Raw genomic sequence first — 288,358 nt, forward strand, 5'->3', positions numbered from 1 at the left:
CACAAACTACATACTGTCAAAGGAACGCGTGAAGCAGAGTTCAAAGCTTAAGCCGTGAACGCGGGAAGGTGTTCCGCTACTCACTGGCGTGTGTTAGGAGGTCACGCTTCATTGAAGCTCTCTCTGTGTTACACTAACTCGTTGTACATCATGCCAGCCTTTCCTCGCTGTAAATTTCTGCAGTTGTACTTGTCGGCGCTATCCAACTCGAAGCAGTAGGTTGCGAAGACCGACCGCTGGTGCAACTGGAAGTTTACCTATTCGGTTCACGAGGTGTAACATGACAAAAAGACGCGAAAGGCAAAGCACATACAGAGTCGTCACCGAACCCCAACCATTGCGTACTGTGCATAGCACGAACCTTAAAGTCTATTACAATGTTGCACCGAAAGCCATCATTGACTTAATTTACACAGAGTTTTCGGTCAGTGCTGTTGGTGTCATGGTTCAGTAATTCAACTCTTCATTCCCCGACGACGACAACACTCCCACCGAAAATGAAGACACCCATCAATGGGAGAAGTTGGTTGGCACTCTCGACGCGCTAAATCTCGCAAGAAAAGATTCACGTGAAGGCACAGGTAGCACATGCTCTTCATTGGATGAAAACATGACAAGGAGAAGGTTGGAAAGTTATAAGGTGCCTTTTTGAAGTCATTAACATTCTTTGGTAGCGCAATGAGTATAGCACTCAGTTCCAGTGTAGTGCCATCGGGTCACGCCGACGGACGCTGGTCGCGCCAGTCGCACCTGGCGTCAGACTACAGAGTGCTCGCGTTTTGCTAACGTAGCGTCGCGGTGCCCAGCGTGCTCGTGCGTCAACGCTACATTGGAGCATATAGGACCCTTCATGATGCGTTCGCGGCTGTTTTGCTAGCTTCACATATACCGAATTTGGTGTTATGTGATGTCAATGGATGACAAAAGTATATGACTGGTGCAAACATGAGAATACTGACACGCGTGTCATGAAAGAATATGACAACATACCACACTCATAGCGTGCTGGTGGCTGTTTCGCTACCTTCACGTATACTAAATTAGGTATCACGTGACGTGATTAGATGACAAAAGTAAATGACTCATCGAAACATAATAATCATGACACGGAAGTCATTCACGACATCATTTACCTCCACCTCATAACGTTGGGCTGATTTTAAAGCGATATATCAACATTTCTCATTCGCGCTTCGCATATCATCAATTCTCACTGTACGTGAGATGTGCCAATTTTTTTTTCTTGTAATGCCGGGCAGTGAAATAGAGTATCAGAAACGCAGGCCTTCCTCGTGTACTAACATAACGCATAAACGATTGGCCCGTGTATGCATAAACGGCGTTATAACTAATACTTAGAGCCGAGTTGTCTTGAAAGCCACTCCATATTCCTTAGTAGGCTGGTCGATAGGCCTGCTCTAGTAACCCAAGCGAAGCGACAGTATCAACCGCTACACCAGTCCTGTCAATGTTTTAACTACTGACCATCTTGTAACTCTGCCAGAATCTGCAAAAAAGCAAACAAACAAATAAGAAAACAGGGTCTCGAATAAAAGCTATCACAGATTGACGATGTCTTCTGGTGGCGCCCCATTACCTACCGGGTTCGAAGAGTGCTCGTGTGCGCCGGGGTGCACCCTGAGAATTTCTGCACGGTTCGAGAAAGCCCATGCACTGAAGGTCAACGCAAAGAGAGGGGAGTCCCGGAAAGTTTTATGACCACCGACAATGCGGTAACACAGCTCCTGATTATACGCATCCGGTGACTTCTGTGCTTGGCGCATTGCGCGAACACACATCAAGCAATGCTTCATTCGCTAACAGATTCACGTCCTAGTTTAGGTGCCGAACATAAGTGGTATTTACGAATTATTTGTTTTCAGAATCTATGTATTTCTCGTTATGACGGGAGGGAAGGACGGATCATAAAGGTACGCTGCTCTGCGAACCTGTGGACTGTGCGGAGAGCATTTTGACATCCTGGAATTGATGCAAAGTAACAACAAGTGACGTGAGAACCAAGGGCTGTCTGAAGAATCCCGTCCGAAATTTTATAGGATTCAGAAACCACATTTCGTAGTACTTATTAGGCATTTCAGTCAGCAGTCTCCGAAAAATTGGATATACAGTTACTTCGTATTTGTTGGTACCACGCAGAAAATTCTTAACGCTGTTTTCAAGAATCGTGATCAGATGTGCGCATTATCAGCGTTTTGCGATTATCGTTCAGAAACAGCATGTAATCTCACGGGAATTCAGAAGTACTCAGTTTCACAAATAAGTGACTTGACATTTCTTATAGTATACATCACGCTTGACTAATATCTGTACGAATAATGTATGCTCACTAAAGTAGAGATGCGAAAGTTTGCCTACAACTAGGGAGCCATACACTCCGAAATCAGCTTACAAGAGAAAGCCCTTACCGCGTTGGCCTAGTGGCTAAGGTACTCGCCTGCTGACGCGCACGTCACGGGATCAATTCCCGGTTGTGGCAGCTGCATTTTCGGTGGAGTTGAAAATGCTGCAGGCCAATGTTCTCAGAATTGGGTGCAGCTTCAGAAACAACAGGTAATCTAAGTTTCCGGAGCCCTCCGCTAAAGCTTCTCTTTACAATGATATGGTAGATTTGGGACGTTACACCCAACATATCGATCACTCAATCAATCAATCAATCAATCAATTGAAAGCTTACAAGAGAAGAACAGACTATGGAGAAAGGGACATTTGAAAAAACCGTAGTCAACATGATAGAACCAGCACGAAGTAATGTAGCTGAGCAATTCAATTTATTCAATCACATGAGCAGTCACGTCAAATAGAAAAACTTACCAAGACATTCAAAAAACCACGTGAGCACCGAATGCATACCTTCCCATTGCCACAAAAATGTGCCCACAGTGCCCACCATGGTTGTAAGTACGCCCATACAAACATGGAAAGGTGCTTGCTCTTTTTTTGTGTGAATGAACTTGGACAGTACGCATGCGCGATTCCACAAAAGCTTTTCCTTGTAATTTTGATCGAGTGTATATAACACAGAACAGATGTTCATGGGATTGTGATGCAGGTTTACAGTTTAATAAATTGTTGCTCGGAGAGAAAGTCTCAGAGCTGAGAAATGACGAAGCCCTTTAAAATAAGAAAAGAAAAGTTGAAACTTTCAGCATAAATAAGAGGAAAAAAAATTAAGTTGCAATGTACATACACCGAGTCTGAGCTGAAAAACTAAAACATGTCCTGTAAGTTGTCCAGCTATAATGCTTATGAAAATCAACAGTCACCGGTCGCGTTGATGGTGGCGGTGGCTTGGTGGGTTGAGGCGGCGGACGCTGGCGATGTCTCAGCAGCTGGAGTCACGCGCTGACCAGAACGGCGAACTTGGCGGAAGACGAAGTAGCCCTTGCCCTAGCAAGAACTGCGGCCGCTTGCCGATGCTGGCTCGTTTCGAGGAGATGATCACCAGGCGGAATGTTCCACCCTCCACGGGTTGTTCGGGCTTGGAGTCGAAGCCGGACACCTGGGTCGTGACCTTGAACAGTCACGGCCGCAATGAACACCTGGGACATGACCTTGAACAGTCAAGGCCGGGAACTCTTGAAGGAGACGTACCTGCGAGTGCTCCAATGGCAGCTGTAGCGTCGTGGTCTTGTCTGACTTCACACGTTCGGGTCCGGAACCCAACACCGCAGTAGTGCGACACCCAGTATCTTCCCTCCAGCCAGCTCAATCTCGCTCTGCCCTCGACTGGTCTTCCTCTTCTTCCCTCTCGTGCATCGGCAGTGCAACCTTTCGCGCAAACTTCCTCTTTCTTTTGGTGGGCCACAGTTTCATGCGTGACGTTTCGCGCCAACGTCATCATCATCTTTACGCCGCCAAATTGAGAAGCACCGCTGCCGTCGCCTCCGAGCATGTTGTACATAACACCACGGTGCCAACACACTTCACAGACACAGTCACTTCAATATACTACACCACAATAGGCCCCGTTTTGGGAAAGTTTTTCTGCACGAAAAACTGCTGCTCAGTTCTTAAATTAAGTCACTCAAAACACGCCCTCACACAGTCCACTACATCGTCCAAAGTTCCCTATTCACTAACCACTATATACACATGAATCAAGAAAAAGTATGAACTCATCTAGCGGAAAATGAAAATCACCAAATTAGCGTGTTTAGTACATCACCTTTTTTCATATATACCCCATTATTTACAAAAACTCCCAAGCATTTCCCCGAGGGTGAACATGGTTAAGTGCGAATACACGGGGTGATGCAAGAGGGGTATTTATTAATTCGCACTATTATATTTATTAATCACACTATGGTGCCTTTATGGTGTAATGGTTCTTGGGAATCGTAATTTGATCACACGGGGGAGTTTATGTTAACTCACTGGCGAATGCCAACGGATTTTAACTTTACTCCCCCTCACGACCCGCTCTCGACGGCAGACTGAAAGAGAAGGCGGGCGCGTGAGAGAGAGAGAGTGCGCGCGCAGCTGCAGCGATCGAGGAGAGCGGAGGAGCGAGCGAAGGGGCAGGGAGTATAAGGCGCGTTACTGACACCGACATCAGCGTCGCGTCCGTGGCTTATTCGGTAGAGCGTCGCGCTGCGGCCCGCCAAGTCCTCTTTCTTTTAAAGATAGAGAGAAGACTGCGGTCGCCGCCGACGGTGGTGGATGGTTTGGGGTCGCTTATAAAGTGTATTCACACTTAAAAAAAGAACTACACGTCAAGTAAATGTTACATTGCATGAAACGTCTTCAAGTGTTCACATGAAACATCCTTCCGTGGTCCGCAATCAAGATCCAAAAGAAACCACCAGGAAATCGAACTTGACGCTTAAGTTAGAGCGTCGCAAACAAGACGTTTAATGGCTCTAACCAAGTGACAAGAGTGAGGAATTCGACGCCGGTGGAAGAATTGTCGACCGTAAGCTCGTCTGAACCTAAAGCTGTGTATCAACAGACGCCCAACCTATAAATCACAAGCATACACGCTGGAATGGCTGTACGCCAGTTGGAAGCGTTGCCTCCAGGCGCGCAAGTACAACCACGTCTGAATGACTTCTTCCTCCCTGGGAATGCCTTCTTGAGCTCGTAAGCCGACAATCGTTCAGACACCTTTATCGAAGTGACCTCTTCAATCGAAGATGCCAGAGAGCACCAGTCAGCGTCCTTCCTCGTACAATGACCTGCAGGACCATTACTGTCTCGGGCTCACTTTCCATCACTTCAGCTTTTAAGTGTGAATACACTTTATAAGCGACCCCCAACCATTCACCGCCGTCGGCGGCGTCCGCAGTCTTCTCTCTATCTTTAAAAGAGGACTTGGCGGGCCGCAGCGCGACGCTCTACCGAATAAGCCACGGACGCGACGCTGATATCAGTGTCAGTAACGCGCCTTATACCCCATCCCCCTTCGCTCGCCCCTCCGCTCTCCTCGCTCGCTGCAGCTGCGCGCGCACCCCCCCCTCTCTCGCGCGCCCACCTTCTCTCTCAGTCTCCCGTCGAGAGCGGGTCGTGAGGGGGAGTAAAGTTAAAATCCGTTGGCATTCGCCAGTGAGTTAACTTAAACTCCCCCGTGTGATCAAATTGCGATTCCCAGGAACCATTACACCATAACGGCACCATAGTGTGAATAATAAATATAATAGTGCGAATTAATAAAAACCCCTCATAGCATCACCCCGTGTATTCGCACTTAACCATGTTCACCCTCGGGGAAATGCTTGGGAGTTTTTCTTTGTCTTGCTTGTTCATCAAAACTTTCAACCCTTCTGTCTGGGTCATCGTGACTACCCTCTTTAGCAAGTGTTTCTGCATTTTGCTCCAGTTTTCTCATGAAAGTATCATCTACAATTTCTCGAAAACTCAAGCCCTCTGTGTCTATAGGCGAGTTATATTTATCGTGAAAAGTTGTGTACGTAGCGCCTGTTGCTACATCCAGTGGCCCAAAACAATAGGCGAAAACTAGATCAGAGCTTTCATTACGGCATTCACCAGCGTTAGCTAGGATATCTTTTACTGCTCCTTCAATGGAGCTCTTCAGAGACAATCCTACCTACCTCTGCATGAAGATTGCTTGAGATCTCGCAGGTTTTAACACACCCTTTACTTTGAATGGAACTTTCTTCTTCCATGCTCACGAAGCGTTCCCGCGCTTCAATAAGCTCCTCCAGTCTCCTAGTTTCGTCGCTACCCACCTCCCTGTCATACGCTTCCCTAGTTTCATTCTCTAGCGAAAGGTCATGACGCGGTACAAGGTCAGCCTGACATAAATTCAAATCGCTCGTGACGTAACTGCTGTCAGAGCACACCTCAGCCGCTGGTTCAATCCTCTGTATCCCCATCTGCCCCCTTTTTGCCATCGCAAGCTCGAGTCACCGCTAGAGTTCTAGCGTCTCTAATTCAAGCTTTTCTTTCGCCGCTTACTCTCTCTCTCCATCCGCTCCTCATACCACAGTCTGAACTCCGTTCCCTTCAGACCCATGCGTTCAGCTAATTGTAATATCTCCCACGTGTTGGACATGGTTCGCACCGCCTCCGACAATCCCGATAAAAAACAAACGACTTTGTCCTGTCGTGCACGCCAATTTGTGATGCAGGTTTACGGTTTAATAAATTGTTGCTCGGAGAAAAAGCCTCAGAGCTGAGAAATGGCGAAGCCGTTTAAGATAAGAAAAGTAGAAACTCTAAGCATAATAAAGAGGAAAGTAAAGATTAAGTTGCAATGTACATACACCAAGTCTAAGCTGACAAACTAAAACATGTCCTGTAAGTTGTCCAGCCCAAAACAAACTGCCCTCGACTGGCTTAGGAAAATCAACAGTCACCGGTGGCGTTGATGGTGGCGGTGGCTTGGTGGATTGAGGCGGTGGACGCTGGCGATGTCTCAGCAGCTGGAGTCACGCGCTGACCAGAACGGCGACGCTTCGCGGAAGACGAAGTAGCCCTTGCCTTAGCAGGAACTGCGGCCGCTTGCCGGTGCTGGCTTGTTTCGAGGAGATCATCACCACGCGTAAGGTTCCACCCTCCACGAGTGGTTCGGGATCGGAGTCGAAGCCCGGACACCTGGGACGTGTCCTTGAGCAGTCACAGCCGGATCTCTGGAAGGCCGCGTACCTTCAAGTGCACCGTGGGCAGCTGGAGCGTTCTGGTCTTGTCTGACTTCATGCGTTCGGGTCCGGAACCCCACAACGCAGTCGCGCGACACCCAGCATCTTCACTCCAGCCAGCTCAATCTCGTTCTGCCCTCGACTGGTCTTCCTCTTCTTCCCTCTCGTGCATTGGCAGTGCAACCTTTCGCGCAAACTTCCTCTTTCTTTTGGCGGGCCACAGTTTTATGCGCGACGTTTCGCGCCAACGTCATCATCATCTTTACGCCGCCAAATTGAGAAGCACCGCTGCCGTCGCCTTCAAGCACGTTGTACATAACACCACGCTGCCACCACCCTTCACAGACACAGCCACTTCAATATACTACACCACATGAACTAACATGCAGGATCGTTCTGGGCGAGGACATGGGAAAGACTGAGAACAGTTCAGACGATAAGTACAAAGCTTAACTATCTGCTCGCTCAAGTATCAGCAACGTTAAAAGAGCCAGGACGGCGCTACATTTTGAAACTGGTGAACACTCACTTGCAGTGCCGGGCATTGCAGAAGAACCTTCGCGGAATTTCTTACGTTCTACTTGTTCTATCCGTGCCTTTCATTGGGGCATTGACATATGTGCATTGTATGTTATTAAATACGATAGTCTTTCTTGGGGACCTTCGACGCAAAAAGTTTGGTCTGTCTGTCTGTCTGTCTGTCTGTCTGTCTGTCTGTCTGTCTGTCTGCCTGTTTGCACATTAACTGTTTGGCCACTCTTACCGGCACCGGGTACTTGAAACGGCCGACCCCATCCGCAGCGACCACCAATGTTGCAAGGTTGAGCGTTATGCTTGTGCATTTATTAGTTAAGAAGCAAATATTGCGCATGTCTGGGGCACCATAACAACACGCATATATTCTGCATATGCGTCTCTGACTAGAAAACGCATACATAAGTAATTTTAGGGACAGCAGCGCTTATCACGCTGCGCTTACCATGCAACGCTTGTTCGGAACGGGGAGTATTTCCAACGCTTTGCTAAGAAGAGACAGTGATGACACCTACCTGTCGCCTCGCGTTCTACATCTTATCACCTTTGAGACGGGCGCGCACACCCACGTGCTTTGTTTTCTAAAAAAAAAACTGCCAGATGGCGCTCATGTCTCACGTGTGACGTGACGTGATGTGCTCGTTCGCCTCCGCTACCCGCTCGAGGCACTCTAACGCAGCGCCTCTGAAATACCATTCACTGATTATCTTGCGCAGAACATGAAATAAAGGTTTTGTTCACTCTCTCCACACGCAAGACTATCGTCTTTCTGCGCCATTTGCAGATTACATGCCGATACGGGGCCATTTTTTTGCCATATGTTCTTCGTAGCTGCGGAACTAGGCCCCTCAAATAAAGTTCTGTACGCAGTTGCGCCGATGCGTAGTACACAACGTGTCACTAGCATGGCATATCATTTCGCGAGAGTCCTTGCTTTGTTACTGCCGGTCACTTACAGGTCATTTCAAATTTGACTCATAGAGATCAGTATTTATACACGTTTTCATTCAAGGCTCCTTGGGCACCGCCGTAGCCCTCTTTGGGTGCTGTTAGTGCGTGTGACCCCTCAAAAAATGCACTTTCAGGGTTGTGACGTCGGCTTTTGTACTCTCGAGCAACATCCCGAAAATGAGGAAATACTCACCTCTAAAAAGTTCCAAAGAACGTCCTCAAGTTGACAAGCTATAAGAAATATTATGTATGTGAACCACCAAAGTGTGGTCCCGGGGTTAAAGGGCGCGCTGTACCTACGCTTATTAATTTCGAACTGGTGTTCACACTGCAGGTTAAGGCTGCGCAATAAGCTGGGAACGCTGAATGCTTCATTTTCTGCGCACATAAAAATGTTTTCTTGTTTTATTAAGAGAGATGGAACTGAAACATATAAACTTTCTATCGTGAACTGCTGTAAAGCGCTGCATACTTTTTGGAAATAAATATTCTCGCCTTAGCGCAGTGATGTACCAGCGCATGACCAAGCAGCGAATTGAGCCAGAAGTGGTCGGTACGATGCTTTCGGCATCGAGAGAAAATAAAGAATCAAATTCACACTCATCGCACACCATCGTTTGACCTGCACTGATCGAAATGATTCCGCCATACACACAGCAAGCACTCCATCTTCCCGAGTGGTTTTCGTGAGCAATTTTGAAACTTGAGATTGCCTCATAAATGGGCAGCTCTTTGGTAAACATCCCACTGCAGTGAAAAATTTATTGTAGATTTCGTAGAACTCCACAGGAGCGCATATTTGAAATACTGCATGCATAATTTAGCAAGCTTTCCATCGCAAGAAGTAGCGATCTCACCTGATGCGGGGCTATATAAGCGCCCGTGATCTCTCTTGTCGAGACCAGCTTCGCATCGTTTCCTGTTTGTTCAGATATATGGCAAAAAATGCCTCGTCTACGGGAACCACGCATCTTTCCGATTCATGGCTGTTATGGAAAACTGCAAATTTCAAAGCATCCTATAGGTACTCAGTACTCACACCTGGAGAGCGCTAACTCGAGCGAACAATACTGAAAAAACTCCACTCGCAGAAGAAAAAGTGATTTATACTTGGTGTGGTAGTGAAATACTCACTAAACCTAAGTGAAGCAATGAAGTTAAAAGCTATACCAACAGAAAACAACTACATGAGAGTGAATACCTGCTGCTTAACAAATATATCAACTAGAGGCAGAGAGAACACGTTATTTCCTAATATTCTTGCATCTTCTCAGCGAAACCTCGCAACTAATCGAAAAATGCAGCTCTAATCATGATTAGGCCATGCAGTGCAAATTAACAAAGCAGCACAATGGGTTCCGACAGATACGCTTGTGGAGGAGTGCAAACTCGTTCGGACCATCTGCATTTCCCAAACTCACACTTGCGGATGAGCGCCAGTATTTTATTTGTTTGTAGTACTCTTTTTGCATACTGGCGCTGTATCAGTGTGGTCGTTGTTTCTGTGGTGTTGGAATGGCTGACCGGCAAAGTGCCATCAGCAGGTTATTCAGTTTGGGGCTTCTCACATTAGCCAGGCAATATAAGATACCTGGACCATTTGCAGTTCGTCTGAACCTTCACGCAAAAGCAGTATTTGCTCGTGCCGATTTTATTTTGAACGCCACGTGAATAGTGTTGAACTAGCCCTATATACTGATTTTTTATATCGCTGTAGAGCTTTAACACAAACAGCAGTAGGCATGTGTTGCATGACAAGGTTCAGTGGAGAGACACCAAAAGCTCTACTCGCTTCTGTTGTCTTCGCTAGCATTCCGTTGGATATATCAATAACCAAAACCATCTCACCCTTCTGTGTGTGCTTATACTGAGCATGCGCTTTTTCTAGCGGCCATTTCTGTTATAACAATTACGCATACCCATCCAATGCATTACAATTTCTTCATGTACAAAAACAAAGTTTGAATATAATGCGTTGAAGTTTTTGCGTCTTTTCTGAAGGGGCTACGCTATTTTTTAAAGCTATACGTGCTTTGGGTGTGAAAGTGTAAAGTTTCAGAGTGTTTACGTTTACGGGAGACACCATTGATAAGGCCACGCTAATATTGTTGCGGTGTCACATTTTACCGTTTTAATGAAGGGGGGGAGGGGAGAAAAGGAATAAGACATTGGCTGGTCACCAACAACGGTCATATTGAACGAAGTCTTTGCCACTGTAAATGTCTCTTAAAATGTATTTGCAACATTTTGGTGGAGTTGCTGGGTACGCCGCCAGATGGACCTCCACAGTGTACGTGTTCTGGTCACCCCCATGATGTATGCAGACGGTAACCCTGCTGCTTTCGTCTACTTCGATCGCAAATCCAGTAGAGCCAGTCGTGTTCACTCAACTGCACGATCCTGGTAATTTCAGTGGCACAGACGATGTTTCCGCGGGCAAGTGGATCACGAAATACGAGCGCTTTGTGATGATTTATTGTTGAGACTTCACAATCATGCTGGCCAATCTTTCCTTCTACTTCTGCGACACAGAAGGCGTGTTACTTCAGGCTTATGAAACAAGTATAGCGGTTGGGATGCCTGCCGTCAGAGCTTTCAGCACCTTTTTGGTTGACCAGGTGGGTGCCAGCACTCCGCTTCAATGATCTGTCCTCCAAAGCGCAAATTTCAACCGAAATATATGTGTCGTACTTATTGGACGCTCTCTATCTTGTCTGCCTCTGTCATACCAACATGACCGAGAGAGACAATGTTAAGGCACGTGCTGAAAAAAATTTGCACATGATGCTTTCAATCTGCTTGTGTCTGAGGACTTCTCAACCATGGACGACATGATCATGATTGTATGAAACACTCACCCCAAACAATCTTTATGCCACTTATTCTTTCAACTATGTCCCCTTGTAATTGACCACCTGCTTGGACGTAAGGGTCTGCAGTATGTAATAAATAATAATAATAATAATCAGAGTGCCCGTGACTCGAAGAACTGGAGAGTTGCCACATGCCCCAACATTACATGTTGCTTCCGATTACCACAAATATGTCACCCTACGAGGACATTCTGCTGACGTGAAGTTGACTGCCCATCACTCACTGACAGTGTTGTCCGCATAATGCGTCGCGAAGTCAAGGCGGCGCCTCGCCTTTTATGACGTTTCCATCCGAGATGCTCGAGCAACGATCTCATTGATTTACAAGGTTGCGTGGGAGGAGCTCGCAAATGTCGGACTGCAGCTCGCCTACTCGCTCACGCTAGCTGCTGTAAGTGCCATGACGAGACTTTGCATGCCCAGGAAACGTCTCATCGTTACCATAACCCTGCCCAGAGGATAAAAGAAAACGAAAAGCCGACATGCTTTCGTTGTCATGATGTGGAACATTTCTCTGGTAAGTATAAGAAGGCAATGGCTTTGTTTGGTTCAGGAATGTTTTATCGCAAATACGCAACCCTGCAGGCGGTATGGAAATGATGGAAGTTACCTACATTTGCCTGAAATAATTTGTGTTCTAAAGTGGCCTCTCGGACAGACAGATTAAAATCAGTTTCTATCGACAAAATTTCTACGTCGTTCTTTCTTGTCCTATATAGTGTGATATATTCGTCACGATCAATTACTCACATGCCCAAGCGTACGCGCTTTCACACGACACGTGTCCCTTTGAAGTTTCAAATTGCTAAATTTTAGAAAACCGTGGCATTATGGCGTTTAGGCATCTACCAACCTTACCTACATTGAACTAGTGTTGTCGTAAAAAGCAAACACGACCTACGCATGTTACAGCACGATGCTTATAATTAAGGGTGTTTTCCTAAATTCAGTATTAGTTCTTCGCGTAGCTGTAATACTAGAACCTTGAAGCTTAAAGTATTACTTCGCTACAGTAAGTGCACATTGAAAAATAGCGACACTGAAAAAAAAACAGAGGTGGACACTTTGCACGCTAATGATTAATTCAGAATCAAATCGCAAAATTGTTAACACAACATATCAGAAGGTATGAAGGTCTAATAATTCCATAGATACATATTCCAAATAACTTTAATGATACTGTGTATCATTCGGATGTATTAGTGGCGAGCGCAGTGCCCCTTTGCGCAATCTCCTGCTTCCTATACATTTGTGTGGCAAGAGGTATACAAGAAATAAATTGATACCTAACATTTAAAAAGACATCTCGACGTCCTCCGGCTGCGCATATCTTTGGCTGCGCAGATTCAGGCACACTTAGTGAAGCGATATTCTAGTCCACGTAAAATCACTCCGTCATCTTATCTGGCTCCTCTGCAGAACGCCGATGCTTTTATATTACATATAGTTCTTACACAGCCTCCCCTTTGACGCTCTCTTTTTTTATATGCGAAGATCAGATGCTCACGTCAAGAATTATTTCAAGGTCTTATGAAGTACTTAACATGCAGTTTTTCTAGGCCACTAACGGGGCGCGCAAAAATGTGCACAGGGCATTATTTTATTTCAATTGAGAAGCCCAATGGGCGTGCACCCACCGTCCTGCAGACCCAGGGCGTACAACCAGAGACAGAAAACGCTGACATCGCTCTGAACGCCTTCCCGGCATCCTGGCGCCAACGGTGTACACATCGTCAAACAGAGCATCATTTTTCTACCCACCATCTCCATCGCAGGTCAACCTGTCGTTTTTTTATTTTGACTGTTCATGCGACCCGCAGTAGTCACTCTGTATTTGATATCACGAAGAGCTTTGTTTGGTGTCAATATTATCAATCAGAACTGCACGCCCGTTCTGCGAGCCAAACATCTGCAAACAGCAATGGAGCCGACGGTGGCGAACGAGCCTTCAAATCGGTGACGGCCAACACAATCGAATGGACCATCGCCGCCGTCTTAGTTCTTAGCTTGCCATTCCTTTTCCCGCAGTGTACATTCTTTCTTACTTGTTTTATTTTGCATGGTGTCTTTCTTCACGCCCTGCGTGATTGCGTAGGTGTGCTGTGTTGCGATATCGAGCACGCACTGTGAGCTCTCTGTGTGTTCGTGTGTTCTGTGACGAGCGCTCTTTTTGGTTCATTTGCGCTGTTGCAATAAAGTGTTCTTTTTGTGAGTCAGTCACCCACTCGCGGGTCAATGCAAGCATGCGGTGCACGCTCAGATCCCCGCCTGTTTGCACATCAAACCTATCCTTGTAAAGTGCTCTTCTAAGTGGTGGTTTGACTTTGTGTAAAGACACCCGGTGACGTATCTTACGTGGTGGATGTAAATAGGAAGGGTTTGTGAGTGGCACTTATGTGACTTTTTTTACTGGCTTTCAACATACAGACACCATGCAGGCACAAAGGAACATATTTGATCAGTTTTTTAAAAAGGAAAGTCTTCCTTGCGGTACTTCGACGCAAAAATTTTGGTCTGTCTCTCTGTCAGTCTGTACATTTGTTTGTTTGTCCGTCGTAACAATACCCCAAGCGGCCCCAAGCGGCCCCAAACGGCCCACTCCTTGTGCAGCGCCCACTAATATTGCTCAAGTTTCAGTGTTCATACTCGTGAGATGGGCAATTAAAAAGCAATTATTGTGCATATCTGAGGCACCATAACGATACAATATTTTCTATGTGCTTATGTTTACTAGAGAAGGCATACAAATATAATTCTAAGTACCCTAGCGTTTATCACGCTGCGCTGACAACGCAACGGGATGCTCAAAAAGGCAAGTGTTTCCACGCTTTGCTAAGACAACACGGTGGTGGCACCTGCCCGTCACTTTGCGTTCTACATCTTATCGTGCCCCGCCACGGTGGTCTATAGTGGCTAAGGTACTCGGCTGCTGACCCGCAGGTCGCGGGTTCAAATTCATGCTGCCGCGGCTGCATTTCCGATGGAGGCGGAAATGTTGTAGGCCCGTGTGCTCAGGTTTGGGTGCAGGCTAAAGAACCCGAGGTGGTCAATATTTCTGGAGCCCTCCACTACGACGTCTATCATATGGTCAATTCTTTCACCTTATCGCATTACATCTTATCACCTCCGAGAAAGGCACGCAGGGCTTCCTTCGTTTCTGGAGATAACTGCCAGATATCACTCAGGTCTAGCGTGTCTCAATGCACTCGTTCGCCTTCGAAGCAGCACGAATCGAGACTCTCCAACGCAGCGCCTCCAGAAAACAATTCAGGGATTTTCTCGCGCAGAACACCAATCAAACGTTTTGTTCACTCTTTCCAGACGCAAGACTATCGTCTTTCGACAACAATTGCAGTGAAACCTTGCAGATACGGGGCCAATTTTTTGCGTCAAAGTACTGATCATTACTGAAAGCGATGGTTGGCGAGTGTAAACGTACGTACCTAAGCCCCCTTCAATAGGTTTTATGAGCATTATTTTAACACTCTGCGCACCATATGAGTCGTCTATGCCAACCTTCAGAAAGCTGAGTCACTTGGCTGACTACGTTTTGAAACAACAGAAACGCACATTTTTTTTATTAGTATTCAAACACATGACACGGTGTCAAAGCTCCAATAGAACTCTGCAATAGTGCTCTTCATAAAAGCTTTAAAGATAAAAATGAGCTGATGTGCTATGTTCACATCGCATGCCTTTGAATCTCCCAAGACCATGTCACTCTCCTCCCGCAAACACACAGCTTGCTTCTTTATTTTTGCATTCCTCAATTAGTGCTCGCCACGAGCATTTTGAAATCATAATTGCTGTGTTCACTACCAAAAACAAGGGTATATGTAGTCGCCCTTGCTAGGACAACCATTATGGTATTCTAGTGCTTACGGAGATCACGGGATCATGGGATCAAGGTCACGAGATCGAATGCCTGCCGTGGTGACCACATCGAGTCTGAATGCAAGATGCCCGAGTACTTTAATTTAGGAGTGCCATAAATAACTTCACGTGGTCGATATTTGCAGAGCCCTCTACTACGACGTCTCTCAAGGGCTTATGGTGGTTTTGGGAGGTTAAACCTGATAAATTATTATATTATGCTTACGGCTGACTCTGTATTCACTGTTTCTGTTTCTGCCTTTTAATTTTCTTCCTCTTTCGACATTTCAGTGGCTTTCTTCGACGTGTGCGTCAGAGCTGCACGTCGCCCAAAACGTCACAGCGTACATTGAAATAGGGAAGCAACACGACAACCGCAAACATGGCACGAGTGAGTTTTAGAAGAACGAAACTCCGAAATTGTATTCCAATTAATTTGCAGGCCACTGACCTTGGACCGCTGGTTGTCAAAGCAAACAACTTTGTTTTTCTAGCCCACGATTTTCAGCAGCCAAAACGCTCCGCTTCTCCTAGTGGAGGTGTCACAAGGCTGTTCCACGTCTTGCATTCTACTCAATTTATGGAACATGCCTTGTGTTTCCCAAACCCAAGGTGTTAGCCGTATTCCTCATTGTCACACCGAACTTCTGTGCCTGAAGTGAGCATAACATCTTGTATGTGAGCAGCAATTGTTTGATAACATCGCTTACATGAGCGATGAAAACTTCTGAAAGACAACAAATACGCCAAACACTCCTTTGGATCCCCCTCAATGTACACGCACTTCATACTGTTGACATATTGCGTACATACTGCGCCTGAAAATTTTGTCGCTGCCTTCAAAAAGCCAAAGAAAGATGACGAAAAATTCTTAAGCAGCAGCTCACAGCCATGTCGTTTTGTTCGTGTTCGAGAGAAAAAACAAGAGCTGCGTTATTTCACGTCTCAACTTCTGCAGGACGCTAGAAAAGTGCGAGGCTCGGCGAAAACTTCTCTTATCTATAGGGACATTCCAGAGTTGCGGTGTATCGCGGCTCAATAGAAAAAGACGAATTGCCGAGCATCCTATTTGCTTACTACATAGAAACGTTTTTTAGTAAAGAGATAGCAAGGACCAGCCTTCATTTCGTTTTTATAGATGTCTGACTACAAAACGAACACATTTATTCATACAGTGTGTCAGAGAAAAATCAGCTGGGGTCCGTAACCACATTTCTGGTCGGTAGCAATTTTCTTTTTTTTTGTTAACTCGCGATAAATACAACACCATAAGAAATACATCACAAGGAATACGCCAAGTTTGCCTCACGTGGTGCTATGGTTGCTGATGCACCTATAACTATATCTATAAGTGGGTGCAATAACTATAAAGCTGTCAGGGCATAAAGATGGTAACTTAGAGGTGAATCAAATTAGCATAAAAGTATGGTTTGAAAATAAGTGAAAATTGAACTTTCCTATTTAGTTAGCTATTTCCGTATTGTGCTCGAACACAGGAAGATAATGACGAAATAATTGCTGCTGTAAAACCAATGATGCGGAGAATAGAACAGGTATGACGAACTATAGTCGCGGAACCGCTAACAGAGCAAAAAATGTTAAAATGGTGACAAAAAAAGGAGCACGTCGCTGAACACACATCTACTAGATCCATTTTTGCAAAGAAAAAACACACACAAACAGAGTTTGTATAGTTAAAAACTAATCAAGAAAAGTCTGAGCAAGTGTTGCAAAACCACATGAATTAGGGCTTCTGTAACAGATAACTGTACACTTACTCTGAAAGCGTGATTGACGTAGCACTAGCAAGTCTTTGGTGAGTTAAAAATGGCTTTGGCTACTTCACGTATGCATCATCAACTTTTGTGTTTTTGATAACAATTTTTAGGCAGGAAAAAAAAGGGGATACATTTAGGTGCAAGTTTTCATTGCTTCACACCTTACTATTGAGAACTAACAGACACTAGTGCCAAAAAAGCACTGGAGATGCCGAGAAATCTCATTTCAATGTAAATTTTAGGCAGTGTGCAAGTAGTGAAATGGTGTACAAGTAGTGCCACCGTGACGGACCAAACTTGCGACCTTGATTTGGCCAACTGTATACAATTTTTCATCAATATTGTGTCTAAGAAAAAAATGAGCACCTAATTTACGCTTCTTTCCTTCATTCATTGTTAGGGCCCCGTTTTGGCCGACTTGATGTCTTCAGGTATAGTATGCGAGAGAGTAGCGGCTCGTAATAATACCACGTGCTACAAAAAATCAAGATGTAAAAAGAGTGTTCTAAACGCGCTGTAGTGGCAACTTGCGGCTCTGACAAACGCTGCCACCTTTAAGTGCACATATATACCCTATAAAGTGGACGTACGAATGACGGCCACCGTTCGTTAGTGGTGGAGCATGAACGTCGCAGGAATCTCTCCGTCAGCTTGATTTTCGCTGCGATTTTTGCATTACAATTACTTTTAATGTCATCACCTATACTTTTCTTGGCAACATTGTATGCTAGTTCTCAAGGTAGGACAGAGAACCACATTATCTGCAATGGGCTGTGAAATAAGACTTGAAGGCAGCACCCGATAGAATCGACACATGCTAAAGTAGGCTCGCTTTTGAAAAACGCTCCGTTTTCTTCCACGACGAACATCCTCCGACTAGCACAACTCAAGACTACACTTCAGCATGAAGGACAAGACAAATATGACGCTTCGTTATGTGATAGCCCCATTGTTATCACAAGGAGAGATGGCATCACTGCTATTGCATAGTGCGTCGTTGGTTGCACGTGTGATGTCCCAAATGCGACTTCACAAGTGTGGAGCGACACTTAGCCGAAAAACAGTCAGCCTCAAAGTGTAAGCCTGGGTGGTCCAGATTAGCGCAGATGGCGCAAAACTGTCGTGATAAATGTTCCTGAATAGAAAAATTATAGTAAAAATAAAAATATCCAGAGTCATACGAGGGCGCGGTAGGTTCGTGTGAGCGTACACCACTCTGCCATCGTTACCGAAGCGCTGCTCGGGCGGGCCGCCACAAACGGTGGTCGATGACCGATTGCCTCAGCCGAGAACGTACGTGCACGACACGAATGATCATTCATAGCTCTACAGCTATGAAACAGTCTTGCTTGAACACTCAGACCATCACATACAAGCAAAGCAACTGCGGAAAGGGTTCTGAACAAAAAGAGGTCCTAATTAGAAAATTGCTGCATCGAACATCAAGTTGGGACCATAGCACCTGATAGTGAAAAAGACAGTGCAATGCGATAACCACCGGAAACTGTTTTGTTGATTTCTGCTTGGAGCTCCGGGTTTATATTCATGCACAGCAAAAAAAAAAGAATTCTTACAATAAAGTTGTTCGCGAGTGCGAATGTCAGGCCATCGAGATGTCAAGAAACGTTGCGATAGAAATTCAGTGGCAAACGATAGGGAACACAAGGACAAAAAAGTATATTCGTGAGTTTCGCCACATACGCATGCGAAGGTAGGCGATCAATCTGTTCAGAACATTGTGCTGTCTCCCTATTTGGTTATATCTTCGCGTTTTTTTATAATATGCATGCAGGTTCGGTAAAGTTTTCTTCTGATGTTGGCGTTAAGGTCCGCAGCCAAGAAAAACTGTGCCCTGCTCCTTCTCTTCAACTCCCCCCCCTTACCAGAATTGTGATGAGGATAATTGTCACAAAAACAAATACTGAGAATAAGCATTTCTTTTCTCAAATATTCGAGTCCTTCAGCAAATGTCCCCCCTATCCCCCTCCAAGCCCGAAGAAAGTGTTTGCCTACAGGCATTCTCGTAATACGTCGCCCATACCAGTCGCTGTTTTTCTCTGGTTTTGATCGCATCAAGTCGGTTTTACTTATATACACAAGAAAAGTGGTAGTGTGAGCCTAAATGCTTTTTTTTTCATTTTCTTTAAGCACACTGCAGGAACTGAGTGCTATTACAGAAGAGGGTATACTTGAAAGTAAAAATAACTGCAATACCCAAGAAGTAAACATAAAAATAAAAAGCTGTGCATACACAATATCATTTCAGGTTCGAAAACATGGTAAAGAGCAACCATCCCCAGGTGACTGAATCAAACTCAGAATTTTGTGGGGGCATGCACGCTGTTTCAAAATTAGTGCGCTTATGCAATGGTTTCTTGTTTCAGACATGTAAAGCGCTAGTTGAAGCATTCGCCGACAAAAAAGGTGCTGAGATAGATGATATTTTGTTTACCAATAATGTCGTCACAAGCTTCCACCTTTACCGGACTCCTGCCATTTTTTTCGATTTAGTAGAGATAAAGAAAAGAGGCAATACACTAAAAGAGTATAATGCACGTAGTATTTTGAAGCCTGAACTAGAAAAAAAACGGTAAAACATAAACTATTCAGCAGGCAAAAATCATCTAGTTTCATTGCGTTGGCATTAAAAAAACTGTGCAAGACTCCTTCATGTCTTTTTACAAATAGAAAAACAACCGAAAGAGAATACTATATCTTTATCCGTACTCTATTAAGATAATAAATTGTAAAGCCCCAATTAAAAATGCGCAGTGTAGGTAATAGGCGTGCAGGTTCTTCCTGACAGAACCACATATGAATGCAGCTTAAAAATAGTCGGTAGCTTTTTCTCCCGTGGTGAGTAGGCATGATTAGTAAGATACCAGTTCACGCTTTTTATAAGCACAACAATAATACATACGAATAAAGCATCGCATCAACATAACGAAGAAAAAAAACTTATTAAAAATCACACGAACTACTCAAGCACGAAGGAAGTCTGTCTGCTTGAATATAGGAGGAGAAGAAAGGAAGGGCCGGGAGGTCAACGAGACGCGCGGCCTGCTTGCTACCCTACACTGGAGAGAAGAGATGAAGTTAAAATACTTCGAAGTGATTCAAACAGAGTGCAGTTAGAAAATAGAGCGTGTCTGTGATGTAACAAATTAGGAAGTACTGAGTACGAAAACAAAGCACAAAATTTCAAAGTTTACTGTCTATGAGTGATGTCACACCGGTATGTGACCATACCTTAATCAATCAAAGGAAATTCTTAGATGCCTCACCAAAAACGAAGCTTGACGTTCGAAGGCGCGGTCCCGTGGCATCATGGGAGATTGACGGAAGATAAATAAACAGGAGGTGACACATGCATATAGCTCAAGGATGATGTCAGGGACGACCAAAACTTGACGCAATTGCTGTTATGTAAGGCGACGTAACGTCACGAGATAGCGTCGTCAGATTACATCGTAGTTCGGTCAAAGGTGCTCAAGTCGCGAAGGCAATGCGAAAGCAGGTGAGGTGCCATGAATCTTGGAGGAAGTGCAAAAGAACGTTAGCTGCACAAAGCCACGGCTTTCAAACTGGGGCACAGCATTATCAATGCATCAAGCGCGAAAAAAAAAGCAGATAGTTTTCGAATTCAACCCTTCACCAGTAAACGCATAAGCGACCCAGTGAGTCCTTATTTCTGAGCCGCATTGAAGAAGCACGCGGGTTGTGATAGCTTGGTTCGCAAGTCTTCACTCAACACGTTTATATTGTGTCTGCATTTGTTGTTACTCATCAAGACGTCCCTAGCCAAGACTGTAGTACGACAAGATATCTAACTTGGCTAATTAGTCCAGCGTTAAACATTCGGAACAACGCGCATACTTCTTCCCGATTTACCATCAACATTCAAGCAGGTTGCTCACAAATTGAATTATGACATTTTTTCTAAATAAATTGACTTCTAGAGCAATTACTCCGGATAACCCGGTCATGTCGTTACAAATGTGGCTGCTAAGGTGCTGGTTGAAGGCCTCTAAGCATGCGGTCTAGTCAAAGTAACACTTGTACTGCACGAACTGCAGACGCTGGAAACTAAAGCGCGTGCATTGCAATTTTAGCCTTTCAATCCGGAAGTGTTGCACGTGAGGACTCGTTCGCAGACCAGTTGACTTTCAAAGAGCTTTTACACTCTTTGATGTCCAGTAGTTTAGCAGAAGAAAGCTAAAGTTCGCAAACCTCCTATGTTCGAAATGAGCAGACCTAAATACGCTTTATCACAAATACTTTGAGCACGAATCAACTGAAAGTAAAAGTGCTTTTGCGTGAAAAGAGAGGTGCCCAGTATAATATGAGTGACTATGTCAAAGTGTCGTGAAGTTAAAAAACTTTAAATATCCTGGCCGAGCTAAGTGATTCATACAGGAAAGCGAGTTGTGAAGACCTGGAATTAGATCTTCAATGTCTTATTATCAAATTTCGTTCAACTTGAAGGACGGCCTAGATTTTTGAAGAAATATAACATTTTTTAAAAACTTTTTCAGCTTGCAGCAAACTTATTTGAAAAATGCAGTCCTCCTCTGCGAAATTATTTTTTCTCGCGGCGATGGCCAACGGGCACGAAGGAACCCAACGTGGACTCAGCACCGCCAAAAAGCTTTAGTGGAATAAAGTAAGTCAGGAACGGCACATCTTAGGAACTCTCGTTCTATGAACAAAGGGACGAAGTTAAAGCTGGCCTAATGTTGAGAGAGCACCAAGAAACCCTGTACTAATGATTCCCCAGCAATTTTGCCCTCGCAAGTCACCTGTAACCGCATTAAAGGCTTATTTTGTAACTCATAACAGGAATCAGAATTTCTATCGTCCCAGCCTGCGATGTACATACGACGCGATAAAGAAACTGGCAGATTTCACTCATGTACTGGAACTAAACATTGCTAAGTCATTTCTTTTGTTCACAAGATAACGTTAAACGGCGTCTGAACTATTCCGAATTCAACGACAAGGAAATGGATTCTTTTTCGTCTTCAGTAAGATTGCTACAGGCCTTACCTGCGCCTCGCCGCTTACTTCTTCACAATTACGTGCACAGTGTCAGCAATGAGCATTGCGCCTGTCAAGGTTTCGTACCTTGCCGCTACACGCCATCACCTCCGCTTGTGCACTCAAAAACGCACAGAGCGCAATAGAGTCAATTGACCACGCATTATTATCATTCGAGACAAAGCAGAACGGGCGTGCGCTTACACGGAAAAGAAGGGTAGAAGACAATTCAGTACTCATCCTGTCATACTTTATTTCCTGATGACTTACTTGATAGACAAACAGGTGCGGCGTAGGGGATAAGTGAACTTGACACGGGTTGCTCGCTTTTTCGTTCTTCACATTCAGTCAGTTTTTGGTCTTTTAAACTGTACTATACGCACATGCCTGTCTTTTCCACCCTGCACGTTTCTATTTCCTTCAAGTTCACTCAGATGCGCTATATATAGTCGACTTTAACGATGCACCAAGCTGCCTACCGATTCTGTCAGCGCCAATTACTTTCCCTCGCTCACTTCCTCAAATGAAGTAACCTTGCCCGTAAGATGTCATTGTTCGCATTCAATGGTAGCATAGCGGATGGAGCTAATGGCGTTCTCGCTTTTATTTACCCTTATGTCCGACAAGCATTATCAGCTGCCACACTTCTTTGTAACTTGCTGTTTTCTACTCAGAACTAAACTCTAACACACGTCCGTACTTCGAAATTCTTACCAGCATATGTTTTATTACACACCTCACAGTTCTGTACACTTTATTTTGCCGAAACTTCTGCAGATTCAACTCACAGCAAATTGCGTCTCAATCCAAACTTCTCAGTCTTTCATCACGTGGCCAGTTTTCCCGTCTTCCTTTTAGAAGGGCTTCCAAAAATTACATTACATAGATATAGGCCTAAGAGCTTACTGTCAGTGCAGATGCTTTACGGGGTAGAACACCACATACCATTATAAGGCCCACCGTCCCCGCCAATGCGCTTCCTTGTTCCTCGTTCAGACATCAAAGGGCCTGATTGAGCAGATCGCTAGAAGAAGACTTCAATCAAACCCGATCCTCTTCAAACGCATCACCGTAGATAAAATACCATAAACGAGCCCATCCGTATTGTGCAACTCCTACTGAAGTATCTTCGAGGTTTTACAAACAAATAACATAAAAACACGTCACGCGGCCCTCTATGCACTTGCCTAACGGTCATTTTTTTCTTTCTTCTCATTCTATTTTATAAATTGACATCCCATTCTCCCTGAAATGTTTGTGCACCAAACGTTGTTTTGCCCTGCTTCAGAGATCAGAGACACCGGAAGCTCTTCATGTGGTTTGGCAGTGCTTTCGGCATCAGCCCTGTCTTCAGCAAAAAACGATAACACGTCTCAGTGAATCAATGAATACAATAGCAAGAAGTTGGAACGTGATACTAAGTACGGAAACCAGCATAACAAGCCTAAGGGGCCCCTAAACCTCACGGAGTACACAGGCGAGAGAGCAGTTTCATGCCTGTCCTCTCTACCCTTCATACAAGCGCTCTCTCCTCCTCACCCTTTATTTTTCGATTCGGTCCCGCCGCAGCCGGGATCTAGTCCCGGCTGCGGCGGCTGCATTTTCGATGGAGGCGAAATTGCTGCAGGCCCGTGTGCTCAGATTCGGGTGCACGCTAAAGAAGCTTAGGTGGTCGAAATTTCCGGAGCCCCTCACTTCGGTGTCCCTCATAATCAAATGGTGGTTTTTGGATGTTAAACCCTACATGTAAATTAATCAATAAATCAATCAGCACTAACCGTTGAGATTGTCAAGATATGGCACTTTGTGACTTCATGCTTCCGTCTCACCTCGCACTGCCGCAAACGCAGAAAACAAAGTGGATTCAATTATTCGCGCAGTATATTCATGAGAGAAGAAGCAGATCGAGAGGGTGAATGTATGGCAAGACAGGGTAGGCGAAAGTTCTTAACATTTCGTATATCCACCAATCGAAAGTGAATTTCATCCTGACGTCATGAGAACCAACAGCTGGCGTCTCGAATTCTGCCACAAAAAAAGGGAGACGCCGGGAGACCATAACGTGCTCATTGTTTGTATTTACAGAGATTGTTAGGGTCACTATAAGATCAGATCTCGTGTAACCCCAGAAAAAGCTGGCACGCAATATGGTCGTTTCAAAAAGTATGGTGGTTTTTACTGTTTCTATCAACTGAACGAGATGTTCACAGTAAAAGCAGGGGGCGGAAGCTCCTTATACGTCCCATGTGTTTGCTCTCGGCAGTGGCAGCGCCGCTTATACCACTGGCCATTGCCGGGCATCCTACCAGAAATAAAGCACGAACAGAAAATGGAGGAAAAGGATGAAGAATAGGGAGAAGAAGGGTGACCATGGGAGCCCTTTTTTCCCACTTCACATGCAAGCGGAATGCGCTCATGCTTTCTTTCCGCACCACTAGCCCTTTATGTAATGCGGTCATAACACTTTCATGCTTTCTTTTTTTCAATTTTGTTCGTGTTTTCTAAAGAAGCGAAAGCTAAGCTGACTGATTTTTGAGTGAAACGAAACTCGAACAGAACAAATTAAAATAAAATTAACTATTTTATTTCACGTTTTGGGTGAAAAAACGAACAAACAACAGAAACACGTAGTGTAAAAGTCTAGATCTATAAAAGTAGCTTTAATTTATAACTTACGTACGGATCCAATGAGCAAGCGTTGAACCCAGAATATGTGAACCAATGCGAAAATTATTTGAAGATCACAAGTAGAGCACGTCGCATTTGACTCCATCACGTTTGTTTATTATGACAGCGCGCATAGTTTTCTTACAAAAACGCTATGCTTCCATGCGTCCGCCCATATATCCATCCGTCCGTCCGTCTGCTAGTCTGTTTGTTCGTCTCTCTGTAGTCTGTCTCTCTGCGTCCATCTAGTGAACACTCCAAGTACCGCCATCTCCCATCTCGCAACCCCTGTGGCACATACCCTCTGCAGAGCGGGTATGTGCTTTCGGTGGCTAAGTACATCATACATACATACATACATACATACATACATACATACATACATACATACATACATACATACATACATACATACATACATACATACATACATACATACATACATACATACATACATACATACATACATACATACAAGGGATAGACAGGTCCACGCCATAAAGAGCTTCGCCCCTAAAATCAATACGTGCTAGAATATTGGGTCCAATATGTTGTGCTTACCTGAAAAAACCTTCGCAGAACTTTAGATATCACCGGGTTAGCCCACCGCACAGTCTCGAAAAACATGAGTTTTCCGATTAAGCCATCTTCGACAAATGCGTGGTTGACTTGCTCGGCTTAGCTCACTGCGGCTTCCGTTCTCTGCCCGCCACAACTTGCTGTCTTTATCTATCCCGTTGTTGACACGCCAACCAAGGGAGATAACTGAGTGCGATCAAACTTCCAATGTCACTAAGCGAGGGGTGAGAAGGAGTGGAGGCTAGCGCTACGAACTCAAGTTAATCACTTCCCGCGCTTCACCTGACTTAAATTTCACAAAGTAAGGAATATGAGAAAATGTATGAACAAAACAGAAGTTCTTTTCAGGGGTATCGAATTTTTTTCATTTCTGAAAACTTATAAAAGACAATAAAGGCGAAATTTTACATCGACCTCATTCTGTTCAACCGGATCACAGGATGCCCGGCAACCGCTAAGAGCATGCATGTTCTTCGAAACCGAAGCGAGCGCTGAGTTTCCAGGGCCTGGTAACAGTAGCAAGCATAAGGATACGAGTCTTCTGCTGATTCCACTCGAAAATGAGCGTGCTGTTTTCATGACTGTGGACTGTCGAGGCGCAAGCGACGCATCCCCCTCATCGGAATACTTTCATGCTCCTTCCGCGAACAGAGCCACTCAGCGTGTTTCATCTCTGCATGGACGGCGTACGTATGCAGCCTTGGCAAGCTTTCACTCGCAAGTGCAACGTGCAACACACCGCGTCGATGTTGAGCCTTATACGAAACAGCAAAAATACACCTCGAGTACCTATGAAATGAGCAGTGTAAAAAAAAGAAAGCTATGCGGGTCGATGAAGCTTTTGAGAAACGGGGCTTTCCAACTCGAATAACACGCTTACGATGCACATTTACCTGCAGTGAAGACAGTACCCTCTGTCAAACAGAACCCTAAGAAGGCCGCAGTCTTCCTCACTGACACGACACAAAATTGTGAACGCAATGCATTGCAAACAACTACAATATTTGTCTATAATTAGATCTGCAATGCACAGCACACTTGTTTAGCTTGGAAATGGTCGGTCGCGCTTACTACGTGCCTGTTTACAAAAAGGGAGCAGCATGGGTAATACATTTCTGTCGTACATTAGAGTAAAGATGTTGGATAAAGTATATGTACTCGTCCGTGCAAAGCGCACCTAAACAGTAACTAGTACTGGTTGCTTGGACAAGGTTAAAGAACTAGAATGAGAGTGTGTTGCTCTTTAATGCATGCTTTTTTGATATCAAAAGTTATCTCTCATAGCGCTCGATGAATATGAAAGAGGATCGTCAAATAAGACACAAGAAATCCATTTGTTACCCCTACTCATGCCCGCCTTCAAGTATTGAAGTGGTGGCGACGATATATTGCTGTCCGCCTGCAGCGTTGCAATTAAGCGAACCTTGATAGCAGAGACGTAGCCACAATGAGTATGGTTCGACATTTGTACTTTACAGCCCATTACCGCCTTATTCAAGGCCCCTCAGTGAGCACTCCACAATAAACTATAGTCGCAGACAGTATAACAGTTAATGCCCCCCCCCCTCACAGACGAATTACAATATGTATTGTCATTTATTTCTTCGACATCCTATGTTGGGAATACAAATTAAAGTCGCGGCAGCTATGCACACGGGCGCCCCCTGCCGTATTCATTCCTCACCGTCGTTAGCGAACTATAGCACAATGAATCGCCAGTGTGAACGCCGATGACAATCCATCCATCGCTCGTGCGATCGTTGCACAACGGTGCATATGCAAAAATGGTGCTCAAGGTTCTGTACAGCGTAAACGCGTTGCGTCTTCAGCAGACGACGGCACAACCTCTCGAGGTTCACGCACTTAACCGCAATGCGTACGCCTACGTCTCTGATTCCCTAATGGTATGTCATGCGCAGAAACAAAGACTTGAAACGGGATTTTGCCGCCTGACCTCACTTCATGAAATGCTTTAAGGTATTGATAGAGTGAGTCTCTCCAATCCATGGACAGCCTCTCCATTTCCTTCGCTCCCCTAAGTGTGCGAGTTGGTTATTATATTTTACCAAGCAATAATAATTGCTTCCTACAGTATGAACAAAACAGGCTCTGTATGGTGGTTCTATGTTAATTAAAACTAAAAAAAGGAAAGAAGGCAGCTTCCCTCAAGGTGTGCCAAGCCCGACAGAAGTGCGGAACTGGACAGCGTTCTTTGTTCCTCTGCAGTTTTTATTCGTTGTTTTCTCTCTCTATATTTCTCTTTCTCTTTTGCTGCTTTATGGGTGAAGATTGTTACTCTCCAGAGCAGTCCGTTCCTCTGGCGTACCAAGCACCGCATATCCACAGGCAAACAGACGGACGCTTCGCCCCACTCATTATCATTCACTTCGTCGATATGCTATGATTTCGCTGTCTTTTTCTTTATTTCTTTCTCTCTGTATATACATCCTGCCCTTTCTAGCTTTTTCTAACTATCTTCCCATTAGGTTTCTATCTCCTATGATTTCACGCTCCATTACTCTTCATTTCTGGTTTGATGCATGATTTCGCCTGCGTTTCGCCTCGAAGAGCAACAGAAAGGAAACTTCTTCGCGTGAGCGCACGCGCTGTATATTGACACGAGCATGTAGTTTGCTTTTGGCTGTTGCGTGGCTAGTGTCATCTTGTGCGTGTCGGAGGATTTCGCCTGTAGAAAGACGACGACAAACTCGCGCTGGCTCATCGAAGTGGTTCCGCTGTTTGCTACACTGTTACTTGTACTGATTTTATTCCCGCAACAACATATATATATACTGTAGAGAAGGTTCCGAACACTGAAATTGGTCGAACTCTTAGGTGCCTTCTAGTGGGTCTACACAGAAAGGACGCCGCTCGCGCTGAGAGCCCATGCTTGGCCGTTACTGTCGCCATTGTGTATGATCGCTGTGTGCCGGCGAATAAACTCCTTAAGAAATTGGTGGAGAGGGCTACAATCCCCTTCGATGACCTTGGAGCTACGATCACGTACCCTGCCATCCACCATGTTCCACGATGCCTCTCAGCAAGCGCCTTCTCCCGTGTCGCCCGCTTGTCCCGGTGCCGCCAGGATCCGCGATCCACCCATCTTCACTGGCGCCGATGGCACTGACGTGGAGGACTGGCTCGCCATTTACGAGCGCGTGAGCGTACCCAACAAATAGGACGAGGATGGCAAGTTGACAAACTTGGTGTTTTACCTTGTGGGCGTTGCAAGTTTGTGGTACAACAACCACGCCCCCGATTTCGCAACCTGGTCCGATTTTAAGACTGCTATCACCAACGTTTTTGGCCACCCTGCCATTCGCAAGCTGCAAGCCGAGCAGCGCTTACGCGAACGCGCTCAGCAGGCTGGTGAATCATTCGCCAGTTACACTGAAGATGTCTTGAACATGTGCAAGAAGTCCAACGACAGCATATCCGAATCAGACAAGATCTGCAACGTCATGAATGGCATTGACGATGATGCCTTCACGATGCTGCTTGCAAAAAACCCAGGCACAGTGGCTGAGGTCATCACGCTGTGCCAGAGCTACGAGGAGCTCCACCGGCAGCGTTCGATGACCCGTCGCTCCACACCACAAAATGCGGGCTTGCTGGCTAGCTGTGATTAGGTGGCACTGCTGGCAGACCTCAAGTCCTTCATACGTGAGGAAATCATGCGGCAGTTCTGTCTCCTGCCCTTTGCCCACCCACCAGCTGCTCAACAATTGGCCACTACCATTCTTCCGCCCATCCGCTGAGCGATTGAGCAGAAAACAGTGGAAGTCATGCCTGCGTACCACCCAGAACAGCTTTCGGCCCCTGCGCCACCAAGTTACGCCCAAGTGGCCGCCAGGTTGCCTCCAGTCATTCAAGCACCCACACCACTGACTTACGCCGAAGCGGCCGCACGACCTCCGTCCTTTGCAGCGGGTATGCCAGCTACGTATGTTGACGTGACCTCTCAGACTCAGCTCCAGCCCACCAAGCAGCCACCGTTCCGTCTATCGGCTCTTGCGTAATGGACAAGAGATTACCCCGGTGAACCAATGGCGCACGCCCGACAACCGGCCCATGTGCTTTGCCTGCGGCTACGCCAGCCACGTAGCACGTTATTGCACTCGCGCACAGACGCCTCATATCTCATCGCCTGGTTCTTGCAGATCAGGCGAAAAAGCCGTCAATGCCACCGCCGTCTCGCGTAACTCCATCTTCTCGAAGGTCACCGTCTCCACGACGTCGTTCCCCGTCTTCATTGCAGCCAAGTTCAGCTGCTCACGAGCGGAAAAACTAGTCGTCGCAGTCCCTGAGGCAAAGGCTGCGACGCTATCGCATTGTGAAAGCCCTCAGAGTCGCCCCTCTAATGTCATTGACGTGCTTGTAGATGGTCTTCATGCATCTGCTCTTAATGACACTGGAGCTGCAGTACCCGTTATGGACGAAAACCTTTGCCGCTTTCTTCGAAAAGTGACGACGCCAATTTCTGGCTTGTCCCTTCGTACTGCCCGTTTGCATCATATCCATCCTACAGCAGGGTGCGCATCTCGCGTAGTTGTTCAGGACATTCTGTATGTCAGTCAATTCATCATCATTCCTGCATGCCCTCATGACGTCATCCTGGGATGGGATTTTCTCTCCCGCAACGACGCCGTCATCCATTGTGCCGCCGCCGAAATTGAACTCTAACCCTTCTCGCATTTGACGCTGGAAGACAGTCCCTCGAAACTGAGCAAGATTCTCGTGAAAGACGATACCATAGTGCCTCCAAGCTCGACGATCGGTGTATCTGTCTACTGCGCTGGTCTCTCCGACACAATTGCACTCGTTTCGCCATCCGACCATGCTTGCCGAATGAAAGTGTTGTTAGTACTTTTCAGGACCGTGCAAATCGCCCAGGGCAACGCCGCTATTTTTGTGACCAACCCATCCCTGTACACTGTTACCTTGGTTCAAAGGAAATGTCTCGGCAGAGTGGAACCAGTGGATGACGCACAAGTTCTGGACGTACCCAAAGACTCGCGTTGTCTCAATTCGCGCACCATCAGTGCTGTTGGTACTTCTGATCCATCATCTCCTGATGTATTTGGCCCCTACATTGATGACAACCTCACGTCGGTACAGCACTCCCAGCTTCTGGACTTGTTGCGAGAATATCGTTCTTCTTTCGATGTCGGTCGAAGTTCTCTCGGTCGTTCGTCCACTGTTACGCATCGTATCGACACTGCTGCCCATCCACCATTACAGCAAAGTCCATACTGCGGGTCGTCTGCTTAACGTCGGGAAATTAACGAGCAGGTTGATGATATGCTCCCACGCGACATTATTCGGCCCTCGGACAGTCCATGGGCGTCTCCTGTTGTTCTTGTTGCGAAGAAATATGGTTCTGTGCGGCTCTGTTTGGACAACAGACGGCCCTATAAGATCACTCGCAAGGAGGTTCACCTACTGCCACGCATCGATGACGCAATAGACAGCCTTCACGGAGCCGAATTTTTTTCTTCGCTCGATCTGCACTCGGGGTACTGGCAAGTACCCATGGCTGATGACGCTCGACCGAAGACTGCGTTCATCACACCCGACGGCTTGTACGAATTCAACGTCATGCCGTTTGCTCTATGTAATGCACGTGCGACCTTTGAGCGTGTGGTGGACACCGTTCTGCGCAACTTGAATTGGCACACGTGCTTGTGTTGCCTCGATGACGTTGTTGTCTTCACTCCAGATTTTTCCACGCATCTTCAACGTCTGGAAGAAGTTTTCGCACGTGTGAGCAATGCCGGCTTGCAACTAAATCTAAAGAAGTGCCGCTTTGCAGCGTGGAAACTCACCATTTTAGGGTACGTCTTGTCCAAGGATGGCATTCTTCCTGACCCCGCCAAGCTTCGGGCCGTGCCCGAATTCCTCAAACCTGCATCCGTGAAAGAACTGCGTAGTTTCGTGGGCCGGTGCTCATACTTCCGACGCTTCATAAGAAACTTTGCCACGATCATATCACCGCTGACGAAGCTCCTTGGGAGTAACGGATCCATTATTTCGTGGTCGTCCGAGTGCGACGACGCGTTCGCAAAGCTCCGCCATTTGTTGACGTCTCCTCCCAATCTGCGCCACTACGACCCTACGGCCCCAACGGAGGTGCACACGCACTCCAGTGGTGTAGGCCTCGGCGCTGTCCTGGTGTAGCACAAACCCGGATTTCCTGAATATGTCGTAGCATATGCAAGCCGTACGCTCACGAGAGCCGAGACAAACTACCCCGTCACGGAGAAAGAGTGCCTGGTGATCGTCTGGGCACTTACAAGGTTTCGACCTTATTTGTATGGTCGCCCATTCGGTGTCGTCACCAACCATCATGCACTATGCTGGCTTTCATCATTGAATGATCCCTCAGGCCATCTCGCTCGTTGGGCTCTTCGCTTAAAATACTACAACCTCCGCGTGCTGTACCGCAACGAACGCCAGCATGCTGACGCCGACGCCCTCTCGCGCTCCCCTCTGCCTGAAGGTGATGTGCTCTTCTCAGTATTCTTGGTTGCTGTTGCTGTCATTGATGTTGAAATCATCGCTACGGAACAGCGAAAGGATAAATGGATCGCCCCGCTAATCGACTTGCTCTGGGATCCGTCCGCAACGCCATCCATGCGTGCCTTGCGTCGTCGAGCTCGCCATTTCGCCATCCGTGACAGCCTCCTACACCAACGCATTTACGACGCCCATTGCTGGCAATGGTTACTCGTGATACCCTGCAGTCTGCAGTCGGAGATATGTGAATTCTTTCATTCAGATCCACAATGCGCGCACTCTGGGGTATTAAAAACCTACCATCGCATTCGACAACGCTACTTCTGGCGCGGGATGTACCGCTACGTGCAGCTGTTCGTTCGCTCCTGCCTCGCTTGCCAACGCCGCAAACCATCAGCACGCAAGTCGCCAGCCAGTATGCAACCGTTGCCTTGCCCTGAGCGTCCGTTTCGGCGCATAGGTATCGATTTGTATGGACGACTTCCTCTGACGTAGGCTGGTAACAGCTGGGCTATCATCTCTGTAGATAATTTAACGCGATACGCCGAAACCGCCACTATCCCTGCGGCTACTGCGCATGATGTTTCGTCCCTCCTACTGCATCAATTCATACTGCGCCACGGTCCACCTCTGGAGCTTCTCAGCGACCGAGGCCGTGTCTTCTTGTCAGAAGTCATCGAAGCCATTCTCACGGAGTGCCATTTTGTCCACCGCAAAACTACTGCTTACCACCCGCAGACGAATGGTCTCACCGAACGCTTTAACAGCACCCTCGGCGAGATGCTTTCTATGTACGTCGCCGCCAACCACACTAATTGGGATACTATACTTCCCTTCGTCACCTACGCCTACAACACCACCCCCCAGAGCACAACCGGTTTTTCACCTTTCTTCTAGCAGTACAGAAGACACCCATCAGACATCAACGACAACATACTCCCGTACACACCGGATAAATCTGAGTGTGCACCAATTTCTGAAACAGCCAGGCTTGCTGAACAATGTCGAGTGCTTTCCAACACTTTTACGACGCATGACCAAGAGTGGCAGAAGAGTATTCGTGATGGCTCCACCACTTCTGAGCCCACGTTTCTTCCTGCTTCTCAATCTCGACCTCTGTAGCTGGCCTTTCTTCCAAACTACTACCGATATACGGAGGCCCCTACCGTGTCATCGAGCGCCCATCTCCGGTCAACTATCTGATCGAACCAATTAAACAATCTTCGGACATGCGCCGTCGCGGGCGCGACATAGTCAACGTGGAGTGGCTGAAAGCTTGCTATGACCCGCTCTTAGTAACAAGCTGTTAGGTCGCCACGCGGCTCCCTCTTCGACCAAGGGGTAATTGTAGAGAATCTTCCGAACACTGAAATTGGTCGAATTCTCAGGTGCCTTCTAGTGGGTTAGCCCAAAAAAGGGCGCCGCTCACGCTGAGAGCCCGTGCTTGGCCGTTACTGTCGCCATTGTGTATGCTCGCTGTGTGCCGGCTAATAAACGCCTTAACAATACATATATACATGAGGAACCGGTTCATGCATTCAGGCTCGAGCTGAATCACACTGATGATGATATTTACAGATGACGACGTTGTACAGTTTATGATGATATGTAAAGCGATTGAAAAGCCATTTGCTTGTCGCGCTCACAATAATTCCCCCGTTAGGTGGAAGCGGCCGCCTGGTCACCTGTTGCTATTATGGAATGCGTGCCGTATAAGGCTAAAAACGAGGTACAAGCACTCTTTGTGTCCCTCGGCAACAATGATCACGATTAGTCCTAAGAGGAGAAACGCGGTAATTAACTAAAAATGTCCGTTGGACCTTTATATATAGGATATTTAAAACAGCACAGGATTTGTACAGTAGCCAGGACAACCGCGACAATAATGCTGAAATAACAGCAACTCAGATGACATCCCAACAGTAATGACAGAAGTTAGGAAAACCTTGGAGGGAACGCTGAGAGGCAGAGCTACTGGTGATGATCGGGTAACATCAGATCAACTAAAAGACGGAGGGCAGATTGCATTATAAAAAACTAGCCACCCTGTTTACGAAATGTCTCCTGACGGGCAATTTAACAGAATCTTAAAAAAATGCTAACATCATTTTAATAGATAAGAAAGGAGAAGACAAGGATTCGAGGAATTACAGGCTGATCACCTTGCTCTCCATCGTATACAAGCTATTTACAAAGGTAATTGCTAACGAAATAATACAACAATGGAATTCAATGAACCAAAGAAACAAGCAGTATTTTGAACAGGCAACTCAGCAATCTAAGACATTCACACTATCAATCAGGTAGTTAATAAAGGCTCCGAATACAGCCAACCAATAAACATCGCCTTCATAGATTACGAGAAGGCATTCATTTAAGTAGAAATATCAGGAGTGATGCAAACACCACAAAATCAGGGTGTCGACAAAGCATATGTAAACATCCTAGAAGTAATATACAGAGGATAAACTTCCAACATAGTGCTCCGGAATAAAGAAGGCGACAAAATACCAACCGAAAAGGATGTAAGATAAGGGGATACAATCTCGCCAGTGCTATTTATCACGTGCTTACAAGATGTTTTCAGAGGTCGACCATCGGAAGAGTTAGGAATAAGAGGTATTGGAGAGTACCTGAGTAACCTGTGCTTCACGGATGACATTGCATTACTGAGAAACTCTAGGGATGAATTGCAACTCATTATTACCGATCTAGAAAAGATAGCAGAAAGGTAGATCGTAAAATTAATCTGCAGAAAACGAATGTAATGTACAACCTCGGAAGAGAGCAGTGCTTCGAGAAAGGTAACAGTGTACTTGAAGTTGTACAACAGTAAGTCTACTGAGGGCAGGTAATAACCGCGGAGCCGAACCATGAGATTAAAGTACCCAGAAGAAGAAGATTGGGGTGAAGCACGTTCGGCAAGCACTTTTAAGTCATGACACGTAGATTGCCACTATCCCTCTAGGGGAAGGTATATAACATCTGCATCTTGCTGGTACTTGCCTACGGAGCAGAAACCTGGAGACTTTCAAACAGGGTTCAGCATAAATTGAGGACAACGCAGCCACCAATTGAAAGGAAAATGGTAGATGTAACCTTAAGAGACAAGAATAAAGCAGAGTGGATCAGGAAACAAACGAGCCTTACGGATATCATAGTTGAAGTCAAAAAGAGTAAACGTACATGGGCCGCGCGTGTAGCACGTAGACAGAATAGCCACTGGTCATTAAGGGTGGTCTTATGGTGGTTTTGGGACGTTAAACCACACATATAAATCAACGGTAACTAACTGTATTCCCAGAGAACGCAAGCGTGTTAGGGGAAGACAGAAAGCTAGGTGGTTAGTTGAGGTTATGAAGGTTGCAGGCATAAAATGACAGCAGCAAGCACAGGACCGAGTTGATTGGCGGATCATGGGAGAGGCCTTTTTCCTGCAATGGACGTAGTCAGGAAGATGACGACGACGACGATGACGATGATGATGATGATGACGTGTTCGGCCACAGTGTACGGCCCAATAAAGCGACTTATGAATTTGTAGTATAAGCCGGAGACGCACAGTTTGAGCTCAATGAAGCACTTCATCACCGGGTCAAAATTCACGGCGACACGAGTAGTAGCGAGACTTTGTAGTGTCTTGAGAGAGGCCGGTATTAACGCGGGCGAGATGATGGCAGTGTGCGAGAAGAGATAAAAATTGTTAAAGAAAGGAGCGATCGAGGACGCAGGGGCCGAAAGGAAAGAGACTTCTAGAGTGAACTCGGCGGGCGACCAAGGGAAGAAAAAATAGAGAGAAGCTGGTAGTGCGTTGAGCAGCCGTATTATAAGCGAATATCACAAAACATAGGACTGGATCCAACCCAGTTTGTGTGGTTGAGGTGAATGTACATTGTGATCATATGCGAGAGAGTCCGATGAAAGCATTCAGTCAGTCCGTTGGCTTGCGGGTGGTAACTGGATGGGGTATTGTGAACAGTGTTGGAGGCACGCAAAAAGTGCTCGACAACAGAAGTGAGAAAGACTTTTCCACGATCGCTCAGGAGAACTCGTGAGGATCAATGGAGCAAAAAGGTGTTGCAAAGCAAGAAAAAACGGCGACCTCAATGGTAGTCCGAGATTGTAGAGAATCTGTTTCTGCGTGCCGGGTAAGGTAGTCAACAGCCGTAGCAATCCAACGATCTCCGTTCGATATGACAGATACACAGCATATTACAGATATACACAGCATATGGCAGATAAAATAGTCTGCGCCCTCGGTATTTTTGGTAATAAATTCGTAGCATATATTTAAACATCAAACTTGTGAGAGCTTTTGTTGCTAATCGCGTTTTCACTAAAGGTCGAGTTGAAAACGTAACTGACTTTTCCTTTGGTATTTTTCCTTGTGAAGGTTAGAAGTAAAGCTATGTGAACAGTCTGCATAAACTTAAAATAAAACCAGATTGTGTCCGAAGGCTTCAAACATAGCTAAAACTAGCTGTAACCGATGATAATTGGTTCCGTTGACGATGGATATGTCCTATTTGCCTGAGAAGGGGTTAAAGAAGTTTGCGCGCACATTCCTTTTTTTTTCATAATGGCTAGCTTGCATTTTCTCTTCTTAAACATGAGGGGTTTCAGACGCCAAGATAAGCAGAGAGAAGACATGCACTTCGCAAGGTCACGTCATGTCGACATCCTCTTCTTACAGGAATGTAACTTTAGAACCCCTTTTTATGTGCAATCTATTTGTTCATATTTAGAGTCGAAGCCTTTTTTTTTGCTGACCGATTCAAATATGTGCGGAGTTAGAGTTGTTTTTCTGACACCAGCGTTATGTCAAGGAGCACACTGTGTTTATGGTTTTGACGGAAGCACACTAGCAGTAGACGTTGACCTTCACGGCAGACGAATAAGGGCGCTCGTAATATATGCCCCAGCTCAACGTGGGGGCACTCCCGATTTTTTCGATTCACTCGACTCATTTATGTTTGACAGCTCCCCCACATTCTTTGTAGGGGATTTTAACTGTTTTGAGGGCACCAACAGAGATGCGCGCGGACGCAGACAGAGCAGACATTATAGTGGAGTTTGCGCATTGCGACAACTCATCCGCGATTTCAAGCTCAGGGATGCGTGGGTCGACACCCACGGGAATGACTTCGTTGTAACCTGGCAACGGGGTTCCAACATGACCCGGCTAGATCGCGACTATATACCTGAAGTGCTAGCCACACATGTCCTTAGTTGCAAAGTCCTACATTTTCTACCAGACGCTCCATGCATCACAGACCACTTTCCAGTGTCTGTAAAACTTTTCTTTGAGCAATCCACTACCTTTATAAACTATTGGAAAATGGACACCACACTCATACACGACCCGGGAAGCGTATCAGTACTGCGCAATGCACTAGAGCAAGTGTGCGATAAGCCGCCTGAACCCCGTAACTGGGATGCATTGAAAAACAGTAGGCGCACCGAGCTTATCAAAGTGGGGCGCGAAAGGAAAGAGCGCCTGACGACGAGGATAAACGAGGCGCTTGGAAAAGCGCGTATTGTACGAGGAGGCGAGACGCTGACGTTCGCAATCCACGACTGTCTCGATCAGTTAAAGGCGCGGTACGAACTTTTGCTACGTCTTAGTTCACGCACGGCTGCGCAGTCTTTCATCAATGGATGACCAGTTTCAGATCCAGCTCTTCTTCGAAGCGTTCGCGACGGCTCCTTGGGTCAATAAACGCATGTTTCTTTCGTTCAGTTGCCGAATGAGAAACAGTGTACACAAGCAGAAGACATAATGAGGGTCTTTGAAACACATTTTTCGAATCTTTTCAGAGCGGAGAACGCGGGCGACGTGAACCATGCGATTATGGGTAATTAGTTTTGCGCGGGTATTTCCCGCGTACCAGAAGAGCTTAACGATGGTGTGTGCAGCCCAGTGACGTTGAATGAATCACGCTTCATGCTTCAGCACATGAACGCAACCATCACCGCCAGCCCTGACGGCATACCTCCGAGTTTCTACAAAACCTTCCTTGAAAGAATACAATCCCATCTCTTGACAATGCTAAATGGGCTTCTTGCTCGCGGAACCAGACCGAATACGTTCCGAGAAAGCAGAGTTGTACTCTTGCTTAAAAGTGAGGGAGAGCCGTCCGATCCAAGGGCGTGGAGGTCCATTTCCCTACTTAACTCAGAATATAAGATATTGACAGCCATCCTTGCACACCGCATAACTATCATTCTACCGGAAATTGTAAACGACATACCAAGATGCTGTGTTCCAGGTCGTGTGATCTATTCCTCGCTTGCAATGACTCGCAATTTGTTTACGTACGCCACAAGAACACAAATATCTTGCATTTTTTATTTCCTCGGACCACAAAAAGCTTTTGATCCCGTCGAATGGAATTATCTCTTCGCTGTGCTGGAGTGTTATGGCTTCCCAGCACGTTTAACCGACGTCATCCGCTTAATCTACACTGACTCAGAAACGACATTAGTAGGGAATGGCCTGCATCTGAACCTATTGTGGTTAGCAGGGGCATTCGACAAGGCTGTCCCCTCTCCGCCATTCTCTTTTTGTTATGCATATATCCATTATTAAAACAAATTCAAAAATGCACTTCGATACGCGGTGTTCCTCTCCCTGACTTGGGCGAATTGAAAGTAGCGGCATACGCCGATGACGTCTCGTTGTTTATTCGGAACATAGGTAGCTACAGAGCCTTTTTGCGAATATTTCACTCGTATAGTTAGCTGTCGGGAGCACGTCTTTATCCCGGAAAAAGCAAGGCATTGTGCTTCAGAATGCACATGGAAGAGTTCCCTGATGGCGTCCAAATCGTCCAAGGAGTTAAAGTCTTTGGTGTAACTTTCCTTTCAACTGGTGAGGTAGCCCACATCACATGGAAAGAGATGCAACGCAAAGTGGACAGACGCATTGCGGCCGCGAGATCTTTTCAACTACCTTTCACTGGAAGAGCTTATCTAATTAAATGCAGCATAACAGCGCTACTGCTTTATGTAGCCAGAATTGCTCGATCACCTCGTCGGGTTTTGTTGAGAGTGGCTACTGCGTGCGGCTCCTTTTTATGGGAAGGCCACGCTGAAGCTGTTGCTAGAGCCTTGGTACACCAACCAGTAAAATTGGGAGGGCTCAGTATACCCTACCTTGATGGAATGTGCCGCATGTTGGCTCTCAAAAACACGTGACCACTCTTGGAGAACTCATCGTATCGAGGCAGGCAACTCGTAGTGTATCTGCTAAATACCTCTAAAAGGCTTTTGGTTTAACAAGTGAAACGGGACCAGCTGCTGAACAGCCACCGGCGTATCACACGTATGTGATAAAATCTTTGCAACAATGACTAAACGCTTTTCCAGTTCAAGAACTTATAGAAGTGTCTCCCACCGACATGGGCGCACTATTAGCATTTAAAAGTTTAATTGAGGAACAGCGCCGGAAATGTTGGGCGAAAAGACGTTGCACTCTTAAAAACACGTCCCTCATCTCCGAGGTCTGTGATCTAAACAGGCTTTGGGAATGGGCGGCTTTACCACCGGTCGACCACCTTGCGGCGTGGGGCGTGGCGCCCTCCACCACATGTCCACAATGCGGCCGCGTCGAAACACTGCACCATGTCTTTTATTAATGTATAGTCGCACGCACCTTTTGGCGCTTGGTTACAAGTATGTTCCAAATAAGTATGCAGTGGAAGTCTAGCCACAGGGATAACTTTGTCGAACTCTTAATGGCTATGGGAGCCTTCGTCTTATGGAAGCGCAGGGGACTGGCCCACCTGAGGGGACGCCCTCAGAGAGCCATGCTTCCTTTGCTACATCGGCTAAAAAACGTTATGCTCATGCATCTCAACGCAGAACTAGTCATGCTGAAAGAGGAGGCTTTTCTCAGACGCTGATCTACGCGATTCATTATTGTAAAAAACACAGAGTATCCATGCCTTTCCTCCCCTATTCCGGAGGTGGGCTAGAGCTTGTACCACTGTGAAATCGCAGTGTGTATTTTTCTTTTCCTTTTTAGAGACATCTCTTTTTTGTGCAATATTGTTCTTGAGCACGAAAGCAAACTATCCTCACAGGCGAATGCAAAAACATCCCCTAACAATGTGAATGCCCCCCCCCCCTTGTTTGTTCATATAGCCTTACTGTTTATTTTAATTTTAATCATCTCGATGGTCATGAATGTCCTGTCTTTGTCGTAAAATTTTGGCATTGTACATCACTGCATACGCAAATAAGTTCTTTTCGCTCTATATACCAGCTTGCATTAATAATACGCATTGATCACCATTGTCCATTTTTCTGTGTGCTCATAAGCTATGTAAGATATATCCAGAAATAAAATTCTCTTAAACCAGAAGTACGTCCGCTGTATAAAGCTTCTACACACCAACATGGCCAGCAGACTCTTCATTAACGGCGCGGTGTCCGCCAGGGATGCCCAACCGCACCGGTGCTCTTTGTTCTTTCCATAGATCCTCTTCTTAGGAAAGTGGGGAAGTGCCCTAATATTCAGGGCTTTCCAATGACAGTTCTGTGGTGAGTTAGCATCACCGCTTATGCGGATGACATCTCTGTGTTCATGCGAAGCCAAGGTAGTTACCGCGCTTTCTTGGAGAAGTTCGATGAGTATGCCAATTTATCGGGTGTTTTCCTGAATGCGGAGAAAAGCAAAGCCCTTCGTTTTGGTGGCTTCCACGGCTCATTACTGGTTGGTATTCAATACGTGAATGCCGTAAAAGTTCTCGGGGTATACTTTCAAGACGGGGAGGTGGCCAAAAGAAATAGGGAGGACGCCGTACATACGGCCACGCAGGTCTTCGTGTATGCCACTAACTTCAATTTGTTACTTGACGCCAAAGTGACGGTGGTGAAAACCAAAGCATGCGCCTTTGCTTTTTATGTCGTACGCATTGCACTTATACCCAAACTTTTTTACGAGCCGCCTTGCGTCATTGATTGGAGCCTTCCCAAGGGACGGGAAGACACCAAAAGTTCAACAAAAGTTCCTGAAGCTCCCAATAAGTTGTGGAGGACTCAGTCGGCCAGATGTTGCAACATTCACAAAGGCTATTGCAGCTAAAACAGTTCACGAATTGTTTCAGGACAATGACTATCCTGGTCGTAGCTTATTGCTATATTGGACCGGAACTCTTGGAGCCGCCTTCACGTCGGAAATGTACCGGCGAGCTCAAGCGGAACAGCCACATGCTTTTTATAAAGAAGCAGAAGGCCTCAAGCGTTCGGTTGACGGCGATGCCGCCGAAGAATACTACACGAAGCTCGCACCCGCACGCATCAGCGAATTGTTAATCAGTCACTCGATTACTGACGAGGAAAACAGAGATAGAGGCCCAGCAAGGGGAAGAAATAGCGGAACAACCACGTACCGGAAAAAGTTAGAGAAGTTGATTGGCTGTGGCGATGGGATGCGTTTCCCACTCGTCAGAGACTGTCAAAGTGGGGCGTCGTTCCCAATGACCACTGCCCCAACTGCGGGAAAAGAGAAACGATTCGCCACATGATGTTTGAATGCGTAGTGGCCAAAGGCGTGTGGCACGTCGTGCATCGTCAATTCAGAGTGTTAGTCCCTTCGGGCCAACAGCGCAGAAGGGGCTTATTTGAACAACTCGTACTGTACGTGACGATGTTCGTCTTGTGGTGTCGCTGCTGTATGGCCGAAGCACGGCGACGACACCAACGAGCTGCATACCCAGCGTTACAGAAAGTTAGAATGATCATGGTTCAATACCTTACCAAACAGATTGAAACTGAGGGTGAAGAAGCACTATTGAGAAGCTGGCATACACGTTTTTTGTGTTCGGATTGGGAATATTGAATTTTTTTACTGTCGTTTTAACTTGGAAAAAGCAGAGAATAGCTTCTTGTCACACGCAATATGTGAATTTGTTCCAACTTTGTGCTTTTGCGTTTCTTTTTCTCTTTGTTTTTTTTTTAGTGATTCGTGATCTGTAAGAATATTGAAGTGCTGTGTGTTACATGCTGTCTATGTTATCTTGTGTGTACACGCCAATGAACAGATTTTGTTACACCAGACAGTCGTACTCACCTGAAATGTTGTTACCAGCTTGCAATAAACTTCCCTGTTTCAAGCTGGGAGTATCGGATCAGTGAGTAAAGTACATGCCATAGTAGAACACCCCTAGTACCCTGAACTGCTACCCATTTTTTCTGAACACGCAGCTTCAGAGGCTGGGGCCAAATTTCGAACAGCGTGTGAGCAGTACGTTGTTGTCGCATAGAGGAATATACTATAGATAGAGTGACCACTCGAGCCCTTTTACGGTCCATTAAAGGGGTCGCGAAACAGTCGCTTTACAACGACAATGCAATACCATCCGCAGCCACATGCGCTAACATTATCATCAGCCCGAGTGGACCTGCATAGACGCTTTGCCTATCGAGGAATGTGGAACTATATATGGCACATTGAGCGCGCGGAAGAGGCACTCATCAGCGTCGGCCTTACGCGATTCGCGTCCCACAAGAACGCTGCCTAATATGACGTCAGAGTTCAAGGTAGTGCCGATTGCGTATGGCAAAGGCGCTGAAGGGTGTCCCGGTTGCACGCACTCACAAGTACCGAAGAGTTCCGCGTTCCTCGATAGGCAAGGCAGTACTTATCATGACGTCACATAGTGCGTGTGAATGCCGGTGGCTTCGTATTGTAGCTTTAGAGCGAGTGGTTTACGACTTATTTAAGGTAGGCTCTGACCAACAACAAATGGTGTCACCGTGCTCGCCTCTACTCTTCAATCACCACATGTAATAGCCACCTATATAGGCCAACAAAAACACAAGTTTGGCATCAAATTTTTGCAAAAAAGAAATTATAATGATTTAAGAAATTTTTCATATGCGCCTCATGCGGGATGTCATCTTTGACGTAGGATTGTAACTTTAGGCCGTTTTCAGGGACGCCTTGTGCTCTTCACTTCTCCCGCGTCACCTCTAAAACCTTCCCAGGCAGTCGAGGGTATACGCGCACGTCTTCACCGCTCATTTCGTGCAGCAACCAAGGTAGCTTCAAGCCGACCTCGTGGTTATTTGGGTCAATGAACAAACATGGGCGATCCTTTCCCTCAACGTCGACAGCAAAGAGCAGTTGCTGAGTGACGACTGCACTCATCATTGTCACAGCCTACACATGGTTCATCTGATACGCCCTCAACGCCAAAACTTTGGCGAGCGCTCCAAGTTTCGCTTGAGTGTCCCTGTAATGTTCTACGCAGTAGGTCTGGGCTCTTGGATCACCATGCATGAAAATTGTGTCCACAACTTTGCGTTTGGAAGGCCGATTGAGTAGAATAACCTGATAATCATCAGAACTAGGCACAAAAACCTTGTTACCGCGGCCTGCACGGGCCGCTGAAAGCGTTCCGTATGAGCCAAAAATCTGGCGACCGTATAGCTCGAAAGCCAGAAATGGAATGACAGAGCCACGCGCCTGCTTGCAAATTCTGTGACAAATACTCCCTCTGCCTGGGAATGTAATGAAAATAGCGCAAGGTTTAGAAACCCATGTGTCCTATATACATGCTTCACAATGCAACATGTCATATCGTAGTTACCATGCATGGAAGAAACGCAAATTGCGATAGCGTGTCAGAAAATGTGATTACCCTGGCTGCATGCCTTAAAGTGGCCACCCACTACAAACGGCACATATGTTACTACGCCTTCAACCCTGTCAGGCTAATGAACAGTTATGTTTTATGAGACAACGGTGACTGTATTAACTCTTCTTGTACAATTATTTTAGGAAAAATGTAAATAACTTTTATTTGAAGCATTACATATTTAGTGAATTTTCAAAAAGGTAATTAGGATTGTATATTATGTAAGCCGCAGTACCTTCTTCACAAAAAGTCAAATGCACATTATTTGCTTATCAAGATTACTGAGGTAATATATTCCATGTAGTAGATACGATACAGTGGACATTATAGGGTTGTATAGCAAGCTCAGAAATATTTTACGCGCACATTTGCCCGTGGTTTAAAACATTATACCCGTTGCGAACAGTCCAGCCATGTGCGGAAGATTCGTGGACGCAAGCCATTTTCAACTCGGTACACACTAGACAGGGGATATCACTATCGCATTCAACTCTTAAAGGCTTTCCTTGAGGGTACTCCAGTGTTTTGTTTTACGATATCTACCTCACTGATACCATCTTACTTGCCTGATTGGTTCAATCTCACTATGATTTTCATGCCAAGCAGAGGCACTTTGATGAGGCACACGTGGTTTCGGATAAACTATTGACAAGGCACTGTAGGCTCATTATTCTCACGGCAAGGGAATCCAATTTCTCGGTCCTGCTTATGCGTTACATAATGGTTCTGACAAGAAAAGTATGGTGCCCCCCTGTTGGACGATCCGATGAACCTTTGTACCCACGCCCACAAGACAAAAATACCTACGCAAAACAACGCAAACGGGGTTCCATCCGCAATGCCGAGGTCAATGGTGATATACAAGCGAAGCCGAGTAGGGTGGCATCGCGCGCGAGGTACCCTCCTGTCGTGTGTTTCGGTGTCATCGTGCAGAGGTTAATCGAACGCGAATGAGCGCACACAGAAAAAAAAGAAAAGGAAGAAAGAAAAAAGATAAAGAGAAAGAATGAAAGAATAAAGGAATAAATAAAGAGAGAGGGGGAGAAAGAGTAAAGGAAGAAAGGTAGAAAAAAATAGAAGAATATAGAAAGAAAGAAAGGAGCAAAAAAAGAAGGGAAAAAGAATGAAAGGAAGAAAAAGAAAGACAGAAAGAAAGCATGTCAGCCGTGAATCAATCACATTGTGGCATCGGGTCGTGATGACGCTGGCCAGCGTGGGGTCAATGTGCGATGGACGTCCCGGCTTCAGCTTACTTCGTCGCTGATACCGAGGGCTCTGTATTTTCGGAGTTTGTTTTAGTGAAAATTGGGGGAAGGGGGTCTTTTTTGCAGTTGATTTTTCGAGAAAAATTCTGAATTTATGAGAGTTAATTTCTGGTAAATGCCTAGTTCATCGAAACTTGGCGTCGAGTTTTCCAGTATAAATAGCTTGAATGTTGTATCATTATCAATATATTCATGTGAAATAGCTTGGCATTGTTGTTGATAATCTTGCTTTTTCAATTTTGTCTTTTTCTCCCTTTTTGTGTAATTTCCCTGTTATTAGGGCCACTCATGTGCAACGCTTTATAATCATTTATAATCACCAAAGTGTACTTTTTGGGAGCCGGACATGCTCCTCGGATTTCGTGCGAGCCTGCGCCATCCCATTGATGAAAAATAAAGTACCCATTACGCATTATTGCCCTCAACGATTCCAAATACTAGGTAAAAGAATACCTTACCACGTTACTATGCGAATCCAGTAAGTGTATTTTATATCTCTAGATAGTTTGACCACCCAAATAAGCATGCACAAAAGAACATACATTTGAATGCAAAACACTTACGTTTGTTGGTAAATCATTGGGTCATTCCTGGCCAATCGTCCTAGCCATTTCAGCTACCACCCTAAATGTATCTGAAAAAAAACATTGTGCTGATTGACTCCATTCAAAACAGTGAAACGGTAGAACACTTCTGAAAGAAAAAAAAAAGTTTCTGGGTCACGTGGCTAACTTCCGAACTTCTTGGAGTGTCGTTTGCGTGTTGTGCGTGAAAAAAAATTTCAAGTACCGCTGTTTTTTTCTGTACCAAACATGCTCAACGTGTCAAGCAAAGGTTTTTGTGGAAGGGTTTAGAAGCTCAGTAATATTAGTGAATATTTGCTTGCACATACGCCTCGGAGAATTGAGCCAATATGCGTTATTTTTGTGTTTTCTCTGTTGCAATACTGTATATATTGTGCACATGTCTGATTAGTCCACAAAAAGCATAACTTTAGGAAAAATTATATTCAAATCCTTCAAGCTGCTAAACTTTCTAAGTGAATTTACAAATTTCACAAAATCATCGTTTTCGTGTATATAGAGACGCAATTTGCACCAAGTCCGGGTACAAACAAAATCACCTATATACCTAAATCAAAAGCAAAAAACAGGTATTTTAATATGGCAGGTCTTATCATTATGTTCCTGTTTTAAGGAAGAAAATTATTCTTGAGCTTTCCCATTGACGGCAATGGGGAATAACAAGGCAGCAGCTCTCGTATGAGCAAATGCGAATTTAGGCGCCAATTGGAAATTTCAAAAGTTATTTTCTTTCTTAAAACAAAATACGCAAAAATAAGTTTCGTTACCGTGCAGCCCCCGCAAGCTTGAATGTTGTGCTCAGTACTCAAAATTGTTAAACACATTTCATAAACAAAGATTAGCTATGAAAAAGAACTGCTTATTAGCTATTGATTTAGGTATAAATGTGATTTTTCATGTGACCACCACAGGGCGTAAATTGCACCTGAGTATAGATAAAAATGACGATTTTGCGAACTTTGTAATTTTTCTTGTAAACATTAGCAGATTGAGAAGTCTTAAACTATTTTTTCTTCAAAATATCCTTTTTCTGTAGTAAGTATTCACTGCTCCATTATTCACACAAAGTGCAGTATTGTGATAAAAAAATTGCAAACAGAACTCATGTTTGCTAAATTGTTGGAGGCGCATGTGCCAGTAAAATAGCACTAACAAAATGAGCTACAAACACCTTACACAAGCCGTTTTACTTAACACGTAGACCAAGTTTGCCGAAGAAAGAAGGAGCGGTACTCTTAAAATAAATTATTCCACAAACAACACCCATTATCGCTGCCTCTATCGTTGCTAAACACAGCCAAACACAGCCAGACTTCGCTCTAAGTAGCCAAACACAGCCAGACTTCGCTCTCAAGTTTTTACCGATATCTTGAACCATCGGCGACAAGGAAACATATATACTCTCGATATTTCGTTCCCAACATTGCGCTCCAGACGGCGGAGAAACCAGGTTTGACAGAGAACGCTAAAAAAAAAACCGCCTGCTGGATCACTTTGGCGTTCTAATAGAGAGTTGCTTTTGAAGCCTTTGGTCCAGTCTTGCTTTAGGACTTAACAATTTCGATGTTTGGAGGCTGTTACACGAATATGACGAAATAGGCGACTTAAGAGAACAGAGGATGATGGCTCGCTTGCTACGGGCCTGGCTTGTTTTGACAGATCTATGAAACAATCGTGGCGGCTATAAATGGGTTGGCCAAAGGAGGAATTTTCCTCACCACCCCCTGAAGGGGAACAGAGCGTGTGCTTATGGTTGCCTACTGAGAAGTCAACACAGCCCTTCTATTTCACGGAATGCTGCCAAGCCTGCTGTATTCCTCCCAGAAGCAGCTATTCAGCACGCTTTTTATTTCACTGCATTGGGAAATAAATCAAGTGTGAAGAAAACTTGATACACTCCCCAGCTCCTATGTAAAATATATAGGCTCATACTATTAGTATGAGACATATAGAGACATAATATATTGACATATATATTATATAAGTTTATATAGACATAATAAATTGTGTATTCGTTCTTTGAAATGAATAATAAGAATGCGCGGTTAGGCCTAAGTACGTGAAACAAGCAGCTATGACTCCATTTACACTTTATGATGCACTGCAACGACGGCAGAACTCGAGGCTCTGCGCAATGCACTGGAACTCATACATTCAGATGAAAGACCAAGTAAATGGGCTGCGTTTTCTGACTCAAAACCAGCGTTACAGTGCCTGCTATCAGTTCTCCGACGCGGATGTCATGACCAGTTGACCTACCAAACCGTGAAACTTCACCACCTTATAATACAAAAAGGCCACGAGATCATCTTTTAGTGTTTACCTGGGCATTGTGGTATAGGCGGAAATGATTCTGCAGATCATGCTGCTCACACGTCACATGAAGAAGCAAACAGCGTTCCAATTTTACTTTCAAGAGCGGACGCGGCGAGGCAGATTCGTCATATGGCCCGCATTCTCACCCTGACTGAGTGGAACACACCAATCATACGACGCACAAGACTGCACGAGCTCAACCCTTCACTATAACTCCGGCCTCCACCCGGCCTACATCGACGTGCAGCTTAGCTTCTCTATCGCCTTTGGCTGGGAGTTGCTTTCACGAAAGCTTATACTACGTTAATCGGAATTACTGACAGTGCAGCGTGCGATGTTTGCGGCACCGACAAAAATATCGAACACCTGCTGTGCCTTTGTTCTCGATTTGCCTCAGATAGACAAGGGCAAGTACTTGCCAACGCAATGCGGTGTCTGTATGATCGGCCTCTTTCTGTGCAGGTGCTAATACAGCAACGTCCACATGCCTTGACAGCCCACAAGGCAGTGAAAGCCCTGCTGTGTTTCCTGAAAAAGACAGGCTTCTGTGAACGCCTCTGACATGCCATAGAGTTCTACAGGCTACAGTGAAATGACTGTCAGTCTCTCCCCCACCAATTTTCCCCCTCTTCCCACTTTCTCGTCTTTTTTGTCCCCTTCCCTAATCACCCAGTGTAGGGTAGCCAACCGGATGTCTTTCTGGTTAACCTCCCTGCCTTCTCCCTTTCGTTGCTTCCTCCTTATATTGCGCTGTAATTCTTTCGCGAAAAAGTTACCGGCATAAAGAACGGAAAGTATATACAGTACCAGTGTAAGTGGTGACAAGGAAAGAAGTTCTAAAAGTACTCTAGAACGTATCTTGTTTGCAACAGGTATTCTAACAGAACCCCAAGACCGCACAATGCCCCGTTTATAGTCAAGGCATATCTGCCTAGAACGGGTGGGCTCCGGCCGAGCCCAAGCCTTTCAGGCCAGGGCCCGAAAGGCTTGGGCTTGGTGCGTTCAGTGCTCTGGTTGGTGCGAAAGGCTCTGGTTGGCTTGGTGCGAAAGGCTCTGGTTGGTGCGTTCAGTGCTCTGCTCTAGTTTGATAAGGAACCGCTAAAGTACCAGAACTACAAACCACGCTCACTTTCGGCGCACTTTCTCTCTTTTTTTACAGTCGTCAATCAGCGCACCTTGATAGTATGAATGAAGACAAGGCGGTAAAGTGGAGGGCGTCCCGCAGGTGAAGACACTCATGTCGAGCAATAAAGGTCTGTGCCATATCCAGTACGGGCAAATTTAGCATGGCTATGAAACTATGCACAGCGAGGGGTGTCCCGCAGGTATACAAATCGTTCTCATTTCTTAAAAAAGCTTCCTTATAAGTGTACTTTGCCGCGCAGAGTGGGTTTACAAGGATACACGAAATAATAATTAACAGCAATGAACATACGAAAACAGCTTAACTAACAGAGTCGTTTTGTTATACAATGTTGAAAATAGTCAAAAGTTCGATGTCCATCAGTGAAATGTGAAAAATACTGCCCAAAACATAACAAAAAACAATTCAAGGCTACTGAAAACCTACCACGGGCTAATAGACGAGCGTGTGTTACAGATGTATGTCATGAATGTCGGCTACAACTTTGGATGATGGGTAATACAGAACAGGTAATAGGAACTAGTTCCAGTCTGCAATGGAACGGGGGAAAACCATCTAATTGAACATGTTATTGCGAGAACAGTGAGGAGGCAAGTTCATGCTGTGATAGCCTCTAGTAGTTGCTTGAGGCCAAAAGTTCGTGCTCTTGTGTTCTTTCACAGTTAAGCTGAAGAGTCCACGTGATTATTTTTATAGCTAATAATGAAGTAGTCATTGTTTTTCTATTGAGAAGCCCGACATACCAAGTTGACTTTCATTGATCAGTGCCGGAGACGACACCGTAATGAGACTGTCGCATTTACTTCCATGAACAACAACCCAGTTCTATCTGAGTGTGAAAATGCACCTGAAGCAGTTTGAAACTCACTGTGCAGCTTCTTTCTATTATGAGCAGTATTCTTTTAACAAAGATTGCAACTGACCAGCTGTTTTAATTCCTCACTTGTGCAAAGTTACAATGGAGAAGAGCAGGATTGATTGATATGTGGGATGTAACATCCTAAAACCACCATATGATTATGAGAGATGCCGTAGTGGGGGGCTCTGGAAATTTTGACCATCTGTGTTTCTTTAACGTGCACCCAAATCTGAGAACACCGGCCTACAACACTTCCGCCTCCATAGGAAATGCAGCCGCCGCAGCCGGGATTCGATCCCGCGACCTGCGGATCAGCAGTCGAGTACCTTAGCCACTAGACCACCACGGCGGGGCGAAAGGGAAGAGGAAAGGAAGAAACAATAGGTGGGGAGGTCAACGGGAAGCGCGTCTGGTTTGCTACCTTGCACTGGGGAAAGGAGCAATGTGATTAAAAGAGAAGAAACAAAAGGTAAGAGAGCACTGTCAGGGTACATGTGCTTCTGTCTATTGCACGCTTACAAGCAGTCCGGGTGACCTAAGAAACTTAGCAATGCCCGCGTTGTGTCGCTGGCCTGTGACGCGGAGAGCCATGATCCGAGAATTTTCGCAAAAATGTCTATCGCCTAGTTTGTTCAGCGTTTCACGGATCACGTTGCGCTCGCTCGCAAAACGATCAAATGTAAATTGATAGTAAATGTTTCTAGGTCTCGTCACTATCACACGAGGAAGATATCGAGAATTAATAAAATTTGCAGTTAATTGATAGGGCTGCAGTACAAAACGAAAGCGATCCTTTTCTGCTTTTTTTCTTGTCAATCCAATGTACTGACTGTACCTTCCGTTTCCCGAGAGCCTGCGTTCTGCCGTTGCTTTGTCTTGTCTTCATAGTGAACCCACTTTTTGCGAAGCCACGATATTATGTGATGTCGTTATCAGGACGTCACTATGGCGACATTTCGACGTGACAAGCTTCGATGGTCTGTGAGGCCGCCATGACACCACATGGTGACGTCCCTGAAATCATCTTAGTAGTTGAGTTCATGGGACTTTTGGTAAGCCATCGGCGCACATAGATTCGCTTGTGTATAGACTTTTCTATGTCGTAATAAAAGTGACTCCCAGTTTATTTCCCTTTTCATTTCGGTACAACTGTGATTTCTTCCATACCGACTCAAGAAATACCTGGCTGATCGGTTTTGAACTTTTTCAGATTTATTAATCAATAGCGTCACTTAAAGCTGACCTATCATTACTTAGCCCTTATTTTGTTTCATTCGTGTTAATGCCGCCGTCCTGTATTGTCTCGCCAACTTTTGAGCTTTTTTTATTTATTGATAAAACTTTAGCCAAAACCAAGAGAAAAATAATCCATGGAAGGAATAGGAGACACCACTGGCATATTTACCTGCGCTGTAGTAATTTTGTATAGCGCGAGAAAGTCAAAGAGCGGGAAGAAAGAACATGCCATCGCCAAGAACCGGAATCTCTTTACTTGTGCGGTGGTATGTTCATTTATCGACCAACAAAAACAACAAAAAAGAAAAATTAGGGGACCAGTACAGAGATTGGTTGCGCTATTTCAGAGGAGGTCGGCGGGGATCCCTTGGGAGACCGCAGCCCCCAATCGCGCGCTGGACAACTCACCCGATGCTCTATCATTCGAGCTAGAGTAAATTTCCTACTCTTATCCATTTTATACCGTGCTTCTGTGCATGTGAACATACGAGTGTGAGCACCCCTGAATGTTTTTTTTTATTAGATGAGGGATACAAGGCATACCAATAACAAAAGAAAACCGCCGTAAGAAAGCTAACATAGGCTACCACGGCAGTGTTGCTGAAGACCAAGTTTGAAAAGGCAGTGCGATAGAGAGTGACAATGACAGAGAAAAGTGAGTTGGCCAAGTTTCTAGTTGGTTGGGTGAAGTCCACCCCTAAATGAAAATTCTGCGCCGGGCTACACGACCCATTGCTCTAATGGCTATTAGTAATGGTGCGGGATAAATCTGAAAGGGAGAGGCAATGGCATGCCAATAATGAAAACGAAAACTGCATACGAATGAGCGATATATCGCAAGAAACGTGCCGTTGATTCAAGCCTTCATTCTAGCCCTTATTTTTTAAAGTCTTTCTGCACCGAGAGCCGCGCGTTACAGCAGTCACAGCGGCTGAGAATCGATACGGCGTCAACGCAATGAATACATCGGCTTCCATATGTTGTACCTATAGATATGTTTGACAGTGTCATATAATATTAGGCAACCATATGTACATTTCTTTACTGCTTCGTGAGGACGCCAAGAGTAAAATAGCACTGCAACCAAAATTGATGGTTCAAGCACGTTATGGTCTTTTTAAAAGGAGGTTCTGGTATTTCACCTGATTTTTTGCCAAAATACTTGACTCTTACGCAGAATGCTGAGGTTGAATTCTTGCTAGGACCCTGAGGTTCATGTTCTGCAGTCCTCGGGTATGCCCGGTCTATGTCAGATTTTTTAACCGTTACGCTTTGAAATTACCCATGTCTGTTCTCTTAAACAAAAAAGAAAGACCTGCGGCACATTGCGAACCTGTAAATATATATATATATATATATATATATATATATATATATATATATATATATATATATATATATATATATATATATATATATATATATATATTGTCACGTACGTCCCGCGAAAAAGACGAAGGCGACAGCGCATACGCGCATCTGCACGCTTTTATGCAGAACGCAACAACGAAAAAGATGAGGAACTCTCTCTCACGCGGTTAACAAAAATACCGACCGGTTGCTGTTTTCTCAACGTCTTCGAGTACGACCTCTCTCTTGACGTCGCGACACTGGTGGAGGTGCTGGGGCCTGCAACCTGATGCAAGAAAGCGTTGTTCGGGACCGTACACCCAGTCCGGAGCCTCAACGTCTTGTTGCGACTCCAGTACACCGATTCAGCCGGCGCCTATTAGGCCTAAGCCCAGAACTCTTGACGGCATCTCCTGTTACCAACATGGCGGCCCCTTCAGCGTCTGCGAATCTTCCCCCGGCCCCGGCCCAGACGACTCACCCTTACCAGGTAACTTTCGAGACTCCTCGTGTTCCCGAAGTCTTCCGTGGAGAACCGTATGAAGATGTCGAGGACTGGCTCGACCAGTTCGAGCGGACCGCTGTGGTGAATCGTTGGAGCGTGCAAGAAAAACTTGGCCGTGCCTACTTCGCAATGGAAAATAGCGCTCGCACATGGTATGAGAACAGGGAGCCTACTTTCCAAACCTGGGACAATTTCCGCCAAAAGCTTCTCGAGACGTTCCTGAGTGCGGACCGACGGGATCTCGCACAACAGATGATCGAAGCCCGCATGCAAAAGCCGAACGAAAGCGTGACCATGTTCGCTGAGGATATGGCCCGCCTATTTCGCCGCGCTGACCCTGACATGCCCTAGGCAAGGAAAGTTCGTCATCTGATGCGGGGAGTTAAGGAGCCGCTTTTCGCCGGCCTTGTACGAAATCCGCCAACAACAGTGGATGAATTCATCAAAGAGGCGACTGTCATTGAGCGGGCGCTCCGGCAACGATGCCGCCACTTTGACCGCCTGCCCGACCAAACGCCTGTTGGTGCCGCCGCTCAAAACGCTGCCGTTTCCGAAAACTCTTTACGGCAAATGATTCGACAAATCCTGCGGGAAGAGCTGCGGCCCCTCGGCCTTCCGTCTACCGATCCCCCAGTTGCTTCTGTTGCAGAAATCGTGCGCCAGGAACTACGGCAAGCCTTTCCATCACCGGCGCCACCACCCGAACCACGTTCACTGACCTATGCTGATGCCGTCCGCCGTCATCCACCTGCCCAAGAAGAACCACCCTTTCAGCCGCGGCCCGTTACCTTGCCGTGGTGGCAGCGTGAACCTGTGCGGCGACCACCAGTACGTCGGACCGACTTGTGGCGCACTGCCGACCGCCGACCCCTTTGTTTCCACTGCGGCGAACCAGGCCACATATCGCGCTATTGCCATCACCGAGAAACCCGGTTTGGAAACTTTTCTCGGCCCGCTTCTTTTTATTCTGAAGACCGTCGTGACCATGGTGCTGATCACCTACCGACCAACCAAGCGTCTTCACCAAGTCGTCGCTGGCGGTCTCCCTCATCTGCACGAGGTCAGAATTCCCCGAATCGCCAAAGATACGCGGACGCCATCAGAAACCGCTCCCCAAGCCCGTGCCAGGGAAACTAACTGCCGCGACCTCCGGGGGCAAGGTTGCCAATTGCCGAGACGCCAAAAAGACCCCCTTGCCTCTACACAAAGACGACGTGACGACGGTGATGACGAAGACGACAACAACCACGAGTACTACTGCCAATGAAATTGTACGTGCCGACCTCAGCGTTATTATAGACGGACACCACGTAACAGCACTGGTTGACACTGGTGCTGACTTCTCTATTATGCGACAAGAGCTCGCCGACCGCCTTAAGAAGGTTAAGACGCCGTGGAGTGGGCCGAGCATAAGGAGTGCTGGTGGGCAGCTAATGACGCCAACCGGTAAATGCACCGCTCGGCTCGTAATCGATAATTCGAACTTCGTCGCCACTTTTCTCATTTTACCGGACTGTTGTAAAGAGTTGATTTTGGGTATGGATTTTCTGCGAGAGTATGGTGCTATCATCAACATCTCAGAACGTATCATCACCTTTTCCGCCCATCCTTACGTCGATGCCACCACTGAAGAACAACTGCAACGTTTACGTGTAGCCGATGACGTGATGCTCCTGCCGAGATCTTGCTGCCTTGTGTCGGTGTTGTGTGAACGGCCGTGCCGTAATGAGGTGATAGCGGAGCGAATAGACACGCTATTGCTTACGCAAGGTGTTTCAATAGCGAGAGGCATTCTGGCACTAATTGATGGGCGGGCAGAAGTCCTCATCACCAACTTCAGCAACGAGCGTCGTCACATCCAGAAGGGCACCGCGATTGCCTACTACGACGACGTGGACCAAGCCAGAGATTGCTTCGCTTTGCAACCGGATGAGGCGACCATCCCAGCCTCGACACCTTTGTCTGTCAACATTTGCTCAACCCTGTCAGCCTCGGATAAACAGCGTCTATTAGAGCTGATACACCAGTTCAAAAATTGTTTCTCGTGCACGTCGAAAGTCAAGCAAACACCACTGACCCGACACCGAATCATCATTGAAGAAAATACGAGACCGATCCGTCAAAACCCATACCGTGTGGCTCCGAAAGAACGTGAGGAGATCCAAAAGCAAGTTCAGAAGATGCTTCAAGATGACGTAATACAGCCTTCCAAGAGTCCCTGGGCATCCCCCGTGGTATTGGTTAAAAAGAAAGACGGCAGCTTGCGTTTCTGTATAGATTACCGCAAGTTAAACCAAGTAACAAAGAAAGACGTCTACCCACTGCCACGTATAGATGACTCTCTTGATCGGCTGCGGCATGCACGCTATTTCTCATCGATGGACCTGCGAAGTGGCTATTGGCAAATAGAGGTCGACGAGAGAGACCGTGAGAAAACTGCTTTCGTGACGCCCGACGGTCTTTATGAATTTAAAGTGCTTCCATTTGGATTATGCTCAGCGCCAGCCACTTTTCAGCGTTTAATGGACACTGTGCTATCAGGACTTAAGTGGCAGACATGCTTGGTTTATCTAGACGACGTTGTCGTCTTCTCAGCTACATTCGAGGAACACCTAAGTCGATTATTCGCAGTTCTACAAGCTATACGTTCGGCTGGCCTGACTTTAAAGCCAGAGAAGTGCCATTTCGGTTTCAAAGAACTTTGCTTCTTAGGCCACGTGGTCAGCCACGAAGGTGTTCGACCTGACCCGGGCAAAATCGACGCTGTCGCAAAGTTTCCCGCACCGCATGACAAAAAAGCAGTGAGACGCTCTTTAGGCCTCTGCGCTTATTACCGACGATTCATCGCCAACTTTTCGTCTATTGCGGCGCCTCTGACGCGGCTCACACGAGAGGATGTCCCCTTTCTTTGGAGCGAAAAGGAACAAACAGCGTTCAACGAATTACGCCAACGCCTCCAAACACCTCCGGTTCTGGCGCACTTTGACCAGGAAGCGCCAACAGCACTTCACACCGACGCAAGCAATGTAGGCCTGGGCGCCGTACTGATACAATGGCAAGATAACTGCGAGAAAGTGATAGGCTATGCCAGCAGAGCTCTCTCTCGCACGGAAGAGAACTACTCGACTACCGAGAAAGAGTGCCTCGCCGTGGTTTGGGCGGTTCTCAAATTTCGACCGTATCTGTACGGCCGCTCATTCAAGGTCGTCAGCGATCACCACTCGCTTTGCTGGCTCGTTAACTTGAAAGACCCATCCGGCCGTTTAGCACGCTAGAGCCTTCGGCTTCAGGAGTTTGATATGACCATTATTTATAAATCAGGGAAGAAGCACACCGACGCAGGCTGTCTCTCGCGGTCACCTGTTGAGCCTGCCGCTATTAATGACGAGTCTATGGACGCCGCATTCTTGGGAGTCATCAACACGGCCACTATCTCACAAGAGCAGCGCCGTGACCTTGACCTGCTTTCGCTTATCGATTTCTTAGAAGGACGACGGGAAGACGTGCCGCGAATTTTTGCGAGAGGAGTGCCATCTTTTTGTTTAAGGAACGACGTCCTATACAAGAAAAACTTTTCTCCCACCGGCAGCCCATACTTGCTCGTCGTCCCTGCATCACTGCGAAAAGAAATTATGGAAGCCTGCCATGATGAAGTCACCTCTGGTCATCTCGGTTACACTCGAACATTGTCCCGTCTGCAAAACAGTTACTACTGGCCTAACCTACCTGCTGCTGTGAAACATCACGTCCAAACATGTGCCGACTGTCAAAGACGCAAAGCACCACCCGGCAGGCCGGCAGGCTTATTACATTCCGTTCAAGTACCAGCAAAGCCATTCGCCCAAATCGGAATGGATTTCCTGGGCCCATTTCCAACTTCTACCACAGGGAACAGATGGATCATTGTCGCCGCTGATTACTTGTCTCGCTACGCAGAAACTAAAGCCATGCCGAGGGCCACAGCAGCAGAAGCGGCTCATTTCTTCATAGAAAACGTCGTCCTTCGGCATGGTGCTCCAACAGTTCTCATCACGGATAGAGGAACTGCGTTCGTGGCAGAACTTTTGGAGTCGGTTCTCAGGCTCAGTGGTACAGCTCACCGGAGAACAACGGCGTACCACCCACAAACAAACGGCCTAACAGAGCGGCTTATTAAGACCCTCGCAGACATGCTCTGCATGTATGTCGACACAGAACACAAGAACCGGGACGAAATCTTGCCTTATGTGACCTTCGCCTATAATACTGCCCGGCAGGAAACTACCGGAATGACGCCGTTTAGTTTAATACACGGGCGCGAAGTCACTACAAGGTTGGACGCTATGCTGCCGCACGAGTGTGACGACACTCACGCTGACGCCGAAGAATTTGGTCAGCGTGCCGAAGAAGGCCGACAGCTAGCCCGCGTGCGTATTTGTCACCAGCAACACAAAGATGCGAAACGGTACGACCTACGACATAAATTGGTAACCTACAAACCAGGCGACAAGGTATGGGTCTGGATCCCAATACGTCGACGCGGACTTTCAGAAAAGCTATTACGACGATACTTTGGCCCATATCGAGTCACCCGACGATTGAACGACATCAACTACGAAGTGATTCCCGACGGCAATTGCAGTTCCAGTCGCCGAAACTGCTCACCCGAAATCGTGCATGTCATCCGGATGAAACCCTACTTGTCCAGCTAACTCTCGTTTGTACTGTGCGTGCCGGTGCATATGTGCGTTTTTATAAGTAGAGTGCCTTGGCTGCGCATCGGGACGATGCCATTTTTGGAGGGAGGCAAATGTCACGTACGTCCCGCGAAAAAGACGAAGGCGACAGCGCATACGCGCATCTGCACGCTTTTATGCAGAACGCAACAACGAAAAAGATGAGGAACTCTCTCTCACGCGGTTAACAAAAATACCGAACAGTTGCTGTTTTCTCAACGTCTTCGAGTACGACCTCTCTCTTGACGTCGCGACAATATATATATATATATATATATATATATATATATATATATATATATATATATATATATATATATTGTAACAGAGAGAAAAAAGACAACACCCGATCCTGGGCCAGCTGTTCTTATTCTCCCTTCGTTCTTCTCTTCCTTCTGGAGTCGCGTATGCGCCCGTGCCTGAACACTGCCCTTGTCATTATTACACTTGGCCATGCTGCGAGCATGCAGTCCTGCTAAGCTTTCCCTTCACTAGCACAGGTCCTTTTCTTGGAAGGTCGAAAAATTCAGAGGGCGTAGGCTATGAACCACTATAGGTAGAACTAATGCCTCTGGTGGGCGGCAATGGCTGCCTCGCATAGGCCGGTCATGGCCACGGTGCGTCTTGCGTTGAAAGTAAGGCGATGATGTCTATCGTGGACTCCGTTGACTTTGTCGTGCCGGTTTTTGTGTCTTGCTTTGGAAGTCGGGCGACGATGGCTCTAGTGGACGCCATTGAGTGTTTCGCAATGGTCGTCTTCGGCCTGCCGGCCCGGAGCCCTGAATTGCCAATACCGTCTCTGGTGGACGGGGGTGGTATTGGATGCGTCTGTTGGGTCTCTCTTCTGGACGCCATGACTTGCCTTGCGGAGCTGTAGAACACTCTGGTGGGCGACCTTGGCTGTCTCGAGGCAGCTGCAGCAGCAGGCAATTCAGTTGGCGCAGTTTGGGGCACTGGTCTTTATTACCGTCGGCGTTCTGCACAGGCTTTGGCTACTCTTGTTCTGCGGCAACAAGGAATCAAGATGCTCCTTGGTTGTTCTGTACCGCGGCGTCCATACAAGTTTACGCCACCATAGCTGCACATCATGCTGCAGACACCAAGAGCATACGAAAGACTCACCTCGCTGCTCTGTGCGAGCTGGTCACCAGCTGGCCGATCTATCTCCCATTCCTCCTCAACGCACACTGCCTCCTGGTGATTCGCACGGCATTCTGATCGTCTTAAAGTCATATTGCATTGCCCGTGATCCCAAGTAGGGCTGTACGCCGAGAGGCCAGAAGTGCTGATGTTGACTTCGCCTGCTTGCGGCGCATCACTACCGTCGGCCAAGGCGTGGTGGGCAGATACAGATAAAACAGGCACATAGTTCATTAATCTGTCTTCGGCAGACACGGATTGATTGAGTGAAGCACTCTCACACTCGGCCAATGACTGCCGCGTAGTAGGCAAATCCCCCACCGCCAGATCGCTGAGTCTGCTCTCCTCGCTGGTATTACTGAGAACTGTTGGTATCGTAGACAGGTAGGGTGTGTCATGTCATGATCCATCCATCAGGACAGGGGTGGACGACTCCATGTGCCCAGGAGGTGTAGGGTTCGAAAGCCACAATGCCAATTGCTCAGGCTCGAGGGTGGTCTTGTTGCCTGTTGTCAGACTGGAGGACTGCAATGAGACATCGAGCTGCCACCCAAATTGAGCTCTATATATGGTAGTGGGCGCGTTGACGAAGGGTCCAGCTACCCTGTGCACCTCTGTATCTCCCCCCACAAAAGTGGATGGGGTGGCCGATGGCTGACACGAATTTGGGTCCGGTACCAGCGACGAGTCTGGAAGCTCATGTGGAGAACTGAAGTGCTCAGCTGGAGCCTCGAGATGGAACCCTTTTTGAACTCCATCCTCGGTACCGGTCAGGTTGGACGGGGTGGTGGTGGAGAGGTGGTAAGCATTACGACGAAAAGCAGCTATGAGCTTGCAGCTCCACTCCGCCCGTGACTGCTTCTTCCAGTCTTCATACCGGTGCCAGCCCGCTGCACCTTCCCGAAGCTCGTATATGGCCACATACCGTTTCTGATTCTTTGTCCAGGCCGCGTGCATTGCTTGCGCGTTTATAGTTGCCACCCAGCTGTCGGCGTTGTTCTGGACCCCGTGGTATTCCAGTAGTTCGCAGACGGCTGGTGATTGTGGGGTGGCAGGTGGCAACGCAGATATCACCGACGCCAAGCAGTCGAACTGGTGTGAGAGCTCGATAAGAGAAGACCGAAGCTGCCTGCGTTGCTCCGGTGTGTTTGCCTCAAGGTCGTATGAGGCAACTACATCTAACACTGCGTTAATATCACACAATGCTGGCAACATTGTAGGAGCTCGCTCGGCGATCAACGCTGTCAGTTTGTTAATCTCGGTATGGAGTAGCGCGATGGTACGCCACAGTTCCACGGCACTGTCGCACGAGGCTTCTAAACCACTTTGGTTCGCGTCCGTTAAGTACGTGGTTCTAGTAGAACTCACGGCGGTGACACGCACGTCCAAGGAAGCATGAACAGCGTTTCTTGGCGGCTCGTATGTTGGAAGAGTACCGGACAGAGAATGCAGGCCATCAGAAGCTTGAACAGCATTCCCAAAGGTCAGGAGCCCATGCGTATCACGGCCGTGAAGTGGTAGCATAGTGTCCATTGGGTGATGCCCTGGTACCACAGAGGAGGCATGGACACCGTCCACTGATGGTCCGATGGGCAGCTGAAGCGGCGGCGTGTTGTTGACTCCATTGCCAAAGAAGCGTGAACGTCGTTCCTGGATGGAGAAGCCCGCACTGCCGACGAACCACGAAGACACGTACCGGTGGCTTCCCGCAGAGGGTTCACTTGTCGGCTTGTGCTGACGGCAGAATCCATAGTCAAGGACGTGCGGACAGCGTCCCTTGTGAATTGGTACCGGTAACGTGTACTGCAGCAGCCGAGGAGGCCTTGACGCCGTCCTCGAACTGTGGTGGCAGTGGCAGCAGCTGAACAGCTGCCGAGGAGGCCTTGAAGCCGTCCTCAAGCAGCGCTTAGCGCAGCTGTCCTGGATGACAAAGCTGGGACGTAAGACTTCTTCGTCGACTGCGCCATTGTAACGGAGAGAAAAGAGACAACACCCGATCCTGGGTCAGCTCTCCTTATTCTCCCTTCGTTCTTCTCTTCCTTCTGTAGTCGCGTATATACCCTTGCCTGAGCACTGCACTTGTCATCATTACAACATATATATATATATATATATATATTATATATATTGCAAGGGGGTTTAATAGCGACGCCAGGTAAAAGCCAGACAGCCGGTACGGAAACAGATGCTCGGGCAGTCCAGCGTCTCCAGCTCGTGCTCCCGCTCGCGCTTCGCCCTCAGCGATGGTCCCACTAGTCATCGCCTTGCGAATTCCCCACTACAATGCCCCGGCGACAAAGTCGAGCCATCCTGGTGACTCAAGGTGACGAGAGAACAGGAGGGTCGTAGCAGGGCTTAAAGCGACTGACGTGGACCGTCTCACGACCAAGGCGGTGCTTGTCCGTGGACGGCTTGAGCGGTTCAATCACATAGGTGACAGAAGAAGGGTGCTGTATGACGCGGTAAGGGCCCGTATACTTCGGTGCAAACTTGGGAGTCAGTCTAGGAGAGTGGAAAGGCAGTCGGAGCCACACGAGAGAACCGACGGGGAAGGTATTCTGAACAAGATCATGGTCGTGGCGATCTTTTTGGAGGGCTTGGTTATCGGCTGTGAAGGACCGTGCAAGCTGACGACACTCTTTGGCATGTTCGGCCATTTCAGAAACTGGGATGAACTCGGAGGCATCAGGATTGTATGGCAGAATTGTGTCGAGTGTGTTGCATGGGTCACGATAATATAAAAGAAAAAATCGAGAAAAGCCTGTTGTTGAATAAATCGCCGTATTGTAGGCGTACGTCACGAAAGGAAGAACAACGTCCCTAGTGGAGTGGTCAGAATCAATATACATAGCGAGCATGGCTCCGAGGGTTCTGTTGAAACGTTCTGTTAGGCCGTTCGTGTGAGGGTGGTAGGCTGTTGATGTGCGGTGCACCGTACGGCATGAATGTAAGAGCTGCTGCAGAACTTCGGACAAAAATACGCGTCCTCCGTCACTCAGGAGCTCCCGTGGTGCACCATGACGAAGAACAAACCGGTGCAAGATGAAGGTTGCAACGTTACGAGCGCCAGCCGAAGGTAGCGCTGCGGTTTCGGCGTACCTTCTCAGATGGTCGGCAGCCACAATCACCCATCGATTACCACCAACAGAGCACGGTAGCAGGCCGTATAGGTCAATCTCAACACGGTCAAATGGGCGTGCAGGACATGGCAAAGGCTGCAGTTGACCGGGTTGATGAGGGAATGTCTTGCGCTGCTGACACTGGGAGCATGAGCGAATGTGTTTCCGTACAAACGTGTACATACCCCGCCAGTAGTAACGTTGGTGGATCCGCTCATACGTCTTTAGCGCACAGGCGTGTGCGTGTTGCGGTTCAGCATGAAAATATTTGCAGATATCAGACCGCATATGGCTGGGTATGACTATCAGCCATTTACGACCCGCCACTTGATAGTTGCGACGGTATAACAGGGCATCCCGTATGGCGAAATGCGTTACTTGGCGGTGAAGAGCACGCGGGTAACCGGAAGTTGATGCTTCAGAAAGCATATTCAAGAACGAGGCTTTTCAAGGGTTCTTTCGCTGTTCGGATGGCATGTCTGCGACGCTGACGGCAGAGAGGGGAAGGTCCAGGGCTGATATATCCATATCATCAGATTTCCCGGGTGATCGTGAAAGAGCATCTGCGTCAGAGTGCTTTCGCCCCGATCGCTAGACGACGCGTATGTCAAATTTCTGGAGGCGTAGTGCCCAACGTCCGAGGTGGCCGGAAGGGTCTTTCGGGGAAGCCAACCAACAGAGTGCGTGATGGTCAGTTACCACATCAAAAGTTCGGCCGTACAAATAGGGGCGAAACTTGTTTAACGCCCACACAATCGCGAGGCACTCTTTTTTCGTAACAGAATAGTTGGCTTCTGCCTTAGTGAGGGCGCGGCTGGCATAGGCGACCACATACTCCGTAAAACCTGGCTTGCGTTGCGCGAGTACTGCACCAAGGCCGACGCCACTTGCATCCGTGTGTACTTCGGTCGGCGCAGTAGGGTCGTAGTGACGCAGTACGGGTGGTGAGGTAAGGAGTTGGCGCAGTGTTGTGAAGGATTCGTCATAGGCTGCTGTCCAATTCGAAAGATCTGCAGGGCCAGCAAAGAGTTTGGTGAGTGAAGCGATGATGGAGGCAAAGTTCCGGACAAACCGACGAAAATAGGAGTACAGGCCCACAAAGCTCCGTAGTTCTTTAACTGTAGTCCGCTTAGGAAATTCGGCAACAGCACGAAGCTTGTCAGGGTCGGGAAGGATGCCGGCTTTCAAGACGACATGACCAAGTATGGTGAGTTGTTTAGCCCCACTTCCTCAGGTTAAGCTCAAGCCTGGCGTTTGTAAGGCACTGTAGAATCTTACGCAGACGAGTGAGATGCGAAGTGAAATCGGGTGAAAAAACCACAACGTCATCAAGATAGCACAAGCAAATGTTCCATTTGAGACCGCGTAAAATGCTGTCCATCATTCGCTCGAATGTGGCAGGCGCATTGCAGAGTCCGAATTGCATCACGGTAAATTCATAGAGGCCATCCGGTGTGACAAACGCCGTTTTTGGACGATCAGGCTCAGCCATTGGGACCTGCCAATAACCCGAGCGAAGGTCAAGCGAAGAAAAGAATTCTGCACCTTGGAGACAATCGAGAGCGTCGTCTATGCGGGGAAGAGGGTAAACATCTTTCCTCGTAATGTTGTTTAGGCGCCTGTAGTCTACGCAGAACCAGATTGAACCATTCTTTTTTTTGACGTGTACAACTGGGGAAAACCAAGGACTACAAGAAGGCTTGATGACTCCACGCTGTAGCATGTCGTCTACTTGTTCTGCAATTACCCGACGCTCCGCTGGTGACACACGATAAGGGCGCTGGCGCAAAGGAGTACTCTTTCCTGTGTCAATTGTGTGCACAACGGTGTTCGTTCTTCCTAGCACCGCTTGGGGAAAATCAAACGAACGCTTGAATTCGTGCAGCAGGGTAACAAGCTGCTCTCGTTGAGCCGGGGCGAGATGGCAGTCAATAGAACGGTAAAATGCATCGGTAGAGACGCTGTTCGAGGCAAAGTGAGGAACCAACGCGTTCAGCTCCATATTCGGCTTAGTATCGAAGAAATCGGCCGGCACAATAGTACCTTCATCTATAAGCTGAATGTGGCCGAGCGTCTCGTTGCGGCGCAAACTGAGGGGGCACGAGTTGGGATTGGAAATAAATATCCCGGTAGTGTCTTGACAAAGCTCAAGAACGGCGAATGGCAGCGATGTGTGGTGGCGGCTACCGAAGATGTCAGATGGCGTGAATAGGACAGTAGCGTCAGAAAGTGAAGCACAGCAGGCAGGGACAAACTGGGCGCTGAAAGGGGGAAGGTCTATGTCCGTCGCGACGACAAGGTTAGCCACACTAGATACGGCCGCATCAACAGAAGGCGCATCACGAAACGGTAACAGCTTCACTTCGGCCCGAGCGCAGTCCACGACGGCGTGATGACGTGATAAAAAATCCCATCCTTGGATGACATCGTGGGAACATGAAGCCAACACGTGAAATTCAATTGTGTACAACACGTCTCGAATAACCACTTTTGCTGTACATGCCGCGACGGGCTCAATTTGTTGGGCGCTCGCAGTACTAAGAGAAACCACGGGAGAAAGCATCGTCACTTTACGAAGAGAGCGGCAGAGTCTTTGACTAATCACAGATATCGCGGCACCGGTATCGATGAGTGCGAGTGTTCGTACACCTTCGACGATTACATCGATAAGATTGGCGGGAGACAGGCGAGGACTTAAACGATTAGACGATGACGCAGCTTGTGCCTCCGGAGCTGCGGCAGTTAGTTTTCCGTCTCAATGGGGGTGGGTCGTCGACGCATAGGCGATACAGAACGACGACTTGTTGAAGGTGAAGGCGAGCGGGAAGTAGAACGTCTAGAAGCGAATGCTCGGGCGCCGGAAGCGGTTTGCGCATCGCGTTCATGAACTTCAGGTGGTACGTCAGGCGCGTGGTATGGATGCCGAAACGAATAGTCAGGATATCTTTGTGCGTTAACTGTGAAGCGCCGACGACATAGACGTGCAACGTGACCTGGAATTCCGCAAAAGTAACATATCGGCCGGTTGTCAGCAGTGCGCCAAGGATTTCCGGCCTGCTGCTGTGTAGCTGGAAACGGCGCGGTGGACAGTCGCACAGGTTGTGGCGTATGCATTGGCAGACGAGATGGAGGCATTGCCGCGACGGCCGCATAAGCCAGTGGCGCGGCAACAGGCGTTGGTAAAGAAGCAGGCGTAGGTAATGGCAACGCCTCGGAGACCTGCTCCTGAATAGCCTGTCTGATTGTCGGCGTCAGGCGGTTCGTTAGTGCTTCGGTGGTCGGCAGATACGAGAGACACGAAAGCTGTCGTGCGACCTCTTTGCGTACATATTCTTTTATCTGCTCCACCAGGGAGCTGTCACCACCGACGGCCAGGGCAGCGAGAGAGTCGTCTGCAGTCATCGACCTCCGAACTGCTGCACGTTGTTTCCGAATCTCTTCCAAGCTCTGGCACAAGGTAACAAGTTCGGATACGGTACTTGGGCCCTTTGCCAGCAACATTTGATAGGCATCATCGTTTATGCCTTTCAAGATATGCCTGATCTTGTCATGTTCGGTCATCTCAGGGTTAAAGCGCCGGCATAAATCGATTACATCTTCATTAGAGCTAGTGAAGTTTTCGCCCTGCCTTTGTGCACGTCCGCGTTGGCGCTGCTCAACACGCAGCTTGCGCACTGCGGGGCGATCGAACACAGCTGCGAGGGTTATTTTGAAACCGGCCCAAGTGATAAATTCAGTACGGTGGTTTATGAACCACAGGCTGGCGACGTCATTGAGATAAAATGGGACATACTCCAATTTTGAGGGGTCGTCCCACTTGTTGGCGGCGCTCACCTTTTCAAACAGCTGCAACCAGTCCTCCACATCTTGGTCCTCGGTGCCACTGAAGAAGGGCGGATCTCGTTGGCGCAAGGTGGTAGGCACGATGACCAGTTGAGATTGGGCCGTGTTTTGCTGGGTGGTGCCTTGCTCGGTCGTCTGATCAGGCATTGCTGATGCAGTGGGCAGCTTCCGGCTTCGAAGTTCCAGGTTTGCGTACCCAGCACACTTCCACCACTTTGCAAGGGGGTTTAAAAGCGACGACAGGTAAAAGGCAGACAGCCGGTAGGGAAACAAATGCTTGGGCAGTCCAGCGTCTCCAGCTCGTGCTCCCACTCGCGCTTCGCCCTCAGCGATGGTCCCACTAGTCATTGCCTTGCGAATTCCCCAGTACAATATATATATATATATATATATATATATATATATATATATATATATATATATATATATATATATATATATATATATATATATATATATATATACCAATGGTATAGGGATATGTGTAACACTTGTCTGGCGTAAAAGGTTTGATGGCGTACGCGATGACTTTGGCACATTATGCATAATCTCATACTGAGTCATAATAAGCATGAAAGCATCGCTCAGTCCCTTCCTAAGCTGCTCGGATGAATCTTCCCCTTTTTATGCATGGAAGCACTTTACGATTTCATATAGAAGGGAATGAAAAAAAATTGGCCCCGTATATACATGTTACACTGCAAGTGTCGTCGAAAGACGAAGTCTTGCGTCTGGAGAGAGTGAACAAAACGAGAAAATTGGTGAGTGGTATTCTAGAGGCGCTGCGTTAGATTGCCTTGAGCGTGCAGCGGGGGCGAACAAGCGCATCAAGTGAAGTCACACGTGAGACATGAAGGCTATCTGACAGTTTTTTTTTTTTGAAATGAAGCACGCGCGCCCTGCGCGCCCGTCTCTAAGGTGATAAGGTGTAGAACGCAAGGCGATGGGTAGGTGCCGCATCCGTGCTGTCTCAGAAAACTGTTGGAAACACTTGACTTTTCGTGCAAGCATTGCATGGTAAGCGCAACGTGATAAACGCTACGGTCCTTGGAATTACTTATGTACGCTTTTTCTAGTGAGAGACACACATGCAGAATATTGACGTGTTGTTATGGTGCCTCAGATATGCGCAATAATTGCTTTTTAACTAACAATCGCACATGTATGAACGCTCAATCTTGAGGAATATTGGTAAGCGCAGCTGATGGGGTTGGCCGTTCGGGGTATCGTCTGTGCCGTTTAGGGTACCGTTAAGGGCGGACAAACAGGCAAATGTACAGAAACATAGACAGAAAGACCAAACTTTTTGTATTGAAGCTCCCCAAGAAAGATTACCGTCTTTAAAAACTTTATTTCAGTCCTACAAGACGCGCTTAGCGCGTAGCAGGCGTCTCCCACGTAGGTACCAAAAGGGAGTAACGCAGGTGCTCAAGGACATTCCACTTTGTGGGCCTACTGGATGGCCATTCCTGGTCGGCGAGAAGTGAACCCTGAGGAACCTCTCTCACTTGTTCGAGGTAGAGTCGGCAAGAATTTTTCCACACTCCCAGAGCAAGTGGGCGAGTGTCGCTGTGTGTCCACACGAGGGGCATGTATTGCTGGGGTATGCATCAGGATAATAAACGTGAAGCTTGGCAAGGTTTGGGTACGTGTGTGTCTGTAATAGGCGTAGAGTTAGTGCATGTGGTCTGTTAAGTTTCGGATTTGGGGGTGAAAAAACTTTTACCATTTCATACTAATTTTGGTTTACGCCAAGTTGGCGAAGTGCACACGAGAGAAGCCAGAGGCTGGCGGCAAGACAAATACAATGAATAGACACGCTAGAACTACCAGCAGTATGCAAAAAATTGGTTCACTTTTAAAGAATAAAAAGAGTTAGCGCATATTCCCGACACAAAAAACGCCTTTTTTGTTTCAAATATTCATTTTATGATCAGTCTAAGGTCACAATGTCCAAGCCGAAAACTTCGCCAACGGCTGTCGTTTGTAAGTTATGCACAACACGTTTCTTTTTTTTCTGTCGCATATTTTGTTTTGTAAGAGCTATTAATATGATTGTTCTTTAATAAAGCCAAATAGCTTGGTCAAAGAAGAAACAAAGAAAGAAAATTCAGTAGACGGTACCTCTTGCAGGCGCTGATGTCTTTAAACACTTGATGCATGAAAATATCGAATTTTTTAGATTCAGAATCTTAGACTGGTGGATAGAGCATATGGTTACAAGCTCTATTTTGTTCCCTTGCATTCTATTTCTTTACACAACTAGGTTGCTGAAATGACGAAAGGATGGTTTCTGAAGCCAAAGCAAAAGTTCCCCTGATGTCAATCTTTCACGTTTTGTGGAAATGAAAACAAAACAAAACATCAGAACGATGCTCATTCATCTTGAGTTAAGTTGCCCCAGTAGTAATTTTCTAGCGTTTACTTATCTACTATTAGCATGAATTCACCAGCCGTAGCTATAATTACGCGACCATTATTTTGTGGTAAAAAGGATCATTAGTGGAGTAGTGGCTATGGTAACTGTTTTACGGAACGCAGTGTAAATTTAAGGGCTCGTTTTTTTGCTGGATGCAATGGTAACGCTAGCTTTTAGTAAAATCGTAATTGAAGTAGCATGAAGTATTAAAAACTTCTATAAGATTGCAATTTCTTCATGATTTGCATGTAATGCTATACTGACTCGGTGAATGGCAAAGCTCCTTGTTCCTGTTGAAAGCACCTCTGGTTGAAGAATTACTTCTGCTTCGTTATATTTGAAAAATATTATAAAATTTACACTAAAGAAATATTCGGTTCTGCTTGAGTGTTACGAAACAAGAATGTGAAATTGGCAAGTTCAATGAGCCTAAGTGTCAATAAGCCGATAAACCTTGTGTATTATTCGTGAAAATCAGCTCAATAAATTCGCCTAAAGAGCTGGTGGTATTCCAGTGAGAAACTAGGATCGTTATTCCAAGTGTCAGAAGCAGCCTCAACCGTGCACGCCCCTTATTTTTATTTAGCGGCTGAAATTTTCCTCGGCAGCGCCAAAAGAACGTTGACTCGAGAATAGCACCAGGCACCGGTGAGTGCCAGACACATGAAACAAGGAACATGGGCCTCCATCTTTTCTCGTCAGGTATTGCTAATCACGCCACGTCAGAGTGCAAAGAGCTATGGAAGACATCCTATTCAGTGTCTACACTACTCGCTTGCGCATCTTCTTGTCCAAGCTCTAGGAGATCTTCCTGTTTCTTCAGAAATATGCAATTGTGGCAGACAAGTTATTCTCGCAGACTATTTATTATGATCTGCCCACCTAGATTTCTGTCTCGTTTTGAGTAGATTTACCTGCTCTTCGTGTGCAGCGTTTTACTATTCCTAAGGAGAGCTCATTTATCTTGCCTACTCGGCTGCTGACCTGAAAGTCACGGTATCGAATCCAGGCTTCGGCGGCTGCATTTCCGTTGTAGGCGGAAATGTTGTAGGCTCGTGTGCTCAGATTTGGGTGCACAGTAAAGAAACCCAGGTGGTCGAAATTTCCGGAGCCCTCCTCTACGGCGTCTCTCGTGGTCATATGGTAATTTTAGGATGTTAAAGCCAAATATCAATCAATCAATCAATCATCTATCCTACACAATAGGTGTCGTGCCTACGCCTATTTCTTTCTCGACTAGGATGTCCTCGAAGCGCGTCCGTTCTGTGACCTGCTCTGTTCTCACTCTTTTTATGGTGATTCTAATGATATAGAAACTTTTGGCAGATTTTTTTCCATCACCATCATTGTCATATCCCTGATATATATATGCATGAGTTTACGTAAAAAGGCGCAATTAAAAAAAGTGGGACTGTGTTGCAATTTTAAAGTCTAAAGTCCTTCTTGTTTAGAACAAACTTATTTACACTGTGTGCGAGCATAGGTTATGCGAGACGAACCAGTATTCAGAATTACACTCACAATTCCCCAATCGTACACCCCGTCAAAACAATGCAAAAACTAACATTTTCACATACAGCAATCAGCAGAAATCAGATCAACGGAATAACAAATTCCTATAACTGACAACTGACATATAGGAATTATTAGGCGAAATGAGTAAATGGGTAGGTGCACATTTTTTTCCTTAGTATACATACTTGGTCGTAGAATCACCAAGGCATGGCGAACACAGTTCGAAATGGCAAGCTCAGAAGCATACTAACTTTGACCTCCTGGTATGGCCTAGCACCATTTCGGCAAAAAATAGGTTGTACCCGTTCATGCTGAACGTTGACAAAAGGGCACGGTCATTAGAGCAGAAACTCGTGTTCTCTAACGAAGAGCTCCTTGGAGAGAAACGCAAGCATCTAACGCCTCATGCATGCAAATATGGGCCATAAGGCACGTTCGTCGACAGCCATTTTCAGCGATGGCCATTGAGAAATATATTATACAAAGAGTGGCCACTGGAGCCTTTTCGCGGCCCAGCATGAGAGTGTCTCACCAACGGCTAGATGGCGTACCCATGCTCGCTTTTACTCTTTCGTTAAAGCATGTTAAAGCCTCCTCAGGAGGACATTAAATACCCAAGTTTGGAGTGAATTTTTCGCAAAGAACAAACTTTACTAATTCGTGGAATTTTCCGTATCCGCTCTACATCATGTCCCGCTGAGAACATTTAATGCTTTACAACAGTAAACATTAAAGTATGACTAGAAATTGTTGTCGCTCTGCATTTTTTTCCACAAAGAGACACATTCTTATGGTTTCAATGTACTGTACATGTATTCCCTTTGTGTAAGCATGGGTGTGTAGCGTAGTGGTAAAGACACTCACCTTCGAGGCATGAGGGTACGGGTTCAAATACCAGCGTCGGAAAGAAAAGAAAATGTTATTTTATTTGCTGAAGATATTGTCGAGTCTGACCAACCACTCGTAGCACTGAAAGCAGTATGGCAGCTGGGCCACAGGGCCCTACGGGAGTGTCCGCTCTTTAAGTAAGTTTCTTTATGCAAGCGTGGGAACGCGTCGAACGACACGAACAGCGAGGCAACCGATTCGTACTCGGATCACTTTGAGTCATCGGATGATGACTTCACGGTCATCATGAATCAAACTACAAAACGAAGACCGCTGCAGACGGCACCATCGGCAAGTGTTTCCACCGTTAAGACTGCACCACTGCGGTGGCCGCACACCATGCTGTTCATGCCCGAAGACCCTGCATCTAACTTGCGACTCTTCAACAGGCAAGTTCTTTCTGTGCTTCTGGAGGAAACTGCACCGAATGACATCAAAGACGTGAGGATTAATGCACAGAAGAATGTCCTTGCTGTAGACGTTAGGCACCGTAGCGCGCTGCAAAGCCTTCGGCACATAACAAAAATCGGCAACGTGAAAGATCGGCCAATGGTCGCTACAGGTTGTAATGGCACTGTAGGCGTCATGTATAATGTGGATCTTTCCATCTCAGGTAATGACCTGCCAATAATAATAAAGCCAGCAACAGAAGGCACTCGCATCGCACACATTACCAGACTCGGCAACACACGCTGCTTGAGGCTTGTGTTCGAGGGAGACAGCCTTCCCTTGTATGTCAAAATTGGCCAAGTTCGCCACAGAGAGCGTCCATGCGTACCGAAGCCACTGCAATACTACAAGTGTTTCAAGATGGGACCCGTAAAAGGTGTCTGTGCCAACAAAGTTGTGTGTCCGCGGTGCGCTGAATTACGCTGAAAGGCACCTGCATTGCCACCGTGTTACGATGTCCAAACTGCCACGGCGCTCATGAAGCCTCATAAAAAAATTTCCCGCGGGGGCGAAACGAGCATGTGGTACTGAGGCGTATGGTGCGGGACAATTCAACGCACAGGGAAGCTGCGGCTACAATGGGCCGACGACGGCATCATGGGCGAACACAATCACGGAAAGACTGCTCTAGCGATAGAGAGATGCCATCCTCTATCAAAGTGGCCGACCCACAAATACCGAGCTCACTAAAGACTGATACTGCCAAACAGAAGAAAGGGACAGCAGTCGCACCTTCCGAACAGTGGCCCTCACGTCCACGAAGTAAACCTACTTTGAAGTTACATGAAATCCGACTGCCCTCCACGACCTTTAAAACCAGTAATGCGATGAATGAAGATCAAGTGATAAGCTTGCTGCGATCGCTGATGAGTACCATGCGCGTCCCACTGAGAAATAAGAAGACTTCGTCTGCGCAGACCACACTGCAAATACTAGACACCCCGAGTCCGGTGCTAGCAGCTCTAGTGTAAAACCACGGCCAGCGAGGCACCGTCGTTTCGAGTGGAAGTCAAGAATTCATCTGTCTTTCAGTGGGACGCCAGAAGACTTAAGTCGCGCAGTCTGACTTTAGACAGATTGTACTTGTGAACCGCCTCCCCATTATCGTGATTTGTGAACCCAACCTGTCTTCTTTAATCAAACTGTCAGGATATGAGTGCTTTATGTCCTCCACTCACAACGACTGCAGCAAGGTTATGGTATTCATGCGCCATGACCTCACTTACGTATACCACAGAGTCTCGCCTGATGAAAAAAATCAATGTGTGTGCTTTACTGTGAAGAAGGATAAGGTTGCTTTCACGATTATCGGAGCTTACTCATCTCCATCAAGCCGAATTGACTGCGAGCGCTTACGCGGTATTCTGACATTGACTCCAAGCCCATGGGTGATCACAGGTGACTTTAATGCCCACCATTTTCTATGGGGAAGCTCCAGGGTCAACTCTAGAGGAAGAAAATTGGTGTCCTTAGCCTCGGAGTACGAACTCTGCATTTGTAATGATGGAAGCCCTACATATTTACGCGGATCAGCCTATAGCAGCTGCCTGGACCTTACATTGGTTTCTAGCTCGCTTACCAGGAAAGTGCACTGGTTTTCGGATCTGAAAACGTGGGCGAGCGACCACATTATACCAACGTGCATGTGGATAGAAGGTTTCTCCAGCTCCAAGTCCTCAAGAGACCTCAAGTACACCGACTGGCCGAAATTCAAAATTTTAATGGCAAACTACTGTACCGACGGCTCATCATATAACCTAGAGGACTCGATAAAGGATGTCCAGCAGAATACCACGCATTCATTTTTGACTAGTCAAAAGCGCACTGATTTTGACATCGAGATTGAGAAACTTCGCGCAATACGCCGCCGTACAGAAAAAAGGTACTGACGGACAAAGTGCATGGATGATTTGAGGCTGGCTTGACACATTCAAAAGAAAATGACGCGGCACATGGATAAACTGGCTTGGCGACGTTAGACATCCTTCTGCAAGTCGTTGGATCCGCGAAAGCCCGTATGACTTATATGGCGAACTGTCCGATGTCTTAGCACAACCTTGTTCAGCGACACCCGTCTACCTGTTTGGCACTTCACCTACAATGCAGAGAGATTGACGTCACAGAATTCTTCTGTAGAAGAATCACCGGTCACTCCAATTTCACGGTATCAAGCATGGAAACACTTGACAACCCACCGCCCTCACGTGATCCCCGTATGAAATGCCAGTTTTCTATGGATCAGCTGGAGGCGGCACTGGCACTGTGCAGACGTTCTTGAGCACTCGGACCTGACGGCATTACCTATCGTGCCTTTGTAATCTTAGAGACGAAGCTCGGAAGGCACTCTTACGCCTATACAACGACTCTTGGCAGAATGGTACGGTTCCCCAAGCATGAAAGTCAAGTCGCCTTATTGCACTTCTAAAGGCTCGTAAATCTCCTTTAGATATTGCCTCATACCGTCCTATCGCGCTTGCCAGATGTGTGGGAAAAACAATAGAACGAATTGTTCTAACACAAATATAGGGGTATTTAGAGCACTAAGAAATCTATCCAGTATTCATGACCGGATCCAGGCACGGCCAATCGTCAAGCGAGAACGTTGTTGATCTGGTGATATATGCTCAACACCAGAAAGCGCTTAAGAGACTGTGTGCCGCTCTGTTTTTAGACGTTAAGGGCGCTTACGACAATGTCAACCATGACGCCATCCTTAGTGCTTTGGAAACAGTAGGTCTTGATGGCAAGATATATATGTGGGTGTACAGCTACTTACAGCTGAGATTATTTTACGTGATGACAGCGAATTGCCCAACACCTGATTATTACAGAAGCCGAGGAGTTCCTCGGGGAGGAGTGCTGAGCCCTACACTTTTCAGTCTAACTCTCATTAGACTAGGCGAGCCACTACCTAGCACTGGAGAACTTTCTGTCTACGCTGATTACATCTGTATTTGGACATCAGATGTGACAAGGCCTCAGCTTCGCGTCCGCCCCCAGAAGGCTGCTACCTTCGTAAATAAGGCCTTGAGGTGTCCAGCAGAAAATGTGCAGTGGTAGCCTTCACGAAGAAACCAATGTCTGCGCACTGCAGATCGATTAATGAAAAATACATATCGTTCAGCAGAAGCCACAGGTTCTTGGGAGTCATAATAGACAGAAACCTGTCGTGGACTCCACACGTGAACTATGTGAAGAAGCGACTGATCTCAACATGCCACATGTACAAATTCCTTGCAGGAAAGAATTGGGGAGTGCCCATACCATTCATGCTACAACTGCACAGAGTGCTGTTTATCGGACTCTTACGGTACAGCTTCCCTTCAATATCTAACACTGGCAAGAACAACCTGCAGGCGAATCAGAGCATTCAAGCTCAAACGCTTATGATAAGCTTTCGATTACCCCGCAGTGCTTCAACGGCTGAAACTATTGTCATATCCGAAGATCACTCGATAAAGACGCATATCATTACCGAGACATTGCGCATGCACCTCAGGCATTATGCCAGGACCCCTTCTCACCACCTGGCGAGCCTAGCTGCTGAAAGGCCCAGCACGGCATACGGTGCTTCTGTCTACAAAAACCGCCCCGCCACGGTGGTCTAGGGGCTGAGGTACTCGGCTGCTGACCCGCAGGTCGCGGGTTCAAATCACGGCTGCGGCAGCTGCATTTCTCATGGAGGCGGAAATGTTGTAGGCCCGTGTGCTCAGATTTGGGTGCACGTTAAAGAACCCCAGGAGGTCGAAATTTCCGGAGCCCTCTACTACGGCGTCTCTCATAATTATATGGTGGTTTTGGTACGTTAAACTCCACATATAAATCATATCAATCAATGTCTACAAAAACCGTTCATCGTTTACTGAGACATACGCACCTGCATCAAAGCCACTGCTTTCTGCTTGGAGCTTGAGCCAGCCGCGAGTTCACTTAATGATTCAAGGAATGAGGAGAAAATCGAACTTACCGACACATGCCTTGAAACAACTGAGTCTATTCCTACTGGAACAAAACTACAGTACCCACGTGCACAATTACACAAATGGCTCGACTACACCGTCTAGTTAAGGTGGAGCAGTGGTTAGACCATCACAAGGGGTAACCTGGTGTTTTAACCCTTCACAAGTCACAACGTCCACGACGGAAAAACTCGAGGCTCTGCGCAGTGCATTAGAGCTTATCAATTCTGAAGAAGGACCAGGTAACTGGGCCGTGTTTTCTGACTCAAAACCAGCGTTACAGTGCCTGGTATCAGTTCTCCGACGCGGATGTCATGACCAGTTGACCTACCAAACCGTGAAACTTCACCACCTTTTAATACAAAAACGCCACGGGATCATCTTTTAGTGGTTACCTGGGCATTGTGGTATAGGCGGAAATGATTCTGCAGATCATGCTGCTCACACGTCACATGAAGAAGCAAACAGCGTTCCAATTTCGCTTTCAAGAGCGGACGCGGCGAGGCAGATTCGTCAACTGGCCCGCATTCTCACCCTGACTGAGTGGAACACACCAATAATACGACGCACAAGACTGCACGAGCTCAACCCTTCACTATAACTCCGGCCTCCACTCGGCCTACATCGACGTGCAGCTTAGCTTCTCTATCGCCTTTGGCTGGGAGTTGCTTTCACGAAAGCTTATACTACGTTAATCGGAATTACTGACAGTGCAGCGTGCGATGTTTGCGGCACCGACGAAAATATCGAACACCTGCTGTGCCTTTGTTCTCAGTTTGCCTCAGATAGACAAATACTTGCCAACGCAATGCGGCGACTGGATCATCGGCCTCTTTCTGTGCAGGCGCTATTACAGCAAAGTCCCCATGCCTCGACAGCCGACAAGGCCGCGAAAGCTCTGGTGTGTTTCCTGAGAAAGACAGGCTTGTGTGAACACCTCTGACATGCGGTGGAGTTCTACACGCTGCAGTGAAATTACTGTCAGTCCCTTCCTTTTCTTTTATTTCCCTCTCTTCCCTCTTTCTCATCTTTCTTGTCTCCTTCCCCGATTCCCCAGTGTAGGGTAGCCAACCGGATGTCTTGCTGGTTAACCTCCCTGCCTTGTCCCTTTTGTCGCTTCCTCCTCCTCGTCTATGCGGCGATTTCGCAGCGGTTACACCAAAGGCTGAACAGGCTGGCAAGTTTTAATAGTGCCGCGAAATGCTACCTCGGAACCGGTACCGGACACCAACTCTCGGGCACGTGTGCCACGGGAACCGGCATACACCACACATTTCGATGCAAACATTTTGGTCTATCTGGTTTGTCTGCTTGTATAACCCGAATCGGCACAGGCGCAGCGCCAACCAATAATGATCTGGCTTCGGCATTCATGCTTGTGTGTATTTTCGAATAAAAGGAAATATTGTGTGTATCTGAGGCACAACCTCAGCACGTCAATATCTGTAGCGTCTTTTTATGCTAAAAAGTACATCAGTTTTTAAAAATGCCTAGCGTTTATTATTCTGCGCTGACAATGCAACGCTACGCGCAAAAAGGCGAGTGCTCCCTACGCTTTGCAAGAACGATACGGTGGTGGGACCTATGCGTCACCTTGCATTACTACAAATATAGGTGAAGTACTATTGTTATTATTATATTACTAATACCATTTCTTCTACTGCAAACTAGAAATGCTATTAAGGGCTATAAGCTGCCGTCGGCAGGTTGACTGGGCCCGGTAGGTGTTGTACATGAAAGTCCGAGAACATAAACATTTTAGTACAAAACAAATTTGACACTCAGATGCATGATTAGAGGTACGCATATTTGATTAAATAGGAAAGAACTGAAAAACACATTCAACCTTTCTTCCCTTGCATTCCGTCGTCGATTTTCTCGCCTAAGCCAGTTTCATAAAATTTTCCATTACAGTTCTCATATGCGCAGCGAATTCATACTTCCACCAGTGTACATTTCCCCACGAGTAGACCACGTTCAAAAAGTTGAAATCCAGCCCTGCCGAACAAGAACTTGCCTCCAATCCTTCATACCCTGCACTTCAAAAGAATGGAACCACCTTCCCGGACTACCAGCCACCGTTGTCGACCACCAACTTTTTCGTACCGCACTAGCCAGTATTGTTTACCCAAGAACCTAACAAGCCTGTACTCAATTATTCAATTTTGTATTTGACCTGTATCTTTGTAACCACTCCCCTCTTTAATGCCTCTGGCCTTGAGGGTAAATGGAAATACTAAATAAATAAATAAATAAATAAAAAATAAATAAATAAATAAATCGTTATATATGAAAATTAAGTATACATGCTTACGTGTTAGCGAAATCTATCTTCCATTCCTTGTGAGATATTTTAGTAGCGTGAACCTAAGTATTGGGAATTTTCGGTAAATTGTGTTTAAGTGTTCGCAGCCTGTATTCAGTGCGAGAATGCGGTACAAACCAAGGTTAACGGTTCCTGAGATGCACAGGTAAATCGTGGTGTTTCAAGGTCACTAAGGATATAGGGAAATAACTCTATTCCTTCCTTGCAAAATAAAATATCTGGAAAACACGGTATTCGCAGTACCGATCTACACGAATGATTTCATAATTTTGTCGCAATGATTTGTTGCGGCTCGGGGTTCGACATTTTCTATCTTGCGGAAAAGTGTGTTTCGTTATGTAATTATTTTATCTATATTAGCTCGCGTTGTGGTAGCAAATACTCAACTGCAATAATTAAACTGCGAGGTGAACAATGCGTGATAAACTTGAAGTTTGCCTTTTGTAGGCATGAAACCTCTAAAGAAAGATTGTACACTGGTTACTCCAGAAAAGTTGTTTCGAAGGTTAATGAATGAGCATCACAACTCAGATGACATGAAAATATAACTTTAGGGGTTTTATGTTCATTAACCAATTCTATATTTTAACCTAAGTAAGTCACTGAAGCCATTGACCTAAAAGGTTTATTTCTGGCTCTAAAAAGAATTGCTTTTGTCTTGGTAGGGTTATTCAGATTCGCAAGAGACCATTCTGATAGTTTAATTAGCACTGTGTTTCAGAATTACTTCATTCACACCTTTTCTATTGAAGAGTATAGTGCTATCTTCCGCATATATAAATAAATCAACTGTGGAACTATATTTACTAAATCATTAACATATAAGGTAATATCAGTGGGCTCAAGACACTTCTTACGGTACTCTATTTATAAGGGTTAATGCGGAAGACAGGACGTTATCAATACATACACGCTGCGTTTTTTCCGCAAGATATGATTTATTCCAAGCAAGTCTATGTCCGCGTACTCCATACATTCACAGCTTATGTGTTAGGATCTGCTGGCTGAGGCAATCAAATGCCTTGCTAAAACCAATAAAGAGTCAGAGGGTGAATTCTCTATTATCTATACTTGAATTAATACTTTCATTCAAGCATAAAAGGGCTGACTCTGTTGATCTACCATTTCTGAAGCCGAACTGAGACTTTGTTATTACAGAATGTTTGTCTAAATCTTACTTAGGCATGCGGCAATAGCTTTTTTGGCACTTTGAAAAAAAAATTAAGTAGAATAGTTATTGGTCTGTATTTCGAAACAATATTGTCACGGGGTCGTGACGTGGCCGAAGACAGGAGACTTCGTGTTAGGATTTAACTGTTTATTTGGGCGAACCTGTGCCCGGTAAACTGAAAGTCCAATTACAGCAGCAGTCTCGCACAGATAGCAGTCTCGGACTGATAGCGGCGAACGGAGCGTCGGCCTTCGATCAACCACTGACAAGCGGCGAAGCGCGTCGGCATTTATACTCTTGCCGTCGAATGTTCTAGCGTTATCGCTGGCGGTGGCGTAGCTTCCAGAACAATCTGTACCGTTCGCACAGTGGGCGTGATCTTATCGAAATGATCTACTACAGTCCGGAACCTTCTAGAAAACTGCAGGCGCGGTTTGCGCTGAGAATCGTGCGGTGTTTTTGGACGATAACAAAAACTTGGGAAATGAAACGTGGCATTGCCCCCCTCTGAAAAAAGGCATCGTCCCGATGCTTTAACTAAAGATGAAAGTACAATAATAATGCAAGAAAGTACAATGAATAAATTACGATACAACAATAATACAAAAAAAAAACACTAGTTCAGTTTGTTAACGCGCATGAAACGGCTTGAGGCGCGCGACATGGACGACTTCAGGTCGCGATCGGCGTCGTTGAGAGTTCGTGATGCCGTCGGGGACAACCTCGTAATCAAGTGGGCCGAGCCGTCGAACCACCCTGTACGGTCCGAAGTACCGTCGCAGAAGCTTTTCACTTAGTCCACGTCGGCGTATCGGCGTCCACACCCAAACACGTTCACCGGGCTGGTATTCCACGAAGCGTCGTCGAAGGTTGTAACGGTGGCTGTCGGTCGTCTGTTGATTCTTGATACGGAGACGCGCAAGTTGTCGGGCTTCTTCGGCGCGTTGAAGGTACTCGCTCACATCGAGGTTTTCTTCGTCGGTGACGTTGGGTAACATGGCATCGAGCGTCGTTGCCGGGCTCCTTCCGTAGACCAATTTGTATGGCGATATCTTCGTCGTATCCTGCACCGCCGTGTTGTATGCGAAGGTCACATACGGAAGAATGGCGTCCCACGTCTTGTGTTCGACATCGACGTACATTGACAGCATGTCGGCGATCGTCTTGTTAAGCCGCTCGGTGAGGCCGTTGGTCTGTGGGTGGTACGCTGTCGTCCGGCGGTGGTTTGTTTGGCTGTATGCCAAGATTGCTTGAGTTAAGTCGGCAGTGAATGCCGTTCCTCTGTCGGTGATAAGGACCTCTGGGGCGCCATGACGTAGGACGATATTTTCGACGAAGAATTTAGCTACTTCGGATGCACTGCCTTTTGGCAGGGCTTTTGTCTCGGCGTAGCGGTTGAGGTAGTCGGTAGCTACCACGATCCACTTGTTTCCGAAAGCCGACGTCGGGAACGGCCCCAGTAGGTCCATACCAATCTGCTGGAAAGGTCGGCAAGGTGGATCAATTGGCTGCAGAAGTCCCGCTGGCCTTGTCGGCGGTGTCTTGCGTCGCTGACAGTCCCGGCATGTTCTCACATAACGAGTGACGTCGGTGGTAAGACGTGGCCAGTAGTACCTTTCTTGTATCCTCGCGAGCGTGCGAGAAACACCGAGGTGCCCTGCCGTCGGATCGTCGTGAAGGGCCTGCAGGAGTTCTGGTCGCAGAGCTGAAGGCACCACAAGAAGGTACTTAGCTCGAAGCGGTGAAAAGTTTTTCTTTTGTAGAAGACCGTTTCGTAGAAAGAACGACGCAAGTGCGCGCTTGAATATCTTCGGGACTTCGGCGGTCCTGCCTTCGAGGTATTCTATTAGGGCCGTAAGTTCCGGGTCGGCCCTCTGTCGTTCAGCGAAGTCGTCGGTAGTTATCGTTCCTAAGAAGTAGTCGTCATCCGGGTCGTCGGGTAGCGGTTGGTCGACAGGCGCACGAGAGAGACAGTCGGCGTCGGAGTGTTTTTTGCCGGACTTGTAAATGACAGTAATGTCATATTCTTGAAGTCTCAGGCTCCATCGTGCGAGGCGACCTGAGGGGTCCTTCAAGGTGGCTAGCCAACACAATGCGTGGTGGTCGCTCACAACTTTGAAGGGCCTGCCGTAGAGGTAGGGGCGAAATTTCGACGTAGCCCAGATGATGGCGAGGCACTCCTTTTCTGTTGTGGAATAATTTGCTTCTGCTTTGGATAGCGATCGGCTGGCGTAAGTAATAACCTTTTCAAGTCCGTCAGCCCTCTGCACAAGAACGGCGCCAAGACCTACGCTGCTTGCGTCAGTATGTATTTCTGTCTCGGCGAATTCGTCGAAATGGGCAAGTAACGGAGGCGTCTGGAGGCGATGTTTGAGCTCCTGGAAAGCGTGTTCCTGCGGCGTTTCCCACTTAAACTCCACGTCGGCCTTGGTAAGGTTAGTGAGAGGATCGGCGATGCGGGCGAAGTTTTTCACGAACCGCCTATAATAGGCACACAGGCCCAGAAATCGGCGCACGGCTTTCTTGTCAGTGGGCGGCGGGAAGCCGGCGATGGCGGCTGTTTTCCGTGGATCGGGACGAACTCCAGACTTGCTGATAACGTGCCCCAGAAACAAGAGCTCCTCATACGCAAATCTGCACTTTTCTGGCTTCAGTGTGAGTCCGGAAGTCTTGATGGCTTGAAGTACAGCTTCAAGGCGCCGAAGATGCTCGTCGAAACTCGAGGAAAACACGACGACGTCGTCCAAGTACACAAGGCAAGTCTGCCACTTCAATCCTGCCAGTACTGTATCCATAACGCGTTGAAACGTTGCAGGCGCTGAGCAAAGGCCGAAGGGCATCACCTTAAACTCGAAGAGGCCGTCCGGTGTTATGAACGCCGTCTTCTCTCGGTCTCTTTCGTCGACTTCGATTTGCCAATAGCCAGTCTTAAGGTCCATTGACGAAAAGTACTTGGCGTTATGGAGCCGATCAAGTGCGTCGTCTATTCGTGGGAGGGGATACACGTCCTTTCTTGTGATTTTGTTCAGGCGGCGATAATCGACGCAGAAACGTAGGGTCCCATCCTTTTTCTTCACTAACACCACGGGGGATGCCCATGGACTCTTGGACGGCTGAATAATGTCATCCCGCAGCATTTCATCAACTTGTCTCTTCATGGCCTCACGTTCTCGCGTCGAAACCCTGTACGGACTCTGACGGAGTGGTCTGGCATTTTCTTCGGTTATGATGCGATGTTTCGTGATTGGGGTCTGCCGAATTTTCGATGACGACGAAAAGCAATCTTCGTATTGCAGGAGCAGGGCCTTGAGCTGTTCTTGCTTAGCGTTCGGAAGTCTGGGATTGACGTCGAAAGCTAGGGGAGGGGCTTGGTTCCTCTGAGCAGGCTCCGCAGAATCGGCAAGGGCGAAAGCACTGGGGGCTTCGGCGATTTCTTCGATGTATGCGACTGCTGTTCCTTTGTTCACATGTTTGTACTCATTGCTGAAATTCGTGAGCAAAACCGTTGCTTTGCCTCCCCGCAGCTCTGCCATTCCTCTTGCGACGCAAATATTTCGGGTGACCAACAGATGCTGACTGCCTTCAACGACGCCTTCCAAGTCAGGTGATTTAGGAGCGCCGACTGAAATAATGACGCTTGAGCGAGGCGGAATGGTGACTTGTTCTTCCAGCACATTCAAGGCATGGTGTCCTGACGGCGTGCGCGGCGGTAGTGCTTCTTCTGTGGATAACGTTATCGACTTTGTTTTTAGGTTGATGACAGCACCATGGAGGCATAAGAAGTCCATGCCAAGGATGACATCTCTCGAGCAACGCTGTAGGACTACGAAGTCTGTAGGATAAATACGGCCGTTAATGGTGACTCTCGCTGTGCAGATTCCTGCAGGCGTTACGAGATGACCTCAGGCTGTGCGGATTTCAGGGCCTTTCCAAGCTGTCCTAACTTTCTTTAACTTCGCGGCGAACGACCCACTGATGACAGAATAGTCGGCTCCAGTATCGGCGAGAGCAGTCACACTGTGGCCGTCGATAAGAACGTCGAGGTCGCTAGTTCGCCGTCTCGCATTACAGTTAGGGCGTGGCGTCGGGTCACGGCTGCGTCGGCTTGTTCCGCTGCTTCCATGCTGCGTCGTCAGGCCACCTTCGGTAAATGAGCTTTCGCCGTCAGGGCTTTGCCTGGCTGGCGTTGTGTTCGGAAAGCTCCGTCGCGGCGTCGTCGTCGTCGGAGGATCTTCGGTAGTTCGTCGCACAGCAACCGCACCTCCACCGGTTGCTGCCTTTAGTTTCCCGGATACGGGCTAGGAGACCGGCCCCGCGTTGGGCCAGAGTACTGCCGGTGGTGCGGTGACGTGCGGCGGCTGGGCGACGGCGAACGCGAAGGGCTTCGTGGTGTCCACCGAGTTCCTGTCAGGTAGTCGGCGATGTCACGTGGTCGTTCTCCTGGTTGTGGACGCGGTGCATTGACGGCGAAGCCACGCATTCCCATCTGTCGGTACTGGCAACGGCGGTATGTGTGTCCAGCCTCGCCGCAGTGGTAGCAGAGCGGGCGATGGTCAGGGGTGCGCCAGACGTCAGTCTTCCTTGGTGCACTGCGCTGGGCCGCTGGCGAACGGTATGACGTCGGTGGGGGTGGTGGCGGCGGTGGCGTCTGTCGACGGAAGTGCGATGGGGCGGCGTTTTGGCGTGGACGGGGAGGAGCGTTGTGGCGCAGTGCAGCGGCGTAGCTCATAGCTTCCGGCTCGGGCAGCGGTGCGTGGGGAATTTGAAGCGATTGCCGAACTTCTTTTCGCACAATGTCGGCAATTGAATCCACTTGAGGCTGGGCCGAAGGCAACAGCTTGCGCAGCTCTTCCCGCAGGATCGCTCGGATCGTTTCACGCAGGTCTCCGGAGTTACTGGCTTGAGCAGCAGCGCAGTCTGCAGTCAGGCGACGATTATACTGTCTGGTGCGCATGTCCAGGGTCTTTTCGATAGTGGTCGCTTCTGCTACAAATTCTTGGACGGTTATCGGTGGGTTTCTCATCAGTCCCGCGAAGAGCTCCTGTTTGACCCCTCGCATGAGGAAACGAACTTTTTTCTCCTCAGGCATGTCTGGATCAGCGTGACGGAATAGTCGGGTCATTTCTTCTGTGAAAATGGCGACATTTTCATTTGGTAGCTGAACCCGAGTCTCTAATAAAGCAGCGGCCCTCTCTTTGCGAGCGACGCTCGCGAACGTTTGAAGGAATGCGCCGCAGAAAACATCCCACGTTCGGAGCGTGGACTCCCGATTTTCAAGCCAAGTCCTTGCGGTGTCTTCCAAATAGAAGAACACACGACGCAGCTTTTCGTCATGGTCCCAGTGGTTGAGGGCGGCCACACGGTCGTATGTCTCCAGCCAGGACTCCGGGTCTTCGAACGATGACCCATGGAAAATTGGTGGTTCCCTGGGTTGATGCATGACCATCGTGGGCTGGGACGCTGCGGTTGTCATTGTCGCTGCAGTCGCGGTCATGGCCTTCGTCTTCCGCGCCTTGTCTGGTAGAAGCCCGTACTCCGGTGGTAGCCCTTGCGGTCGGCGGCTTGTTCGCTGCTCCTGGTTGGTGTCGGTGTCTTCTCCGCGACGTGGGCTGGGTTCACGGCTTGACGGGGGCGTCCTGTACATGAACGAAGCAGCACCTCCACCAGATGTCACGGGGTCGTGACGTGGCCGAAGACAGGAGACTTCGTGTTAGGATTTAACTGTTTATTTGGGCGAACCTGTGCCCGGTAAACTGAAAGTCCAATTACAGCAGCAGTCTCGCACAGATAGCAGTCTCGGACTGATAGCGGCGAACGGAGCGTCGGCCTTCGATCAACCACTGACAAGCGGCGAAGCGCGTCGGCATTTATACTCTTGCCGTCGAATGTTCTAGCGTTATCGCTAGCGGTGGCGTAGCTTCCAGAACAATCTGTACCGTTCGCACAGTGGGCGTGATCTTATCGAAATGATCTACTACAGTCCGGAACCTTCTAGAAAACTGCAGGCGCGGTTTGCGCTGAGAATCGTGCGGTGTTTTCGGACGATAACAAAAACTTGGGAAATGGAACGTGGCAATATTTATATCGCCTTGTTTGAACAACACAGATTCTCTAGCTTGTTTCATGCCATCTGAAAAAGACACCTATTCCATTGCTAAATAAATATGTGGACCAGCGCTTGAATAATAGGCAAGTGATTTGAAATATACTTGATTGAACAAATTCGAAAATTACCTATATTTAGTGCTTTGCTATTATTCCAATTTTTTGTTATTTTGAACACCTCGTATTAGTCGGTTGCCTCCAGAAATGTAGTATTCAAAACACTTTAACACTTTTTTTCTTTTCAATAGGTGACCTGGAAGTCACTGGTGTGCGTAACGCCTGAGTTCACAAAATGAGTAATAAGGTGGTCTACCAGTGCTCAGCCGCCCAATTCACAATTTCCATATGTTCTCAACTGGGGTGCATTACTTATAGTTTGACAACCTAACACGTAAGTTGTTAACTTCCAAACGGCACCCGGTCACTTCCTTATAATTGCAGAAAACAAGCGATGATAGTATTCTGTTTACGCTCCTCTTAGTATTTTTTTCATGCTATTTCTTTCAGCGTTGATTTCGTAAGTTTGATTTCTTATTTAGAGCGCATGATGAAGATGGTTCCTATTTTTTTTAATTTTTTAATGTGCTCACACATATTTCACGAATTTCCTATTTTTTTCGCTTCCTAACTTCCTTGAATGGAAAAATCACCTTGTACTTGCGCACAAAAGCTTGTAGGAACTCGTTATAAGCTTCTTTTAGGTTTGTTTTTTTCTAGCACAGATCCCAATTGTATGCACTCACATCTAGGTAGAATAAGTCCAGCGCTTCACTAGAAATTCGTTGGTAACTGATTCAAATGTTTGGTTTAATACTATTCCCCAGTGAGAACAATAAATATACTGGACAGTGGTCACAATATTATCATTAGAAATTGTACCCGCAAAATGCACACATGTTTCTGTATTCGTAATAAGGAGGTCGAGGGCAGACGAAGCTGTCTGAGTAACGCTTGTTGCTGTAGTTATGAGATTTAAAAACCCAGATGATAGTAAAAGAGTGTTTAATTCATGCGCATGATTATTATCGTCTAAAATATTTATATTGAAGTCAGGGCAATATATTTCTGGTAAGAATTTGTTCTTGATCTTGATAGTTAACATCTCACAGTCAAAGTTTATGATTGCAAAATCTGGCATCAAGTAGTAATAAGAATAATTTTGATTGCGCTAGCAATAATGTGAACGCTCTCAACTGGATTTTGCCACTGGTGTCGGCTTCGACGTCGGCATCACCGTCATTGACCATATATATATATACGTGTCCATATATATGAGACGAAAGAAAAAACATCTCCGAAAAAACCTTTAGCTCACGGACTCGAACTTGAGACCTCTGAACTGTGAGTGAAAAGCGTTAACAACTGAGCCACGAAGGAGCACCTTCTCCATCGTTTAAATGACAAGCTATGTACATCTATCAATTACCACTGGTGGCGGGCATCTTGGGGGGAGGGGTTGGGACAATCGTGTTTTCAGCATTACCAGTAAGGTGCCGTGATGAGTGCGCGTCGCCACATGTTCACGACGCGGCGCGGTGTGGTCTGAATTCTCTCGTAGAGGGAGCAGGGTGGCCGCTAACGCGCACGCTCATCTCGCTGTGGTGCCAATCGTAAGCCTTGGCTGGCCTTGGGCTTTCACCAGAATTATTCTCTTGTAGTTACCGGACACACAAAGGCGACTGCATTGGTTGAATGGTCTTCATGTGCAAAAATGCGCACTTTTCATTCACAGCGAGGTAACAACTGAGACGCTTATTCGCGTTCATCTGTATCTGTATCTGCAATTCACTTTCGTCTGTCATTTGTGCGTGAGGAATGCGTGGCACATTTCCACCTGCTTGCTATTCTGTGCATGACATTCCAATTTGTTGCAATCGCATTCATTGCTTCGCCTTTAGGGCAAATCTGTGACTTTTTTTAGTATAGAGAGCAACGCCACCCCCTCGCCTATGAAGTCCGATGACGTCAAAGCTATTTTGAGGTCAAGTTTCAGAAATCATGATGATTTCAAACTGGAAAGAAAATTCGTTCGGAAAACAAGAGATACTATCACTTTTGTTAACAGCAGAATGTAAAGTAACATGCAGGAGAGAGGTAAGCTTGGCATCTCGTAGGTGAACATTTTGTGGTAAAGGAAACTTAAAACATTTTGTTTTGAATAGATTGCAAGATCAAACCTAGTAGAGCTTTGCAAGGTTTTCTTAATGCTACATTCCTACAATAGGTGTGTCGTCAGACTTCTTCACGAAAATTTCGCTATGTACGACCAGACACACTTCCATTCATGGTCACGTTTGCTACAAACAGCAATTCCAAGCAGCCGCTTCAGGGTAGGGCATGGGTGTTCTTTCACGCAAATCATCGGAGCGTTATCTTTCCCAATGCCCTTGTTAGAAATACGCGCTTTATTTGCTCAATTATGCACAACTTCACTCTTGGTCCGAGACTTGAACTGCACATTGATGTGGGATTTTACTGAGTCTCGGGTGGACACAAGGTGACATATTTAAATGTCATCTTTCACAATTTCCAGTATAATAAACTTCCCAATCGCTTGGACAAAGCGACGCACATTTTTTTATCTGTCTTCGTGACGCCTCGCACCTCGCGATTACATATCATGTCCTCCGAGAATGCGTGCACATGCCGCGCGCTCACTGTATCAAAGGTCATTCATTCCTTTTTAAGACTACTGCCAGGCGGCGCTCATGTCTCACACAGCACCTCCAGAATCCCATCCACAGACATTCTTACACACGACAACGAATAAACATTTTACTCACTCCCTCCATACACAAGAGAATCTTCTTTCGATTACATTCGCAATGAAACATGCAAATACAGAGCTAATTGTGTGTATTCAGCCAATTGTAACGAAATAGCGCTACATATATGTACAAATGCACATACAGATATACTTTAAGTAGCCGCATATGTTCAATGTAAGCTGTTTTACGGTAGGATGGTATGAAGCACTGGTGCTCGCGAGTATGGTTGCCCTGGACACTGGTTTATCATTCAAGTTCAGTGCATGACACCTAACTTCTATTGATGTTAACCCAATGTGGTGGGTTTTTTAAATCCTCGTTGGGAGGGCCAGCAGCATTGTCGTCAGCAGCAGCCTGGCGCTTCGCTCGCCCCCCCTTAGGCGGACCATGATTGGCCTCCACCCGTTCCTTCGCCATGGGGTGGTGTTTCCGGGTCTTGATACCACGTCAGCTTTTGATCCAGAAGAGCTCGCTGTGCTCCTCAGCGTTGCCGCTCACAGGAAAGTGGGCCCCAGAGGACGATTTTGGTGGAACAGCTGTGAATTTTTGGGTTGAACAGCCAGCTAGATTGAGCCACTGCAACTGGCTGGGTAGAGCACACCGCACAGAACCTTGGCACTGTGGCACACATACACGCTGACAGGCCAAATGAAATTTTTAATCCTTCGCCTTCTGTTCTGGTGCACCACGTGCATGCAGAGCTTCTTCTTTCTCTTTTCGATTTAATTAGATCATTTTAACCAACAGCGCGATCTGCAATGTGAGTGAAGGCGTCACCGAAATTGCTAATCGAAATTTGTGTGTTTAATCAATGATACTTAGTTTTACAGCACAGTTTATCAAGTGGAAATCGGCCACGTGTCGTAGGTAGAAAATTACCATCATATGATGATGATGATGCCGACACGTGATTCGTTCTCTTCTTCGTCGTCGTCATCATCTTCTGATTCGCCCTCCGAACAGACGTACAAACTTTTCAGACGCGAGATGCAACAACGCTGATGATTGAGAGATTAGGTCTCTTCGATTTGGCTGCACTGGCGGCACCGGTTCAACGAGTGCAGCACCTTCCTCCTCAATTTGATGGTGCCGCGCGCAAGCTCTGCACTGGCTTCCTCGTTTTTTAGCGGCGCAAGCGTAGAGCTGTGCGAGTTCTCCACTGGCCTACAGTAGTTCATGAAGAGGTGCAAAGAGGTGCAGCATGGCGTGCGCCCCTTCCTCCCTTCAAGCTTGGAGCAGAAGACGCTGCGTGTGGTTCAGGGCGCACGTGCAAAAATAGTCGAGTCAAGCTCGTGCCAGTTTTTCAAAGACGATAGTCGTTCTTGGAAACCTTCGATGCAAAATTTTCTGTCTGTCTGTCTGTCTGTCTGTCTGTCTGTCTGTCTGTCTGTCTATACTTACGTTGCAACTACTCGTAGTCTTACGCTGTGCAAATATGTTGATTCCCGATCGCCAACTAGCCCAAGCATCGGTCTTATCGAACGGCGCTATCCGTTCCGCCCTGAACAGTATCTTAAACGGCACCAAATTGGCTAAATGATATTCTGACCGTCCAACCCTATCCGCAGCGCCCACCAATATTGCTCGAGGTTCAGCGTTCATATTTGTGCAATTGTCAATTAAAAAGCAATTGTTGTGCGTATCTGAGGCACCATAACAACACGCCAATACTTTGTATGTGTGTCTTTTATTAAAAAAAGGATACATATGCGAATATAGATGACATAAAGACAGTCATTGCGGCAGTGTTTTGGGTAAACAACACCGTGATGCACAACATGAATTCTTCCTGCACTCTTTTGCATCTCTGTTTTAACCCTAGCCGCCGTGCTGTAGTGTCGCGGCTGCACCTTGTTACGCCTGGGAGTCCACCCCAAGCGTCGATGCCTTAGCAAAGGCAATATGTGTCAAGGTCCGCGATCAAGCCCGCCTGACGCGATCAACTCAACGACGTCATCAAGCGGTGGTGCCGGTATGTCTTACGCAATGCACAGCAGGCTCCCTCAGCCCACGAGCCCGATGAAGCAATCGGCGCCTTCCAGTCTGGCGAGTCTTACGCAATGCGAGGCAACGCCAATCGTCCTTGGGTGCAACCACGCGCAGCGGCTCTGAATTTGGTGATCATGACGCAGCCCAGTGGCGGGTCGCTATTGGAGGATTCTGACATCACGACCAGTGGCGCTTCTGGTTGGACGTTGGTGACGCAAAATGAACATGCAGTCCCTATAAAAAACGCCAAGCGGCACGTCGCCAGCAGTTGACCTATGCGTCAGAGAAACGCCGACGTATGTGTGCGAGAGAAGACATCTAGGCTCTTCGAGTCCTTAAGCTGTCGGCCCCAGTGCTGGAAATGTAACGCCTTTTTTTCTATGCTGTACATAAAGCTTGCCTTAACTCACCGTCGTCACGTCCGCTCGTCTATCCGCTCTGCGCAGAAGCAGTCGTGAGCTGAGTAACACACACTACCAAACGGCTGGTGACCTTGGCGACGGAGTTTGGAGCAGTGGTGCCTTCGTGACCGTGTTGGCGTCGCGCCTTCGTAACAACCTGCTCTTGCGGAACCAGCGCTGCGCTCCCACAGCATCGCTGAGACCACTGTGACACTTTTCAGAACTAGTGTCGGCAGTGCAAGCTAAATAAAAGTGACGTAACGAGTACAAACAGAGTGGGTATGGCAGGTTTACAGAAAGAGAGAAAGACAAATATTCGCCGAGGAAAGTATCTTAACATGGTGGAATCTGAACCCGCGTGCACACGGTCTGAATGCGAGTGTCCTTGCCACCCGGTTACCCAGGCACACTAGTAGAGAAGTTGGCACCGTGGCACACATCCACACTACAGTATCCACGCTGAAAGGCCAAATGAAATTTTCAACGATGATGATGATCCTTGTTATTCTGGCGCACACCCACAAAGGAGCTCTCGTCAACCACGTGTGCAGTGCTTCTTCCTTGTCTTCTTGATATAATTAGAGAATTTTAATCAACAGCGCAAGCTGCAATGCACAGTATAGTGCCAGATTCCTTCCTAAAGTTTTGTTATTGTCCTATTACACTTTTTTATTTATCGTCCCGTTGCACTCTGTATTGCCTTGCGCCAAATGACCTAGATCCATCGAGATAATCGTAGAACATTTCGATTCGATTTGGTGCGCCACACGAACGTTAGAACTGTCTAGAACTCAAGTGGGTGCTAGCGATAACACTGGAATAGTCAACCGCACATGTATAAATGCCGACGCGCTTCAGAGCTGGTCAATTGATCGATGGCTGACACTCAATTCGTCGCTATCAGTGCGAATGTGTGTTAATGTAATCTGGTTTTCCGTTTATCAGCCACAAGTCCGGCCAAATCAACTTTCATCTTGGAAGTACCGACTGTGCCATGCATTCGTCCGCGTCACGACTACGTGAGAATAGTAGTCGGGTGCTGTGTCAGATGGGACACAGTACCCGTAGGCACCACGGTCCCAGAGCGTTCCTCCCCCTTCTTTCCTTTTATGCTTTCATGTTTACCCCGCTCTTTTTCTATTTTTCTTCATCTCGTTACATTACATTTTTCTTCCTATTCGTTTTATTTTTATTTTTATTATTTTTGTCCGTGCGTTTGTCTGTGCATCCGTCCGTCCATGTGTCCATCTGTCTGCCAGTCTGTTAGTCTGTCTGGCGACGAGCACGAGTTACCCTGGCCTTCTGCGCCCACTGCTCCGCTTCGTGCATGCTCCACCAACGCTTCGACATTTACGGCAACGATCCAGGATAAAGAGAGGTACTTGTTCCCGAGCACCCAAGCACAGCCAGGCAACAGCTAATCGTAGAGTAGTGGTACAGTGTCATCTAAAATATCCTCACTCAAATGCACTTTGTATGTGCTTCTATGAGACAGCGCCATTTATTATACTGTTCGGGAGATACTGATGGTTACGCCTGACGCGGGACAAGTTTTTACTAAGAGTTGATTCGCTCCTAAAATGGTTGACGCTTTAGAGCGATACGTACTCAACTGTGGGAGTGCGCTAAGCTCTCACTGCTTTCAAAGCTGTTCCTTGGGCCTGGCATTTGATGAGGCTCTGTTGACAATTATTGTGCCTACAAGAGCAACAGCTTTGGCCATAAGTGACGTGGGAGTGTGTACTGCCGACACAAAACAAGTGAAATGTTCACGGCGTTGTGTTTAGAAACAGTTTATTTCGCTTTAAATTCTACGAACACACAGATGCATGTGTGTTTACGATTTCGAGTATTTAGTACTCAACTATGGGAGAGCTTAAAGCCGTCCTTTGGACCTCACACTTGATGAGGCCGCATCAACAAAGGATTTATTGCGGCCCCCTCAGAGAATGTCGCAATGCCGCAATGCTTGAGAAGGAGAGTTTTCTTCGCACGTTCAACGAGTTCATTAACCTTGTTTGTATAGAAAAAGAGGTTAACGATTTAGAGTACTTGGTACTTTACTATGGGAGAGCATAAAGCCGTCCCGCGGGCGCCTTTAAGTACGAAGGGTAAGACTCTTTAGAAAAAAGCTGATGAACGATTTATAGTACTTGGTACTCTACTATGAGAGAGCACTAGGCCGTCGAAGGGTGATTAGAAAAATTGGTTAACGATTTAGAGTACATATTACTCTACGATGAGACAGCATGAAGCCATCTCGTGGACGAAAATACGTTTGTCACACGCTTTCGGAAACGGTATACCTTTACAGAAAGCGTGTGGCAAACGCTTTCGGTAAGGCTAAGCTTTCGGTAAGACTTATAAGGCTACGCTGGTTTATGGAGTTTAGTACTGAAGCATTCTCCATCCATAATATAGCTCGTTATTTTTTCTTGCAAGCTCACAGTAGGTTCGCTGGTTTTCACTTAAAAACCTGATCCCCCCCACCCCCCGTGAATTTTAGACGAAGATTCCTAAACCACTGTTCAGTAGACGCCGTATTTTAGGCATGGACGACAAATATCTAATTTTGAAAGTGGCTAATGTATAGAGTAGAGGTCAAAAAGTACTTAAGGTGTGAACGGAAGAAATAAAGCTGAAATTTCTCGCTCAAGCAAATAGCAGGCGCACCTTACGCGATTACGATATATGGTCCCTAGCACGCACTTGAACCATTTTGTGCGTGCTATACTTATTTTATTGTATATGACTTATGATGTGGAACTCGCTCGCTGTATTTCATGCTGACTGGTTTTGCCCCCGCGATCTCCGACGACAGCGATGCTACGGCCGACTGGGGTCGCCCTAAGCAATCTGCTGACGCCGACAAGAGCTCTTGACGAGTGGGGCCCCGTCCTGGGACTCCTGTGACCGTGTCCATCTTTCCTATCTCCCCATTACTTCCATCGTTTTCTCTCGCTCTCTCCTTCCTCTCTCTCTCTCTATTTCTTCACTTTTTATTCCTATCCTTCGAGTATCATATTATTCGAGTATCATTTTATTTTCGTATTTGAAATTCTTCGTCATTTCGTTAAGTTAAAACGTTTCAATATTTTATGTACTATTGCCATTTCATTTCTCTTTTTTTGGTTTTGAATTTCATAGCGTACCTAAAATAACATTTAAGTCTCTACGTTGCATTCTTGGCCAATCCCCCTAAGTGGGTACGTGCCATGTATCTAGGAAAGCAAAGCAAAGCAAAGTCTTGACGGACGCTCCAAAAGTAATTTTCGAAATGTGGAGAAATCCACGACATGCCAAATTAATCGAATTTGGCAAAACTATCTGTCTGGTCGGCCCCCAAAATCAAGGTATGATTATTAGTGTCTATGTTCTTGTTGATTTTTATTTTCTCACTCTCAAAATCTTGGTTTCTTTATATACTCTTTTCATTCTACAACTTTCTTTTTCCTTTTTTTGTGGTGAGCTATAGTGAAGTTATCGTTCATATGACACTGCATGTTCTCTTGGCCAATCCCCCAGAGTGGGTATGAGCCATGTATTAGAGGCTACAAACAAACAAAGAAACAAGCTGGCAGCCACCGTTGCTCCACTTCAGCCCCTATGAATAAAGTGGCGAGTTTGGTACGGCCCCGTCGGCCGCTTTCGACGTCGTCGTCTCACGCCTCTCTGTACCGTCACTGCTACGGTGACCTGAAGGACACGCCCTTCGCCGAGCTACTGGCTGCCATGTTTCCGCAAATCTGCCCGCCAGTCCCGCCGTTCCACCCCACCTTACCCCATGCATGGCTCATGCGGTTCGACGCCGTTCTCGCATTGATTGGCGTCGCGGACCTGCCGTTTACGCACGCCATCTTCCTGGACACGCTGCCGCTCGAGTTTCGCAATCTTGCTGCAAAATCGACCACAAGCCCGCCTCCATAGGACGCCCTCAGTACTTTGCTGCTAGCCTGCTATGCCCTCACGTACCGCCCGCTTCCAGGGTCCCGCGCCTTGTCGCCACTGCGTCGCAGCGTGCGCTACCATCTAGCCCGCAACCATCCATTGACCACGACCTCGCTCCCCTGCTACGACTCCCTCTACCTCAGATCCAGTCGCAAGAAAGTTTAAACCTGCACCTGATCACGACGACCAGGTGGAAGACGCTCCCACTTCGAGTGGTCTCAGCACTGAGAGATTCGTCCCCTTGGAGCCCGCGAACGCAGGTCCGTCACTAGGGCCTGCCACCTGCACGTCTTCCTCCACCACAGACAACTCGGGCAGGTCAGCCTTCACGACGGCAACCTCGCCGCACGCCTTGGAGCCTGCCGCAACTACGGACATCGTCATGTCCACTATTCGCCCCCCGATTGCGGAGGCATCACCGTCGACGGTGTCCAAAGGTGACTCTCAAGCGGCCTTAACGCACTGTACGTCTTGCAAGCAGGCACTATCACCTACCTCTACGTCTCCCTGCAGCTGAAGTTTCTGCCCGTGACATGCCACGACCAAACTTCCGGGATGCTGCTACAATGAGCGAAGACTACGTGCAGCTTGTTCAACAGCCGGACAGACCGTACGTTTTGTACCACCCACGCAGGCGGACAACCATCAGGCTGCCGCGATGAGCACGGGAACGCCATTCAACCCCCAGGCCACGGTTTCTGGGCTCCACAACCATCCCCAGGAGCCTTTCACGCTGGACGGCAACTACCAGACGTGTGTCCGCAACGCAGGCTTGTTGGCGACACGAGCGACGACGCCCAACCCTACTGCCTGTCTACCACCTGTGACAGCGCACAGCAGAAATCATCGCGTTCGCCGTAAAACAGAACGTCCTCTTTTCAGGCGTCCTGCTATACAGCCATGCGTTGCAGCCATGGTCTTCAAGACGGCGCAAGCGCCCACTAGGTCTGTCCGACGCAATGGCCAACCACGTATCGTGCGCATGCCTATGCGTAGTGCACGCGGCGCCGTTATTCAGGCACGGCGTTTTTGCGTCCATCGCCTCGACCACCCCTGCCGGCACGCCAGTCGGAACGAAACGCTGACGCCGGTGTTCTATCGACGGCGACGTCAAAACGAGCACGACCAGCCCACTACTCCTTGTCGAAAGCCTGGTCGGCATACTGTGCGCTGTCGGAGGCCCCGCCGCGCCATTTGCACTTCAGTACTCGGTCGTCCTGGCTCCGCTTGCACTTCAGTACTCGGTCGTCCTGGCGCCGCTTCGATGCATTGCACTGTCTCGGCTTCATCACCGGCTATGCCTCTTCAACGCCTTCACACGGCTTCGCCACAAACCACCTTTGCCTGCAGCGAGCGTTCCTGGCACGGGGTGTGCTCTTGAGTGATCCCACCAGGTTACTATGGTGCCCGCCTGTCTGTGACCACAGGGTCTTGGAGTCTCCTTTGACCTCTGAACATTTCCATGTGTCGCCCACCAGAGGCACACTGGTTGCCGATAGCCCTTTCCCCCTTGACGAGCTGGATTGCTTGCGGACTCTAGCTTCCCGACCTGCACACATTTGTATTCGTGCTCTCATGTTTTTTATGCTTGGTTCATTTCTGTGTGTAGGGGCGGGAGTAATCTGTAGTGGCATCATCACGATTATCAATTCATAGCCACAGCGCCGTGCCTCTCGTGCAGCTAATGCAAAGCTCGAGGTGCGCGTGAAGAGAACGAGTTAACGCGCCTGGCTTTACGGACACTGGCAGCCGCCGCTACACTTCGCCACGAGGAATTAAGAGGCAAGCTTGGCACGGCCTCTGCCCAGCCGCGGCGGTTTAGTGACTAAGGTACACGGCTGCTGACCCGCAGGTCGCGGGATGGAAACACGGCTGCGGCGGCAGCATTTGCAATGGAGGCGGAAATGCTGCAGGCTCGTGTGCCCATATTAGGGTGCACGTTAAAGAAACCCAGGTGGCCGAAATTACCTAAGCCCTCTACTACTGCGTCTCTCATAATTATATGGTGGTTTTCGGACGTTAAACCCCACGTATGCATTGGCACGGCCCCGTCGGCCGCCTTTGACGTCGTCTCACGTCTCTCCCTTGCCGCTGCACTTGTGTTCGTAAAATAGGTGGATAGCAATATGGCACGTCGTCTGTTACAACACTTTCAGTTCGAGGCCTACTCTTCGATATTAGCATGCGCACGCGCACACACATTTCAACATGCGCACGCGCATATACCTTCTGGCATGCGCACGCGCATACACCGTCTGGCCTGCGCACGCGCATACGCCTTCTGGCATGCGCACGCGCGTACGCATTTCGGCACGCGCACGTGGATGCGCATTTCGACATGCGCACGCGCATACGCCTTCTGGCCTGCGCATGCGCATACGCATTTCGGCATGCGCACACGCCTACGCCTTCTGCCCTGCGGTCGCGCATACTTCTTCTGGCCTGCGCACACGCGTACGCATTTAAGCATGCACACGCGCATACGCATTTCGGCATGGGCACGCGCATACGCCTTCTGGCATGCACACGCGCATACGCATTTCGGCATACGCACGCGCAAACGCCTTCTGGCATGCGCACGCGCATACGCATTTCGGCATTCGCACGCGCATACGCATTTCGGCCTGCGCACGCGCATACGCCTTTTGGCCTGCGCACCCGCATACGCCTTCTGGCATGTGCACGCGCATTTCGGCATGCGCAAAAGCCTTCTGGCCTGTGCACGCACATACGCCTTCTGGCATGCGCACACGCATACGCATTTAAGCATGCACACGCGCATACGCATTTCGGCATGCGCACGCGCATACGCCTTTTGGCATGCGCACGCGCATACGCCTTCTGGCATGCACACGCGCATACGCATTTCGGCATACGCACGCGCAAACGCCTTCTGGCATGCGCACGCGCATACGCATTTCGACATTCGCACGCGCATACGCATTTCGGCATGCGCACGCGCATACGCCTTCTGGCCTGCGCACACGCATACGCCTTCTGGCATGTGCACGCGCATTTCGGCATGCGCAAAAGCCTTCTGGCCTGTGCACGCGCATACGCCTTCTGGCATGCGCACACGCATACGCATTTAAGCATGCACACGCGCATACGCATTTCGGCATGCGCACGCGCATACGCCTTTTGGCATGCGCACGCGCATACGCCTTCTGGCATGCACACGCGCATACGCATTTCGGCATACGCACGCGCAAACGCCTTCTGGCATGCGCACGCGCATACGCATTTCGACATTCGCACGCGCATACGCATTTCGGCATGCGCACGCGCATACGCCTTCTGGCCTGCGCACACGCATACGCCTTCTGGCATGTGCACGCGCATTTCGGCATGCGCAAAAGCCTTCTGGCCTGTGCACGCGCATACGCCTTCTGGCATGCGCACGCGCATACGCCAACTGGTATGCGCATGCGCATTTCAGCATGCGCGCGCACATACGCCTTCTGGCCTCTGCACGCGCATACACATTTCGGCATGCCCACGCGCATAGGCCTTCTGGCATGCGCACGTGCATTTCGGCATGCGCGTACGCCTTCTGGCCTCTGCACGCGCATACGCCTACTGGTATGCGCACGCGCATTTCGGCATGCGCGCGCGCATACGCCTTCTGGCCTGTGCACGCGCATACACATTTCGGCATGTGCACGCGCGTAGGCCTTCTGGCATGCGCACGTGCATTTCGGCTTGCGCGTACGCCTTCTGGCCTGTGCACGCGCATACGCCTTCTGGCATGCGCACGCGCATACGCCTTTTGGCCTGCGCACGCTCACACGCCTTCTGGCCTGTGCATGCGCATTTCGGCATGCGCACGCGCATACGTCTTCTGGCATGCGCACGTGCATTTCCGCTTGCGCATACGCCTTCTGGCCTGTGCACGCGCATACGCCTACTGGTATGCGCACGCGCATTTCAGCATGCGCGCGCGCATACGCCTTCTAGCCTGTGCACGCGCATGCACATTTCGGCGTGCGCACGCACATACGCCTTCTGGCGTGCGCATTTCGGCATGTTTTAAACAGTCCTGCTCGGCTGCTGTGACCTGACGGCCCAACGGGCCTTTGTCGAGCAGGCTCGGGCCGTGGCTGACGCCAGTGTGATCCTGTAAGAGGAGTGCCCACCTAGTTTTAACGCGTCAGAAGATGCAATTATCGAAACGACTTCGTAGTTCAAAGCCGCTAAATCACTACCAAGGACACCCACGCTACTGCGCCTGTTCATTCAAGGCTACGTAGGGGGTGCATAGCAAGTTCGAAAAAAAATTCAAGCACTAAGCATTCAAAGTAGACACTTCCAACAGAATATCGCTATCGCGTTCAACTATAAAGGCGAATCTTTAAGGTCCCCAATTTTGTTATCTGGGGTGGCCCCTACAAGAGCTGATTCACTGGAAGAGCTTATCGCCTCACGAATTCAACGCCGCGAAAAGTTTAAACATCCGTCCAGTACGAGCGAACAGTGTGACAAATATTTGTCACACGCTGCAATCACATTCTTCTTTCTTTCGTCCCGACAAAAGCGCTTGAAGCTGAGGAGCGAGGGATGGTATGGGCAAACAAAAACGTCACTCGCGCATCGTGACTTTGAGCATTTTTTTCTTCTTCTAATACGCAATTTTTTCAGTGCGATCGTGTGCGCGCGCGTGGACAAGTGACGGCCTCTCGCGGCGGCCTCTGTACCAACCGAGTGCGCCATTTTCAAATCAGCCAAAGGCTGATATGAGCTTACTGAGCTTATTTCTGCGTGATTTGTCGAGAGAAAAGAGAGCTATTTTGAGATTACTTTGATAATTTATTGTGAATTACAGGCCACGCGCTCACGTGGAGGCTCTACAACCGACCGGCAGCCCTTCTGATCATGCTCAAAAAGTGTTGCAGGGCCCTTTTGATGTATACGAGTGAAACGTATGGGTGGAGAGACCCTAGTCAGACAGAGGTAATCTGCCTTAGGCGCCTTCAACCTATAAAAAATTTTTTTCTAAAGAACCTGAGTGATGATGATGATGCCTCCACTAAGGCTCTTGCCCACTCAGGGGGATTGGCCAAGAATTGAGGATATGAAATTTAAGGCCTTTCGAATGATACCTAATCCCAACAGAAGGAGGATAAGCACACGTAAATACAGAAATAATGCAATATGTTTTTGCCATTTCGACCAGACAGAAAAATATATATCTAGAATTGAAATTGCAGTAATTTTGAACACGTTTGAAATTGAGGTTTAGAATTTGCTTCATAATATTATACTAACGAATATGCTAATTGGAATTTGAAGGCGCATTCGTGTTGTTTCACGAAGATAACTGCAAACGGCAACAAAGGCATTCCTGTGGCTGTAGCCCAGAACTGAAGCACCAAAGGAGAGTATATTCTCAATAATGAAGGGCAACCCAAGGTTAGCAAACGGGATGACAAGAAGACGTTTTCCTAATAGACTGTAATGGCAACATGACGTGAATGAATGGAATCTCGGCGTCATTGTCTTGGCTGCTGGTTATCCGAATGGATGGCCGAGGCCGTTGATGATGATGATGATAGTGACTGTATAAATGAGGAGGGGGAGGGGACATGGCGATTTAACCTCTGTCACTGTTTGGTGAATCCACCAGTGTGCGTGGGGATTAGAGGCTGTAGCACCGATAGCGTAAATAAACATAGAAGATCCCTGGTTAGCTACCGCTTCGACGCAGTTATTTTCGCTTCCTTCCCATTCATATTCATGATTGGACGTAGGCGCAATTCACTGTAAAGCACGCGTTTGTAAAACACGAGCTGTTTCAAGGTGGCAGGACTTTTCGCCTGCTTCTTCGTGTCTATTTTTTGTCGCAGAATCAATATTTGAGTAGAATTTCGACAAAGAGCGCCTATTAGAGCGCAGGTTCATGTCGTGAAAACAAAAGAAAACGCACTACTTCCCTTTCGTCTTTTCCTGCTGTGTAGAGGCGACAAACACACCCGCGTGGCAACGGCGCGCTGCGTATTGCACTGACGACGTCTGCCAACCTCATCAGTTTTAAAAAACGAAATTTATAGCACATGCGGCCGCTTACGGAGCACTCAAGTGTAGGCTATCTCGAGATATTTGTCATCGCCAAGAAGCAGGAGCATTGCTGAACGTGCCGAAACGTACCGTTCCAGCGTTCGTGTGCTGACATCTGTGCACCTGAATTTTGGTGTTCCGCCTTGTTCACATAGCCCGCCCACCACACCCAGCAGAAAGTCCTGCGGTAAACAGCGCTGAACGGACAGCATGAACTGGGCTTTTCATGGTGGCTTTCAGTCTCGTCTCAGATGCAGGTGCGTGCCAGTTCAGCAGAGCTTCAGTTTGGGTACCGATCTGCTCTTGATGCAGAGCGATCGGATGGCAACGTCCGGATTGTTTTTCAGCATACGGGTCAGATGTGTTACGACACGGTTCACAATCTGCGTCAAGTGCTCCGGTAGCATGGTCACGTGACCCACGATGACCGCAAGCTGGTTGCGCTAAGAAGGGAGCAGCAAATGAACCTAATGAATTGAGTGTTCACTGAAGGAGAGATAAAGGTGCACTGACACAGATATTTTTTAGTTATTTTCTTGCATCAAAGGAAAAGGCAGTCCCGAAATAGCCTAAAAGATGCTCCAAATAGCACAATTTGGGTTTGTTTGAGTATATGCAATATGTATTTGCAGAAAACAACAGTAACACGAGATTAGTGCATGCGTAGTCAGGGGCAGACACGTCAAACCCCGGATATCGTTATCATTACTAAAGAAAAAACTGTCTGTACAGCCATCAAGCACGTCCCTGTGACGTCAGAAACACCAATGCTTACTTTTAATTACTTTCGCGCTCTGGCGAACTGGCTCATATGAGGGTTTGGAAACATAAGTTTTAAAATCTTTCGGCTCATTTATCGAAACAAAACGCAATTAATTTTAACCCATGTAGAGTAAGAGCATGATAAAAAGCAGGCACTGTCAGTATCTATTGGCTGCGAGGGCCTCCGATAGAGAGGCCGGCGCTGAGATCGTTCTGACGTCACAGATAGGACGCTCCTGCTCGCCTTGCAGCATGGTATAGTTGTGGAACGCGATGTTCGGGTGTAATCGCGGTAAGCGGCATTCAGTTCTCAACGTGCGAAGCTTTATTTCGCCAGCTATAGTAGCATAAGCATGCAGTAGCATAAGCAGGCCTCAGTTGCGTGTAGGCAGCTTCTGATAATATTGTTGCCCAGTGACTCGGTGTTCTTACCACGTAACAATATCACATCAAAGTTTTACGTCCGAACACTGTATACGATTCCATTGACGGATGCTGTAGGGCAGCGCTTCGAAAATTTCTACAAACAACAACTGGTGTTCTTTAAAACGCGCACTAGCATGACACTTTACACTGGCCTAAATCGAAATGCGACCACCGCGGCCTAGATACGCAACTTTCGGGTTAACAGCCGAGTAGCGTTACTGCTGTCACGGCGGACTTGCTTCAGCTTGTTGGTGTATTGTTCTACTCTTCAATGCCAGACGTATGCGAGACACAGCAAATTTTCATCACTGCCCAAATGCAAGCAAATGCGAGACACTTGAGTGGTAGAGCTGAAAATGAGAAAAGACGCCCACGCTATGGCGGGTCCACAGAAAGCACTTTTGGGACGAGGATTTTGTGTACGCCATCGCAGCAGCTGAGCGAGTTAAACAGCTTTATTAACGATCCGGCATAAAGGGGGATAGGTATAGGGGAATTATAGCGATGCACTAGCGTGCACGGCCGTCCAGCCACACTATACGGCAGTTACAAGTACAAGCCATATGGAACCCCGTCTGGACAAAGCACGTCTGCCCGGAGGTACTCACCACAGATATACGCCAACACTGCAAGAAGGCTCGAGACACACAAGCATATCTCCTTTGGGACTGTGCGCCACTGCCGCAGCAACTAAGATGTTCGGTAATATAGCTGACTGTGCTTGTGAGCGCTCACGGCAGCTCATCGCGTGCGTTTGTCGATGAGCTTACTGATGCTAGAAAACGACGGCCGCACTGTAAATTAACAAATAAGCAAAAAGAGGAGCACTCACATCTCAAATATATCGCACGGCGAGGCTTATTTACGCAACAAATATTTTGCGCGTTCACGATCTCATTGAAGGCGCTGAAAACTGACACCGGTATGTTGCCGACAAGTGCTAGCCAATGCGAAAAATAAACTTACCGGTGGTAAAATAAACAAACATAGTAAAAGGGAAATGGTGATAATCGCCATTCAGATTGGAGCGCTACGAAAATTAGCAAAGGGAGGGGGGGGGGGCGGTCGGTGAATTGGCTTTTGATTCTGCACATTGCAGCAGCACTCCAAATCATATGTGGCATTTCGCTCCGCTCACCATAGCCACGTATTTGTTGATAGTTGGAAGTACATAGATTATCATCGCAGATGCGGGGGGAGGGTGGATTGTTCAGCGACACGCTTTCCCCGTTGGTGCAATAACGCATTGGCAGCTTGGCTTCGCGAAACCACTTGCATCGTCCGCTTTCACGTCAGCGGTCAGCCGCACCAGCTTTAGGTGATGAGTGTACCATGGTAGACGTGGGTGCCACCAACCGCGCCGACTCGTGGTTTGCTTGCCCAAATTTTCAAGTCATTCCCCTTCTTCAAGAAACGAGCTTAATCACCGAAGGCTACTCCGGGTGTTTCTCTTCCTATCCCTATCACGCAAGTTTTTTTTTCTTTAAGTTCCCCCTTTCCCCACGCTTCGCTTAATTTTAAAAGCGAAGGATTTCTTAGCGAACTTCGGCAGCTTTGAGCGTATCTATCTATCTATCTATCTATCTATCTATCTATCTATCTATCTATCTATCTATCTATCTATCTATCTATCTATCTATCTATCTATCTAACTAACTAACTAACTAACTAACTAACTAACTAACTAACTAACTAACTAACTAACTATCTATCTATCTATCTATCTATCTATCTATCTATCTATCTATCTATCTATCTATCTATCTAGCTAGCTATCTATCTATCTATCTATCTATCTATCTATCTATCTATCTATCTATCTATCTATCTATCTAGCTAGCTATCTATCTATCTAGCCGTATACCACATTTAGCTCTCCTGGCCGTTTCGATAATGGTATCGATACCAAACTTGGTATGACATAACATGACTGTATGAAGAACATATCTGCCTAGTCAAAGCATGAAAATCAATATATGCATGTCATGAATGCCATGATTTACATTTCATAATCTTGCAGCTCTTGCGGGGCTTTCGTTCACATGGCATGTTTTACAACTGGTATCGTAAGTCATGATTGCATGGCGAACACAAGCGGCAGACCCCAACATGAAAATGATGACATGCGCGTCATGTAACAACATGACTACATTCCACGTTCATGAGGCGCTGGCGGTTGTTTCGCTAGCGTCACTTATACCAAATTTGGTATTACAGTACGTGAATGGATGACGAAGGTATGTGACTGGTGCAAACATGGTTGTCATGAAATGCGTGTAATGTAACAACATGACTACATTCCACGCTTATGATGCGCTGGTGGCCGTTTAGCTAGCTTCACTTATGCCAAATTTGGTATTACGGGACCTGTATGGGTGACGAACGTATGATACTGGTGCAAACATGATAAACATAAGATGGGTGTCATGTAACAACATGACTACATGATACGCTCATGATGCGCTCGCAGCCGTTTCGTTAGCTTCGCATGTACGAAACTCAGTATTACGTGACGCGAACGGACGACATAGGTAAATGACATATCCAAACATAATAATCACGATATGCGTGTCATGTAAAAACATGACTACATGCCACACTGATGATGCACTCGCGGCTGTTCTGCTAGCTTCACATACGTCAAATTTAGTATTTCGTGACGCCAATGAATGGCGGAGGTATGTGGCTGGTGCCAAACATGATAATTATGATATGCGTGTCATGTGAGATCACGACTACATACCACAGTCAAAGCGCCAATACATTTTGACGTGACGCAGTGCACGTGCTCTCTAGAGTTCATTTTGTCGCGTCACGGTGGCGTTGCTACGCCAGGCGCCAGTCCTGCCATAAACTCGCAGGCACGTGCTGAGCTGCGTTGCTAAGACGCATGCGTGTTTCAGCACGTCCGACGTCTCTCCGTCACGAAAAGAGGGAGACGCAGTGTTGTCTGAGTAACGCATTGGCGCGAAATGCAGCATGTCGCATTTCGCGCCGGTTGCCGTCAGGCTGCACCAACTGACGCTGGTGGCGCTTGGCGTCAGACTATCGTTTTGCGAACGTAGCGTCGCTGTGCCAAGCGTGCGCGCACGTCAACGTTTAGTTGGAGTATATTCGGCTCTTCATGATGCGCTCGCGGCCATTTTGCTAGCTCCACAGATACCAGATTTGGTGTTACGTTACGTCAATGGATGACAAAATACACGATAGGTGCAAACATAGTAATCTTGACACGCGCGTCATTGTAAGGACATGACCACATACCACGCTCATAGCGTGATCGCATGCTTTTCGCTAGTTCCACATATACTAAATTTTGTATCATGTGACGTCAATAGATGACAAAGGTAAACAACACATCCAAACATAATAATCACGACACGGAAGGCATGTACGGTATCATTTACTTCCCCTCGTAACGTCGAGCTGATTTTAAAGTGAGATATCAACATTTCTCAATCGTTCTTCGCATATCATCGATTCACACTCTACGCGGGATCAGCCAAGTTTTTTTTACTTAGTATTTTTCTTCTCTCCTCTCGTATCTCTCCTCCTTTACATTAATTTCTTTTCTTCAATTTTACTACAGTACTTTTACTGTCCCTTCAGTACCCTTTCCCCTGTGTGTGTACCGGTTGAGATGTCCTCACGTGAGAGACAGTTATCGTGCACTCCTCACCTCGCTTTCTTACCTTTCCGACTTTATCTTAATAACATTCACTACCCCTCTTTCCCACTGTCAAATGACATACAGGTCCACGTGCTGTGGTGCGTGGCTAGGAGAACGTGTGCTGCTGGGAGGTGGCGCATGCCGGCAGTACGACGAACAACAAGGACGGCTGCTAGACTAACCGGTTGCCCGACCAATCGCAGAGGCAATGCGCTGCGCGTCAAATTTTCACCTGTTGACTTCACACGGAGGCCGGAAAGGCTCGGTAAGGAGGAAACGTTGTTTCTTCAAATTTACGACGCACCGGCGCCTTCTATAGCGTTAAAACCGGCGGCATCGTCGATCATGACGGAATTCTGTGCGTGATGCGTGTGTTCACTTGAAATGTTGCAAGAAATATTGGAGGTGGTTTGTGGGCCATTTAAAGGAGACGATGTACCCTTTCGGCTGTTGAACCAGTTCAATGAACATGTATTACAGGCAGTGGCCGGCATCTCAAGCAATGGTGAGTGCAGCAGCGCTTTAAAACTCCTAAAGCAATTCTAGTTCAAAAAAAAAGAGCGAGGTTTTTTTCTAGCCTTTGTTGCCCTTTTTTCAGGCGCTATCTCTTTCTCGCCACTGATTTCTCCATAAAACATCGCAAGATTGTCGCACTTTCCAGCTACAGGCGGTTATCTCCGCTTGCGTAATCGAAAACGCACGAAACAGTGTCACAGTCAGGCGGGCGTTCGGGTGCATGACAAAGCATGGGTAGGTGACAATCTGCAACAAGTATCTCTAGCGTATGGACCTATCTAGGCCTTTTTTTCATGACGCTACGTGGACAGACCACACTGCAGAACTCAGTTGAGCTGGAAAGACCAGACACGACACCACGGAAGATCGCGCTCGTGCTTTGTGTTTTCATATATTGTTCGGGGCCATTTCACGCGTGGAAAGACGTAAAGAAACAGTGGCGACAACATGCCTTCGTGCGGATCCTGGCTGTGTTCTTGGTGTGCTCGACCCCGGCCATCACGGGTTGCTATCTTGGGTTGCCATCACGGGTTGCTATCACGGGTTGCTATCACGGGTTGCTACGCCAAGGCGTAGCCGGAGCAGGCGTTGAACTTTCCCAGCACGGGCTTCGACACCAAGAATGCGTCGTGCTTCAGAGCTGCGGAGGTGAGAAACAATGTCATTTATCTTTTGGGGATACATTACAGAGAACCTAAGAGACGTTTAAGCATACGACTGCGTACAACAGGTTACACAAAGAACACGAACACAAAGGGACGACACAATCGCTGAACTTCAAGCGATTTTTATTACGGGACGAATCGCTTTCAGTAGGTGACTTACGTGTTGTACACACTTGATGTGTGCCTGTTGTAATGAACAAAATCAAGAGCGCAGCAGGGGCAACCAATTCGCTTATACAAGAGCAACAAAAGATAGGAAAATGAAACAGTGTCACGTGTTAATACCTAAGAACTTGCAAAGCTAGAGCAATCGATGTGCAACTACTGCATTTTTCCTTCCTGTTGATAACTGCAGCCACCTCTATAATTTTCCGTGCTACTTCACTTCTTTCTTTGCTCGCTACCTCCGCGTTTTCGAACACGGGTTCGCAGTACCAGTCCCCTCGTTTTAAAACCTTGGAGAAAAATTGTGCCCCCATATAGCTTTAAGCCTTTGTGCTCAGATTTGCGTGCACTTTAAAAAAAAATGTTACAGGATTTAGACTACTTGGTACTCTACTAAGGGAGAGCTTGAAGCCATCCCGTGGAGCGATGGCCACTGCATTCACCGACGTGTAGGTGAATCCATCAATGTGTTTAGAAAAAAATGTTGGACGATTTTGAGTACTTGGTACTCAATTACGGGAGAACATTAGGCTATCCCGTGGGCCGCACACATGATGAGTGTTCAGAAAGACTGGTTAATGATTTTCGAACTGCGATATTTTTGCTGCAAAAGTAGACGAACTTACTAAGAAATACATTCCTAACTGAACCATCATTTCTAATCACCAGGCACCATGATACAACATATACATCAAACGCCTATCTAACCATAAAAAACGACTTTACAGATCAGCAAAACTAGCGCCTTCTGAAGACCGTTGGGCGATTTACAAAGCAGCGCACAACGCTTACCTTACCGCCTTAAAATCCTCTAAATTACATTTCCTTTCTCGAACTCTACCAGATATGCTTGCAAATAATGTACGTAAGTTTTGGCGCTTATTTAACCCTTTACCAGATAACGCCATAGTTCTAGTAGATGATTTTGACAATCCAGTTCCTACTGACATGTGCGCCGATATACTTAATGACACTTTCAAAAACAACTTTTCTCGAGTTGTTAACGTCACCCAACCCCATGTGCGAAACTTCAATTATATTGCCATGCCACCGATTTCCATTGAACACTCCGGTATCGCTAAACTCATAGATAACTTGCCCATTCACTCATCCCCTGGGGCTGACAATATTGGTACCAAATTTCTGAAAAGCACCGTTACTTACAGTTCAGTGATACTAACAAAAATCTTTCAACAGTCCTTAGATACATCAACCATTCCTACACAATAGAAAATCGGGAGGGTGGTCCCAATCTTTAAGTCAGGCAATAAACACTCTCCGAAAAATTATCGCCCTATTTCGTTAACAAGTACTTCCTGTAAATTATTAGAACATGTCATTTTCACCAACCTCATGAACTTCCTTGAATCAAACTGTTTTTTTACACCAGCACAACATGAGTTTCGCAAACATTTTTCATGCGAAACACAGCTCATATATTTCATTCACAAACTGAATCACATTTTAGACCGTTCATCATGTGCTGGTAGCGTTTTTTTATATTTCAGTAAGGCTTTCGATAAAGTCTGTCACCAACTACTACTGTTCAAACTGAGCCTACTAAATATTGACAATAGTTTACTCAAGTGGATTGAGTGTTTTCTGTTTAACCGTGTTCAATATGTTACTGCTAACAATCACAATTCGTCATCTGCTGCGGTTCACTCAGGTGTACCGCAAGGGTCAGTTCTTGGTCCACTTTTGTTTCTAATTTATACTAATGACCTCACATCTTCACTTTCTTCTAACATTCATCTTTTAGCAGATGACTGCGTCATTTTTCGTGAAATAACTAGTAATAATGGCAGTTTAAGCCTCCAATCTGATCTTAACAAAGTAACAGCTTGGTGCAGCACATGGCGAATGGACTTAAACATCGCTAAATGTAAGGTAATGCGCGTAACTAGATCGGCTAACACCCCACCTAAATACTACTTAAGCGACTTCCCGCTTGATCCAGTCTCCTCGTATAAATACCTGGGCATTCTTATCACATCTAATTTATCTTGGGCACCCCACATCGCATACATTACTAATAATGCTAATTGCATGTTAGGCTAGATACGTCGTAACTTTTCAAAAGCACCTTCTGCACTAAAACTTCTGTTATACAAAACCTTATTACGTTCCAAACTTGAATATGCATCATCAGTGTGGGATCCTTACCACGATAACCTGGTTACTTCACTCGAGCGCGTACAGAATAACTCCGCCCGTTTCATACTTTCTAACTACAATCGCATCGCCAGTATCAGTTCAATGCGATCCAGCCTAGGCCTTCGTTCCCTTGCATCCCGTCGTAAAATATCTCGTTTGAGTACATTTCACAAATAATTCGATCATCCCACCCTACATAACGAATTATTCCTCAATCCTCAGTACATATTCTCTCGCATCGACCATCGTCATAAGGTTAGAATCGCATCCTGCAACTCCCAGTGTTTTTATCGATCATTTATACCTCGTACATCAATAGATTGGAACCACCTTCCCGAAGAAATCGTCACTATTACTAATAACAATATTTTCCGTCAAACCTTACTCAGTATTGTATGAGCTAAACGTTACTCAAAATTGTATTATCTTCACTGTCATTGCACAGCTACTATTGTATAATCAGGAGTTTTTCTTTACATTTTATTTTTATGTTTCTTGCATTGTTTATTCTTATGCTGTATTTTTCTCTGCTGTACATTATTTTGTTTAATATGTATTTTTATGCAGTATATTCGCATGCTGTATTTTATTTTTCCTTGTAAACTTTATTTCCACTCCCCTCTATAATGCCATATGGCCTGGAGGGTAAATAAAATGAAATGAAATAAATTTAGTGTACTTAGTACTCTACTATGGGAGAGCTTAAAGCCATTTCGTGGAGCGATGGCCACAGCGTTCAACGACGTATAAGTGAATCCATCAATGCGTTTAGAAAAAATGTTTGACGATTTTGAGTACTTGGTACTCAACTAGGGGAGGGCATTAGGCTATCCCGTGGGCCGCACACTTGATGAGTATTCAGAAAGAATGGTTAATGATTTAGTGTACTTGGTACTCTACTAAGGGAGAGCTTAAAGCCATCCCGTGGAGCGATGGCCACTGCGTTCACAGACGTGTAAGTGAATTCATCAATGGGTTTAGAAAAAATGTTTGACGATTTTGCCTACTTGGTACTCAACTAGGGGGGAGCATTAGGCTATCCCGTGGGCCGTACCTTTGATTAGTGTTCAGAAAGAATGGTTAATGATTTAGTGTACTTGGTACTCTACTATGGGAGAGCTTAAAGCCATCCTGTGGAGCGATGGCCACTGCGTTCAACGACGTGTAAGTGAATCCATCAATGCGTTTAGAAAAAATGTTTAACGAATTTGAGTACTCGGTACTCAACTAGGGGAGAGCATTAGGCTATCCCGTGGGCCGCACACTTGATGAGTGTTCAGAAAGAATGGTTAATGATTTAGTGTACTTGGTACTTTACTAAGGCAGAGCTTAAAGCCATCCCGTGGAGCGATGGCCACTGCGTTCACCGACGTGTAAGTGAATCCGTCAATGCGTTTAGAAAAAATGTTTGATGATTTTGCCTACTTGGTACTCAACTAGGGGGGAGCATTAGGCTATCCCGTGGGCCGTACCTTTGATGAGTGTTCAGAAAGAATGGTTATTGATTTAGTGTACTTGGTGCTCTACTATGGGAGGGCTTAAAGCCATCCCGTGGAGCGATGGCCACTGCGTTCAACGACGTGTAAGTGAATCCATCAATGCGTTTAGAAAAAATGTTTGACGATTTTGAGTACTTGGTACTCAACTAGGGGAGAGCATTAGGCTATCCCGTGGGCCGCACACCTGATGAGTGTTCAGAAAGAATAATTATAGATTTAGTGTACTTGGTACTCTACTATGGGAGAGCTTAAAGCCATCCCGTGGAGCGATGGCCACTGCGTTCAACGACGTGTAAGTGAATCCATCAATGCGTTTAGAAAAAATGTTTAACGATTTTGAGTACTTGGTACTCAACTAGGCGAGAGCAGTAACCGTCCCTCTAAAAGGGGCTACGCAGAGCTGAAAACATGGCTCATTAACACAATGGAGTTGTAACAATGGCAGCAGCACTTTCTGCGCAACGAATGTATGCTTTCGCGAAAAGCCGTCGTACTTGTAGCAATACAACTGCATGATTTTATTGATATTTCTCAGTGGGTATCACGAAGAAGAATATCTCTAGAACCTGGCGGCAATGCACTCGAAGGCACTTTCGCAACCTTTAATGCGACATTTTTTTAAGCGAGCAACTGCTTGCCTAAAAGAGTGTGAAGTGTCAATAATCGCCAGGGATAGGTTTCAAGCTGCGGTTCACTCCAGGTTTGACTTTTCTCGGCGACAAAACTTGGCAGATCCCACGTACAGCGGGAATCGATGATATGCGAAGCACGCATGAGAAATGTTGATATGTCACTTTAAAATCAGCCCAACGTTACGAGGTGGAAGTAAACAATGCCGTACATGACTTCCGTGCCATGATTATTTTGTTTGGATGTGTCGTTTACCTTCATCATCTATTCACGTCAGATGATACCAAATTTAGTATATGTGTAGCTACCGAAACGGCCGTGAGCACGCCATGAGCATGGTATGTTGTCATGTTGTTACAGGACACGCGCGTCAGGATTATCATGTTTTCACCCTTCGTATTTCGGGGTGCGGCGATGGCTTAGTGACTAGAGCATCCGCCTCGCATGCAAAAGGTTCGTGGTTCAAATCCCGGTGCCGCGCAGTTTCCAACCGAATTTTAAAAAATCCGCGTGTTGATGGAACTGCGTTAAGAAGCCTGGGGTGCGGCCTCACCGGTAACCACCGCCAGGAACGCACTCCCTCACCAGAGAAGGATTGGCCACCCTGGTGCAGTATCTGGCCACTACCTCCCACATGCATACGTCAAATAACTCACGGCCCTCAGTCCCCAGCAGCTTCGAAGCAACTGACCACGGCGGCAACGCAGCAGATCTGCAACGCAGCAGGAGGTGCTAAGAATCTCTGGATCCGGACAGGCCGCTATTGGAACCTGAACTTGGCAACGTTTAACGCTAGAAGCTTATCTAGTGAGGGAAGTGTAGCTGTACTATTCGAGGAGCTAGAGGGTGTTAAATGGGATATAATAGGGCTCAGTGAGGTTAGGAGGACAGATGAGGCCTATACTGCGCTACAGAATGGGCACGTCCTTTGCTATCGGGGCTTGGCAGACAGAAGAGAACTGGGAGTGGTGTTCCTAATTCACAGAAACATAGCTGGCAACCAAGAGGAATACTATAGCATTAATGAAAGGGTAGTAGGTATTGTAATTAAACTGAATAAAAGATACAAGATGAAGGTAATACAGGCTTACGCGCCTACATCCAGCCATGATGACGCTTCAGTTGAAAGCTTCTATGAAGACGTGGAATCGGCAATGAGTAAAGTAAAAACACCGTATACTATAGTGATGCGTGACTTTAATGCAAAGGTAGGGAAGAAGCAGGCTGGAGACCAGGCAGTAGGAGATTAAGGCATCGGCACTAGAAACGCCAGAGGAGAGCTACTAGTAGAATTCACAGAACGCAATAATTTGCGGATTTTGAATACCTTCTACCGAAAACGAGAAAACCGCAAGTGGATATGGAGGAGTCCTAATGGCGAAAATAAGAACGAAATAGATTTTATAATGACTGCACACCCAGAAATTGTACAGGATGTAGAAGTGGTTGGCAAGGTACGATGCAGTGACCATAGAATGGTACGGTCTCGAATTCGCCTAGACTTGAAGAAGAAACGACAGAAACTGATACGCAGCCCGCAGGGGCGCCTGCGCAAGTAGGCGTTTGGTGTGTAGCGACACCACGGACCCGAGCTAACGGGAGAGTTTCTACTCCCTCCCACGCCTAGCCGTGCGTGGCTTTGCCGTGTCCGGGGAAAAGGGGATCCTGGGGGTTGAGCCAATGCTGGGTGATTGGACCTTTAAGGCCCCCCGGCAGAGGCAACACACCTCTTTGGCCCCGGCTTCACGTAGACGGCACCCCTGGGCTGACCCACCCAGGGGAAATCGGCAGTCGCCTTTTCCTATCCCTCTCGTCCTACATCTTAGTCTTTTCTCATCATTAAATCGGTCCTGCCTTCTTCTCTCTTCCATTTACTTCCGCTTTTTCCTGGCGGCAAGGGTTAACCTTGTGTAATTACTCAACCTTGAGTAGTTATATTTGGTTATAGTGGCAACGTACGGCTGGCGTCTGCAGCCTTATGCTATGAAGTGCTTCAGCGTCCCCTGGTTGGACTCCATGGTGGGTGGTCACCATTGCTGCCGAAAAAAAAGTACACTACTATGGGAACACCTGCATTTCCCCATCTCCTAGATCGTCTTCCGCTTAAGAGGGGACGCACCGATGAAATATTATTTTTCAACCAACCCAGACACTGTTTTCCGAAATTTCATGTAGTGCACAGCGAAAAGCCAACAAAACAAGCCAGAGCCATATCTCCATTTCTCGTTGCTAAATCTCTGACTGAGCTCTTTGGCCCAGGATACAAAGTTACAAAGATGGCTAGCGGAGACCTTCTCCTTGAGCTGCCAGAAAAACACCACTATGAAAAACTTGGCAGTCTCAAAGCTTTTGGTAATATCCTGTATCTGTTTCACCTCATAGATCAATGAACACCTCACGCGGAGTTGTTTCAGAAGCAGACCTTCTTGAAATGTCTGAACATGAACTGCTTGAAGGGTGGAAAGAGCAAAATGTCACGAATGTGAAACGAATCGTCATCAGACGCGACAACAAAGAAATACCTACCAAACATATAATACTCACTTTTGCATCTAGCACACTGCCCTCATCTATAGACACAGGCTACATCAAACTCCCTGTCCGTCCCTACATTCCCAATCCAAGACGATGTTATAAATGTCAACAATTTGGTCATGGCTCGCAGAACTGCCGGGGTCAGGAAACTTGTGCAAGATGTGGTAGCCACGGCCACCCATCTGATAACTGTGTTACTACGCCTCACTGCGTGAATTGTGACGGGGAACACGCCGCGTATTCGCGTTCGTGTCCTAACGGGAAGAAAGAAAAAGAAATAATCACTCTTAAAGTCAAAGAAAACATCACATTCAAAGAAGCAAGACGAAGAGTGTCGCCATTTTACGGCGCAACATATGCTGATGCGGCGCGTCAGGGGGCAACGCCGCACCAGCCCTCGCCACCCCTTCGGCCCGCGCAGAGCGAGCCGTCGGCTGTGGCACCTGCCCCCAAGGCGGCTGTAGCCCAGGCTACACCGCTAACTCCCAAACAGAGACCGGAGACTCCAGAGTCTTCGGGTCTCAAGGCCTCCCCTCACCAGGCGAGGCCCAAAATCCAAACTAACAGCCCGCACGAGCGGGCATCCAGTGCCTCCGAGGAGGCAATGGATACGTCGGCACCCTTGGTGCCGAAACAGCGGCGTGGCTCCTTGGAGCGCGCCAAGAAAACAAAAAAGCAAATAACAGGGCCTGGTGACGGCCCTGTTAAGTGAACTCAAACTCCCGTCTAAACAGCCACTCGCTTTTCGTACACACAGCATTATTTTACATTCACCATTAACACTCAAATTATACAATGGAACGTCAGGGGCCTCCTCAGAAACCTTGACGACATCCAAGAACTCCTACACGAACACTCACCAAAAGTGCTGTGTGTACAAGAAACACACCTTAATTCAAAACACACAAATTTTCTTCGCAAATACGTTATATTTCGAAAGGACCGTGATGATGCCATGACATCATCCGGAGGTGTTGCCATCATAGTGAATCAAGGAATTGCATGCACACACTTACAACTCCAAACATCCCTTGAGGCAGTGGCTGTTCGAGCGGTTCTTTTTGATAAACTGATCACAATCTGCACTATTTACATTCCTCCTAGCTATCAGCTGCAAAAACGTGATTTACACTCTCTAATTGATGAACTTCCGGAACCTTATGTTCTCCTTGGAGACTTTAATGCGCATAGCAGGCTATGGGGTGACTCTCTGTATGATGCGCGAGGTCGACTGATCGAACAGCTCCTTCTCTCGTCGAGCGCGTGTCTCCTAAACCGAAAAGAACCAACCTATTACAATCTCGCCAATAACACCTACTCCTCCATAGACCTAAGCATAGTATCTCCATCCCTTGTGTCTCTACTCCAGTGGAAAGTCGTCAGTAATCTTTACGGAAGCGACCACTTCCCCGTAGTTTTGAGCACAAATGCAGTAACTGAGTGTCCACCACGTGTTCCCAAGTGGCTCATAAACAGAGCCGACTGGGAACAGTTTTATACCATTGCTCGTCTAGGTTGGAATGACATTAGTACTTTGAACATTGATGCTGCTGTCAACTTCTTCACAGCGTTTTTGATTGATGCTGCAACAAAATGCATCCCACAAACAAATGGACACCCTGGAAAACGGCGTGTGCCATGGTGGAACTCTGAATGCCGAAACGCGCGCAAGCAGCAAAACAGAGCTTGGAGGCTGCTTCGGAACTCACCGACAGCCGAAAATCTTGAAACCTTCAAGAAGATAAAGTCCCAAGCTAGGAGAACGCGTCGGCAGGCCAGAAGAGAAAGCTGGCAGAAGTTTTTGTCAGGGATCAATTCATACACACAAGAGGCCAAAGTCTCGAACATGGTCGGTAGGATAGCAGGGAAACAAGCACACACACTTCCACTCGTAAACAATCAAGGTGATGCCTTGGAGGATCAGGCAAACTTCCTCGGGGCACATTTTGAACGGGTATCCAGCTCGTCCCACTATACTGACACTTTCCAAAAATACAGAACAAGAATAGAAAAGCAGAAACCTCAACACAAATGCACTAGATACGAGGCATATAATCAAGCTTTCAGTCTAGCTGAGCTGCGAATGTCTCTAAACTCCTGCAGTACTTCTGCCCCAGGTTCTGACCGTGTCGTTTATGAAATGTTAAAAAACCTACCGATCGAAACACGAAAAACCTTACTTTGTTTGTACAATGCTATCTGGTTTTCTAGCACTATCCCTAACTCCTGGAAAGAGGCTATTATAATTCCCATTTTGAAAGAGGGCAAGGACCCTTCTTTACCTTCGAGCTATAGGCCTATTGCACTTACAAGCTGCTTGTGCAAAATCTTCGAAAAAATGATAAACTGCAGACTTGTACATTTCCTTGAAACAAACAATTTGCTCGACCCATTTCAGTGCGGGTTTCGAGAAAGTAGATCCACCACAGACCACCTTGTTCGTATCGAGGCACAGATCAGGGACGCTTTCGTCCATAAACAGTATTTTCTCTCTGTATTCCTCGATATCGAAAAAGCTTATGATACAACATGGCGTTTCGGAATTCTAAGAGACCTCTCCCACCTTGGCGTGCGCGGAAGAATGTTTCACATAATCGAAAGTTACCTGTCAAACCGGACATTCCGTGTCCGAGTGGGCACGGTTCTTTCCCAAACATTTGTCCAGGAAACAGGCGTGCCACAAGGTGGTGTACTTAGCTGCACACTTTTTCTCATCAAGATGAATTCCTTGCACTTGTCCATTCCTCGCAATATGTTTTATTGTACATATGTCGACGACGTCCAGCTTGGCTTTAGATCTTGCAATCTGGTAATGTGTGAGCGACAGGTCCAGTTAGGGTTAAACAAGGTCTCCAAATGGGTAGAGGAAAACGGATTCCGACTGAACCCACAAAAGAGCACGTGTGTCTTGTTCTCCCGAAAGAGAGGCATGCACTCAGAACCCGATATTGAATTGAACGGTCAACGTCTGTCTGTCAATGCGGAGCATAAATTCTTAGGATTAATCTTGGACAACAAGTTGACCTTCGTACCGCACATCAAGTATCTAAAAACAAAATGTTTAAAAGCCATGAATGTTTTAAAAGTGTTGTCACGTACTAAGTGGGGTAGTGATAGGCAATGCCTCATGAACCTCTATAAAAGCCTCATTCGCACCCGCTTAGATTATGGAGCCGTTGTCTATCAGTCTGCTACTCAAAGTGCCTTGAAGATGCTGGACCCCGTGCACCATTTGGGCATCCGCCTTTCTACGGGTGCTTTTCGCACCAGCCCCGTAGAAAGCCTTTATGTTGAGTCAAATGAGTGGTCGCTTCATCTGCAGAGAACTTACATGTCCTTTGTTTATTTCCTTAAGGTGAAAGCAGATAAGAAGCACCCCTCATACTCCACTATTATTGATTTGTCGAGCTCCATTCTGTTTCAAAACAGGCCTTCGATGAGGCAGCCCTTCTCAGTTCGCCTGAAAAGTCTAGCTGAGGAAACTGGAGTCTCACTTGAACATAGTTTAGTGGCTCCTGTAGCATATCTGCCACCGTGGCAATGGCAGACTATAGACTGCGATGTGTCTTTCCTAGAGGTTACAAAACATGCACCTATTGCCCATATCCGAACATACTTTCTGGAACTTCAACACAAATACACATGTCCTGAGTTCTTTACAGATGCCTCCAAGTCTAACTCCTCTGTGTCCTACGCTGCTGTCGGCCCATCCTTTTCGGATGCTGGCCCTCTACATCCAGGCACAAGTATCTTCACAGCGGAAGCATATGCAATACTTGTGGCGGCTAAACACATCAAGCAATTACAAATACAAAAAGCAGTAATTTATACAGACTCCCTCAGTGTAGTAAAGGCTCTGCACACACTTAAAAAACACAAAAACCCAGTCCTTGTCTCACTTTACTCCATTTTATGCACACTATACACACTCAAACAACATGTTGTAGTGTGCTGGGTGCCAGGGCACCGTGAGATTCAAGGCAACGTGAGGGCAGATCAGCTCGCTGCATCCGTCCACAAAAGCACTGCCCCTACACCAATATCGATCCCGGCCGTTGATCTTAAGCCGTCTCTCAAACGAAACCTCAGAGTATATTGGCAGAGCAAGTGGGATACACACACACAAAACAAACTACACGTTATTAAGCCACACCTTGGTCATTGGCTGCCCGTATCGAAATCGCGTCATACAGAGGTAATACTAACGAGACTCAGGATAGGACACACATACACGACACACACACACCTTTTGTCCGGTGGCGATCCACCATTGTGTGACAGATGTGGTGAAGTATTGACAGTCCTTCACATTTTAATTGAGTGCAAACAATTGGACACTGTAAGAAAACAACACTTTCCATTACCCTACTGACAACATATACCTTTACACCCTGCAATGTTTGTCGGTAGGGAACCGCTTTTTAGTCACAAATCATTGTTAGCGTTTTTTAAAGAAATTCATAGTTTTCACATCATATACCCGGGCATCCCGTAGCATGACCTCTCCAGAGAGGTTTTTGCTGCGGTGGTTACACAAGAAAGCACTTGCCTCACGGCCCTTGGACGCAAGGGTATGAACGAGTGAGGCACTTGTGCTAATACCATACATATCCACTATCGTCTTTTATTATCACCAACGTTTGTCATCTATTCACACCGCACACACCTTTCACGACATGGTCATGATTTTATTACTTGTATGTTTTTACCCGCCTTACCGCGAGGAATTTTATGGCCCTTATACAGCCGCTCATCACAATCATTGTCCATGTTTTTAGTAAGATGAACTGGCGCTCTTTGGCCGTGAAATGGCCCTTGCGCCATAAAACATCAAACATCATCATCAGAAACTGATACGCAAGAAACCAATCAATGAGCTAGCACTGAGAGGGAAAGTACAGGAATTCGGAGTGTCGCTGCAGAACAGGTACTCGGCTCTTAGTGAGGAAACCAACCTTAGCGTAGATACAATGAATGATAATCTGACGAGTATCATTACGGAGTGTGCAGTGGAAGTTGGAGGCAGGGTAGTCAGACAGGACATTGGCAAGCTTTCCCAGGAAACAAAGAACCTATCTAACAAGCGTCAAATCATGAAAGTGTCAAGTACAAAAGACAAAATAGAACTGGCAGAGGTTTCGAAGTGGATTAATAGACGTAAATTATGGGATGTAAGAAGGTATAACATGGAGAGAATTGAACACGCTCTGAAAAACGGAGGAAGTGTCAAAGCAGCGAACAGGAAACAGGAACAGTGAACATGCACTGAGGGACAAAGAAGGCAAAATAACTACCAATATGGATAGGATAGTTAAAATAGCGGAGGAGTTTTACAGAGATCTGTACAGTAGCCGAGACAACCACGACCTTAATACTATAAGAACTAGCAGTAACCCAGATGACACCCCGCCAGTGATGATAGAAGAAGTCGGAAAAGCTTTGGAGAGCATGCAAAGAGGCAAAGCTGCTGTTGAGGATCAGGTAACATCAGATCTGCTGAAAGATGGAGGACAGATTGTGTTAGAAAAACCAGCCACCCTGTTTACGAGGTGTCTCCGGACGGGAATGGTACCAGAGTCTTGGAAGAACGCTAACGTCATCTTAATACATAAGAAAGGAGATGACAAGGACTTGAGGAATTACAGGCCGATCAGCTTGCTCTCTGTAGTATACAAGCTATTTACAAAGGTAATTGCTAACAGAGTAAAGAAAACATTAGAATTCAATCAACCAAAGGAACAAGCAGGGTTTCGAGCAGGCTACTCAACAATCGACCACACTCGTACTATCAATCAGGTAATAGAGAAATGCTCAGAGTATAACCAACCACTATACATAGCCTTCATAGATTACGAGAAGGCGTTTGATTCAGTAGAAATATCAGCCGTCATGCAGACACTGCGGAATCAGGGCGTAGATGAAGTATATATAAACATTCTGGAAGAAATCTACAGGGGATCAACTGCTACCATAGTGCTTCATAAAGAAAGCAACAAAATACCAATCAAGAAGGGTATAAGGCAGGGGTACACAGTCTGCCCAATGCTATTTACCGCGTGCTTACATGAGGTTTTCAGAAGCCTAGAATGGGAACAGTTAGGCATAAGAGTTAATGGAGAAGACCTTAGTAACTTGCGCTTCGCTGATGACTTTGCATTGCTGAGTAACACAGGGGACGAATTGCAACTCATGATCTCGGAGTTAGACAAAGAGCGCAGAAACGTTGGTCTTAAAATTAATCTGCAGAAAACGAAAGTAATGTACAACAACCTCGGAAAGGAGCAGCGCTTCCAGATAGGTAATAGTACACTTGAAGTTGCAAAAGACTATGTCTACTTAGGGCGGGTAATAACCGCAGAGCCTAACCACGAGATTGAAGTAACTAGAAGAATAAGAATGGGGTGGAGCACATTCGGCAAGCACTCTCAAATTATGACAGGTAGATTGCCACTATCTCTCAAGAGGAAGGTATATAACAGCTGTATGTTGCCGGTACTTAGTTACGGAGCAGAAACCGGGAGACTTACAAAGAGGGTTCAGCTTAAATTGAGGACGACGCAGCGAGCAATGGAAAGAAAAATGGTAGGTGTAACCTTAAGAGACAAGAAGAGAGCAGCGTGGATTAGGGGACAAACGGGGGTTAAGGATATCATAGTTGAAATAAAGAAGAGGAAACGGACATGGGACGAGATTATAGCGCGTAGACAGAATAACCGCTGGTCATTAAGGGTAACTAACTGGATTCCCAGAGAAGGGAAGCGGGTTAGGGGGAGACAGAAGGTTAGGTGGGCAGGTGAGATTAAGAAGTTTGCGGGTATAAATTGTCAGCAGCAAGCACAGGACCGGGTTAACTGGTGGTACATGGGAGAGGCCTTTGTCCTGTAGTGGACGTAGTCAGGCTGATGATGAAGATGATGATGATGATGATGATAATATTTCGTCATCCATTGACGTCACGTAACGCCAAATTTCGTATATGTGGAGCTAGCGAAACAGCCACAAGCGAATCATGAAGGGCCGAATATACTTCAATGTAGCGTTGACGAGCGCGCACTCTGGATACAGCGACCCTAAGTTAGCAAAACGCAAGCACCCTGTAGTCTGACGCCAGGCGCCACCAGCGTCCGTGGGTGCGGCCCGATGGTAACCGGCGCGAGATGCAACATGCTGCTGCATTTCGTGCCGATGTATTACCCAGACAACACTGTGTCTCTCTCTTTTCGTGTCAAAGGGACGCCGGACGCGCTGAAACGCCCATGCGTAAAAGCAACGCAGCGCGGCGCGCGCCTGTGAGTATATGGCAGGACCGGCGCCCCTGGCGTGGCAACGCCGGCGTGACGCGACGAAATGAACGCCGGCGAGCACGCGCACCGCGTCACGTCGAAATGTATTGGCGCCTAAACTGTGACATGTAGTCATGTTCTCACATGACACACATCTCATGATTATCGTGTTTGTACCAGTCACGTACTTTCGTCATCCATTGGCGTCACGTAATACCAAATTTAGCATATGTGAAGCTAGCGAAACGGCAGTGAGCGCATCATCACTGTGGCAAGTAGTCATGTTGTTACATGACACGCATGTCGTGATTATCATGTTTGGATGTGTCATTCACCTAAGTTGTCCATTCGCGTCGCGTAATACCGAGTTTGGTACATGTGAAGCTAGTGAAACGACCGCCAGTACTTCATGAGCGTTGCATGTAGTCATAATGTTACATGACACGCATCTCATGATTATCATGTTTGCACCAGTTACATACCTTCGTGAACTATCACGTACTGTAATGCCCAATTTGGTATATGTGACACTGGCGAAACATCCGTGAGCGCATCATGGGCGTGGCATGTACTCATGTCACGATTTTCATGTTAGGGTCTGTCACTTGTGTTCGACAGGCACTCTTGTAATACCAAACCAGATTAGCAACATGTCATGTGAACGAAACCACCGCAAGGCTTCAGGACTATGTAAAGTAAATCATGATATTTATGACATACATTTCAGGATATTCATGTCATGACTAGTCAAATATGTCCTCCATGCAGTCGTGTTATGCCATGCCAAGTTTAGTATCAATACCACTATCGAAACGGCCAGGAAAACTGAAGTCCTAGGCGGCTAGATGGATGGATAGATAGATAGATAGATAGATAGATAGATAGATAGATAGATAGATAGATAGATAGATAGATAGATAGATAGATAGATAGATAGATAGATAGATAGATAGATAGATAGATAGATAGATACGCTGAAATTCGCTATGAGATGCTTCGTAGTTAAGACCGGCAGGTGGTCGCAATTTCCGGATCCCTCCACTATGGCGTCTCTCATAATCTTGTGGTGGTTTTGGGGCCTTAGACCACACATATTAATATTGCATTGAAAATTCAGCGCTTTCCACGCTGTAAAATCGGACATACAAGCTATGAGCGCGTCAGCGTATGTGGCATGTGCCAGCGCGATCACGCAGTGTCCTAAACTTGTCACTAGTTGGTAAATGCCAGTGCTTACACTTGTTTTGGCAAAGCGATATCACGTGAGCCTCCGGCTCGGTCAATGGCATTTCAAAGAGCGCCTCGCGTACGCGTCATTTTCTGTCGGCGCAGCCTGAATACTGAGAAGTGTGTGCTCTTTGTCACGCGTGTACACAATCCTCGAACGCACCAATGTGCTCGCCTTGGTTTACCGCAATCGATGCAGGTCTCAGCGTAATTACTTGAAGTGCAAACGACTTCGTCCTGCCTCATTTCACTACGATTAACGTAGTTAACGAAAATGCGAATGAATTTCTAGGTAGATCGTATGAAGGGTCATTATCGCTTCATTTCATTTACCTCTTCAAGGTTAAGAGTGCAGCGATCACGGGCGTAGCCAGGGGGGGGCCTCTTTCAAACCCCCTCCCCCCAAAAATTTTTAACCTTTACTTGCGTATATATACACGCACACATACAAAAGCACGCACAAACATGCATGAAGTGTGGTTAAATTCCCCCCCTCCCCCTTCCGAAAAAATATTTCGGGCTACGCTCCTGGTAGCGATGGTGATACATAGTACTCTTTTTTTTTAACGATAGCAAATCAGCCTTATGCAGACTCAGTGTCCTTCGCCTAAAACAACCGCGAAATAAAAACACGTGTGTTTCCTTGATAACTTCGAGCTACAATCTGGTCGATGGCACTTGCTATACTGTCATGACTCCTGTCATCACTGTGGCATAGGATGAAGTTGCAATTACGGCTGTGGGAATTAACGGAAGATATTTCAGCGATATCGTTTTGTTTCGATGCCATCACAAAGAAGAATAATTGCGCCAATATTTAGTTGGCTTTCATACGGTTTCTAAAAGATGTTCCCCATCCCCCCCACCCCGCTATTGTTTTGTACGCCACACGTATCACACAAAAAAATTGAGATAGGAGACAGCGCTCAATCACATGCAAATGTAGGAAAAAGAAGGCATGCAAAATACGAGTTTTCATTCTTATTTGCAATGAGCTGGAACAGTGTGTGTAAGTGCCGCGCCTGTCAACTTGTTAGATAATGAATACCGGCACCTCTTGAGTAGAGGTGTCATTTCAGTTTGTGAACAGACTTTTCTGCCCACACGCCGTTGCATTTCCCTTTCTCGTTCGTGCGTCATCTCATCGTCCGTCCGATTGAGTGCATATATTTCCGGCATCTGAGCAATGAATTGGTTGCAATTGTGCGCGATGTTCCATCTCAAGTTTTTTTCCTGAAACCTGCTGCACACACTACGCACACAAATATTTGGGGGGGGGGGGTGGTCCTCCAGAATGCAATATTGAAAGCCCAAGCAGCAATACACAGCTTCGTCGGTGTCACGGTGTTCAAGATCAGCAGTGCCTATGGTTGCACGCATTAGTGAAGGTCGCTTGCATTAATACCGAAGAGGACTACACCCAGGGTCATTGACAGGATGTACACCATCACCGTGTGATGTGTCAATTCGTTTCCTTTCCCCACGCTTGAATGCATTGACGCTTCAACCAAAGCCAGTGGCCTCGCCAAGGGTGGCACACCAAGCTCGTGCCTCCCCCTCTTTCCCCCAGGTTTTCTTTTTTGCCATGGCGCACAGAGCCAAAGATGTCACGCGACCCCAATTGTGTTGCCGGACCCCACTTGAGATAAAGGAGGTGCCCTCTTCTCCCCCTCCCCCCACTTGAAAAGATTTCTGCCTACGACCTTGTCCAAGGCCATGCCTACCTTGTTGGTAGTAAACAGTGTGTGTGCTTAGGATTGCCGTTGGTTATATTAAAAAAAAAAGCCGAAACCGAAGCTTATCTTAGGCATGATTCGCCATGTCATTATTTTATTGTTATAATAGTAGACGGAAAGATCAAAAGCATTGTGATGAAATGTTTAAAACGAAATAATAACCAATGTGGTTAGGAAAAGGCAAAGACAGAGATCAGAGTTCCCTGTTTCTTTTTTACTTGTTCTTCGAGTCACAGGTACGTTCCAGTGAATGAGTATATTTTATAAACGCAGTGTGCCTGCGTGCAATTCGTCATGCAGTTAATACAGGAGCAACATTGGGCTAACAACTCGGCAGCAACCACTGGCGCAGCCAGTGGAGGCTGCTGAGTTGGCCCCCTCCCCTCTCCCTCCTGATAATTTTGAATTTTGCATGTGTATTTACCATGGGCTTAGCCAAGGCAGGGTAAGGGAAGGTTCAACACCAAAATTTTTTTCAATTTCGATTGCGTATATATATACATACACGCATACATACACAAGCACAGACATGTATTATCTATGGTTGAACCCCTTCGACAAAAAAAATCTAGCTACGCTTCTTGTATTTTCATGCGCGCACAAATCGTATAAAAAGCATGGTTGCACCATTAGCCCTCCTCCACCAACCCTTCTTCAAAAAAAAAAAAAAGCTGGAGATGATACTGGCACGAACATTCAACGTTCAAGCTGCTTTTAGTTACCTGCTACGGTGATCTAGTCTTTGGCTGCTCACCCAAAGGTTGTGCGATTGAATCCAGGCCGTGGGGGTCAGTGTTTATGGAGGCAAAATGTCGTATGACCGTGTGCATTGATTTAGGTGCACGTTAAATAACGCCAGGTCATCGCGTTTCAGACGCCACTGATTGCTACGCCTCTGGGCTATAATCGAGTGCGAGAATATGGCCGAGTGCTTTGTGTACCGTGTTCGATTAAACAGCGTGCAGTGCCACAGCTATTGCACCAGGCCATAACGTACTTCACGTAAGCGCTATACCACATCGCATTCCTCGCGATGCGCTGGGAAAGTTGGTGTACTACTGTCCCATTCCCGGAAAATGTTCTAGGTACACCTCAAGGGCGAAGCAGTGAACGCGATATCAAACTGTAATGTTAAACGAAGTTAGGCTGGATGCTACCACTCTTGGATCCCATCGCGCACAGTTCAACAGAATGCAGATGTGAGTTCGTATATGGCCCCTTCAGGAAGCGATGCCTTTTCCGCACATTCTTTTCGCGTTGAGAGCCGAGCACGTACAAGGGTGTACAAGCAACTCGTTGATGGCTGATTGATATGTGAGGTTTAACGTCCAAAAACCACCATATGATTATGAGAGACGCCGTTGTGGGGGGCTTCGGAAATTTCGACCACTTGGGGTTTTCTAACGTGCACCCAAATCTAAGAACACGGGCCTACAACATTTCAGCTTCCATCGCAAATGCAGCTGCCACATCCGGGGTTTGATTCCACGACCTGCGGGTCAGCAGCCGAGTACTTCAGCCACTAGACCACCCCGGCAGGGCCTCGTTGATGGCTGGCTGTCAAGATGGCTCGCCAGCGAACGCGACCACGCCCTCGGAGTCAAAGTTCACAGTTGCTGCTCAAGAGACCCCCTCATCCTCCCCAGCGCTTGACAATCAGGTTAATACAAATTAAAAATGCACACAACGTGATCAGAATGCTAACGAGCGTAGTAACGTGAAAGAAACAGCCGAACTCATGAATGAAATACTAATTATACCGAAAACATTCATATCCACAGTTGTAATAACGAAGCAAAAACAATAAATTGGGAACACTGACTGAATGAAAACCACTTCGGGTTCTGGAACGGCCGCCAGCGTTTTGTAGAGTGATCCAGGTGCGTTAGCGGATGGTCCTATGCTTAAGTATTTTCGGGTTTGATCCGTTATATGATTGCAATAATATAAGTGTATAACATTTGCATTTGTTTATATTGAAAGGCTGTTACTTTTTTCAGCGGACTATAACAGCGTGGACGTACCGGTACCTCTGGTCACAGCGGGGATCTTGCCGATTTCTTTTAATGCCGGCAAGTCCAAGAGGGTGAAATTGTTGTCCACGGCTTTTCGGATGTGTCGCTCGTCGCCGACTATGCAAACCCGAAAACGCGGACTCGGGCTGTGCTTGAGCCTAAGGAATGATATTAATAACAACAATATATTAACAATATTAATAATATTATGTAATAATAATTGTTACAGTTTCCTTTTATGTCTTATAGCCATAATTTGGTTGTTCTTGACCGGTACTTTTGTCGGCTCTGCCGTTCAACTCCATTGAGGCTTTGGCGGCGGGCCAATCTTGTATTGCATTGTTTCTCCCTGAAAATGTCAATAAACTGTGATTATCAGTATTATTATTATTATTATTATTATTATTATTATTATTATTATTATTATTATTATTATTATTATTATTATTATTATTATTATTATTATTATTATTATTATTATTATTATTATTATTATTATTATTGTTTTATGATATTACTAATAATATTATTATATTAATATTATTATTATTATTATAAATGCTTTATTGACATATTGAGGGACCAACAATGCAATACAAGATTGTCCTGCCAAAGCCTCAATGGACTTGAATGGCAGAGCGGAAAAAGTACCTGCAGAGAACAACCAAATTATGGCTATAAGACACTAGAGGAAACTGTAACAAAGGACTCTAGGACACTGTGTGAAAGAGCTGATACCTAGGAAACATGGTTACTGGAAACCCTAACTCGGCTGCTGACCTGCAGGTCGCGGGTTCGAAACCCTGCTGCAGCGGCTGCATTTCGGATCGAGTCGAAAACGCTGTAGCCAGTGTGCTCAGATTTGGGCCCACGTTAAAGAATCCCAGGTAGTCGAAATTTCCGGAGCCCTCAACTATGACGTCTCTTACAATCATATGGTAGTTTTGGGACGTTTTGGGACACCGATTTTTTCACATGACTTTGGAGGCGTCAACGAAGGCTGCGCAACGTGCCTCCACTTAAAAAGGCGGGAAGACTTGAATGGTGTTCAGAAAAAGTGGTCAGCAGCTTAGCGTACTCGGTACTTTATTATAGGAGAGCTGAAAGGCATCTCTTGGTCCTCACACTTGATGAGGCCGCTTCGACGTGTGTTTAGAAAAATTGGTCAATTATTTAGAGTACTTGGTACTCTACTATGGGAGAGCTGAAAGCCATCCCAAGACTTTGGCTTTGTGTGTGTTTGATTTTAAAAGTTGACAGATCCCACGTGCAGTGGGAATCCATGATATGCGAAGCACGAAGGAGAAAAATTGATATGTCACTTTAATATCAGCACAACGTTACGAGATGGAGGTAATAGATGCCGTACATGACTTCCGTGTCAAGATTGTCATGTTTGCAAGGGTTGTTTACCTTCCTCATCTATTCTCGTAACGTGATGGCAAACTTAGTAAATGTGGAGATAGCGAAACGACCGCAAGCATGTTATGAGCGTGGTGTGTTGTCATACTCTTACATAACACGCGTTCAGGATTATCATGGTTGCACCAGTCATTCACCTTCATGCATTGACGTCATGTAACAATAAATATGCTCTCTCTCTACATCTTCGTCTTTATCTCTTACTATTTATCTGTCCTGTCTTTTACTCTCTTCTGTTTACTTCCAAGTTTCCTGGCGGCAAGGGTTAACCTTGTGTAGTTACCCAATCTTGGGTAGTTATATCTGGTTATAGCGGCGATGTATGACTGGCGCCTTCAATTGTTCTACCTTGTAGCGTCCCCCTGTTGGGCTTGGTGGTGGGTGGTCACCATCGCCGCCGAACATGAAATGCACCATATGGCAAAATCTTTCCCCCTTCTCAATGATCAGTCCCTGAACAGGAACCACACCGATGAAAGCTCCAAACGAACCGGAAGCAATTGTGACCACTTCCCACGCTTTCTAGTCATACACTCTCTGGCAGATAACGTCTCTGTTGCAGGACTGTCAGTTTTCCTGATAGCTGAAACCCTTGCTAGCCTAATAGTCAAAAAGTACGACGCAAGGAAACTGTCATCCAGTGATCTTCTTGTAGAAGTAAGCCAGAAACAGCATGCAAACACTCTCCTTAAACAGAAGCAGTTTGCCCACCTGGACGTGTCTATCACACCCCTTCGCAGCCTTAACACTGTTCAAGGCGTCACTTCACAACGTGATCTGATGCGAGAAACTAAAGCGGACCTCCTTGAAGGCTTTCGAGAGCAAGGCGTAGTCGCCATCCGTCGGATAACCATCAGGCGAAACAATGAAGAAGTGGTGACGCCGCCTCATATAGTACTAACATTCAACCACTCTATCCTGCCAGAATCTGTGAAAGCTGCGTTCCTTCACTGCAAAGTCAGCCCCTACATACACGACCCTAGAAGGTGCTACGAATGCCAGAAGTATGGACATGGGTTGAATACCTGTCGCGGAAAACAAACATGTGCAAAATGTGGTGATCATGAGCAGCGAACGGAGAGCTGTACTTCCACGCAAACAGAGTGCCCTAACTGTCACGGGCCGCACGCAGCGTACTCGCGGACATGTGAAATTTTCAAAAAGGGAAAAGAAATTATCCAGATAAAAGTAATGCAAAACATCACATTCTCTGAAGCCTGGAAGAAGGTGTCACTCTTCTCCGAAAGAACGTACGCTGAAGCAGCGCGCCGGGGGGCCGGGCCGCGTCTAGCAACGGTGAGCCCGCAGTACAGCTTTGCTGATACGTGCACGTCTCGGCCCCCCACCAAGCAGCCGCAGGCTGCACAAACGTTTGAAGTCTCGCAGGTCCACCTCCATCAGACCTCAGAGACAAAACAGACAATCCAAACCCCGCAGGTCAACCTCCGTGAGACCTCGGGGCGACGCAGACAACTGAGAGGGCACCTGTGCCTCTTGAGAAACCTTCGTCAGCCTCATAGTGTTCACAGGGGGCAATGGATGTGACACCGGCGTCCTCAGCGTCTCCTATGCTCACGGAATCCATCCTAGTGAAGCGGAACCTAATAGAACGCCTCAGAGGGAAGAAACACCCTCCAGTCCAGGCGCCTGACAAACGCGGCGAAGTCTGAATAACCCGCCTACCTTTCTTCCTTCTTAAAAATGGCTGCCGAGAGTATCATATACTGGAACTGCCGAGGTCTACTGAAGAACCTGGATGACATTTATGAAATACTTGCGCAACACCAACCTAACATACTTTGCCTGCAGGAGACACAGTTAAACTCAACACACACTAACTTTCTAAGAAGATATGCGGTATACCGAAAGGACAGGCATGGCACTGCCCATTCATCCGGCGGTGTCGCTACCGTGGTGCAGAAAGCACTCCCGTCCCAAAAATTTACTCTGGTTACCGACTTAGAGGCAGTGGCAATACGAACCCTTACGACGAATGACAACTGTGTGCTCATTATATATCCCTCCAGACTACCACCTGTCTACTAAAGAGTTTGAAACTCTAGTCGACCAGCTCCCGCATCCATTCCTCTTGGTTGGAGATTTTAATGCGCACAACCCTCTATGAGGATGCAGAAGAACAGATTCTGGAGGCTTCTTAATCGAAAACTTCCTATTGTACTCTGGCTCCTGTATATTTAACAAAAAATAAACAACGCACTTTAACGCAGCGTGCAACTCATACACAGCCATAGATCTTGCTTTCGGCTCGCCTTCACTCATGGCAACCACAGATTGGTCTGTTATTCATAACCTCTATGGAAGTGATCATTTTCCTGTCTGCCTAAAACACACAGGAAGTACAAGTAAGACGACTACAAGTGTATTGAGGTTAGAGAACAAGATGCTGACTAGACAAAAATCCCAGAACTTACAGAACTGCCACGTTGTTCTATTGAAAACCTAGACATTGATGACTGTGAAGCATTGGTTGTACTTCATATCATACAGGCCGCAGAGCGATCGATTCCACAAACATCTGACAAGACGCGAAACAAACGACGGCCCTGGTAGAATGCGGAGGGCTAAAAAGCTCGCGAGAACCAAAAAAAAAAGCTTGGTCGAAATTTCGCAGGTAGCCGACAACTGACCACCTGATGAATTTCAAGCGTGCAAAAGCAAATTGTAGGCGTATCCGACGAGAATCAGAGGCAGAGCTGGCAGTCCTTTCTCTCGTCAGTTAACTCCTACACTGATACGCATAGGGTATACAGCAGAGTAAGAGCACTTCAAGGGCACGACACTCATCTGGTCCCTCTCGTCAGTACTGCTGGTGATACGCTGGAACACCTGGCAGATGCCATAGGCCAACACTTTGAGTATATCTTCAGCTCAGCACCTTATACAGACTCTTTAAACGACACAAGCTTGCTGAGGAACATAAGCCTATCCGCGATAGAAGGCCATCTGCTGGAGGCTACAGTACTCTGTTCACCATCGACGAATTGAAGGCAGTGCTGGTGACATGTGGCAACTCAGCTGCAGGCCAAGACAAGATTACATATGGCATGCTGAAACACTTACACGAACACACGCTTGATGTAATTCTCTTACTGTTCAACAGCGTATGGTCCTCCGGGCGTCTACCCAAGGCCTGTAAAGAGGCAGTTATAATACCCATGCTCAAACAAGGAAAAGAAGCCACACTTGTCGCTAGTTATAGGCCTATCGCCCTGACTATCTGCTTGGGCGAGCTATTTCAAAAATGTTAAACCGCCACCTCATGTATTACCTTGAATATAATGGCTTCCTTGACCGTCGTCAAGCTGGATTTAGATCAGGCCGGTCTACAGCTGACAAACTCGTAGCATTCGAATCCTATATCAGGGATGCCTTCATTCACAAACAACACTGCCTTTCGGTATTTTTCGACTTGTAGAAGGCTTATGACGCGACATAGCGTTATGGCATCCTCCGTGACTTGTAATCTCTTTGAGTGTCAGGGAACATGCTGAATACAATTCAAAGCTACCTCTCTGAACTTACGTTCGTGGTTCGTGTTGGAAATGTCCTTTCAAGGCGGTTCACGCAGGAAATGGTGTCCCCCAAGGTGGCGTACTTAGTTGCACACTATGCATTGTAAAAATGAACTCCATAAGCACTATACTGCCTAAAACAATTTCTTACTCTGTATATGTGGATGACATTCAGATCAGCTTTAAATCGTGCAACCTAGCCGTCGGCGAACGTCTGATTCAGTTGGCAGTATATAAGCTCGCAAGCTGGGCAGACAAAAATGGCTTTAAGTTTAACTGTGACAAGACTGTCTGCCTACTCTTTTCAAAACTACGTGGCATAAAGCTGTCCCCCAACATTTCAATGAATGGACACACCGTTGCTACTAAGAAGAATCATATATTTCTTGGTGTTGTGATGGATGAAAAGCCCAGCTTTGTCCCACACATCAAGCAGCTGCGACTGAAATGCTTGAAAGCCTTGAACTTGCTCAAGATTCTCTCGCATCAGTCATGGGGTACAGATCGTGACTGTCTATTAAATCTTCTCAGCAGTGTAGTGCTCTCACGTATTGATTATGGCTCGGTTGTGTACGAATCAGCATCGAGATCCGCACTTAAGATGCTCGACCCAGTGCATCACCATGGGCTTCGTCTGGCTAGTGGCGCTTTCCGAACCAGCCATGAGCCAGCCTGTACGTTGAGACAGATCGGTGGTCATTAGAACGATGACGGCAGTTCACAAGCATCAAGTATGCAACCAAGGTGCTCTCTCATGTCGACCACATATCTCGTGAGCTATTGCAGGATACATCAAACGCCCACCTGTTCTTGAGGCAACCATCAGCTACGCCAACGTATCCCATCAGAGTGGCCTCACACTGAAAATCTTAATATACCCGTCTCTAATTTTGATTTAAGTTCCCACAAGGACACTGTGGCACCATGGGAAATGCGAGTTATCAATGGCGACTTTTCATTCCAAGAGGTAGGAAAGCATGGCCTCCCAGTCGTGATCGATCAGCATTTTATGTACTTGCAGGCAAAATACAAGTGTGCTGAGTACTACACTGATGCTTCCAAGTCCTTGGTCGTCGCATGTGCTGCATACGGCCCAGCGTACTCTGAATCTGCAACAATGAATGACCCATAGGTTCAGACCGTGATAAATAAAACCCATAGGTTTAGACCATTATAAACTCATCACACATAGTCATTACGCTTAAGTTTAATCCCTATGCCCCACTCTTTTATTCTTGCCACCCCGAGATTTTTTTCTATAATTAAACCAACGAAAAACCCTGTGTTTGGCGCTCTTTGGCCTGAGTTGCCCTTGCTCCACTAAAATCTACCATCATCATCATCATCATCATAACATTAAATATGTTACATGTGGAGCCGGCAAAACAGCTGCGAGTGCATCATAAAGGGCCCAGAATACTCCAATGTAGCGCTGACGCGCGCGAGCGCTGAGCACAGTGACACTATACGTTAGCAAAACGCGAGCACTTTATTGTCTGACGCCAGGCGTGACCAGCGTCCGTCTATGCAACCAGCGTCCGTCAGCGCGACCAGCATCCGTCGGCGCGGCCCGACGGCAACCGGGGCGAAATGCGACATGCTGCGTTTCGCGCCGATGCGTTACCCATGCAACACTGCGTTTCACTCTTTTTATGACGGAGGGACGCCGCACGCGCTGAAGCGCGCATGCGTCAAAGTAACGCTGCCCGGCGCGCGCCTGCGAGTATATGGCAGGACCGGTGCCGGGCGTGGTGATGACGGCATGACCCGACGAATTGAACGCCGGTGAGCACGCGCACCGCGTCACGTCGAAATGTATTGGCGCCTTGACTGTGACATGTAGCCATGTTCTCACATCACACACACCTCATGATTATCATGTTTGCACAAATCACATACGTTCGTCATCTATTGACGTCCCATAATACCATATTTGGCATATGTAAGGGTAGCAAAACGGCCGCGAACGCATCATGAACATAGCATGTTGCCATGTTGTTACATGACACGCATCTCAAGTTTATCATGTTTGCACCAGTATCATACCTTCGACATTCATTCACGTCCCGTAATACCAAATTTGGTATAAGTGAAGCTAGGGAAACGGCCACCAGCGCATCATGAGTGTGGCATGTGGTCATGTTGTCACATGACACGCTTCTCATGATTATACTGTTTGCACCAGTCACATACCTTCGTTATCCCTTCACGTACCGTAATACCAAATTAGGTATATGTGACACTAGGAAATCACCCGCGAACGCGTCATGAGCTTGGCATGTAGTCATGTTGTTAGATGACACGCATGTCATGATTTTCCTGTTAGGGTCTGTCGCTTGTGTTTGCCATGCAATCATGTGATACCATACCAGTTTTGCAACATGCCATGTGAACGAAATTTCCGCGAGAGCTGCAGGACCATGAAATGTAAATCATGACATTCATGACATTCAGTTTATGACTAGTCAAACATGTTCTCCATACAGTCATGTTATGCCATACCAAGTTTGCTATAGATGCCATTATCGAAACGGCCAGGAGAGCTAAAAGTGGTAGGCGGCTAGATAGATAGATAGATAGATAGATAGATAGAAAGATAGATAGATAGATAGATAGATAGATAGATAGATAGATAGATAGATAGATAGATAGATAGATAGATAGATAGATAGATAGATAGATAGATAGATAGATAGATAGATAGATAGATATACACGCCCAGAGTCACTGAAGTTCGCTAAGAAATGCTTCCCATTTAAGAATATTGAATGATTTAGAGCACTTGGTACTCTACAATGGGAGAGCAGAAATCCATCCCAGCAATGTCACTCACGATGAGTGCAGTATGGTTCAATCATTCTTTAATAAAGTGGGTAACGATTTCGAGTAGTGCCTACTCTACTATTGGAGAGCAAAAAAATTAGCACCATATCCACGGAGTGAATGATGGAGAGTGGGGCGAAGCATTCGTCCGTCTATTCGTTCTTGGTTCCGTCCGTTCATGCGTCCATCTGTGTGACCGTGCATGCGTCCATTCGCCCGTCAATGTGTGCGTCTGTTCGTGCGTCCGTCCCTGCGTTCGTCCATGCATCCGCCCCTGCGTCCGTTCATGCGTCCATCCATGCATCTTCTGTGTGTCTGTTCGTCCATCTATTCAACACTCCATGTACCACCATCTCGCATCTTTTCATCATATATTCCCCATATAGCAACACCGCCATCCGACGGACATTCCAAGGACTAAACGAGAGGTGACACACACACAATTTCTTACGGCTTGCGCTTCGGGTCTCCTTCCCACTTTTAACCACCTCGAGTTCATGGTATATACTAGTAAACTGTATTCATGGCACTGCGGCGCAATGCTCGCTAAACCTTTCTAAAGCCAAGGAGGTTACGCCCAGCGAGTGTAACGTAGCAACCTTTTCTTGTCAGAGAGTGCTCAATGTACACGCCAATAGCTGCTAATAGGAAATGAGAGACGGGACAATTCGGCTTTTAGTTTCCTACGGCTTGCGCTTCGTATCTACTTCCCACCTTTAACCACCTCGAGTTCAAGGTAAATACCAGTTCATTGTATTCATGGCACTGCGTCTCAACGCTCGCTAAACCTTTCTGAAATTAAGGGGGTTACACCCTGCGAGTATAACGTGGCAACCCTTTCTTGTCAGACAGTGCTCAATGTACATGTCAATGGCTGCTAATGGGGATCGCAGCATGCGCGGTAACTAAAAGCCGAATGCACCTGTCTCTAATTCCCCATTAGCAGCCATTGGCATGTACATTGAGCATATTTTTCATTGTTCAACAACGCAAAGAAGAAATCTTTCACCGGCATCACCTTGGAGGTCAATGTCATGCTTGTTACACACTACAAATGCTACGAGTGACGAACGTGTGCCGCCATAGAGAGCTTCGCCACTAATACTTTTTCCTCGGAAACTGCGACTTTGTCAACGGGACGGCTTTAAGCTCTCCCATAGTAGAGTACCTTGTACTCTAAATCGTAAACAACTATTTCTAAACACTAGTCCGGAGACCGTCGTCGACGCGACGGTCTCAATAGTTGTCTTCTCAGAGGTACACTGCGTTCAGCACATGGGAGGCATGAACTTCCAAGTAACTGCCAAGAGCATGGCTTCCATGACTCTCGTCGTCGACGCTGGCTACCAGACCATTGGTGGCGAGCGTATCCCTGTCGTTCCCGTCGGCCCGCAGGTAACTAATGTCGCCTGCCTGTTTTTACCAGCCTTCGTCTCCAACGAGGTACTCGTCCAGGCTTTGTCCCCATACGGCAAGGTATTGACTATGACCGCTGGCGTCATGAGCGCAAGACGCGGAGTTCTCACTGGCACATGCTATGTCCGGATGGAAATGAGTCCCACAAATCGCGTCCCCAACTATCTTCGCGTTTCGGGTCATCGAGTCACCTTCGACTACCGTGGTCTGCAACGTGTTTGTCGTCGGTGTGGCTCTAGTGGCCATTATCGAGCACAGTGCACAGCACCATTCTGTGGTCGCTCTGGTGTGCACGGACACAAAAGCGAAGGTTGCGACCACCCCTGCCGACGTTGTGGAGATAACTAACCTACCACCGTCTGCCCTGTGCGTCGTTCATATTCTGATGCTACTGCGGGGACCTTTCCTGTCCTACCGTCCGTGTCACCAACGGAAACAGATAAACGAGAACCTGGAGCTGTACTAGAAGAACGCCAGAATCCGATTTTGAGAGCTCCATTAAACGATGAAGAAGTGTGCAGCTTGGCCAACCTGAGCGCGCCACGTCTGCCTATCTCAGCGATAGAAACAGCCACCGCGATTGACCTCGCGTCTGTCCCAGGAAAACATGGCATGCCATGTTCGACGTCGGCGCAAGCCGAGAAAGAAACGCTGGTTGGCACCGAGGCACCGGACTCATCGTTAAATCTAGCAGTTGATTGCCCAGAAGACGCCGACGTTGCGAGATCTACGGGCGCTGGTGTCTCGCCAGGAGCAGAATGGAAACCGAATGAGCAAAAGCCCACTGGATCATTCCGAATGCAGCCTCGTGACTTCCTTGAAGAAGTAGCAAGACGCCATGGGAGTTCTTTACTGACGCGTCTCGACAAGCAATCCATGATCAAGGTCGTTGGAGGCGGCGACAACGTTAACGGTGCAGCCCTACCACCATCTGATTCATCAGAGAGCAGCTTCAGCCTCGGAGTCGACAGTAGCATCGGACTCTCTTCTAGCCCAGACGGATGTGACATAGAAATGCAAGCCACGCGAGAGGTCAAGCGTGCTCACAAGTCTAGCACCAGCTCGGACGGCACCCAAGATAGCCGCTCCGAGTTTCAGCAACCGAAGAAACCTCGACCCTCTTCTAGAGGGTCGAATTGTGCTATGTAGTGTATGTACTCCAGTTCCCCCGGACAGAGCCCCGGGGTATACCAAATCGAAAAACACGACCAGGTCAGTCACCCACTTTTTTTTAATATGGCTGACTCCCTGAAAATCCTTTCTTTAAATGTTCAAGGGTTCCGTAACCCAGTAAAGCAAGCCGAGGTTATCAGCATAGCCCGCACAGAACATTGTGATATTCTGTGTTTACAAGAAACAAATTTTTTCACCATTAGCCACGTTCGTGCATTCAAACGCGCCATTAATTTAGACAGTTATTTTCTCTTCACGACATCTCGCTTCTCTGGAGTTGGAGTTATTATTTTTAACCGCGCTCTTCTGCGCAATCATCATGTTTTCTATGACGGGATTGGACGGGTATTGGCTTTTGACTGCGTCCTATCATCCTTCAAGCTGCGTATTTTGTGTATTTATGGGCCAGCTCAAGCAGCGATGTCTAACAATTTTTTCCGTGACCTGGACGTGTATTTTCTAGACTGTCGTCATTTCATACTCACTGGAGACTTTAATTGTGTATTAGACACGCGAGCTGACGTGCAAGGTCCAGGATGGGGTCCTTCTGATTGAAACGCGCGAGAGCTGCGTCGCCTAGTGCAACATTTGTCTTTGATAGATACGTACAGACTAGTGCATGGACCACAGTATGCCTGGACTTGGCAGCGTAGCACGTCGTCTAGTCGTGTAGATTGTTTTTATGTGCCGAGCGCGCTAGCTTCTTACGTATCGCACTCTGATGTAGTAACATTACCATCCTCGCCTGTTTATATATCACACCACCGACCAGTGACGCTCGGGGCTCACTTTCCCTTTTCATCATCAGTGAAACCTTGGCGTCTTGAAATCCGCATTCTGCACGACACGCGTACACACTCCAGTTTATCTAGAATCTTGTGCGCCTTTGTTTTGGGATGCGGTCCGGAGGTGTGGGACGCGCTCAAGACCTAGTGGCGTTTACACTGCTCTGTAGCAGGGCGGGCCCTTAGACGCCGTACGTCCGAAGAACTAGCGGACTTTGCCACAAAGCTGCGTATTGCTCTGTGGGTTGATCGACTAACTTCCTTGATGCGTGCATGGCAGCGAGAGTTAAGGGGTCGGTTTCAACGCCTCATTGCAGCTTTGTCACTGACGGCGGCTGCTTGGCGTTGCAGACGTACTTCATGTGCTCACCCTGAGGTTCTACGCTTTGCGAAAAGCTCGCTTCTCAACCTGTCGAGTCGACTAGGAACTCCGGCTGCCACGTCCTTACACACTGCGTTGCCGCCAACACGTGATCAATCAGTTTTCCTAGCTCACTTTGCCAACATGGCTCGTACGACAATGTCGTCACATCGTGGTACCACCGAGACAGCCACAATGTTAAGTAGGCTCCCTCAAATTTCATCTGAAGTAGCTGAACAACTGTGCACAAGTCCGTCAGCTGACGAAGTGAAAGAGGCACTGTCTTCCATGAAGCGTGGCTCGGCCCCCGGGCCAGATGGGTTGCCTGTTGAGTTTTATTTAACGTTTTGGGACGACATTGGTGCTCTTTTCACCTCTGTTATTTGCCGCTGTTTCGAGAACTTTTATTTTCCTGATAGCTTTCGCGATGGTCGAATTGTTTTAATACCTAAATATGACCCATCGTCAGTTCACCCAGAGGAATGGCGACCAATAACGCTCCTCAACGTTGATTATAAAACTTTTGCGGCAGTTATCACTCGGCGTTTGAGAAGCCTGATGCTCTCCTTAATAGGTCATCATCAGGCGTGCTCTATTTCTGGAAGAGAAATCCACAGTCTCTCCTTTGTTACGCGCGATATAGTTGCGTACACGTTAACAAGATCAGCTCGGGGACTCTTGGTTTCACTTGACCAGGAAAAGGCATTCGATCGTCTCGAACATAGCTTTATATTTAGCGTAATTGCAGCATTTGGCTTCTCACAAAACTTCGTTGAGCTTCTCAGAAACGCCTACCGAAATATACGCAGCACGTTGTTTCTTGATGGTTTAGAGAGTGCGCCATTTTGCGGTTACCCGTGGTGTTCGCAAGGGGTGTCCTTTATTCTCTGCACTTTTTTGTACTCAGCCTCGAACCACTACTTTAATCGCTAATCGCTGATCCTTACGTTAGAGGCCTTCCTCTTCCAGGTAGTGGTACCGTGACAGTGACAGCCTTTGCTGATGACATCACGTTGTATTTGAAGAATGAGGACAGTTTATTCCGTAGACTACGACTTTTTAATACGTATGGCACCATTTCAGGTGCTGCGTTAAATTTTTCCAAATGTCGATATTTATTCATTGGTTCCCCAGACGCATGTCTAAGTTTCCTTTTTCAGTCTTCAAAAAAGTGACTCTATTCGCATTTGGGGGCTTGATTATACTTGCTACGGCATATCAGCCTCCTTGTGGAATTCAGTAGTTGAAGATGTAAAACGACACGTCCGGGAAGCACAAGAGTATGATTTACCGATGCTCGAAAGAAGGTATTTAGGACAGACGGTGTTTTGCGGCCGTGCATGGCATATATCTCATGTCTTACAGCCCCCATTACAAATTACCAGGTCGTTGCAATCCCTCCTTGGCTATTTTTTCTGGTCGGGTGGAACAGAGCTGGTTTGCCGAGCAGCTCTTGGGCAACCGAGAAACTGCGGTGGATTCGCATTCCCATCCGTCTCTGTTCGCTGCCGGCTGCTTGTCCTACGATTCTTACTTCGGTTGTTGCATGGTGATCAGTGCCCCGCGCGTGATCTTGCCTGCTGTTTCTTAGGCACCAAGTTACGCTATTTACTACCAGATGCATTGCTTAATTCTGCACCACAAACACTTAACGTGCCTGCATTTTAGTCAACGGCATTAGCATTTTATCGACATGCGCAGCAGGTTTGTCCCGATGTGGACATTCTTGAAAGCCGCATTGTAGATACAACGGCGGCTCTTCTGCTTCCTCTGGTTCCTCCAGCTCGCCTAGCACAATCGAGACATGTCTCGTGGAGCGCGATAACGGCATCGTTTTTGCCTGGTCACCTCCGTGACTTTATGTGGCTTCTTGGATGGAGAGCACTCCCAACACGGGGCAGACTGGAGAGTTGGGGCATGGTCCCATCTTCCACTTGTCCTAATTGCCCGTTACAGGAGTCTAACCAGCATATGCTGCAGCAATGAGTCATTGCAAAGGTGTTTAGGAAGTCAGTTACCACTAGTTTTAGTGGCCTAGGTGTTAATTGCTTTGTAACATCTGGTCGCTGCTCGCGGAGTCGCTTTGCACGCCTTTTAATAGCTGCGGGAGCTTTTTGTTTATGACGTAATAGGTGCGAAGCTGTTGCGGCAGGTCATCGTCGTCATGCTCTTTTTCTGATTCTGGAACGCCTCTACTTTGAACTCTTATCGTTTCTGTCGGAGGAATTGTTCTTCCTTTGGGAGGAAGAATTTCTGCGACAATGGTCACGCCGCTTTCTGTCCGTAGTTGACAGACGCGTTCGATTAGTCTTCCACCTGGCCTGGTTTCTATAGCAAGGTCACCTGTCAATGTCTGATTGGTGCATGTAATCAGTATGTGTTTACTATTTTGATGTGTTTGTGTATGTCCCATATGGGTGTGAGCTCCTCTATATATGCACTTCATTCTAACGCTGTAAGTTATGTAACTTTTATGAATATTGATACCTGTTGTACATATTTTCTATCATCTTCACCAAGTCTTGTAAATTCTGTACCTATATCATCATGTACATTGTCCATATTCTTATTAGGGCATTTATGTAGTGTATGTATAGTTATTGGTACAATGAACTATGGACATCCTACGGACTTGGACACTTGTATGTTGTGCTTTGTCTTTTGTTTGTTATTGTGCCTGTTATACAGACGCTTGTCCCTTAGATTTGTTGCGTCTCATGAGAGAATAAACTTTTTCTAAACATATACTGTCTCCTTACCTTTGACATGCTCCTAAATATCAGTACACGGGTCTGCAGCATCACGCCTATACATCGAAATGCAGCCGCTGCATTTCGTTGGTCTGCCATAACCATCAACATCAGACCGTCGCATCGGGTATTTATAGCAGGCAGTGGAAGTAAACGTGAATTATCAGTATCATTTACCTACACTGCGGTAAATATGCTACAGATGTAAATTATTGTTGACGAAAAGACAACTTGCCGCCGGCTCAGACAACATTCGGATAACGCGCCCGTTGCTCTAAGCAGCGATCTGTCTAATACTAATCTCAAGCAGCTAGTCACAAAATTTAGCCCAGCAAGGGCAGCATCAGAAAGGAATAAAAAAACAGCAGATCTCATGTACAGTGAGAATCAATGATGTGCGAAACACGAATGAGAAAGGTTTATATGTCATTTTAAAATCAGCACAACGTTACTAGGTGGAGGTAAATGATGCCATACATGACTTCCGTGTCATGATTATCATGTTTGGACGTGTTTTTTACCTTTGTCATCTATTCATGTCATGTGATACTAAATTTAGTATATGTGGAGGTAGTGAAAGGACCGTGAGCACGCTATGAGCGTAGTACGTTGTCGTGTTCTTACGCACCGTGTGTCCACCACAGCAGTGCTACCCTCACTTTTCGAACGTACTCCGCTCAGCCTTGCTCAGATGCCAACCACTGGCCTCCAATGTCAAACCGCAGTGACCTTTCCAATGCTAGCCATACCTTTCGAACGGGCTCAGCAGACGTCAAGAACGGCCTTCCAGTCTCAAGTCATCACGACATTCGTGGTACCATTCGTACCTCAACAAATAAGATTTGTTCTCTAACTTTCCCAGACACCAGCTGCGTCTCTCCCGTCCCACACGTTTGCCACATTCACGAAGGACGCACACAATCCACTCCATCTTTGGGCTGCTCCTACCCTTTCCGCAAGAACGCGACTCGTAGAAAAGCTTACAGTTGACCACTGACTCCAGTGGACTCTTTTCAATACCTTCCCTCTAGGACATGTTCAAATGCAAGAAAAATTGCCGAGAAAGGCATCTGCTTCTGAACCGAATGTACCTGCACTGCCGAAGCACCTGAATGATTCTGTAGTACCGAAAGGCTTCCAGCTAAGACTAAAGCCAGCTGCGTGCGATCTTTCTGATTCGAACAAACTAAATTGGCAAAGGGTACTAAACAACGTATTTTTAGAATTACTGCGAGAACTAGTTAATCCTTCTAAATCACGTACGATGCGTCTATATAATGGGAATAAAAGAAAAAACCGCGTCATGTCAGTTACCGACGTGTGACTTAAAGCAGCTGACAGCATTTGAACAAAATAGGGAGAAGAACTTACGCATGCTCAAACACAATAAGTTCATTCGCGACAGCCGAGACGCTTGAAAATGTATTGCTAACATAGGTACTGTTGCAATGGATCCGCCTCTTAAAAAACATAAAGCGAGATTGGTAACCTATTAACATTTTTTTTTCTTTCTGTTGCTCACAAGTGGGCCTTATCGAAGGGTCTTGCGTTTTGCCTAGCCTCTGGTGGATTCAATGATTTTCAGCTTTTAGCGTTATGCCTAGCCTCTGATGGATTCATTGATTTTCAGCTTTTGGAAAACCTCTACAGTTTTGCTCGAACCTGGCACCAAAAAGTGTGTTTCTATAACCATAAAATTCCTAGTGATGCTAAACTACCTATGCCACCATACAAACACTGGACCTCACCAACACAATGCGATAAATGTCGAGATTTGTTTATAAGTGCAGTACACCGAAAAATACTTAAGCGTACAAGACCCGTGCCCGCTACCGAGAGAAAAGGACGAAGGATGAAAAACAACAGCGCTTAAAGAAGTTTTCCACAATCGTTGTTGGATTAATATGTGGGGTTTAACGTCCGAAAACCACTATATGATTATGAGAGACGCCGTAGTGGAAAGCTCCGGATTTTTCGACCACCTGGGCTCCTTTAACGTTCACCCAAATCTCAGCTCACGGGCCTACAACATTTCCGCCTCCATCGGCCGCCGCAGCCCGAATTTGATCCCGTGACCTGCGGGTCAGCAGCCGAGTACCTTGGCCACTAGACCACCTCGGCGCGGCTTTTTCACAATCATGATGTTGTCGTAAAATCCGCATATAAGAGAGGAGCGATTGTTGCTCCTAATAAGAGTGAATATATGATAGAAGTGACCAGATAACTTTTCAATACCTCTTTATATAAACCCCTTCCATGCGATCGAGCTAATCACTTTAGGACCATTATGATATATCAGCTTACAAAGCTGCTAAACCAGAAAAAACTAAACGACAAAATTGTTGGGCCTCTCATACCGCTCGTTCCCCTAGCTGGTAGGCTTTACTTGCTACAAAAGATTCACAAACAAGGTACACCTGACCGCCCAATTATTTGGTTTGTGAACACTACAACGCAAAAGCTTTCACGCGACGTATAGACTACCTTATCCACAAATTTCCAGGAACATTTCCATTATTCATAAAGGATACTTATAGTTTTCTCGAATATTTATTAAACCTTAATATAGCAGATAGTTGAATTCTTGTAACCCTCGATGGCACCTCACTGTACACTAACATACTACATGGCGATAGAATTCCAGTAAATACTTAGAGCGCATAAAGATTGTCGTTTTAAAAAGCGTCTAGAGAAAGAAACCCTGAGATTGCTGCTAAAGGTTATTTTTCAACTTAATAACTTTGAACTCAATAATATACATTTTATTCTGGTTAGTGGTACCTGTGTGGGAACTCCAATAGGCCTGAATGATGCTATTATATTTACGGGCACTTTGTAGAATAATTTCTTATCCAGCACTGACCTACAACCTTTCTTTTATAAGCTATCTATTGACATCTAATTCCTTTGAACCGATAGGAAAAAAATGTCTTTTGAAATTCAGGGATGCAATTGAATAATTTTCATCCTTCAATCGAACTATCGCATAATTACTCGTTGCTTCCGGTAAATCTTCTAGACGTCGCTGTGTCAATGTACCGAGGGAAACTGCTGACTAAACTATACGTCAAACCTACTGATAAAAGCCCGCTTCCACTTTTAGAAAGCAGCCTAGTTCGACATTGGAGGACCTCGATTCCTTAGAGTCAGGCCCACCGCTTCCAACGATTGGTGCAACCGCGAACGTTATATTGTCACAATGCAGCAACAGCAGCAGTCGAATCCAGGGAACTCACTTTAATTGTATTAGAATACTGGCAAACTGATCGGGAGAGAACCTCGTCTTCTTCACTCGCTGCGCGTGTTCTTCGTTGTCCTCTTCGCGCTGCTTATTCAATGTGGCATTTGCCCCCCTCCAGAGAGCAGCGTCCCGATGCTCTTCTACAAAAGACGGTGTAGTAAATGTATGGTGTAAATCAGTCCGAAAAGTAGGGCTTCATTCGCACAACATGCACGATTTCTGGTTTTTGCTGGCGAGTTGTCGAGGGGTTGTCAGGAACGACCACGTAATTAACGTCACTCAGGCGTTGTAAAACTGTGTAGGGGCCAAAATACTTTTTCAGCAATTTTTCAGACAGTCCCCGGCGGCGGATAGGACTCCATACCCAGACTTTGTCGCCGGCCCGATAGACGACATGTCGGCGTCGCAGATTATAACGTTGGGCGTCATAATTTTGCTGCTGGGTGATTCGGACGCGCGCAAGCTGCCTCGCTTCTTCTGCTCGTTGGATAAAAGATGCAGCGTCCAAATCGATGTCATTGCAGTCGTGCAGTAACATGGCGTCAAGCATCGTCGTCACTTTACGGCCATGAAGGAGACTGAATGGCGTTCTTCGTGTAGTTTCTTGCTGCGCTGTATTATAGGCGAACGTGATGTACGGTAGAATGTCGTCCCAGTTCTTGTGATCCCCGTCAACGTACATACTCAACATGTCGGCAATAGTCTTGTTGAGGCGTTCTGTTAAGCCGTTGGTTTGTGGATGATAGGAAGTGGTTTTCCGATGGGCGGTTCCACTGAGCTCAAGCACTGTCTTCAGGAGCGCGGCCGTGAAAGCGGCACCTCGATCCGTTAATATGATTGTTGGAGCACCATGCCTCAGGACGATATTTTCTACGAAGAATCGTGCGGTTTCAACGGCGGTGCCACTTGACAAAGCCTTTGTTTCGGCATAGCGCGTAAGATAATCAGTGGCGACTATTACCCACTTGTTGCCAGCATGGGAAGTCGGATATGGTCCAAGGAGATCCATTCCAATTTGGGCAAAAGGTACCGTGGGCATTTGAATTGGTTGTAATAGCCCAGCTGGTTTTAACGGTGGCGATTTTCGTCGTTGGCAATCGAGGCACGTGCGCACGTAATGCTTCACAATAGCTGGAAGTCTTGGCCAGTAGTATTTCTGTTGGATTCTGGCCAATGTGCGTGTGTATCCGAGATGACTAGACGTTCGCTCATCGTGGCAAGCACAAAGTATCTCCTCACGAAGTGACGTCGGAACGACAAGTAGGTGGGTGCTTCCTCTGGGAGAAAAGTTCTTCCTAAAGAGAACAACACTACGTAAGCAGAATGACGGCAGGCTCTTTGCAAATCTTCTAGGGACGGTTGTTGTCCGGCCATTCAAAAATTCAATAAGAGGAAGCAATTCACTGTCTTCTTTCTGCTTGCACAAAATTGTAGTGGTGTCAACGACTCCTACAAACGCCATGCTGTCATCTTCTGTGTCATCGTCGCGCTTTATCGGTGACCTTGATAAGCAATCGGCGTCGGCGTGCTGCCGTCCGGACTTATACACGACCGTCATATCAAACTCTTGGAGGCGTAAGCTCCACCGTGCGAGCCGACCAGACGGGTCTTTCAAGTTGGTCAGCCAGCAGAGGGAATGATGGTCGCTGACTACGTGGAAGGAACGACCATAGAGGTACGGACGAAACTTCATAACCGCCCATACGACAGCAAGACACTCTTTTTCCGTTGTGGAGTAGTTGGACTCGGCGCGGGAAAGCGTCCTACTAGCATATGCGATCACACGCTCGGCTGAGTCTTGCCACTGGACGAGTACAGCGCCTAAACCCACGTTGCTGGCATCTGTATGGACCATGGTATGGACCATGGTGTATGGACCATTGTTAATTGTGAACAACTTCAAACTTCTCTCACAAAACTACAATATCAATCGGCTTTATACCAAGGCGAAAGGAGTACAGCAGATAAAGAAGAGAGAGCGGAAATTCTTAGGTGAGAACGTTTCGCCGAAAACAATGATATCACCAATCTTGTACTGATGCACTCAGCTTCAGCGCTTTCATAATGAAACGGCGCTATACTGTTTTTGCAAAAAATGAGCTCTAGATAGTATTTTAGTATTTTTTTCCTTAACCACCTCACGCCATATACCGACGATACAAATACCAGATTCATTAACGTCATAAAAAGTAAATGAGCACAAAATAACTGGCTATGCATCATGCAAAAAAGCGAATTGCAAATTGTGCGCACATATACAAACGACACAGAAAGCATGTTTTTAGACTTCACCCTTGACACTGGTGGTTCGTTTATTTGTGATAGTAGTAACAATAGATACATGTCGGAATGTATCGTCTGCAATAGACAGTACATTGGTCAGACACAGACTTCTTTTTGATTACGCTTCTATAACGTTTTCGAAATTCAGTCATAAATGTCTTTACTTGGCTCTCGCTTGATGAGAGCCAAAGTCAAGGTTGCCTCCAGTGTAAGCATTGGGGCCGGCTGCTTTGCATCTGTACATGGTTCCCTTCAGCGGGAGATGGTAGAAGTTTTTTAATGCGAAGCATTTCTCAGCAAACTTCGGCGCTTTGAGCGTATCTATCTATCTATCTATCTATCTATCTATCTATCTATCTATCTATCTATCTATCTATCTATCTATCTATCTATCTATCTATCTATCTATCTATCTATCTATCTATCTATCTATCTATCTATCTATCTATCTATCTATCTATCTATCTATCTAGCTATCTATCTATCTATCTATCTATCTATCTACCATCTATCTATCTATCTATCTATCCATCTATCTATTTATCTATTTATCTATCTATCTATCTATCTATCTATCTATCTATCCATCTATCTATCTGGCCGCCTATGACTCTTTGCTCTCCTGGCTGTTTCGATAATAGTATCGATATCAAGATTGGTACAGCATCACATGATTGTATGACGAGCATACGTGACCAGTCATAAAATGTAAATCATGACAGGTACGTCACGATTGTCATGATTTACATTTCAGGGTTTGCCGCTTTTGCGGTGGTTTTGTTCACGTGACAAGTTGCAAAACTGGTATGGTACGACATGACTGCATAGCGAACATAAGCTACAGACCTTAGCATAATAAAATATGACATGCGTGTCATGTAAACACATGACAACAAGTCAAACTCATGATGCCCTCGCGGCTGTTTCGCTTGCTTCACACATACCAAATTCGCTAATACGTGATGTGAACAGACGGCGAGGGTGAATGACACGTCCAAGCATGATAATTATTTATGTGTGTCATGTAAAACATGACTACTTGCTGCTTCATAGTGCGCTCATTGTCGTTTCGCCAGCTTGATATATACCAATTTTGGTGAAACATGACGTCAATGCATGACGAAGGTATATGAGTGATGCACACGTGATGGTCATGACATGCGTATCACGTAAGAACATCACAAAATATTACGCTCATGATGAGCTCGTGGCTGTTCAGCTAGCTTCACAAACACCAAATTTCGTATGACGTGACGTGAATTGACGACGAAGTTCAATTTGACATATTGACGACATGCCCAAACATGAAGATCATCGCAGACATGCCATGTAAAACATGACTACGTGCTAGGCTCATAGCGTGGTGGCGGCCGTTTTAGTAGCTCCACTTGTCCTAATTTTCGTGTTAAGTGACGTCAATGGTACTAAGACTAGTGCACACATAACAATGATGACATGCGCGTGATGTAAGAACGTAACAATATACCACGCTTATAATGCGCTGGTGGCCGTTTCGCTAGCTTCACATATCCCAAATTGGGTATTATGTGGCTGAATGAACGACAAAGCTAAATGACACGTCCAAACATGATAATCGTGACATGCGTGTCATTAAAAACATGACTACATGCTACGCTCACAGCGCGTTTGCGGTCGTTTCGCTAGCTCAATATATACCAAACTTAGTATGACGTGAAGTGAATAGACAAGGAAGGTATTTGACACGTCAAAACATTATAGTGACGGCATAAGTGTCATCTAAACATGACTACATGCTACGCTCATAGTACGCTCGTGGCCATTTTGCTCGCTTCATATATAACAAATTTGGTATCACGTGATGTGAATAAACGGCGGAGGAGTATGACACGTCCAAACATGATAATTATGACATGAAAGTCATGTACGGCTTACCTTACATTCGGCGCGTAACGTTGTGCTGATTTTAAAGCACCATATCACTCTATCTCCTTCGTGCTTCACACATCATGGATTTCAGCGCATTTTATGTGGGATCTCCTAATTTATTCAATTTAAATTTATCTGCTAAACTCCGGTATTCAGAGGGCATTTTCAACGTTCGAAGGCGATTTTCAAGGCCAAGAATAATCACTAAAAGAGAGAGCACTATAATCAGTGGCACTAAGCTCCTAAAGTATGGTTGCGTCTAATACAATAAGCTTTAAGGTTTCAAGAAACGGCAGGAAAGCGAATATGGAAGCTTGCGATGAAAAAATCCATAAAACGGTGGTGTCTAGCCGAAGTTTCGACAAAGAGACTTGTCATTCTCAAGCCTAGGAGAGAATGACGTTTCGACAGGCGCACTTGTCTTCTTCAAGGCCTGTTTTCGTCCATCACGAAAACAGGCAGACGCAGTGTGGCGTGAAACGCAGCATGTCTCATTTTGTGCCGGTTGTAATCGGGCCACGCCGATGAGCGCTTGTCACGCTGGTCGTGCCTGGCGTTACTCTACTAAGTTGTCGTATTTTGCTAACGTAAAGCGCCACTGTGCCCAGCGTGCGCGTGCCTTAGCGTCACGTTGGAGTAATTGGGCCCTTCATGATGTAATCATGGCCAATTCGCTAGGTCTGCATATACCAAATTTGGTGTTACGTGACGTGAATGGATGACGAACTATATGACTGGTGCAAACATGGTAATCCTGACAAGCGTGTCACATAAGAACATGACAACATACCACGCTGATAGCATGCTGGCGGCCGTTTCGCTAGCTCCACATATACGAATTTTAGTAACACGTCACGTGAATAGACTATGAAGGTAAACGACACATCTAAACATGATAATCATGACACGAAAGTCGTGTGCGGCATAATTTACCTCCACCTCGTAACGTTGAGGTGATTTCAAAGTAACATATCAACCTTCCTCATTCGTGCTTTGCATATCATCGATTCCCACTGTACGTGGGATCTGCCTTTTTTTTCTATAGCAAAAAAAATTTATCCTCCCGCACACTCGTCATTGAACAAAGGACAGGCGGTGGCGTGGCGCCTACTCCAGACCCACACGTTTCCTAGTCCGGTAACAATGAACCGCTGCGTGCCGGAACTTCATTCGGACAAGTGTAAATTTTGTCACAACAGGGCGGACTTGAGCCACATTTTATGGGCATGCCCGCAGGCCCCCATGAGAGGCGAATGTGCAGACGGGAGTGGATGGGATGCCGCGCTCCTCAGCTCTGACTCTTAATTACAAGCCCGCTTGATACGGCAGGCCGAAGACGCCGACAGGGCCCATGGGATGATGGCCGTCGTCTAGGTTTGGTCCTCCCTTCTCCTCTCGCACCTGAAAGGGGAAGAGGACCTTTCTGCTATTCAAATAAAGTTTGTTCATCATCATCATCATAGCAAGCTTCAAGGTTGTGATACGAACAATCGCAGGCCTTTTGTGTTAAAGTATTTGTGGTTGTGCATAAGATGTTTGTGCGGTCAAACCTTGGGGTCACGTAGAATACACAAACTGGGTTCCCATATTACGCAGGTTGAATATCTAAGGTTCCAGTGTATTGACAATATTGATAAATACCGGTTGCTGCATTTATCGCCAGGGCATTTAGGGAGGCTGAGAGAAAAAGCCTAGGAGCAGCTCAACTATATTCGGCCTCCTAAAAAGCACACTTCGGCAATTAAACACTGGTGTACATGTACAGCCTTATTACCAGCTTAAATAAACGCAAAAAAAGGAAAATGATAAAATAATGAAGAAACATGAATATAAGCAGCAATTCAAAACAATTTTGCTGTAAAATAATATTTATAAGAGCATATTTCAACAACTCATATTGCAAAATAAATGGCGACTTTCAGAGAATTTGGAATTCAGCAGACATAAGCTCCGAATAACGCCAAATATTTTCCCGAACAATACCCTGGGAGTTTTAAGAAAAATCAACTATGAAAACACGCAGTTGTATGGAAGCGTCATTCTTTGCGGTGGTTGCTGCCAATCCTTCTTGGCTGCTGCCCGAGTGAGAAAAGGGGAGCTGTAAGGTGGTTACAAAAACAGAAATCCCCGGAGGAGCTCAGATCATTAGGCCACATGTTACGCCTGACGCCTGCGCCTTCACGCGGTAAGAACGAGATGGCGGAGGAAAAAAAAAGGGGGAAAAAAGGTAATGTTCCTCTTTTCTGGTGGCTTTCTAAGGCGAGCGCAAATGTGTTATCCGTGTTTTTTTTTTCTTTCTTTCTACCTTCTCCCAAACGGCTTCAAAGAGTAGAGCCCAAAGCATAAAAGAAATATTTTCCGTTTCTGGTCCCGGTTAACATCGCCTTTTTCCTCAATCTTGTGAGCTTGCGTATTGGGCAGAAAGAAATGAAAAGACAGAATTAACGACAAAAGAAAGCGCTACTACATTTTTGTCTCTTTTTTTTTTGTGCTCCGCACAACTTCAAAAACTTTTTTGTCCTAATCATCTCTTTCTCTTTACAGTATTGTGCGCCACCATTCTTTGACGCCGCAGTGTACATGTCGGTAACTATCACAGTGTAACTGTGATAGTTATCGACATTTGTGTCATCGCTATAGTTATATTTATGTTACAGAGTACAAGTGTTTCTTAATAATTGTAGGGTTTCAACGTCTCAAAACCACATTATGTATATAAGGGTCATCGTGTAAAAGTTTCTGAAAATTTCAGACACAGGGGGTTTACTAACGTGCACATAAATCTAAGTACACGGCCATCTAGCCATTCGTCATCATCTAAAACATCGCCGCCGAGGCTGAGAATCAATCAAGTGACCTTTGTTTCAGCAATCGAGCAGCATGAGGGACTTTGCACGAACTATGCGCAGAGCGGCAACGCACATGCCTGCCGGAACCAAGCAGAGAGGGGGGGGGGGGGGGGAATGAGCGAATCGGCGATGCCCTTTCACCCTCCGCTTGGGTGTGGCAGGGCTACCCGAACATGCGATGAGGCTGTGCGTGTAGTGCGTGAAAATGCCCTAACATCTACAGACGACCGTGGCCGGTGTACGCACGTTACAAGTCTTCGACTCATAACGAGGCACGTCTTAGTGGGAGAGGTAGGAGGAAAAAAGTTCAATTTCGAGCATATTTTATTTCTTAGCGTTCTTAACCTGAAATATACAAGGGTGCTACTTGAATTTTGTATCAGCGGAAATGAGGCTGCGGTGGGCGGGAAACAAACCGGCTCCTCCTGCCCTAGGGCCTCTACACGCGCTATTCGCAAAGCCACACCGAACGATGCAGGACACGTGCCACACGCAAGCACAGGGTGAAAGAGCATATCAGCGACGCTCTTTCACTCTCCGCTTGCGCGAGGCAGCTGTCCACGTGCAATGCGGCTGTGTGGGTAGATCATCTACAGACCCTTAGCTCTGCCCCACAGCCCAGCTCTGGAACCTTGCTAGCAAACTTACAAATATAGTTTAAATATTGTTCGAGTCGTATGCCTCCCAAGAATGTGCCAACGCCTTTCAGGTAAAGGGGAGAGTGCTTCAGGTAGAGGTGCCTACATATCGTTAAAGCAACAACTGTGAGACAAATGGCTTGTCCGGGCCATATGGTGTCCCTATTTTCCTGCCGCTGTCAGGAAATTACAGTAAAAGCTGTATATGACTCGGAAAAAGAAAACACTTCGGCAACAGTGTCACGAGCGGTTTTCATTGGTTGTACTTACTATCCCTTAGGTCGTTCTCCGCGTCGTACCCAAGTACGCGTATGGCTGTGCTGTGAATGACATCGTCCACTCGTCCCAGCCGGGGTGCCGAGCCAATTGCTCATAGAAAAAAATTTTCAGGCCTGCTCACTGCCACCAAGATGCAAGTCTTTTCGCCCGAGTGAGCGCGTGTACAGAAGGCCGCAAATCCATTTTCACCGTTATCTCTCACGAAAAGATAAAACGTTCATGGCGAGTTTTTCATGCATAACACCTCTTTTTGCCTTTTGTGCCAAAAAAGGTGCAAGTTTGCGTAATATATTCCGCTGGAATGTATGTAAAAATTTATCTGTGAGCCATTAGTTCCACAAAAATGTCGAAGAGTATGCGCTTCGACCATGTGGTCAATTAACAAGCAGAATTGAATGCAGCACCAAAGTGACAAAATAAATACCGTAAGTTTTATTCATTGTTTACTTACACAAGCACGCATGCTCACAAACACACTATCTACAACATGCAGTGAAACTGTTGCTGCTCATTGGCAAAGTTTATGCAGTTTCATTTGTATTTTTTCAAATAGCTATCTTCATAGACACAAAATTATTGAGACACAAAACTATATCTATCTATCTATCTATTTATCTATCTATCTATTTATCTATTTATTTATCTATCTATCTATCTATCTATCTATCTATCTATCTATCTATCTATCTATCTATCTATCTATCTATCCGCCTACGACTTTTAGCTCTCCTGGCCGTTTCGATATTGGTATCAATTCCAAACTTCGTATGGCATAACATGACTGTATGAAAAACATATTTGACTAGTCATAACATAAAAATCATGAAATAAATGTCATGAATGTCGCAATTTATATTTCATGGTGCTGCAGCTCTTGCGCAGGTTTCGTTCACATGGCATGTTGCAAAACTCGTATGGTATGACATTATTGCATGGCGAACACAAGCGACAAACCCTAACATAAAAATCATGACGTGCATGTCATGTAACAACGTGACTACATGCCACGCTCATGTTGCGCTCGCGGCCGTTCCGCTAGCGTCACCTATACCAAATTCGGTATAACGATAGAATAATAGATTACGTAGGTATGTGACTGGTGCAAACACGATAATTATGAGATGCATGCCATGTAACAACACGACTACACGACTCCATCATGATGTGCTGGCGCCCGTTTAACTGGCTTTACTTATACAAAGTTTCGTATTATGGGACGTGAAGGGATGACAAAGGTATGATACTGGTAAAATCATGATCAACATGAGATGTGCGTCGTGTGACAACACGATCACATGCTACGCTCATGATGCGCGGCTAGGCGTTAAGAGCAAACCGGTCGCGGCTAGGCGTTAAGAGCAAACCCCATAAGCGCGAAAATGCACGCGACAACGACGACCGATGCTATGAGCAACGAAACAGGGCGTTCACGCGACGTGTCGCTTGCTCGTTTTCGCGCGACCGCTCGGTTCTCCAGATTTGGAAACCATCGCTCATCGCCCGGAAGTGCTGAGCTCAAGCAGCCAATAGCGAAAAACCGAAAAAGACAAATACTACACAGGCGCACGTGACCCTGCCTGAGTCACGTATGTGCAACAAGAAATAACGCAATGTTTACGCATGTGCATTTAAAAAAGTGCTGCAAGGCATTCAGAAACACTTTCCGTTCCATTACACAACAATATATCTTATTTTTAAATTGCATACCGCTCGCTACGCGGTTTCCTTGGTGCGAGTAGACGGCCTCATGCCAGCAACAGTGGAGTTCGCTCGCCGAAGCCGTCGCGTGAATGAGGTTTGCCTGCGCAAGCGACTGATCGCGCGAAGACGATCTACGTCACGTCGCTCGTCGCTGTCGCGTGTATTTTCGCGCTTATGAGGTTTGGCCCTTAGACTATAGAGTGCTCGCGTTTCGCTAACGTAGTGTCACTGTGCCCAGCGCGCTAGCGCGTCAACGCTACATTGGAGTATATTTGGCCCTTTATGATGCCCTCGTGGCCGTTTCGCTGATTCCACATATACCAAATTTGTCGATACGTGACCTCAAGGGCTGAGGAAATATATGACTGGTACGAACACGATAATCCGGACACGCTTATCATGTGAGAACATGACAACAAACCTCACTCACAGCGTGCTCGCAGCCGTTTCGCTAGCTTTACATATACTTAATTTGGTATTACCTGACGTGAATAGATGACGAAGGTAAATGACACATCCAAACATAATAATTATGAAATAGAAGTAATTGACGACGTCATTTACCTCTGCCTCGTAACGTTGTGCTGATTTTAAAGTGGCACATCTAGCTTTCTCAGTCGTGCTTCACATATGATATATTCGCACTGTACATTATATGCGAAGCATTTCTTATCGAACTTTTGCGACTTTTACCGTATCTATCTATCTATCTATCTATCTATCTATCTATCTATCTATCTATCTATCTATCAAGCCACCTACTACGACTTCTAGTTCCTCCGGCTATTTGGATAATGGGATCTACACCAAAATGGTTATGGCATATATTATGACCATATCACGAGCATAACTGCCTAGTCATAACATGAAAATTATGACATGTATGCCACAAAAGTCATGATTTACATGTCATGGCCATGGTGCTCCTGCAGTGGTTGCATTCACACGACATATCGGAAAGCTGGTATGGTATGACGTGACTACACGGCGAACACAAGTGACAGGCCCGCACGTGGAACTCATGACATACGTGTCATGTGAGAACATGACTACATGCCATGCTCATGATGTGCTCGCGGTAATTTCGCTAGCTTCACATACACCAAATTTGGTACAGCATGTCGTGAATTAACGATGAAGGTATATGACTGGTGCAAACATGACAGTCATCACATGCGTGTCATGTAAGAACATGACGACATACCGCGGTCATTAGGCGCTCACGGCCATTTCGCTAGCTTCATTTGCACCAATTTCGGTGTTAGTGACGCGAGTGGAGGACGAAAGTATTTGACCGATGCAAACATGATAACCACGACATGCATGCCATGTAATAGCATGACAACATACCACATTCATGATGCGCTAGCGGCTGTTTCGCTAGCTTCACATGTACAAATTTCGGTAATACGTAACGTAAATGGATGACAATGGTATATGAATGGTGCAAAGATCATGATCACTATATGCGTGTGATGTAAGAACATGACCACATGCCACGCGCAAGATGCACTCGCGGCCGTTTCGGCAGCTTCACTTATACTAAAATTGCTATTACTTGACGTCAATAGACAACTTAGGTAAATGGCACGTTCAAACATGATAATGACATGCGGGTCATGTAAAACATGACCACAAGCTTTTCATAGCACGCTCGTGGCTGTTTCGCTAGTTTCATGTATACCAAAGTTGGTATTACGTGACTTGATTGGACGTCGAAGAAAAATGATCGAGGCCACGTCTTCCTGTCTGAAGTCGTCGAAGCCATTCTCGAAGAGTGCAACGTTGTTCACCGCAAAACTGCTGCTTACCACCGGCAGACGAATGGCCTCACAGAACGCTTCAACCGTACGCTCGGCGACATGCTCTCCAAGTACGTCGCCTCCGATCACACAAATTGGGATTACATTCTACCCTTCGTCACCTACGCATATAACACCGGTCCTCGGAGCACTACTGGCTTTTCACCTTTCTTTTTATTATATGGAATGCACCCGTCGCACACCATCGACACTATACTTACGTACAAGCCAGATTCGTCAGAGTGGGCGCCTATTTCTGCTACAGCCAAGCTTGCTGAAGAGTGTCGAGAGCTTGCAAGGACCTTTACAGCGCATGATCAAGAGCGGAAAAAAGGCATTCACGCTGACACCAGCACTACTGCGCCCACGTTCCTCCCTAGAGTGCTCGTCTGGCTCTCGATCCCTACCACTTCAACTGGCCTTTCTTCAAAACTATTGCCCAAATACAAAGGTTCCTACCGTGTCGTCGAACGCACTTCCCCTGTAAATTACTTGATCGCACCCATCGAACCATCTTCGGACATGCGCCGTCAAGGGCGCGACATTGTCAACGTGGGGCGCCTCAAAGCCTACCACGACCCGCTCATAGTAACCAGCTGTTAGGTCGCCAGGCGGCTCCCTCTTCGTACCCGGGGAAGTTGTGGTGAAGCCTTTGAATAGTGGGTCGTCCTCTTTAGCGCCTTCTAGTGGGTTGCCCCTTTTAGCAAAAAGAGCAGCTCGTGCAGAGAGTCGGTGCCCGCATTGACTGTCGCTGTCAAGCATCGTCGACAAGTGTCCGCCAATAAACGTCTCAGCACTGGCGCAAACATAATAAAGATGACGTGGAAGTCAAGTACGGCGTAATTTACGTCCACCTCGTAATGTTGTGCTGATCTTAAAGTGACATATTGAACTTTGTCATTGTTGCTTCGCATATCATCGACTGCCACTGAACGTGGGATCTGCCAGTTTTGAATATTAAATAATATTATCATTTTTATGTTTATGATTGTTGTTAATAGTATTTATTATTTCAATATACTGCCAACTTTCTCGGTGCAAGCAGGAGTAGTAGTACACAAAACGATTACAAGTCTGTCGAGAGTGACGAACACATTCAAAAAAATGTTCAATGCTGGATGGTTGGCAACAATTTCAAAGATACTGTTCTTAGATCACGTGCAAGCTAACACAAAAATTTTATACTCAAACTCAAACAAATATTATTGCTTATTTTTCGAACAAACAATTTTACAGTTTAACAGTTCACCGCAGATGATGGTAGGCTATTCCACTATGTTATTGATGATAGAAAAATGTTTTCTGAACGTAGTTGTTACTTTTAGGCAACTGTATTATCTTGTTGTGGTTTATTCAGGACGATTGTCTGACGGGTTGAAGGAGATATGTTTTGAATATTTTATATTGCTCATGATACAAATGATACAACAGTTTGGGTTTGGAAATTATTCTGCGTTGGTCAAGACAAAGTACCTGTAAGACAATGCACAGTCTGTAAGAGATGCATATGTAGGACCACTAAGCAGACCAGTCACTTCTTTATGCACACATTTCATCTGAATTGTGATTGACTGAAATGATGATTAATGTGATGCTGTTTTAGGCCACGCTGGCACGCCCCATCTGGATAAGGTACTTACTCTCATTACTTTTTCGTTCAGCACATTATGAACATTTCAATTTGGAATATAGGACTTACAGATAGCCGGCGTGCTTGTTGCACAGATGGGATTTTACACGTATTGCCGCTCTGTAATTTCAACAGTGTAGCTCTGCGTGACACAACATGTACCATTTTATTGCTTATTCTAATATATGTTATTATTAAGAAAAAAAGACAACAGCATAGCTCAGAGGTAGAATACTGGACTGCCACACGGAGGGGCCCGGGTGCCAATTGCTCTTGATCACGGTATTCCTTTGTGGTTTTATTTTATTGCGTTATTAGCTGACATCGCTGATGGTGATGGTATTGGCAATGGTGACGCTTCTCAACGTAGCGACGGGCATTAAAGAGCTGCGTTGTAAGAAGCTCGAGTAAGAGCCTGAGCTAGAGAGTGTTACGATCACGTAGCCATTTGTCTGAACATCAGTGACACTTCATAATGTACGAGTGTGAGCAGTGGTATAAATCTATTACGACACTCACTGGAACACACTAACGGCATGATGATGTCATAGTGACGGCATGTTGCAACGTCACTTCGTGATATCGTCGCTTTGTCATAGGTGAAATGATCGCGAAGGACGTGCAAAACGCAGGTGAAGATCAGAATCCTTCCAAAGTCTCCGATCTTGGAGGCGCGGCAAAGCAACGCAGTTGCGACAAGCTTTCAGTGGGAAACGGGAACGATCAGCACATTCAATAGAAAGAAAAAAATTTGTCTTTCAGTCACATCAACAAGTAAAACACGAAAGAGGAGCGTATCTTTTCAACAGCGTTCATAGCACATTCATAAATAAAAATTGTGTGCTTCGGGAGTGTAATAATTAGTATTGCACCGTGTGAAGTTTAAAATTTTGTGTTCATCGTGTTCATGACAACACAAGCAAAAAACCTGGAATTGTGTAGTAATGAGGCAATGACGTGGCCAGTATTCACAATGGAGAAATATTGTGGGCAAATGAACATGGGAGTATCAGTTACTAATGTTTTTGCTTAATACCTCTATGAGCTACTATCTATGCTTAGCAACTGTTAGGGTAGTAGCAGCTAGGAATTGCTGTTAGTAACTACAAAGGTAGCGATTATTACCCCATCTCCGTTACTAACGGCACTAGTGGCTGGGTTGTAACACATGTGACAAACAATTCGTACCTCAAAATTAGCAAGTACTACTACCCTTATGAAAAAGCATAACTCGATCCAAGTGATCCATTTCAATCGCGACGATTGGTTTCAATGACTACAAATCATTTAACACAGTCTATTTAGTATAGTGAGGTGAATCTTGTGCAAATACAACAACAATTATATAAGTCCTAGACTCGACTCTTGCTATTAGAAGGTGCTCTAGTTTGAGGTGACAAACGCTATATTGCGCCACAGAGTGCTTTACGACCGCCAAAGGCAGAGCTCTTCAATTGAACTACGAGCATTCGAAGGGGCTCCAATGCCCGAAATCGTATCTCTAAGAGCAAAAAAGCAGTCGCCTAAATTGTACTGAAACGGAATGAAGTGGAAATCGGGTAGCCAGCTTTCACTGCGCTAAAAGGACGGAAACGCCCCTGGTCGGCACTCGTAAGCGTCATGATGCAGTACTTCGTATTTCCAGAACGGCGGCATCATCCCTTGCCACCGAAGTTTACTACAAAGGGAAAAGTCTGTGAAAGAAACCAAGCATGTGCGTACAGGCTCACGCATCGCTGGCGCAATCGGTTAAACGCTCGTATGTTGTCGTTCATCGAGATGTTGCGAGTTCGGCTCATAGGTCATTGAAATGAACGAAAGTGTTTATTTTGTTGGTATTTTATACTCAGATCGTGTGCATTATATCGACGTCATATCCGTGACGAAAATAATGTCGGCAAAGTCTTGCGGGAGACCAGCCTTCTCTTCTTGTTCCTCTTTAAACTCTTCCCCTTTAAAGAAGAAGATTGGCATTCGCCTTCGCGGGGTGTCAGCAAATGCAGAAAAAAACTGCGAGTTGTCTTTTAACGTGCAGTTTTACACTAAAATGAGGCGCCTTTCTTTCTGCTATAAAATGCGGTTACCTTCGAGTGATTCTGGCGGTTTATAAATTTCAGAGAAAATCTCAACGGGGTAACTATCGCACGATGCTTTCTTGCAGTTTTTTGGGTGATTACAGTTCCACAAAATAGTTGATTAATTGATTGATATGTGGGGTTTAGCGTCCCAAAACCGCTATATGATTATGAGAGACGCCGTAGTGGAGGGCTCTGGAAATTTAGACCACCTGGGGTTCCTTAACGTGCACACAAGTCTGAGTACACGGGCCTACAACATTTCCGCCTCCATCAGAAATGCAGCGGTCACAGCCGGGATTCAAACCCGCGCCCTGCGGGTCAGCAGCCGAGTACTTTAGCCACTAGACCGCCGCGGCGGGGCAACACACACAAAATAATACCACTTGTGAGTATTAGTACCAATATCTTCGGAGAAACCAGCGTATTTTATTTGTTTTAACATGCCAAGGTAGCATGGTTGCTTTCTTTTTGTTTCTGTTGTGCGTTCTGCATCACCATACGAGTTACTATATAGAAGGTGTACTGGATCTTCTGTACTTCGTTAAAGTAGAAGCGTAGACTAACCACCGTAATCTAAAACGTTTCTTCACTCAATGCTTCACCTTTACTTGAAAAATTTGATAGGAGCGCCGTCTCTTGGCAGATCAAGTCACTACATATAGCGAATAATATGCAGCAGTTCTTGAAAAGCGCAGTATCAATATCAGCCTAGCAGTGGCGCAGTGCTCAACTCAGACAAGTAAAGTGCCTTATTCGAGTCGAAAAGCGTTTCTGAATACAGGGTTTAGCCAACCTAGTTTCGAGAATATTTAGTACGGTGTTACTGGCGGAAATGAGAGTAGGAATTAGAAAGTAGCGATGCGAAGTGCACATCCTGGTGCTACCGGAATAAAAGAAAACCTGGGAGCCCCGTTTCATACCAACACTTTAATGCTCATTGTCGTGAAGTCCTCAAAACGAATGTTTTGAGTGAGTAGTGTTGGCCCATGAACTCATTTGCGGTTTCACTTGTGTGTCTTATTGACGTTACCGGCAGGGGAGCCTCAATGAACCCACTCATAACCATCATCATCATCAGCCTGACTACGTCCACTGCCAGACAAAAAAAAAAAGCCTGCCCCTTGTTACGCAAGTCAAGTCGGTCCTGTGCTTGCTGCTGCCACTTTATACGCACTCAAACTAGGACTCAAAAAGGAAACTAAACCATGTATCCGTTAGTGACCGTATTGATGTTGGGACCATTACGCTAGGTCGTGGAGCACACATCCCTTTTGATCCTTCTGCTGACCGGAGTAAACAGAAACTGCTGACTAATACCCATTAGTTGTCTATGGTGGTCCCACTGCTGGTCTTGGCAAGAAGAAATAACACACGCTGTAGCAAGCATACGCTGCTAGGCACGAATTGGCTCACCCATGTACCGGTTTCCACACACTGTAGGCCCATGGGCTAAGATTTGGGTGCGCGTTAAAGAGCCACAGGTGGTCGAAATTTCCCGAGACCTCCACTGCGGCGTCTCTCATAATCATACGGAGATTTTGAGACATTTAACCCCACATATAAATCAATCATTCAATCAATCAATCCATCAATCAACCAATCAATCAATCAATCATTGTACCACTTCCCACAAACCGATATGATTTCATCAATTAACTCAGCTTCTTTTGGAGTAGCAATAGCCATCATTAGTATGACTTGCTGGGAGACTTATTGAAGAGTGGCTTCGATATACGCTTGCAACTGAAGTGTGCTAACCTATTGACTATCACTTCGGAATGCAGCTATCGCGATTACCCCCAAAATGCGTTGTTCAAGACGAAAGCCAGAAAACTTCCATTGAGTGTCTCTTGGAATGTCGCGGATGACTGTCGGTCAACTACATATACAGAAACAAATATTCATGATGCTATTGACACCAATGCAACGTAAATTATTATCAATTTCGCGGCGTATATGCTTTAACCTTTCAGTTTGAATTAAAGGCAGCAGTAGTAACAATGAAATCACATGATGTCTGCCCGGGATTCACCAAAGGCAGGGTAGACGAAACAGCAGCCAGCTGTTCAATAGACCATGCCGAAGGGAAGCACCACATACACGGTGCCTTTGGACTCTTGGGAGCGTGAATCGAGAAGTCTATAAGCATTTCTCACCACTTATCGATGATAGGTCAGCATATACAGGTATTCAGCGTTCAAAAGTAGTGGAGAACAACTATAAGAGAATTTTTATTAACTTCCGCGGGAACCAGGAAGCGATCAAACATTTTATTTCTTGAGTACAACGTGAATCAGACAATAATCAGTGATGTATCTTTTTATAAAGGCATAGTGAGCGTGCTTAGTTGCGCGTCATGGCACACTTATATTGGCGACATATATCTAGGTGTAATGTAAATCGAACAGATATCACAAACAATATTTGCAAATAAAATCACATACGCATAATTTATTACTTAAGTGTTGCAAGATTTCACAAAAAGGGAGGTTTGCCGAAAAGTGATTTCTGAAAATGTATTGGTGTTTTTTTTTTAGCGTGCTGCTTCGAATTAGACCGCGCATTGGGCTCTGTAGCTTCTTTATAAAGAGCGCAGACTTTTGAACCTAACAGCAGTCTCCACGAACATAACGGCATTGCGTGCTGACCACATGATGGTAGGATACGACTGTCAAAAATAGGGAGGATGAGTGGGATTACATTTTCGCTATCTTTCGAGGAACGTGGTGCAAGCTGGTGCAAGGGTGATCATCCCGCCGATGTGCAGTGCACTCACCTCCTGTCGTAACCGGTCAGCCAACCTTTCATTCTATACAAAAGTTGACTGACACTGTCGACTTTTTCTTCTATAGTGGTTGACTTCCGGCCGCTCGCCTTTTGCCACAAAGGGTGAGCGGCCGCCCGAAGGGTGAGAACAACCAAGAGATCTGACCCAAAGTGGGAGATCAGCCATGGACGCAGATATCCCCCTCTTGGGGAAGATCAAGCGGTCATGGCAAGGCTACACGGGGTTTCGCCTGCGCTACGGCAAGCAATGACACCATGCGGCAGCCTGAGTTCCTTGAGATTCTTTAGATGCGTTGCCTAGAGACTTAAAGTGCCGGAGCACACAAACATAATCATAATACATATCCTAAGAACGGCGTTCTCATGCTCAAAGTGAATGGCAGCTTCTCAGAAAAGAATAATTGTGTCACCGATCAACTGCAATAGTTCTCACGTGAATTGCTAATTCACAAATATTCTAGAAAAAGTAAGCCTAAGTTGAAAATGACAGACTTTAGATTAAATATCTGTTCTTACTTTTTAGCTGCAAGCTTTGATAGACAGGCGCCCAAGACAAGAGATAAGTCAGTTCGTTGGTTCGTCAGTCACTCCGGCAATAAATAAATAAATAAATAAATAAATAAATAAATAAATAAATACAATATTCAGTGTTTTTTGTAGTGTAATAGGAGACGAGGATACTGGTAACAATGTAGAATGTGGTACCAAGTTGAATGTGGATCACGCAAAGAAGGACGACGCACATGCGGGATTCATTGATATGCGGTGTCATTAGAATAGTAACTCGTTTAACATAAAGCAAAGTGTGTTATGCGATGCCAATCATACTTATAGAACTTGAAAACACTAATAGAGTATGGTCGCGCTCAGCTCATTTTTTCGTCTGAACATACAATAATAGAAAACATTTATGAAAATATATATGCTACGTAAAAGAGAAATGTGCATTTTACGCTGAAGCGTCACTTAGAATGCTCTTGACGACTCAGTTTTTATGATAGAATTGTGATAACGTTGTTAGCTTTTCACGGCCATCAAAGAATTCTCAGCGTTAACAGTGCTCTCAGGAAGCCCGAAGTCTCTATGTCACTTCTCATCTCATCATCGAACATTTTTCTTTACTGCTAGGGAGGACGCACAATCTTGCTGAGTGGGTTATTGCACCCGGAATTCGAACTTGCAACATGCGGAGTCACGTATTTATTTATTTATTTATTTATTTATTTATTTATTTATTTATTTATTTATTTATTTATTAGAATACCCTCAGGGCCCGTAGGGCAGTACAGAGGGGGTGGGTACAACATATATAACACACAAGAAAAAAATACAAAATAAAGAAACAAGTATCAGATGCGCAAATCAGGAAGGCAACATAAGTCAACTAAAAGTGTATAAGAATTCAAGCACATACAAGACAAAGATAGATAATGGAAACTGCGTATAGTTACAAGCATTGCTGAGAAATTGCAGTATTAGGAGGCAGTGTGCCAAAAGACTGAGTTATCGCAGCAAGGAGGTATTTTGGATCCATGCATCTTACGCGTTCATTCTTTTTACGTTCTTCTACTTCCTATATTCCAGGGCATATATCTATTTAGTGTCGGCGGATTAGTTGTAATTTCGTAAGACCACGTTGCTTATTGTTTTCTTAGGTCAGAAAAAATGTTGGCTTCCTTAAAAGAACGAGAGAGAACGCAGATGAAACTCTATTGTGTATACCAGGCTAAGTGAAGCGATCTCTCATAGCTTGAGAGTGGGCTGAGTAAAACTGTTTTTTTGCAGTAACATTTTATATGGGTGGCACAGTCACTGAAGAAGAACACGCGCGAATGATACTTGTTTTTGTTTATCCGTTGATCTGCAGGCTCAAGCAATGAACCGCTACGAAAGGCATTGCTTTTTTTCCTTGTGCAAGAAGCACTCACGATTTCTCAACTTACATATGGACGTCTTGAAGGCAGCGACAACAGCTTGATCCAGTTTCTGAGCAAACTTTCTCTCTTTTTTTTTGCGTGCTCCCAGCTGACCAAGCTCAGAAAAAAAGCAAATCACTTCTTGCAGTGTGCATGCTGCGTCTACAGGGAAAGCACTACGTCGCCATAGAATGGCAAGTGGGGAAATCATAGCATTTTTGTTCTTCAATGAAAAAAAAAGGAACTGCAGCAATCCATAAAAACGAGCTTTATGTCTTTTTTCCGGTGGTTGTAGCTTCGGCGCCCTGATGAATTATGCATGTAAAGCACCTTCGCCTAAAGTCACACGCCCAAACGCTATCTGCTATTCGATGCATTCAAAAGCTGCCTGATCTGCAGCCGCTAAGAGAATGCAGTGTTTTCGAAAAGTTGTTAAGCTGTCTGGTTAATGGGCTATGTTTTTCTTAACACACAACATGTCGTAACATTGAGGGTAAGCACGTCAACTGAAAGCATGCCTTTCTACGTCACTCGTGTGCACATTGAACCTAAATTGAACGGGTGCCCAGAAAAGAGCACAGTTTATTAGTTACGTGTTTTTTGCATTTCATATAGATTGCATTGAATGACGCAAAATCTGGACATAAGGGAAGAGAGAAGCATGTATATGATACTGTACATCTGTATAGATAAAAATACCAAGAAATTGTGTCTACTTTATTCAGAATTGCGGGCTAGCATTTCTATTACCCAGGTTTGGTGTAGTAGTGCAACATGAAAAAACTGGAACACAAACGCGCAAGAAGTGCCAAAAACTCTCATTAAACTTTCATAATGCTAGGAGCAAATTTTCTATCATACCACTTAATATTTCTTATGGTAACATTGTCATTCTTGATTGTTGCTGTGATCTTTACTCAAATGATGCTTACGATCTCAAATAGTACAAAACGTTGATGGCAACACCCTAAGGATAGGTGTCACTAGGATCACCCCAAAGTAGCACTGAGCGCTTCATGCCACATCATTAGGTACCTATTCTTTTTTGGCGTGTGATATCAAACAGGTCCCACGATGTCTAGTGTGACGGATTGACTTTGTGAAAGCTCGTGGTATCCTAGAAACACGAATACTGGAGGGTTATCGGGTTTAAACGTTTTTCAACATACACAAAATGATGCGGTACATGCCTCCCACACTTCGGAAATTATTCCAAAAAAAGAAATGCCTATATGAAATCGCAGTAGCGAAATACCACGAATTTTATTATTGCTAATATATCTGCAGCATGGCAGCCGCATGTGCGAATCGCAATTGATAGAAAGAAAAACACACGGTTGCACTTATTTAGGTATGTGTCACACTTCCCATTATTCATGTTGTCCGAGGTCCCCATGGTAGATGTCGTTGTGATTGTTCGGTGTATGATGCCGAGATAGTCATTTGGGAAATGTAGGTTGGCTCAAAATCTTGCCTGTCTGTTGAATTATCTCATCTGCTATCAGCACAAAATTAAACGGCAATAGAGGCAAGCATGACAAATAGTATAGTGCGCTCCATCCTGTTATCGGAGTCACCACTAACAGGTGTGGAGCACTGCCCGTGTTCATAGTGATGACTGTATTGCGCGTATTTTATACCGCCACTTGGGCTTCATTTGGTGGTGATAGTACCCCTCACACCTGCATGCAAAGTGTATGTCGCACTGCATTTGTTTTTGTTTTGTCCCACCCTCACTTTGGGCTACCAGGCTATCCTATTGGTGGAGAAGACAGCCACCTGGTGGCACAAGCGATCGCAAAATATACTCTCTCTGGAAGAACCAGTTGTGTTACCAGAGTATGTTTAGGTGGGTGGGCCCACCTACGTGCTGTTTCAATCATGCAAACTACCCATGAGCATTTTTTTATATATACTGAACAATTGCAGTGCAAAGAACAAGAACAAAAAAGCCAAAATTGAGAAGTTAGGCTGACTTAAAACGAAATTTATTGAAAAGCATGGAGTCGCAACCTTCTAAAAGACAGGGCATGCTAATATGAAAACAAGAAGTAGTTCAGGGCACCTCACTCTTGACTCTTCTTTCGTGCCTCTGTTTGAACAGCCTGTTTTTTTTTAATGTATCCTTGCCACCAGATCATGACTCGTTGATTGAATACCCATAAACCACGAGAATACAGACATAGAGTTGTTTGCTTCACTGAGGAAGTTTGCTCTTAATGATCATCTATTGTGCATCGTCCAGCAGTTTGCTTCTGCTTACTCGTAATTATTTAAATTCACTGTCAGCAACATGAACAGCTTTGGTGGTTATTAGGAACTGTGTACATTTGAGAAGAGTTAAGTTTTATGTATCGTTTGCACTGCACAAACACATATTATTTTGATTATAGCATTCACACGATATAACTATGTGCAACAAAAAAATTCGAGCAATGCAGACACCTGCCGCAGTGTTCCAGCTATTGTTAAAAGCATTACTGAATAATATTCTACTTAGAACAGTATATGGCTCATCCATTGCGTTACGCATGAGGTCTTCTTTTAACCTGAAATGGCCGCGTATAAGCCAACAAGTATAAACCACGCCTTATAAGATTGGAGTGTGAACTATTCGGTAGAACGGCAGTCACCGAAAGCATGACTGTGGGGGTGCCGGAAAACGTTCGAAACAATATTTTGCTTCAGCATTTTCTTTAATGTTGACTGTTTATTGAATTATTAGCGAGCGTACAGAGTTTTGTATGATTGCAGCTGCATCGTGCTGACAATGTCAGTTTACTCGAAATACATCGGGTAAAAAAGAACACTACATAAAATGAATTCAGGAGTAAATTAGAAGAAAGCAACGCTTTGGATGTGAGCGCCATTGCCGCGGTGGTCCTTGGCTATTTTTGTTTGGCTGCTGACCCGAAGACTGCGAGAATGAATCCAGGCCATGGCAGTGGCATTTTGATGGGGAAAGCTTTCTCAAGGCTGGTTCAATTGTGAAGTGGTGCATGTTGGAATGCCCCATGTAGTGGAAATATTTTTTGATGCGCAACTCCACAAAGAAACTAAGCATGCACGGACGCATAGAAATAGAAACAACAAATGGAATCACAACTGAACACGTGCACTGCCTCGCATCCCCACATTGTTCGCTTTAGTAGGAGATCTATCTATCTATCTATCTATCTATCTATCTATCTATCTATCTATCTATCTATCTATCTATCTATCTATCTATCTATCTATCTATCTATCTACCTATCTATCTATCCATCTATCTATCTATCTATCTATCTATCTATCTATCTATCTATCTATCTATCTATCTATCTATCTATCTATCTAGCCGCCTACGACATTTAACTCTCCCGGCCATAATGGTATCAATACCAAAATTGGTATTGCATAACATGATAGTCTGAGAAGCATAATGAATTTGTCATAACATAAAAATTACAACACGTGTGTAGTGAATGTCATGATTTACATTTCATGATCTTGGTGCTCTAGCGGTGATTTTGTTGACGTGACATTTGTCGAAACTGGCATGGTATAACATGAGTACATAGCGAACATAACTGACCGACCCTAACGTGGAAATCATGACCTGCATGTCATGTAAGTCATCTTTACGAGCCATACGCTGATAGTGCGCTCACGGTCATTTCGCTAGCTTCCCATTTATCAAATATGGTATTACGTCACATGAATGAATGCCGAAGGTATACAACTGACGCAAATACGGCAATCACGACATGTTCGTCATGTAAGAGCATGACCACATGCTACACTCATAGCGCGCTCATGGCCGTTTCGTTAGCTCAAGATATACCTACTTTGGTGTCATGTGACGTGAATGGACGACAAAGGTAGATGACACGTCCAAACATGAGAATAATTATACGGGAGTCATGTATGGCAAAGCTTACGTCCTCCTCGTAATGTTGTGATGATTTTAGAGTGACTTAGCAACCTTCCCAGTTTGTGCGTCGCACATCATCATTTTGCACTACACTTGGGATGTGTCAATTTTTTTCTTTAATTCAAATTTTTGCTGCCGTTTATTTAAACATTTCTTTTGTGCACATAGTTGTGCGTGCTTAACTTGTATAATTTTCTAATTCTATTCACCTTGTGTATGTACTTTCATATATACATGGTATATGAATTTCTGTGTATGTATCAGTTTTTTCTATGTAATGACAATTCTTGTTTGATTTTTAGGGTTGTAGATAGAGGCGTTAGATTGTAAGGTAGTCGTATCTTTTTGTGACGCTCGCAGCCAGGACAACTGTACGTTTTTGTTACTTGAAAGAGGAACGAATGCTAGAGGAACCCTTATGGCTTCCCCGATAATCGTATAATGGTCTTGGAACGTAAAATCGTTACAATTCTTATTACTGAGTGTAAATGTTCTTCAGTTGTTTCAAAACATCGTTCCCTTAGCCCAGAAATACTGTGTCGCATTGCTACTCGGTGTAAACGCAGAGCTAGCATTTACATGAAATATTCCTTGTCCTCCTTAGTGCAGACCAATATTTTGAGAAGGTTGGCAATACGATCAGGTCGGCTAATGAAAATAATGCAAACTTCTGACACCTCAAGCTATTCTAGCAGACAAATGCGCCTTTTCGTGCGGCAAGAATGCTTTAGTGACATCAAAGTGGTCCATTCAAGGCCAAATATTCCAATACAAGGTTATATACTGCCAGTAGCATAGTAGTGGTGGTGTTTTCTAGGAAATATTTTTGCACGTTATCAATGCCGCCCTTCAATGAAAGCAAAATGAGCTTTCAGATAGTCACTACCTATTTTTCGTATATTGTTTTTTTTACTCAATACTGCGTCGTACAGCCTTATCGTTCAACTAGTGATTGGGTAACAACTGAATGCTTTGTATGGTATTTTATTTTACTGTTCTGATCAGTATCATTTTCTATCGCTCAAATCTGCAAGCTCAAACACTAAGCCCAGCTGATGACGTCATGATGTTCTGGAAACTGGCACAAAAGAAGTGTTCCAAGTAGCAAAACTTTGTCTTCTTTTATTGTTGTTTGAATTTCGTTGGTCATCATCACAGCTAACGCAACTTCAAGATTGACTCCCATGTTCTCTTAAAAACGCTGGTAACGACGAAAATATTTCAATTTTAACCATAACACACTTAACTGTGCTTCTACGTAGATCGAAGGTCTTCCAACTTTGTAAAGCGAAAGCAACTGACATACCAGATACCAAAAATTGAGAATTATTTCTATTTGCAAAATTATTCAAGGCAATATCGGGAAAACTTTTCAGTAGGAGATCCCCATCAGCAGTAAATCGGCTGTCGCAGCGCGGCGCAGGTAACTTTTTTTTGCATTTCTGAGTGTCGATTTCCGACAGACGGAAAATGCGTGATTGTTTGTACCCATACTTGTAACTGTAGTTAGCGATGGACAACCACCGACTACACTTGCACCGACTACAAACTAGCGAAACATCTACTCAGTCTATTTCTAACTGAAATGCTCTCAACTACTGTTTGATCTGCAAACCCAAAAGCGCACACTCCAAGTACCTGTCGTGTGACCCTTTATCTAGGCTCTCCTGTAGTTGGAGGAGTAGGCTGATTTATGGGTAGTAATGTCTCAAAGCTACGGAGGTCTTACGATATGCCATAGTGGAAGGACCCCGGATGATTTTTACAAGCTGGTGTTCTGTGACATGCCCTGACATCGCAAAGTACAAATACATCTCGCAGTTATAGTTCTTCTAAATGCTATCACAACTGCCGGGATCAAACCCACCGCTTTTAGGTCATCAGTTTAATCTTGTTGCTACTCAGCCATTGCAATGTTTCATGAGCAGGCCTATGTTCCGTGCCCGAATGTTTAAGTCATCACTGTTGTTGTTGTACGTCCTTTTCTCTAGACCTATAAAACCGGAGGCATTCGATAATGGCTGTTTTGCCCGTTCTCATTTGAATATAATTTGCATGCAATAAAATTTCAGTGTGGTTTCAGTGTGGCTTGGGAAAGCGTTGCAGCAGTTTTGGTTGTTGCTTTTCAGAAATAAATCTGCGTTTTCCTGCTTTCTGATGAGAGCGTTGCGTGCCACCTGATCGACTCTTTAGCCACAGTTCTGGCATACCGGTATTTTCATTATATCAGACAACAGTACGGAATGTAGCCTTGAACTTATGAGGAATTAAAGAACACTCTCCAAGAGTAAAAAACAAAGAACAGACCCGACCCTCCTCCTTGAGGTCAAGCTAGACGGCAATATTATTCCAGAGAAAACAACCGTTCGAATCTTACTAATGTGGTTACAGTCCAATCAGCGATGTCTCCACACACTGAATATGCTTAAACGAATAGCTCAACAAATGGTTCGTTTGATAGCTCGAATAACGAACAATCGTGCTAGACTGAAAGAACAAGACGGGATTCGTTTGGTAAAGAGCTTAGTCATCAGCAGACTAACATACTCGCTACCCTACCACAACATGTATAGAGAGGAGAAAGAAAAAGCATACAAAATAATAAGGATGGCGTATAAAGCGGCTCTGCGACTACCACGAAGCACTTCAACTGCGAAGCTATTAGCGCTCGGACTTCACAATTCGTTAGATGAGTTGGCTGAGGCACAAGTAACTACCCAGATTAACCGCCTGCTACAGACGCCAACCGGCAGAAAACTTCTTCAGAGGATTGGCCTCAGTGAACAAGTACAGGCACATGGAAGAGCTAAGGAATTGTCGTGCTCAGTCAGAGCCTGGTACAAAATATGCCCCCTACCGAAGAACATGGACCCAGTTTTACATGCTGGAAGACGTAAAGCGAGAGCCGCTTGCATAGATAAAAAGACAAAGTATTTGAATACGGCGAGATTTACTGACGCTGCACCATATCAGGCAAATGCAAAGAACATGGTGGCCGTTCTCACAGACCGAAAAGGAAACGTCACAAGTTGTGCCTTCATAGTCCAAGCCTCTATCATAGAAGCGGAGGAGATAGTGATCGCGCTGGCAATCAAAGAGGGCAGGGAGCGAAAAGCCCCAATGACAATAATCATAGATTCGAAGGCTGCATGTAGAAATTACAAAAAAGGTAGAATATCTATGAACGCCTTTCAAACTCTAGCCAAACTCGTAAGGACTTCCCAATTGAATACGCCCAAACCATTATCTGGGCGCCAGGGCACGAGGGCGTCAGCGGGAACCAGATTGCGGATGAGGCGGCTCGAGGCTTCACGAATTACCCAGCTTCCTTGCACAGTGCAATAGAGGATCCAACGCCCATAGATGCTAACTTTGGTACAATTCTGCGGTATTACAGGGACAATAGAAAAGCGTATCCAGCACCGCATAAGAAACTCACAGCAATGGAATCGGTGGCATTACGCAGAATCCAAACAAACACATACACGAACAACAATTGTGCGCCGGTGAGATGCTCCACTTAGAAATAAAACTCTGGGTAATAGCTCGGCTGTGAATGCTTTTTCTCTGTCAGTTATTACTAAAGATGAACCATCATGCCTCAGGACTATATTCTCAATGAAAAACCGGGCTGCTTCGCTTGCTGTGCCCCGCTCCAAAGCCTTGATTTCAACGTAGCGAGTAAGGCAGTCTGTGGCTACATTTATCTATTTGCGACCAGCAGCCGAAGTTGGAAATGGTCCTAGAAGATCCTTTCCGACTTGAGCGAATGGAGTTTCCGGCACATCAATCGGATGGAGGAGCCCTGCTGGTTTGACGGCTGGCACTTTCCTACGTTGGCACTCAAGACACGTCCGAACGTGCTGTTGAACGGTTGCCGTCATTTTCGGCCAGTAATACTTCTGTCTCACTCGGCATAGCGTTCGTGTGTAGCCTAAATGACCGGATGTCGGTTCGTCATGGCACGCCTCTAGTACTTCTTTCCTGAGTGGTGTTGGGACGACAAGTAAGTAAGTGTTCCCGCTCGGAGAAAAGTTCACCTTATAAAGGACCTCGTTGCGTAAACAAAACGATGATACCCCTCTTGCGAAGAGCTTTGGCATAGCGGACGTGCGTCCCTCTAAGAAATCAATAACTGTTTGCAACTCGGGATCGTCGCGTTGCTGCTGTGCGATTGTAGACGTGTTGACTACACCGAAAACGCCGCATAGTCATCATCTTCAGCATTTGCGTCTTCTAATAGGGCACTAGAAAGACAATCGGCGTCTGTATGTCGTTTTTCGGATTTATAAACTATAGCCATATCGAATTCTTTAAGCTTGAGGCTCCAGCGCGCCAATCGTCCTGACGGGTCCTTTATGTTCGTCAACCAGCCAAGCGAGTGGTGATCACTGATGACTTTAAACGGGCGGCCGTATAATTATGGACGAAACTTCATGACCGCCCACACCACCGCAAGACACTCTTTTTCCGTGGTAGAGTAATTTTGCTCTGTACGGGAGAGAGTCTGCCTTGCATAAACAATTACTCGTTCGGCGCCATCTTGCCACTGAACGAGCTCAGCTCCTAAGCCGACATTGCTGGCATCGGTGTGAACCGCTGTCGGAGCGTCATAGTCGAAGTGTCCGAGAACTGGCGGGCTTTGAAGACGTTGTCGCAGCTCGTTGAACGCTTCCTGTTGCTCTTCACCCCACACAAACGTGACGTCTTCTCGGGTGAGTTGTGTTAAAGGTGATGCGATACGCGAAAAATTCTCAATGAAGCGTCGGTAATAAGCGCACAGGCCTAAAAATCGCCGCACTGCCTTCTTGTCTGATAGCGTAGGAAAACTTGCAACAGCGGCTGTTTTGTCTGGGTCAGGCCTTACACCTTCACTGCTGACAAAGTGTACTAATAAAAGAAGCTCTTAGAAGCCAAAGTGACAGTTTTCTGGCTCGAGTGTTACCCCGGCCGATCTTATCGCTTGAAATACCATGTGTAGTCGCTTCAAGTGCTCATCAAATGTCGCTGAAAATACAATTACATCGTCCAAATATACCAGGCACGTTTGCCACTTTAGGCCTGACAGGACTGTGTCCATGAGCCGCTGAAACGTTGCCGGTGCTGAGCACAAGCCGAACGGGAGAACTTTAAACTCATAAAGACCATCGGGTGTCACAGCTGCTGTTTTTTCTCTATTTCTTTCGTCTACTTCTATTTGGGAATATCTGCTCCGAACATCCATATAGGAAAAATACCGTGCATGGCGTAGCCGATCGAGAGAGTCGTCTATACGAGGCAGCGTGTAAACGTCCTTTTTCGTAACCTGATTGAGCTTGCGGTAATCAACGCAGAAACGCAAGGTGCCATCTTTTTTCTTCACCAATACTACAGGTGATGCCCAAGGACTTTTTTACGGCTGAATAACGTCATCCTGAAGCATCTTTCGCCCCTGACTTTCTATTGCCTCACGTTCCCGCGGAGCTACTTGGTATGGGTTCTGCCGTATGGGTCTGGCCGTTTCATCCGTAATTATGCGATCTTTCGTCAATGGCGTTTGGCGAACTCTGGACGTTGAAGAAACACAGTCTTGAAATTCATTAATAAGCTTCAGAAGGCTTTGCTTCTGCGGCGGCAGTAAACTTGGGCCAATGTCGACGGATAGAGGGGTAGACCCGGTGACATCGGCTTTCTCCACAGTCAAGCAGCTTGCAACCTCAATGAGCTCCTCGACGTACGCGACTGCCATACCTTTTGCAAGATGTCGTCGCTCAGTACTGAAGTTTGTAACCGGAACGTGCGTGTGTCCGCAATTGGGGCTTACGACGGCTCTTGCAACAGATAGGCCATGGCTGAATAGCAATGCTGGAATTTGTTCAGCGATGTGGTCGAAGTTGCCTGGGTGATCGCATGTTACAGATACGAGAGCACTTGAACGGGGTGGAAGGGTTACGTGATCTTCAAAGACGCGCAGATGTTTACGCCGCTGGTCGTTACATCTCATATCTGGAACTTGATCTGGGGCCATCAAAATTGTAACTGACCTGTCTGGAATGTCTATGGCGGCGCCGTATTCACAAAGGAAGTCCATCCCCAAGATCAGTTCTTTGCAGCACTCGGACAAAATCACGAACGTGGCAACGAAAGCTGAATCACCGATACTAATTCTGGCAGTGCACTTTCCAGTTGGCGTCATCAGTTGGCCCCCCTCGGTTCTTAGGTTAGGCCCAGTTCATGACATTTTAACCTTTTTAAGCCAATCAGCAAGCTTTCTGCTCATGATAGAGAAACCCGCGCCAGTGTCTACTAGCGCTGTCACAGGGCGTCCGTCTATGTAAACAGCTATGTCGGCGCTTACAATTTCCTGTGGGGTCGGTGGCGTTGCATAGTTCGTCGTATCGTCGTATCATATTGGTACTGGAGGTATTGCAGCATCTCGACGAGTGGCAAGCTTCCCTCCAAAGGTCGCAGCTCTTAGTTTTCCCGATGAGGGCTTGGGGATCTGCCCCGGACAGCGTCGGCGTAACTACGACGGTTGGGTGAAGAGCTCGGCGAAGGTGAGGGAGAGCGGGGTCGACGATACAGAGCGGATGGCTGTCCTTGCGGGTGCGCGCTGTCACGTCAGGTGTCGAAACGAGGTCGTGAAAAAATCGGCGCATAAGTCGGGTATCGTCTTCACGATATGGACAGATGCGGTAAACATGTCCTACTTCTCCGCAATTGAAACACAGGGGACGGTGGTCGACGGCGCGCCACAGATCCCTCTTCCGAACGAATGGTCGGCTGGTAGGCACCCTCGGCGACCAAGTTGCAGGTGTCGGCGGAGGGCAGAACGGCGGGTAGAACGGAGTTTCAGTAGGTGCGTTATATTGCGGAGTCGTCACCGTTGGTGGTAGTGGCGGCGGCGGTGGGTTGTAGACTGGTGGCGCCGGCGTGTTGTCAGAATGAGCCAGTGCAGACGAGTTGTGCGGCACTAACGACGGACGACGGGTGGCTGCCACATAGTTAATAGATCGCTGAGCTGGTAGTGATTTGGGTTAGAAAATGCTTGCCGGATTTCCTGCCGCACAACTTCTCCAACTGAAGTCATCGCCTGTTCTTGCGGAGTCACAAGACAGTTGCAGATCTCCTCATGAACAACTTCGCAAATAAGCTCACGAAGAGAACTGTCATTGCTGGCTGTCAGACCAGAGACGCTGATTGAGTCACCGTTTGGTCGGTCGTAATAGCGGCACCGTTGCTGCAGTGCGTGCTCGATAGATGTAGCCTCTTTGAGGAATTCCGCAACGGTTGTCGGTGGATTGCGGGGAAGGCCGGCAAACAGCTGTTTTTTGACGCCTCACATCAGATGGCGTTGTTTCTTCGCTTCAGGCATATCAAGGTCAGCCCGTCCAAATAGGTGGGTCATGTCCTCCGCAAACATGGCGACACTCATTCGGTTTCTGGACCCGAGACTCGATGAGTTGCTGAGCAAAGTCACGGCGGTCGTTGTTTGCGAAGGTGCTGAGAATCTGGCGGCGAAATTCATCCCATGAAGGCAGCGTTGCTTCGTGGTTCTCATACTACGTACGAGCGCTGTCGGCTAAAGAAAAGTAGGCGCATGAAAGCTTTAGCTCAGTGGTCCAGCGGTTTGCCTTAGCGACTCGCTCCTACTGGGCTAACCAGTTCTTAACATCTTCATACGCCTCACCATGGAATGTTTCCGGAATCTGAGGCTGCTCAAAAGTCAGCTGGGAAGCACCTGCAGTTGCCATTTCTCCAGGCGGAGTGCTATGCTGGGAAAGTTCTAGGGGAATCGCCTCAGGACTTAGGTCTCGCTGTCGACGACTGTAGTGGTGGACAGGGGTATCCACTGAAAGAACGGGTTGCGGTGTCGGACTTGAAGTGCCGGGTTGCGGAGGAGTCCCGAGCATCAGTCGTAGAAGTCCAGCACCTCCACCAGTGTCGCAACGTGCAAAGAACAGGACACAAGGCTTCCTTGCCACGTTAACAACAAGGCTCTGTTGGCACACAAAAACAAAGCGCAAGAGCAGACGCGCAACGTCGTCTTTCTCGAAAACGCCAGAGATTGCCACACGTGATGCTGGCTTCTTCCTCCTTTTGTGCTTACGGCTAATAACAGTGACAATACCATTTCGCGAGAGTCCTTGCTTTGTTACTGCTGGTCACTTACAGGTCACTTCAAATTTGACCTATAGGGAATAGTATTTATACAAGTTTTCATTCAGGGCTCGTTGGGCACCACCATAGCCCTGTTTTGGTGTTGTTAGTGCACGTGACCTTTCAAAAAGTGCACTTCCAGGGTTGTGGCGTCGGCTTTTGTACTTTCGAACAACAGCCCAGAAATGAGGAAACACTCATTTCTGTGAAAAGTTACACAGAACGTCCTGATGTTGACGAGATATGAGAAATATATGTATAGGAACCACCAAAGTGTGGTCCCAGGGTTAAAGAGCGTGGTGTACGTATGCTTCATAATTTCGAAATGGTGTCCACACTGCAGGTTAAGGCTGCGAAATAAACTAGGAACGCTGAATGTTTTATTTTCTGCGCAAATAAAAAATGTTTTCCTTTTTATTAAAAGAGATAGAACTGAAACATATAAACTTTCTATTATAAACTCCTGTAGTGCGCTGCATACATTTTGGAAATAAATACTCTCGCCTTAGTGCAGTGATGTAGTAGCGCGTGGCGAAGCGGCGAATTGAGCCAGAAGTGGTCGGTACGATGCTTGCGGCATCGAGAGAAAGTAAAGAATCAAATTCGCACTGATCGCACAGCATCGTTTGGCCTGCACTGATCGAAATGATTCCGCCACACACACCGCAAGCACTCCGTCTTCTCGAGTGATTTGCGTGAGCAACTTGGCAACTTGAGATTGCCTAATAAATGAGCAGCTCTCTAGTAAACATCCCACGGCAGCAAAAAATTTATTGTAGATTTCGTAGGACTCCACAGGAGCGCATACTTGAAATACTGCATGCATAATTTAGCAAGCTTTCCATCGCAAGAAGTAGAGATCTCACCTGATGCGGGGCCATATAAGCGCCCGTAATCTCTCCTGTCGAGACCAGCTTCGCATCGTTTGCTGTTTGTTCAGATATAAGCCGAAAAATACCTCGTCTACGAGAACCACGCATCTTTCCTATTCACGGCTGTTATGGAAAGCTGCAATTTTCAAAGCATCCTATAGATAATCAGTACTCACATCTGCAGTGCGCAAACTCGAGTGAACGATACTGAAAAAAGTCCACTCGCAAAAGAAAATGTGATTTATACTTGGCAAGTTATTGGAATACTGAGTGAACCTACGTGAAGCAATGAATTGAAAAGCTATACCCACAGAAAACAACTACATAAAAGTAAGACTCTGCTGCTTTATGAATATACTGGTCAGCTAGAGGTAGAGGGAACACGTTATTTCCTAACATTCTTACATCTTCTTAGCAAAACCTCGCAACTAGCCGCCAAATGCAGATCTAATCATAATTAAGCCATGCAGTGTAAATTAACAAAGCAGTACAATGGGTTCCGACAAGTACGCTTGTGGAGGAGTGCAAACTCGTTCTGCGCTTCTGCATTTTTGAAACTCACACCAGCAGATGAGCATCAGTATTTTAATTGTTGGTTGTACTCTTTTTGCATACTGGCGCTGTATCAATGTGGTCTTTGTTTTTGTGGTGTTGGAATGACTGACCCCTTGTTCAGCAGCAAGGTGCCATCAGAAGGTTATTCAGTTTGGGGCTTCTCACACTCGCCAGGCAATATCAGATACTCGGACTATTTGCAGTTTGTCTGAGCCTATATGCCAAAGCAGAATTTGCTTTTGCCAATTAAAATGATACCGCTTTATTCTAAACGCCACGAGGATAGCGTTGAACTGCTCCTACTGATTTTTTATATCATTGTAGAGCTTTCACACAAACAGCAGTAGGCATATGTTGCATGACAAGGTTCAGTAGAGAGACACCTACAGCTCTGCTCACCTCTGTTGTCTTCGCTAGCATTTCGTTGAATATATTGCTACGTGCCAGTGCATGGAGCTGAAGAAGACGAAGCAGATAGACTGGCACGAGCTAATCTGTGTGGCTGGCGCTGCTCGCCTAACCGTCTGTAAATACATCAGTGACTACCCCTCTGAGTCAGTCTCCTTCACGTAACATATTTGGTGGAGGTGCTGGGTCCGACGTCGACCAGTGGCTACGCCTCTACGAACGCGTCAGCGCCACTTACAGGTGGGATCCCACTCTTATGCTGGCAAACGTCATCTTTTATCTCGACGGAACACCTCGTGTTTGGTTTGATAACCACGAGCATGACATAACAAGCTGGGACAGCTTCAAGGCAAAGATCCGTGAGCTTTTTGGCAACATCTCTGGTCGTCGTGAAGCTGCGAAAAATGAGTTGTCGACTCGCGCACAATCTTCCACGGAGCCCTACATCGGTTATATTCAGGCTGTCCTTTCACTATGCCGCCAAGCTGACGAAAATATGTCTGAACCTGAAAAAGTTGCCCATATCCTAAAGGGTATCGCCGACGATGCGTTCAACTTGTTGGTATTCAACAATGTGTCGTCTGTTGATGCCATCATTCAAGAATGCCGCCGGTTCCAACAAGCTAAAAGCAGACGCATCTCCCATCAGTTCCAGCGCCTCCCGAACACCACTGCGACGTCCTCATGTCTCGACACATATCATCCACCAGACCACTGTGACAACTTGACGCGAATCGTCAGGCGGGAGCTTGAAGCGGCTGCTCCAGCTAAGGTGGGAACAACGTCCCCTGACCCCTCTCCGCCAATTACGTTGCCTCTCATTCAAGCAGTCGTCCGGCAGGAAATCGCCAGCTTGGGAATTCACTCTTTCTCACCGCCTACCCGCACCGACTACCAGCCCCGATACACGCCTGCACGTCCCTTCCCGACCGGCTCTCCCTCAACGTTCCGTAATCCGTCCGCATGGCGAACACACGTTGAGAAGCCGATATGCTTCTCGTGTCACAGAATCGGGCACATTTCTCGCCATTGCAGAAGTCGCTGGGGTCCTCCTGCACAACCGTCCTCTCGTCCCTTATATGCACGTCCTGCCTATCGCCATGAGACCAACCGCGACCATTTTGCCCAGGAACCTGCTTCTGAACGCCGCTACTCCCGCTCTCCATCCCCCCAACGTCACCAGTCTCGTTCTCCACAGCCCCGCCGACCATCTTCTCCCGCCTTCTCACGAGGTTCTCCGACGGAAAACTAAGCGTTGCAGCCCCCGGAGGTGGCGCTGCATCGCTCGGACTGACCGAAAATCCTCTTTTGACGATACCGACAAAACGGAACCTCATAGACGTACAAGTAGACGGCCTACATGTCACTGCTCTTGTCGACACCGGCGCCCAACTTTCCGTGATGACGAGTGATTTTCGCCGCAAGCTCAAGAAGGTTCTCACACCTGCGACCACCCAGTTCGTCCGTGTTGCGGATGGTGACATAGCATCGATCGTTGGAATGTGCTCCGCTCGTGTGAGCATTGCGGATCGACACACAGTTGTTCTCTTCACCGTCCTTGATAAATGCCCCCACGACGTAATCTTAGGCCTCGACTTCCTATCCGCGCATTCTGCCCTCATAGACTGTTCGACCAGTACGCTCCGTCTACACTTGCCCGCAACAGAACCTCTTACACAACGGCCGAGTCGCCTCTGCACAACGGGACACGCGCGCCTCCCTCCACAGACACTGACCTACATAGAGCTCGTCTCAATACCACCAGTTCCCGACGGTGACTATGTTCTGACCCCTATCACCGATGTTCTCATAAGCCGTGGCATTACATTACCGCACACCATTCTGTCCGTCGCAGGAAATTCTGCGTGCCTCCCAGTTGTCAACTTTAGCTTGACACCTCAAGTTTTGCCGCAAGGGATGTCTTTAGCGTTGCTCTGCACCTTAGAAGACAATGCGGTAGATGTTTTCGCGATGGCCGCCCCTTCTGAACCCCACGCTCAACATCAGTCTGCCACTTGCTCCGACAGCGCTATTACTTCGATGATCGCTTCCAACTTAACACCGCAGCAGACTGATGAGCTCCACTGGGTTCTGCTGTCCTACATCGACGTATTTGACATCAGCGGCCGTCCGTTGGGGAAAGCTACCGGTATGAGCCACCGCATAAACACTGGTAATGAGCATCCTATTCATAGGCGCCCATATCGGGTGTCGGCGGCCGAGCGTCACATCATCCAAAGTGAGGTCGACAAAATGCTCGCCAAGGACATCATTGAGCCATCTTGCAGTCCTTGGGCTTCTCCTGTAGTGCTAGTCCGCAAGAAAGACGGTGCATGGCGTTTCTGTGTGGATTATCGACACCTAAACAAAATTACCAAAAAAGACGTCTACCCTCTGCCACGAATAGATGATGCGCTTGATTGCCTCTATGGGTCCCACTATTTTTCCTCCATAGACCTTCGTTCCGGCTACTGGCAGATAGAGGTAGATGAAATGGACCGTGAAAAGACGGCATTCATCACCCCCGATGGCCTATATCAGTTCAAGGTCATGCCCTTCGGCCTTTGTAACGCTCCAGCCACCTTCGAACGAATGATGGACTCCCTGCTCAGAGGATTCAAATGGTCCACATGTTTGTGCTACTTGGACGACGTCATCGTCTTTTCACCAACGTTTGAAACTCACATAGAGCGCCTCTCAGCCATCCTGGGAATCTTCCGTCGCGCTGGCCTGCAGCTCAACTCGTCCAAATGTCACTTTGGACGCCATCAAATCACAGTGCTTGGCCATTTAGTAGACGCCAACGGTGTACAACCAGACCCGGCAAAAATCAGCGCCGTCAAAAACTTTCCTGTACCACGATCTGCGAAGGATGTACGCAGCTTTATCGGACTATGCTCCTACTTCCGACGCTTCGTGAAAAATTTTGCGCACATAGCGAGGCCGCTTACGCAGCTCCTCAAGAAAGAAGTCCCGTTTTCATGGGGCTCCGAAGAGGCTTCTGCGTTCTCGACTCTCGTCGCTCTTCTCACTACCCGTCCGATTCTGGCACACTTCAACCCTGCTGCCCCTACGGAAATCCGTACAGATGCAAGTGGGCATGGCATTGGTGCAGTGCTGGCTCAGAAACAACATGGCCATGATTGCGTTATTGCATATGCCAGCCGCCTCCTATCCGCCCCTGAACGTAACTATTCGATAACAGAGCGTGAGTGCTTGGCTCTTGTATGGGCGGTAGCGAAATTTCGACCTTATCTATACGGACGCCCATTTTCGGTAGTTACCGAGCACCACGCACTCTGCTGGCTGAACTCTCTGAAAGATCCATCAGGCCGCCTTGGTCGCTGGGCTTTGCGCCTGCAAGAGTTTTCCTATTCGGTGGTCTACAAATCTGGCCACCTACACCGTGATGCCGATTGCCTCTCCCGGTACCCTGTCGACGATCCTGAGGACACTGACGAGCCCACGGAGAACTCTATCTTGTCAGTGTCCGACTTCCTTAATATTGGGGAAGAACAGAAGCGTGATCCAGAGCTGCTTGACATCATCAGCCGTATGGAATCCTCCACAAATGATGCTTCCGTCCGCTACTTTGTCATTCAAAAGGGTGTGCTATACCGTCGCAATTTCCGACTAGACGGGCCCGACCTTCTCATTGTTGTGCCTAAGCATTTGCGCCGCTGTGTTCTCACCGAACTTCACGACGCTCCCACGGCTGGACACCTTGGCGTATCCCGCACGTACGAGCGCGTCCGGCGCCGTTTTTTCTGGCCAGGCCTTGCTCGTTCGGTACGCCGATACGTCGCCACATGTGACCTATGCCAACGTCGTAAGACACCATCGCTGCTACCCGCTGGCCATCTTCAACCAATTGACATACCCGCGGAACCATTTTACCGTGTTGGGTTAGACCTGCTTGGTCCTTTTCCCACATCAACATTGGGAAACAAATGGATAGCCGTTATCACAGACTACGCTACACGCTACGCTATTACGCGAGCTCTACCGACCAGCTGTGCAACCGACGTCGCTGACTTCTTGTTACGGGACGTTATATTGATTCACGGTGCGCCGAGACAGCTTCTCACAGACCGTGGCCGTACATTTTTATCCCAAGTCATCGCCGACATTCTGCGTTCTTGTTCGACGCAACACACACTGACAACCGCTTACCACCCTCAAACAAACGGCCTTACGGAACGATTTAACCGCACTTTAACAAATATGCTCGCTATGTACGTGTCGCCCGACCACCGAGACTGGGACCTTGCCTTACCCTACGCAACTTTCGTGTATAATTCATCCCGTCACGACACAGCGGGCTTTTCGCCGTTCTACTTATTGTACGGAAGAGAGCCGACTTTACCACTGGACACAGTCATCTCAGCTCACACCTCGTCCACCAGCGAGTATGCCCGCGACGCGATTGCGCGAGCCGATCATGCCCGTCAGCTCGCTCGCGCTCGGTTGATGGCGTCGCAAACCAACCAATGCCGTCGGTACGATGCGGAACATAGAGACGTACATTTCGCTCCCGGTACCCTCGTTTTACTCTGGTCCCCTCATCGTCGGCTGGGCCTATCCGAAAAACTTCTGTCTCATTACACGGGACTCTATCGTATATTGCGTCAAGTAACACCTGTCACCTACGAGATCAGCCCCATCTGCCCATCATCATCTACTATGCGGCCCAGTGATATCGTACACGTCTCGCGGATCAAGCCCTACAATAATGCGTCAGATAACGACCTTTAAAGCACCGGGACGGTGCCTCCGCCGCCGGGGGTCATGCTACGTGCCAGTGCATGGAGCTGAAGAAGACGAAGCAGATAGACTGGCACGAGCTAATCTGTGTGGCTGGCGCTGCTCGCCTAACCGTCTGTAAATACATCAGTGACTACCCCTCTGAGTCAGTCTCCTTCACGTAACAATATCAATAATCAAAACCATTTTGCCCTTCTGTGTGTGCCTATACTGAGCGTGCGCTTTTGCTAGTGGCCATTTTTCTTATCCGAATCACGCATACCCATCCAATGCATTACAATTGCTTCAAATACGAAAACAAATTCTGAATATCAATGCATTGAAGTTTTTGTGTCTTTTTTGGAGTGGCTACGCTATCTTTGATGCTGTATGTGCTATGGGTATGAAAGTGTAATTTTTCACAGAGTGTTTATGTTCATGCGAGATACCAGTGATAAGGTTACGCTAAGATGGTTGCGGTGTCACATTTTACAAAAGGAATAAGATAAGAGAAAAGGAATAAGATATTGGCTGGTCACCAACAACCGCCATAATGAACAAAGTCATTGCCATTGTATATGTTTCAGAAAATGTATTCGCAGCATTTTGTTGGAGGCGCTGGGTACGTCTCTGGACAGATATCCGCAGTGTACGTGTTCTGGTCACCCCCATGATGTATGCAGACGGTAATCCTGCTGCTTTCATCTACTTCAATCTAGTAGAGCCAGTCATGCTGACTCAGCTGCATGATCGTGGTAATTTCGGCGACACAGACGATGTTTCCGCGGGCAAGTGGATCACAAAATACATAGCGATTTATTGTTGGGACTTCATAATGATGCTGGCCATAGTCCGTGTACTTCTGCGACACAACAGGCGTGTTATTTTAGGCTTATGAGACAAGTACAACGGGTTGAGATGCCAGCCGTCAAAGCTCTCAGGACCTTTTTGGTAGACCAGGCGAAAGCCAGTGCTCCGCTTCAATGATCTGTCCTCCTGAGCTCAAACTTCAACCGAATTAAATGTGTCGTACTTATTGGACAATCTCTGTCTGGTCTGCCTCTGTCATATCAACATGACCGAGACCGACATAGTAAAGCACGTGCTCAAAAATATTGCAGATGATGCTTTCAATCTGCTGGTGTCTGATCACTTCTCAACCATGGACAATATAAGAGTGCCGGTGTTACGAAAAACTAAAGAGTCGCCACATTGCCCAACATTACATGTTGCTCCTGATTCCCACAAATATGTCAACCTGCGAGGACATCGACTGTTCCCGACTGTTCTTAGTAAGCGTAAACCGAGCTGCTTCAAGTCAAGCCAGAAATCCCGCCACTACAAGCAAACAGCGCTGCAAGTCAAGGACGCACAATAAAACAAGCCCAATGGACCCCGTTACACCACATTGGCAGCAGCAGCAGCAGCAGCAAAGAACGACCGTCTGATGCAGCGCTTTGCGTTGTTTGCAGGTAAGTTGTTACATCCTCGTGTTACATTTCCTTGATTACTTCTCTCGCTGCTGCTGCTGCCAAGTGTGACAATGTCGTCAACTGAATAGTGTCATGTTTGCCGTGTACAACTGATCGCGAGTGACCTGGTTATAAAGTGCAATGATTGCAATAGCAAGTATCACACCGGGGAATGTGCTGGAGTGTTGGACACAACAATAAAGTCAAAGGGCAAGACGTATCGCAACGCTTGGCGTTGCGCAGTATGCAGACGTTCCAAGTGTCTCCCACAGCCGCCTGAGACACCTAGCTTTGACGCCAATACACAGGATATACGGACATGGCTAAAATGAATTTAATAATAACTTAAGTACCGGATGCCATTGAAGGAAACTGTGGAAAGCATTGAAGATAGGCTACAATTCATGAGCAAACGCTACGACGAACTCTCAACAAACACGGTGCGCAGTGAGCAGGAAGTAAGGAATTTAAAGCGGAGGATTGAAAAGGTGGAAGCTCAGGATGACGAGCTTGTACACATTAGACGCAAGGTCAATTACCTTGAATGGCGAAGCAGGCAGTTTAATCTTAAGTTTCACGGTATACAGACAGATGGAAAAAAAACGTGGTCAGTGAAATATATAAACTTGCAGGAAAAATAAAACTGCTCCTTTTGGACAAAAATGACATAGTAGCCATCTACTGCCTCCCTTCCAAGAAAAATAAGATACCCGGCGTAATCTGTCACTTTGCGAAACAGACCAACAGGGACATGTGGAGGCAGAATAAAAAGAAATTGTCTGGTGCGCATGAGGACTTAATCTTGCTGGAAAATTTGACGAAAAGGACATGCTCTCTGCTTTTTGAAACAAAAGTCTGGGCCAAGGCTAACAACTTGAAATACGTATGGCACAACAACAACATACTCATCCGCTAAGTAGATGGTGACCCAGTGGTGGCGGTACCTATGCTTATTAGCACGACCGGCTCAGATAAGATGAATAAAAATAAAGCCAACTGAATATACCATGGCATCCACCCATCACGAAGACTACGTGCAACCGCACGCTTTTGATAAGTACCTAGGTGCTCCGTTTTCAAAGTCATTCAAATGTCTACACTTAAACGTACAATTTATTCGAAACATAGCAGCTGACTTCAACCTTTTCTTAGATTAAATGAAGCCATCGTTGACGTTTTTGTGATAACCGAGAGATGAGGCACACAACAATCCAAAGTCTTCCGTTAACCATCTCATCACACTTTCTATCTCAATTGCCCCAGAGGCCGTGGCGGCGAAATTTGTATTTTGATTGAAAAGGCATTACCTTGTGAAATGATACCTGAATTTTTTGCAACGATGCATGACTACAAAATATTGACCATAAAACTTCAAGGCACTCTTTTTGTTGTATGCTACCATCCCCCAAACTGTTCCCTGACACCATCTTTAGAATATCTTGGGACACTTCTTGATTTTGTGAATAATAATCAGCTTAATGTACTTTGTGGTGGCAATGTTGATATTAACATGCTGAAATGTGATACATCGCAGCTTAAGCTATATGTTCTGGTAAAGTCAAATGGCTGCCGGAACGTAATCACACAACCCACCAGACTTGCGGTCAACTCGTCATCACTCATCGACATATTCGTCACAAACTTACACTCGGAAAACAGTCGAAACAGAGTTGTTGTATCAGATTTAGGGACCATCTCCCTATATTTTTATGCTTTAAAGAACACGTCCGAATTAAGCGAGCAAATACATCTTATCAGGTACAGCACATTACAGAAAGAAGTCTTGCTACCTTCTATGACAAAGAGACCCGAACCCATTGGGACAGTGTATTTAGGGAAAAAAACGCGAACAGCGCCTATGAAGAATTTTGTAAAATATTGAAATTTATATACGACGCTAGTTTTCCGTGTACACGTTTTAAGAGGGCAAAAAATCACGAAAACTTTGCGTTACTGCAGAGTTATCAGCAAGAATCACTAGAAAGAATGCGCTGTAAAATTTATTTCTTAAAAATAGAAGCCAAGAAGCATTTAAAACTTACAAGGTATTTTGTAATCGTTTGGGTAAAGATCTCAAAAAGCAAGGCGAGACTTTTTCACTCCACCATTTAATTCACCTGCTGGCCGTGTAGACGCGATGTGGCGAAAACTAAACACAATATTAAACCTAAAGATCCAGCTGAAGGAATACACAGTCTAAAAATAAACGACGTAGAAGTCACCGGAAGGGCGCTTACAAACGCCTTATCAGCACTTTGTTAATATTGCTTCTCACACTACAGTACGTAATGACATTAGGGTCACCTCACACTAACAGCACCATTTTTCTTGATCCGGTAAATCACTAGGAGATAAGAACCACAATATTGAGTTTATATAACAGAAACGCCAAAGATTTTTATTGGTACCAATTTAGTCCAATAAAACACGTCGCACATCTACTTAGCCCATGTATTGCGCATATTTTCAATCTATGTATAAGTCAGGCTATCTTTCCTGAAAGGATGCAGATTGCAAGAGTAGCAGTTGTCTTTAAAAAGGTTACCAAAATGATATGTGAAACTGTAGGCCATGTTTGATACTTCCCGTCTTCTCTATGATTCTCGACGAAGAAATACTAAAGCGACTATCGCAATTTGAACAGAAACAGAACATAATATTGGAGCGCCAACTTAAGTTTAGCGAGGGTTCCAGTACACAACACGCTTTGCTGACACAAAAAAAAAACATCTACTCACACACCTTGAGCAAGGAAAGCTTGTTTAAGGAATCTTCATCGATCTGTCAAAGGCATTCGGCCACATTAATCACAATATGTTACTTGAAAAGCTCGCGCGGTATGGTATTCGAGGAAAAGCCGGATCACTGGTGCGGTCCTATCATGAATTCCGAAGCCAAATTGTTACTGTGGACGGTTCTTCCTCTGATCTTTTGCCAGGTCTAGCAGGAGTACCCCAAGGCAGCATTTTAGGACTTTTTTACTTAATATGTTTGTGAATTACATAGTCAGTACCGGGCCGCATGCTAAATTTGTTATTTACGCGGACGACGTCACTATATTATTAACTGGTAGCATAGCCGATGGTTTATTTGGGATGAAAACCTAATTTTACACAAACTCGGTGCATGGACGCAAAAATTGTTTGAAAATAAACATTGCTAAAACTAAAGCTGTACTTTCACGGGCCAGCAATAAAACAGTAATAATTAACAACAGAATATCTTTAAGATCAACCGCTGTGAAAATTGTACCAAGAATTAAGATTTTAGGGGTAATTTTTCACGAAAATTTTTCATGGTATCGTCAAATAATTTCCCTTATCGGGAAGTTATCACAGGTAGTTGGCTTAATTCACCGCCACTAGCACATATTATCACACAACATTATGCTGTTGGTATATAATACTTAATATTTATCTCTAATTAGTTATTGCCACTTAGTATCGGCATCAGCTAAGCAAACGAATCCACAAAGTATACAAAGATTACACAAAAAAAGTTTATTAGAGTTCTCGAAAACCTTCATACGCGTTCACCTACGCAACACTTATTCCCGAAATATAGTATAATGCCTATTGCAAAAACATTCGATTACTTACTGTGTAACGCAGTAAAGCAGGCTACGCTTAACAACTCCCCACTTTTTTCTACACTTGCAAAACTTCAAAAAAGCACCACAACCCACCGGACAAGGCATGTTGAACCATTCTGTGTCAAAACATACAAAACTACATATGAACTGTGAACCCTACAAAATAAACTTACAAGACTATAAAATGAACTAAATCACCAAAACATTAGACTTCCCGAAACGACCTTCAAAGGACTACGGGAGTATTTTAAAAATTATTTATTTATTTATTTTATTTATTTACAGGTTCTGCAGGCCTATACTTAGGCCCAAGCAGGAGGGGCAAAAACAACAAAAAATTGTTGAATGTTCTGGTTGTTTGTTGCTCATCGGTATACATGACGTCAAAAAGACTAATTTTTCATCTATCGAATGCCTCGTACAGATGTCTTTAGAAAAATCGTATTTTTTCATTGTTCCTTTCTTTTTCTCCAGTGTATAGCCCTGTTTTGAATGTGTTATTACTTGTTTAATAAATAATATCATGTTCTCTGTTATTGTTTGTATAGTACATAATAGCATGTGAAATTGTGTAATGCCGAAATACGTGTAGTACCTCATTACGGCTTCTGCGGATTTACTGTGTTGGTAGTAATTTTTGATCAAATTTCTTTTTTTTGTGCCTACTTATTTATGTAGTTTTATCGTTCTCTTCTTCTTTATTTCTTTTAAATATACAAGTTGTACTTGACGTTGCCGTTACGCTGCCCAGTGCTTGGGGACTTGCAGCTCTGTCAAGCTGTCGATTTCTGACAGCCTTTACTGCTCCCTTCCAGTGTCATGTACGTTGTGAAAGATGCGAATAAAACAAACAAGCAAACAAACAAACATTCAGCAGACGTGCAGTCAACTGCCCATCACTGACAGTGTTGTCCGCATAATAAGTCGCCAAATCGAGGCGGTGCCTCGCCTTTTATGACGTGGCCATCCGCAATGCTCGAGCAACGATCTCATTGATTTACAAGTTTGAGTAGGAGGAGCTCGCAAATGTCTGACTGTAGCTCGCCTACTCGCTCACGCTATCTGCTGTAAGTGCCATGACGAGACTTTGCATCGCCCGGAAACGTCTCATCGTAACTATCACCCTCCCAGTGGATAACAGAAGACGAAGAGCCCACCTACTTTGGTTTTCGTGGTGGGGAACGTATCTCTCGTAACCATGGGAAGGCAATAGCTTTGTTTGGTTCAGGCATGTTTTATCGCCCATACGTAAGCCTTCAGGTGGAATGGGGATCATGGACGTCAAGTACATTTGCCTGAATTCATTTGTGTTTTAAAGTGGCCCCTCGGAGAGACAGACTAGCGTCACTTTCTAGCGACGAAACTTATACGTCGTTCTTTCCCATCTTTGTTCGTTTAGTGCACTATATGATCATCACCATCATCATCATCATCATCATCATCATCATCATCAGCCTGACTACGTCCACTGCAGGACAAAGGCCTCTCCCATGTTCCGCCAGTTAACCCGGTCCTGTGCTTGCTGCTGCCAATTTATACCCGCAAACTTCTTAATCTCATCTGCCCACCTAACCTTCTGTCTCCCCCTTACCCGCTTTCCTTCTCTGGGAATCCATTTAGTTACCCTTAACCACCAGCGGTTATCCTGTCTACGCGCTACATGCCCAGCCCATGTCCATTTCTTCTTCTTGATTTCAGCTATGATATCCTAAACCCCGTTTGTTCCCTACTCCACTCTGCTCTCTTCTTGTCTCTTAGGGTTACACCTACCATTTTTCTTTCCATTGCTCGCTGCGTCGTCCTCAATTTAAGCTGAACCCTCTTTGTCAACAAGGGTCAACAAGGGCGAGGGTCAACAAAGGTGTCCCACAAGGCTCGATACTTGGTCCTCTGTTGTTTATAGTTTACGTAAATAACTTGTGTAGCATTCCGGATTCTCCTAAGTTAATCATGTATGCTGACGACACCAATATATTTTTTGCTGGTTCATCGATCTCTCAACTTGAAAAGTCTGTAAACACATATCTAAATAAGTTGTCTTCCTGGATTAAACTAAACAAGTTGCGGCTAAACGCGAGTAAAACTAAATATATATTGTTTGCACCCATTAATAAGCCACGGAATATAAGTCTAAGGGTCTCCTTTGTGGGTCAGACTTTAGAACAAGTCAAGGTACAGAAATTCTTGGGTGTGTGGTTCCAGGAAGACCTTTCCTGGAATGAACTTATAAATAAATTAGCAGCAGATCTAAGTAGAAGCGTTGGATGTATGTACAAACTATGTCCGTTATTACCACTTTGGATAAAGAAAGCGTTATATTATACACTGATATATTCCAGGCTAAGTTATTGTGTCTTATGTTGGGGAACAACGACGGCTCAAAACTATATAACATTACTTACACTACAAAAGAAGGTACTAAGACTATTCGAGGGATATTACGGTATGCCACAAGGTCTTAGCGCACGTCCGTTGTTCCCTAAATATCTCATATTACAAGCAAACCAAATATATTATTGTAAGTTATTATTATATATCCAAAATAATAAACTATACTCCATGTACGATTCTTCTCAATGTGCTGAGTACTATCTCCATGCACATAGTATAGGAACACCGAAAACTAGAACAACCTATGGTCAACAACATATTGATTATCAAATACCGAGTCTCCTCAACAAACTGGGTGACGTACTTGACCTAAATAAGAAAATTTCCAAAAATAAGTTCAAGGAATTTCTCCTTTATAATTGTATTGAATACACCTAATTACAGAAATTTGGATTATTTATTACTTTCTGTGTCCCAATTGCTTAGAGTACACTATTTGTGTCCTTTTGTTGTTGTTTTTTTTGCTTATTGTTCGCTCAAGGTGCTTAGGAATGTATGTGTCTCCAGATGCTTTCCTTACCTCACCTATTGTATATATTGCGATGTTTTTTAGGTATGATAATGATGTTCTCTAATTGCGGCTAAGTTGTGTATGACATGTTTTTTTAGTTTTCATTTTATTTTATTTTGCCAGACTGTATTTCGGAGGAAAAGCCTCCGTCAGGCTATGTAGCCTTTTGCTTTTGCTTCGTTTTTTCTGTTGCACATACAGAAAATAAATCTCAAATCTCAAATTACGAAAATTACGAAAATTGTAAGTCTCCACGTTTCTGCTCCGTAGCTAAGTACCGGCCAGATACAGCTGTTATGTACCTTTCTTTTGAGGGATAGTGGCAATCTACCTCTCATAATTTGAGAGTGCTTGCCAAATGTGCTCCACCCCATTCTTATTTTTCTAGTTACTTCAATCTCGTGGTTCGGCTCCGCGGTTATTATCTGCCCTAAGTAGACGTAGTCTTTTAGCCTTTAAGTGCACTATTACCTATCTCGAAGCGCTGCTCATTTCCGAGGTTGTTTTACATTACTTTCGTTTTCTGCAGATTTATTTTAAGACTTACCTTTCTGCTCTCCTTGTCTAACTCTGTAATCATTAGTTGCAATTCGTCCCCTGAGTTACTCAGCAATGCAATGTCATCGGCGAAGCGCAGGTTACTAAGGTACTCTCCATTACCTATTATCCCTAACTGTTCCCTTTCTAGGCTTCTGAAAACCTCCTGTAAGCACGCGGTAAAAGCATTGGGGAGATTGTGTCCCCCTGCTTTACACCCTTCTTGATTGGTATTCTGTTGCTTTCTTTATGAAGCACTATGGTAGCAGTTGATCCCCTGTAGATTTCTTCCAGGTTGTTTATATACACTTCATCGACGTCCTGATTCCGCAGTGTCTGCATGACGGCTGATATTTATACTGAATCAAACGCCTTTTCGTAATCTATGAAGGCTATGTATAGTGGTTGGTTATATTCTGAGCATTTCTCTATTACCTGACTGATAGTATGAATCTGGTCGATTGTTGAGTAGTCTGTTCGAAATCCTGATTGTTCCTTTGGTTGATTGAAGTCTAATGTTTTCTTTACTCTGTTAGCAATTACTTTTGTAAATAGCTTGTGTACTACAGAGAGCAAGCTAATCGGCCTGTGATTCTTCAAGTCCTTGCCATCTCCTTACTTATGTATTAAGATGATGTTAGTGTTCTTCCAAGACTCTGGTACTCTTCCCGTCAGGAGACACCTCGTAAACAGGGTGGCTAGTTTTTCTAACACAATCTGTCCTCCATCTTTCAGCAGGTCTGATGTTACCTGATTTTCACCAGCAGCTTTTCTTCTTTGCGTGCTCTCCAAAGCTTTTCTGACTTCTTCTATCATTACTGGTGGGGTGTTATCTGGGTTACTGCTAGTTCCTATAGTAATAAAGTCGTGGTTGTCCCGGCTACTCTACAGATCTCTGTGAAACTCCCTTTCCCTCTCCGCTCTCTTTCATCTCCCCCATCCCTCTCCCATGCGCAGGGTAGCAAACCGGCTGCCTATAGGCTGGTTAACCCCCTTGCCTTTCTTTTCCCTCTATTTTCATTCCTTCTTTCCTCCGCTATTTTAACTATCCTATCCATATTAGTAGTTATTTTGCCTTCTTTGTCCCTTAGTGGATAGATCCGATTTTTGCCTATCCCAAGTTTCTTCTTCACTGTTTTGACTTTTCCTCCGTTTTTCAGAGCGTGTTCAATTCTCTCCATGCTATACCTTCTAAAGTCGGATACCTTACGCCTATTAATCAACTTCGAAAGCTCTGCCAGTTCTATTTTGGCTGTTGTACTTGAGGCTTTCATGATTTGATGCTTCTTAATGAGATCCTTTGCTTCCTGGGAAAGCTTGCCAGTGTCCTGTCTAACTACCCTTCCTCCAACTTCCACTGCACACTCCGTAATGATATTCGTCAGATTATCATTCATTGTATCTATGCTAAGGTTGGTTTCCTCACTAAGAGCCGAGTACCTGTTCTGAAGCGAGACTCTGAATTCCTGTACTTTCTCTCTCAGTGCTAGCTTATTGATTGGCTTCTTGCGTATCAGTTTCTGTCGTTCCTTTCTCAAGTCTAGGTGAATTCGAGACCGTACCATTCTATGGTCACTGCATCGTACCTTGCCAACCACTTCCACATCCTGCATGATGTCTGGGTGTGCACTCACAAAGTCTATTTTGTTCTTATTTTCGCCATTAGGGCTCCTCCATGTCCACTTGCGGTTTCGTCGTTTTCGGTAGAAGGTATTCAAAATCCGTAAATTATTGCGTTCTGTGAATTCTACTAGTAGCTCTCCTCTGGCGTTTCTAGTACCGATGCCATAATCTCCTACTGCCTGCTCTCCAGCCTGCTTCTTTCCTACCTTTGCATTAAAGTCTCCCACCAGTATTGTATACTGTGTTTTTACCTTACTCATTGCTGATTCCACGTCTTCATAGAAGCTTTCAACTGAAGCGTCATCATGGCTGGATGTAGGCGCGTAAGCCTGTACCACCTTCATCTTGTATCTCTTATTCAGTTTAATCACGATACCTACCACCCTTTTATTAATGCTATACTATTCCTCTATGTTGCCAGCTATGTTTCTGTGAATTAGGAACCCCACTCCCAGTTCTCTTTTGTCAGCCAAGCCCCGATAGCAAAGGACGTGCCCATTCTGTAGCACCGTATAGGCCTCATCTGTCCTCCTAACCTCACTGAGCCCTACTGTATCTGATTTAACACCCTCCAGCTCCTCGAATAGTACCGCTAGACTTCCCTCACTAGATAAGGTTCTAGCGTTAAACGTTGCCAAGTTCAGGTTCTAATATACGTGAACACAAACGACTCACATGCACAAGCGTACGTGCTTTCAGACAAAACGTATCCCCTTAAAATTTCAAATTGCAAATATTTAGAAAATCGTGGCAGTATGACGTTTAGGCCTGTACCAACCGTACTTACATTTAACCAGTTCTGTCAAAAAAAGCAAACTTGATTGACGCATGTTACAGCATGCCGCCTATAATTAGGTGTGTTTTCCTTAATCCCATATTAGCTCTTCACGTTGCTGTAATACAAGAACCATTGAGGTTTACAGTATTTTTCGTTACAGTAAGTTTACCCCGAGAAAATATCGACACTGACTAAACAAAGGTGGACACTTTGCACACTAATTATTAATTAAAAACCAAATCGCAAAAACGTTCACAAAATTTATCAGTTCGTATGAAGGTCGAATAATTTCACAGCTACACATTCTAAAAAAACTTTTAAAGGATACTATGTATAATTCAAATGCATTAGTGGCGAGTGCACTGCCCCTTTGCACAACCTTCTGCTTTCTATACATTTTTGTGGCAATATATCCACAAAAAATAAAGTGATAGCTAATGATCAAAAAAACATTTCGACGTCCTCCGGCTGCGCTTATCTGCTGCTGCGTAGATCCCGGCTCACTTAGTGAAGTGACATTCATGTCCACCTAAAATCACTCCGTCATCTTATCTGCCTCCTCCACAGAAAGCCGCTGCTTTTATATCACATATATTTCATACATTATCTCCTTTTTTACGCTCTCTATTTTTCGTGTGTGTACGAAGATCAGACGCTCTCGTCAAAGATTTTTCAAGGTCTCATGAAGTACCATACAGGCAGTTTTTCGAGGCCACTAAAGGGGCGCGTAGAGATGTGCACAGAGCATTATTTTCTTTCACTCGGGCAGCCCAATGGGCGTGCGCCCACGGTCCTGCAGGCCCAGGGCGTAGAGGCAGAAACGGAAAACGCTGACGTCACCCCGAATGCCCTTCTGACTTCTTGGCGCCAACGGTGTACACAACGCCAAACAGAGCGTCATTTTTCTACCCACCATCTCAGTTGCACGTCAACCTGTTGTTTTTTTTTTCACTGTTCATGCGACCCTCTGTAGTCTCTCTGTATTTGATATCACGAAGAGGTTTGTTCGGTGTCAATATTATCAATCAGAACGGCACGCCCGTTCTGCGAGCAAAACGTCTGCAAACAGCAACAAGAGCTGACGATGGCGAACGAGTCTTCAAACGGGTAACGGCCAACACAATCGAATGGACCGTCGCCGCCGTCTTAGTTCTTAGCTTGCCATTCGTTTTCACGCAGTGTACGCTCTTTTTTAGTGGTTTTATTTCGCATGTTGTCTTTCTTCACGCCCTGCGCGATTGCGTAGGTGCACTGTGTTGCGAGATCGAGCACGCACTATGAACTCTGCGTGTGTTTGTGTGTTCGGCGACGAACGCTCTTTTCGGTCTATTTGCGCTGTAGCAGTAAATTGTTCTTCCTCTGAGTAGGTCACCCACTCGTGGGTCAATTCAAGCATGCGGTGCACGCTCAGATCCCCATCAGTTTGCACATCGAACCTATCTTTCTAAAGCGCTTTCTAAAGTGGTGGTTTGACTTTGTGTAGAGACACCGGGTGAAGCATCTTACGCAGTGGATGTGAATAGGTAGTTTTTGTGAGTGGCACTTAGGCGACTATTCTTACTGCTTTCAACATACAGATGCCATGAAGGCCCGAAGAAAGGTGTTTGATGAGATTTCTTTAAAACGATACTCTTCCTTGCGGTACATTGACGCAAAAATTTTGGTCTGTCTTTCTGTGTTTATGCAAGTTTGTATACTTCTCTGTTTGTCCGTCGTAACGATGTCCAAACGGCCTCAAACGATACTCCAAACGGCCATCTCCATGCGCAGTGCCCGCTAACATTGCTCAAGTTCCAGCGTTCATACTTGTGGGATTTGCAATTAAAAAGCAATTATTGCGCAAATCTGACGCACAATAACAACACAATATTTTCTATATGTTTTTGTTTACTAGAGAAGGTATACAAAAGTAATTCTAAGGACCGTAGCCTTTGTCACGCTGCGCTGACAATGCAGCGTGATGCTCAAGAAGGCAAGTGTTTCCAACGCTTTGCTAAGACGACACGGTGGTGGCAACTGCCCGTCGCTTTGCGTTCTACATCTTATCGTGCCCCGCCGTGGTGGTCTGCTGGCTAAGGTACTCGGCTGCTGACCCGCAGGTCGCGAGATCGAATCCCGGCTGTGGCGGCCGCATTTCCCATGGAGGCGGAAGTGTTGTAGGCCCGTGTGCTCAGATTTGGGTGCACGTTAAGGAACCCTAGGTGGTCGAAATTTCCGGAGCCCTCCACTACAGTTTCTCTCATAATCATATGGTAGTTTTGGGACGTGAAACCGCACATATCAATCAATTATATCTTATCGCCTCCGAGAAAGCGCGCAGGCCTTCCTTCGTTTTCGGAGATAACTGCCAGGTAGCACTCATGTCTAGCGTGTCTCGATGCACTCGTTCGCCTTCGCAGCACGAATCGAGATTCTCCTAAGCAGCGCCTCCAGAACACAGTTCAGGAATTTTCTCGCGCAGAACATCAAACAAACATTTTGTTCACTCTCTCCAGACGCAAGACTATCGTCTTTCGACGACATTTGCAGTGAAACATGCAGATACGAGGCCACTTTTTTCGCGTCAAAGTATTGATCATTACTGAAAGCGATGGTTGGCGAATATAAACGTACGTACCTAAGCCTCCTTCTATAGGTTTTATGAGCAACATTTGAACACTCTCTGCTAGAGTCATCTATGCCAACCTTCAGAAAGCCGAGTCACTTGGCCGACTACGTTTTGAAACAACCGAAACGGCCATTTTTTATTATTGTTCAAATACATGACACGGTGTCCAAGCTCCAATGTAACTCTGTAATAGGGCTCTTCGGAAAAGCTTCGAAAATAAAAATGAATTAATTGATGTGCTACGTTTGCATCGCATGCCTTTGATTTTTTCAAGACAATGTCACTTTCCTCCCGAACACACACAGCTTGCTCCTTTATTTTGCATTGCTCAATCAGTGCTCGCCACGAGCATTTTTAACCATAGTTGCTGTGCGCACTACTGAAAACAAGAGTCTATGTAGTCGCTCTTGCTGGGACAAGCATCCTGGTATTCTAGTGCTTATGGAGATAACGGGATCACGGGATCAAGGTCAAGGGATCGAATGCCTGCCGCGGTGACCACATTGAGGCTGAATGCAAGATGCCTGTGTACTTTAATTTAGGAGCGCCATAAATGACTTCACGTGGTCGAAATTTGCAGAGCCCTCCACCACGGCGTCTCTAGTAGACTTATGGTGGTTTTGGGATGTTAAACCTCATGAATAATTATATTAGGCTTGCGGCTGACTTTGCATTCTCTTTTTCTGCTTCTGCCTCTCAATTGTCTTCCTCTTTTGACATTTCAGTGGCTTTATTTGACGTGTGCGTCTAAGCTGCACGTCACCCGAAACGTCACAGCGTACATTGAGATAGGGAAGTACACGACAACCGCAAACAGGGCACGAATGAGTTTTTAGAAAAAATGAAATTTAGAAATTGTATTCCGATCAATTTGCAGTCCACTGACTATTGACCGCTGGGTGTCGAAGCAAACAACTTGGTTTTTCTAGCCCGCGAATTCCAGCAGCCAATACGCTCAGCTTCTCCTAGTGGAGGTGTTACGAGGCTATTCCACGAATTGCATTCTCCTTAATTCAAAGAACATACCTAGTGTTTCCCGAACCCAAGGTGTTAGGCGTATATCTTATTGTCTCGCCTTACTTTTGTGTCTGAAGTGAAAATAGCAGCTTGTATGTGAGCAGCGATTGTTTCTCTTGTGAGTGACATCACTTACATCAGCGATGGAAAACTTCTTAAACACCGTATATATGCCGAACACTCCTTCGGTTTGCACTCAAAGTACATGCGCTTCATGCTGTTCACATATCGCATACATACTGCACCTAAAAATTTTCTCTACATCTTTCGGAAAATCAAAGAAAGATAAACAAAAATATTCTGAAATAGCAGCACACAGCCACGTCTTTCTGCTCGTGTTCGAGAAGAAAAACAAGAGCTGCGCTATTGCAAGTCTCACTTTCTGCAGGACGCAATAAAAGTACGAGGCTCGGCGAAAACTGATCTTCAACTACAGGGGCATTCCAGAGTTTCGGCGTATCGCAGCTTAATACAAAAGAATGAAATGCCGAGCAGCCTATTTTATTACTACAAAGAAACGTTCTCTTGTGAAGTGATTGCATGGACCATCTTCTCTTTGACTTTTTCTAGGTGTCTGATTACAAGAGTAACACATTTATTCAAACAGTGTGTTGGAGAAAGAACAGCCGGGAACCGTAACCCCCTTTTTAAGGTCGGCAGCAATTTTCATTTTTTGTTAACTTGTGATAAATACACCATCATAAAAAATACATCATGAGGAATACACCAAGTTCGCCTCACGTGGGGCTATGGTTGATAATGCACTGACAACTACTTCTAAATGTAGGTGCAATAATTATTAAGGTGCCGGTGCATAGAGATGATAACTTAGAGGTGAATCACATTAGCATGAAAATACTGCTATATGCATGTGGACATTTTGTGGGGCGATGCGCGTGTGTGCCTGATGAAGAGGACGAGGGATGGTCGCCGCTCGGTGTCTGGAAAACCGGTCACGCTGCTGCTGTTGGTTTGAAATATATTTCATCTACAGGCTCGTCAATACGGCGTCTCTTCTCTTCCCTAACATATTTGGTGGAGGTGGCTCGACGAGGCTGTGGATGAAATATATTTAAAACCAGCAGCAGCGGCATGACTGGTTTTCCAGACACCGAGCGGAGACCACCCTTTGTCCTCTTCGTCAGGCACACACGCGCATCGTCCCACAAAATGTCAACATTCATGTAGCAATATGGCTAAAAATATCTGTGAAAATCGAAGGTTCCTGTTTAATTACCTGTTTCTGTATTGTGCTCGAACGCAGGAAGATAATGACGACATAATTGCTGTTGCAAAACCAATGAAGCGGAGAATAGATCAGGTATGACGAAATATCGTCGCGGAACAGCTAACAGAGCAAAAAAGGTTAGAATGGTGACCGAAAAAAAAAGCACACCGCGGAACAAACTAGATCTATTTTCGCAAAAATAACACACACACACACACACACACACAGACACACACACACACACACACACACACACAGAGCTTGTACAGTTAAGGACTAATCAAGAAAACTCTGAGCAAGTGTTGCAAAACCACATGAATTATGACTTAAGTAACAGATAAAAGTACAGTTACATTGAAGAGTGATTGATGTAGCACAGACAAGTCTGGTAAGTTAAAGAAATGGCTTCGGCTATTTCACGCATGCATTATCACCTTTTAGGTATTTGATATTGGCTGGGCAAAGAGGGGTAAATTTAAGTGGTACTTTTAACTGTGGGACACCTTATTATTGAGAACTAAGAGACAACAGTGCCAAAAAGCACTAGAGATGCCAATAAAACGTATTTCAATGTAAACTTGAAGTATGGTGTACATGTACATGTAGTGAAATAGTGTACAAGTAGTGCCACTGTGAGGGAGCGAACTTGCGACCTTCGAATTGGCCAAGTGTGTACTATTCTTCATCAATATTGTGTCTAACCAAAAAACGAGCGCCTAATTTACGCTTCTTTCCTTTATTGATGGTTAGGGCCTCGTTTTGGCGAACCTTATGTCTTGGTATAGTATACGAGAGAGCAGTGGTTAGACGCCGGCTCGTATTATTACCACTTGCTGCATGACCAAGATATAAAAAGACTGTTCTACACGCGCTGTATTGGCAACTGGCGGCTCTGACTGACGCTCCCACGTTTAAGTGCACATATATACTTTATAAAGTTCACGTACAGATGACCGCTACCGTAGGACAATGGTAGGATATCAAACGCGTTATTCGAACGTCACAACAATCTCTCCGTGAACTTTTCTTTCAGCACTTTTTGCATTACAATTACTTCCATTGTCATCACCTATACTTTCTTTGCAACATTTTATGCTAGTTCTTCAGGTAGCACACAGAACCCTATAATCTCCGACGGGCTGCCGAATAAAACTGTTACCATCGACATGTTAACGTAGGCTTACGTCTGAAACACCCCGTTTTCTTTCACGATGAATATTCTCCAACTAGCACAACTTGAGACTATATACACTTCAGCATGAAGAACAAGACAAATATGACGCTTCGTTATGTGATAGCCCCATTGTTATCACAAGGAGAGATGGCATCACTGCTATTGCATAGTGCGTCGTTGGTTGCACGTGTGATGTCCCAAATGCGACTTCACAAGTGTGGAGCGACACGTAGCGGAAAAAAAGTCAGCCTCGAAGTGCAAGCTTGGGTGGTCCAGAATAGCGCAGATTGCGCAGAACTGTCGTGATAAATGTTCCTGATTGCAAAAACTATACTGAAAATAAAAAGATCCATAGCCATACGAAAGTCCGGAAGGTTCTTGTGAGCGTACGCCGCGGTGCCATCGTTACCGAAGCGCTGCTCGGGCGGGCCGCCACAAAAGATGGTCGACGACTGATTGACTCAACAGAGAACGTACGTGCACGGCACAAATGATCGTTCATAGTTCCACATCAATAAAACAGATGTGCTCGAACGCTGAGATCATCACATACAAGCAAAGCAACTGCGACAAGGGTTCTGAAAAAACAGAGCTTCTAATTAGAAAATAGCTGCACCGAACATCTAGTTCAGACCACACCACCTATTTATGGGAAGAACAGCGCACTGCGATCACCGCCGGAAACTGTTTCGGTGATTTCTGCTTGAAGCTCCGGGTTTATAAAAATAAAGAGCAAAAAAACAAGAATAAGCGTTTTTACATTATATTTGTTCGCGAGTGCCAATGTCGGGCCCTCTAGATGTCAAGAAATGTTGTTATAGAAATTCAGTTGCAAACGATAGGGAGCAAAAGGACACAAAAGTATCTTCGTGAGCTGCGCCACATACGCATGCGATGGCAGGCGATCAATCTGTTTAAAACATTGCACCGTCTCCCTATTTTGTTATATCTTCAGGGTCTTTTATACTATGCATGCATGTTCCCAAATTTTTTCTTCTGATGTTGGCGTTCAAATCCGTAGCCAAGAAAAAACTGTGCCCCGCTCCTACTCTTCAATCCCCCCTCACCCTTGAAATTGTGATGACATTTTTCAAAAAAAAACGAATCCTGAGAATAAGCATTTTTTTTTTCAAACAGTCGAGTCCTTCAGCAAATGTGCCCCCCCCTCCAAGCCCTAAGAAAGTGTTTGCCTACAGGCGTGCTCGTATTACATCGCTCATACCGGTCGTTGTTTTTCACTGCTTTTGATCGCATCAAGTTGGTTATACTTATACACACAAGCAAAATGGCAGTGTGAGCCTAAATGCTTGTTTTTATTTTCTTTAATCACACTGCAGGAACTCAGTGCTATTGCAAGAGAGGGTATACTTAAAAGTACAAATAACTGTGATACCCAAGAACTAAACATAAAAATAAAAAGTTGTGCATGCGCAATACCATTTCAAATTTGAAAATATGGTCAAGAGCAACCTTCTACAGGTGACTGAATCAAACTCACAATTTTGTGGAGGCAAGCACGGTGTTTCAGTTTTAGTGCGCTCATGCAATGATTTCATGTTTCAGACATGTAAAGTGCTAGTTGAAATGAAACATTCGCAGACGGAAAAGGTGCTGAAATCGATGATATTTTGTTTACTACTATTGTCATAGCAAACTTTCATCTTTACCTGACTCCTGCTATTTTTCCCCGATTTAGTAGAGATAAGGAAAGAGACAATAAAAAGGCAAATAAGAGAGTATAATGCACGTGCTATGTTGAAGCCTGAACTAGAAAAAAACGGTAACGCATAAACTATTTAGCAGGGAAAAGTTATCTAGTTTCATTGTGTTGGCATGAAAAAAACGGTGCAAGGCTTCTTTATGTCTTTATACAAATAGAAAAACAAACGTAAGAGAATACCATATCTCTACCTGTACTCTATTCCGATAAGAAAAGTAAAGCCCCAATTGAAAATGCGCACTTTAGATAATAGGCACGTTCTTCCTGACAGAACCACCTGTGAATGCAGCTTAACAAACAGTCGGTAGCTTTTTCTCCTGTGGAGAGTAGGCATAATTAGTAAGTGACCAGTTCGCGCTTTTTATAAGCACAACATAATACATATGAATAAAGCATCACATCCTCATAACGAAGAGAATAAATCTTGTTAAAAACCACACGAACTACTCAAGCACCAAGGAAGACTGCTTGAATATAGGGAAGAGAAGAAAGGAAAGGCAGGGAGGTCAACCCGACGCACGGGCGACTTGCACTGGAGGGAAGTGATGAAGGAGTTAACATACTTTGACATCATTAAAACAGAGTGCAGTTAGATAACAGGGCGTGTTGGTGATGTAACAAATTAGAAAGTGCTGAGGACGAAAACAATGCATAAATTTTCAAAGTTTACTGTCCATGTGTGATGTCACACTGGTATGTGAGCAAACCTTAATCAGTCAAAGGAAATTCTTAGATGCCTCATCAAAAACGAAACTTGACCTTCGAAGCCGCGGTCCCGTGGCATCATGGGAGAGCGACGGAAGATCAATCAACAGGAGATGACACATGCATATAGCTCAAGGATGACGTCAGGAACGACCAAAACTTGACGCAATTGCTGTCATGTAAGGCAACGTAACGTCACGAGATAGCGTCGTCAGATTACAACGTAGTTTGGTCAAAGGTGCCCAAGTCGCGAAGGCAATGCGAAAGCAGGTGAGGCGCCTTGGATCTTGGAGGAAGTGCAAAACAACGGTAGCTGCACAAAGCCACGGCTTTCAAACTGGGGCACTGCAATATCAATGCATCAAGCGCGGAAAAAAAGCAGATAGCTTTCGAATTCGAGCGTTCACCAGTAAATGCATAAGCGACCCAGTGAGTGCTTGTGTCTGAGCCGCATTGAAGAGGCATGCGGGTTGTGATAGCTCGATTCGCAAGTATTTACTCAACATGTTTATATTGACGAAACGGCTTCGAAACACATGTCTGCGTTTGTTGTCATTCATCAAACGTCCATAGCCACAACTACAGTACGACAAGATATTTCACTTGGCTAATTAGTCCAGCGTTAAACATTTGGAACAACGCGTATACTTGTCCCCGATTTACCTTCGACGTTCAAGCAGATTGCTCGCAAATTAAAATATGGCATTTTTTTAAAAAAAGTGACTTCTAGAGTGATTACTTGGGATAACCGGGTCATGTCGTTTCGAATGCGGCTGCTAAGGTGTTGGTTGATGGGTACCATGTCTGCAATCTAGTAAAAATAACTGTTGTACCGCATGAACTGTATACACGCTGGAAACTAAAGCGCATGCATTGAAATTTTGGCCTTTCGATCCGGGAATTTTGTACGTGAGGACTCGTTCGCAGACCAGTTGACTCTCAAAGTGTCTGTCCGCTGTTTGATGCCCAGTAGTATTGTAGAAGAAAGCTAAAGTTCGCAAACGTGCTACCTTCCAAATGAGCAGACCTAAATACGCTTTATGACAAATACCATAAGCACGAATCAACTGAAAGTAAAAGCACTTCTGCGCGCAAAGAGAGGTGCCAAAGATGATATGAGTGGCTCCATCGAAGTATCACGATGCTAAGAAACTTTAAGTATCCTTGCCCAGCTTAGTGATCCATAAAGGAATTTGACTTGTGAAGACCAGGAATTTGATCTTCAACGTGTTATCATTATTCAACTTCGTTCAATATGAAGGACAACCTATAGATCTTTGAAGAAATATAACAATTTCTAAAATTTCTTTCAGCTTGCAGACCTATTTGAAAAGTGCAGTCCTTCTTCTTGAGATTATTCTTTCTCGCGGCGATGGCCGACGGGTGCGGAGGAATCCAACGTGGACCCAGCACCGCCAAAAAGCCATAGTGGAATAAAATGAGTCAGGAACGGCACATCTTAGGAACTCTCGTTCTATGAACAAAGGGACGAAGTGAAAGCTGGCCTAATGCTGAGAGAGCATTAAGATACCCTTTACTATTGATTACCCAGCAAGGTTGCCCTTCCAAGCCGCCTGTAACCGCAATGAAGGCTTATTTTACAACTTATGACAGGAATCAGAATTTTTATCGTCCCAGCCTGCGGTGTACATACGACGCGGTAATGAAACTGGCAGATTCTACACATGTACTGGAATTAAACATTGCCAAGTCATTTCTTTTGTTTACAAGAAATGTCAAAGGGCCTCTGAACTATTCCGATTTCAAAGACGAGGAAATCGTTTCTTTTTCATCTTCAGTAACCTTGCTACAGGCCTTACCTGCGCCTCACCGCTTACTTATTCACAAAACACGTGTACAGTGTCAGCAATGAGCGTTGCGCCGGTCAAAGTTTCATGCCTTGCCGCTACACGCCATTATTTACGCTTGTGCACTCAAAAACGCACAGAGCGCAATAAAGTCAATTGACCACGCATTATTATCATTTGAAACAAAGCAGAATGGGCGTGTCCTCACACGGCAAAGAAGGGTAGAAGACAATTCGGTACTCATCCTCCCGTACTTCTATTTCGACACGAACTGACCAAGGCTTTATTTCCTGACGACGTCACTTGATAGACTAGCATGTGCAGCGTCGGGGATAAGTGAACCTGACACGGGTTGCCAGCTTTTTCGTTCTTCATGTTCAGTGAAGTTTTTGGTACTTTACACTGTAATAAACGCACATGCCTGTCTTTTCCACCATGCACATTTCTCTTTCCTTCAAGTTCACTCAGCTGCGCTATATATAGCCGAGCTTAAGGATGCACTGAATCGCCTATCGATTCTGTCGGCGCCGATTCCGTTCCCTCGCTCACTTCTTCGAATGAAGGAATCTTACCCGCAAGATCTCATTGTTCGCATTCAATTGTAGCATATCAGATGCATTCAATAGCATAGCAGATGCAGCTAATGGCGTTTTTGCTTTCATTTACCCTTATGTCCGACAAGCATTATCAGCTGTCACACTTCTTTCTAACTTGCTGTTTTCTACTCAGGACTAAACTCTAACATGCGTCCATACTTCAAACTTCTTGCCAACATACAATATTTAGCATGTTTTATTCCACACGTCACCGTTCTGTACGCGTTATTTTGTCGCATACTTCTGCCGCTTTAACTCATAGAATATTGCGTCTCAATCTAAACTTCTTCGTCTTTTATCACGTGGCCAGTCTTCCCGTTTTCCTTCTGCTAGGGCTTCCACAAATTACATTAAAGACATCAAAGCCTAAGAGCTTACCGTCGGTGTAGCCGTGTTAACGGGTGGAATACTGCATACCGTTATAAGGCCCGCTGTGCCTGCCACTACGCTACCTCGTTCCTCGTTCAGACATCAAAGGGCCGGAATGAGCACATCGCTGAAAGAAGACTTCAATCAAACCCCATTCTCTTCAAACGCATCACCGTAGATGAAATACAATAAACGAGCCCATCCGTAGCGTGCAGCTCTTACTGAAGAATTTTTGATGTTTTACAAACAAAAAACATGAAAACGCATCACGCGTCCTTCTGTGCACTTGCCTAACGATCATTTTCTTCTTTATCATCATTTGTATAAATTGTCATCCCATTCGCCCTGAAGTGTTTCTGCACCAAACGTTGTTTTGCCCTGCTTCAGTGATGCGAGACACCAGAAGCTCTTCATGTAGTTTTGCAGTGCTTTCGGCGTCGACCCTGTTTTCACCAAGAAACGATGTCCCGTGATGAAATCGTTATGTCCCGTCTCAGTGACGCCATGATGACCTAATACGTTTAGATAAACCATGAGCTAATAAAGACGAGATAGGTTTACGTCAGCACACGACGGCTGTTCTTCGTACCGCTCGTTAGCGGTGACACCGACGGTCGCCATTCAGGTTTTCTGAGGTGTCTAAGACTTTGTGCACTGACCATTTAGCGAAAGTCTCTTAGCGCAAAGCATGAAAAAAAACAAGGGGGAAAAGAATGTGAGCACTTTGCTCGTTTTCTCTCTGTTTTGTCAGTTACTTCGCGTAATGTAACCAAAGTGATATGATCAATACATTGTATGAATAGATGAGGCCAACAGCAAGTAGTTATAATTTGACACGTTCAATTTAAGGTTAAAGCCTGCGAATGATCTACCGCGGAAGCCACAAGCTTATTTATAGACACACCTTGACATAATTCACTGTGTGATATACACAATCAAGTTGCTCGAGCTGGGCGTAAAGTGAGTTACCATGTCCAAAAATATTGGGGATCCTTATGCTTCACCTTCAGAAGTTAAACGCGATAGCGATATCCTGTCCCTAGTTCATACAGAGTTCAAAACGTCATGTGTCAGTGAGACAGATGCATCCTTTGTAATAGGCAGCATGCTTCAAACCACGGAATGCGCTGGCGCACAGTTTCACTTGTGATTTGAGCAACCGAGTGAAAAACAACAACAATAATCAGTATGAATTTTCACTGCACGCGACATACTCGAGCATCAACAGTAGACAAGGCAGCGGTATGCCCCACCACACAAATCGCTTAAAGTTGACCAAGTCCGCCAGCTGAGACAAATACAAGTTAACACCTATCCACATTTGGAAAGGTGGCATCACATAAACCACAATGCATGTGTAAACAAATGTCCGTGGTGCGAGTCACGACCGACGCTGCAACACATCACATTGGGCTGCCGGAACAAGCCTATAAAGCTTCAGACACATCTGATACAGAAGCTACTGAGGGAGCCTTGGCAAGCCATCTTCGCCTGACCTGACCTGAAGACCCAAAGGGGTCTCCTGGTTCAAGCCTGGCAAGCTGCAACGGCCACTTGTGTCCTGAAATTAAGAAACCACCCTTGACATTATCCCCTACCTTTTTTTTTCTTTTTTTCATAAATAAAAATGTTGTATCATCATCATCATCATCATCAAACCACGGGTATGAATTTATGATAATCCCATGCATTTATGATAATCCCTTGTACTGAAGCACGATCGCAATTTAAGCTGGTACCCTGCATTTACTGTGATATTACATGTTGCATTGTGAAGTATGTATACACGACGCGTGTGTTTGTAAAGCATGCAAGTTACATTCGCTGAATTTTCAAACAGAGCAAGGTATTTTCATTGTATTCACAAGCAGAAGCGGGGCTGTGTAGTAGAACACCCCTTCACCACACAAATGACCCGGATTTCGTCTCTACTCGAATCCAAAATTTTTAATATTCATTTTATTTGCAATTTCTCATTTTTTTTCACGCAAAAGATGACAATTTTTCATTCTCAACCATCGCCGACGACACCGGAATTTCGGCGAAAAAGCCCTTTGTAGCAGTCGCATTAAAACTACTTTATTCATGAGCTGGTATGTGCCGAAGAATTCAGGCAAATCCGACTAATCCACTGCTACGGCACCGCCTGTAATTACAATTATGGGTGAGAGAACAAGTACAAAGAGAGGGAAAGAGGGAAAGAAATCGAGAAAGACTGGACGGGAGGAAAGGAAGGGTAGAAAGACGAAGATGTTATGAGCGTGTAAAAATTGCCACATTTATTTTTTTTATTCTGATATGGAGTCAGCCCAATATGTGTGCCGTTTCACGGTTTCTGGTTATACTGGGTTCACACAGTGAGCTACGTAACGCCACAGTGAAAAAAAAAGGCTCACAGTTCCCCAACCAGCGCGAAGCCTGGAATTGATAGCAAGAAGTTGAACGTGATCCGAAGTATGGAAACCAGCCTAACATGCCAAACGGGCCCCTAAACCTCAATGAGTACACAGGCGAGAGAGCAGTTTAATGCTTGTCTTCTCTACCCTTCTTACAAGCGGTCTCTCCTCCTCCTCCCTTATTTTTCGATTCGATCCCACCGCAGCCGGGATCGAGTCCCGGCAGCGGCGCCTGCATTTTCGATGAAGGCGACAAGGCTGTAGGCCCGCGTGCACAGATTTGGGTGCACGCTAAAGAAGCTTAGGAGGTCGAAATTTCCAGAACCCTTCACTACGGTGTCTCTCATAATCAAATGGTTGTTTTTGGACGTTAAAGCCTATTTATAAATAATCAATAAATCAATCAGCCTTAACCGTTGAGATAGTGAAGATTTGGCACTTTGTGACTTCATGCTTCCGTCTCACCTCGCACTGCTGCAAACGCAGAAAACAAAGTGGAGTATATCCACCAATCCAGAGCGAATTGCATCCTGACGTCACGAGAACCAACAGCTGGCGTCTCGAGTTCTGCCACAAAGACGGGCGATGACGGGAGAGCGTATACCGTGCTCATTGTTTGTATTTCCAGAGATTGTTAGGGTACCTATAGGATCAGATCTCGTGTAACCTCAGAAAAAGCTGGCACGCAATACGGTCGTTTCCAAAGTGTGGTGGTTTTTACTGTTTCTATCAACTCAACGAGATGTTCGAGGTAAAAGCAGGGGGCGGAAGCTCCCTATACGTCCCATGTATTCGCTCTCGGCAGTGGCAGCGCCGCTTTTACCACTGGCGATTGCCGGGCATCCTACTAGAAATAAAGCACGAACAGAAAATTTATATAATGACGGCACTGATGAGGTCGCCATACGAAAGAAAATGATGAAGAATAGAGAGGAGGAGGGTTACCATGGGAGCCCTCCTTTACCACTTCACATGCAAGCGGAATGCGCTCGTGCTTTCTTTCCGCACCGCTGACCCTTTAGGCAATGCGACCATAACACTTTGATGCTTTTTTTTCAATTTTGTTCATGTTTTCTGAACAAGCGAAAGCTAAGCTGACTGATTTTTGAGTAAAACGAAACTCGATCAGAACAAATTAAAATAAAATAACTATTTTATTGCACGTTTTGGAAAAAAACGAACAAACAACAGAAACACGTAGTGTAAAAGTGTAGCTCTATAAAAGTAGCTTTAATTTATAACTCAGGTACAGATCCAATGAGCAAGCGTTGAACCCAGAATATGCGAACCAATGCGGAAATTATTTGAAAATCACAAGCAGAGCACGTCGCATTTGACTCCATCACGTTTGTTAATTGTGACAGCGCGCATAGTTTTCTTACAGAAACTCCATGCGTTCATGCGTCCGCCCATCTATCCATCCATCTGTCTGTCTGCTAGTCTGTCTGTCCGTCTCTCTGTAGTCTGTCTCCGTGCGTCCATCTAGTGAACACTCCAAGTACCGGCATATCCGATCTCGCAAACGCCTGTGGCACATACCCTCTCTAGAGCGGGTATGTGCTTTAGGTGGCTAAGTACATACATACATACATACATACATACATACATACATACATACATACATACATACACACACACATACATACATACATACATACATACATACATACATACATACATACATACATACATACATACATACATACATACATACATACATACATACATACATACATACATACATACATACATACATACATACATACAAGGAATAGACAGACCCACGCCATAAGGAGCTTCTCCCCTAAAATCAATACGTGCTAGAAAATTGGGTCCAAATTACTGTGCTCACCTGAAAAACCTTCGCAGAACTTTAGATGTTCCCGGGTTAGACCACCGCAGAGTCTCGAAAAACACGAGTTTTCCGATTAAGCCATCTTCGTCAAATTCGCGGTTGACTTGTTCGGCTTAGCTCACTGCGGCTTCCGTTCTCTGCCCGCCACAACTTGCTGTCTTTATCTATCCCGTTGTTGACACGCCAACCAAGTGAGATAACTGAGCGCGATCAAACTTCCGATGTCACTAAGCGAGGGGTGAGAAGAAGTGGAGGTGAGCGCTATGAACTCAAGTCAATGACTTCCCGCACTTCACCTGAATTAAATTTCACAAAAATAAGGAATGAGAGAAAATGTATGAACAAAATAGAAGTTTTTTGCAGGGGTATTGAATTTTTTTCATTTCTAAAAACTTATAAAAGACAATAAAGGCGAAACTTCACATCAACCTCAACTTGTTCAACCGGATCATAGGATGCGCGGCAACCGCTAAGAGCGTGCATGTTCTTCGAAACCGAAGTGAGCGCTGAGTTTCCAGGGCCTGGTAACAGTAGCAAGCATAACGATACGAGTCGTCTGCTAATTCCACTCTAGAATGAGTGCGCCCTTTTGATGACTGCGGACTGTCGGTTCCCAAGCGATGCATCCCCCTCATTGGAATACCTTCATGCTCATTCCGCGAACAGAGCCACTCAGCGTGTTTCATCTCTGCATGAACGGCGCCCGTATGCAGCCTTGGCGAGCTTTCGCTCGCAAGTACACCGTACAACACACCGCGTCGATGTTGAGCCTTATACGAAACAGCACAAATACATCTCGAGTACCTATGGAATGAGCAGTGCGAAAAAAAGAAAGCTATGCGGATCGATGAAGCTTTTCAGAACCGGGACTCTCCAACTCGAATAACACACTTACGATGCGCTTTCACCTGCAGTGAAGACAGTACCCCCTGTCAAACAGAACCTTAAAAAGGCCGCAGTCTTTCTCACTGACACGACACAAAATTTTGAACGCGATGCTCTGCAAACAACTACAATATTTCTCTATAATTGGATCTGCAATGCACACTCGTATAGCTTGGAAACGGTTGGTTGCGCTTACTACGTGCCTATTTACAAAAAGGGAGCAGCATGTGTAGTACATTTCTGTCCTACATTAGAGTGAAGATGTTGGATAGAAGTATAGATATACCACTACGTGCAAAGGGCACCTAAACAGTAACTAATACTCGTTGCTTGGACAAGGTTGAACAACTAGAATGAAGGTACGTTGCTCTTTAATGCATGCTTTTTTGCCATTAAAAGTTATCTCTCATAACGCTCGATGATTATGAAAGAGGATCGTGAAATAAGACACAAGACATGCATTTGTTACCCCTTCGCATGCCTGCCTTCAAGTTTTCAAGCTGTGGCGACGATATATTGCTGTACGCCTGCAGCGTTGCAATTAAGCGAACCTTGACGGCAGGGACGTAGCGGCAATGAGTATGGTTGGACATTTGTACTTTACAACCCATTAACGCCTTATTCAAGCCTCCTCAGTGAGCGAATCTACAATGAACGATAGTCGCAAGAGAGTATAATAGTTAATGCCCCCCACGGACGAATTACAATATGTATTGTCATTTTTTTCTTCGACGTCCTATGCTGGGAATACAAATTACAGCCGAGGGAGCTACGCACACGGGCACCCCTTGCCGCATTCTTCCCTCACTGTCGTTAGCGAACTATAGCGTGGTGAATCACCATTGCGAACTACGACGACAATCAATCGCTCGCTCGTGCGATCGTTGCACAACGGTGCATATGCAAAAATAGTGCTTGAGAGTCTGTAGAGCGTAAGCGCGATGCGTCTTCAGCAGACGACGGCACTACCTCTCAAGGTTCACGCACTTATCCGCAAGGCGTACGCATACTCCTCTGACTCTTTGGTGGTATGTCATGCGGAGAAACAAAGACTTGAAACGGGACCTTGCCGCCTGAGCTCACTTCATGAAGTGCTTTCAACTATTGATAGAGTGAGGCTCCCCAATCCATGGCCAGCCTCTCCATTTCCTGCGCTCCCCAAAGTGTGCGAGTTGGTATTAGATTTTAACAAGCAACAATAATTGCTTCCTACAGTGTTAGCAAAACAGGCTCCGTATGGTGATCCCATGTTAATTAGAAATGAAAAAAAAAGAAACAAGACAGCTTCCCTCAATGTGTGCCAAGCCCGACATAAGTGCGGAGCTGGACAGCATTGTTTGTCTCTCTGCAGTTTTTTATTCGTTTCTTTCGCTCTCTGTCTTCCCCTGTCTCTTTTGCTGCTTTATGGGTGAAGCTTGTTACGGTCTAGAGCAGTCTGTCCCTCCGGCGTAGCAAGCACAGCATATCCACAGTCAGACAGACGGACGCTTCGCCCCACTCATCATTCACTTCGTGGATATGCTGTGATTTTTGCTGTCTTTTTCTTTATTTCTTTCTCTCTCTATATACATGCTGCCCTTTCTAGCTCTTTCTATTTATCTTCCTCTTACATTTCTATTTCATATGATTTCACGCTTGATTACTCTTCAATTCTGGTTCATGCATGATTTCGCCTGCGTTATTTCGTCTGCGTGATTTTGCCTGATTTCGCCTGTGTTTCGCCTCAAAGAACAACAGAAAAGAGTGCGCGTGAGCGTACACGCGCCGACCCTTTTCACGAGCATGCAGTGAACATTGACACGAGCATGCAGTGGGCTTTTGGCTGTTGCGTGGCTAGTGTCATCATTACTTGTGCGTGCCGACGGATTTCGCCTGGAGAAAGATGACGACAAACTCGCGCTGGGTTATCGAAGCGTTCCGCTGTTTACTACACATTTACTTGCACTGATTTTATTCGCGTTACAATATACACACACACACATATATATATATATATATATATATATATATATATATATATATATATATATATATATATATATATATATATATATATATATATATATATATATACTGTAGAGAAGCTTCCGAAAACTGAAATTGGTCGAACTCTCAGGTGCTTTCTAGTGAGTCTACCCAAAAAGACGCCGCTCACGCTGAGAGCCCGTGCTTGGCCGTTACTGTCGCCATTGTGTATGCTCGCTGCGTACCGGCTAATAAACGCCTTAACAAATTGGTGTAGAGTGCTACGATCCCCTTCGATGCCCTTGAAGCTACGATCACGTACCCTGCCATCCACCATGTTCCACGACGCCTCTCAGCAAACGCCTCCTCTCGTGTCGCCCGCTTGTCCCGGTGCCCCCAAGGATCCGCGATTCACCGATCTTCACTGGCGCCGATGACACTGACGTGAAGGACTGGCTCTCCATTTACTAGCGCGCGAGCGTACCCAACAAATGGGACAAGGACGGCAAGTTGACAAACTTTGTGTTTTACATTGCTGGTCTTGCAAGTTTGTGGTACATCAACCACGCCTCCGATTTCGCAACCTGGTTCGATTTTAAGACTGCTATCACCAACGTTTTTGGCCGCCCTGCCGTTCGTAAGCTGCAAGTCGAGCAGCGCTTACGCGAACGCGCTCAGCAGGCTGGTGAATCATTCACCAGTTACATTGACGATGTCCTGGGCTTGTGCAAGAAATCTGACGACAGCATGTCTGAATCAGACAAGATCCGGAACGTCATGAAAGGCATTGACGACGATGCCTTCACGATGCTGCTTGCGAAAAACCCAGGCACAGTGGCTGAGGTAATCCCGCTGTGCAAGAGCTACGAGAAGCTCCGCCGGCAGCGTTTGATGACCCGTCACTCCACACCACCAAATGCAGGGCTTGCTGGCGAGCTGTGATCAGGTGGCACTGCTGGCAGACCTCAAGTCCTTCATACGTGAGGAAATCGCGCGGCAGTTTTCTCTCTTGCCCTTTGTCCACCCACCAGCTGCTCAACAATCAGCCACTACCATTCTTCTGCCCATTCGGCGAGCAATTGAGCAGGAAATAGCGGAGGTCATGCCTGCGTACCACCCACAACAGCTTCCGGCCCCTGCGCTCCCAAGTTACGCCCAAGTGGTCGCCAGGCCGCCTACAGTCATTCAAGCACCCGCCCCACTGACTTACGCCGAAGCGGCCGCACGACCTCCGTCCTTTGCAGCGGGTATGCCAGCTACGTATGTTGACGTGACCTCTAAGACTCAGCTCCAGCACACCCTGCAGCCACCGTTCCGTCCATCGGCTCTTGCGTCATGAACAAGACCTACCTCGGCGAACTGATGGCGCACACCCGACAGCCGGCCCATTTGCTTTGACTGCGGCTACGCCGGCCACGTAGCACGTTATTGCACTCGCGTACAGACGCCCGATATCTCATCGCCTGTTGCTTGCTAGATCTGGCGTACCTATCACGACGAAACGCCGTCTATGCCACCACCGTCTCGCCTAGCTCCATCTTCTCGAAGGTCACCGTCTCCACAACGTCGTTACCCGTCCCCCATGCGGTAAAGTTCAGCTTCTCACGAGCGGGAAAACTAGTCGTCGCAGTCGCTGAGGCAAGGGCTGCGACGCTATCGCATTGTGACAGCCCTCAGAGCCGCCCATCTAATGTCATTGACGTGCTTGTGGGCGGTGTTCGTGCATCTGCTCTTATTGACACTGGAGCTGTAGTATCCGTTATGGACGAAAACCTTTGCCGCTTGCTTCGAAATGTGACGACGCCAATTTCTGGGTTGTCCTTTCGCACTGCCCGTTTGCATCGTATCCGTCATACAGCAGGGTGCACCGCTCGCGTAGTTGTTCAGGACATTCTGTATGTCAGCCAATTCATCAACATTCCTGCATGCCCTCACAACGTCATCCTGGGATGGGATTTTCTCTCCCGCAACGACGCCGTCATCCATTGTGCCGCCGCTGAAATTGAACTCTAACCCTTCCCACATTTGACGCTGGAAGACAGACCCTCGAAACTGAGCAAGATTCTCGTGAAAGACGATATCATAGTGCCTCCAAGCTCGACGATGGGTGTATCTGTCTACTGCGCTGGTCTCTCCGACACAATTGCACTCATTTCGCCATCCGACCAAGCTTGCCGAAGGAAAGAGTTGCCAGTACCTTTTGCGACCATGCAAATCACCCAGTTCAATGCCGCTATTTTTGTGACCAACCCATCCCCGTACACTGTTACCTTGGTTCGAGGGGAATGTCTCGGCAGAGTGGCACCAGTGGATGACGCACAAGTTCTGGACGTACCCAATGACTCGCGTTGTCCCGATTCACGTACCATCAGTGCTGTTTGCACTTCTGATCCATCATCTCCTGATACTTGGCCCCCACATTGATGACAACCTTACGTCGGTACAGCGCTCCCAGCTTCTGGACCTGTTGCGAGAATATCGTTCTTCTTTCGATGACGGACGAAGTTCTCTCGGTCGCGCGTCCACTGTTACGCATCGTATCGACACTGGTGCCCATCTACCATTACGGCAACGTCCATACCGCGTGTCGCCTGCTGAACGTCGGGAAATTAACGAGCAGGTCGATGATATGCTCTGATGCGACATTATTCGTCCCTCGGACAGTCCATGAGCGTCTCTGTTGTTCTTGTTGCGAAGAAAAATAGTTCTGTGTGGTTCTATGTGGACTACAGACAGCTGAATAAGATCACTCGCAAGGATGTTCACCCACTGCCACACATTGATGACGCCATCGACAGCCTTCACGAAGCCGAACTTTTTTCTTCTCTCGATCTGCACTCGGGGTTCTGGCAAGTACCTATGGCTGATGACGCTCGACCAAAGACTGCGTTCATCACACCAGACTGCTTGTAAGAATTCAACGTCATGCGTTTGGTCTATGTAATGCAGCTGCGACCTTTGAGCGCATGGCGAACACCGTTCTGCGCAACTTGAAATTGCACACATGCTTGTGTCACCTTGATGACACTGTTGTCTTCGCTCCAGATTTCTCCGCGCATCTCTAACGTCTGAAAGAAGTTTTTGTACGTGTGAGCAATGCCGGCTTACAACTAAATCAGAAGAAGTGCCGCTTTGCAGCACGGCAACTCACCATCCTAGGGCATGTCGTGTCCAAGGATGGCATTCTTCCTGACCCAGCCAAGCTTCGTGCCGTGGCCGAATTCCCCAAACTTGCGTCCGTCAAAGAACTGCGTCGTTTCGTGGTCCTGTTCTCATACTTCCGACGCTTCATACAAAACTTTGCCACGATCAAATCACGGCTGACGAAGCTCCTTGGGAGTAATGGACCCCTCAATTCATGGTCGTCCGAGTGCGACGACGCGTTTGCAAAGCTCCGCCATTAGTTGACGTCTCCTCCCATTCTACGCCACTAAGACTTTATGGCCCCAACGGAGGTGCACACGAACGCCAGCGGTGTAGGCCTCGGCACTGTCCTGGCGCAGCGCAAACCCGGATTCCCTGAATATGTCGTAGCATATGCAAGCCGTACGCTCACGAGAGCCGAGACAAACTACACCGTCACGGAGAAAAGTGCCTGGTGATCGTCTGGGCACTTACAAAGTTTCGACTTTATTTGTATGGTCGCCCATTCGATGTCGTCACCGACCATCATGCACTGTGCTGGTTTTCATCATTGAAGGATCCCTCAGGCCGTCTCGCCCGTTGGGCTCTTCGCTTACAAGACTACGACATCCACGTGCTCTTCCGCAACGGACGCCAGCATGCTGACGCCGACGTCCTATCGCGCTCCCCTCTGCCTGAAGGTGATGTGCTCTGCTCAGTATCCTCGGTTGCTGTTTCTGCCATTGAAGTTGACATCTTCGCTTTCCGAATAGCGAAAAAATAATTGGATCGCCACGCTGATCGACTTGCTCTATTATCCGTCCGCTACGCTATCCACGGCGCCTTGCGTCGTCGAGCTCACCATTTCGCCATCCGTGACGGCCTCCTGCACCGACGCAATTACGACGCCGATTGCCGGCAGTGGTTCCTCGTGATACCCCGCAGTCTGCGGTCGGAGATATGTGAATTCTTCCATTCTGATCCACAATGCGTGCGCTCTGGGGTATTCAAAACCTACCATCGCAATTGACACCGCAACTTTTGGCCCGAGATGTACCGCTACGTGCAGCAGTTCGCTCCTGCCTCGCTTTCCAATGCCACAAACCATCAACACACATGTCGCCAGCCAGTCTGCAACCGTTACCTTGCCCTGAGCGTCCGCTTGGGCACATATGTATCGATTTGTATGGACCCCTTCCTCTGACGTCGGCTGGTAACCGCTGGCCCATTGTCGCCGTACATCATTCAACGCGATACGCCGAAACCACCGCTATCCCCGCGGCCACTGCGCATGATGCTGCGTCCTTCCTACTGCATCGATGCATATTGCGCCACGGTCCACCTCATGAGCTTCTCAGCGACCGAGGACGTGTCTTGTCAGAAGTCGTCGAAGCCATACTCACGGAGTGCCATTCTGTCCACCGCAAAACTACTGCTTGCCACCCGCAGACGAATGTTCTCACCGAACGCTTTAACCGCACCCTCGGTGGCATGCTTTCGATATACGTCGCCGCCAACCACACTAGTTGGGATACTATACAGCCCTTCGTCCCTACACCTACTACACCACCCCTCAGAGCACAACCGGTTTTTCACCTTTTTTCTTGCTGTACGGAAGGCACCCGTCACACACCATCGACACGATACTCCCGTGCACAACGGATCCATCTGAGTGCGCACCTATTTCTGAGACAGCCAGGCTTGCTGAAGAGTGTCGAGAGCTTTCCAAGACTTCTACGACGCATGAGGAAGAGCGGCAGAAGAGTATTCGTGATGGCTCCACCACTTCTGAGCCCACGTTTCTCCTGGTTCTCAATCCCGACCTCTGTAGCTCGCCTTTCTTCCAAACTACTCCAGAAATACGAAGGCCCCTACCGTGTCATCGAGCGCACATCTCCGGTCAACTATCTGATCGAACCAATTGAACAATCTTTGGACATGCGCCGTCGCGGGCGCGACATAGTCAACCATGAGCGCCTGAAGACTTACTAAGACCCGCTCATAGCGACAAGCTTTTAGGTCGCCAGGCAGCTCCCTTTTCGACCCCGGGGTAATTGTAGAGAAGCATCCGAACGCTGAAATTGGTTGAACTCTCAGGTGCCTTCTAGTGGGTCTACCCAAAAAGGACGCCACTCGCGCTGAGAGCCCGTGCTTGGCCGTTACTGTCGCCATTGTGTATGCTCGCTGTGTGCCGGCTAATAAACGCCTTAACAATACATATATATATGAGGAACCGGTTTATGCTTCTAGGCTCGAACTGATTCACACTGATGATGATATTTACAGATGACGATGTTGTACAGTTGATTATTATATGTAAAGCGAATGAAGAGCCATTTGCTTGTCGTGCTCACACTAATTCCTCCGTGCGGTGGAAGTGGCCGCCCGGTCACCTGATAATATTATGGAATGCGTGCCGTATAGGGCTTCAAACGAGGTACAAGCACTCTTTCTGTCCTTCGGCAACAATGATCACGATTATACCTGAGAGGAGAAACGCGGTAATTAACTAAGAATGTCTGTTGGACCTTTATAACAGGAGTTGTACAGTAGCCAGGACAACCGCGACCATAATGCTGAACTAACAGCAACTCAGATGACATCCCAACAGTAATGACAGAAGTCAGAAAAGCCTTGGAGGGAACGCTTAGAGGCAGAGTTGCTGGTGAGGATCGGGTAACATCAGATCTTCTAAAAGACGGAGGGCAGACTGCATTAAAAAAACTAGCCACCTTGTTTACGAAATGTCTCCTGACGGGCAAATTAAAAGAATCTTTAAAAATTGCTAACATCATTTTAATAAATAAGAAAGGAGAAGACAAGGATTCGAAGAATTACAGGCCGATCAGCTCGCTCTCCATCGCATACAAGCGATTTACAAAGGTAATCGCTTACAAAATTAATACAACAATGCAATTCAATTAACCAAAAAACAAGCAGGATTTCGAACAGGCTACTCAACAATCTAAGACATTCACACTATCAATCGGGGAATTAATAAAGGCTCCGAATACAGCCAACCAATATACATCGCCTTCATAGATTACGAGAAGGCATTCGATTCAGTAAAAATTTAAGCAGTGATGCAGACAGCACAAAATCAGAGCGTCGACAAAGCATATCTAAACATCCTGGAAGATCAGCTTCCAACATTGTGTTCTGGAATAAAAAAGTGACAGAATACCAACCAAGAAGAATGTAAGACAAGGGAATTCAATCTCTCCAGTGCTATATATCGCGTGCTTACAAGAGGTTTTGAGAGGCCTACAATCGGAAGAGTTAGAAATAAGAGGTAATGGAAGTACCCCAGTAACCTGTGCTTCGTGGATGACATTGCATTACTGAGTAACTGTGGGGATGACTTGCAACTCATGATTACCGATCTGGAAAGGATAGCAGAAAGGTAGGTCTTAAAATTAATCTGCAGAAAACGAAAGTAATGTACAACACGGAAGAGAGCAGTGCTTCGAGATAGGTAACAGTGTACTTGAAGTTGTAAAACACTACGTATACTTAGGACAGGTAATAACCGCGGAGCCGAACCACGAGATTAAATTGCCCAGAAGTAGAAGATTTGGGTGAAGCACGTTTGGCAAGCACTTTCAAGTTATGACTCATAGATTGCCCCTATCCCTCAAGAGGAAGATATGTAACATCTGCATCTTGCCGCTACTTGCCTACGGAGCAGAAACCTGGAGACTTTCAAACAAGGTTCCGTTTAAATTGAGGACAACGCCGCGAGTAATTGAAAGGAAAATGGTAGGCGTAACCTTGAGACACAAGAAGAGAGCAGAGTGGATCAGAAAACAAACGAGACTGAAGGATATCATAGTTGAAATCAGAAAGAGTAAATGTACATGGGCCGGGCGTGTAGAACGTAGACAGAATAACCACTGGTCATTAAGGGTGGTTATATGGTTATTTTGGGACGTTAAACCACACATATCAATTGAGGGTAACTAACTGGATTCCCAGAGAACGCAAGCGTGTTAGGGGAAGACAGAATGCTAGGTGGTCAGATGAGGTGAAGAAGGTTGCAGCCATAAAAATGACAGCAGCAAGCACAGGACCGAGTTGATTGGTGGATCAAGGGAGAGGCCTTTGTCCTGCAATGAACGTAGTCAGGATGATGATGATGACGATGCTGATGATGTTGATGACGATGATTATAATGATGATGATGTGTTCGACCACTGTGTACGGCCCAATAAAGCGACCTATGAATTTGTAGCAGAAGCCGGGGACGCACAGTGCAGCTCACTGAAGAACTTCATCACAGGGGGCGAAATTCACAGTGACACGAGTAGTAGCGACACTTTGTAGTGCTTTGAGAAAGGCCGGTGTTAAGGTGGGCGAGGTGATGACAGTGTGCGAGAAGAGATAAAAATTGTTAAAGAAAAGAGTGATCGAGGATGCAGGGGCCGAAAAAAAGGAGACTTCTAGAGTGAACTCGGCGAGTGAGCATGGAGAAGAAAAAATGAAGAAAAGCCGGTAGTGCGTTGAGCAGCCGTACTATAAGCGAACGTCATGAAGCGTAGGATTGGATTCCACACAGTTCGTGCGGTTGGGGTGAATGTACACTGTGGTCATTTCCGAGAGAGTCCGATGAAAGCGTTCAGTCAATCCTTTGGCTTGCGAGTCGTATCTAGAAAGGGTCTTGTGAACAGTGTTGGAGGCACGCAAAAAGTGCTCGACAAGAGAAGTGAGAAAGACTTTTCCACGATCACTCAGGAGAACTCGTGAGGCTCAATGGAGAAAAAAGGTGTTGCAAAGAAAAAAAAACGGCGACCTCAGTGGTAGTCTGAAATTGTAGAGAAGCTGTTTCTGCGTGCCGGGTAAGGTAGTCTACAGCCGTAGCAATCCAATAATCCCTATTCGATATGACAGATACACAGCATATGATAGATACACACAGCATATGACAGATAAAATAGTCTGCGCCCTCGGTATTTTTGGTAATAAATTCGTAGCATATATTTAAACATCAAACTTGTGGGAGATTTTGTTGCTTTTCGCGTTTTCACTAAAGGTCGAGTTGAAAACGTAACTAACTTGTCCTTTGGTATTTTTCCTTGTGAAGTTTAGAAGCAAAGCTATGTGAACGGCCTGCATAAACTTAAAATAAAACCAGATTGTGTCCGAAGACTTCAAACATAGCTAAAGCTAGCTGTAACCGATGATACTTGGTTCCGTTGACGATGGATGTGTCCGATTTGCCTGAGAAGGGGTTTATCTGAAGTTTGCCTGCACACTTCTCTTTTCAAAATGGCTTGCATGCCTTTTCTCTCCTTAAACATAAGGGGTTTCGGACGTCAAGATAAGCAGAGAGAAATCATGCACTTCGCAAGGTCACGTCATGTCGACATCCTCTTCTTACAGGAATGTTACTTTAGAACCCCTTTTTATGCGCAATCCTTTTATTCATATTTGGAGTCGAAGCCTTTTTTTCGCCGACCGATTCAAACATGTGCGAAGTTGGAATTGTTTTTTTTACACCAGCGTTACGTCAAGGAGCACACTGTGTTTATGGTTTTAACGGCCGCACACTGGCAGTAGACGTTGACCTTCACGGCAGACGAGTAAGGGCGCTCGTAATATATGTCCCAGCTCAACGTGGGGGCACTGCCGATTTTTTCGATTCACTCGACTCATTTGTGTTTGACAGCTTTTCCATGCACTTTCTTAGTAGGGGATTTTAACTGTGTTGAGGACACCAACGGAGATGCGCGCGGACGCAGCCAGAGCAGACAAAATAGCGGAGTTCGCGCATTGCGACAACTCATCCACGATTTCAAGCTCAAGGATGCGTGGGTCAACCCTCACGGGAATGAATTCGTTGCAACCTGGCAACGGGGTTCCAACATGACCCGGCTAGATTGCTACTATTTCCCTGAAGTGTTAGCCACACATGTCCTTAGTTCCAAAGTCCTACATTTTCCACCAGACGCTGCATGCTTCACAGATCACTTTCCAGTGTCTGTAAAATTTTTTTTCGAACAATCCACTACATTTAAAAACCATTGAAAAATGGACACCACACTCATACACGACCCGGAAGGCGTAGATGTATTGCGCAATGCACTAGAGTAAGTGTGCGATAGGCCACCTGAACCCCGTAACTGGGATGCATTGAGAAACAATAGGCGCACCGACCTTATAAAAGCGGGACGCGAAAGGAAAGCGCGCCCGACGACGGAGATAAACGACACGCTACGAAAAGCGCGTATTGTACGAAGAGGCGAAATGCTGACGTTCGCAATACACGACTATCTCGATCAGTTAAAGGCGTAGTACGAACTTTTGCTACGTCTTAGTTCACGCACGGCTGCGCAGATTTTCATCAATGGACGACCGGTTTCAGATCCAGCGCTTCTTCAAAGCGTTTGCGACGGCTCCTAGGGTCAACAAGCGTATGTTCCTTTCGTTCAGTTGCCGAACGATGAACAGTCTACACGAGCAGAAGACATAATGAGGGTCTTTGAAACACATTTTTTGAATGTTTCCAGGGCGGCGAACGCGGGCGGAGGAGCTTAACGATGGTCTGTGCAGCCCAGTGACGTTGGATAAATTACGCTTCATGCTTCAGCACATGAGCGTAACCGTCAGCGCCGGCCTTACGGGTAACTCTGAGTTTCTACAAATCCTTCTTTGAAACAATAAAAGCCAATCTCTTGACAATGCTAAATGGGCTTCTTGCTGGCGGGACCAGACCGAATACGTTCCGAGGGAGCAGAGTTATACTCTTGCTTAAAAGTGAGGGAGAGCCGTCCGATCCAAGGGAGTGGAGGTCCATTTCCCTACTTAACTCAGAATATAAGATATTGACAGCCATCCTTGCACACCGCATAACTATCATTCTACCGAAAATTGTAAGCGACATACCAACATGGTGTGTTCAAGGTCGTACGATCGATTCCTCGCTTGCGATGACTCGCAATTTGTTTACGTACGCCACAAGAACACAAATATCCGGCTTTTTTTTTCCTTAGACCAGGAAAAAGCTTTCGATCCCGTCGAATGGAATTATCTCTTCGCTGTGCTGGAGTGTTACGGCTTCCCAGCACGTTTAACCGACGTCATCCGCTTACACTACACTGACTTAGAAACGCCATTAGCAGTGAATGGCCATACATCTGAACCTACTGCGGTGAGCAGGGGTATTCGACAAGGCTCTCCCCTCTCCGCCATTCTCTTTTTATCATGCATAGATCCATAATTAGAAAAAATTCAAAAATGCACTTCGATGCGCGGTTTTAAGGATGAATACACTTTATAAGCGACCCCAAACCATCCACCACCGTCGGCGGCGTCCGCAGTCTTCTCTCTATCTTTGAAAGAAAGAGGACTTGGCGGGCCGCAGCGCGACGCTCTACAGAATAAGCCACGGACGCGGCGCTGATATCCCCCTTCGCTCGCTCCTCCGCTCTCCTCGCTCGCTGCAGCTGCGCGCGCACCCCTCCCTCTCTCGCGCGCCCGCCTTCTCTCTCAGTGTCCCGTCGAGAGCGGGTCTTGCGATGGATGTCCCGGAGGCAACGCTACCATCAACAACGAATGCAGTACAACCGAATTCCAGCACTGCACCCGTTGTTGGAGGTGATGGTACCGCGGTGGTTTCGCCGACGTTGGAAGACAAGGCGGTGCTGCGAAGGGCTCGTGATACCGAACGTAAGCGGGCGAAGCGTGCAGCGGATGCCGAACTGCGTGCTCGCGAGGCCGAGTGCAAGCGGGCGAAGCGTGCAGCGGATGCCAAACTGCGCGCTCGCGAGGCCGAGGACAAGCGGGCGAAGCGTGCAGAGGATGCCGAACTTCGCGCTCGCGAGGCCGAGGACAAGCGGGCGAAGCGTGCAGCGGATGGTGAACTGCGCGCTCGTGAGGCCGAGATGAGGCGTCAGCATTGAGCCGCGAACGCGGCCCAAAAAGCGGAACGACAACGCAAGCGTCAGGCGGAGAAGGCCGATGAAGGCCGGCGTCAAGACGCCGCTCGCAATCGTCAACGGCGAGTGGACGTTCCCGAAGCCGTTCGAGCCACTGAACGTGCTGCGCGGGAGAAGGTGCGAGCCCTGGACTTTGCTCGTCCGGGGCTCGCATGCTATGAGGGGGAGTAAAGTTAAAATTCGTTGGCAGTCGCCAGTGAGTGAACGTAAACTCCCCCGTGTGATCAAATTGCGATTCCCAGGAACCATTACACCATAAAGGCACCATAGTGTGATTAATAAATATAATAGTGCGAATTAATAAATACCCCTCATAGCATCAACCCGTTCATTCGCACTTAACCATGTTCACCCTCGGGGAAATGCTCTCCCTGACATGGGCGAAGTGAAAGTAGCGGCATACGCCGATAACATCTCGTTGTTTATTCGGAATATAGGTAGCTACAGAGCCTTTTTGCGAATAATTCACACGTATAGTTACCTGTTGGTAGCACGTCTTAATCTAGAAAAAAGCAAGGCATTGTGCTTTAGAATGCACATTGAAGAGTTCCCTGATGGCGTCCAAATCGTTCAAGGAGTTAAAGTCTTAGGAGTAACTTTCCTTTCGACTGGTGAGGTAGCCCGCACCACATGGAAAGAGATCCAACGCAAAATGGACAGACGCATTGAGGCCGCCATATCTTTTCAACTACCTTTCACTGAAAGAGCCTATCTAATTAAATCCAGCATAACAGCGCCACTGCTTTATGTAGCCAGAATTGCTCGACCACCTCGTCGGGTTTCGCTGAGAGTGGCTACTGCGTGCGGCTCCTTTTTATGGGAAGGCCACGCTGAAGTTGTTGCTAGAGCCTTGGTACGCCTACCAGTACAATTGGGAGGGCTCAGTATACCCAACCTTAATAGAATGTGCCGCATGTTGGCTCTCAAAAACACGTGACCACTCTTGGAGAACTCATCGTATCGAGGCAGGCAACTCGTAGTGTATCTGCTAAATACCTCTAGAAGGCTTTTGGTTTAACAAGTGAAACGGGACCAGCTGCTGAACAGCCACCGGCGCATTACACGCATGTGATAAAAGTTTTGCAACAATGGCGAAACGATTTTCCAGTTCAAGAACTTATAGAAATGTCTCCCACCGACATGGGTGCACTAATAGCATTTAAAAGTTTAATTGAGGAACAGCGCCGGAAATGGGCGAAAAGACGTTGCACTCTTCAAAACACGTCCCTCACCTCCGAGGTCCGTGATCTAAACAGGCTTTGGGAATGGGCGGCTTTACCAACGGCCGACCGCCTTGTGGCGTGGGGCGTGGCGCTCTCCGCCACATGTTTACAATGCGGCCGCGTCGAAACGCTGGAACCATGTCTGTCATGAATGTATAGTCGCACGCACCTTTTGGCGCATGGTTACCAGGATATTCCATACAAGTATGCAGTGGAAGTCTAGCCACAGGGATAACTTCGAACTTTTATTGGCTATCGGAGCCTTCGTCTTATGGAAGCGGAGGGGACTGGCCCACCGGAGGGGACGCCCTCAGAGAGCCATGTTTCCTTTGCTACATCGGCTAAGAAATGTTATGCTTATGCATCTCAACGCAGAACTAGCCATGCTGGGAGTGGAGGCTTTCCTCAGACGCTGATCTACGCGATTCATTGTTGTAAAAAACAACAGAGTGTCTATGTCTTTCCTCCTCTATTGAGGAGGTGGGCTAGAGCTTGTGCCACTGTGAACGCGCAGTGTGTATTTTCCTTTTCCTTTTTAGAAACATGTCTTTTTGTGCAATATTTTTCTTGAGCACGAGAGCAAACTGTCCTCACAGGGGAATGCAAAAATATCTTCCCACACTGTGAAAGACCCCCCCCCCCTTGTTTATTCATATAGTCTGACTGTTTATTTTAAGTTTAATCATCTCAATTGTCATGAATGTCCTGTCTTTCTCATACAATTTTTGCATTGTACATCACTGCATACGCAAATAAGTGCTTTTCGCTGTATATAACAGCTTGCATTGTACTTACGCATTGATCACCATTGTCCATTTTTCTGTGTGCTCATAAGCTATGTAAGATATATGCGGAAATAAAATTCTCTTAAACCAGAAGTACGTCCGCTGTATAAAGCTTCTATACACCAACATGACCAGCCGAATCCTCATCAACGGCGTGGAGACAACAAGCTTTGCAGTAACAAGTGGTGTCCGCCAGGGATGCCAAATCGCACCGGTGTTTTTTTTAATTCTTTCCATAGACCCTCTCCTTAGAAAAGTGGCAAAGTGCTCTAATATTAAGGACTTTCTAATGACAGGTCTTGGGTCAGTTAGCATCACCGCTTATACGGAAGACATCTCTGTGTTCATGCGAAGCCAAGCTAGTTACCGCGCTTTCTTGGAGCTGTTCGAAGAGTATGCCAGTTTATCGGATGCTTTCCTGAATGCGGAGAAAAGCAAAGCCCTTCGTTTTGGTGGCTTCCACGGCTCATTATCGGTTGGTATTCAATACGTGAATGCGTAAAAGTTCTCGGGGTATACTTTCAAGACAGGGAGGGGGCTAAAAGAAATTGGGAGGACGCCGCACATAGAGCCACGCAGGTTTTCGCGTATGCCACTGACTTTAATTTGTTACTTGACGCCAAAGTGACGGTCGTGAAAACCAAAGCGTGCGCATTTGCTTTTTATATCGTGCACATTGCACTCATACCCAAACTTTTTTGTTTGGAGCCTTCCTAAGGGACGGGAAGACACCGAAAGTTCAACAAAAGTTCCTGAAGCTCCGAATAAGTTGTGGAGGACTCAGTCTGCCAGGTGTTGCAACATTCACAGAGGCTTCAGGACAATGACTATCCTGGTCGTAGCTTATTGCTATATTGGACCGGAACTCTTGGAGCCGCCTTCACGTAGGAAAGGTACCGGGGACCTTAAGCAGAACACCCACATGCCTTTTAAAAAGCAGCAAAGGGCCTCAAGCGTTCAGTTCACGGCAACGCCGCTGAAGAATACTTTGCAAAGCTTGCATCCCCATGCATTAGCGAAATGTTAATCAGTCACTCGATTACTGACGAGGAAAATAGAGATGGAGGCCCAGAAACTGGAAGAAATGGCAGAACAACCACATACCGGAAATAGTTAGAGAATTTGATTGGGTGTGGTGATGGGACGCGTTGCCCACTCGTCAGAGACTGTCAAAGTGGGGCGTCGTTCCCAATGACAACTGCCCCAACTGCGGGAAAAGAGAAACGATCCGCCACATGATGTTTGAATGTGTAGCGGCCAAAGGCGTGTGGCACGTCGTGCGTCGTCAATTCGGAGTGTCAATCCCTTCGGGCCAACAACGCAGAAAGGGCTTATTTTAATAACTCGTACTGTACGTCACGATGTTCGTCTTGTGGCGTCGCCGCTGTATGGCCGAAGTATGGCAACGACCCCAACGAGCTGCATACCCCGCGTTACAGAAGATTAGAATGATCATGGTTTAGTACCTTACCGAACAGATTGAAACTCAAGGTGAAGAAGCCTTTATCAGAAGCTGGCATACAGGTTTTTTTTTTGTGTTCGGAATGGTAATATTGAATTTTTTACTGCCGTTTTAACTCAGAAAAAGGGGGAAAATTGCTTCTTGCCGCACGTAATAAGTGAACTTGTTCCAACTTTGCGCTTTTTGCGTTTCTTTTTCTCTTTATTTTTTTTGAGTGATTCGTGATCTGTGAGAATATTGAAGTGCTGTGTGTTACATCCTGTCTATGTTCTCTTGTTTGTACACGCCACTGAACTGATTTCGTTACACCAGACAGTCGTATTCACCTGAAACGTTGTTACCAGTTTGCAATAAACTTCCCTGTTTCAAGCTTGGAGTATCGGATCGGTGAGTAACCGTACGGTACCATAGTAGAGAACCTCTAGTACTCTAAACTGCTACCCACTTTTTTTGAACACACAGCTTCAGAGGCTGGGGCCAAATTTCGAACAGCGTGTGAGCAGTACGTTGTTGTCCCATAGAGGAATATACTATATAAAGAGTGACTGCTCGAGCCTTTTTACGGTCCATTAAAGAGTCGTGAAACAATCGCTTTACAACGACAATGCAATACCCTCAGCAGCCACATGCGCTAACTATATCATCAGCCCGAGTGGACCTGCATAGACGCTTTGTATAGAAGAATGTGGAACTATATATGACATATCGAGTGCGCGGAAGAGGCACTCGTCAGCGTCTGCCATACGCGATCCGCGTCCCACAAGAACGCTGCCTAATATGACGTCACAGTTCAAGGTAGTGCCAATTGCGTATGAAAAAGACGCTGATGGGTGTCCCGGTTGCACGCACTCGCAAGTACCGAAGAGTTCCACGTTCCTCGATAGGCAAAGCAGTACTTATGATGACGTCACATAGTGCGTGTGGACGCCGGTGGCTTCGCATTGTCGCTTTAGGGCGAGCGTTTTACGACCCATTTAAGGTAGGCTCTGACCAACAGCTAGATGGCGCGACCTTGCTTGCTTCTACTCTTCAGTCACGACATGTAATAGCCACATCAAGAGTTCAACAAAAACACAACTTTGGCATCAAGTGTTTGCAAAAAAGAAATTTTATTGATTTAAGCAATTGTACATATGCATTCTACAACGTGTCTTGTCGAGGATGTTTAATGCCTTACCACAAAATTCAGTAAAGTCTGACTAGAAAGCGTTGGATTTCTGCATTTGTTTTCCACAAACCGTACACATTCATGTAGTTTAGATGGGCTGTACTTATATTACCTTCGTAGTGGTTGTATGGGTGAGTAGCCTAGTGTTAAATACACTTGCTTTCGGGGAAAGAGGGTATGGGTTCAAATCTCAGCATCAGAAAGAGAAGCTTTTTTGTTAATTTAATAATGCTGAAGACATTATCGGGTCTGATCATGCAGTAGTATCTCAGAAAGCAGCACAGTAGCACGGCCGCAGAGCACTACGACCGTGTCCGCGCTTTATGCAAGTATGCTTTTCTATGGTTGTCCTCTCGGCTAAAGCCGTAATATTCGTCAACATTGCTTCATTAGGTGTGTGACCCATGGGACGGCTTCATGCTCTTATTTAGTACAGTACCAAGTACTCGAAATTGTAAAACACTCTTTCTAAACAAGTGGTGATCGCCAGTCCGGTGCCTGCAGAAGCCTAAAACGTTAGTAGTTTGTTTGAACAGTTTTTCGCACTCTCTAAGGAACGCGAGGTACTGCCTGTGCCTGTGTAAGTGTAGAGTGCGCATAGTAGGCTGAGGCGTACAGTATGTGTCCGAAGCCTTCCCTCCCATCTAACTGGTTTGTCATTGACACATAACGTTAAATCCATATCCATCGCCCGATATAAGTGAAGTGTTGAAAGTGCTCATCCAAGAATACCAGACTGAATAAAGTGACGCACACTGGATCTGCAGAAGAGCACAATTCAGTCACAATGGGTTCTGTGAACTCGCTTCCCTGTGTCTGAGAGAATTGGCCTGAATTTCATGCGTTTGTAGAAGGCCACTGCATTTCTAGGCGAGAAAAAAATATCAGCGCCTCAGCACTCCATACAAAAGACTAACCAGCGAAAGCTGCAAAGTGCGGCCTCCGTATTTTGCAGTGGGTGGAATCAGACGCAGCGCAGAAGTCATTCACACTTATTGGTTACACGTTAATGCTTGTTACTGAGTTTACACTTTTGTTTGACTGAAGTTTATTACCATAGCGTTTACTTCACATGACACACAGACGTCGCAGCCGAATCACAAGTGCCACTGGAAGAACTCTCGCCGAAAGTGGGCGTTTGCCCCACCGAACGCGCTGGAGCAATCATCAGGCTGACGCTGTTATGCCCACAATACCAGTTTTTCGGCGCGCCATTGTTGCCAGCGTTTGAGATCGCCAGCTATCTCAGTGGCGTGGCAGCATTCACGTTTATGATTTAGCGCAGCTTGCAATTAGTACTGCCGGATCATTGGTACGCAGTTGCTGCCTGACGTCAGCCTCCCGGGCCTCGCTTTGGGCCCGCACTGCAGCATCATCCTGGCGAATGCGAGCTCTCTCATGTTTTCAATGTCGACGTCCTCCTGAAGCTGTCAGCTGTTCGGGAGTTCGTATGATACGTTGCTTACCCACGTAAAACCTCTCAATAGATACTAATGCAACACGGCGCCTTGCTACTGCGATGGGGTGCACGACGACTGTCACAGCGCAGGCAATGGCATGCGTGACTGGGTATGACGATGACAACGATGTAACTGACATTACAGCCAATGGAGACGGTTCGTGACCCGAATGCCGACGATAGTGACAGCGTGATAACAGAACGATGACAAAGAGGCAAGAAGGACACAAGCGCTCAAGAGAGAAAGCGCGTTAGGTGGCACGTAGGAGTGGCGATTGGGAGTGTAGTGTAGTCACTGCGTATGCTACCTTCAGGTAGCGGAGTAGCAAATTTGTTTTCCTAATCCGCGAGAAATGATGCCTTGAGAAGGAGCTGGCGCAGAGACCGCACCGCAAAAAGCAGTTGCCGTCCACCTGGAGCCTATCAAGTTGCAGTCGTGCGCTCTGTAGCTCGTTAGCTACGAACTGTTGCTTCTATTTCTTTCAGGTTCATCTCATTAAGCTTCGTCAGCAAAGTAGTAGCGTGGTTGCGGCACCGTTTTTGAGAAAAAAAAAGTGTTGTAAAAATCAATTCTATAGATTGTGGAACTGCTTCTTGAATCTTGGATGACCTATATTTTGTGGTCGTGAGAAGTTACTTATAATCCATAGCTGACCCAACCTGACCATGTGGCAATGGCACTGCCTGTTATTCGGCACTACGCTACAGCTTCGCACTTTGCATCACCGAACAGCCAGAAAAATTGCTTTTGAACTCCCTTGGCACAGCCGAAACCAGGTGTTTCTTCTTCATTCGCAGGTTGTCGACACGCCAGGCACGTGAACTTGCGATCAGCTACACGCTTCGTGAACCAGCGACAGGCTCAAGCAAGTCACCTATGGTTGCTAACCAAGCAAGATTGTGGGCCCATGCGCTACTCTGCTCCCGTCGGGAGCATACACGGTCATTCTAGGGGAACGACCACAGCAGAGCCATATAGTGGGTGCTCGAATACAAGTGGCTCGCTATGCGGGGACAACAGACAAGCATCGATATTAAGGAGCTTCACCTCTCAAATGTTCGACCTCATAGGTGACCTTCTTCAGTTTGACAGGTCACTATATTATATTGCCAAGCTTCCGCTTTCTTATTTCACGTATCTACTAAGTAGTGTCCAGCAAAATACTATAAAATGAGGCTCTGAGGCACTCCCCTCATAACTTTTTACGACAATGGGCAAGAAATTTTTATTATTAGTGTCCTATATGCTTAGTATTACTGTCCTACACGCTTCCGGCTCTCTTGGGCCACTATTGTCTTGGAACGCCTTCCCCTGACTGACTCCACTTGTAAAATTTTCGATCAATGTAAAAGAACAATGATTTGCTGTGCTCGAGAAAGAGCATCCCTTGCCAGTGATCGTGACTGCTAGACACGTTTAATGATAGTGGTAACTCACTGCCCGATTTTCATTTATATAAAAAAAACTATGACCCTAATGCTCTGGCCAGATGATTCTTCCTAGTGTTCCAATGATGCGGGTGCAAGCTTTTTAAAGCTCGTCTCTACGTATTGTGCTCCCAGAAGTGAAAATCTTCAGGGCATATGTTTTGGCCCAAATTAAAGAGAATGAACTACCAAGACAACGCGTGTACACTTTGAAGTATTCAGAGCAGACCATCCCGCACACTCTCGTCAAGCTTGACAGTATTTGTTGCAGCACCACATTCATTAAGCATCGAGGAACAAGCCCTCCCCCTTTTATGAGCGGAACCAATAGGTCCTACATCAGAACCATGGCCCTGTCAATCATATCTTCACCATCTTCAAAGAAAGTAACGTCTGCGAAAATGAGCTCAAAATTCCAAGACCGAAACTTTGAGCGCTCTTAGAGTGTAAGTAAACAGCTGCTTCCTCTTGAATGCACTGTATATTGGAAGGAACTCTAGCTGTTTCGTCAACACCAATGTGTTCCGCGCTTAGTTATCTCCCCAAAAGCGTGCGTACGGGACGAAAACTTCCCCATATTGTCAAAAGGACTTGCCATTTAGGCGCCATACTTTAGTCAATCATGCATATTACGTAATTTTTGTGCAGGCTTATGTCTTTGTGTGTCTTACGATGATGGCGACCAAGGACCCCTGATATGGGCTTTGAAACACTTTATAATTGCCATCTTTAAATTCCCTCTAGTCGGGGTGGATGAATGGAAGCTTTTCTGAGAAGCACGCCATCGTTTCATTCTTATCTACTGCAGAGGTGGCTTACTCTTCCGAAAGAAACGAGCACTGAAAACAAATTTTGCCCCTACCATCCTAATGTAGAATGGGGCTTCTTATATCGAGTAATCTAAATTTCTTACTGGATCTTTTCAAAAGGTGTGAAAAAGTTCGGGATCTCTAACTTTGTAATTAAAACATGAACCTTATAGCGATCTTCCATACCTAGTGCATTACTCAACTACATAGTGTATACTAATTTCATAGTAATATTTGAGAAGTTGAAATCGTGCACTACTACAGTGTAATCGATCAAGTTGGAAGTGGCTTTGTGGCTTGTGTCATTCGCATGTTGGTGCATTTTGTGTTCTTTCACCTCGAACGCGTGAAATCGCTTGGAACTTGCTATGCCCTCACTACGTCATCTGAAAGGGATACGCACACTAACATGATTGTTTTGTTAAGGGTCACTGGCTTATACATCGCGAAGTCATGATAATAATTATATTATGGCTTGACGCCCGATGACAAAATTCACGCTACTACTACTCCATATTACTGCGATGTTACTAGTTGGAACGGCCGTACCTCACGACTCATTGCTTGTGAGGCTAAATGTGAAGCCTGCAACCCCGACTTGCATGTTTGCGGATAATGAGTTACTTTCAATGCATCTATAAGCAGAGGAAGTTATTTAATTCAAGTTTCAAGCAGAGGCGTGGTTGGGTAGTAGAACACAAGCTTGCTACGTAAACTAACTGGGTTGGATCTGCCCTTGGAAACAGATTTTTTATTATTTATGTTTTGGGAAACTTTCTAAAATTTTCGGGAGCCCAGAAGAAGATTTTTTGCTCACCACCAACGACGCTCGTGCCAATACCTAGGCCGACGCCGGAATTTCACTAAAACAGGTTTTTTAACCTTGTCCCGTTAACGAAGGTTATGCTCATGAACAACCCTACGATTAGAGGCACCAGCACCGAGTCACGAAGTAACTGCCGTTGCAACTACTTCCGGGGGAGCACTCAATTCCAACGTTTGAAATATTTAGAAAATAACTGCTGGAGCAGTAGCATGCTCATGTTTTATACGCATTTGTTTTATTTACCTTCAGGGTTCCATATTTTAATAACTAGCTTGACACCCTACACGAGGGTTGCTAACCTCTCACTAGGGACCAGGCCCGAACTGAGCGCCTTTCTTCAACTCATATTTTTTCCTACTTAGTAAGCATGTCTCTGAGTGAAACGGATATGGCTGCCCTCCAGAATATGTTTCTTCGCGCATCCATGCCAAGGCTGTGCGTTGAAACAGCGGTCACATAGAGATATAGGTAAATTCTATATTTTAGAATCTGCTTTCAGATATGAATCTGAAGATCCGTAACCATATGTGTCTTGCATCCTCACGTCAAAAACATCCAGAAATGACCTGTATATCAGGTATGATGAAGAATTTCCTTCAAGCGGCATCGTTATATGACGTCTTCAAGCCGGCCCCTACCCTCACTCTAACTATATTTCACTGTCCATGCTTTTGTAATACTGAACTTCATGCCTTCTGCCCGCTTGATGAGGGTAGCCGAGACCCCTGCCTTATAATGAATCCAAATATTTAAAGATATTGGTGCTTTTTGTTGATGCTTTTTCTGTTTTATACTTTCTTACCTGGTTCATCATCTCTCCGCTACCAATGCCTTCATTACAGCATGGTGAGTGGGCCATGCAATTCTTTGATTTATCAGAAGCTACCCATGAACGAGACGCAACTCACAACGATATTATTGCTTTTACGACGATAACCTTGCCTTATTGGGCTCATTGGTTTGACTAGCCAATAAGTCAGAACGTGACGTAACCTGACGCACGCTGGCTAGAAATTGGTGTATGGCGTTTCTGTTGGAGGGCGGGGGGAAGGCAGTGAAGGCAGCTGTTTTCCGTCATTGGGGGTCAGCAGCCCAGGCATGTATTCTTAACTTCTTTCACTCGTGGTTGTCACACAAACAGATTATGCCACGTTAGTCCATCCCTTTGAAACAGTTGACTCGACGTTTGGTGGAATAGCTGGGTAACATGGTGCATGATTCAACCCATGCTAAAGATCCACCCAGTAGCTGAAAGATAAATCCTCTGCCTGTAAGCTACAGAGCAAGCCGGCGCCAATGAGGCCTGCTACCAGTGATGCCGGAAGCCTATTGGCACAGTGACTATGACTTCGTAACAAGCAGACTATGCGATAAAATGAAAGCAAAAAAATAAGATTCACTTCTCTCAAGTTCATATAGTGGTCTGGGATCGTTAAACCCCAGAAATCAATATCAATCAGCGCTTTGGAATCCTGTGTGCTCTGCTATGTGCCGGGGACTCCGCCACCGCCGGAATCTACGCCCTCTCGTGGCAACCGAGCGCGTGAGGCAATACTCGTTCGTTTTTCTGGAGAACGCAGCGATTAGGACGGCCGGAGAGAAACACGCCACCCTCTCGCCATTTCGGAGGCCTTGGCTTGGCGCCCTCACTGCGTTGCACACACATCGTAGCGCGTACAAATAGGAGGGGGGTAACATAAGCGGTACAGAACATATAGCCACGCAATAATAATAATAATAATAATAATAATAATAATATTAATAATAATAAGAAGAAGAAGAAGAAGAAGAAGAAGAAGAGAAGAAATTATCATATATTATGAAAACGCACACAGAGATACAAACTTGGCCTGCTAAAGCCACGTTGCGCTTGACGGGCAGAGCCGACAGACGGCAGACAACAAGTCAATATACCTAAGATCACACAGTTTCAAACACATTTTTTTGGCGTATGAATATAGAATAAAGACATGCTTGTACGGTCGTGCGAAGAGAAAATAAAATGATATTGGTAGAAGAAAGGTCACCTAGCTTGACATTCATCATGCAATAGCGTCTATACAGCATTAGGACACCCTCATAATTTCGTGCCATAAATAAGAGAAGAAAGAAAAAAGAAAGAAAACCAAGAAAACAAAAAGAACATGAAAAAGCGTTATGATATTGTTCTAATGCGTGCATAAAGAAAAGAAGAGGGAAAAGAAAAAAAAGGAGAATAATGAGTTATATTTTTTAGAACACCAAAGGAACGTATAGCCTGATGCAACATAGAAACATTTAGGTTCTGATGCCGCCAATTCATTTAACCAAGCAAAAGAAGACGTATTCTGAAAGAGTTACACAATAATTCAACAAAAAATTTGCTTCAGTTTGGCCTTTGATTTAGGCCGAAAAACACTGGTGGGTATTTTATTGAATGAAGATGGTATGATGTAGCTGCGAGTGCACTGACCATATCAAGTGGAAGAGGGAATCACCCGAAAACTGTTTTTAGGTCAAAAGCAGCGTGCAGGGCCATATGAAACCTTTATATTTGTTGGACCAAAAATGCCTCAGAACGTAAGCGTCTTTCCTGTCAAGTGCTTTTCCTTCTACCTTGTGCGCTCATATATCTCCACATTATGTTTTACCAACCGGCCCAGCATTCCACTTTATTGTCCCTGGAGAGCCGTTTCAGAAAGGAGGGAATCAAAATTAGAGCATCGCAGTGAATTAAAAAGGTATGTACCTGAGGAGAGTTGTAAATTATAGCTAATGAATTTCAATATAAGAGGAAGGATAGAGTTTATTCTGTTTTTCTAAGGAATCGCACAGTGACCAAAAGATGTAACAAGCAATATACCGGAGAACGCAACAACCTAAGGCTTTCAGTATCAGCTTGCGAACTGATAGTGGCATATAGTATCTAATAGTGTACGAGAGACTGCCCGAATCCTCGAACAATCGTTCTGCAGCCGAGAATTTTAGAAGTAACTGTCGAGAAGTATACCAAGGTATTTCACCGAGGAAACATAGAGCCGCAAGCGTATGGAGAATAAGATGAACAGTGAGCTAGTGATAGGACGCCTCAATTAACTTTTTTCAGTAGATTATGGAAGCAAATGAGCTTTGTTTTAGAGACGTTTACTTGAATCACGTGATTAGCCAAGCAGTTCATTGGCCTTATCGTAGCATCTTGCAAAGTTGAGACTATCTCAATTCTCTTATTCTTGTTACCATAAGTGAAATACTTAAATGCTCCTAAAAGCGCACATGAATCTGTTATTTTTGTATGAATATTTTGATAGAGTGTGTTTACATACTAAATAATGCATGTTTGGCTGCAAGGTTGTTAAGCAGTGAAACTGGGGCAATATTGTCATTGCATGAGTAGGTGTGGCTGCCGTTTTGTGGTTGTGCAGTGCGAGTTATGTTTACACGTTCCGGAGGCCGCTGCTACTTACTTTGCGAGCTTCTGACGTCATGAGCAACTAAGGAAGAGAATTTGTAGATTAAAAGGCTGCAATGGTTTTTCACAAGAGCGCGATGATGCAGCTTGATGCTCGCATAGAAGCGGCGAAGGAGGAAGCCGACGCCATTGAAGAAGAGCAGCTGCTCGTAAACAATTTTATGACGACCATGGACGCAGTGACCGAACGAAGCGTGGACAGATAAAGATGGTCTTTCTATCGCCAGACGCTTTGGTTCGAGGAGACAGTGCCACTGAATTGCGGGATGTTTTTCAAACGGTCGTTCCACGTTACCAGGCAGTCCTCCCAAAAGTTGATGAGAAATGCTGTTTCTTGATCACTAAAGAGTTGGCATGGTGCTGACGCAGCTTTTTAGGGGCGAAGCTCCTTAAGTCGTGGGTCGCACGTTTGCTATTTATGTAGTAGTAATGCGTCGTAGTAGTACCTATCCAACTCCATGGTCAGACTACAAGAGGGGCACACGCGCACTCATTTCAATTGACGAGGAAACACGTGCCCGTTAATCAAAAATAAAAAAGGTAGGTGTTTCTGATAAAATAACGTACTGAGGCGAGTATCGGTGACCTAATCTTCAATGAAATTTCCCTTCAATTAGATGTTTACTAAACAAAACTAGTATCAGACGGACGCACTTAGAGCACTATCTGACCAGAAAGGGTTGCCACGTTAAAATGTCTAGGCGTAACCTCCTTGGTTTTAGCGAGGCTTACAAAGGGCGCGCAAAGCACTGGGACGGCTTTGTGCTCTCCGATAGTAGAGTACCGAGTACTCTAAATCGTTACCACTTTTTGCTAAACAAGGGTAGGGCCTCAGTGCCATGAAAGGTAGTTGTTTCTGATTAAATGGTGGGGAAAGGTGGGCAGTAGACAGAAAGCGCAGGACGTCAGATAGTACGTGCCTGCTGCTCCTCTAGTCTCGCCGTGCCACCTCTCGTTTTGTCCTTGGAGTGTCCGCTGCATGACAGTACTTCACTAAGATGATTATAAGATATAAAGATGCGAGATGGCGGTACTTGGAGTTTTCACTAGATGGACGGATGGATGGACAGGCGCACAGACGGAGAGACAGACAGGCGCACGGACGGACGAACACATAGACGGATGCACGGACGCATGGATGCACAAATGAACACACGGACGGACGAATGGACAGGCGGATAAACTTAAAACGCACAGATAGACGCGCAGACGGACAAATGAATGGAGGCATGGATGGACGCACAGATGGACGGATGCATGAATGGATGCACGAATGAACGTATGGACGGATGGACGCACGGACGAAAGCGCGGAAGGACTGGCGGATTCTTCGCCTCACTCCTCATCATGCACTCCGTGGATATGCTGTAATTTATTTTTTGATGGTGACGCGTCATCCCTTTTGCACAAAACACGCAAAAGGAATAACTACACCGAAAAAAGAAACGCATTCACGAACTATGTTTCACGCAGACACACATAAAAACCATGGCACACGTTTTCAATGCTGCGCGCTATAGGGCGGCAGAAACAGACTGGCAATAATGGGCATGGTGAGCCAGCATGTTGCTGTTGTCGATAGTATAAGCTGTCCATACATTCCAAACGGCACCAATATTTAATTGGATAATTCATAACGTCCATGCATGCTGCTTCTAAAACATAGGGGTGTAAGTTTTCTCTTTATAATCGGTAATTCGAGCACACTAGGAACAAAAGTGTGCGGTGCTTCGTTGACTTGATGGAAAGTTCACTCGAAGGCTTTCGAAATCACCCGTGTGGCAGCTCGTTCTTTTGAGTTGAGTGGATAAGCCATCGGTTCAAAGACCTTCAAAACGCCCTTGTGACACCGGTATAAAACAGCCGTTGCCGGGCGCACACTCTACAGAGAGGGACCGCCACAAATCACGCTCTCTAGACAACACTAGCCGAGAGACGCAACGTCTCAACTGACATCGCGTCATTTATTCTGCTGTGGCACACAGGACACGCATTGCAGGCGTCAGCTCTAAACCGCAATCTTCAAGTGCAACAGATTTCGAAAAGAGTCCGCGATAAATATGTATATATGAAAGCGACGTTCGTAACAAAACTCTCGACGTCGGCAATTGTCGCCAGGCGTCAAATGCCCGAACCTCGAGAAAACGTTCCCACTGAGTTGGGCTTTCCCGGCTGGCCAAACTCGAGTTGGCCAAGAGAGAGGAGGAGGAAGCAACAAAAGGGAGAAGGCAGGGAGGTTAACCAGAAAGACATCCGGTTGGCTACCCTACACTGAGGGATTAGGGAAGGGGACAAGAAAGACGAGAAAGAGGGAACAGAGGGAAAAGAAAAAAAGGTGGGGGAGAGACTGACAGTAATTTCACTGCAGCGTGGAGAACTCTACCACATGTCAGAGGCGTTCACACAAGCTTGTCTTTCTCAGGAAACACAGCAGGGCTTTCACTGCCTTGTGGGCGGTCGAGGCCTGTGGACGTTGCTGTAATAGCACCTGCACAGAAAGAGGCCGATCAACCAGTCGCCGTATGCAATGGCAAGTACTTGTCTATCTGAAGCAAAACGAGGACAATGGCACAGCAGGTGTTCGATATTTTCGTCGGTGCCGCAAACATCGCACGCCGCACTGTCAGTCATTTCAATTGACGTGGTATAAGCTTTCGTGAAAGCAACTCCCAGCCAAAGGCGATAAAGAAGCGAAGCTGCACGTCGATGTAGGCAGGGTGGAGGCCGGAGTTGTAGTGAAGGGTCGAGCTCGTGCAGTCTTGTACGTCGTATGCTTGGTGTGTTCCACTCGGTCAGTGTGAGACTGTGGGCCAGTTGACGAATCTGCCTCGCCGCATCCGCTCTTGAAAGTGGAATCGGAACGCTGTTCACTTCTTTATGTGACGTGCGAGCAGCATGATCTGCAGAATCATTGCCGCCTATACCACAATGCCCAGGTAACCACTGAAAGACGATGTCATGGCGTTTTTCTGCCAAGAGAGAGGTTGTCAAAGAAGAAAGCGGTATATTCAGAGATGAGGCGCTCTAGGAAGCGCGGCCGTGCATTTCGCTTTTTTGCAACGCTTTATGCAAATGTCGAGCAACGGCGCAGTGAAGGCAGTTTATGGTAATGTAAAGCAACAATTTAAACGAGCACAAAAGAGAATGTCTGACAAAGTGGAGCGGGACGCACGCTATGCACGGCAACAACTTTTCTTGGTATTCGAGGCTACAGAGCCAAATCGCTTGCATCTTAGCACCACTGAAAGTATTTGCACAATAGGCACCGTGCAGTCAAGTTTTCCAGCTTGACTGCAGTGCCAGACCACAATGGCTAGCGGAGAAAAACCGCAATAATAGGTTGGGATCAGTCGAAACGGAACACGATGTGTGCGCCTTCCTGCCCGCGTGAGTGGTTGGTTGGCAGCAGGGATACACGGGGATGCTTGTGCGCGTCTATTTTCTGCGCGCCCCTAACGGCCAACGTCGGCGAACTTAGGATGGGCTCTAACAGTGCCTAATGTCCCTAGATGAAACAAGTTTTCAAGGTATAGCGACACCTTTACCTTTCCTCCTCGCCTATGCTCCCTGAGCGCCCCCTAAAAGGTTCAAAACTTCCAGGAAAAAGTGAATGTTTGGGTTCAGTTGCTACGGTGAAGGGATGTGGATGAAACAAAATTGAACGCAATAAATCGTAGATTAAACGATTATCTTTATGATCATAAACGATGCAACACAAGAGAAAGCGTGATGTGCGTTACTCAACTGGCAACGTTGTGCAGTTCTATATTTTACACCACAAGCCATGCCGTCTCGCGTCGTACATCGTAGTTCGCGTAGTTATAACTAGTGTACGTCTCTGCACGTGTTTCGTTCTTGCTTTGACACAGTGAACCCGCTTCTTGCTGGCTCCTGTCAGTGACCACAGAACGTGACGTTGTGACGATTGATTACAGCCGGCTACTGCACATGCATAGAAAAAACCACGGCCAGACTGGTATGATTTCTTGACTAGCAGCACTGCAAAGACGGTTTTTTTAATGCGCCCACTTGGACAATTGTGATGCCAGGTGATTCTGAAGGGTGCTCGGAACTTCCTGAAAAAAAAAGTGCGAGCTATACTGGTGAGGTGTCTCGAAGCAGCGCGTTTCGGCTGAATTGTGAACTGGTCAACCATGAAATGTTTCTGGAGGTGCGTTAATTACAACCTCCAGCTGCTCTGTATACGTGCATACGCACAAGTATGTGGACCAACTGGCATGCACTAGACGCGCATTAGACATGCTCCTGGCATTTCAATAAAAACCGACAAATAAACTCACTTCGCAGACCCGTATCGGCGTATGTGTCGACGGAATTGCACGAAAGCATTCTTGCCACATGTTTCATAGCACCATTTCACTGTGTGCTTCATCTTGGAAAGCACGAGGGAAGTTGAGAGCGATACCGTTTTCCATTTTACGGCAACCCAGCATAGTTCAAAAACGCGGATGTTGCATTGAATGTGCATCGCGAAACTATCTTGGTCGACTTGTCGCACACTGAAACGCTTCTCTTCTTCAGTTTGTGTCCTGGCTACGAATACGTCTTTGGTCACCGCGAGAATCTGGCCAGAGCCAAACGTGCATGTGTACTCGTTTTGAATTTTTTGCATCATAATAAAAGACACCACAAGCCATTTGCAAGATAACGTGCAAGGAATGAACGAATTACAAACGCGGATGGCAGAGAAAAAGAAGGGTAATCGAGAGAGTGAGAATGACGGCTCGAGAACAATGAGTGATGCTACCTTGGAACTTGTTTCATATAGGGATCTGATACACTAGTACCAGCGACGCAGCTCCCTCTGGTCAGCAGACGGTACCTATAGCGCCCTTACTTTCCACGTGAAATATTGAAATTCCTCCGTTGTTTTCTTCGTAGAGCTACTTGAGAAAGGACGCAGCTAACACCAGCAGGACATTCGTATTTCTTTTAATTTACTCGTTGTGACTTCATGTTCCACAGCGCGCGAGAAATTCCCACCTTTTTACGTGTACCTAGACGCTGAGCGGCGTCTGCCTCTACATGAAACTTTGTTCCCCTGTCACTTTCCGTAGCGTTACGAGACGCGCGCCACATCGAACTACTTGGAGTAGTGCCACAAGTGCAGAAGGTCGGCCTCCATAGTCTTCCCTTGAGTGCCAAAAAAAGTTGTCACCGAGTATATAAGAGCGAAGAATTTCTTAGCGAACTGCGGTGACTTTGAGCGTATCTATCTATCTATCTATCTATCTATCTATCTATCTATCTATCTATCTATCTATCTATCTATCTATAGCCGCCTATAACGTTTAGCTCTCCTGGCCGTTTCGATAATGGTATCGATACCAAACTTGGCATGACATAACATTACTGTATGAAGAACATATTCGACAAGTTATAACATAAAAATCATGACATGTATGTCATGAATGTCATGATTTACGTTTCATGGTCCTGCAGCTCTTGCGGTGGTTTGTTCACATGGCATGTTGCAAAACTGGTATGGTATGACATGATCGCATGGCGAACACAAGCGACAGACCCTAACATGAAAACCATGACACGCGGATAATGTAACAACATGACTACATGCCACGCTCATGATTCGCTGGCGACCGTTTCGCTAGCTTCACTTTTGTGCTCGCGTTTTGCTAACGTAGCATCGCTGTTCCCAACGTGCGCGTGCGTCGAAGCTACATTGCGCTCGCGGTCGTTTTGCTAGCTCAACATGTACCAAATTTGGTAATACGTGACGTCAATGGATGACGAAATATATGACTGGTGCAAACATCATAATCCTGGCACGCGCGTCATCTAAGAGTATGACAACATACCACGTTCACAGCGTGCTCGCGGCCATTTCGCTAGCTCCACATTCACTAAATTTGGTATCCCGTGACGTGAATAGATGACGAAGGTAAACAACGCATCGAAACATTATAATCATGACACGGAATTCATGTACAGCATCATTTATCTCCACCTCGTGACGTTGTGCTGATTTTAAAGTGACACGTCAACATTTCACATTCGTACTTCGCATGTACATCATTGATTACCCTTGTACGGGGGATCTGCCAATTTTTTGGTTGCATGTTTACATTTCAGAAAGCTAAGGATAAAAAAAGTTGTGGTGACAGACGCTGCCTACGACGACAATTGTCCGCGCAAGTGTACTGGGCGTGAAGCATCACTTGACACTTTTGTGACACTTTTGTTTTACTAGCATCCCTGTGAAAAACTGACACGGTTTGTCGTCGACGCAAGGAGGATGTCGCGGCAGCTGTACAAGATTTGTCATGTGGCTTTTATTATCTCACTGATTCTGACGGAGAACCATGACACCAGTGTTCTCGCTTGGTAGATTTTTTTTACTTTACGCATAGATTACGAAGGCACGTGAATATGGTAGGCGTGGCGAGCCGCGTATTTAGAGAGCTTGGTAGCATTAATTATTGCGACAAGACTATATGAATTACTACGTCTTTGACGGTGTGGTTGATCTCTTGAGTTGAAATACATTTGCATCTTTTATCATCTCGATTAGCAAACGTGATGAATAATTGGTAAAAGTGCGCGAAATTGCAAAGATACGTCTAAAATCTACATGGGATGCCTTCGAAGTTTTTCAATTGCACGGATGATGAGATAATTAAACTTCGTAAATAGTTTATACTGGGTAGCTTGGGGGAAAATGCTGCAGAAAATTTCTACTTAAGAAAATCGCATCTAATAATATTCAAATCGGAACGATTTGTAGCATTGATCAAAAGCATGGTTTCGGGTCTGTCATCCAAGGATGAAAGGTAACTGGTTCCAGATACACTCATAAAAATATACGATACTGCGTGAGTACTGGCTATGGGAACTCAATTACCAAGAATAGTAACTTGCGAAGGGGCAAGCGCCAGATATAAAATCAAAATTAAAAAAATAAAATTAAATATATACATCAAAATTTAAAGCGTACCTTTATGAAATCATGCTTTTTCCCACAAGCTATTTAAGCATTTCTTACGACTGTTGGCTTTCTCACTCATTCACTCTTTCTCTCTCTTTTTTTTCTGTGCTGTATGTCTTACTCCAAGCATAGGGTAACAAGTTGAATTATTCTCGGCCTGGCCTTCCTAGGTCTCGCACGCACTATCAGTCTGTTTTCTTTTTGAAACGCATCCTTCAAAGCGTTTCGCGTGTTTTATGAAGCGAACGTACAAAGAAATAAATGTAATTTGCTGTTGTTACCTTCCAGACCCAACCCATCACCAAATCTTTTAGTACTAGCATGCAAGAAAGTAGGAATGACCAGACGGTGGCGTTCGTTCTGCTCTCTACCAAATGACGATCACACAACGTGTCTTTGCGTGAAGCGAATTTGGCGGTGCGTACCATGTCTGACTATTTGTCGGTGCGTTGGGCAGTAGAAATTTCTTTCTGAGAGAATACGACCAAGTCTTCGTGCGTTTGCAGGGGGTGATCCTTCATTGGCCTTCACAATAAGGTATGCGCAAGCTGATGTTGTGCTACCGAGCGGTGACAGACGTTGTAAGTGTTGTCTTGCAGCCGAACTACTGACCGTGCAAACTTGTGTTTGAGGTGCGCTTAGCGAACACCCACGCCACAGCTGAATTCTCTGTCAGAACAGTAAATCGTCATTCAAACAGGTAGTTCCCGAAATTTTCGTCTACGCTCCAGACACCAGCTAGCCATTCAGTTCGTTGAAGTGGTAATGGTGCTCTGCTTCAGACTGCTTGTGGCTGGCGTATTCAACTACGTGCTCACGTTCGTGTGGGTCCCGCTTTATCAGAACGGCTCTTATAGCCACTTGACCAGCACCAGTGTTTAACTCTGTCGTCCACTCTTCATTAAAGTGCCAGAGAACATGGATCTGCGTCAGCTGATCTTTAAGGCTTTGAGAGGCGTCGGGCCGCAATGTTTTCCGTTGAAATTGCACCCTCTTCCTAACATGTCTGTGAGTGGTGCAGCTGCTGACGCAAAGTTGGGAACAAACCTTCGCAGACGTGGTGCGATTCCGAGAAATACTTTCAGCTGCTGGGAGAAGGTTAGTCCAGGATAATTAGTCGCAGCCTAAAATTGTTTTAGGCAGGGGCTGCACGCCATCTTTTGAAATGGTATACCCGATATACAATATTGTCGTGTTGGCAAACCGACATTTATCTCGGTTAAGGCGGAGCCCGGCGTTATGCAATCTCTCCAGAATTTTCTCTATAATTTGCAGGTGTTTTTTTACCGTTTTCCCGATAACAAGGATGTCGTAGATGTGTACAATACAGAAGTTACTCTTGCAGCGAACCCCGTACTGTATTCACTGCCCGCTGGAACAAACTCTGGGCCATTCGCATGCCGAAAGGCATGTGTTTAAACTAATGCAAGTCAGAAGGCAAACGAAAAGCAGCCTTCCACTTATCTTCCTTTGCAACGTTGATTTGCCAATACCCCACTTTCATATCGGGGGATGAAAAAAACTTGAATTTCTTGTAGTACCGACAGCTACGCCAATACGTGGAAGTGACTATGAGTGCGGTATGGTGTGCTTATTTAGCTCCCTGCAATCTACGCAAAGTCGTAGACTGCCGTTCTTCTTCTTCAATAAAATGACAGGTGTAGCCTAAGGACCAGAAGGCTGTCTGGTAACTTAAGTGCTCACTGTAAACCAAATTACACCCATATAGGTGTAATATCTTAAATATAACTCTCACTCCTACAGCCCACAAAATGGGTGTAACGAGCAGGACTACACCTTTACAATGGGTGGATTTTCTAATTTTCAGCCTAGGGTGCAAACACTTTTTGGGGTGTAAAAGCAAATGTACACCCAAGTGGCCTTGGGGAGTAAGAGTGTAAAAGCGAATGTACACCCAAGTAATCCTAATGGCGTGAAGGTGTAATCTTTCTATTACATCCTAACACCCTTAAACAACGAAGGTAGTGTAGGGTTGTAATTCACCCAAACAGCTAAGAGGGTGTGGGGGTGTTTATGCAGAACTACGCCCCAACACTCATGCGAAAAATACCATATTTCCAGAGTTACCCCCTTCTAGTAGGCCCCCGTGGAAGCACTAGAAAGCTTTCCCTTTAGCTAGAGCTTTTAGGCACAGACCTCCTATTGTAGTGGTTCCTGCCATAGCGTGAAAATCCTTGCCCTAGCACTGCTTTTATGGTGCATATATGAAGCATGGTATATAAGGCTCTCATATATAACATGTAATCCTAGCTGAATGCGAAGGCATCACTCGAAATGAGCTATAGTACAACGTTCACAAAGCCATCCCGTAGTGCAAAATGAAATCAGGCTCTATTTTATTAGACACAGAACATACAGGCTTCAGTGACAAGTTATAGCCTAATTTCTCTTATTACGCCTTATTTCTTCAATATAATGAAAAAATATATCAAAGCACACTGTCATTGTCAATTTAATACGCCACAGTTTGCATGTATTGTGGCATGCCTTATGCATAATGTGCAAGGCTAGTGCTATTAAAATGAATATAATGACAAAACAGTCTTAAATTGGCATTTTCATTTCACAATAACACTTGTGTCTTCAGACAATTGGAATACTAGAGAAACAATAATACAGGAGCAAAAAACATCAGCCAAAATTAAAATGATTTAACAGTGTCACTACATACTAACCACATAGAATACTTGATGCAAAGATGTAAAATATTAAGCGCATCACATAGTAACATGTCACCCTAAAACAATGCAACGCCAAAGACCATAAAATAGACACACAAAACTATAGTGAAAGAGTAACCACTTAGAGGTGGAACAAGCAAATTAAGATCTGGAGCAATATTTTGGAGCATCATATGTTGCTTTCCAAGGAGAAAAATTTAAATTTGGAGCAGCTCTCAGGAAAACAAACGCTGCATTTATTAGTCTGTAATTCAAAATATACACTGTTGAATAATTTGTGGGGTTTAACATCCTAAAACAACCATATGATTATGAGAGACGCCGTAGTGGAGGGCTCTGGAAATTTCGACCTCGTGGGGTTCTTTATCGTGCACCAAAATCTGAGCCCACGGGTTAACAACATTTTCGCCTCCATCGGAAATGTAGCTACCGAGCCGGAATTCAATCCTGCGACCTGCACGTCAGCAGCCGAATACCTTAGCCACTAGACCACTGCGGCGGGGCTTCAAATTTACAGTAGTTTAAAAAAATTAGACTGAATAACACAAAAGGAAAAATACATGTAGAAATTATTTAACATTCACTAATTCATTCAAAATACACGAGAGCGCAGCTATTTTAATGAAAGCAGCCTCTTGAACTGTCCCACAGTGCGAACAATGCTAAAACTTACAACAGAATTTGCCGAGCTCGTCAAACTGTTTGACAGGTGACCCGAAAATTCGAGAGATTTGTAAAAAAGGAGCTGAAGGAATGGCGAAAAAAAAGTGGTGCACAATTTTCTTCATTTTTAGGGCCACAAAAACCTCATAAATCAGTCTGAAAGACGACCAGCACTCATACTAGCACTCGTTATTGTATGGCATCTGCATGCATGAGTGATAAAGGGGAAAATGTTTTGTGTCCTGTGACGGCGAGTAGTAGTAGCCACTACCAAATCATAGAGCACTTTCCCGCAGAGGAAAAGTGTACTGTGGCAAAAAAAAACTTGAAAAGTGTTATGCACGTCTTAAAAAAGGGTGTGGAACGTTTCTCAACCACTCTACTTTTTTCGTTTCTGTTGCCGTGAGGTTAGCGTATAGCCAATTAAAAGTTAGAATTACCGTTGGCGCATCTTTGTTAGATTGGATGATGACGGGCCCGCCACAGTGGTGTAGTGGCTAAGGTACTCGGCTGCATTTTTGATCGAGGCAAAAATGCTGTAGGCCCGTCCACTCAAATTTCGGTGCACAAGAACCACAGGTGGTCGAAATTTCCGGAGCCCTCCACTAAGTGTCTCATAATCAAATGGTGGTTATAGGACGTTAAACTACACATCAATCAATCAATTGGATGGTGATGCACAAACTTACGGTGATTACTGAATTTGATATTCCTTGATAAAATTAACCATACTGAGAAAAAATTCACGCTGGTTGGGCATTTTAAAATGGTTTTGTGCAAAAATAGGGAATTGTACCCAATGAACACAATTGGCGCAGATTTTGTACTCTTGAACAAGCAAATATGAATACGAAAGTAGCATGTGATATTATGCTACGAACATTAAACATGTGCTGTGAATAGATATGAATGCCTGAACTGAATAGTCGATTTCGCGATGAAACCACGACCACACAAACGAAGAAAACACATGGAGAGGACGGGTGCTCCCTTGCAGCTGTTTGTACCATATATTCATAAGGTTACACACAACCTTAAAAAGGTGGCGAGTTTGCATGAGGTACTGCTGGAGTTCGCCGCCCCTAGCGAACTATAGCAATTCTGCTCAGTAGCTGAAAGGCTGTAAAAAGAAATATGGGTGGCAATTCACGAAGTGTGCCACTGAAGTGGTTTACAAAATACGCCTATCATGTGGAAAGAGACATATTAGCCAGACGACTGGGCGCTGCGTTAATGTTCGAGCGAGAGAACATCCTCTTACGGTAAAGAATAACGACGGTTCCCATTCAAGCGCGCATGTCACTTCATGTGGATTCACACCAAGAGAAATTTTGGAGGCCTTTCACAAAAGAAACGGGGTATCAATTGCGTTGATACCCCATTTCTTCACTCATCCTGTATGAAACGGAATCACGGTATTTAGCGATCATGTGTCTTGTAGCGTTATTAGGTAAGCCACGGCCCGAGTACGTTGCACATGCATTGACGAAAAGTGGGTTTATATCAGCCTGTTTACTCAAGGAATAAACGGTTGCGAATGAGCGCCATCCCATTCATGCGCTTTCTTCGTCTGTATGATCGTGATTTTGGGGCAAAATCGACGTTTAATAGTCGTTTAATAGCCGGTCCACAGCGAGCAAGCACAAGAGGCGTTTAATAGCCGGTCCACAGCGAGCAAGCACAATGGCGACAGTAACGGCCAAGCACGGGCTCTCAGTGCGAGCGGCGTCCTTGTTGGGTAGCCCCACTAGAAGGTACTCAAGAGTTCGACCCATTTCATAGTTCGGAGGCTTCGCTAAAATTACCCCGGGGTCGAAGAGGGAGCCGCCTGGCGACCTAACAGCTTGTTATTATGAGCGGGTCATAATAAGCCTTCAGGCGCTCCACGTTGACGATGTCTCGCCCACGGCGGCGCATGTCCGAAGATTGTTCAACGGGTTCGATCAGATAGTTGACGGGTGAGGTGTGCTCGATGACGCGGTAGGGGCCTTCGTATTTGGGACGTAGTTTGGAAGAGAGGCCAGCGGCAGAGGTCGGAATCGAGAGCCATACAAGCGCACCAGGAAGGAACGTGGGCTCAGAAGTGGTGCTGGCATCACGGATACTCTTCTGCCGCTCTTGCTCTTGCGTCGTAAAAGTCTTGGCAAGCTCGCGACACTCTTCAGCAAGCCTGGCTGTCTCGGAAATAGGTGTACACTCAGATGGATCCGGCGTGTACGGGAGTATCGTGTCCATGGTGTGCGACGGGTGCCTTCCGTACAGCAAGTAGAAAGGTGAAAAACCAGTCGTGCTCTGAGGGGCGGTGTTGTAGGCGTAGGTGACGAAGGGCAGTATATTATCCCAATTAGTGTGGTTGGCAGCGACGTACATAGAAAGCATGTCGCCGAGGGTGCGGTTAAAGCGTTCGGTGAGGCCATTCGTCTGTGGGTGGTAAGCAGTAGTTTTGCGGTGGACAGAATGGCACTCCGTCAGAATGGCTTCGACGACTTCCGACAAGAAGACACGGCCTCGATCGCTGAGAAGCTCTTGGGGTGGTCCGTGGCGAAGTATAAATCGATGCAGCAGGAAGGACGCAACATCGCGCGCAGCAGCCGCAGGGAGAGCGGCGGTTTCGGCGTATCGCGTTAAATGGTCAACGGCAACGATGGCCCAGCGGTTACCAGCCGACGTCAGAGGAAGTGGTCCATACAAATCGATACCTACGCGCCCAAAGGGGCGGTCAGGGCAAGGTAACGGTTGTAGACTGGCGTGCGAAATGTGAGCTGACGGTTTACGGCGTTGGCAAGTGAGGCAAGAGCGAACGAACTGCTGCACATAGCGGTACATCCCGCGCCAGAAGTAGCGTTGTCGAATGCGATGGTAGGTTTTGAATACCCCAGAATGCGCGCATTGCGGATCAGAATGGAAGGATTCACATATCTCTGACCGCAGATTGCGGGGTATCACGAGTAACCACTGCCGGCCGTCGGCATCGTAATTGCGTCGGTGTAAAAGGCCGTCACGAATGGCGAAATGGCGAGCTTGACGACGCAATGCACGCGTGGATGGCGTTGCGGATGGATCAGAGAGCAAGTCGATCAGCGGGCCGATCCAATTATCCTTTCGCTGTTCGGTAGCGATTATGTCAACGTCAATGGCAGAAACAGCAGCCGAGGATACTGAGCAGAGCACGTCACCTTCAGGCAGAGGGGAGCGCGAGAGGGCGTCGGCATCAGCATGCTGGCGTCCATTGCGGTACAGCACGCGGATGTCGTAGTCTTGTAAACGAAGAGCCCAACGGGCGAGACGGCCTGAGGGATCCTTCAATGATGAAAGCCAGCATAGTGCATGATGGTCGGTGACGACATCGAATGGGCGACCATACAAATACGGTCGAAACTTTGTAAGAGCCCAGACGATCGCCAGGCACTCTTTCTCCGTGACGGTGTAGTTTGTCTCAGCTCTCGTGAGCGTACGGCTTGCATATGCTACGACATATTCAGGGAATCCGGGTTTGCGCTGCGCCAGGACAGCGCCGAGGCCTACACCGCTGGCGTCTGTGTGCACCTCCGTCGGGGCCGTAGGGTCGTAGTGGCGTAGAATGGGAGGAGATGTCAACACATGGCGGAGCTTCGCGAACGCGTCGTCGCACTCAGACGACCACGAATTGAGGGACCCGTTACTTCCAAGGAGCTTCGTCAGCGGTGATATGATCGTGGCAAAGTTTCGTATGAAGCGTCGGAAGTACGAGCACAGGCCCACGAAACTACGCAGTTCTTTGACGGACGCAGGTTTGGGGAATTCGGCCACGGCCCGAAGCTTGGCTGGGTCAGGAAGAATGCCATCCTTGGACACGACGTACCCAAGGATGGTGAGTTGCCGTGCTGCAAAGCGGCACTTCTTCAGATTTAGTTGCAAGCCGGCATTGCTGACACGTGCAAAAACTTCTTTCAGACGTTGGAGGTGCGTAGAGAAATCTGGAGCGAACACAACAACGTCATCGAGGTAACACAAGCACGTGTGCCATTTCAAGTTGCGCAGAACGGTGTCCATCATGCGCTCAAAGGTCGCAGGTGCATTACATAGACCAAACGGCATGACGTTGAATTCGTACAAGCCGTCGGGTGTGATGAACGCAGTCTTCGGTCGAGCGTCATCGGCCATGGGTACTTGCCAGTACCCCGAGCGCAGATCGAGAGAAGAAAAAAATTCGGCTCCGTGAAGGCTGTCAATAGCGTCATCGATGCGCGGCAGTGGGTAAACATCCTTGCGAGTGATCTTATTGAGCCGTCTGTAGTCTACACAGAACCGCGCAGAACCATCTTTCTTCGCAACAAGAACAACAGGAGACGCCCATGGACTGTCCGAGGGCCGAATAACGTCGCGTCTGAGCATATCATCAACCTGCTCGTTAATTTCCCGACGTTCAGCAGGCGACACGCGGTAGGGACGTTGCCGTAATGGTGGATGGGCACCAGTGTCGATACGATGCGTAACAGCGGACGCACGACCGAGAGAACTTCGCCCGACATCGAAAGAAGAACGATATTCTCGCAAGGGGTTCAAAAGCTGGGAACGCTGTACCGACGTGAGGTTGTCATCAATGCAAGGGCCAAATACATCAGGAGATGACGAATCAGAAGTGGAAACAGCACTGATGGTACGCAAATTGAGACAACGCGAGTCATCAGGTACGTCCAGGACTTGTGCGTTATCCACTGGTTCCATTCTGCCGAGACATTCCCCTCGAACCAAGGTAACAGTGTACGGGGATGGGTTGGTCACGAAAATAGAGGCGTTGCCCTGGGTGATTTGCACGGTCGCGAAAGGTACTAGCAACCCTTTCCTTCGGCAAGCACGGTCGGATGGCGAAACGAGTGCAATTGTGTCGGAGAGTCCAGCGCAGTAGACAGATACACCCATCGTGGAGCTTGGAGGCACTATGGTATCGTCTTTCACGAGAATCTTGCTCACTTTCGAAGAACTGTCTTCCAGCGTCAAATGCGAGAAGGGGAAGAGTTCAATTTCGGCGGCGGCACAATGGATGACGGCGTCGTTGCGGGAGAGAAAATCCCACCCCAGGATGACGGCATGAGAGCATGCGGGAATGATGATGAATTGGGCGACATACAGAACGTCCTGAACGACAACGCGAGCTGTGCACCTTGCTGTAGGATGGATACGATTCAAACCGGCGGTACGAAGGGACAATCCAGAAATTGGCGTCGTCACTTTACGAAGCAAGCGGCAAAATTTTCCGTCCATAACGGATACTGCAGCTCCTGTGTCAATAAGAGCAGATGCGTGAACACCGTCCACAAGCTCGTCAATGACATTAGATGGGCGGCTCTGAGGGCTTTCACAATGCGATAGCATCGCAGTCCTTGCCTCGGGGACTGCGACAACTAGTTTTCCCGCTCGTGAGCAGCTGAACTTGGCCGCATGGGGGACGGGGAACGACGTCGTGGAGACGGTGACCTACGAGAAGATGAAGCTAGGCGAGTTGGCGGTGGCATAGACGGCGTTTCCTCGTGATAGGTACGCCTAATCTGGCCAGCAACAGGCGACGAGATATGGGGCGTCTGTACGCGAGTGCAATAACGTGCTACGTGGCCGGCGTAACCGCAGGCAAAGCAAATGGGCCGGTTGTCGGATGTGCGCCATCGGTTCGCCGGGGTAGGTCTTGTCCATGACGCAAGAGCCGATGAACGGAACGGTGGCTGGAAAGGCTGCAGGGGGTGCTGGAGCTGAGTCTGAGAGGTCACGTCAACAAACGTAGCCGGCATACCCACTGCAAAGGATGGAGGTCGTGCGGCAGCTTCGGCGTAAGTCAGTGGGGCGGGCGCTTGAACGACTGGAGGCGGCCTGGCGACCACTTGGGCGTAACTTGGGGGTACAGGAGCCGGAAGCTGTTGTGGGTGGTACGCAGGCATAACCTCCGCTATTTCCTGCTCAATCTCTCGGCGGATGGGGGGGAAAATGGTAGTGGCCGATTGTTGAGCAGCCGGTGGGTGGGCGAAGGGCAGGAGAGAGAACTGCCGTGCGATTTCCTCACGTATGAAGGACTTGAGGTCTGCCAGCAGTGCCACCTGGTCACAGCTCGCCTCCAAGCCTGCAAGCCCTGCATCTCGTGGTGTGGAGCGACGGGTCATCGAACGCTGCCGGCGGAGCTCCTCGTAGCTCTGGCACAGCGTGATGACCTCAGCTACTGTGCCTGGGTTTTTGGCCAGCAGCATCGTGAAGGCATCATCGGCAATGCCCTTCATGACGTTCCAGATCTTGTCTGATTCGGACATGCTGTCGTTGCATTTCTTGCATAGGTCCAAGACGTCTTCAATGTAGCTGGTGAATGATTCACCGGCCTGCTGAGCGCGTTCGCGTACGCGCTGCTCGGCTTGCAGCTTACGAACGGCAGGGCGGCCAAAAACGTTGGTGATGGCGGTCTTAAAATCGGGCCAGGTTGCGAAATCAGACGCGTGGTTGTTATACCACATGCCCACCACACCCGCGAGGTAGAAAACCAGGTTTCCGAGTTTACCTGCCTCGTCCCAATGATTGGGGACGCTGACGCGTTCGTACATGACGAGCCATTCCTCGACGTCGGTGCCATCCGCACCGGTGAAGACAGGTGGGTCGCGGATGCGGGGGACACCGGAACATGGCGTCGGCGCAAGAGGAAGCGTTTGCTGGGCGGCGTCTTGTTGCATGGTTGAAGGCACGGTACGGGATCTAAGCTCCAAGGGCATCGAATGTGAACCGAAGATGTTTGAAGGGCACAGCACTCTCCACCAAAATGTTAAGGCGTTTAATAGCCGGTCCACAGCGAGCAAGCACAATGGCGACAGTAACGGCCAAGCACGGGCTCTCAGTGCGAGCGGCGTCCTTGTTGGGTAGCCCCACTAGAAGGTACTCAAGAGTTCGACCCATTTCATAGTTCGGAGGCTTCGCTACATAATATTTATTTCAGACATGCACGAACTATTCCAACAGTGAATATTACTAGATATGAATGCCGCTGCTGCACATGTAAAGAACTAACGCACGTGCAGCCGGCTCAGAACGGTAAAAAGCAGGGTTATACAGTGCCTATGTAGGCACATTCAAAATATTTTTTGGTAAATAGAGGGCTTAATAAACAGATGACCTTTTGCTATGTACATGACACGCTGTAATGGCCCTTCCATGCCAATTGCCCAGCCGTGTTGGCAACCATCTCACATGTATTTTAAAAATACGGTGCCTATTAACTGAATTAAAACCAGTGAAACGGTAGAATATTTCCGAGAGAAAAAAAATGTTTGGTCATGTGGTTGCCTTCGGAACTTCCCAGAATGTCATGTGAGTGTTGTTTGTAAAAACATTTATTTTAAAAGAACATTCTATACCAAACTTTGTCTGCATGTTGAATAAAAGTTCTTGTGTAAGGTGTGTGAAGCTCAGTAATATTAGTGCAATTTTACTGGCACATACCCCTATAAGAATTTATCCAAAATGTGTTATGTTTGCAAATTTTATTTCAATACTGCAGTTTCTATGAATATTTGAGTAGTAAATACATACTCCATAGAAGGTATATTTTGAGGAAAAAATATTTGATACCTCTCAAGCTGCTAAACTTTCCGAGAAACAGCTGCCACCTTGAAATTCTGTATCGCCATCAAGGGGAAAGTTCAAAAATCATTTTCTTCCTTGAAAAAAAATGTTGTGATAACATTTGGCATATGAAAATAACTGTTTAATTTTCTTTGGGTTTAGGTTTGAAGGTGATTTTTAATTGGACCACTCGACGGTGCAAATCGCGTCTCAATATAGACAAAAGTGACGATTATGAAAAATATGTTATTATTTTCCACGTAATGTTTCGCAGCTTGAGAGGTCCCAAAATATACCTTTTGTGTAGTAAGTATTCACTACTCAGATATTAGCATAAAGTGCAATATTGGAATGGAAAAAATGCAGACATATTTCGACTAAGTTCTTGCAGACGTGGTAGACGAGGAAAGTGCCTAACAGCGCGAACGACTAGAGGGGATATAATGGGCGAGAACAGAGCGCTGAAATAACAACAAAAGTTTATTGTGAACCAACTGCAATATATGGGAAACAGAATCTGCGCATAACCACGCCAAATAAGCATAATTGTGCATATAAGCGCCATACGGCGTACCTTATCAACAACCGGTCATATCAGTGGACCCCAGATAACTAAATTCACAGCTCTGAAGAAAAATTGAGGGTACGCTAACACAGGAAGCACGAAGTTGTAAATGTGGAAGGCTTCACAAATCTCGTGCTCGCGCCAACTTTTATATCGTCCCATCATCAAACACTTGTCAAAATCATCTGACAACGAGACGTATCACAATGGTCCTCCAAGTGCCTGGGAAGGGAGCCTTTTAGACAATTATGTGCTTCCTGAACCGATCATTCATGCGTCGCCCTGTTTGGCCAATGTAACCAAGCCCACAAATGCCCCCGGTTTCCCTGTCACCATCGACCTTAGTCTCTTTGATGGCCAAAATGTCAAGCTTCAGGTCGCTTATTAGGCCGTATACAACTGACACTGCTTTATCCTATAGGCTAGGCCGCGCAAAATTTGCGTGTCCACGCGGATAGAATTGTTTATTTGTATCATTGTGAGGCTGTGACAAAACCAGGGGCATGACGCTTATCTAGCAACTGCACTTCCTTCCTAAATGCCTTGCCCTGGTAAAGTACTCATGGTGGCAAAGGTGGCGTATACGCCGTCTTACGTTCCGTTGAGATGTTCAGCCATGGCTGCATGAGAAGCCGCCTCACTGCAGGTGAGTCGTCTTGGCGGGTGGCTCGTCCGTCGCAGCCACGTTGGGCTCCGTCTTGTATTCTGCGTCATGGGAACGTTTCCCCGTCGCTGCCAATCCCATTCATCGCTTCTGGATCGGAGGGGATCTTGATGACTCTGCCGAAAATACTCTCTTAATCTTGTTTCACCAAATAAAGCAGTCGTTAACTGGAACAGACAGAGCTGTAATGTGGATAACGGGGGTCTGGCGAGGGTTAATCTGGAACAGGAGCTGTTTTTTTTCCTTAGTTTTTGTTTACTTAAGTGGAACCAGATACATACCATCGAGCCGAGTGATTTGTTGAAGTAACTAAGTGGCGTGCTTTTATGGTTGTTCCACTTACGGCGGCAAAGGGACGCCGTATCCGCATCGCATGTTCCAGATAGCATAAAGAAGCAGCATATACAGCTTAGGCGCGTCGGGGAGGAGGTTCTTCTCATGAATCTCTTCTTTGATTTCGAAATGTGCAACAGAAGAAAGCACGCTCAACTCAGGGCTAGCATTCGCGAAGTAACGACTGCAGAATTTCCACGTCTCTCGGCTGTGGATCTTCCTGCGAGCAGAAGAAAGCACGTCCGTGCACTCACACCAACACTCCTTTTACTGGCGAGCGTTGCGGTGGTTGCGGAGTTGACAAGTGCTGCGTATAAGCTTACAGGCAGCGTGTGCCATTTTTTTCGCTCGTGAACGTGCGTGCTTTTCCGAAGCTTTGTTCGTGTGTCTAGATGGTTCTGGAGGCTCTGGGACCATCGCTAACAAGTTTGCTTTTAAAGCCTCGAATTATTGATTCTGCGGTAACTTCGCAGAGGTGAGTGACGAACATTTATACTGCTTATACATTAGAGGCAGTTCTTGCGCCATTTTTATTACTTGGTTTGATTTCTGTCTTTATTGTGTAGCTTGAATGTTTCTGCAACCACAGCCAAACGAACAGACTTTGGGCGTGCATGAACGAGCAAGATGAATACGTAAGCGACTGTCAGCAACATAGTTAGTGTGCCTGGAAGAGCTGTTATGTGAATTCTGCCAAAAAATCTAAGACGTGATCGAATTCTCACAACGAAAATGGCACTGTACCAGTTTGATGTGTTTAACTATAGGCTTGGTTCACTCAGGATTGTTGTGTAAAATACCGACCTTTGTGGGAATATTACTGCTTCCTTGCTCGTATGGCCCACGCGAGTGTGTTAGGACAATTTACGATGACATTTCCAAAGCGTTGTTTGCACGACTGGCTCGCTTCAACAGCCTTTCCAGTTTTCGACAAACTAGTTTGCAGTTTGCACCACGTGAAGTCAGCTTATGTTGCTGTATTTTAACTTCTGTGACAACAGGGTGGTGTTAAAAGTGGCGTCACCTTATGCTTCGTTTTTTAACGTCTGTGACAACAGGGTGGTGTTCAAAGTGGTGTTTGGGGCGTTGTGGGGTATCTTTGTTGTGCGCAGTACCGTGTCGTGTAATGCAAGTTCTTCAAAAAAACATTCGCACTATATTATCTTATAAATCACTTTTATATTGCGCTGCTTCCCGCACCATGCAATAGATTTTATTTGTCAAGTACTGAACATTGCCCCGTCGCGATGTTCTAGTGAACAAGGTACCAGCTGCTGACCCGCAGGTCGCGGGATCGAATCCCGGCTGCGACGGCTGCATTCCTGATGGAGGCGGAAATGTTTAGGCCCCTGTGCTCAGGTTTGGGCGCACGTTAAAGAACCCCAGGTGGTCGAAATTCCCGGAGCCCTCCACTACGGCGTCTCTCATAATCATATGCTGGTTTTGGGATGTTTAACCCCACATATCAATCAATCAATCAACCAATCAATCAATCAATCAGTCAAAAAAGACTTTACCGTTAGTTGCACCACGTTCGTCGAAAAAGTCTCACATTATTTTTTCGAAGGTAAGGGAAACGGCGTGGTTCCTATTTTTTTTCTATTGAAAATATTGTATATAGCTTTACATCAATTTCAGTGCGTGTGTCTGCGTGTGCATGCATGTGTGTGCGCGTGTGTGTGTGCGCTCGTGTGTGTGTGTGGGTGGGGCACGTGTGGGTGGTGCGTGTGTGTGCGTTTGTGTGTGTGCACGTGTGTAGAAGGGTACAGTATGTTTTAGTACGCATGTGTATTTAAACATATAATATGGATTCTATTATGTTCCAGCTGATTGGAGGTGAAAAGGCACCAAAACTGCCACAAAGTTAATTCAAATATTTAAACACTGCCTTACAAGCTTGCATGAGTAAGTGCATTTTAGAATGAAATTATAATATATGAAGATGAGGTAACTCTCGCTTTGCTGTTTTAACACCTAATTGCTTGAACGTTTTTTTTTTGTTTTTTGAAGATATAGAATGCTGTCCAGAATTGCCAGATCTTGATGTCACCCATGCAAACAAGTCATCCGGCGTCAAAAGGCAGTGGCGAAGGCTCCCTAAACAGCCAAGTGAACGCCACAGGAACACAGTTCTCGACCTATAAGCTCCGGCAACAGAACCAACTACTACTACAATGAGCTCCACAGGTCAGGTAGCTACGTAAGCCCTGATGTGTCGCGATAATAATTCTGCAGTTTTGCTATGTATGTCAAAGAATAGCATCCAGTAGGCATCACTAATTGTACAACTGTACCATATTAGTATCATCTTCACGAACAGCTTACGTCGAGGGACAATTTTTTTCTTTCTTGCACATGTTTTTCTAAGATACGATTGACACATCGCACGTGTGTGAGATAAATAATTGATCACACCTAAGACTGCGTGTGAATACCTGTTTTATTTGTCAGTTATTCTGGATCTTCAGTTTATTCCTAATGCATTGATGTTGTTGGTACACTAATTTCATTCCGCATTGCTATGCACTATGGCTTATTCTTTGTGTGTTGTTTGGGGTGGCCTTGTATTATCTTATACACTGTACTTGCTTTCACATAACCATGCGCGAGGAAGTGTTCTGTGAAATAAATTGTTGAAAAAATTTTTTTCTCTGTTTTACTACCAGCCGAAAGGATAGGTGGCTTCCTAAGCATTAGTGTTTTTCTCTGTGTAGCATTTTGCCTACAGATCATGCACACACAAAGCAATGGCAACCGCTGTAGCAGTTGCATCTTAAAACTTGCATTATAGTGTTGAGGTTTTGTATGATGTAGGATAATGTGCGTATGCATCTAAACTAAATTATAAGCACGAAGAGGCAAATGCAAATGCTGTAGCTTTACTACGGTAATTTTCACAATTTTGCAGGTTACTGATTGATGCTATTTGGCCCTGCCTGACCACGCGGTTGTTTCCAGATTCACCTAAATAATCTAAATTACCATTTAAAGTTCAATGAATAAATTAATGGCTTACTTTTTGGTTATCTTGACGCATGCTTGTATACCTACTATGGTTACCGTAACTGATATATGGCATATATGACACTTCAGCCGATAGGGCACTTAAGCAGGATAACTCACCATTAAATTTCTGATATGTTTGTCGTATACCTGAACTGACAACTGAGTTGTTGTTATTCAGTACAATATTGTTACATGACATCGGCCACGAAAGAGCATCAAAGACGACGAAGACGATGAAAGCGTCCGTGCTCGTTGTGTTGTTGCTGTTGTACCTCCACCTTGGCTGCAGCTGCCTCTGATTCTCCCTGTTGATTTTGTACATATATTTATTTCATTTATTCTTTCACCCCCGTGACAATATGTTAAAAGCATAGGCAGGCATCTGTTGATGGAGCATAAATATCGGCGTGTTTCACGATGGCACACCTGCTTAGGAATTCAGTAAAACAATTTTTTTCAATCTTATCATATGCTGAGAAATGACCCCCAATTCGTCCGTTCAGGTATGTAGCAAATATATGAGAAAATTGAGTGCTTACTTGCCTCGTTTAAGTATAACCTCTTTTGCCAGAAATACGGGTGACCCTAATCATGGTGTGCATAAATTCCCTTGGATGCATGAATTCCCTAGGTACCTAATAGGTGGAACGCCGCAACGTGCACAATCCAGTGACCAATGAGTGGAACACTAATCCTCATACTCGAAGCGTTATCTGGGATGCATCTCCACTTAACTAAATGGAACTATTTGGCGAAAATGTTCTGCTTACAAGCTGGAACCTATGTGGAACCAAGTTAACCGTAGTCTTGCCACCATTCCTTGCATCGAGGGACGACGACGAAGTGATTCTAGCAGAGAACACTGCTGTCACTATCTGTAATTTTTCAAAGTTTTTCTGCGACTCTGTGGAAGACACCGTTCCAGTGACTGCGGTGATGGACGTGGATTCGCCTGGGCTTCCACCGAAATCATCGACGTCGTCCGCCGCTACCACGAGAAAGCCTACGGGCCACCCAAGTGATGCCGATAGCGAGGACACGCTGATTTACTCTACGGCCAGCGACGAAAGCTCCGATGAAAGCGACTTCGTGCCTGTGACAAGGCGGCAGCGAAAAAGAAGACTAGTGATTCCGTCTCCAACAACAAGTAAGAATGTGACGACGACGCGAGAGCCCAGGATATACACAATTCTGTTTGTGCCGGTCGATGCGGCTCATAGTCTCAACCGGCTCAATCGTCAAGTCACGTCTAGGTTTCTTGAGGAACTCACCCAGGGAGAGATCGCGGACGTGCGGATCAACGGCCCTAAGAATATCCTCGCTGCAGACGTCACTCAACGAGGCACATTGGAAGTGCTGAGCAACGTCAAGGTGTTGGATAACATCAACGCTCGCATATATATACCTGATAGCCGTGACTCTACGGCAGGCGTCATTTACGACGTCGACATGTCCATCTTCGAAAGTGACCTTGCTGCTCTCATCAAACCGGTGTCTGCAGAACTTACTATATTGCAAGCTCGTCGCCTTGGAAAATCACGCTGCGTGAAGCTCGTGTTCAAGGGTGACAGCCTTCCATCGTCAAGGTCGGCCATTTTCGACACACAGTGCGACCCTTTGTACCGAAGCCCCTTTAATGCCGGAAATGTTATAGATTGGGACATGTCAGTGCTGTTTGTACAAACCTAGCTGTGTGCTCACTATGCTAAGAATCACATAGCACAGACGCTTGCCAGGCAGAACTTCAAAAATGTCGAAACTGTCATGGCCCTCACGAAGCATCGTCAAAACATTGCCCAATCATGAAAAAGGAAATGCAAGTGTTGAGGCAAATTGTCCGGGATGGCTCAACTCACAGGGAGGCCGCTGCCCAAGTACGACGCCGGCGGTCTCATCGCCGGAGGCCCCTGAGGAGACCCAGTGCTGAAGCAAGGATTGAACCTCACCAAATGCCCACCCGCATACCACCTCAAGCGTCCAGACACGCCAAGAACAAATCCTCTAAGCAAGACAAGAGCATCACCGGCTCGCCTGAAGCATGGCCAGCGCTGCCAACGATAGACCCACCGTTTGAGCCACCGCATCGCTCGTCTACAATCACTTCGGAACGAGAATGCGGTGATAGTCGCGACAAAGAAATCGTAGCCATGGTAAAGGCCCTTATGAGTACCATTCGTATGCTCCTCACTAGCATTGACAGTCCAGCTGCAAAGAGTGCGCTTCAGTTAGTGTATGCGCTGAAGCCTGTGCTGTCAAGTCTGGAAAGGCACCATGGCTCCCCCTCTGCAAGCCTTTCGTAACGAGGTCAAAGGAGCTTCGATATTTCAGTGGAATGCCCGAGGCCTCAAGCCCCGTATTTCTGATATCCGACAATTTATGTTTAAAAACCAGTTTCAAGTTATTGTTATCTGTGAGCCAAGGCTACACAATGCAATAAGACTATCCAGGTACAAAGCCTTCAAGTCCACTACCTGCAACGAACAGAGTGAAGTCATTGCATATATCAGATGCGACCTTACTTATATCGAGCACCGTGTAGCACCTCACGATGACAACCAGTATGTCTGCTTGACAGTTAAACGTAGAGACCTGAATTTAACGCTTGTAGGCGCATATATATCACCTTCAAACCGTTTTGAACCTGAAAGACTACGTGCAGTGTTAACAGCCACACCTGGACCATGGATCATCACCGGAGATTTCAACGCTCACCACCCACTATGGGGAAGTCAGAAGACAGACAGTCGCGGAAGGCAAGTATTCTCCTTTGCTCTGGAGCAGCAGCTGCTTTGTGTAAACGAGGAAGCCCAACGTTTCTACGGAGAACGACATACAGCAGCTGCCTTGACTTGACATTTGTGTCACGAAGCCTAAATGGAAAGGTGAAGTGGTTCGCAAACTATGAAACTCATGGAAGCGACCACATACCAACATATTTGAAGATCAAGGGCCTGGAAAAATCACTAAACTACAACACTTCGACTCGCATCGACTGGACAAAGTTTAGGTTACTGATGGAAAAGAGGTGTCAAGAAAATAAAGCGCCTCCTCTTGACACCCTCGAGGATATGATTACAGGCGCTACTCAAGAAGCGACCTATCATATTCAACATACTTCAGAATATTGTCAACATCAAGCGGAATTGGAACGGCTCAGAGCGATCCGTCGTCGCGCAGAAAGAAGGTATAGGCGCACTAGGTCCATTCACGACTTGAGGGAGGCAAGGCGTCTACAGGCAAAAATTCAGCGGCGAATCATTTCACTTCAATTCTTTCGCTGGAAACATCTGTGCGAATCTTTGGATCCACACAAGCCTTTGACGCTGACATGGAGGATTTTCCGTGGCCTACGAACATCGCCACATCAACATCGCCCCTTCAAGTGTCTTTCTCTCCACCGAGGCCGCACCGAAATTGAAGTAGCAGAAGATTTCTGCATGAAAGTTGCCGGTCATGCGTCCGCGTGCACCATGCGCCACCTAGAAAACGCTCCAGTGTCCAGAGATTCAAGAATGGACACCTTTTTCTCTCTAGAGGAAATACAAGCGGCCTTGAGGGCATGCAAACGATCTTCATCGCCTGGTCCGGATGGGATCACGTACATGGCTCTTTGCAACCTCGGAGAAGCAGCTCGACGGGCCCTTCTATCCGTGTACAACGACTCGTGGAGCAGCGGATTTATCCCTCATTCATGGAAATCCAGCCGCCTCGTCCCTGAGCTTAGACCAGGTAAATCTCCTCTGCACTTGACCTCTTATCACCCCATTGCGCTTACCAGCTGTTTCGAGAAAGTGATGGAGACGATGATTTTGACTCGCCTAGAGTGGTACTTGGAGCACCACGAGGTATACCCTCATGCTATGACGGGCTTTCGGCGTGGACGGTCCGCCATTGATAACGTTAGAGACCTGGTCTCATCTGTTCAGCATCAAAAAAGACTGAAACGTTTATCTGCGGCGTTGTTCTTGGACGTGAAAGGTGCATACGATAACGTATCACATGAAGCCATTCTGGATGTCATGGAAAATGTTGGATTAGGGGGTCGGGTTTACGGATGGATCCACAGCTATCTTAAAGGCAGAACTTTCTTTGTGCAGATGGAGAATGGCACAACAACGCACCATTGCAACCGTCGTGGTGTGCCGCAGGGCGGTGTTCTTAGCCCCACACTTTTCATTCTAGCGCTACTCGGCCTGGTTGACGCACTTCCAGAATCTGTCCATCTATCAATATATGCAGATGACATCTGCATCTGGGCGTCAGGCGTGACACGCCTTCATTTGCGTACCCGGCTTCAGAGAGTGGCTACAATAGCGACAAAGTACCTGGAAGAACGGGGACTAGAGCTGTCGTCAGAGAAATGCTCGCTTATAGCATTCACGCATAAGGCTATGAGCCCATACGTTATTAAAATCAACGGACACACGATCAACTACGTGAAGACCCACCGATTCCTCGGAGTCATAGTTGATCGCGACCTCTCCTGGAGCCCTCACATCGCCCACATGAAAACTAAATTCACCATGATCACCCACGAACTGAGGTTTCTTGCTGGAAAAACGTGGGGTGCATTGGTACGAGCAATGCTCCAACTCTACACTGTTCTGTTCCTCGGTTACATGCGATACAGCTTACGCGTGCTTTGCGGGATCCAAAGAACAAACTTGCGCATCCTCCAGTCAATCCAAGCCCAAGCCCTGAGAATATGCCTTGGTCTCCCGAGATGCGCGTCTACAGCAGCGACAGCCATCATTGCGCTGATTATCCAGTCAACGCATACATCCGCGTAGACGCTTTGAGAATGCACATAGACGTTTCGCTCGGATTCCATCTCATCACCTCGCCTCACTTCGAACTTCCAGGCCCCACTCAGCGTTCAGCGCAACTGTAGCTCAGCATTGCGCAGTGCTTCCATTGCACTTTACGCATGCAGCACAGCCGCTGATACTATTATGATGCCTACACCCACTCAAAGCCCTTCTTACAATTCCTGGCATCCAAAATAAGAAAAAGTCGTCGCATCTAGCCCTGAAACAGGCCACATTACTTTTCCTGCAAGAGAAGCACAACGGACGCCTTCACATTTACACGGATGGCTCGGTGTCTTCAGTAAGCTCTGCAGGGGCGGTGGTTATTCCCGCGAGGCACATCACAATTAAATTCATGACATCGCATTTCAGGTCGTCGACAGCTGCAGAACTTGCGGTCATACGTGTAGCTCTGGATTTTATAGTGAAAGAACCTTCGGGAATTTAGTCTATCTTCTTGGACTCGAAGGCATCTCTTCAATGTCCTATCTCACCCTTTCGCCATGCACCTAATGAACAGTTAGTAGCTGAAATAAGGCTTCTTCATCACCAACCAATCGAAAAACAGCCCAGCATCGTGTATCAGGTAATTGCGGTATATATGGCAATGACCGCCAAGATGAGGCCGCTAGATCTGCACACGATGGTACCCAATACACAGCCATCCCGTTCTTAAGAACCGACGCAGCTACAAGACTTCGTTTGCTTGCACGTGACCTCACACTGGTACAGTGAAACTCAACAGACTTCACAAACGCGCGCCTGCATAACTTCAATTCCAATCTGCAGCTTCGTCTTCCCCCAAGGATATCTCGAGCTGAGGAGACTCTTCTATGCCGCCTGTGGCTTAGAGTGGCCTTCACAAACGCATACTCTTATCTCATTAGGATGGCCAGCTCTCCTTTATGCACTTACTGCAGTTGCGAAGAAACCATCGCGTACCTTCTGTTTGAGTGCACCCATTTCAACGCGCAAAGACAAGAACTCACTGCAGCTCTGGATAGACTAGACGATCGGCCTTTGTCGGAACAAAGGATTCTGGGTCATTGGCCGAGTCCATCCTCAGCCCAGAAGGCTTTGAAAGCTTTGCTGCGCTTTTTACGGACAACTGCCTTCAGAGACAGACTTTAGTGTCTTATACTCTTTGATGTTGCCTTTCCTCTGTCGCAATTTTTTTTGTAATTTCTCTTTTTCTTCGCAACATTTTTTTTAACATCTTTCATTCCCCTTACCTCTTTTTCCCAGCATAGGGTAGCCAGCTGGTCTAAGAACTGGCTAACCTCCCTGTCTTTCCGCTTAAACTTTCTTCCTCCTCCATTCCTTGCATCAAACTTTTCACTTTCATAATCTACACCTTCGTGTGCAAGCCCGGCTTCAGGCTTACCTGGTGCTGCATACAATCTCTCCTGTTGCGAGCTTGACAACCAATCTTGGGCAGCCGATCTCAGGCTCGCTTCTGCTGTTTCTTCTAAGTCTTCCTCGTTCATAAGGTGCTCCAGCACGTCATTTGCCTGCACTGCTCCAGGCACGGTGGCGTGTGTTTTTTCGCACTCCTTGTCCTCGTGGCCGTAGCGGCGACAACGATTGCAGCGGGGTACTGTGCATTCACAACGTATGCACCCGGTACACTTACAACGTAGGCACAGCGGCACGCGGCTGGAACTACAACAAGAGCCACTTCTGTAATATTCACCTCATGAGTAATGTCAGCTTTGATGTAGGAATGTAACTTCAAGCCGTTTTCGGGGACGCCTTGTGCTCTCCACTTCTCCCACGTCACCTCTAATACCTTCTCAGGGAGTCGAGGCCACGCGCACGTCTTCACCGCTCACTCTGTGCAGCAACCAAGGTGGCTTCAAGCCGACCTCGTGGTTATTTGGGTCAATGAACAAACATGGCCGATTCTTTCCCTCAACGTCGACAGCAAAGCGCAGTTTCTGAGTGACGACTGCACTCATCATTGTCACAGCCTACACATGGTTCATCTGATACGCCCTCAACGCCAAAACTTGGGCGAGCGCCCCATGTTTCGCTTGAGTGTCCCTGTAATCTTCTACGCAATAGTTCCGGGCCCTTGGATCACCATGCATGAAAATTGCGTCCACAACTTTGCGTCCGGAAGACCGATAGAGTAGGATAACCTGATAATCATCAGAACTAGGCACAAAAACCCTGTTACCACGGTGTGCACGGGCCGCTGAAAGCGTTCCATTGGAGCCAAAAAATCCCGCGACCGTATAGCTCGAAAGCCAGAAATGGAACGACAGAGCCTCCCGCCTGCTTGCAAATGCCGTGACAAATACTCCCTCTGCTTGGGAATGCAGTGAAAGTAACGCAAGATTGACAAACGCTTGTGTCTTATATACACGCTTGACAATGCAGCATGTCGTATCGTAGTAACCCTGCATGGAACAAGCGCAAATTGCGATAGCGTGTCAGAAAATGTGATTACCCTGGCTGCATGGGTTAAAGTGGCCACCCACTACAAACGGCACATATGTTACTACGCTTTTAAACCTGTCAGGCCCATGAGTTATGTTTTTAGAAAAAGTACGAGAAAACGGTGATTGTATCACCTCTTCTCTAACAATTACTCTTGGGAAAAACAAAAATAACTTTTATTTGAGGCATAACCTAATTATTGAATTTTCAAATAGGTAATTAGGATTGTATAACATGTGAGTCACCGTACCTTCTTCATAAAAAGTCAAATCCACGTTATTTGATTATCAAGATTACTGAGATAATATATTCTATGTAGCAGATACGATACAGTGGGCATTATAGGGTTGTATAGCAAGCTCGGGAATATTTTATGCGCACAATTCCCCGTGCTTTAAAACATACTACCCGTTGCAATGAAAGCAGCCGTGTGCGGAATATTCGGGGACACAAGCCATTTTCAACTCAGTACGCACTAGACAGAGGATATCGCTATCGCATTCAACTCTCAAAGGCTTTCGTTAGGGTACTCCAGTGTTTCATTTTACAATATCTACCTTTCTGATACCACCTAACTTGCCTGTTTGTTTTGATCTGACAATACTGATATGCAATTCTCTCTTTCTGCACTATCATTTTCATGCCAAGCAGAGACACTTTGATGAGGCCCACACGGGTTCGGATAAACTGTCGACAAGGCACTGTAGGCTCATTAATCTCACGCCAAGGGAATCCAATTCCTCGTTCCTGCTTATGCGTTACATAATGGTTCGGGCAAGAAAAAACATGGTGCCCCCCTGCTGGACGATCCGATGAACGTTGGTACCCGCGCCCACAAGACAAAAATTCGTACACAAAACAACGCAAACGGGGTTCCATCCAAAATGGCGAGGTCAATGGTGATATACAAGCGAAGCCGAGTAGGGTGGCATCGTGCGCGAGACACCCCCTAGTCGTGTCTTTATGTGTCGTCGTGCAGAGGTTAATCGAACGTGAATGAGCGCACATAGGGAAAAAGAAAAAAGAGAAGAAAGAAAAGAAAAAGAAAGAATGAAAGAATAAAGGAAGAAATAAAGAGAGAGAAAAAAAATAAATGAAGAAAGGTAGAAAGAAATAGAAAAATATAGGAAGAAAGAAAGAAGTAAAGAAAGAAGGAAAGAAAGAATAAAAGGAAAAAAGAAATGAAGAAAAAGAAACACAGAAAGAAAGCATATCGGCCGTGAATCAATCATATGTCGGCATCGCGTCGTGATGATGCTGGCCAGCGTGGGGTCAATCTGCGATGGACGTCCCGTCTTCAGTTTACTTTGTCACTGACACTGAGGGCTCCGTATTTTCGGAGTATGTTTTGCTGAAAATTGGGTGGGGGGAGGGAGGTCTTTTTTAGAATGGATTTTTCGGGGAAAATTCTGAATTTATCGGAGTTAATTTCTGGTAAATCCCTGATTCCGCGAAACTCGGCGTCTAGTTTTCCCTTATAAATTGCTGTAATGTTGTTTCACTATCAATATGTTCCCGTTAAATAGCTTCGCATTGTTGTTGATAATCCTGCTTTTTCAATCTTATATTTTTCTCACTTTCTGTGTAATTGCCCTGTTAATAAGGCCAGTCATGTGCAACGCTTTATAATCACCAAAGTGTACTTTTTGGGAGCCGGACGTGCTCCTCAGATTTCGTGTGAGCCTGCGTCATCGCATTGATAAAAATTAAGTACCTTTTATGCATTATTGCTCTAAACAATTCTAAATACTAGGTAAAAGCATATCTTACCACGCTATTATGCGAATCCAGTAAGTGTATTTTAGATCTTTAGATAGTTTCACCACCCAAATAAACATGCACAAAAGAACATACATTTGAATGCAAAACACTTTTGTTTGTAGGTTTATCATTGGGTCATCGCTTGCCAATCATGTCAATCATTACGGCTACCACCCTAAATGTATGTGAAAAAAAGATTGTGCTGATTGACTCCATTGAAAACAGTGAAACGGTAGAACACTTCCGAAAGAAAAAAAAAAGATTTTCGGTCACCCGGCTAACTTCCGAACTTTCTGGAATGTCGTTTGCGTGTTGTGCGTGAAAAAAAATTAAGTACCGCTGCTTTTTTCTGTACCAAACATGGTCTACGTCTCAAGCAAAGGTTTTTGTGTAAGGGTTTTGAAGATCAGAAACATTAGTGAAATTTTGCTTGCACATACGCCTCCAAGAATTTAGCCAATATGTGTTATTTTTCTGTTTTTTCTGTTGCAATACTGTATATGTTGTATACATGTCTGAGTAGTCCACAAAAAGCATAACTTTAGGAAAAATTATATTTAAACCCTTCAAGCTGCTAAACTTTCTCAGTAAAGTTACAAATTTCACAAAATTGTCGTTTTCGTGTATATGGAGACGCAATTCGCACCAAGTTGGGGTTCAAATAAAATCATTTATATACTTAAATCGAAAGAAAATAAACAGGTATATTAATATGGCACCTCTTATCATTCGGTTGCTGTTTTAAGGAACAAAATTATTTTTGCGCTTTTGCATTGACGGCAAGGGGAAATATCAAAGCGGCAGCTGTCGTATGAGCAAATGGAAAGATTGGCGAGAATGGGAAATTTCAAAAGTTATTTTCTTCCTTAAAACAAAATACGTAAATTTAAGTTTCGTTACCGTGCAACCCCCGCAAGCTTGAATGTTGTGCTCAGTACTCAAAATTGTTAAACGCATTTCATAAACAAAGATTTGCTATGAAAAAGAACTGCTTATAAGCTTTTCATTTAGATATAAACGTGATTTTTCATATGACCCCACAGGGCGTAAATTGCGTCTGAATATATATAAAAATGACAATTTTGCAAAATTTGCAATTTTTCTTGTAAAGATTATCAGATTGAGAGGTCTTTAAATATTTTTTCCCTCAGAATACCCTTTTTCTAGAGTAAGTATTCACTGCTCGAATATTTATACAAAGTGCAATATAGCGATAAAAATTGCAAACACAACTCATTTTTGCTAAATTGTTGAAGGCGCATGTGTCTGGAAAGTAGCACTAATAAAATGAGCTTCGAACACCTTACACAAGCAGTTTTTTTTAACACGTAGACCAAATTTACTGAAGAAAGAAGTAGCGGTACTCTTAAAATAAATTCTTCCACAAACAACCCCCATTATCGCTGGCTCCATCGTCGCGGCCCCAACCTGGGAGCCTGTTACCACAATCGCAAGCCAAACACAGCCAGACTTCGCTGCCATGTTTTTCCTGATGTCTTGGACCATCGGCGACTAGGAAACATATATACTCTCAATCTTTCGTTTCCACCATCACGCTCCGGACGGCCGAGAAACCCGGTTCGACAGAGAACGCTAAAAAATACCGCCAGCGGGATCAATTTGGCATTTAATAGAGAGTTGCTTTTGAAGCCTTTGGTCCAGTCTTGCTTTAAGACATAACAATTTCAATGTTTGGAGGCTGTTACAAGAATATGACGAAATAGGCGTCTTCAGAGAACAGCGAGGATGGTGGCTCGCTTGCTAAGGGCCTGGCTCGTTTTGACAGATCTATGAAACTGTCGTGGCGGCTACTCGGGAAAATGGGTTGGCCAGAGGATGGATTTTCCTCACCACCCCCTGAAGGGGAACACAGCGTACGCTTATGGTTGCCTACCGAGGATTCAACACAACACTTCTATTTTACGGAATGCTGCCAAGCCTGGTGTGTTCCTCCCAGAGGCAGCTATCAAGCAAGCTTTTTATTTCACTGCATTGGGAAATAAATCAAGTTTGTAAAAACCTTGATACTTGCCCCTGCTCGTGTGCAATTTATATAGACTCACACTATACGTCTCTGCCTTTTTTTACTTCATAGACATAGTAAATTGCGCATTCGTTCTTTGAAATGCAATAATAAGATTGCGTGGTTAAGCCTAAGTACGTGAAACAAGGAGCTAGGACTCCGTGTACACTTTATATTGCGCTGCAATTATTTCGCGAAAAATTTAGCGGCATAAAAAACCGAAAGTATACACAGTACTAGTGTAAGTGGTGACACTGAAAGAAGTTCTAAAATCACTGTAAAACGTATCTTGTTTGCAGCAGGCATCTTAACAGAAACCGAAGATCGCTGAATGACTCATTTATAATCAGGGAATATTCGGCTGGAACGGGCAGGCTCGGGCCGAGTCCAAGCCTTTCGGACCCGGGCCGCAAAAATTGGTGCGTTCAGTGCTCTGCTCTAGTTTGATAAGGGACTGCTAGAGTACCAGAACTACAAACCACACTAACTTTCGCCGCAGTTTTTCTCTTTTTTACAGTCCTTAACGCACCTTAATAGTATGAATGAAGACAAGGTGGTGAAGGTGAGGGCGTCTTGCAGGTGACAACACAGACGTCGAGCAATCATAGCCAGTGTCATACCAAACACGAGGAAACTTAGCGTGGCTATGAAAAATATCACAGTGAGGGGCGTCCCGCAGATATAGAAACTGTTCTCATTTCTCAAAAAAGCCTCCTTATTATTGTATCTTGCCGTGTGAAGTGGGTGTACAAGAATACACGAAAATAAAAATTAACGGCAATGAACATACGAAAGAGGCTATAGTTAATAGAGAGGCTTGGTTGTACGAAGGTAAAAGAAGTCAAAGGTTTGATGACCATCAGTGAAATGGGAAAAATATTGCCGAAAACAACAAAAAAACAAATCAAAATTACAGAAAACCTGCCACGGGCTAATACACGAGCGGGTGCTATAGATGTATGTCATCGATGTCGGTTACAACGATGGATAATGGGCACGAAAGTACAGAAAAAGGAAACTAGTTACAGTCTAAAATGTAAGGGGTAAAACCTGAATTTGAACATGTTATTGGGAACACAGCAAGGAGGCAAGTTCACGTTGTGATACCAGCTAGTAGTTTGAGGTGCAAAGTTCGTGCAGATTTGTTTTTTCACAGTTGAGCTGAAGAGGCCACGTGTTTAATTTTATAGCTAATAATCAAATAGGCATTGTTTTTTTTAGAAGCCTGCCATACTAAGTTGACTTTTATTGATCAGTACCGGAGACGACACTGTAACGGAACTGCTGGATTTACTTCCATCAGCAACAACCCAGCTCTATCTTGATGTGAAAATGCACCTGAAGCTTTTCGAAACTCACTATGCAACTTCTTGCTGTTATGAGCAGAAATCTTTTAGCAGAGAATGCAACTGACCAGCACTTTTAACTCCTCCCCAGTGCAAAGTTAGAATGCAGAAGGAGGAGGAAAAGAAGAAACGAAAGACGGAGGTCTACCGGAAGCGCGTCTGGTTAGCTATCCTGCACTGAAGAAAGGAGTGACGAGATTAAAAGGGAAAAAAAGAGGTAGGGGAGCACTGCCAGGGTACATGTGCCCCTTTCCATTGCGCGCCTACAAGCAGTCTAGGTGACTTAAGAAACCTAGCAATGCCCGCGTTGCTTTGCTGGCCTGCGACACGGAGAGCCATGATCCAAGGATCTTCGCAAAAATGTCTATCGTCTACTTTGTTCATCGTTTGGCCGATCACGCTGCGCTCGCTCGCGAAACGATCAAATGTATACTTATAGTAGATGCTCTAAGGTCTCGTCACTATCACACAAGGAACATCTCGAGAATTAAGAAATTTTCCAGTTAATTGATAGGGCTGCAGTACAAAACGAAAGCCATCCTTTTCTGCTTTCTTCTTGTCAATCCATTGTACTGACTGTACCTTCCGTTCCCTGAGAGCCTGCGCTTTGCCGTTGCTTTGTCTTGTCTTCATAGTGAACCCACTTTTTATTAAGCGACGATAACATGTGATGCCGTTATCAGGACGTCACTATGGCGACATTTCTACGCGACAAGCTTCGATGATCTGTGAGGCCGTCATGACACCACATGGTAACGTCCCTGAAGTTGTCCTACTAATTGAGTTCATGGGAATTTCAGTAAGCCATCGGCGCACATAGATTCGCTTGTGTATAGATTTTTTTACGTCGTGATGAACGTGACTCCCAGTTCATTTCCTTTTTCGTTTCGGTACAACTGTGATTTCTTCCATACCGACTCAAGAAAAGCCTGGCTGGTCTGTTTTGAATTTTTTCTGATTAATTAATCGATAGCGTCACTTCAGGCTGACCTATCATTACTCAGCCCTTATTTTGTATCATTCGAGTTAATGCCGCCGTCCTGTGATGTCTCGTGAAATTTTGAACTTTTTTGAATCGATGATAAAACTTTAGCCAAAACCAACAGAAAAATAATCCATGGAAGGAATAGGAGATGCCACTGGCGTATTTAACTGCATTTTGGTAATTTTGTACAGTGCGAGAAAGTCAAAGAGTGGGAAAAGAGAACTTGCCATCGGCAAGAACCGGAAGCTCTTTACTTGTGCGGTGGTGTCTTCATTTATCCCACAACAAAAACAACAACAAAACAGAAAAAGTAGGGGACCAGCGCAGAGATTGGTTGCGCTATTTCAGAGGAGGTCGGAGAGGATCCCTTGGGAGACGGCAGCCCCCAATCGCGCGCTGGACAACTCGTCCGATGCTCTATCATTCGAGCTAGAGTGAATTTCCTACTATGATTCATTTTGTACCGTGCTTCTGTGCATGCGAACTTACGAGTGTCAGCACCCCTGAATGTTTTTTTATTAGATAAGGGATACAAGGCATGCCAATAAGAAAAGAAAACCACCGTAAGAAAGCTAACGTAGGCTACCACGGCAGCTTTGCATAAGGCCAGGCTTGAAAAGGCAGTGCGATAGAGAGTGATAATGACAAAGAAAAAGGAGTTGGCCAAGTTTCTAGTTGGTTGGGCGAAGTCCGCCCCTAAATAGAAATTATGCTCCGGGCTACATGGCCCATTGCTCTAATGGCTACCCGTAATGGTGCGGGAGAAATCTGAAAAAGAGAGGCAAAGGCATGCCAATAATGAAAACAAAAACTGCGCACGAATGAGCGATATCGCGAGAAATGTGCCGTTAATTCGGGCCTTAATTCTAGCCTTGAATTTTTAAACTCTTTCTGCACCGAGCGCAGCGCGTGGAAGTAGTCGAAGCAGCTGAGACTTGATATGGCGTCAAGGCAATGAATACATCGGCTTCCAAATGTTGTACCACATAAACATGTTTGACCGTGTCATATAATATTATGCAACCATATGATCATTTCTTTACTGCTTCGTGACGACGCCAAGAGTAAAATAGCACTGCAACCAAAATTGATGCACCCACGTTATGGTGTTTTAAAAAGTTGGTTCTAAAATTTTGCCTGTTTTTTGACAAAATACTTGACTCTTACGCAGAATGCTGAGGTTGAATTCTTGCTATAACACTTCAGTTTATTTTGTGCAGTCCTCGCGTGTGCCTGGTCTATGTCACATTTTTTAACGGTTACGCGTTGACATTACCCATGTCTGTTATCATCATTCCTGTGTACAGTTAAACAGTCAAGGACTTGCGGCACATTGCGAACCTGTATATATATATATATATATATATATATATATATATATATATATATATATATATATATATATATATATATATAAAAGTTTGGCGGTGTACGCGATGAAATTGGCACATTATGCATAATCTAATACTGAGTCTAATGCATGAAAGCACTTTACCATTTCATATAGAATGGAATGAAAAAAATTGGCCCCGTATCTAAGTGTTACACTGCAAGTGTCGTCAAAAGACGAAGTCTTGCGTCTGGAAAGAGTGAACAAAACGTTTATTTGTTGTTCTGTGCGAGAAAATTGGTGAGTGGTGTTCTGGAGGCGCTGCATTAGATTGCCTCGAGCGTGCAGCGGAGGCGAACGAACGCAGCGCCTCCAGAATACCACTAACCAATTTTCTCGCACAGAACAACAAATAAACGTTTTTTCACTCTCTTCAGACGCAAGACTTCGTCTTTCGATGACGCTTGCAGTGTAACATATAGATACGGGGCCAATTTTTTTCATTTAAAGTGCTGAACGAGCGCATCAAGTCATGTCACACGTGAGACATGAAGGCTATCTGGCAGGTTTCTTGGAAAACGAAGCACGTGCGTCCTGCGCGCCCGTCTCTAAGGTGACAAGGTGTAGAACGCAAGGCGATGGGTAGGTGCCACCACCGTGCCGTCTCAGCAAGTGTTGGAAACACTTGACTTTTTGTGGAAGCGTTGCATGGTTAGCGCAACGTGATAAACGCTACGGTCCTTAGAGTTAGTTATGTACGCTTTTTCTAGTGAGAGACACACATGCAGAACATTGACGTGTTGTTATGGTGCCTCAGATATGCGCAATAATTGCTTTTTAGCTAACTATCGCACATGTATGAACGCTCAATCTGGAGGAATATTGGTGAGCGCGGCTGATGGGGTTGGCCGTTCGGGGTATCGTCTGGTGCAGTTTAAGGTACCGTCAAGGGCGGACAAACAGACAAATGTACGGAAACACAGACAGAAAGACCAAAATTTTTTTATTGAAAGTCCCCAATAAAGATTACCGTCTTTAAAAACTTTATTTCAGCCCTACAGGACGCGCTTAGTGCGTAGCAGGGGTCTCCCACGTAGAGACCAACAGGGAGTAAGGCAAACACAGGTTCGCAAGGACATTACACATTGTGGGCCTGCCGGACAGCCATTGCTGGTCGGGGAGAAGTGAACTCCCGAGAGACCTCTCCCACTTGCTTGAGGTAGAGTCCGCAGAAATGTTTCCACTCTCCTAGAGCATGTGGGCGAGTGTCGCCGTGTGTCCACACGAGGGGCACGTATTGCTGGGGTATGCATCAGGATAATAAACGTGAAGCTTGACAAGGTTTGAATACGTGTGTGTCTGTAATAGGCGTAGGGTTAGCGCAAGCGGTCTGTTAAGTTTTGAATGTGGGGGTGAAAAAACTTTTACCAATCCATACTAATTTTAGTTTACGCCAAGTCGAGGAGGTGCTCACGAGAGAAGCCAGAGGCTGGTGGCAAGATAGATACAATGAATAGACACGCTAGAACTGTCAGCAGTATGCAAAGAAATGGTTCGCCTTTGAAGAATAAAAATAGTTCGCGCGTATTGACGACACAAAAAGGCCTTTATTTTTTCGAATATTCATTTTATGATCAGTCTAAGGTCGCAATGTCCAAGCCAAAAACTTCGCCATCAGCTGTCGTGTGTAAGTTATGCACGCCACGTTTTCTTTTTTTGCTGTCGCATATTTTGTTTTGTAAGAGCTGTTAATATGAGTGTTTTTTTTAAAAGCTAAATAGCCTTGTTTAAAAAGAAAAAAGAAAGATAATTCAGCAGACGGTACCTCTTGCAGGCGCTGATGTCGGTGACACTTAATGCATGGAAATATCGCATTTTTTTTTATTCAGAATCTTAGACAGGTGGATAGAGCATATGGTTACAAGCCCTATTTTGTTCCTTTGCATTCTATTTCTTTACACATCTAGGTTGCTGAAATGACAAAAGGATGGTTTCTGAAGCCAAAGCAAAAGTTCCTCTGATGTCAATCTTTCACGTTTTGTGGAAATGAAAACAAAACAAAACATCAGAACGATGCTCATTCGTCTTAAGTTAAGTTGCCCCAGTAGTAATTTTGTAGAGTTTTTTTATCTACAATTAGCAAGAACTCACCAGCAGTAGCTATAGTTAGGCGATCATTATTTAGTGGTAAAAAGGATTATTAGTGGAGAAGTGGCTATGGTAACTGTTTTACGGAATGCAGTGTAAATTTATGGGCTAATTTATGGGATAAGCCGATAATATTATTCGTGAAAATAAGCTAAATGAATTCGCCTAAAGAGCTGGCGGTATTCCAGTAAGAAGCTAGGATCGTTATGCCAAGTGTCAGAAGCATCCTCAACCACGCCCCTTATTTTTGTTTAGCCTCTGAGATCCTTCTCGGCAGCGCCAAAACAACGTTGACACGAGCATAGTACCACGCACCGGCGAGTGCCAGATACCTGAGTCAAGCCACATGGGCCTCCATCTTTTCTCGTCAGATATCGCTAATCAGGCCACATCAGAGTGCAAAGAGCTATGGAAGATATCCTATTCTGTATCCACACTACTCACTTGGGCATCTGCTTGTCCAAGCTCACGGAAATGTTCCTGTTTCTTCAAAGAAATGCACTTGCGGCAGACAAGCTATTCTCGCAGACTATTTAATATTATATGCCCGGCTAGATTTCTGTCTCGTTTTGAGTAGATATACCTGCTCTTCGTATCCAGTCTTTTACTCTTCCTAAGAAGAGCTCATTTACCTTGCCTAGTTGGCTGCTGACCTGCAGGTCACGGATTGAAATCCCGGCTTCGGCGGCTGCATTTCCGTTGGAGGCGGAAATGTTGTAGGTTCGTGTGCACAGATTTGGGTGCACAGTAAAAAAGCCCAGGTGGTCGATATTTCCGGAGCCTTCCACTGCGGCATCTCTCATGATCATATGGTGGTTTTGAGGCGTTAAATCGAACATATCAATCAATCAGTCAATCAATCAATCATCTATCTTACATGCTAAGTGTCCTGCCTACGCCTATTTCTTTCTCGACTAGGATGACCTCGAGGCGCAACCCTTCTGTGACCTGCTCTGTTCTCGTTCTTTTTATTGTGATTATAATAATATGGACAACTTTGGCAGAATTTTTTGCCATCACCATGAAAGTCATATCCCTGATATATATATGCATGAGTTTACGTAAAAAGGCGCAAATAAAAAAAGTGGGACTGTGTTGTAATTTTTAAAGTGTATAGTCTTTCTTGTTTAGAACAAAATTATTTACACTGCATGCGAGCATAGGTTATGCGAGACGAATCAGTAATCAGGAATACACTCACAATTCCTCAATTGTACATCACGTCAAAACAATGCAAAAACTAACATTTTCACATACAGCAATCAGCAGAAATCAGATCAACAGAATAACAAATTCGTATATCTGACAACTGGCACTATAGGTATTATTAGGTGAAATGAGTAAATGGGTAGGTGCACATATTTCGCCTTAGTATACATACTTGGTTGTAGAATCACCAGGGCATGGCGAACACAGTTCAAAAGGGCAAGCTCAGAAGCATATCACCTCTGACCTCCTGGTATGGCCTAGCATCACGTCGGCCAGAAAATATGTTGTACCCGTTCATGCTGAACGTTGACAAAAGGGCACGGTCGTTGGAGCAGAAACTCGTGTTCTCCCACGAAGAGCTCCTTGGAGAGGCACGCAAGCATCTTGCTCCTCATGCACACAAATGTGGGACATAAGGCACGTTCGTTCACAGCCGTTTTCAGCGATGGCCATTGAGAAATATAATATACAAAGAGCGGCCACTGTAGCCTTTTCGCGGCCCAGCATAAGAGTGTCTTACCAAACGCTAGATGGCGTACCCAAGCTCGCTTTTACTTTTTCATTAAAGCATATAAAAGCTTCCTCAGGAGGACATTAAATACCCAATTTGGAGTGCATTTCTCGCAAAGAACAAACTTTACTAATTCGTGCAATTTTCCGTATCCGCTCTACATCATGTCCCGCTGTGAACATTTAATGCTTTGCAACAGAAAACATTATAGTAACACAAGAAATTGTTGTCGCTCTGCATTTGTTTTTTGCACAAAGAGACACATTCCTATGGTTTCAATATACTGTACTTGTATTCCCTTTGTGTAAGCATGGGTGTGTAGCGTAGTGGTAAAGACACTCGCTTTCGAGGCATAAGGGTACGGGTTCAAATCCCAGCGTCAGAAAGAAAATAAAATGTTATTTTATTTATGCTGAAGACATTGTCGAGTCTGACCAATCACTCGTGGTGCTGAAAGCAGTATGGCAGCTGGGAGTGTCCGCTCTTTCAGTATGTTTCTCTATGCAACCGTGGGAACGCGTCGAACGACACGAACAGTGAGGCAACTGGTTGTACTCGGATGGCTTTGAGACGTCAGATGATAACTTCACGGTCATCATGAATTGAACTACAAAACGAAGACTGCTGCGGACGGCACCGTCGCCAAGTGTTTCCACCGTTAAGACTGCACCACAGCGGTGGCCGCACACCATGCTGTTCATGCCCGAAGTCCCTGCATCTAACTTGTGACTCCTAAACAGGCAAGTTCTTTTTGTGCTTCTCAAGGAAACTGCGCAGAATGACATCAAAGACGTGAGGATTAATGTACGGAAGAATGTCCTTGCTGTGGATGTTATGCATTTTAGCGCGCTGCTTAGCCTTCGGCACATTACAGAAATCGGCAACGTGAAAGTTCGGCCAATGGTCGCTTCAGGTTGTAATGGCTCTGTAGGCGTCATCTATGATGTGGATCTTTCCATCCCAGCTAATGACCTGCCAATAATAATAAAGCCAGCGAGAGAAGGCACTCGCAACACGCACATTACCACACTCGGCAACACACGCTGCTTGAGGCTTGTGTTCGAGAGAGACAGCCTTCCTTGTATGTCAAAGTTGGCCATGTTCGCCACACAGTGCGTCCATGCGTACTGAAGCCACTGCAGTGCTACAAGTGTTTCAAGATGTGTGTCTGTGAGTACAAAGTTGTGTGTCCGCGGTGCGCTTAATTACGCTCAAAGGCACCTGCGTTGCCACTGGGTTACGATGTCAAAAACTGCCACGGCGCTCATGAAGCCTCATCCAAAGATTTCCCGCGGGGGCGAAACGAGCACGGGGTACTCAGGCGTATTGTGCGGGACAATTCAACGCACAGGGAAGCTGCCGCTACAATGGGCCAACGACGGCGTCGTGGGCGAACAACATCACGGAAAGACTGCTCTAGTGATAGAGAGATGCCATCCTCTATTAAAGTGGCTGACCCACAAACACCGAGCACACTAAAGACTGATACTGTCAAACAGAAGAAAGGGACAGCAGTCGCACTTTCCGAACAGTGGCCCTCACGCCCACGAAGTAAACCTACTTTGGAGTTGCATCAAATCCCACTGCCCTCGACGACCCCTCAAACCAGTGATGCGATGAATGAAAATCAAGTGATGAGCTTGCTGCAATCGCTGATGAGTACCATGCGTGTCCTACTGAGTAATAAGAAGACTTCGTCTGCGTAGACCGCACTGCAAATACTAGACACCCTGAGTCCGGTGCTAGCAGCTCTAAGATAAAACCATGGCCAGCGAGGCACCGTTGTTTCAAGTGGAAGTCAAGAATGCATCTGTCTTTCAGTGGGACGCCAGAGGACTTAAGTCGCGCATGGCTGACTTTAGACAGATTGTATTTGTGAGCCGCCTCCCCATTATCTTGATTTGTGAACCCAACCTGTCTGCTTCAATCAAACTGTCAGGATATGAGTGCTTTATGTCCTCCACTCACAGAGGCTTCAGCAAGGTTATTGTATTAATGCGCCATGACCTCACTTACGTATGCCACAAGTCTCGCGTGATGAAGAAAATCAATGTGTGTGCCCTACTGTGAAGAAGGATAAGGTTGCTTTCACGATTATCGGAGCTTACTTATCTCCATCAAGCCGCCATGACTGCGAGCGCTTACGCGGTATTCTGACACCGATTCCAAGCCCATGGGTGATCACAGGCGACTTTAATGCCCGCCATTTCCTATGGGGAAGCTCTAGAGTCAACTCTAGAGGAAGAAAATAGGTGTCCTTAGCCTCGGAGTACGAACTCTGCGTTTGTAACGATGGAAGCCCAACATATTTACGCGGTACAGCCTATAGCAGGTGCCTGAACCTTACATTGGTTTCTAGCTTACTTACCAAGAAAGTGAACTGGTTTTCGCATCTGGAAACGTGGGGCAGCAACCATATACCGATTTGCATGCGGATAGAAGGTTTCACTACCTCCAAGTCCTCAAGAGACCTCAAGTACACCGACTGGCTGAAATTCAAACTATTAATAGAAAACTGCTGTACCGACAGCTCATCATATAACCTACAGGACTCGATAAAGGATGTCCAGCAGAATACCACGCATTCTCTTTTGACTAGTCACAAGCACACCGATTTCGACATCGAGATTGAGAAACATCGCGCAATATGCCGCCATGCAGTACAAAGGTACCGACGGACAAAGTGCATGGATAATTTGCGAATGACTTGATGAATTCAAAAGAAAATGCAGCGGCACATGGATAAACTGGCTTGGCGACGTTATACATTCTTCTGCAAGTTGTTGGATCCACGAATGCCCCTATCACTGATATGGCGAACTGTTCGGGGTCCTAGCACAACCTTGGGTCATCGACGCCCATTTACATCTCTGGCACTTCACCTACAATGCAGAGAGATTGACGTCACAGAATTCTTCTGTAGAAGAATCACTGGTCATTCTAATTTCACGGTATCAAGCATGGAAACATTTGACAACCCACCACCCTCATGTGATCCCCGTATGGAATGCCAGTTTTCTATGGATGAGCTAGAGGCGGCACTGGCACGGTGCAGACGTTCAGCACCCGGACCTGACGGCATTACCTATCGTGCCCTTTGTAATCTTGGAGACGAAGCTCGGAAGGCACTCTTACGCCTATACAACGACTCCTGGCAGACTGGTACGGTTCCCCAGGCATGTAAGTCAAGTCGTTTCATTCCACTTCTAAATGCTGGTAAATATCTTTTGGATATTGCCTCATACCGTCCTATCGCACTTGCCAGTTGTGTGGAAAAAACGATGGAACGAATTGAAGAGTATGGTGCTATCATCTGCATATATAAATAAATCAACTGTGGAACTATATTTACTAAGTCACTACCATATACGTTAATACCAGTGGGCCCAGGACACTTCCTTACGGTACTCTATTCATAAGGGTTAAGGAGGAAGATAGGACGTTATCAATACATACACGCTGAGTTCTTTCCGTAAGATATAATTTCATCCAAGCAAGTCGATGTCTGCGTACTCCATACAGCTTATGTGTAATTATCTGTGGGCTGAGGCAATCAAATGCCTTGCTAAAATCAATAAAGAGTCAGAGGGAGAATTTTCTATTGCCTACTCTTGAAACATTACTTTCCTACAAGCATAAAAGGGCTGTTTCAGTTGATCTACCATTTCTAAAGCCGAACGGGGACTTTGTTATTAAAGTATGTTTGTCTAGAAATTTAGTGAGGCGTGCAGCAATAACATTTTTTGGCACTTTGAAAAAACTAGGTAAAATAGATATTGGTCCGCAATTGGAAACATTATTTATGCCACCATGTTTGAATAACACAGATACTCTACCTTGTTTCATGCCATCTGAAAAAGACGCCTATTCTATTGCTAATTGATTATGTGAACCAACGCTTGAGTAAATGGCAAGTGATTTAAAATGTATTTGATTGGACAAATTTGTAAATTATCTGTGTATAGTGCTTTGCTATCATTCCGATTTTTTGTTATTTGGGAAACCATGTATTTGTCGGTTGCCACCAGAAATGTAGTTTTCAAAACACTTTTTTTCTTTTGAATAAGTAACTTGGAAGTCTCTGGTGTGCGTAACGCCTGAATTCACAAAATGAGCAATAAAGTGGTCTGCCAGTGCTCAGCCGCTCAATTCAGAATTTTCACTGGTTATCAACTGGTGTGCATTACTTTTAGTTTGACAACCTAACACGCAAGTTGTTACCTTCCAAACGGCACCCTGTCACTTCTTTATAATTGCAGAAAACAAGCGATAATATTATTCTGTTTTCGCTTCTCTTGGTATTCTATTCGGGCTATTTCTTTCAGCGTTGAATTCCGTAGGTTCGATTCCTTATTTGGAGCGCTTGATGAAGATGCTTCCTATTTTTTTTATTATTTAATGTGCTCACACATATTCCACGGGTTTCTTATCTTTTTTTCACTTCCTAACTTCCTTGAATGGAAAATGCGCATTGTACTTGCGCACAAACGCTTGTAGAAACTTGTTGTAAGCTTCATTTACGTTTGTTTTTTTCTAGCACAGAATCCCAAATGTATGCACTCACAGCTAAATAGAATAAGTCCAGGGCTTCACTAGAAATATGTTGGTAAGTAAGTGATTCAATGTTTGGTTAAATACTTTTCCCCAGTGAGAACATTAAAACTACTGGACAGTGGTCACTATAATATCTTTAGAAATTGTACCCGCAAAATGCACACATATTTCTGTATTCATAATAAGGCGGTCGAGGACAGACGAAGCTGACTGAGTAACGCTTGTTGCTCCGATGATAGTAACAGAGTGTTTATTTCATGCGCATCTTTATTATCGTCTAAAATATTTATATTGAAGTCAGGGCAACATATTTCTGGTAAGGTTTTCTTCTTGTTCTTGATAGCTAACATCTCACAGTCAAAGTTTATGAATGCAAATTCTAGCATCAAGATGTAATGACAATAATTTTGATTGCACTAGCAATAATGTGAACACTCTCAGCTGGATATTGCCGCTGGTGTCGGCGTCGGCGTCACCATCATTCACCGTGTACATATACATATATACGTGTCTATATGTACGAGACGAAAGAAAGAAAACATTTCCGAAAAACCCTCCAGCGCACGGAATCGAACTTGGGACCTCTGAACTATGAGTGAAAAGCGTTAACAACTGAGCCACGAATGAGCACCTCCTACATTGTTTAAATGACAAGCTATTTATATCTATCAATTACCACTGGTGTTGGGCATCTTGGGGGGATGGTTGGGATTATCGTGTTTTCAGTATTACCAGGAAGATGGCGCGATGAGTGCGCGTCGCCACATCGTCACGACGCGGCGCGATGTGGTGTCAGCTCCCACGCGTACTTCACCCCGCGTAGAGGGAGCAGGGTGGCCGGTAACGCACACGCTTATCTCGTAGTGGTGTCAATCGTACGCCTTAGCTGGTCTTGGGCTTTCACCAGAACAATTTTGTTGTAGTTACCGGGCATACAAAGATGATTGCAATGGTTGAACAGTCTTTGTGTGCGAAAATGGCTCACTTTTCATACACAGCGAGGTAACAACTGAGAGGCTTATTTGCATTGATCTGTTTCTGCGATTAACTTTCGTCTGTTGTTTGTGCGTAAGGAATGCGTGGAACATTTCTACCTGCTTGCTATTCTGCGCATGACCTTCAAATTGGTTGCTATTGCATTCATTGCTTCGCCTTTGGGGCTAATCTGTGAATTTTTTTTCGTATAGAGAGCAACGCCATCCCCTCGCCTATAACGTCCGATGACGTTAAGCTATTTTGAAGTCAAGTTTCAGAAATCATGATGATATCAAACTGTGAAGAAAATTCGTTCAGAAAACAAGAGATATACTATCACTTTTGTGAACATCAAAACGTGAATTAACATGCAGGACAGAGGTAAGCTTGGCATCTCGTAGGTGAACGTTTTGTGGTAAAGGAAACTTAAAACATTTTATTTTGAAGAGATGGAAAAATCGAACCTAGTATATCTTTGAAAGGTTTTCTTCATGCTATATTTCTACAATAGGTGTGTCGTCAGACTTCGTCACGAAAAGTTTGCTATGTACGACCAGACACACTTCCATTAATGGTAACGTTTTCTACCAATAGCACTTCCAAGCAGCGGCTTTAGGGTAGGGCAAGCGTGTTCCTTCACGCAAGTTTTCCGAGCGTTATCTTTCCAAGTGTCCTTGTTAGAAATACGCGTTTTTTTTTTGCTTTGTTAGGCACAACATCACGCTTGGTCCGGGACTTGAACTGCGCAATGACGTAGGATTTTTCTGAGTCTCGGGTGGGCTCAAGGTGACATATTAAAATGTCATCCTCGACAATGTCCTCTATAATAAACTTCCCGATCACTTAGACAAGGTAAGCACATTTTTTATCTGTCTTTGTGACACCTTGCACGTCGTGATTACAGATCATGTCCTCCGAGATTGCGTGCACATGCCGCGCGCTCGCTGTATCAAAGGTCATTCATTCCTTTTTAAGACTGCTGCCAGATGGCGCTCACGTCTCACACAGCACACCCAGAATCCCATCCATCAATATTCTTACACACGACAACAATTAAACGTTTTATTCACTCCCTTCGTACACAAGAGTATCTTCTTTTGATGACATTTGCAATGAACAATCAAATACAGGGCTAATTGTTTGTACTGAGCCAAATGTAACGACGTAGTGCTACATATATGTACAAATGCACATACAGATATACTTTAGGCAGCCTCATATGTTCAATGTAAGCAGTTGTTTTACGGTAGGATGGTATGAAGCAGTGGTGCTCGTGAGTATGGTTGCCTGGACACTGGTATATAAATCAAGTTCAGTGCATGACACCTAACTTCAATTGATGTTAACCCAACGTGGTGGGTATTATTTATGAATTTGAATAACCAGCACTGCAACCACAAGTGACGTTTAACAAACATTAGGGCCTATTTGAAAAGTAGTACCGAGATCTGGTGTAGCTGTGTGGTAGAATACTTTATTGACACGCAGAATGCTGAGGTTTGATTCCTGCAGAGGCCCTGATATTTGTTTCTTGCATTACTAGGGTCAAAGCTCCTGACGTCAGCTTTTTATTAACAGTCATGCGCGAAAATTACCCATGCGTTTTCTTGTCGTTCCTGGGTAAAGTGTCGATCACTTGTGGCACATACCCGCATTTGAGTGGTACATACCCACCCGCGGGTATGTGCCACTGTCTGGAGAAAACTTCTAGATGGCGCACGCGACGACATTGCGACATTATTCATGTGATGACCATAAAGTCCTATTCATCAAATCAGCTTACTCTCCTATGCGAAATTTGCAGGTTTACCTCAAGTTCACGAAGTGATCACGAGAGCCGTCAGACGTATGAGGCTAGATAGATAGATAGATAGATAGATAGATAGATAGATAGATAGATAGATAGATAGATAGATAGATAGATAGATAGATAGATAGATAGATAGATAGATAGATGGATGGATAGATGGATAGATGGATAGATGGATAGATAGATAGATAGATAGATAGATAGATAGATAGATAGATAGATAGATAGATAGATAGATAGATAGATAGATAGATAGATAGATAGATAGCCTAATTGACTGCAGTCCACGAACAAATGCCTTGCGTTCGGTAGAAGCCTTCGACTTGAAATTCGAGCCGGAGACACCCCGCAGCGTGCTGCACCACACTGCTCGGCCATGTGCCATCCGTAGCGGGGCGTAATAATGATGAGCTATTTATATACATCATTTACAACTGGATACACGCACATGAAGAACATTAGGGGATCCTTACGCTTGGCCTTTAAAAGTTCAACGCGATAGTGATATTCTGTTCCTAGTGCGTAATTGAAACTTAGCAGATGAGATCTTTTTGAATTTTCTACGCACTTACTACGTGGCCTTAAGGGAATATGCGCAGGAACATGTGTGCCTTCTGTGAAGGGTGATCGGCTAAAACGTGAAGTCATTGTGACAACCACATGTTCTGACGCCCGATGGCAATGTACGCTTGTAGAACGCAATATTACTGCAGGATTTCATGTAGTATTGCGTAACATGTAAACAAGTAATATGTAAGACACTTGTAACATGTAAGACACGTGGCAAAACTTTGTTTCGAGATACCTGCAAAGTAATTTAGAAGCTCTTTCTATCCCGGATCACTTTCGTGCCAGTAATTCCGAAGAGGTGGTACAGTTTCTGAACACCGATAGCTCTAGCAAATGTAGCGCTTTCAGTGTAGACATTGAGGACTTGTACTGCTCGATACCTCAACATGAGCTGATGGCAAGCGTTCAAAGCTGCATCGCACAGGATATAGATGAATTGTCTTTTAGGCTGAAGTGTGGAACTTCTGTTTCTAGTTTTCTGGAATTACTTAGCCTCTACCTGAAGTCAACCTTTGGGGCTAGGGGTGGAAATTTTTATGTCCAGAGATCAGGGATATGCATAGGCTGTTTAGCAGCTCCGATTTTAAGCGAAATCTTTCTCGGAAAGATTGATGTGGCACTTCAAAAGCATTTTTCAGGAATCCCAGTTCACGTATTCAGATACGTCTATAATTTTCTTGCGTTCACTACGTCCACAGATTTTACGCGAGATGTTGTGAATATTTTCAAGGTTTTTAAAGAAAAAGCAAAAAACTAACATTTTCTTTTGAATAGCCACGTCTAAAGCAACTGCAATTAGTAGATCTTAACTTGGTCTTCGAACCCCGGCATGTTTGCTGGTATTATTGTCCTAGATCCGTACAACTTATACTCAAACAGGTCGAGCCACTCTAAGCTAGTGAAGAGAAGTATTGTTACCACGAGTATGGGTTTTCCTCTGAAAAAGTCCTGCTCACACAGAATGAAAATCAGCTTTGATAGTCAAGTATAGAAACTAGTACAAGCAGGGTATTCTAATGATGTCATCACGTCCGTGTGTAACAACATGATTAAGAAACTTCAATTTGAAGGGAACTACTCGGAGCGTCGTGATGAGAGTACAAAAAGTAGGAAGATAGCAGTGATTCCTTACCTACATAAGACATCGCATGAACTTAAGCAACTTGCTAATAGATATAAAGTCGATGTGTTTTTCTTAGCCAAAAGCAAACTGCAGTCTATTTGTTCGCGCATGCGCAGAAAGTTTCCGCAATGTCGCATGAAACACAGCAAAAAGTTCATTGACCGTGCATTGGGCGTTGTTTACATGGCTACATTTAGCTGTGGTAAAGTTTACATAGGTCAATCGGGAAGGTGCGTCAATGTTCGTCTAAGAGAGCACGATTCTTCTTTAAAGTTCTTGGATGCATCGCATCTTGCGGCTCATTGCAGAGAGTGCTGTTGTTATCCTCTTTTTTAGGATACTGAAGTAGTTTTTCGATCTAACAATCAATTAACTCGCGAGTTGACAGAAGCTTTTCACATAAGAAAAAGAGCTGAACAATGCGTCAGCCAGCCTTCCGTTTCGCTGCACGATGAAGAGTTAGCTTTTCTAGATTATGTTCCAAGATAATCTTTCTTCTTTTACCTTGTGTTCTCGAAGTGCCACGGATGTACTTTTTGCCTACACACGCGTGCGTTGTTTTGTGATTGCCTGAGTATATATTTTTCCCTTTCTAAAAAATCGTTTAGTTGCGAGAAAGCGTTTGTCCTCTTTTTGTTTCTGTTTATTCGTGTGCTTCAACTGGCATTTATGCTATGTAAACAAGTCTCACGTGTTTGTAAAGCACGAAAGTTACTTTCATTGCATTCCCAAGCACAGGAAGTTATTTTCACTGTATTAAAAAGAATCAAGCATTCAAAATACAGACACGTGGCTGTGTGCATGGTCGACATGTGGGGTTTAACGTCCCAAAACCACCATATGATTATGAGAGACGCCGTAGTGGAGCGCTCCGGAAATTTTGACCACCTGGTTTTCTTTAACGTGCACCCAAATCTGAGCACACGGGCCCACAACATTTCCGCCTCCATCGGAAATGCAGCCGCCACAGCCAGGATTCGAGCTGTGTGCATGGTAGAACACCCCATTGTCAAGAAAACGGCCCTGGTTCGATCCCCATGCGGAAACAAAATTTCTTGCTTTTTTGCCTATTTCTTGGTTATTTGGTCACTCACGCAGAACATCAACGCCTCAATTTTTTTGAGACGAGCTCTTTAACACTCTGGCGTTAAAAGTGGCCCTTTTCTGTATTCACCCGTCATGTGGATCAAGAAAAAACGGGACCCTCTTGAGTTGAAAACGCTTTACGTATCGTCTGCTGCGATTTCAGGTGCGTCTGTCCAAGTTGCCTACCCTCAACACATGGCGCGTTTTGTTGTGAAGTCGACTCAAAGAAGCATGACGGTGCCTCTACTTTGTGCGCCCTCACGTTGCATTCGATTTGATCTGTGTTCGGCAAGGCGCACTTATAAATAAACGCGAAGTTTGTGCGATATTCTGCACTGGAGAGAAATGCTACATCTGTGCGTAGCGGTGAAGCGACGACACTTCACTAAAGCTGTCAAATACAGCATGTATACACTACACTAACGTTACACCAATCCAGGCGATAGGGCTGTCGTCAGCCTATCTGAACAAAAACTGCTTCGAGGCTTTTCACCGCACTCTGCTATACCGAGCTGCGCAAACCATGAACGTGAAACTATAAATAAATGTAGACAGCTCACTAGCTAGCTCATGCTATGCAATTACTATCATTCTCACAGTGGTACGATTATCACAGCGTCATTTTCCACTCTAGGTTATTGTAGAAAACTATATGGCGTAAGCATCTATTGAATGCGTGTGCACTCTTTCACTGAATAAAACCAAAAGTGAATGACGGCGTAAGAAATGGTTGCACGCGTTCATTTGCCAGATGCTCCAAACATTTTCATGGTTTGTAAATTAAAACGTGTCAAGCTTTTCTGATTCGTGCAGCTTTGTTTTAACAGGTGCGTGCTTTATGCCGGGGTCCACCGTAGCTCCAATGTCGTGTTTCCGTCAATGATGTGATGTTGCGAAATATGCGCTAACATATTGAAAAAAAAAGAGCAATAAGATCAACGCGAGTCGAACGCATGACCGCTCGTTCCAAAGTGCGAAATGACTCGGCCACAAGCTGTGCGTGCGCTTTCAGTAGCAACGACGAAATATTTTATATAGACTATTATTTACTGCCGGTAGTGCGCATAGCTTGGAGACTTCAGCATGTTCTTGCTATAAAAACTCCGTCAAGGGTGTGATGCTGCGAGGGTAATTACACAAAGCCTGCAAACAATAACACTCGCACTTCCGCAAAATGGCAAGCTGAAATCAGCTGATTCGACTCCCAACGACAACCGCGGAGGACATTCTTTTTCCTGCGTGGTAGAAGATTCCAGCCCTGCGAGCGTTCCTCAAGTTCACGGTTCCTCCAAACCTTGCCACTATGTAGCCGAACGCTTGCCTTCGTCTCCCACCTCTTCCCCTTCCCCATACCTCAAAGTGCTTACCATACCCCCCCCCCCCCCACAGAAGGCAGAAAATATCCCACTTTTATTTATCTTCTTTCTTTTTCACAACTATTCTCTCTCTCTCAGCTTAAAGGTGTGTTGATTGCTACACGTAAATGCCTCATAAAAATATTTCACAGCTTCACTGACCGACCAACTTCACGGAGAGGTATGGCCATCTTTGCAAAGTGATTTGTTTAGTTTTCCGGTTCTATAGCCGGAAATCTGGACACCTACCCTTGTGTAAGTACTCAAGTTAGCAAAACACTTTTTACTTGTTATTATGTTGCCTTTTGCCGCGAGATCTGGAGATGTTTATTGATACATAGTAGGTATTATTTGCGTCAGAATCCAGTAACGAACCAGAACCCAACCCTTCGCATTCGCCTCACTCCAAGCACTGCGGAGAGTCCATTTGTCGTTTGTCGTTGAAGGCTCGCGTTTTCAACAAAGGCCAGAGCCGGCACATTCTGCCCAAGAGGCCGCTCATCACGACCGCTGAGTGGCCCAATTGTTGTTATCTTTTAAGACATTGGGCTCAGCGTTTGTTTACCACCAGAAAATTTTAATCTCTGCCTTGCATCAACTAAGCGCACACTACATGTCTCTGAGTGTACCTTATATTTCTTCAATTCATCACATTATCTTTTTGTTGTACTACATTTCTAACTCAAAAATGATCGCGTATTTGTATCATGTCAGCGAAACCAGGCAAGCACACCTCTGCTACTTCAATTTCGTTAGCAAACAACGAAGACAAGGGACAAAAAGGCTTAAGAAGAAAGTATTCGTTAACATAAAACACTAGCACTCTCAATGAGCTGGAATACATCTTCTCAATTTTTTATTGTGATATCGGTTATCATACGAGCCATGACGTAAGGCCTTCTTCACGATAAAGCGCTCTAAAAGGAGAGCATTCCTTCAATAAAGCGGCATTCATTCCTGTCTGGTCCCGGTGTCCGTGTCTTTTCTCGGCCACAATAAAACAACTGGCGATGATGGACGGGATGATAATACGATCCTGAAGCAAGCACCGGCACAGTGGTTGAAGCGGAACGACGACTGGCCCAAGCACAGAAGGCAAGTGTTTCAAAATGGCGATGCCACTAGTTTCGCAACGTTTCGCTAGCAGGCCAGAGTTTAACTCAAGCAGCGACGACATCAAGTCGTATTTCGAGAGGTTTGAGAACTTTGTGGCACTTAATGAGGTTCCGGAGACAAAGAATCTGAGACTGTTCTTGAACGTAGTAGAAAGCACAGTGTACGGGGAGCTCCAGAAAATTTCAGTCCCTGACAGACCTCCTGACAAAACGTTCGCAGAAATACAGGAGGTTCTAGAACAACACTACAGCCCTGAGTATTCTGTAATCGCCGAGCGTTGCAAGTTCAACAAACTCATGCAGAAGGAAGGAGAATGCGTCACAGTCTTAATAACAGAATTGAAACATCTGGCGCGTAATTGCGAGTTCAAGGCGTTTCTAAACGATACGTTAAGGGATCGACTCGGGGCAGGACTGCGCGACCTTTGAAAAATCGTGTAACTTAACCTTCGAAAAATTGCACTTGAAAAAGAACTTGCTGCCAAGCAAACCATGGAGCTACATTCTAAACCAGAATGTTCGACCGATATTAATGCGGTCAGTAGGAAAACACGAGCAAAAACCAGGCCGTCGGCACATAAGAACAAAAGGGGTCAAATGAAGACCACTTGTTATCGCTGTGGGAAAGGGCACGATGCAGAGAAGTGCTGGTATCGTAACGCGAAGTGCCGCGCGTGTGCTACAACAGGGCATCTGCAAACGATGTGTCGAGAAAAGAAAAAGCGTCCGGTGAACTACGCTGAAGCGACCGACGTATCACGTCGTGATTTTTGCTAGAGATGGGAAACGAGGCTACGAAGTGTCTGCTGTATTTCTATGCTTTTGGATACGGGCGCAGCTGTCACATTGATGCCTGAAAGTACGTTCAAGCAATGGTTTTCGCAAACTGCATGCAAACCAACAAAGGCAATG

General features: G+C 46.0%; 1 long non-coding RNA gene across 1 annotated transcript; it reads left to right on the forward strand.

Annotated features, from left to right (window-relative positions):
- The first annotated feature begins 105,017 nt into the window (after positions 1–105,017).
- On the forward strand, positions 105,018–228,940 carry LOC142768737 (uncharacterized). The gene is made up of 2 exons (XR_012885419.1): positions 105,018–105,662; positions 228,114–228,940. It is a non-coding gene; the product is annotated as an uncharacterized LOC142768737 (long non-coding RNA).
- The last annotated feature ends 59,418 nt before the right edge of the window (positions 228,941–288,358 follow it).

This window comes from Rhipicephalus microplus, chromosome 8 (assembly GCF_043290135.1).
Source record: "Rhipicephalus microplus isolate Deutch F79 chromosome 8, USDA_Rmic, whole genome shotgun sequence".
Classification (NCBI taxonomy): domain Eukaryota; kingdom Metazoa; phylum Arthropoda; class Arachnida; order Ixodida; family Ixodidae; genus Rhipicephalus; species Rhipicephalus microplus.